This window comes from Sorex araneus, chromosome 5, assembly GCF_027595985.1.
Source record: "Sorex araneus isolate mSorAra2 chromosome 5, mSorAra2.pri, whole genome shotgun sequence".
NCBI lineage: Eukaryota > Metazoa > Chordata > Mammalia > Eulipotyphla > Soricidae > Sorex > Sorex araneus.
The window spans coordinates 140,043,299-140,271,904 of NC_073306.1; the positions used below are offsets into that span (position 1 = coordinate 140,043,299).

Consider the following 228,606-nt stretch of genomic DNA (forward strand, 5'->3'; position numbering starts at 1 on the left):
CTCCTGGCTCTGCATTCAGGAATCACTCCTGGTGCGTCTTGGGATTTGAGATGCCGGGGATTGAACCCGGGTGGGCCGTGTGCAAGGCGGACGCCCTCCTGCTGTGCTATAGCTCCAGCCCTGGACCTGCCCCCTTCCAGCGGCCCCCAGGGCTTCTCCCACTGCCCCTCAGGCTCCTCCTGCCCACCCTCCTCTGGGGCCCGTCCCTCTCCAGGACCTGCAGGCTGGGCTCCTGCAAAGGGCGCGTCGCCATTGGAGCTGGTGCTTGGAGGCCTCAGGCCCACACCCCCCGCCGGGCGACTCCATTTGAAGCCCAGCTCCAGGTTCATGGACCTGACCCCTTCCCAGGAGGTCAGCGGCTACAGCCAAGGCCCCTCCCTGAAGACTCAGACGTGGCCGGATCCTGAGCAAAGGTCTGAGCTCTCCAGAGCCCGCACCCAGCCACACCCACCTGCACCATAGGACTTTGTGTGTGTTCAAAACATGTGTGTGGATAATAGCTGGGAATGGCCACGCTGGACAGGATCTGAGGGTTAAAAGTAGGTAAAGGGATATTCTGGGTAACCTCTCAGCATCAATATTGCAAACCACAATGCCCAAAAGGAGAGAGACAGAGACAGAGACACAGAGAGAGAGAGAGAGAGAGAGAGAGATAGAGAGAGAGAGAGAGAGAGAGAGAGAGAGAGAGAGAGAGAGAGACACGCCCGCCGTAGAGGCAGGCAGGAAGTGGGGGTGGGGTGATGGGAGGGAACCTAGGGACACTGGTGCTGGGAAATGTGCACTGGTGGAGGGACGGGTGTTAGAACACTGACTAAAATCCCATCATGAACAGCTTTGTAAGCATCTATCTCACAGTGACTCAATTTAAAAAATTTCATAATGGGGCTGGAGCGATAGTATAGGGGTAGGGCATTTGCCTTGCACGCAGCCGACCAATATTCCATCCCCAGCATCCCATATGGTTCCCCGAGCACCGCCAGGAGTAATTCTTGAGCACAGAGCGAGGAGTAACCCCTGAGCATTGCTGAGTGTGACCCTAAAAGCAAAATAAAAAAAAATTTAATAAAAACAAGTGTGTGTGGGTGTGCTCACCATGTATGTTCAGTAGTCAGGCCTCTCTCCCAGTGACCGTGGACCAAAGGAGGAAACGAGGGCCTGGCTGGTGATCAGTTGCAGTGTATTCCAGTCTACTCTCCCTCTGCCTCTTTCCAGTCTCAGTCGCTGCCCCCCCCCCACCCCGGCCTGTTCTAGAGAACAATCTCCAAGGGTTGGGGGCAGCCACTACACACAGGTGAGGTAGCACAATCAACAGACGTAAATCCCGTCCTTCCCGGAAGCTCATCTAAGACAAAGCTCTCATCCTGCTAGGAGATCTGCTCAGGGGAAGAATTTCATCTAAGAGCATATTCCTCCTTTCCTTAGTCCGTAACCATTTAAACAGTCACCTTAAGTTTACTTCTTTATAATATTTCTAGTCATTTTGTATGGACACAGTAAGAGATATGTTAAGCTTATACAGTGGCTTTCCTGGGGACATCTCGCTGTAGATCCCAGACCATAGTCCTCGGGCCAGATTAGTCCTTCCTAATCCCTGCAAGGTCCTTATCCAGTCACTTCTCTTTGGGTCATGACAGAATTCACCCACAACCGTGTTCTTTATAAGTTTCATGGCACTTGGCCTGTCCCATTTCGATGCCAGGGTAGCTCACCGCTTTCCCTGGGTCTATCCAGTCCCTTCGTTGGGACCCTGCTTTTGGGGTGCTAGGAGCTAAGGAAGGGCAACTGAGGTTTAAGTTGAGTAAATATGACAGATGCCCAGGAGTAAATATTACTCAGAGTCAATTAACTCCCAAGTTATAAAAGCAGAGCATTTATTGTCTTCCTGTGTCTATACAAAAAGGACATTGCTCTAAAGTAAACTACGCAAAGTACATAAGGGAAAGAGAAGAGCAATATTTCACTTTCAAATTACAAATCCAGAGACCTCTGAAGAATCTGACTTTACAAATCACAGATTCTGATTCAGGGAAATGAGTGATTAACAGGTAGGGGAAGCAGAGCACAAAGGAGAAGCACTCCCGAGGAAATGGGAGTGCTTCGGGAGTACTGTATGGGTGTTACTCAGTACTACCTGAGCTCCCTGTGGAGGAGAACGGGCCAAGAAGAAAGGACAGACCAATGCTACCCTACAGGACCTAACTCAAGGGGCACTAGACAGGCAGGGCCAGCCAGGCCGCGCCCTCCCTGGTGTGCGGCTCCTGATGGGTGTGTGGGCAGCCCCACTCAGAGGCTCGTCCTGGGTGCAGTGAGCTGGTGCAGCCCTGTCTCTGCACCCCCACCAGTCCAGGGCACCTTCTGGCCCAGTGCGGGGGCTGCCGTCCCTCCAGGCCTGGACAGTGGGTGCCAGCTGGGAAACACGTCTAAACCCCAGACTCAGGAACCACAAAGGCAGGTCCATGCAGGGGAGAGGGAGGGACTGGAGCTGGAACCCCCAGCCCACCCTGAAGCCCACCTCCATGTGGACGAGCAGGAACCCCCAGTGGTGCCCAAGGCTGCCACTGTCCTGTCCGGGGCTTGGGGACACACTCAGCCCGCGTGCAGTCCTGCCAGCTCTGAGCTCATGGCTCCCACAGCTCACGTCAGGCAGGTGGCCCCGGGGACAGCACAGTGAGGCTGCATGCATCTGCCTGCCGTCACAGGAGAGACCCGGGCACATGGGAGCCACCCGGCACAGAGCTCACGGTCCCTTCGCCCTGGGCAGGGTCACAGAGGAGTCCCGGAACCGAGAGAGAGGGCGGGAAGGTGAGTCACACTCGTCAGCGGCATCTCGTCTCGCCTGGCAAGGACCCCCTGCTGACCACCCTGCTTTGAGGGGCCCAGGGCCCGGGGCTGAGTCTGGGCCCAGACCCTGACACACCCATGGTGTGTCCTGGAGGAGGAGCACCCGCAGCACAGGCAGAGGGGCAGGGGGAAGGGACAAGCGGAGACAGACAGGGGAGCCAGCGCCCTTAGTCCTGAGTCACCTGCGGAAAGCTGGTGGGGTGTGTCCAGTCTCCTACACCGGGTGAGAGGCCGGTCCTGCTGATGGTACGGGAAGGCATGGACACACCTGGCCCAGAGCTGCCACCACACCCGCCAAGGGGCAAAGAGCAGGGGCCAAGTGACAGCACAGCAGGTGACAGGGCGCTCCCGGAAACTGCCAGCGTGCCCCTCCCCCAAGAGTCCCGGGGGCAGCTCCCCTGAGCAAGTGGGTCCTGTTGGGAGAAGGGCCAGGGCTCCAAGTGACACCTGTGGTCCCACGCGCTGAGCGAAGGGCTCGCCCCAGGGGTCCCTCGCCCTCCCAACAGGCGCCAGGCCCAGTTCTGTAGTCCCAAGTTCAACAGATGCAAGCCTGGACCCCACCCATGGCCTGTGACCCCAAGCTGGGGTGGGGTGCGCTGCTGGCATGAGGAAAGCGTGCGTATGGGGTGCACAGGCAGCCACTGTGACCTTCAGCACCATGACAACCGCAAAGGGAAAGGAAACCCACACCGCTGGCTCATGACTTAAGTGTGCTACTGTCTGTCTGAAAGCCTTCACCTGACAACCTGAACAAGGAATCCAGGAGGCGCTGTCAGAGCTGTAGCATCGATGCAGTCCCAGGAGGACCGAAGGCCAACCTGTGGGAAGTGACAGGCTGTCAGGTTTGGGTTTTTCTTTCTGGGTCACACCCTGCAATGCTCAGGGGCTTCTCCTAGCTCTGCACTCAGGAATTACTCGTGGCAGTGCTCGGGGAGAATCATATGGGATGTTAGGAACCGAACCTGGGTTGGCCACGTGCAAGGCAAATGCCCTCCCTGCTGTGCTACGGCTCCAGCCCAGGCTGTCCAGTTTTTAAGGAGGGGCGGAAGCAGCCCAACACCAAAGCAGAACCAAACTGGAGAACTTTATAGTCAGCAAGTCACAGGAACAGGCCAGGATGGGGTGTGCAGGATGGGAGGATGGAGGAGGATGGATGAATGTCGGGTACAGAAGAGGCACAGAACAGAGCCCGGAAACAGACACCCACCAATAAGGTCAACTGACCTTTGAAAGGAACAGAGGAATGAAGCAGACAGAAAAGTCCCACAACGTGGGGGGCAATGGGTATCTGCACAGAGTGGGCCGCTGTGCGGGGGCTCACACGCCAGCACTGGTACCCCAACACAGTCCGCCCAGCCGAGGCCTGGGGCAGGGAGGGGGCACCGGCACAACTCTCCCTCCTTCTGCTTCCAGCTCAGGCGTGCTGCCCACCCCTGTGTGTACCCCTACCCGGGACCATGCCGGGCAGGGGCGGGTAAGCGGGGCCAAAGGCTCTTCCAAGGGTCTCGTCGCAGGGCAGGTGCTGGGCTCAGAGACGGACACAAACTATGAAAATGCTTTTATTTTAAATCAAAGTACCAAGCAGATACTTGCAAAACAACGTACAAAGTGGACTCAGAGGCACCCGCTGGGACCGGCACCCAGAGCTTCGGTCCCTCTGTCCCTTCTACGGCCGGGCCTCCCTGCGGCTCGGCCCCGCCAGCACAGACATCCCAGTCCCCAGGAGGCTCATCCTGGGCGGCCGCCATCACCCGGAGCAGCCCCTGCTGAGGCAGCTGGACGCACCCGTGGACACCCAGTTGCGGTAACAGGCCCCGGACTCAGTAAAAATGAGTTAAAAACGAGGACGGACACCCACAGGAGATCACACGGAACCAGCCAACAACGTAACAGGAAGAAGCGGGACCCTCGCAGCTGCCCGCCTGCCCTGGGCACTTGAGGCGGAAGGACAGACCGGGGACAGTGTGCACCAGGCCCTGGCGGGGCAGGGACTGTGGGCTCTGGGACCACACCCATGCACGGCCCAGAGAAGCGCCTTCGGCCTTGGAGCCACAGGTGGGAGGGGGACGGGAGCTTCATGCCGGCTGGGACGGCCCCCAGGAGCCTGCCGGCCGGACGCAGGGCCCGCAGGCTCCGTGCTGTGGTGCCGGGGGAGCTCGGACCAAGCCCTCGGCCAGAGCCAGCAGGCCTGGCTCTGCTCTCGGCTGAAGTCCTCAGACCCGCTACCTCCACGCCCGCAGCGGCCCGACGTCCATCCCAGAGAGCGGACCTGCGTGCACTGCACTAACCCTACAGAAAACTGTGGGAAGAAACCAAATCCATAGGATCCACGCGATTCCACGCTTGGGGACGGTCCCCAAGACAGGTGTCACTGACGACCCCCCGCGGCTCAGACCCAGGGCGGGCGGCTCTGGCCCGCCCGCTCAGGCCATGTGTAAACAGTGTTAATAAGCAGCAGGCGGAGCCTGCATGTCCCCGAGAGAAGGGAAGTCAGGGCCCGGCCCGGCGGCGGCCCGCAGGACTGTCCCTTCTCCGTCCAGTCCGGCGTCTCCTCTTTGGTTCAGCGGCCCGAGGCCGCCGTGCGCGTGGCCACTCGCCGCCGGCTACTTGTGCTCGTGGCCCTCGGCCACGGCGGCCACCTCGAGGGCGGCCGCGTGCTCCTCGGGCCCCGGGGCGGCCGCCGCGCCGTCCACCGCGGGCACCAGCAGCGCGCCGGCGCCCGGGGACAGCTGCGTCACGTTCTGCAGCGCAGGGCCCAGGCCAGGCAGCGTCAGCAGCTGCAGCGGGCTGACCACCTTGACCACCGTGCCACCGTCCTGCACGGCGGCCGTGCTCAGCACCGTGAGGCTTGCGGCGTCGGGGTGCAGCTCCACGGCGCCCGGGAAGGCGGCGCCCGGCGAGGCCAGCACCGTGTAGCCGCCCAGCAGTGGCGAGGCGGGCGCGGCAGGCGCGGCCGGCGGGGGGCCCTTGCCCAGCACGGGCGCCGGCAGCGTGGACAGCACCTTGCCGAGCGGGACGCCGGCCAGCTGGGAGACGGGCACGGCCGGGGCGAGACCTGAGTGCGCCAGCACCTGCGAGGCCACGGCGGCCGGACCCGAGGCGGCCCTGGCCAGGCGTGGCCGCTTCATGGGGGGCGGCAGGGACACAGGCGTCAGCGTCATGAGCACGTTGCTCAGGTGCTGGGACTTGTGCTTGAGCTCCTTGGCCCGGCGCCGGTGCTCGTCGCACTGCTGCTCCAGCGCTGGGGGCGGGGGAAACGGAGTCAGTGGCGGGAGGGGACAGCGGGGCCGGACCTCGCCGTGGGGGCGGGGCTCCGCAGGGGGCGGGACCTCGCCGTGGGGGTGGGGCTCCGCAGGGGCGGGACCTCATCGTGGGGCTCTAGAAGGGGCGGGGCCTCATCGTGGGGTGGGGCTCTGCAGGGACGGGACTTCGTCGGCGGGAGGGGCTCCGCAGGGGGCGAGGGCTTGTCGGGGGCGGGACCTCGTCATGGGGCGGGGCTCCGAGGGAGGGGCCTCACCACAGGGGCTGGGGGGCAGCCTGGCCCTGGGACAAACCTGCCCACAGGGGCTGCTCAAGCACTCCTGGGTCCGAGGGCACCCGGAAGGGCTTGAGGCAGCTCACTCTCCCACCCCCCTACCCTGCCCACGGAGGCTCTCGGGTACCTGCCAGGTCGCGGGCATACTGCTCCCGGGATCGATCCATCTGGCACTTGTGGCTGGCCAGTACCTTCTTCACCAGGTCCAGCATGCCGAAGTTCTGCACGATGTTGTTGAGGAGGACGGCATCTGTGGGCAGCAGACACTGAGCCTGGGAGCGGTCGGGGTGGGGGCGGGCGCGGCACCACCGCCCGCCTGGCCCACCCTCCTCACCTCTGAGCTGTAGTGGGGGGTCCTGGGCCCGCTGCTGGAGGCCTCGCATGGTCTCCACCAGCTCCTGGTGGAACTCCTGGATGACCTCATCCAGCAATCCCGCGTCCTTCAGCCCTCGCCAGAAGGCAAACGTGTCATCTGGGGGAGGAGAGACGCAGGGGAGCTGCTCACAGAGCCACTGTCCCCCAGGGAGGGTGGACGGCAGACCAGCACATCTGCTCGGGGCTGCAGCGCCTGACACTGCGCCCCCCATGGGCCCCGTGCCCATGCCCCCCCTCCACACCTCCAATAGCCGTGGTCCAGTCGCTGGGGTCTTCGCAGGTCTCGATGGTGATGGTGGCAGGGGAGCCGTTCACTAGGGCCAAGAAGGGGCTGTGAGCACTGAGCCGCCTCTGGGGCGAGTGCCCCAGGGCCAGTCCCAGAACTGCACATTCACAGGCAGGCACGGACACGGGAAGGCACGGACACGGGCAGGCACGGACACAGGGAGGCATGGACACGGGCAGGCACAGACACGGGAAGGCATGGACGCAGGCAGGGACACGAGCAGGTATGGGAATGGGCAGGCACGGACACGGGCATGGACACGGACAGGCATGGACATAGGCAGGCATGGACACAGGCAGGGACACGGCAGGCACGGACACGGGCAGGCATGGACACGGGAACACACGGATGCAGGCACACACGCAGGCAGGCATGGACGCAGACAGGCATGAAGTGGCATGTGCACTGAGTGTTATGTGCATGATATAGTGGTATGTATGTATGTAGTATACATGCATGCTGCGTGTCATCATATATGCCACTGGTGCGTGTCACATGTGTGCCTACTAAGGCAGTGCTGGGGCTGCAGGCGCTGCCTGTGTGGACACAGGCCCGAGGACGGGCAGCACCTACTGTCGGCCGTGGCGGGGGTGAGCGGGATGTACTCGGCGGACGTGGGGCTGCTCAGGGACACGCGGGCGCCCGAGAGGTCGATCTTGGTGCTGCGGCAGGTGTTGGAGCAGACCTTGTCGTGCTGGTAGAAGTCCAGCTCCCCCGAGTCCATGATCTTCCTGGGGCAGAGCGGGAGACACTGAGCTGCTCACCTGTGGCTCCAGGTCCAGGGCAGGCTCCAGGGCGGGGAGTCGCCCTGCAGGGCTCTGTCCATGGACGCATGGACACGGGCAGGCGCCCGAGAGGCCAAATCCATGATGGCTCTGCTTCACCCTGTGTCCTGCACCCCGGCCCAGGAGCTGAGCGGACACAGTCCGTGGGCGCACGACAGGGCCCCAGGGAGCCTGTGTCACACCTCGGTTTGCCGGCCCCACTGCTGGCCCTTACAGTGTCACCAGGGCTGTCTGTGGCCTGGCCACCTCCCTGCCCCCTCCCCTGGTGGGAGTGTGATGCCACCACCCACCTATTGGCACTGTGGACACCCTGGGGGAACCAGAGGCTGCCACACTGCTGGCCACACTGAGGACTAGACCCTGGACCTGGCGCTAGGGACCCCAAGTCTTCCTGCACCCCCACCCCCAGCCCTGCACAGGGCCAGGAGCAGCTCAAAGGCAGAGGGGTGTCCTGTGCAAGAGGGCTCTGCCGGGCTTCAGCCAGGCGGACCCTCAGGAAGGTCTTGGCCCTGGCAGTTCTCCCGAGGGCTGAGCCCTGCACGAAGCTGCTTGTGGAGCCAGAGGGAGTCCCAGGGGCTAGACACAGTCCACCGGTCTCCACATCAAACAGGCAGAGGGGCAGGAAGGGGGCGGGACTGGAGCGTCCATTGGGGTAGGGGAGGGGGCAAGTAACAGGAGAACAAGGCCAGGCCCCAAGCTGGGACAGCACCCACACACAGCCCTGCACCCAGCACCACAAACCCTCAGCCCACAGCCCTCAGCCCTGCAGCCCCCGAGCACGGGCGGGGTCTCAGCTCGCACATTCTCAGAGCCAGTGTTTGTGGAGCAGCCAGGGGTGCGATGGATAGTCCCCAGTCCCTCAGAAAGAGAAACGGCCACCGAGGGGCAGGCTCTTAGGTGAGAGGGAGAGACCACCGGGCCCTGGGCTCACACACACGCCCACTCCGCACCCACCACTACAGGAAGCAGCCCTGAGCAGAGCAGTACCAACACGCACACAGGAGCGCCATGCCCAGCACCCCAGGTAGGGCAGGACAGGCCCCAGGGATGCTCGGGGGACCACCCGGACTTGGACAGCTGGGTGGATATGACCACGAGAGTGGCGGACAACAGGGAGAAGAGAGGAGAGGGCAGAGGAGGGGAGGGGAGAAGAGGGGAGGGAGGGAAGGGAAAAGGTGAAGGGGACGGGGAGGGAGGGGAAAGGAGGGCCAGCCGGGCCCAGCATGCAGCGGGCACTCTGGGGGTGGCTGTGAGAGAATAGCAGGAGGTGCACAGGTCCTGCTGTGTCCAAGGGGCTGTCTGCGGCCCCCCGCCCCCACCCTGCAGCCCCGGGACAGCAGAGCCCCAGCTCACCGCAGCATGATGCCGTTCATCCGGATGGCTCGCTTCCAGTCCTTCAGTGTGGACTTGCCTGCCAGGTGCACGAACTCCTTGGGGCTGATCACATGCTCGTCGTACTGGGGAAGCAAAGGCGGCAGGCAGTCAGGAGGGCCCCACCGGGTCCCCGCAGGGCTCACAGGGGGGTTCGCAGAGGGATGGGCACCAGCCCACCCGTGCAGGGGTCCTGCATCCAACCTGGGGCCTTGGGTCAGCCCACCCCCCGCGCTGCTCAGGGCCACAGGCCGGGCCACGGCCACTGCGCGGGCATCTGCGTGTGCCCTCCTGCGTGTGCCACCCCTCTTCCGGCCTGCGCGTGCCCTCCCAGCCTGAGAAGAGGCAGCTCGCGGGTCACCAGCCCTGAGCGGGAGCCGGGTCCACGAAGGTCTTCACGGCCCACTACCCAGCCGCACGCTTCCCGTCTTTACTCCGCATCACTCCAGCAGCCCTAGCCCGGCAGGGCCCCGGGACCACGCACCGTGCCCACCGGCTTCAGCCCCCAGCTCAGCCATCTTCACTTCTCACGGAGTAGAGGCACGCTCTACTCTGGGGTCCACTGTCCTGCCAGGTCCTGGTTTCCCGCCAACGGGCACGCAGACACTCCACACCCAGGCTGCCCACACTCTGCCCTCCTGCAGGTCCCGTCAGGGGCGTCCACCGTGAGCCTCAGGGCTCTGCTTGCAGGCCTGTTGCCATGAGCAGCAGACACCCACAGGGACAGTTTCCCCCCGGCCTGGGCCCTGCCACGCTGCACTGTGTGACCCCTCGGCACAGAGGCAGGACCTCCCCGCCACCCCGCAGAGCCTGTCTCCTCCTGGCCCACGGCAGCGCGTCACGCGGAGCAGTCCCCGTGAAGCCAGGCCCGGGCGGTGAAACATGGTCCCCTCTGCCTGGCGGTGTGGGGCTGGTCAGGGCGCGGGGCTCATCCTCCCATGTCCGCCCCTGGCCAGCCCTGGGTACTGCATCTTCACCCACAGGCTCACGGACAGTGTCTGTCTGCCCACCAAGTGTCCAGCTCTTCATTCTGATCCCCAAACCTGCCTTACTTTGCTTAGGTTCAAGCTTCTCTCTTATTTCAGTCCATCCTGTCTCACAGTGGTCCCCAGAAAAGCTCGGGGTCCGTCCACTGCCACTGCCTGCAGGGGCCTCCTCAGGGTGGTCTCTCCTGTCCACTGATGGCTCAGGGCGCTGCAAGCCAAGCTCTACTTGGAACCATGGTCAGCAGATACACAGGACTACTGGGCACTAGGCCCAGCCCAGGGCTCAGAGCAGACCGGCCAGCTGAGTCCTCGGGTTGGGACGAGGAGGCAGGGCATGGTATCAGTCTCCTCTGGGGAAGGGGCCGCACTGACCCCTAGCATGGTGGTTCCACGGGCTCGAGGACCCCCAGGAGGCTGACCCCAGAGCTGCCCCAATGCACTCTGCTCTAGCCGGCCTGTCCTTCCACGCCGCTCAGAGGCAGCAAGAGGCCTCTGGGAACACAGCTGCCATGCACGGGCCGAGAGCGCCCGCCCCAGGGGCCCCTCCGCTCCACAGGTGTGCAGAGTGACCCCAGGCTGCCCCGTCCTGGCTCTGCCCTCAGAGGCACGCTCTACTCTGGGGTCCACTGCCCGGGCAGGCCTCACCTGGACACACTTCACGTTGATGCCGGGGCACACGAACTTCCTCCAGATGAGGTTGGCCCTGCTGTCCCCACAGGTGATGGGGTACACGATCTCGGCCTCCAGATTGTCCTCGTCCTCAGCCATCTTCACTTCTCACGGACAAGAGTGAGGAAGACAAGGACAGAGCATCAGGGGCCACCTGCGCTGCCCCCAAGACCCAGGCCAGCCGAGTCGCCTCGCCTCAGCATGGAGGCCAGGCTGCAGGCCTGGGAGAGGCGGCCGGGGACATGGCGGGGGCACCTACCTAGCACGGCCTCCTTGAGCTGCGAGGACGCGGTAAAGGCTGCAGCTGCGGCCGCGGCATTCTCAGTCTCCATGTGTTCCTCGGTGAGGTCACCCCTGGGGAAGCACAGGAGGGCAGGCTCCAGCACACCCAGAGCCCAGCCACACCCTCCTCCCCCGAGCAAGTTTCCAGCCCCGGATTGTTGAGTTCACACAGCCATCGACACCACCTCAAAATACCTACTTCTGGGGCCAGAGCAAGAGCACAGCGGGGTGGGCACCTGCCTCACACGTGGCTGACCCAGGGGGGTTGATCCCCAACACTCGCTGTGGACCCCTAAGCTCTCCAGAAGTGATTCCTGAGTGCAGAGCTAAGAGTAACCCATGAACACTGCTCGATGTACCCTAAAAACAAAACAAAAAACTACACCAAAAAAATCCACTTTATTTTGGGTTTGGGGACACACCTGGCAGTGCTCAGGGCTTACTCCCGGCTCTATGCTCAGGGATCACTCCTGGTGGGCGGCCTCATCATGGTACCAGCGCTAGGACCAAGTCAGTCATGTGCAAGGCAAGGGCCTTCCTGTTATATTGTTTCTTCAAGCCCATTATTCCCCATATTATCCATTTCCAAAGGAAAAAGCAAAATCACCATTTGATCCCCAGCCTCATCTCAGCTCATACCAAAGTAAATACAGAAGAATCAAATATAAAGAAAAAGCTGGGGGCTGGAGTGATAGCACAGCAGGTAGGGCATTTGCCTTGCACGCAGCCGACCCGGGTTCAATTCCCAGCTTCCCATATGGTCCCCTGAGCACCGCCAGGAGTAATTCCTGAGTGCAGTGCGGGTGTGACCCTAAATACAAAAAAAAAAAAAAAAAAAAAAGCTGAAGCTGAAAGGGAGAAACAAAGAAAAGAGAAGGTGGAATGTGGAGAAATATTTTCCTCTATGACACAAAACTAGGACAAAAGGGGCCAGAGATAGCAAAGGTGTTATGATGCTTAAGAAGAGAGGAAATCTGGGGTAGGAGAAGGGATGGGGAGAGGAGTGTGGGAGGGGAGTGGGCTAGGGGAGAGGAAGGGGGAAGGGAAGAGTAGTGAGGAAGGGGACAGAAGTGTGAAAGGGGTGCAGTGCACAGGGAAGTGGGGGGGCAACAGTTGGGGGGAGAGCAGGGGAGTGGGAGGGAGAGAGGGGAGTGGGAGGGAGAGCAGGGGAGTGGGAGGGAGAGAGGGGAGTGGGAGGGAGAGCAGGGGTGGGGGAGGGAGAGAGGGGAGTGGGAGGGAGAGCAGGGGCGGGGGAGGGAGAGAGGGGAGTGGGAGGGAGAGCAGGGGTGGGGGAGGGAGAGAGGGGAGTGGGAGGGAGAGCAGGGGCGGGGGAGGGAGAGAGGGGAGTGGGAGGGAGAGCAGGGGCGGGGGAGGGAGAGAGGGGAGTGGGAGGGAGAGCAGGGGTGGGGGAGGGAGAGAGGGGAGTGGGAGGGAGAGCAGGGGCGGGGGAGGGAGAGAGGGGAGTGGGAGGGAGAGCAGGGGCGGGGGAGGGAGAGAGGGGAGTGGGAGGGAGAGCAGGGGCGGGGGAGGGGAGCCAGCTGTGGGGGAGGGGCGTTCTGGTCCCCTGGGTCCCTGCTGAGGGAGGTGCTGTGCGGCTGCCTCTCGGGACAGCCCTGCAGACCACATCATGGTTGTGGGCTGAGGTGCAGCAGTATCAAGGCAGCAGGTCAGGCGCAGCCGACATGAGAACAGGCTGTGGTCCCCTGTCGCCATTGTCCCCCCCTGCCCGACCAGGTGCCCAGCAGCAGCAGCTGACACTGAGTAGCAGGGCCGGAGACAGCACACATGGGCCAGGCAGGTGGGCAGGAAGGGCCCAGACCCCACCCACCTCCTCTGGTGGTGCTGAGATGGGGGAGTCTGCCAGGTTCAGGTTCGGCCTCTGGCACCACACAGAGTTCCCAGAGCCCCACCAGGAGGAGGCGCTGAGCACCATGGGGTGAGTCGGAAACAGAGAGGACCCGCAGCCGGCGCCCTCGGTGTGAAAAGGAAGAGAAAGGGCCAGCTCCGCATTCCGGCGCTGTCTCAGCCATGCCCTACACCCCCTCCCAGGGCCAGGGGCAGAGTGGGGCCCGCCGGTCACCTACCCGTGGGATGCCAGGTTGGTGGTCACCAGCACGGTCTTCACCTCCTCCACGCTGCTGCCGTCCACGGCCGTGTCCGGCGTCGTCACCACCACGACCTCCTCCATATGGACACTCACATCCGGAGTGGCCATAGCTCAGCTTTGGGAACTCCCAGGGACAGGACCACAAGGCCTATGGGGACAGACGCCGTCCAGCACCCTGTGCCCACCCAAGTGCCCAGCCTGTGTCCCCTCCAGGCATCCCCGTGTCACCTGCTCCCCACAGGAGCTAAAGTGCCTGTCTGTCTCTGGGCGTCCCGCTAGGCCCTGCCTGGCCCTTGGGCTGCTCTGCAGAGCTTCAGACACAGGCTCCAGTTGGTCCTGATCCATGTCGGCCATGCACGGTGTGAGGGTTCCCCTGGAGCAGGGGTGGGGTGTGAGGGTTCCCGTGGAGCCAGGGTGGGGTGTGAGGGCCCCCTGGAGCAGGGGTGGGGTGTGAGGGCCCCTGGAGCAGGGGTGGGGGGTGAGGGCCCCTGGAGCAGGGGTGGGGTGTGAGGGCCCCTGGAGCAGGAGTGGGGTATGAGGGCCCCCTGGAGCAGGGGTGGGGTGTGAGGGCCCCTGGAGCAGGGGTGGGGTATGAGGGCCCCCTGGAGCAGGGGTGGGGTGTGAGGGCCCCTGGAGCAAGGGTAGGGTGTGAGGAAAGGGAACCTGAACACACGCAGTGCACAGAGAACCAGCTGGAAAAGGGACCCAATGTGGGTGTCTGGGGAAAGTGCACAGGGAAGGGCAGGTTCTCGCACAGTGGAAACACCCGGGCAGGGACCAGCCTCGGGCTGCTCTGACAGTGGGGGCTGCAGGGTGAGGGGATGCAGCAGGGATTTTTCAGGGGCAGCTGGCCATCACATCACCAGCCACTGAGGAAAAGGGGAAGGCAGGTCCTTAGAAACTGAGGGTTGGAGGGCAGAGATGCTGCAGAGGGAGGGAAGGTGTTCTCCTTGCACGTGGCCAAGCTGGGTTGGACCCATGTGGTCCCCACGCCCCTGAGGAGTGACCCCAGCACAGAACAGGATTAACACTGCCAGGCGTGGCCCCCCGCCCCTGCCACACACAAGCCTGTGGGGAGGCACACCTGGCGGTACCCAGGGGCCACACGTAGTGCCAGGACCAACCCTCATGGGCCCCATGGGAGGCAACGCTTTAGCCCCCATACGTCTTTGGGTCCCCCACACATGATTTTTTTATGGTGGCTCTATCCAAAATCAGACACTGGGAATCGCCCAAAGGTCCCAGCAGAGAAATGCTGAGCCCAGCATGCCACCAGCCAACAGACGCTGCTCGCAGTGAAAGGACAGGGAGAGGACTCGGCACACAAAGACATCAGGCTCGTTCTTCAAGGCCGTGTTCTCCCTTGAACATGTCTCTTACTTGCCTGTCTCTGTGCACACACACAATCAGCCTGACAGCGGGGCTGGTGATGGTCTGGGCTCACCCGTTGGCACCCTGAGTACCAGCAGAAGTGAGTCAAAGGCAAAAATCAAGGTACAAGAAACTGCCATTGTGTACTTCATCTAAATAAAACGAGAGCGGGAGTCCTTCCTTTGGGAAGGGAAAAGGACCTGCAATTCAGGAAATGCAACCTAAGGGCCCGCTGGAGGCCCAAGGAGAGGGAAGGTGCCGGAAGGTGCCAAAGGCGGTCCCTGCGGGCAGCTCCTCACGGGCGGAGCTGTTGCTAGGCAGAGCAAGCCTGAGCACCGGAGGAGGCATCTCCGGTGAGGGTCCTGGTGAGGCCACCGCCTACTGCAGGTCCCCCCACCCACCCAAAGCTTCCCAGATACTGCTCACAGTGCACTTGCACACGAGCTCAACTGACCTTAGTGTGGACACCAAGGGTCACTCAATGGCCAGTGATGCGGTGGCAGGGCCCACACATGGGCACAATGAAACCAGGCTGGAAGGGTTTTGCTGTGGTTCCTGGGCCACACCTGGCTCACGGCTGACTCCTGCCTCTATGCTCAGAGGTCACACGTGGTCACTTGTGGTGGCAGGGATCACACATGGGGTGGTACCCTACCTGCTGTCCTACCACTCCTGCCTCTGGATCCTGGTCATCCACCATTACAAAGAGTGGCGTAAAATGAACTAAACAGAGAGAAAACCAGACAGGACACGTGGCTGTGAAACTCTTGGAGGGTTAAGAGAAAACAACTCTCACCACTGGACTTGACCTTGATGTCTTGGACATGCCCCCAAAGCAGAAGAAACAGAAAGAGATAGACAGAATCGCATCAGACTTGGTTCAACAAAGGGCACAATCAGGACAAAAGGCGAGGCCAGGGCAAGGACTACGGCTCTGAGGCAAAGCACCTGCACAAATTAGACCCCGACTCGGGCAGGGGAAGGTGGCTGCAGACCACATATCTGATGACAGGTGGTATCAGAACAGAGAAAAAACCAACTCAACAGCAAAGAAGAGAACTACCAAGAACGTGGGCCAAGGATTTAGGATACCTCTGCAAAGAAAAATATATAGCACTGTAGTACTGTCGTCCCGTTGCTCAAGCGGGCACCAGTAACGTCTCCACTGTGAGACTTGTTACTGTTTCTGGCATATCGAATACACCACGGGTAGCTTGCCAGGCTCTTCCATGTGGGTGAGATACTCTTGGTAGCTTGCCGGGCTCTCCGAGAGAGAGGAATCAAACCCGGGTTGGCCGCATGCAAGGCAAATGCCCTACCCGCCCCGCTGTGCTATCACTCCAGTCCAAGAAAAAAATATATTAAAAAAAGAAAGTGTAGAAACGCTTGGCCCCACTGGTCACAACCATTAAGGTGCCAGGAGGACAAAATCTGACCAAGTTAGGCCAGAGCACAGGACAGCAAGTTGAAGTGGCCCTACACGTAGCCGACCTGGGTTCCATCCCCAGAACCACCCCTAAGCCCCACCAGGAGTGATTCCTGAGCATCTCAGGTGTGGCCCCAAAACCCACAAAAGATAATGGATAAGGACGAGAAAGGGGGATAAAGTCAGGAAGCGAGCCAGAGGGCTGGAGGCGCAGCTCTGGGTGAAGCACAGGCCTGAGCTCGGCCGTGATTTCTGAAGTACTTTTTTTTTTTTTTTTTTTTGCTTTTTGGGTCACACCTGGCGATGCACAGGGGTTACTCCTGGTTCTGCACTCAGGAATTACCCCTGGCCGTGCTCAGGGGACCATATGGGATGCTGGGATTTGAACCTGGGTCGGCCGCGTGCAAGGCAAACGCCTTACCCGCTGTGCTATCTCTCCAGCCCCGATTTCTGAAGTACTTTAGAGGCTCATTTTTACCACCTGGTGGATTTGCAAGCACAGAGCGAGCCCACCTGAATCCTGCTCCTGTGCCTGCAGGACCACCTTCCAGCCCCATCACCTGCTCCTGCAGGGTCTCAGGGGCCCAGGCCCCGTGCCGAGCCATGTCCACAGCCGTGCGTGGGGCATTCAGATTGGACAGTCCCTCTGGGGGTGGGCAGGACCCTCAGCTCCACGACATGAGCAATACAGCGTGAGTGGTGCTGCTGCAGCCGCTGACCCCCAGTGCTCCTCAGGGTCCCCAGACACGGGCTCCCCCTTCCGTGGGCAAAAGCCTGCAGCCAGAAGAGGTGGGCAAGGCTACATGGAGAAAAGCACACTTGGAGAACGCTTGCCACAGCTGTCCGTTTGTCCAAAGGAGAAACGGGTCTAGCGGGGCCATGTGAAGGGCAATGCTGGGAGAGCACCTGATGAGAAGAATCAGGCATTCTCCGGGACACCGCGGGAAGGGGTGCAGGCCTGTGTGCCTCTTCTGGGGACCTGGCAGCGAGGTGCCCACGCCTGGAGGTGTCCTGACTTGGGAAGGGCACAGGCCCAGCAGCGCCAGAAGTTGACTGAACCCCTGAGGCGTGGGGGAGAGCGCGCAGCCCAGTCATGTGCTTGCTTGCTTGATCCCAGTTCAATCTCCGATCCCTGATGGTGAGTGACCGGAGCAGAGCCAGGTGGGCTTGCTACTCAGCGGACTTTAACCAGAAATTGCAACAATTAATTCATTTCTGTCCACAGGCCCTAAAGCTTATTTCTAAAATGTAACTTTCATGTTCTGAGCTTGGAAACAAAGAGCTGGAAACAATCTGAACAAAGGTGCACTTGGAAACTAAGTATCAGCCTTCCTCTGGAGCCGCCCAGCAGGAGCCGGGCAGGCCATCGCAGTCTGGGCTACACCTGGACAAGTATCCACACAGTGGCCAACAGTGAGACAGTCCCTGGGCCAGCACTGCGGGGTATGACCCCAGAAGTCACCCACCAAACACAAACACTAGGGCTACATCACAGAAAAAAGCTCAAGTCCTGAACACAAGGTTTTGACAGTGCCAAAACCCCAGAAGACCCAGGAGGGACGATCCCTCTGGGGCTAGGCAGGTCCTCAGCTGTGCGACATGAGCAACAGGGCAGCGTAAGTGGCGCTGCCACAGCTGCGGACCCACGGTGATCCCCAGTACTCCACAGGGTCCCCAAGCACCGCCAGGGTGACCCAAAAAAGCAAACCAACAAAAACCCTGCCCACAGACCTCTATCGAGCAAGGCCTAGGGGTGTGCAAGCCCCTGACCTAGCTTCAAGGGCCGCCAGGATCAGAGAGTGTGCAGAGACCACAGAGGCCTCCACCCAGTCCATGGCAGGGTGCCCGGGCAGGGGACAGTCCTGGACGATCAACACGTTCCTACCGCCAGGGCAGCACCTGCACGGCCCACGGAGGGGTCAGCGGCAGGGCAGCTAGGGGGCTCGCCAGGCAGAGTGGGGGGGGACAGAGCTCCTAGGGCAGGAGAAATAGGGGCTGGGCTCCGGGGGTCCCGGAGCGGGGACTGGGGCCCGGGGCCCGGGAGTCCGGGAGCGGGGGCTGGGCCCCGGTGATCAGGGGAGGGGGACTGGATCCCGGGGGTCTAGGGATCAGGGAGCGGGAACCGGGCCCGGGCGGTCCGGAAGCGGGGACTGGGCCCCGGCGATCCGGGGAGGGGAACTGGGTCTCGGGGGCCCGGAGGTCCAGGAGCAAGGACCGGGTCCCGGCGGTCCGGCGAGGGGAACGGGGCCCCGAGGGTCCGGGAGCAGGGCCCGGCGGGGGCGCGGGGCGCCCACCGGCCGCAAGATGGACGCGCCGCCCGCCCGCCCGTCCGACGCGCCGACGCCGACGCCGCCCGCGCCGCCCCTCCCCCGCTCCCCTCCCCCCGCCGTAACGTCCTGACGCTCCGCAGGGGCCCGGGACGGCGCGCGCGGCCGGCGGGGCCTCCGGGGGGCGGCGCTCACCTGGCCGCGCCCGGGCGGCGGGGACGGGCCGAGGCGGCGGCGGCGGCGGCCGCGGCTCCTGCGCGGGGACTCGGCGGCGGCGGCGGCGGCGGCGGCGGGGCGCGGGCGCGCGCTTCCGAGGGACGCCAGCAGCGGGGGCGCGCGCGCACGGGCGAGCGGGGGCGCGCACGCACGGCCGGGCGGGCCCGGGACGCATTTGGCGCTCGCGGGGCGGCGGGCGGGGCGAGAAGTAAGTCCCGGCCGGCGCGAGTGAGCGTGCGCGCGTGCGCGGAGCCGTGGCCCGGGCTTCCCGGTGAGTGAGTCCCGGCCAGCACGCGCGGGTCGTCGTTCCCTGCGACCCGCAGCCTCGCGGTGGCTCAGCTGTCCAGAGTGACTGCAGCGGGCCGGCCTAGGGAGACTGCGGCAGGTCCAGGTCGGGTGCTGGCCCTGCACACCAAAGGGTCCCGGAGCACACCAGCAGTGATCTCGGAGCACTGAGCCAGGAGTGAGCATTGAGCCAGGAGTAAGCCCTGAGCCCTGCCGCGTGTGCTCCACCCCCCAAAATGTGTGGAGTGACCAGGGGGACTATTAAGTGTGTGAGGGGCCCGAGGTCAGGAGCTAATCTGTCGCGGCTGTAAAGCCACCCCATAAGGGCCCACAGGGAGGAGCGAGTGGTGGCTCTGGGGCTCTGTTCCCCTACACACCCGTGCACACACAAGCACGTGCATCTACACGCGCATATTCCGGAAAGTGGGGCTGGGGCCCTGCCGGACACAGGTCGTGCCCCCCAGACCAGTGGCTCCCTCTTAACAGCTCCCTGAGCAGCCACTTGGAACCACATGAAGGGCCGGGGCTTCCCCTGGGGAGGACCAGGGAGAGGTCCACGAGGCACCGGAAGCCCTGCATCCTGGGCTGCGCAGGTCCCAACCCGGGACTACCTGGTGGGCATGAGCTGGCCCTCTGCTCCCAGGTCAGTCTGGAGTTCAGAGGGGCGGGCCTGTCCCCGTTGCTTTCCAGGTGGCCGGCAGCCCTAACCCTGCAGAGGGGCGGGAAATGCAGCCTTCCAGCCCTCTGAGAGCCCCGCGGCCATCGTCCCGTCGCCCCCAAGAGCCTGCCTTTCCCAGCACCAGGCGAGGCAGCTGTGCCTGTGCTTTCCACGGAGTGAGGGAGCACCCCGTGCTTCTGCAGATCTCTGCCGGCTCAGCCCCACTCTCCTCTGCAGCATTTCTGGGCCCTGGGGAGGGGCATGGCTGGTGCTTCTGCATGGCCAAGTGCTGACTCATGGTGTGGGGCACAGCCTGAGCCTTGCTGCTCTCCGTGGGGGCCCTGTGCCCCTGCTCAGCTCACGCTTTCCCCCTTCCTCGTGGGCAGCCCACGGACAGCTCGTGGTGAGTGGGAGGAGTGGACCCCTGGGCCCCCGTCCAGGCCCGAGGGGCCTGAGTCTCCGAGAGCTTCCCGAGCAGCTTCCAAAGCACGCCAAGCCCAGCCCTGACTGTGCAGAGCCAGCAGGACTGTCTGGTTCTCAGAAGCCACGCCTTGGGCTCACGCCAGGGCTGCTACTTACTTGGTGTCCCACAGGGCCAAGAGGTAAGGGTCCCCCTCGCAGACCTCGAAGTGGCGCCAGTGTGGGGGCAGATGTGCAGAGTGGTGCCTGGGTGTGATCCTGACGCGCCTATACCAGTGGCCCTGCCCCTGCTCACTCTCCCTGAGAGTGGGGCGACGGGATGAGTGTGAGGCTTTGCTGAGCCGTCTGAGCCGTCTGCAGGCCTGGCACTACCTCCCCACAGAAGGCCCAGGAGCCACCCAGGAGATCCCCAGTTCTGGCTCGCAGCTGCCCGGGGGTGCAGAGTCCTGGGGCCCACAGAACCCCAGTGTGAAGCAAGGGCAAACCTTGGGCCCGTCCCGCAGCTCTACACACCCAAGGTGGGCCACGTGCCAGCTTTTTGTTTGTGTCTAAAATCTCCATTGTCACTAGGTCTGATTGTGGTGACAAGAACAGGAGCTTGAGGGGCTGGCAGGAAGATGGTGCGAAGAGCTGGAGCCTGTCCCCAGGCCCATGTGTCCCTCAAGCCCAGAACACTGACAGGCATGACCAAGACCACATCAGTGACTTACTGGGGACCCCAGTCCAAGAGGCCTTAGGACACAGGATTTTACCCTTCAGCCAATCATGGGTCACACCATCACTTTGTGGGTCACACCGTCACATCATGGGTCACACCACATAGTCCACCATCACGTGGGTCACACCACATGGGTCACACTGTCACGTGGGTGTCTCTGTCAAGTGCCCGAGCTGGTGTGCAACAACTAGGGTAGGTTCTTCGGGGAGCGCCTAACCACGAGGTCACAGCTCCCTGCCCACGCCTAGCCCTACAGGCCACCGCTTCCCTGCAGAAGTCCACTGTGCCACCATGTCCCCACAGAGCCCTGTACAGGGCACAGAGGACTGTGGGTAGAACCATGCCCTGTACCCACCGCCCCGGGCAGTGTGTTCGGTGATGCCGGCCTGATGTCCCCAGTGCGGGCCGCCCCGACACTCCCCCACCCCAGGATCGTGTTGGCAGGGGAGGCCTGGGACACTGAAGAATCCCCAAGGGCAGGGCCAGGGGGTGACAGAGGACCCCCAACAGCTGGGCCTGAGAAGCCGTGTCCCACCCCCAAAGCTGGCTGCCACTCAGCCACCTGCTGCTCCCGCCTGGGGAGACCTGGAATTCCATGGGGACATCTTGTGCCTGGACCAAGGCAGCAGAGGGCAGAGGTGGGGGTATGTGGGCTCCATATTCTAGGACGCCAAACGTGCCTTCAAAACTCTGTCACAGGGCCACAGCTTCAGGTGCCAGGGCTGCCTTCCCCCCTTGGAGAAGCTTGTGTCCCCACCCTGGCCGGAGATGGTAAGCACTGATCTCTGGGGGGCTATCCCCGGACCACTGCAGCGGCATCTGTGCAGTCCCACTGACTGGCTTTGCTCCGGAAGCCAGAGAAACAGGTGACAGCCCAGTGGGCCATCCTCTGCCCAACGCTGGGCCCATGCCTTCTGGTGTGTGTGCCCCCGCTGTGTGTGTGCCACCCCTGGTGTGTGCCCCAGGGGGTGTGGCCCCCAGTGTACGTGGCCCCTGTGTGCTCCCTGCTGTGCCTGCAGCCCTGTGGGCAGCATGTATGCTTAGCTGTATTGCTCTGCCACTGAACAAGGAGTTGGCTCCGGGCAAGCCCCAGCCACAAGGCCTTGAACAGGCAGAAGAAGCCGAGTCTGCTCCACCACTGCTAGGTTTATTGAGGTGCCACCACATCTATGAACAGGGCTGCCGAGGGGGACCCAGCCAGTACTGGGAAGGAGGGACCATGGCAGCACCCGCGGCTCCTCAGCCTATGATCAGCCACAAGGACCAGACAGTTCTGCGTGCGGAAAGCGGGAAGCTGGGGGTGCGGGATGGGAGTGGGGAGAGGGGGCAGAATTGCATCTAGACAAAGTCAAACAAAACAGAACACCCGAATGTGCTGTGTGTCTTCTCGGGATCCAGGTGCCGAGGGTCCTTAGCCCGACATCTCCTCCCGCTGTTCCTTGTTCCTGCGCACCTCGGCCGCATGCAGCTCCTAGGAGAGATGGCAGAGATGGGCAGAAGCTCCAGCCTGGCTGCCCATGCCCACGGTTCCTGAGATCCTTTCACTCAGAGACTGGTCTCAGCTGGGGCTGATGTCACCCACAAGGACATCTTAGTGGTCAGGACTATGTGTCCCTCTGAAATGTTATACTCAAGCTCCAGCTTTGGTTTGTTTTGGTTGGTTGATTTCTTAAGCTTTTGGGTCGCACCAACTGATGCTCAGTGGTTATTCCTGTCAGTGCTCAGGGGAACATATGGGATACCAGAGGTAGAACCCGGTTGGCCGCATGCAAGGCAAATGTGCTACTTGCTGTACTATCACTCTGGCCCCAAGCTTCAACTTTAAGACACAGAATGTCCTGATTTGCAGGCTGGGGGTCTGAGCTAGTATTTATCTGGCTAAGATGCTCCCCCACCAGGGTGCTCAGAGCCTCACCTTCTCCCTGGACTGGCCCCCAAGCAGGAAAGTTATTTGGGCTTCGGAAATGGGAGGACTGCACCCTCCAAAAAAGCGGTTCCTGGGGGACTGCTCTAACCCCAAGTGAAATCAGCTCCGCTCCTTCCGTCTTTCTAGCTCATACCTGAGATGCACTTCCTTCACAACATTTTCAGCGCAGCAACTGAGCATTCTTACGGTAATTGAGTGCCACCCAGTGAATGTGGGCTCTGGCCTTAAGCCTCTGACCCCCAGTCCTGCTCTGTCTTTTTATTAATTTTTTTTTTTTTTACTTTTTGGGTCCCACCCGGGGATGCACAGGGATTACTCCTGGCTCTGCACTCAGGAATTACCCCTGGCGGTGCTCAGGGGACCATATGGGATGCTGGGAATCAAACGCGGGTCGGCCGCGTGCAAGGAAAACGCCCTAACCATGTGCTATCGCTCCAGCCCCCAGCCCAGCTGTCTCGATGCTCCTGATACACCCCAGGCCCAACCCCTGCCCTTATAAGTATGCCCGCCCCCAGCCCCGCCCTATCTCGGCTAGCCCCGCCACTTCTCACCTCCAGCCCTGGTTTGATAGCCCCGCCCCATCTCTGCTAGCCCCGCCCCTTTCCAGCCCCGCCCCACCTCGGCCCGCCCCGCCCCGTCCGCGCGCACCTTCTCGCGCAGCCGCTCGCGCAGCGCCGCCAGGTGCGCCTCGCGGATCTCCTTGCTGAGCTCCATCTTGTAGTTGAGCTTCTCCTCGGCCAGGCGGCTGAAGTTGTTGTTGTCCTCCAGCGCCTTATGCAGCACCTCGCGCTCGTGCTCGCGCCGCTCCGCCAGCTGCTTCAGCACCTGGGCCTCCTGCGTCTGCGCGGGGCGGGCGGTGAGCGCCTGGACCCCCCCCCCCCCCAGCCGCTCCTGGGGTCCCCGCCCTGCGGAGCACCTTCCCAAGACGAGCCTTTTGTGCAGAGCTGGGGTGGGCTCCTGTGCGGGCCAGGCCCCAGAGACAGCGCGCAAGGTCCCCCCTCGCCCCCTCCCCAGCTCCTGGCGCGCAGCTGTCCGCTGCCGCGCGCCCTCCCATTCCCCTGTGTTGGGGCAGTCAGGAACAGGAGAATGAAAGGGCAAGGCAGCAAGGGCCACGCGCGTCCCAGGGACCCTCACCTTCCTCCGCTCCTCGGCCGCATCCAGCCGCTTCTGCAGCTCCTCCAGGGAGGGGTCCTTTCTCTTGGGGGGCGAGGAGAGCACAGGGCTCTCAGGGGACAGGTCAGAAGGGGACTTGAGAATGACCTCGAAGCTCTGGCCAGAGGCCCTCTTGTCCAGCTGCTTTACCTCCATGTCTGCAGGGAATACAGCAGAGCCAGGCTGAGGGGTCCCCGGGCCCCTCCCCACCCGCGGAGGCAACCGCTGGCAGTGGGTCACTCACCCCCATACTGGTAGCTGGTCCGGGGGTGCGGCTGCGAGTACAGGCAGGAGCAGATGAGTGACAGCACCGACAGCTCCTTCATCTTCTCCTTGTAGGCTGTGGGCGTGAGGGTCGTGAGCCGAACACCGCCTGCCCGGCCACTCCCCCTCCACCTAGGCCTCCAGCTGTGGTCGTGGGTGTCCCCCACCCCAGGTTTGTGCCTCTGCTCTTGCCCCACTAGAGCCCCCCTCACACGTGGTCCCTGCCTCCTCGTCTCCCAGTCTCCGCCACACTCTCCTCACCCTTGCCACGGCTCTTTGTCACTGTGTGCCCCCGGCCCTCTGTGCCTCTGAACCCACCGCAGCCTCCTCCATCTCTGCCCCCTGCTCTGGGGATGTGTCCAGCACGGACAAGAGGCCCCAGCGGGCAGCTTTCCCTGGGCTCAGATCCCGGCCCCTGGAGAGGCCCACAGCCCTGCCCACAGCCAGTGTCCCCGCCCTCCTGCAGACTGTGGAAGGGGCCTGTGCGGAATGTGGAGCCTCCCCTCAGATGCATGTCATTGGGCCCTGCCGACGTGTCCAGACCCCACGTCCACCCAGCAACACCGGGCTCAGCGGGGGACTCCCCAACCCCCCTGACCTGTGTCTCTCCGTACCAGCAGACCCACCACGACCCTCCCCCAGAGCAGGCCAGAGAAGCCGCTGCAGGTGAGTTAGAGTGAACCTGGAGCTGAGAAGTGCCTGCTGCCCTCCTGGGCTCTGTCTTCACCAGCAGGACCCATGGGTGCAGTGCTGGTCTCAGGACTTACTCCTGACTGCACTCACGGATCACTCGGACGGGGCTCGGGGGACCTGAGGGGTACCAGGGATCGAACCCAGGCTGGTCGCGTGCAAAACCAGCTCCTTCCCTGCTCCAGCTGCACAGCTCCAAGTTCACTGCTAAGGAGCCTAAGATATGTGGCTGCCAGTCCCCAGAGCCGGCCCTCTCAGAGCTCAGAGGGGCCTGGGGGCACAGGGCAAGGCTGGAGGTGGGCCCGGGACCCCTGTGTCCTGGAGAGGACAGGAGTGGGGGGAGGCGTGTGAGCCCACTCGCGGCAGCTCACAGCCCCGCATGAGTCTGCAGTGCAGCAGCGGGACTCACCACCATCTAACTCCAGGCTCAGCACCTGGGCTGGTGTGAGCCCGGTGTTGACACGAGAGGGGACAGGCACGGGCAACTGGAGACGGAGGTCAGAATTCAGACCTCAGAGCTCTGCCCAGGGGCCGAGTATCCACTGGGAAAGGAGAGGCAGTGGTCACCAGCTGCACCTGGGAACCTGCAGTTCGTGCCCCTCGAGACCCCAGCTGCAGGTGTGACCTGGGGGAGGAGTGTTGCCATCTGGTGGAGCACTTGAAAGGGGGCACTAAAAGGAGCACTGGAGCCCTAGGAGAGAGCCAAGGACCCAGCACGTGAGCCTGGCCACAGGCAGGGGCAGTGGTCAGAGCCAGAGAGGCCTCCGAGCCGAGTGTGGGCACTGGAGGGGCAGCTCGATGCTTTACCCATGGGACTTGGTATTGGATCTTGGTACCACGTGGCCCCAGAACCGGAACCACCCTGAGCATCGGTGGATGTGTCGTAATCCCGCCAAAGGGCTCTGTCTGTCTGTAGGGCGGGGGGGGGGGGGGCCCGGCCAGGCAGCCCCTGGGAATGGCCTTTCTCTCCTCCCTGCAGACCGGAGGGTCGGCCACTCCATCGTCACCATCCTGCTGACTGTGAAATGAGCAGGGACACGGGGGCACCGGTGGAAGGTGCCAGATAAGCAGCAGTGGGAGGGCTGCTGACCCTGGCCAGCCTGATGCAGGACAGTGCCACCTGCCCAGCCGCTGACCGTGCATCTCCACAGGGCAGCTCCAAGGGCAGGGGAACACATGCTGGGGCGCCCCCAGCAGTGGCAGCCGGGAGTCCCATCAGACACAGTTCATTCCCCGACTGGCCGTGCAGGGGACACTGGGAAGCACGGCGGGCCCCTTGGGCAGGCCCTGCCCTGCCCCCTCTGAAAGGGGCGGTGCCAGCATGCCCGAGCTGAGGCGTGGTGGGCAGCGGGAAGCAGGATGTCTGCCGGGACCCAGGGCGTGGACACACTGAGCCTGTACAGGCCAAGGCCAGGACCCCCACCCAGCAGCCCAGGTGTCAGAGGGGGCTTCCAGGGGCAGGCGGAGGGCCAGAGTGCCAGCCCCGCCCTGCCACGCTGCTCTGGCTGTGAAGAGCTGAAGGTGACACGGGCTCTGGAGACAGGACAGAGGGCCCGGCCCTGCTCTGGGGCTGGCCAGGTGCACCTCCAGGCCGCCAGAGGACAGGAGTGAGGGCGGGCGGGTCACTGAGCATGGCCACCCCTGCTGGGTGTGGGGGAATCAGGGAGGGAACACCCCAACCCCTCTCTGGGTGCTGACCACGACCCCACCCCCATGCCGCCCTGAGCCTGGAGGGTCCCGAAGGGACCCTCCCCCATCGCGGCCACGCCCGCTACTCCAGGGGGCTGTGGTGGGGTGGCCCTGGGGTGGGGGCGACTCAACTCCTTGAGACCCCAGGTCCTCCTCCCGGGGCGGGGGCTCGCTCAGATCTGGGCGCCCCAAGCTTACGCGCTCCCCTTCCAAGGCGCTGGCCAGGAGCCAGGGGACTCGCACCCGCTCGGTGGCCGTGATCGGCGCCGCCCCGCCGCCCTTGCAGTCCCAGCACCCCCGCCGGCCCCCGGCTGACCCCACCGGTCCCCGCCGTCCTCCACTGTCCCCCTCCGGCCCCCGCCGGCCCCCGTCGACCCCCGCCGACCCCGTCGCTCCCGCCGACCCCCACCGGCCCCCGCCGCCGCCCCCGCCGACCCCGCCGCTCCCGCCGACCCCCACCGGCCCCCGCGGGCCCGCCGCTCCCGCCGCGGTCGCCCCTGCCCGTCCCGCGTCCACACCGGCCCTCCTCCAGCCCCCCGCCCGGCCACCCGCGCTGCGATGCCCCTGACGCCCACCCGCGCGGCCTCTGCAGGACCAGGGACCGGGGAGAGCGGAGCCGCCCCGCCCGCCGCCCGGGCCTACCGGACATGGCGCTGGCCATGGTGCTGGCGAGGGCTGGGCAGGCCGGGAGCGCGCGGCTGCAGCTGCAGTGGAGAATGCGGCAGAGCAGGGAGGAGAGGGAGGCAGGGAGGCTGCGCAGGCAGAGGGGCGGGGAGGAGGGAGAGGCTGGGGGAGGGGAGGGAAGGGGAGGAGGAGAGAGAGGGAGAGGCTGGGAAAAGAGAGGGAAGGGAAGGAGGGTGGGGCTGGGGGAGGGGAGGGGAGAGGAGGGGGAGGGCGGAGGCCTAGGGCAGCAGCACCTCTGGGGACTGGGTTCACTGCTGTGCTCTGAGCGCCTTTACCTGGACTTTGTGCCAGCTTTGGGGGCCAGTGGAGACAGCCCCGTCCCTGAGGAAGCCACCGTGGTCCCTCAGCAGCTTGGGGTGGGGATGTTTGTCCTGTCTGCTTGGGGGCTACAGCTCCTGGTGGGCTCAGGAGCCCGGTGGGGTGCTGGGGTGTGCTGTCTCTCTGGCCCCGAGTGGGGGGAGGGTCTGCAGCACTCCCGGCACCTCTGGCCTGTCCACAGGGCACCCAGAGCAGTGAGAGCGGAGTTGGGACACGGGGCTGGGACGACTGTGCCCACCCAGCTCCGTGGCCATGCGCCCTGACTGAGGGTCAGCTCCCAGGCCCCCGCTGCGGGCTGTGAGCTGAGGGGCTGAGGCCCCGCCCCCGGACTGCCCCTGCTTAGGGCCCAGTTTGTGACCAGCACCTTCCCAGAGGCTGGAGAGAGCACAGCAGGCAGGCGCTTGCCTTGCACACAGCCAACCGGGCTGGCCCTGCAGCACCCTGCAAGGTCCCCGGAGCCCACCAGGAGTGAACCCTGAGGACCCTGGGTGTACCCCCCAAACAAAAAAGATGGCACCTTCCCTGCAGGGACCACTCAGCCTCAGGGGCCAGAAGCCAAGCAGGACTGTGGCAGCCTGGGGTGGGCTGTTGGCCCACCCACATAAGGTTCAGCAGCTGGAGGCTCCAAGGCCCCCGGGCGGTGGAAAGATTGAGACCCACGTGTGGCCCTGGGCCAGGAAGCAGGAGCCTAGGGTTCTCATGGCAGTCAGCATGCCCTGTGTTTAAGCAAGTCTGGCTTACAGAAAAACAGCGTGAGGAGGAGTCAGAGAGATAGCACAGCGGGTAGGGTGTTTGCCTTGCATGCAGCCAACCTGGGTTTGATACCCGACTCCCATATGGTCCCCCAGGCACCCCCAGGAGTAATTCCTGAGAGCAGAGCCAGGAATAACCCCTGAGCACCACTGGGTGTAGCCCCCAAAACTATATATATACATGTATATATGTATACACACACACACACACAGATGGTATTGCCGCCTAGCTTGTATTGCTGGTGCTGTTTCCCTCAGGACATAGCAGGCCCATGGCACACCTTTTGGTTGTTTCCATTAAAACATAGGCGCTTCCACATTCAACAGAGAAGCGGCCAGGCATTCTGGTGAGCAGCGCGGCCTGGAAAATGCTCCGGACCCGAATTGGGGCCAACAACACCGGGGAGCCGGACGGAGGAGGTGCAACCTGCACACCTTCTCCAGATGGAGCCCTGGTGACACTGAGCAGCAACTAACACGGCTTCGGGATTCGGGACTAGGACACATCCGAACCTCGCGGCCGACGCGCTACCTTTTCTAAAACCTGAAAACATACAATCTTTTAATGGAAAACTAATTATCAAATGCTTCCTTAGTAGGGTTATCTTGTTCGGGGGTATAACTCCCACAACAATAGTGAGTTTTGTGTTGAAATATGGAACGTAATCAAGGTGAAGAGAAAATGAAGTGAAATTCATCAGTTATACAGTTGGGGTGGGGGGCGGGGGGTATACTGGGGATTTTGGTGGTGGAATATGGGCACTGGTGAAGGAATGGTGTTTGAATATGGTTTAACTGAGACATAAACCTGAGAACTTTGTAACTTTCCACATGGTGATAAAATTAATAAATAAATAAATAAATAAATAAAAACATAGGCGCTTCAAGGCTGGAGCAATAGCAAAGCAGGTAGTGCGTTTGCCTTGTATGCAGATGACCCGGGTTCGATTCCCAGCATCCCATATGGTCCCCTGAGCACCGCCAGGGGTAATTCCTAAGTGCAGAGCCAGAAGTTGACCCCTGTGCATCACTGGGTGTGACCCAAAAAGAAACAAATAAATCAATAAAAATTAAAAAAAAAAACACATAGGCACTTCTTGCTGTTTCTACAAAACCTGATTTCTGGCTTTTTTCTTTTCTTTTTTTATTTATTTTTTTTGCTTTTTGGGTCACACCTGGCAATGCACAGGGATTACTCCTGGCTCATGCACTCAGGAATTACTCCTGGCGTTGCTCAGGGGACCATGTAGGATGCTGGGAACTGAACCCAGGTCAGCCGCATGCAAGGCAAATGCCCTACCCACTGTGCTATCACTCTAGCCCCTGATTTCTGGCTTTTTTAAAAAAAATCCAGCTTTTTTTTTTATATTATGAGTGAAATGGCAGAGTCTCTTGCCCCCGCACCTGACTGTCTTCACCGGGGCCCCTTGGAGGGGGTGGGTTGCATTTCCCTCCCCACCCCAAGCAGAGCCCCCGCAGCCGAAGACCTCTGGAACCCAGCCACAGCCATGCTCAAGGCCACTCTCCATACATCCAGACGAGCCTCATGCATGAAGGAACCGGCAGAGGAACCCAGGTGTGCAGGGCTGACCCAGGGCTGAGATCTCCAAGGCTGCTCAGATCGGGACTGGGCCTCTTCCACCCAGATTCCCCCATTTTCCAGTAGCTGGGCGGTCACACCCACAAACTGCCCCCAGCACCGTGTAATCCCATCAACAGCCAACATCCAGAGACTATAAAACCAAGCTCCCAGAAGGAGACATCTTATAGTCTAGTTCTCCCTCTCGGAGAACCTGTCAAGCTACTGAGAGTTTCCTGCCTGCATGGGAGAGCCTGGCAAGCTCCCTGTGGCGTATTCATATGCCAAAACCAGTAACAATAATGGATCTCATTCCCCTGACACTGAAAGAGCCTCCAATGCAGCACCGTTGGGAAGGACGAGTAGAGAGAAGCTTCTAAAATCTCAGGGTGGGGCTGGAGCAATAGCATGGCTGGCAGGGCATTTGTCTTGCACTCGGCTGACCTGGGTTTGATATCCAGCATCCCATATGGTCCTCTGAGCACCGCCAGGAGTAATTCCTGAGTGCAGAGCCAGGAGTAACCCCTGTGCATCGCCGGGCGCGACCCAACAATAAAATAAAATAAAATAGGGGCCGGAGCGATAGCACAGTGGGTAGGGCGTTTGCCTTGCACGTGACCGACCCGGGTTCGATCCCCGGCATCCCATATGGTCCCCCAAGCACCGCCAGGAGTAATTCCTGAGTGCAAAGCCAGGAGTAACCCCTGAGCATTGCTGGGTGTGACCCAAAAAGAAAAAAAAAATAAAAATAAAATAAAATAAAATAAAATAAAATCTCAGGGCTAGGATGAATAGAGATATTACTGAGACCGCTCAAGAAATTCAACGATCAATGGGATGATGATGATGATGATGATGATATACATATGTATATGTATATATAGAGAGAGAGAGAGAGAGAAAGGAAATGAATAGATTCCTTTGAAGAAGATAGGCAAACGGCCGATAGGAACATGAAAAAGTGCTCATTATCACTTATTATTGGATAAATCCAAATTAAGATGAAATGAGTATCATCTCACAACAGTGAGCATGGCACATTTCCAAAAAGCTGGAGGGCCCTGAGAGTCAGTGCAGAGGGCAGCCTGAGTTCAGCCCAGCACCCCGCATGACTCCCCTGAGCCCTGCCAGAAGTGATTCCTGAGCACAGAACAAAGAGTAATCCCAGAGTACCACTGGGTGTGCCTCCCCCAGAAAAATGCTGGAGCCAATCTGTGTTGGTAGGGATGGGATAAAAAGGAACTCTCACCCCATCCACTGCTGGTGGGAATGCTGACTGGTTTAATCTTTACGGAAAAACAGTACAAAGGAAAATGAGAATTAAGCTGCCATATGATGCAGCGATTCTAGTTCTGGGTACCCACCCCCAGGAGACAACGACATTCTCTAGGAGGTATAAGCAGTACACTGTCCAGTGCAGCACTTTCTGCAACATTTAAGATGTGGAATCAACCTAAGTGTCCAATGGCAGCTGGCTGGACAATAAGAGCTACACACACATACACACAATGGAATATTATGTGGCTCCTAGAATGACATGATTGTGAAACTCGCTATAACTTGGTTGGAACTGAAGAATATCATGTTAAGTGAAGTGAGTCAGAAGGACAAACACGGGACTGTTCCACTTATCTGTGGAATACAGAATAACAGGACGGCGGAAAACAAGGGGTTAAAGAGGGAGGCTTAGATCACCCTGGCCCTAGATTAGAGAGCTGAAACAGGGCAGGAAAGAAGTTCGTGGTAAGACAGGGGCCTTGGCACACCTGTGGTGGAGCGGGGGTGATGTCTGCATAGATCCAAATCACAGAGGCAACAGCATGCAAGCAGGAGGCAAGTACAACAATGAAGCTTAAAAAGGAGGCAGGCGTGGGGCTGGAGCGATAGTACAGCGGGTAGGGCGTTTGCCTTGCACGCGGCCAACCCGGGTTCGATTCCCAGCATCCCATATGGTCCCCTGAGCACCGCCAGGGGTAATTCCTGAGTGCGGAGCCAGAAGTAACCCCTGTGCATCGCTGGGTGTGACCCAAAAAGCAAAAAAAAAAAAAAAAAAAAGGAGGCAGGCTGAGAGCTGGGGGGGAGCCTGGGGACACTAGTGCTGGGATTGGTTTGGGAACATGTGTCTGAAATGTAGCTATGAATGGTTTTGTAAATTACAGTGCCCCCCCTTTTTTTAAGAAGACACAGTGGCAACTTTATTTATTTTTGGGTCACACCCAGTGATGCACAGGGGTAACTCCTGACTCCGCATTCAGGAATTACTCCTGGCGTGCTCAGGGGACCATATTGGATGCTGGGAATCGAACCCGGGTCGGCCACGTGCAAGGCAAACACCCTACCGCTGTGCTATTGCTCCAGCCCCCACAGTGCCCTTAATTTTTTTTTTTTGCTTTTTGGGTCACACCCAGTGATGCACAGGGCTCACTCCTGGCTCATGCACTCAGGAATCACCCCTGGAGGTGCTCGGGTGACCATATGGGATGCTGGGAATTGAACCCGGGTCGGCCGTGTGCAAGGCAAACGCCCTACCCACTGTGCTATCACTCCAGCCCCCCACAGTGCCCTTAATAAGAGAAAAAAACAAGGTCAAAAACTAAGAGCTTCACATTCTCCCCCCCCCCCAAAAAAAAAAGGTTACGAGATGTTACTGTTCTTGGGTTCGGGTCACCAACCCACCTGCAGTGACCCTAGGGTATCCTGGTGCATTGGGGGCTGAATCGCCATCCCTATGGCCCAACAACAGAGACAGACGCACAAAGGAACAGGGGCCACCAGGCTGGTTGGTATCAGTGGCCGTTTCTTCGAGTCTCCTAGCGTTAGCTGTAGAAAAACCATGAAGGGCTGGGGGTGTGGTGGAACGTTATCATGACCCAGGAGCAGATGTGAAGCCCTTCCTCCAGTGTAGCTCTCCTAGGGGACTTACTCAGGACAAAATCTCATCTAAGTGCTCAGCACTCTAGATTCCTGTTAGGAGGTCTGCCCAAGGGCGGAATCCTATCTAAGAGTGTCTTGCTTTCTCCTTTCCTTAGCCAGTATCCATTTAAACAATCAACTTAAACTTACTAATATATCCAGTCATTTGTACGGACACAGTAAGAGAAATATTAAGCTTAAAAGGTGGTTCTTCCTGGGGACATCTCGCTATATATCCCAGACTACAGATCTCAGGATGCTCTCCGAGAGAGATGGAGGCTTTTAGGGCGGCCTCCAATTGCTCTATTTGCTCTCAATGGGACGAACATCTCTGAATGCAGCAGCTATGTGTATCCGGGTCGAGAACTCAACATGAGGAACGACTTGGCGCCAGAACTGCGCAGGAGGAAGAGAGCAGCGTGGAACGCCTTCAAGAGCGTCAAAGAAGTGGTTAAGAGGACGAAGAATCTCCAACTCTGGACACATCTTTTTGATTCCACCATTCTTCCTGCACTAACGTACGCCTCAGAGAGCTGGGCCCTACACAAACAGGATGAGAACACTATTCAGGTATCCCAAAGAGGAATCGAAAGAGCTATGCTAGGAGTATCACGTCTCACTCAAGTGGGAGAAGGAATCCGGAGTCCGACCTCTGTCGATGGTCAAGAATCAGGGATGCTGTCTCGTTTGCCACGATCAGGATCACAAAATCCCATTGGTCATCGATTTCTCAAGCAGGCTCAGTAACCTCTCCATTCAATCTATCCCTGAGATTTTAGAAGCCTCTCTCCACTCGGCCTTCCCAACGGTGCATGCCCTGTTGGAGGCTCTTTCAGGGTTGGGGGAATGAGATCCAGCTTGTTACTAGCTTTAGCATTTGAATACGCCATGGGAAGCTTGTAAGGTTGTCCCATGTGGGCAGGAAACTCTCAGTAGCTTGCTAGTTTCTCCCAGAGAGAGAAGGTTATAAGATATCGCTTCTGAGAGCTTGCTTTTAAGTCTCTGGATGTTGGCCGTTGATGGGATTACACACACCTGGGTTCCTCTGCGGTACCTTCATGCATGAGGCTTGTTCAAACCTGTGGAGAGGGGCCTTGAGCATGGCTGTGGCTAGGTTCTGGTGGTCTTTAGCCGGGAGCTCTGCTCAGGGCGGGGAGGGAAGCTGGAGCCCATCCCCTCCGAGGGGCCCCGGGGAAGACAGCCAGGCGTGTGGGCAAGAGACTCTCTGCATCGCTCTCTTCTGGGAGCTTGCTTATAAGTCTCTGGATGTTGGCTGTTGATGGGATTACACACACCTGGGTTCCTCTGCCAGTCCCTTCATGTGTGAGGCTTGTTCGAACATGTGGAGAGGGGCCTTGAGCATGGCTGTGGCTAGGTTCTGGTGGTCTTTGGCCGGGAGCTCTGCTCAGGGCGGGGAGGGAAGCTGGAGCCCATCCCCTCCGAGGGGCCCCGGGGAAGACAGCCAGGCATGCGGGCAAGAGTTTCTCGTTTGCCAAGACATCAAAAATCAGATGGACCAGACATGTAATGCGATTCAGAGACGACCGCTGGACTAGAGCTGTTACCAACTGGATTCCACGGAATGTCAAAAGACTGCATGGCCGCCCACCAACGAGATGGTCAGACTTCTTCGTCAAAACCCTGAATGAACGGTTTGAGGCTCTTCCTGTTCCTGGAGTGAGCAGATTTCATTGGGCTACACTAGCATGGGACAGGGACAAATGGAGACGTTACTGGTGCCCGCTCGAGCAAATCGAAGATCAATGGGATGACAAGTGATACAAGCGATACAGATCTCAGGCCAGGTCAGTCTTTTCTAACCCCAGCAGGATTGTATTCGGTCACTTCTTTGTTTTGTTTTGTTTTTTTGCTTTTTGGGTCACACCCGGTGATACACAGGGGTTACTCCTGGCTCATGCACTCAGGAATTACTCCTAGTGGTGCTCGGGGGACCATATGGTATGCTGGGAATCGAACCCAGGTCGGCCGCGTGCAAGGCAAACGCCCTCCCCGCTGTGCTATCACTCCAGCCCCCTATTCAGTCACTTCTTTATGGGTCATGACAGCACTTGTTCCCTGACAATGCTCTTAACTTATTATACTTCTTACGGTGCTTAGCCTGTCCCTTTTTGATGCCTAGGTAGTTTATGATTTACCCTGGGTCCATCCTTATCCCTCGCTGGGACCCCTTCTTTTTTTTTTTTTTTCTTTTTTTTTCTTTTTTTTGGGTCACACCCGGCGATGCACAGGGGTTACTCCTGGCTCTGCACTCAGGAATTACCCCTGGCGGTGCTCAGGGGACCATATGGGATGCTGGGATTTGAACCCGGGTCGGCCGCGTGCAAGGCAAACGCCCTACCCGCTGTGCTATCTCTCCAGCCCCCATGGGACCCCTTCTTTTGGGATTTTAGAAACAAAGGACAACTGAGACTTAGGTCAAGTAAATATGACGGATGTCCAGGAGTAAATATTATCCGGAGTTAACTCTAAGTTACAAAAGCATACATTGACTATCTTCCTGGGGCTCAAGCAATAGCACAGCGGGGAGGGTATTTGTCTTGCACGCGGCCCACCCGGGCTCGACCCCCAGCATCCCACATGGTCCCTCAAACACTGTCAGGAGTAATTCCTGAGTGCAGAGCCAAGAGTAACCCCTGTGCATCGCTGGGTGTGACCCAAAAAGCAAAAAACAAACAAAAAAATCAAAACCTATCTTCCTATATCTATACAAAAAAGGTCGTTGCTCTAAAATAAACTATGCAAAGGACATAAAGGAAAGAGAAAAGCAGTATTTCACTTAAATATAAAAAGTCCAGAGTCCTCAGAAGAATTTGGCACAAGTTACAGGTCTGATTTGGGGATATTTATGATTAAAAATTGGGGGAGAAAGAGCATAAAGGAGAGGTTAAAGCTAAACACAGAGGATTGGGAGTGCCTGATGGAACTGGGTGTGCCTCAGGAGCACTGTGATGGGAGTAACTCCCTGGGGGGGAGGGGGCGAAAGACAAGCCAATGTCAAGCCTAAATGCCTAGACCTGTAATCCAACAGTGAAACCTGTGAGGACGCCACAGTGGACACTACAGCAGCCCTTCACTGGAGTCTCCCTTCAGCTGATGACAACTTCAGAGAGGCCAAGGCAAGGAAAGTTGGGCGTGAGGACAGGGGCAATGGGACGGCGCCTCTCTAGCACAGAGATAAGCCAGGTTCCATCCTACCCTGGGCACTGGCAGTGACCCCTGAGCACCGCCGGGGGTCACCCCAAACCACAACAAAGCGAGGCAAGCTCTCTGCGGCCAACGGGGCCAGGTGGGAGAACTCCAGGCTGCTCCCAGCCCGCAGCCCGCAAGGCAGAGTGCCCTGTCCTGCAGCGGAGGGAGCTACTCCAGAGGAGAAGTTCACAAGGGGGCACTGGACACTCCAGGCCCTCCAGGCGCGCAGGCCCAGCAGCCGAGCCGGGAGAGGCCAGCAGGCGTGTGCTAGGGCGGCCAGTCCCCTGCACAGACCGACACCCAGACACCGAGAGCGTGCTGTGCGGGCGGGTGGAAGCCCACGAGGACCCCGTCTCCCGGGCCGCGGCCTCTCCTCCCGCTCCAGCCTCTTGCTCCAGCCCCGCCGGCGGACACTGGCCCCGAGTCCCGCACTTCCAGAACCATCAGCAGGACGGTTCTGCGTCGCGCAAGTGGACCAGATGGGGTGGGCGGGGCCGGAAGTGAGGGACCGGAAACGGGGCAGGTCAGTTTCCGCCGGAAGTGAGGCTCTGCCCGCCAAATCCGAACGGGCGGCTTGGCGGGCCAGGCCGGACCGGGGCGCCGGGTCCAGGGAGCTCCCCGCAGAGGCTGCGAGACGCGACACCCAAGTACCGGTCTCCCACCCGTGCTCGGGGCACGCGCGGGCGGTGCTCGACTACAACTTCCGGCAGGCCTGGCGCCGGCCGCGGGCCTGGCCCTGGCCGCCCCGCCGCGCTGCATCCTGGGACCTGTAGTTCCTCGCGCGGCGTGGTTCCGGGGGGTCGTGGCGGGGAAGGGCGAGTTCAGGCGTCCGGGCTGCCCCGCAGGGGGCCCAGCGTCTGTGCCCTGCCCGGCCCCCTGAGCGCCGCCCCGTCTGTGCCCCAGAGCTGCCCGACGGACGCCGCGACCACCCGCTGCCATGCCCCGGGTCACGCTGCGCGGGGTGGCCGTGGACTTCCCCTTCCAGCCGTACCCGTGCCAGGAGGAGTACATGAGCCGGGTGCTGCAGTGTCTGCAGGAGGTACGGCCGGGCGGGGGCTGCCCCGCGCGAGGGGCGGGGTCGGCCGGCCCGGGCGGACCGGACAGTGCCGGCCCCGCCCTCCCGCGCTGCTGTCCCCCCAGAAGGTGAACGGCATCCTGGAGAGCCCCACGGGCACCGGCAAGACCCTGAGCCTGCTGTGCGCCACGCTGGCCTGGCGCGAGCACCTGCGCGACGCCCTGTCCGTCCGCCAGATCGCCGAGAGGACGGCCGGCGACGCTGTCCTCTCCCTGGACCCGGCGTCCTGGGGGAGCGGGGCCGCGCCCGCTGGAGATGGCCCGGGTACAGCCCCCACTCCAGTCTCCGCCCTGACCCCACCTGCCGCGCCTCTGCTGCACCCATTCTCGCCGCCTGGGCAGAACCCTGGACCTGGGCAGGGCTCATGGGCTGGACCCTGTGGGCAGCCCCGAGCGTCCCTGGGCACCTCTGTTTTGTGCTCAGGGGCCTCTGACTGTTTTTTTTCACCAGCTTGCTATGCGGATATCCCAAAGGTCATCTACGCCTCCAGGACACACTCACAGCTCAGCCAGGTCATCGGGGAGCTGCGCAGCACCTGCTACCGGTGTGTCCACAGTCCCGGTTGGTGCTGTGCTGCCCGGTGTGGGAGGAGGCAGAGCAGGCCCCTCCCAGGCCCGGGTGCTCCCTGCAGAGCCCACATCATGGTCCCCGCGTGCCTTCCCCACAGGCCCCGGGTATGCGTGCTGGGCTCTCGGGAGCAGCTCTGTGTCCACCCTGACGTGCGGAAGCAGGAGAGCTGCCACGTGCAGGTGGGCTGCCTGGGCGAGGGCAGGACACTGGGGGCGGGCAGTTCTGGGTGGCCGTGGGCGTACCTCCTCTCCCCCAGCCGGCCACAGGGGTCCCTGTCCTTGCTCTCCTGCTCTCAGATCCACTTGTGCCGCAAGAAGGTGGCCACGCGGTCCTGTCATTTCTACAACAATGTGGAGGGTGAGGCCGTGGTTGTCTGGTGCCCCCTGGGACGGCCGTGGGCAGGTGTCCGGATGGCCTGGTGGCAGCTCCTCCTGGAGGCTGCCTCAGGCGTTCCCTTCCTGTCCCTTCCTGTGGGCAGCCTCCCTGGTTTTCCCGAGCAAGGGTCATCCCCTCTGGCCAGCTGCAGAGCTGGGCTCCACTCCCCTGCAACATGTTGGGGAGTCACAGGGGTGGGGGTCTCTGCTGGGAAATGGTGCTGGGAGGAGGCTGCGCTGCCCCAGGACAGGCCAAGGTTGGGGGTCCCAGGTGGCCTGGTTGGGCCTGGTCCCATGGAAGCCGGAGACCTTTGGCACCCAGATGGCCGGCAGCAACCCGGGGAGGGGACCGGTAACTGCCCTCCTTGTGGGGACCCTGAGGCCCCCAAAGGCTTATGTCTTCCCCGACTGTCCCTAGAGAAGAGCTTGGAAAAGGAGCTGGCCACTCCCATCCTGGACATTGAGGACCTGGTCAGGGCCGGGAACAAGCACAAGTGAGTGGAGGAGACTGGCTGCAGGCCTGTGTGCCTCGTCCTGGGCTCTGCCCTCTGGGACTGAGTGGGCGTCCTGGCCTCCCCGACCCCGCCGCTGTCCCTCGCACCTGGCTCCTCGGGACTGTCTGGAGTGGGGCGGGGGAAATCGCAGAGAGCTCGGGTGTTGTCGGGAGCCGGAGCTCTGCCATGGGCCTCCCTCCAGGCCCTGTGACCACCATGTGTCAGTGCAGCTGTGTCCTCCCAGCTCAGCCCACCAGACCCCGTGTCCCTGTAGGCCTGGGTGTGAGGTTGGCTCTGCAGTGCTCATGGTCGTTCTGCCTCCCGACCCAGGCTGTGCCCCTACTACCTGGCTCGGAACCTACGGCAGCAGGCAGATATCATCTTTATGCCGTACAACTACCTGCTGGACCCCAAGGTGAGGCAGGACAGGAAGGAAGTGGAGGGGCGTGTCCTTGAGTGTCGCAGCGTTCTCAGACCGCAGCCCTGCTGGCCCCGGCCCACGTAGCTGGCACGACCAGCTGCCACCAGCCCCTCTCACCCTAGAGTCGCCAGGCGCACGGCATCGACCTGAAGGGCGCCGTCATCATTTTTGACGAGGCTCATAATGTGGTGAGTGTCGGGGTGCCAGGCCCTCCGCTGTATCCAGGGCCTCTGTTCTGTGCCTCCCTCTGCCCTATATGGCCATACCAGCCCTTGCCCCCCAGCGCTGCTCTTGGCAGGGGTCACAGGGGTGGCATGTCGACAGCTTAGTTCATCCCGAGCCTTAGCGGCTGGACAGGACGGGTCTGGGCTGCCTTGCCTTGTGCCCAGCTCCTGCTCGCTCTGACGTCGCTGTCGGCTCCCAGGAGCGTATGTGTGAGGAGTCGGCATCTTTTGACCTCACACCCCACGACATTGCCTCTGGGCTGGACACCATCAGCCAGTTGCTGGAGGAGCAGGCCCGGGCCGCACAGCAGGGGGACCTGGGTCTGGCGTTCAGTGTGGACTCCCCCAGTGCAGGTGAGCGGTGGGCAGGGAAGTGGGGGCAGGGGAGCCATGGTGAAAGCCGGGTGGGCCCTGACCCAGCTGAGCAGGCGCTGTTCAAGGCGGGCCTTTGGGGTGGCACCAGCTCTCGGAGGGGTGAAGCTGCCGCCCTCTTTCTGGCCCCCCTGAGCCCACCGAGCCAGTGAGGGAGGCTCTCAGCCATGGACGGCTTCCCGGCCCTGAGGCCCTCTGCACCCTGAGTGTGTGGGGTAGAGACTGGCTGTTGGGGCTGGTGCACCCGTGGGTGTCCGGGGAGACCCTGGGTTCTCGTGGGCTGACCAGGTGAGTGGCTGTGTCCATGGTCAGTGTTGCAGCCGTGAGCCCCCTCCTTTGCTCTCCCTGCTCCTGTCCCCATGGTGGCTGCTGTACCCTCTGACGGGCCGTGGGGGTGGATTTGGCTGCCAGTCTCAGGCTCCTTGTGGTGCAGGGGGTCTCGGCTGCGCTTGCCGTGAGCCTGCTGTTTGTCTGGGTCTCTGCAGCATGGGGGTCTGCACGGTGGGGGTGGGTGCCTGTTCTGCATCTGGGGTTGGCACCAGCCCTTGTCTTGTGCAGGGCTGAGCCTGGAGCTGGAGGATGTGGCCAAGCTGAAGAGTGAGTATTGCTGCTGGCGGGGGCTCTGGTAGCCAGCCGGGGCGGCCCTGACCGTCCTCGCTCCTTGCAGTGGTCCTGCTCCGTCTGGAGGCCGCCATCGACGCCGTCCAGCTGCCAGGAGACGGAGGGGGCGTCACTAAGCCCGGGAGGTGAGGCGCCGGCACCTGCCACCCACGGGCCTTGGCCTCACTCTGGAGGTGTCCTGCCACTCCCCCACACGTGTGGCCCGTGGTGGCCGGGAGCCCGTCTGAGCAGAGGACAGGGCTGGGCGTTGGTGCCGGCGCGACACCCCTCCCCCCACGGCTCTCTCCTCCCAGCTACATCTTCCAGCTCTTGGCCGAAGCCCAGATAACGGCACAGACCAAGGCCTGCATCGTGGACTCCCTGGAGCAGATCATCCAGCAGCTGGCCGGGCGTGAGTGCCACCGTGTGCTGCCCCTGTCTTGCCGTGCCCCTCGGGGATGACTGATGACTGTAGGAGGCTGTGGGCAGGGTCTGCCCGGAGCCCGGTCACCTGGCGGGTTAGCGGGTAGCGGGGGCCTTCTGCTGGTTTGTGGCTCCCAGGGCCCGTGGGAGGTCAGTGGACATTGCTCCCACAGGAGCAGGCCCGTTCACACACACGGCAGGGCTGCAGAAGCTGGTGGACATCGTCCAGGTAGGACTGGGGCAGGCACTGCCCTGAGCGTGGGCTGCCCACCACACGTCCTGTCAGCCCCTGGTGCCCAGGGAGCAAGGACCTAGCCGCCATTCCTCACCCAACTGAACCCTTCTCTGGACGGCCAATGGGCGTCAAGAGCGAAGTTCTGGGGAAAGCACTCGCCCCGGCCTGCTGCCCACAAGCCCACCCTGACCTTCCCAGCCCCTGCTCGCGGCCCCTCGCAGCCCTTCTCTGCCAGTCTGGCATCTCCACGACTCCGGGTGGCCCAGGGAGGGTGTGGGTGCCGGGGCGCTGGTGAGGGGGAGCTCCACAGTGTGCCCACTGTCCCCATCAGCGGGGCCTGGGGCCAGAGACAGCCTCTCTGTCCCCTCTTGCTCATCGCCATCAGCGTGAGGCTTGCTGGCCCGTGGGGGTGCTGCCTGGGGCTGGGCCCGTGCTGGCATTAGCAGGCAGGTGACCACATTGTCCTCTCCCCCTTCCTCGCGTGGCTGGCCCTGGGGTCCTGGCACTGTTGGCTGCTGCCAGCCGCCTCCACGTGCCCCTTGTGGGGGTGACAGGAGCTGCGGTTGCTGCTGCCTCGGCCCCTGCAGGTCACCGAGATGGCCCATCACTGCCCACTGCAGGGCCACAAGTCCTGCTGAGCGCTACCCACCCCTTTCCAGATGGTCTTCACCTCAGACTCTGCACAGGATGGGCCTGGCTCCGGGGGGGATTTAGGAGTCTCTCAGTTCTACAAGGTGCGGGCACTGCCCAGGACTCCCGGCGGGGGGGGTCTCTGCTGGGCACTGCCCAGGGCTCCCGGGGGTCTCTGCTGGGCACTGCCTCGGGCCCCTGTGGGCAGCTCTGCTCATCTGTGGTGCCCCCAGGTACACATCCACCCGGACACCAGCCAGCGGAGGACAGCCCAGCGGGCAGATGCCTGGAGCAGCCCCGTGGCCCGGAAGTCAGGTGGGGGCAGTGCCCAAGCCCAGGTGCCTCATTCCACGCGGCTCAGCCCTGAGAAACGCACCAGTGCCAAGCTGGCTTCGCCAGCGCCCAGAGCAGCTCCCACGGGGAACTCCTGGCTGTGCCCCCACTGCTGCCCTGGGGCCCATGGACTGGGCAGGGGTTACTGCTTGGGCGCGGGCTCATGTCCCCGCTGGCGTCAAGCTGGTCTGGTCTGGTCTGGGCCCAGGGCTGTGCACGCTGGCTAGTGTCTGAGGGCCCAAGTTGTCTAGCGTGCGGTCACTCTAGCCTGACCTCTGCGGCGGGTCTCAGGCTCCTGCAGTCATGCCCAGCCCCAATGTCCTCACCGGCCTCTTCCTGAGAGTCACAGGGGCCACGGGAGTCGGGCCGAGCATGGGGTCCTTGGTGGGGATCACTGGCCCCCCCCGTCGCTCCTCCCATGGGGCTGGTGGCCAGGAACTGCCCCCACCCGGGGGTGGGGATGCTGGCCATGGGGGTTAGCTGGCACCCTGCCCCAGCTCTTGCGGCCCACCCTCTGACTCTGTCCCCAGGGAAGGTGCTGAGTTACTGGTGCTTCAGCCCTGGGCACAGCCTGCGGGAGCTGGTCGTGCGGGGTGCCCGCAGCATCATCCTCACCAGCGGCACCCTGGCACCCGTGGCCTCCTTCGCCCAGGAGATGCAGATGTGAGGTTGCTTCCTATCCCTGGCGTCTCCCCCTCGGGGTGCTGGGGTGTGGCCTCACCACCTCCCTCCCATCCGCAGCCCCTTCCCTGTGTCCCTGGAGAACCCTCACGTCATTGGCCAGCACCAGGTCTGGGTGGGCATCGTCCCCAAGGGCCCAGATGGAGCCCAGCTGAGCTCGGCCTTCGACAAGCGGTAGGACGGGAGTGGCGGGGGCTGGTGGGGGCTGATGGGGGCAGGAGAGGCCGGGCGGGGACCCAGCTCTGGTGTCCTGTGCTTCCAGGTTCTCCGAGGAGTGCCTGTCTTCCCTGGGGAAGGCGCTAGGTGAGACTTCCCTGGGGCCTGGGGCCTCCTGCCCCCCTGCTGCTCTCCCCTCTCCCCCCCCCCCTTCTAACTCGACGCGCTCGACCTGCAGGCAACATCGCTCGTGTGGTCCCCCACGGGCTCCTGGTCTTCTTCCCTTCCTACCCGGTCCTGGAGAAGAGCCTGGACTTCTGGCAGGTGCTCCCCGCCCTGGCCCCCGGGACGCCCCCAGAGCCAGAGCTTGCCCGCCTGTGTGCGACCCGGCCCCCTGCCCATCCTGCAGGCCCGGGACTTGGCCAAGAAGCTGGAGACCCTGAAGCCCGTGTTTGTGGAGCCCAGGGGCAAAGGCAACTTCTCCCAGGTTGGTGCCCCCTCACCCCTGTGGCCCTGGGGCGTGACCCTGGCTCAGCTGTCCCCTCTGCTGCCCCGCTGAGGCTCCGCCCATGCCTCCTGTCCGCTTGCAGGTGATGGACAGCTACTACGCGCGCATCGCGGCCCCTGGCTCCAGCGGAGCCGCCTTCCTGGCCGTGTGCCGGGGGAAGGTAAGGTCACGCAGGGGCGCGGGTGGGACCTGAGGGGCGCCAGGTGGGGTGCGACTCCAACGCTGCCACTGCCTCCCAGGCCAGCGAGGGGTTGGACTTCGCGGACAGTAACGGCCGGGGTGTGGTCATCACTGGGCTCCCCTACCCACCGCGCAAGGACCCCCGAGTGGTCCTCAAGATGCAGTTCCTGGATGAGATGAGGGGACAGAGTGGGGCAGGCCAGGTGAGGGGCTGCCCGGGGGCAGGGCCTCGGGCCTGGCTGGGATAGACGCGGGTGGGGGCGGGGCCGCCCGGCCTGACCCCCCAGCCGGACCCGCACGCAGTTCCTCTCTGGGCATGAGTGGTACCGGCTGCAGGCGTCCAGGGCCGTGAACCAAGCCATTGGGCGGGTGATCCGCCACCGCCACGACTACGGAGCCGTGTTCCTCTGCGACCACAGGTGAGCTGCCCCCGGGTGGGGTGGGACGCGGGGCGGGGGGCGTGGCCCGCTGGCGTGAGGCTGACGCTGCAGGCCCCCAGGTTCGCCCACCCTGACGCCAGAGCCCAGCTGCCCTCCTGGGTGCGCCCCCACGTCAGGGTGTACACGAACTTTGGCCACGTGGTCCGCGACGTGGCCCAGTTTTTCCGTGTGGCTCAGAAAACGGTGAGTGCAGAGCAGGTTGCCCTGGGGAGGGCCAGGGGCCCCGGGACGCCCACCCAGCCGTGTCACCGTGCAGATGCCTGTGCCCGTCCCCCGGGCTGTGTCCCCGGGTCTCGCTGCCGGAGAGGGTGTCGTGCCTCCTGCGCCAGCCAGCCCTCTGCCCACAAGGCAGGCCCGCAGTCTGGACCTGCACGTACCCAGCCTGCAGCGCGGAGACGCAGGTACTGGGCAGGGGTCCACGGGGGCGGGGCCACAGTAGGGCGGGGCCCGGCGGGGGTGGGGCCACAGCGGGGGCGGGGCCGGGGGCCGGGACATGCGGGCTCTGCTGTAGTGCCATCAGGACACTGCCCTGCAGGGTCCCCGCGCTCCAGGGACGTGGTGGGCAGCCTGTGTGTGGAGTACGTGCAGGAGATGGGCCGAGTTCCGAAGAGGCCCCAGGGGCTGCTGGCCGCCCTGGAGCGGAGCGAGCAGCAGGCCGGGGAGGTGCCTTGCGGAGAGGAGGAGGTGAGGCTGGGCCGGGGGCTGAGCGGGTGGAGCACCGCGGCCCCCAACACCCCTCACCTGCCCGGCGTGCGCCTGCCCGGCCTCTGCCCAGAGCCGGTGTCCCGGTGCCCTGGCGCCCTGCCAGCTGCAGGCCGGCATCGAGACCCCAGCCCCACTCCCTCTCCAGCACCAGGAGAGACCGGCAGGCCCCACAGCCACGAGGAGAGGCGGGAGGAAGAGGATCAGGCTGGTCAGCCGCCCGGTATGGAGCCCCTCCCGCCCGGGCACCTGGGGAGGCAGGACGCCCCGACCCACAGGACACCGCCTCCGCCCCTGGCCCTGGCCCGCCTGCGTTTCTTCTCAGCACTTCACGCTGGAGCACGTTGGCCCCCACTGAAGGCGCCGGCACGCCTGCCGCCGGGCGTCCCCTCCGGGCAGCCTGGGTGTACTCCCCACGCTTCTCAGGAGCGCCAGGAAGCAGCCGGCGTGAGCCGCGCTGACGACCTCCCACCTCCTGGTGCTGTCGTGGGCACGGGACAGGAGTCACCAGGGCGGGGGTGTCCCCAGCCAGGGCCAGCCCCTGTGTGCCCCACTGCCCAGTCACGCTGACGGTGGCTGGACTGCCCAGCAGGAGGGCCCGGCGGACCAAACGCAGACGGACAAGGCCAAGCTGTTCATGGTGGCCGTGAAGCAGGCGCTGAGCCCGGCGGCCTTCCAGGCCTTCGCACACGCCCTGCGGGACTACAAGGCCTCCGACGACTTCCAGGCTCTGGGCGCCCGCCTCCGCCCACTTTTTGGCGAGGACCCCAAGAAGTACTGCCTGTTCCAAGGTGCTGTGCCGCAGGGTGGGTGGGAGCCTGGTGCAGGCAGGACGCAGAGACCCCCACGCTGAACCTCCCCACAGGCTTCTACCAGTTTGTGCGTCCCCACCATAAGCAGCGCTTCGAGGAGCTGTGCCTGCAGCTGACGGGCCAAGGCTGCCTGCCCAGGCCCGCGGCCAGCGGTGAGCCTGACCCCTGCCTCCTGTCCCTCGGTGCATGGCGGGCACTGTCCTCTCCCTGGGAACCAGTTGGTGTCCTGTGTCCCCAGGTTCTTCAGGAAAGAAGGAGTTGCAGCCCAAGCTGACAGCATCCCAGGGCACGGCCAGGCAGCTGAACCCTGGAGAGCACCTGAACCAGGGTGGGCCGCACCTGACCACTGGGGCCGCCCCTGCAGGTGAGCAGAGCCCCCGGGCTGGAGCTGACGGGACTGGACTCTGCAAGCAGGACCCTCAGGAAGGTCCTGATGGCTGCTCCCCACAGAAGCCCCGGGGCTGGAGCCCTCGAGTGCGACTTCCGAGGGCCAGTACCTGGAGCGAGTGCACAGGGCCCTGGGGCCTGGGGGCCGGGACCAGCTGCAGGCTGTGCTCGTCTCCTACCGGCAGGACGGTGACCTGGGGAAGGCGCTGGCTGTGGTGGCTGACCTCACCACGGAGAGGCCTGAGGACTTCCCCCTGCTGCAAGGTGAGTGGGCGGTCAGGTCCTGGGATGGGGGCAGGGGCTCGGAACTGAGTGTGCCCCGCCCCCAGGCTTCGGCGCCTTCCTGCGGCCAGAGCACCGGCTGCAGTTCCTGCAGACCTGCTGCGACCTGACCGGCCTGCCCGCGTGCCCCGAGGAGCTGCCCGGATCCCGCCCGGGGAGCCCCGACCCAGACCCCGGGACCTGCAGGCCTGGTGGGTGACCTGCTCCCTCGCCCCCAGCAGCGCCAGGCGCCCCCCACCATTCCTCTGTCTCCAGGGAAGGCCACGTGCAGAACGCCCCCGAGGGGACTGTCCGCCCTCCCTGCGGGTGCCTGCTGCCCCGGCTGCAGAGAGCAGGACGTCCTCTTCCAGTGCCCCTCCTGTGCGGCTCAGCGCTGCCGCCCCTGCTGGAGACCCCCGGCTCGGGCTGCCAGACGGTGCCCCGTCTGCGGCAGCGCAGTCCGCAGGCGCAGACTCACGCAGGTGTTCTGGCCCGAGCGCCAGGAGTGGGGTGGCTGCGCAGGCGCACCCCAAACTTAGTAGCCGGGACCCTCTGGGCCTGCTCTCAGGGTGCTGCTACAGTAACAAATAAAGCTCAGGACCAAAATCTCCAACGCCGGGAGTCTGGCCTGGGAGGGAGGGGGTAGCTGGTCAGGTGCAAACTCCAGCCAGGGCCCTGGAGGCTGTGTGCAGTGCAGAGGCCAGTGTCCACCTACCCCTCAAGGGACCCAGAACACGGGTGACCGGGGTGGCTGGTCTACGGCCGAGAGGGCACCCAGGGCCTGCCACAGCAGTGCCACCGCACCACCCTGGGCCTGACCCTCAACTTGCCCAGCTTCCCCTCCCATGGTGCCTCCCACCAGCCAGTGGGCAGGAGGGGTGGTGCGACTAGCATGAGACCAGGCCTCCAGACCTTGTTCCTAGGACCCTTGGGGGCCACAAACCATGGCCCCATGTCCTGGCCATCCTGCAGGAGGCGTGCGAGTGCCCTCACCGTCCTGGGGCCACGTCCCCCGTTCTGGGCGTGCAAGGCATGCTTCCTCCTCCAGCACCAGTCCCGTCCCCACTACCCCTGTGTTTGTTCCACCCCACCCTCCTGGGCCTCACCCCCAAATTCTCCCGGGGAGGCCAAGAAGAGGCTCCATAGTTTATTTATAGTCTCTTGTAATCCCGGCTGTCAGCTGTCTGGGTGCAGTGTGGCAGGACCCTGCAGAGAACCTGGGCACGCCGCCCCCATATGCCCCCTCCCCGCACTGGGTCAGAGGGCGGGTAGAGTTGGCGCTGTGGAGGGCAGGGCAGGTCAGTCTGGGAGTCCATGAGGGCAGGGCAGTCCAAACTTCCTGGGAAATGCTCTGCTCTGGGGAGCCGGCTCTGGGAGGCTGCTCTGCACCGAGAGGCCCTAGGGAGAGGCAGTGCCAGCCCGGACTCGCCTCCCCTGCCCTGGGACCTGACCCCGCCACGCGGGCCCCGCAGGGCAGCAGGGGCGCACAGCCTGACCCTTCTTTCCTGCTGGTATCTTCCCAGGGCCAGGCCCACTGGGCAGGGGCTCCCACAGGGGACACAGCAGAGCACGTCCCCGCCTGATCCTAAGCCCTGGCAGGTGCCCTGGGGTGGAGTGACTCAGGGTGAGGGGGACCCCGGGCTGGAGCCGGCCCATCCGCCCGACTCCCCTGCACAGAAGCCCCAGGGCTCACACGTTTCCAGACACAGAAAAGTTTGTCAGAGAGAATCCAAAGCCTTTGGGACTGGGAAGAGGAACGGCCGGAGGGCAGCAGGGCTGCCTATGTGATGTCCGTCTGCCGCGGCGGCCGGCGCAGGTTTCGCACCACGCACTTCACCATCCACTCGATGCCCTCGCGCACACCCTGGCTGTGAGAACAATGGGTGTGAGTGTGGGCCTGCTGGGCACGGCCCGTGGGGGTCAGGCACTCACCCGGTGAGGGCCGAGCAGGCCTGGGTCAGGCAGTCGCGCCGGCCGATCTTGGACGTGCAGTCGCTGAAGGCTGTCTTGAGGTCGGGGATGGACAGGCAGGTCTGCGGGCGGGCGGGGTAGGGGTGAGGAGCTGCCCGGGCCCAGGTGGTCAGTCTGATGGGCAGCCCACCCAGACCCTGTGGGCTCACCTCCACGTCCTGCTTGTTGGCCAGCACCAGGATGGGGACACCGTCCAGAGCCTCACTCGTGACCATCTTCTCTGAGGAGGGCGGAGAGTTGGCCCGCGCCCCTCTGTCCTGCCCTGGACCCAGCCTCCCGGGCGCACGGAGGAGGTGGTACCCCCCCGCCCCTCGCCGCACCCACCAAAGGCCTGCTTGGACTCCGACAGCCTCTCCTCGTCTGTGGAGTCAATGACGTAGATGACACCATGGCACTCTGCGTAGTACTAGGGAGCAGAGAACACGGCTGAGCCACTGGCACGGACGTCCCGCGCAGGCCCCAACCAGAGGGCCCTTTGGGGGCACACGGAGTGTGATGGCCCGAGTCCCTCCAGGACGTGGCTGCTGACCCAGGGCCAGCCTGGGCAGGGCCCACCGAGGGAGCCTGTGGGGCCTCCTGCTGGGGAAGGGTCGCTGATGAGCCGCAGGGCCAACAAGGTGCCACCTCCAAGCCTGGTGCTTCGCAGCCGGGCACATGCCCAGAGACCCAGAAGCCCCATCACTGAACTGCCAGTGAGAGGACAGGCAAAGGGAACAGAGCACCTCTGGCTGGGGACCCGTAGAGCCTCAACAAAGCATCACCTGACAATGCCTATCCCCAGAACTTGGGCCTGGCCCCGGTGTGTTGCTGGTTCTGCAGGGCTGCGGCTGTGGAAGCCTTGCCCGGCCTGTGCTGAGGCCCCACACCTGCACGCATACTTGCGCCCACACCTGTGCTCTCACCTGTGCCCACATCTGAGCTTACACGTGCACCCATACCTGCAGTTTACACCTACGCCCACACCTGAACTCAAACCTGCGCCAACACCTGTACTCACACCTAAGTTCATACCTGCGCCCATACCAGCACTCAGCGCTCACATCTGCACCCACACCTATGCTCATACCTGCGCCCACACCTGCGGCTCACACCTGTGCTCTCACCTACACTCTTACCTGTACCTGTATCTGGGCTCACACCTGTGCCCACCCCTGCGCTAGCACCTGAGCTCATACCTGCAACCACACCTGCGCTGGAGAATGTGGACAGAGGGGGTACAGGCCCCACATCTGTACTGCTCTAGCCGGGACAGCCTGCCCGTGACACCCCAGCAGGAAGTCAGGCTGTGTTCTTGGCAGCAGCACACAGGGCCTCTGAAAGTGCCCCCTCAGAACAGAAAAACAGGGGCCGGAGCGACAGCACAGCAGGGAGGGCGTTTGTCTTGCACACGGCCCACCCGGACTCGATCCCCAGCATCCCATATGGTCCCCTGAGCACCACCAGGGGTAACTCCTGAATGCAGAGCCAGGAGTAACCCTCGAGCAACACTGGGTGTGACCCAAAAACCCCAAAAAAAAAATTTAAATGAACAGAAAAGCACCAAGGGGCACCCTGGGGCAGACAGCGGAGCTAAGGCACGGAAAGGCCAGCCCAGCACTGAGTCAGTGGCCCCGGCTTCTCGCTCTGGGGGAACGTGGGGGGCTCACCTTGTCCCACAGAGACTGCAGCTCCTCCTGTCCCCCCAAGTCCCAGAACATGAGGCGCGCCTTCCCCACGTCCACGGTGCCGACTGTGGAGAGGGAGATGGCGGTGAGAGGCAGCGGCTGCCCCCAGCCCCGCCAGGCCTCATCGAAGGGTAGGGTGGCAGGAGCAGGGCGCCCCCCCCCCCCCGCCGCCCACCGGCCCAGGCCTCACTGTTGAGCCCCACGGTGGTGGTGATCTTGGACAGGCTCATGCCCTTGTAGCTCCTGTTGAAGCGGGTCTTGGACTGCTCCAGGAAGGTCTGCGGGGAGAGCGCGGTGCTGTGCCTGGGCCCCCTCCTCTGGGTTGAGCAGGCTGGGCGAATGCGCGGGGGCGAGTGGGGGGGCGAGGGGGCGTCGGTGGGGGTGCGAGGGAGCAGGGAGGGGGCGGGGCAGGAGGCAGGGGGCAGAAGGCAGAGGGCAGGGCGCGGGCAGGGGGCGGGGCCCGGGGCGGGGCGGGCGCGCGAGGGGCCGGGGGGCGGGGCGGGCGCGGGGCCTGGGGCCCGGGGGCGCGGGCCGTGGCCGCCCTACCGTCTTGCCCGCATTGTCCAGGCCCAGGATGAGGATGCAGTACTCGTCCTTCCGGAACATGTACTTGTACAGGCCGGACAGCAGCGTGTACATCCTGCCCTGCGCACACAGCAGCGTGGGCGCCCGCCCCGCCGCGCCCCGCCGCGCCCCCAGCCCCCGCCCGCCCCGGCCTACCTGCGCCGGCCGCGCCGACCCCGCGCCGCGCCCCTCGGGCCGGCCCGGGCGGACGAGGCGCCCACGCACTTCCGGCGGCGCCGCGCGCGGGCGGAATTGACGCGCCGGAAGGGCCGCGGCCGCTCTAGCCGCTCCAGCCGCGCTCTATGGCGGAGGCGCCGCGGGCCGGGGGCGGCGGGGGCGGCGGGGGCCGGCACCGATGGACGAGGCCAGCCTGGAGGCCGCGCTGCGGGCGGCGGGCGCGCAGCTGCAGCAGGTGGAGCGCGCCCTGGGCGCCGGCCTGGACCCCGCCGAGCTGGCCGACCTGCGGCAGCTGCAGGGCGACCTCCGGGAGCTGGTGGCGCTGACCGAGGCCAGCCTGGAGTCGGTCCGCCAGAGCCGGCGGCTGGCCACGCTGGACGGGCCGGCGGGCGCGGCGGGCGCGAGCGCCGGGGCGGGCCCCGACGGGGAGCCCGACCCCGAGGGGGAGCCCGACCCCGAGGGGGACCCCGACGCCGCGGCGGAGCCCGACCCCGAGGCGGACCCCCGGCCGGACCCCCAGGCGGACCCGGGCCCCGGCCCCGACCCCGCCGCCTGGGCCGGCCGCACCGTGCGCGCGCCCTTCCGCGGCGCCTGGGGCCCCCCCGAGCACCACAACGCCATGGTGGTGGGCGCCGAGCCGGCGGGCGTGCGCGTGCTCTGCTTGTGCCCCACGCGCGCCGCGCTCAAGCCCTGCCCCTTCTTCCTGGACGCGCGCTGCCGCTTCCAGGACAGCTGCAGGTGAGCGCGCGCGACCCCGCCGCGACCCCCGGGGAATCCGTGCGGGTCGTCGCGTCTCCCGGGGACAGGCGGCCGCGGCTGCGGCTTGAGCCTTCCGCGTCGGGGTCCCCGGTCCGGGCCTGCCGGCCGCCCGCCACGCCCCCTCCGCCCCGGCGCTGAGTTGGCTGAGTTGGGCGGTGTCGGTGTCGTGCGTTTAACCCGGACCCCCAGGTGCGCCCACTCGGCCTCTGCCAGACTGACTAGGAGCTCCCGTGGGGGGCCGCAGTCTCGGCCTCCAGGCCATGCTGCAGCTGTGACTGACCGGCACCCGTGTCCTCTGCAACCCCATTCATCGGAGGCTGCCCGATGGGGTGCCCTTCAGGTCCCGTCCCACGGGACTGAGGACACTCAGCGCTGGTGGCTTCCCTGTCGCTCATTCAGGGGCGCTGACTCGGTCCTTTGGCTCTCAAAAGGTGCTCGAGGCCTGAGTCTCGTGGGCCGTGGGCCCGGCCGGAGTCGGGCTGGCCTCCTGCCCAGAGGCTCTTTCTGGAGGGGTGAGGGCGCGGCGACGGCCCTGCGGGACCCTACAGGGCAGCTGCTGGCTCCGTTGTGCTGGGCCGTGCCACACTGTTCTGTTGTCTTGCCTTGGGGCTGCACCTGCTGGCGCTCGCCCAGCTCGGCTCACTCCAGCCGGGCTTGGGGGAATCGTCAGGGTGCCGGGATCAAACCGGGGTTGTTGTATGCCAGGCCAGCGCCCTCACCGTGTGCTTAACCCGAGAGAGGCCTTGGCCGCCACCTTGCTGGGTCTGTCCCTGCCTGAAGGGCTCTGCTGGTGCAGTGACCGGCACGCCCACCCGGGACTCTCGGGCAGAGCTGCCCCCGCTCCCGTGCTCCTCGTGGGGGACGGCTCTCCCCCGGTCCCAGCACTGAGTGCTGCGTGTCTGCACGCGTCCCCCCAGCCCCAGACGCCTCATTTTCCTGGACATCTGGGCGAATCCCACAATGCAGGTTGGGGTCCACGGGGACCCCCAGGCCTCCACAGTACTTAGTTCCTGGTGGATGCCGTGGTCACCACTGACCACCTCCCTCTGCTGTGCCGTGTGTCCTGGCCGAAGCCCGCTGGCTACGCTCCCCCATGCCCTTTGCTTGCTTCTTGGGCCGACTTGAGGTTCTTGAGCACCTTTGAGGCAGATGCTTCATTCTCTGGCAGTAAAATGCTTTATTCAGGGATGTGATGGAGGGAGGAACATGTTCAGAAGACAGCGCAGGCTTCTGGGGGGGAGGGGGAGGCAGTGCCCCGCCTCCTCCTGCTCTTGGGGTCTGGGCTCGGGAGGCCTGGGGGCCCCCCTGTGTTCTGTTCCCTCCCCTGGTGCTGTCTGCTCATCCGTGTGCTGACTTGTAATTGTGTCTCTGCTGCCCCGTGGGTCCAGCGAGCGGTCAGGTGGCGGCTGCCTCCTCGCCTGCAGCCAGGAGAGCGTGTCTGGTCTGCTGAGAGCCTCCTGGTCTGCTGCCCGCCGGGAGCCCAGTCTGTCGGGGCGGAGGGAGCATGGTGGCCGGCCCCTCCCCACACGGCCGTGGTCCTTCACACTCTGGGCTCGTGTGCCCTCCCTGGGCCCCTCCTGCTCCTGGGCAGCGTCTGGGTCCCCTTCGGGGGGTGGCCGCTGTTCCTGCCTTGGCCTCCCGCGCCTGGCCCTGCGCCTCCACTCCCAGCTCTGTGTTCTCGGTTCCTTTCGCCGCGTGCTTTTCCGTGGGAGCAGAGGAGCTGGCAGGGGCCTTTGGACGGGGCTTGGCGTGACCCCTAGGGGTCACCCTCTGTCTTCCAGCACAGGGGTTGCCGCGGGGCACGGGGAAGTGTCTAGGGCACAAACGTGGGTCCACTCCCGACAGGGCTTTCTGGGCACTGGCTCCGCCCCCCAGCGCCCTGTGGCCCTGAGGCCTCTGGCGACCCATGGACCTGCCCAGCGCGGCTGCCTGCCCCCCTCTCCTGGGCTCCGGGCACGGCTGTTGCTGTAGGGTTTGTGCCCAGTACATGCAGCTTCTCTCGGGTCCTCTGCACTTTTGAGACGGCCACCGCTGCGGGGGGGCTGTGCCTCCCGATGGCCGCCCCCACCGCGGGCACACGCGCCTGGCCCAAGGAGTGTACAGGTTTAAGGTTTTTCTGTTTTGAGAGTGTTTGAGGAGGGGTTGGGCTGTACCCATCAGTGCTCTCGGGGGCCGAGCACTGTGGGACTTGTACCCCAGCCTTGGGCTCAGGGCCCTTGTGCTCAGCCCTTCGCGCCCTTGCCCACCCCTTCAAGGGTGTGGTGTTGCCCCAGATTCTCCCAGAAGGGACCAGCACGTGCCGCCAGCCTGTGTGAGCGTGTCCATAATAGGGACTTGGTTGGTATCCCGAGCAGCTGGCCCTGTCTGGTGCTCAGGGGTCACTTCTGGCGGGGCCCAGGGCGTCAGCAGTGCCAGGGCCTCCCCGCTATCCTGTCGCTCTGTCCCCCCTCTCTCCTGGGCACGGCAGGGTCTCACCGGGTGGGTAGGGCCTGGCCCTGCGTAGTCGCTGCCGCTCTCAGCCAACCGATGATCCTCCTGCCATGGAAGGTCCCGTGTCTGCCTGCAGCAGACGCCCAGCAGGAGCCTGTGTGCACACACATGCCGTGCTCATACATGTGCAGTGCTGCATGGGTGTGTGCACGCGCTCTGCAGCACGGCGTCCAGGCCCGGTCTCGGGCGCCCCTGCCTGTGGCCGTGTGTGATCCCCGCCCTGCTCCTCTCCCAGGTTCTCCCACGGGCAGGTGGTCTCTGTGGATGAGCTGCAGCCCTTCCAGCCCCCGGACCTGAGCTCCCTGCAGGCCGGCTCTGCGTGCCTGGCCAAGCATGAGGACGGCCTCTGGCACCCGGCCCGGATCCTCGGTGAGCCGTCCTGCTGCTCTGCCCACGCCCCTGCGGTGCCTGCGGTGTGGCCTGACCTCCAGGCCCTCGCTGTTGCCTGGCTTTGTCTGCAGATGTGGACAGCGGCTACTACACAGTCCGCTTTGACACTCTGCTGCTGAAGGAGGCCGTGGTGGAGGGGGACAGTGTCTTACCCCCGCTGCGTGCCGAGCCCCCCACGTCCTCCGACTCAGAGAGCAGCGACACGGATGATGCCAGCTACGCCCGAGGTAGGTGGAGGCCAGCCCCCAGACCAGGTGCCCGCCAGCGGCTCCTGCCAGGTGTGAGTCCTGGGCTGCTGCTTCAGAAGGCAGAGCCTGTGGGTGCAGGGCCCACCCCCCGCTGAGCACTGCCTGTCCTTGCAGTGGTGGAACCTGACGCTGCCCCCAGCGGGCCCTGCAGCTCCGCCTTTGCCGGCTGGGAGGTGCACACACGTGGCATCGGGTCCCGTCTTCTGGCCAAGATGGGCTACGAGCCTGGCAAGGGTAAGTGCGTGTGCCCCGCAGTGGGCGCTGGGCTTCCCTGGCAGAGGCCGGCGGCGCCCACAGCCACACCGCCCCTGTGTGCCCCCAGGTCTGGGCCCGCGGGGCGAGGGGCGGGTGGAGCCCATCCACGCTGTGGTGCTGCCGCGGGGCAAGTCGCTGGACCAGTGCGCGGAGATCCTGCAGAGGAAGACCAAGGGCGGCCAGGCCGGTGCCCCCAAGGCCCCCAAGAGCCGGAGGCGTGGCACCGGGGCTGGGGGCTGCCCGCCCCCTCGCAGCGTGTTTGACTTTCTGAACGCCAAGCTTCAAGGCCAGGCTCCAGAGGCGCCTCCAGAGGCTGGAGCAGCGCCCCCGGGCGGGAGGAGGAGCGGCAAGGACTTGTACCACGCGGGCAAGAGCGCCAAGCGGGCACTGGGCCTGCAGCTCTTCCACACCCAGGAGAAGATCGAGCAGGCCCAGAGGGACATCAGGGGCATCCAGGAGGCCCTGGCCAGAAACTCCGGCCGGTAGGTGGCGCCTGCGGCAGCCCTGTCAGCTGGCGGGCGGGTGGGGGGTGCTGGGAGGGCCCCTGGGAGCCCCTCGTGACTGTGAAGCCCCTCCCCAGGCACGGCGTGACCGTGGCCCAGCTGCAGGAGAAGCTGGCCGGGGCCCAGCGGCACCTGGGCCAGCTCCGCGCCCAGGAGGCGGGCCTGCAGCAGGAGCAGAGCAAGGCGGACACCCACAAGAAGATGACCGAGTTCTAGAGCCGCGGACTTGGCCCCAGGAGGACCAACAGCACCTGCGGGGGGGAGGGATGGGCCAGGGCTGCTTCCACGGACATTAAAGACGTTCTGTTGTTTTCCACTGGGGTCCCAGCTGGCTGCGGCAGGCCAGGAGGGTGGGCCTGCTGGGCGCCCTTCCCACAGGGGCTCTGCCGAGCCTGGGAGGCCGAGAAACCACCCCGGGGCCTGAGCCCCCCAGCCTCCCCCCGGCCCGTGGGTCTGCCCCCTCCAGGCTGGCCATGCCCCCTGCTCGTGCCTGCCCCACGGCACATGGCCACTGCAGTCTGCACTCTCGGGCTGGCCCTGGACAGAGTGCCGGCTGATGGCAGGCAGGTGGGGGTGCAGAGCTGCTGTCGCTGCCCGGTCACTGGACAGGCCTTGCTAAGTGCCTGCTGGACCCCAGCAGAGAGCTGCTCTCTTTGGAGAAAACCTCAGATCTCAGGATCTCAGTGGCTGCTCCCCGCCAGACCCGTCCACCACGCGTGGGCCTTGGCCATCTGCTTGCCCACCCACCCCCTGGCAGGAGCTGAAGGGCCCAGGGCCTCAGGCAAGGTCAGAGGTGCTGACTCACCTCTGGGGGGAAACCTGGGTCTGGGGGGCTCTGAGATACGCAGCCTGATCTGTGGGGGTCCTGAGATAAGGGGGTCCTGAAGTGTGGGCCTTGGTCTTCAGCTGCAGTGACCCCAGCCTGGTGTAGGCCCCTTGCTGGCCCGGCTGGCCAGGCCTGCCCTGCGCAGAGGAGGATGCGGTGCGAGCAGCGCGGCCAACAGGGAGCACTTGCAGAGTGGACAGCGCTTGCGTCCCCGGGTTGTATACCTTCCAGATGGACGTCATGTGCTCCAGGTGACCAAGCCTAGGCAGAGGGGCCCAGAGCCCGCTGCAAGCACGCAGGACCACCGCGCTGGCCCCCTCAGGCCATGGACCCAGGGCCTTCGAGCACCGGGCCAGGGGCCGTGGAGTCCCAGCGACTGGCTCCCGGCTCCAAGCCCCAGGCCCGCCAATGTGAGCGTGAGCCTCGGGATTGACGGGGGCGGGGGCTCGCAGCGGGGGTGGACACGTGCGGGGGGAGGCCCCGGACCACGCTGCGCCAGACCGAGTCTCCGCGTGCTGCGAGCTTGGGCTTGTGCGGTGGGGACTCCGCACCGAGCTGGGCCGCCAGACACCTGCATAGCCTCGGGCCGCGGATGGCTGGGGGCCCTGGGGACCCTCTCGGTCTCCCCCGCGTGGGGTCAGAGCAGCACAGCCTGGCCGTGGCCCTCAGCCCAGTGGACACTTGGCGGCTGCTGGGGAGGGCGGGGAAGTGTCCCCTCTGCGGCCTGGACTCCAGAAAGTGCCCGAGAAGCCCCCTCCCCCCTTCCTCTCTCCCTCCCCCCCTGCACTTGCCCCGGGCTCGTCGGGTGGGCGGCGCTTCGGACACAGGAGGCGAGGCCGGAGCAGCAGATCCCGCTTTATTGAGCCAGTCCCGTCACAGAGCCGCGCCTGGGGTGCGGGCCGGGCCCACCGCGCGTCCAGGCAGGGGGAAGCATGTTGCAAGAGTGACTGGGCTGCGCAGCCGAGCACGGGCTTGGAGCCCTGGGGCCGGCGCCCGTGAGGATGGCTCTGCAGGCGCGGTCCCGGAGCAGTCGGTTCCCAGAGCTGCGGATTCCAGTTCCTGCCGTCTCGGGTCTTCCCGGGGCGGTGCCCGCACTGGCGTGACCGGTCCCCAGATGCCCACCCACCCTCGCCGTCTCCACTTTGGTGCTGCGAACACCAACACACACACACAAACAAAAGGTACAAAACGTGAAATGTCACCTACACGTTCTCCTCTTCATAAAAAAATATTTATTAAACATCGATTTAAAAAAAAAATCACATAAAAAACCCTCGTCTCGAGGCTTCCTGCCGTGCTCGCTGGAAGCCGGCCAGGCCGGTCCCTCCGCACATCTTCCCTCGGTGCGGTGTGCCGCTCTGGCCGCTGGCCTGCCCACTCGGGACCCTGGCAGCCCCCAAGCAAGATGACCTGAGAGCAGGGCAGGCTGTGCCCACGCCGGGTTTGCAAAGGTTCCTGCAGAAACAGCAGGGGCAGTGCCCCCCACCCGCCCCCACAGTGCTTCCAGGTCGGGGTCCCTGTCCCCTGATAGGGGCAGCTGCTGCCCACGGCGGGTTTGGTGCTGGGTGGGGGCTGTGGGAAGTGGAGGGGGCCACGGCAGGCCTGTGCAGGGCTGACCTCCATCGGGGCCCCTGGCTGGACACCCCAGAGGGGGCCACACACGACCTTAGGACGTCACCATACCATCAGGCCTCGCCCATGTAGCAGCAAGAAGGCCAGCAGGGGCAGCCCCCTGCCAGTGCACAGAACGCAGACCCAGGCCAGGGTGCTGCCTCGGTAGATAGCACCTGAGCCGGCAGCAGCCAGAGGGCAGCCAGGTGAGGGCGGCCCCCCCACGTCACTGACCTGAGGGGGCGGGGCCATCAGTGCGGGGAACAGGCTGGCCCTGTGCGCCCGGGGGTGCTGGCCCCGGCCCTGGCAGCGGGCCCAGGAGTGCGGGGGCCTCAGGAGACCCAGGCCAGGTCCTTGGGGCCCCCGTCCAGCTCCTCGGCCTTGTCCAGCAGGGAGTCCTCGTGGGCCAGCCCCACGTCCTCCTTCCACTTGGCCTCGTCCTCGTCCTCCTCCTCGCCCAGCTCTTCCTCGCCCTCCCCACGCGGGTCTTCGGGGTCGTCCAGGTAGGGCCCCTCCCCGGCGAAGAGCTCGGGGGAGCCCTCGGCCCCGGGGCCGTCGAGGGGCCCCGCGGTGCCGTGGCCGGCGCAGTCCGCACACACGCCGTGGCGCCGCGAGCCGTGCTTGATGCCCACGCTGGCGGCCGACACGAAGGCCCGGCTGCACAGTTTGCACACGTACTTCTTGTCCTTGCTGTGCACCTGTGGGGAAACGCAGGTCAGGTCTGGGCACGGGGCGGCCACACCCTGCCCCGCCCCCCTGCACCTCACCCCCTGGCCCCGCCCCGCGCCCCTGCACCTCACCACTGGCCCCGCCCCGCGCCCGTGTGACCTCACCCCTGGCCCCGCCCCCCTGCACCTCACCCTTGCCCCCGCCCCGCCCCCTGCACCTCACTCCCGCCCACCCCGCCCCCCTGCACCTCACCCCTGGCCCCGCCCCGTGCCCCTGCACCTCTCACCCCTGCCCCCCTGCCCCACCCCGCCCCTCACCAGCGTGTGCCGCTTCATGTGCTCGCGCCGTGTGAACTTCTTGCCGCAGATGTCGCAGGGGTAGGGCCGCTCGCCCGTGTGGGAGCGCATGTGGCGCTTGAGGATGCACTGGTGCATGGCGGAGAAGCTGCAGTACGGGCACTTGAACTTCTTCCTGATGACCGTGAACTCGTTCACTGCCGACAGCCAGTGGAGGGCATCAGAGTCAGCCGCGCAGACCCCGCAGACCCCCCACAGACCCCATACAGATCCCCAAAGACCCTCACATACCCTCAGACCCTCATAGGCCCCTCAGACCCCACAGACTCCATACAGACCCACTCAGATCCACACAGACCCCCACAGGCTCCCACAGACCCCCACATACCTTCACACAGACCCTCAGACCCCCTCAGACTCCCACAGACCCCTACAGACCCCCACAGACCCACTCAGATCCACACAGACCCCCACAGGCTCCCACAGACCCCCACATACCTTCACACAGACCCTCAGACCCCCACAGGCCCCTCAGACACCTACAGACCCCCATAGACCCCCACAGACCCACTCAGATCCACACAGACCCCCACAGACTCCCACATACCTTCACACAGACCCTCAGACCCCCACAGGCCCCACAGGCCCCTCAGACCCCCTCAGACCCCTACAGACCCCCACAGACCCACTCAGATCCACACAGACCCCACAGACCCTCAGACCCCCACAGGCTCCCACAGACCCCACAGACCGCCGTGGGTCCACCAACCGGTGCGACTCTCCCCCCGACCCTCACAACCCCACACGGGCTGTGACCTCAGCTGCCGGTGTGAAGCTGGAGCAGATCGGCACTGGACGCGGTGGGCGCCCTCCTGCAGGTCCTGACCCCACGGCTGCCCACACCCGCTGCCCTACCCGGGCCCGTGGGCCAGAGCACGCGGGAGCCGCAGGACCCTGCACATAGCCACAGGCGAAGAAGGAAAGGGGCGAGAACCAGCACATGGAGTGGCAGCAGGCAGCGAGACGCTGGCCTCGCACAGGCACACCCGGCCCACCCTGGCACCACAGACGTCCCCGAGCCCGCCAGGACGGTTCCTGAGCACAGGGCCAGGAGTCAGGTCTGAGCACACCTGCCGCCCTGGGTCCTGCTCAGGACTGCACAGCAGGCCCTGGAACAGCCCGTGGACGCTCCACTTCCTTGGACACGGCAGCAGGGGAACCCAACCCTGGGTACGAGGATTGCTGTTTCTGCTCCCTCTGCTTTGGGGCCACCCGTGAAGGTCCTCATGGCTTACTCCTGGCTCACTCCCGGTGGGGTTAGGGCCACACATGGCGCTGAGGGTCGAACCACGTCAGCCACGTGCAACACAAGTGCCCTCCCTGCGTCTTATCCCTCTGGCCCCGATTTGCTGTCTCTTACCCCTCCAGCCATGACCGGCATGGGCACCTCGGCCACCGGGGCACTCAGAGCCTGTGTCATCCGGGAACTGAGTGCCCGGGTGACGTGGGCAGTGAACTCTGGGCTCTTCCAACTGTGCTGACCTCCTGGCGTCTCTGGAGTGGCAGGACCACTGTGCGGTTTCAGGTGTGTCCTCTGTCCAGGGCCACAGGCTGTACCCAGGACCCCGGGACCGTTTCTCCAGGGAGCTCGGTGGCTTTTCCCTGGGAGCTTTGTAGCTCCATGTGTTCCGTGTGGCCGCAGGTCAGTGACCCTTCATGCTTCCTTCAGTCAAGAAATGCACGAATCTCTGGACCGGCGGGCGGGAGAGGACAGTGAGCGGGACAGGGCGGCGCGGGCCAGGGCGGGGCAGGGGGCGGGACGGAAGCAGGTAACCGGTGGGCAGGGCCTGGCCAGTGCTCCCAGGGCAGTCTGCAGAGCACGTCGTGCAGGACGGCGCCTTCCCGGTAACCAGGGTCCAGGAGCCGCCAGGGACGGCGAGGCTCCGGCTCCACCGCCTCCCGCTCCCCACTGCTGCTTCCCTCTCCTGGGCGGCGTGCCATGACGTCACCGCTCTGACGTCACGGGGCACGCGCGGCTGCGCAGGAGATGCACAGGACCTGCCGTGGTGCCTGTCCCGGCTGGTCACCAGGTCCACCAACCACTGGACGCTTCCCGACCCCTCCCGCGCTCGCTCTGCAGCGTCCTGGGACCCCTGAGGGTCTGGGCTCCCGCGGCTGAAAGGGGCCCAGCCAGGTCCTGCTCCCGAGCACATAGCACGCTTTCTCCGGCTGGAACGGCTGGCCCTCCCCACGTCCCCGGTCCTGGTGGGGTGAAGCCCGGGCCCTCCCCAGAGGAGGTGACCGTGTCCCGCCCGAGTCCTGGCGGGGAGAAGCCCGGGCCCTCCCCAGAGGAGGCGATTGTGTCCCGTCCGGGTCCTGGTGGGGAGAAGCCCAGGCCCTCCCTAGAGGAGGCGACCGTGTCCCGGGTCCTGGGGGGCAGAAGCCTGGGCCCATGGCTCCGGGCGCCTTGCAGGACGCTGGGGTCAGCGCTAGCCTGCATCTGTCCTGGCAGCTTCTGCGCCTGTGGCCCAGGGCCCGGTACCCTGGCATGTCCCTTGCCATGTCCTCTGGTGGGCACTGAAGACCCTCCCTTGGCCTCAGGAAGAGGGTTTGGGACGTGGCCACTTGGCCTTGTTTCCTTGGGCCATGGCTGACAGTGCTCAGCGGGTCCTGGCCAGGAGAGCTGCCCCTGGGCTGTTCTCTGGGGTGACGCCTGGCGACGCCCAGGGGCCATCTGCATTGAACCAGGGCAGCGCCTCGGCCCCGGTACCATCCCTCCAGTCCAAAGTCACCTTTTCCTTATTGTTTTTTTCTTTTTGGGTCACAGAGACGCTCAGGGGTTACTCTGGGCTCTGCACTCAGGAATGACTCCTGCCGCTGCTCGGGGGACCATACAGGAAGCCGGAGATTGAACCCGAGTTGCCATACAGGAAGCCGGAGATTGAACCCGAGTTGCCGCCTGTGAGGCCAATGCCCTCCCCGCTGTGCTGTCCCCCGGCCCAGCAAAGGGCCCTTTTCCTTTTCGGCCGTGTCAGGCGTTGCCTGGGCTTAATCCTGGCTCTGTGCTTGGGGGCCATACGGAGAGCCGGGAGCTGAACAAGGGCGAGCGTCTGACCCCCGTCCGCAGTGAGACTGTGGCCATGGGGGGCCCCTGGGGGGGCAGTGTAGGGAGCTCATGATCCCATCTGTGCTGGGCAGCCGCCTATACCGTCCAAATCCAGCAGGTGCTGCAGGACACTCCTCGTGGCCTTCCGGCCCCCGCCCAGGGCTCACTGCAGACCCCTGGGCAGGGCCCCATGCACACCCACACCCTCCCCAAACCACCGGTGCGGCCTAAATCCAGCGAAGATCCAGCAGGGGTGCAACCTGGATCAAAAGTCAGTTTTTGACTTTTTCATTCATTCTGTTGGGCCGTCTGGTGCATGGACGGGCCCAGGTCCTCGGCTACAACCTTCCAACATAATATGGGTGACTCCCAAGGGGGGCTCAGTGGGCTCTGTGGCCCGACACTGGGCGGGTCAGTGGTCCAGAGTCCAGGGTGACCGCTGCTGGCCTGCAGCTCCAGCAGTGCTTGGGCCATGGGGTGATGGGGGCCAGCCACAAGCGAGCAAGCGTCGTCTCCCCTTTCTCATCTCTCCAGCCCCTCGTTCAGGGATCAAAGGGCCCAAAGGGCATGGCCTCAGCCTGAGGACCTCGACGAGTTCCGGTCACTGCCGCCACCTGAGTCAGGCTGGCCAGGGTGTCCCCTGGGTGAGGGGCACTGGGGCAGTGGCTCCCCATGGTGTTCAGGGGTGTCCACGTGGCGTTGTGGCAGGTGGGCGTGAGGCTCTGGGGAGTGGACCGGCCTCCAGCAGGGAAGAGATCAGACATCGGGATCAGAGAAGCCCTCGGAAACTGTTTTGACTTTAATAGAAACCAACTGAACTCCCAACACCAGCCACTACTCCCTCCAACTGCAAGGTCTTGCCATGGGGCTTGGTGTGCCCACCTCCCGGGCAATGCCCGGGGCCACACCCCCTGGGACACGCCCACCCACAGGCGGTGCCCTCCCGGGCAAGCAGGGGGCTGTAGGCTGCTGGGACTGGGGGTGCTGGGCTGTCCGTGCTACCTGCCTGGCAGGGGATGTGCTGCCGTCTGTCCGCCCACATGTTCCCTAGTGGGTGTCCCGCTCAGAGAAGGGTGTGATTTCCACACAGCAGTGACATCACTTCCTGGGACAGGGCCTGCCGTCAGGCTGGGGGAAGGACACCAGCTCTCTGAGCACTGGAAGCGAGTCTGTGACCTCTCCCAACGTGCTGCCCAGTGAGAAGGCTGGTCTGCAGTGGGTGCAGTCCTGGACTGAGGTCTGTGCCCACGACCTGCAGGGGTTGGCCAAAGCAGCCCCCCACACACATCCTGGCTTTGGGTGGCCATCTCAACAGACCCCCATTCCAATAGAGACCCCCACTTCCCTTCACAAGAGCCCCTGAGAGCCCTGTGAGGCCCCCTCCTCGCCACACTGTGGCCTCAGCACTGGCGCGCAGGGCTAGCAGCGCCTATAGCCACGGGGCGCTGGACACGGGCAGCACCTCCCAGAGCAGGCGGTCAGCCTGCAGGAGACTGGCCCTCCCGGGTGCGGGACAGGACTCCCTGAACCTGTCCTGCTGTCCTGCTGGCCCCGTGTTCCACCCAAGCAATGCCACATCGCCACCCCCAGAGCCGTCGCCAGGGTCTGGCCACGCGGACATCGCCTGAGAGGAGGGGAGGGAAGGCCGGGGCCGGAAGTCAACCCGACAAGCCAAGGAGCAGCCTGCCTGGGAGGGGTCAGGCAAGGCTGCCAGAGCTACGGGAAAAAGGAACCTTTTTCTAGATGGTCCCAGAGGCAAGCACCCTCTAGAAGGTCCAGAAAGGACCTCCGTACACTGGTTGCTGGTCACTGTCCATTTCATGGATCTCTCATTAGAAATCTCCCGCCTCAACCTGGGCTGTCACAGCCACGAAGTCCAGAGCCCACGGACAGTCCAGGCAGCTGGCCCGGGTTCAATCACTGCACCACACAGGGGCCCCCAGCAGTAGCAGGAGTCAGCCCTGGGCACACTGGGTGTGGCCCCAAGCCCCACCCCAGATGAACGCAGCTGTTCCCAGTCTGAGTCAGCAGTCAGGCCCTGGACTCAGGCGAGACACTCCCCCACAGAGCCCAGCACCCCCCAGGGGCTCCCAGAGGGGAGGCGGGGACCAAACCTCAGGGCACCGGAAGTCAGTGCTGGTAAGCCACAGGATGTCCTGTTTCAAAGGCAGTGAAGGCCCAGAGACTCCCCTCCCAGGCCCCCTCCCAGAGGGCACTGGGCACCACCCTAACACAGCCCTCTGCCCTGCCAGGCACCTGCGTGTGGACACACCACTCAGTTCCTGAAATGCCTGGAACCTGTCTGCTGGCTGGACGTGGCTCTGGGTTCCTTCATGCACCCATACATGAACACACATGCACACACACATGCACACACACGCGCACACACATACATGCACACGCACACACATGTGCACTCACACACATGCATGCACATACGCACGCACACACATGCGCACGCACAGGTGTGTCATCCAAAGGTGGGCACTGGGCTGCCAGGTGCCGAGTCACATCTCGGCCCTGCTGAGCAGGGCGGCACCGGGTGCCTCTTCCACGCCCCCGCCCCGTGCCTGACCAGGGCAGCCGGGCACTCACAGGACAGGGAGTGGGCGCCAGGCGGCAGGCACTCCAGCAGCAGGGAGCTCTCCTCGCCCAGGACGTCGGCCTTGAGTGACAGCAGGCTGTTCTTGCTCATGAGCGCTGCCCGCAGGTTGGCCACCGCGGCGGCCTGCTGCAGCGCCTCGTCCTTCTCGGGGGTGAGCGGCGGGCCCAGGCAGCCCACGTCCCCGCCCAGCAGGCTCTCCTCCACGTGCGCATAGAGGTCTGCCCTGTCCCCGTGCCTGTCGGGGCCGCCAGCTTCAGGGATGGCCAAGTCTGCACCTGAGGGGAGACACAGGACTGGTCACCACCAGGCTGCGGGCCCAAGGACACGCCGTCGGGCAGCAGCTGGGCCCCATCAGAAGCCCCCAGAGACTCGGGTCTCCAGGGGGGCGCATGCCTGGCTCAGCCTGCACGCCGACCCTGGAGCAGATGGTCCACGCTGAGAGTAAACGGCCACCTTGGAGGGGCAGAAGGGCCAAGGGGCAGCACGGGACGGGTCAGGCCAGGAGCGAGTCCAGCAGAGGCCATGGAAGGGAGCACTGTGTAAGGGTGGTGTGAGGGCTGCCTGCCGTGTGCAAGCCGCAAAGCTCAAAGCAGCCAGAGGGGGGCGCTCAGAGTGGGCCACAGGTGAGAGCCTCAGCACGGCGGAGGGCACTGGCCTTGCACGCAGCCAACCCAGGCTCGATCCCCAGCACCCGGAGAGTCCCATGAGCACTGCCAGGAGTGATTCCCAGTGCAGAGCCAAGAATAATCCGTTTTGGGTGTGGCCCCCAAAGCAAAAAAACAATACAAAGGGGCCGCGTGCCAAGCTCCGGCTGCCTCCCGGGTCAGCCTGGGAAGGTGGACATGAGCACTGCTGGGTGAGGTCGGCCCTCAAAAAAGAAAAACGCTGGGGCTGCAGAGATAGGGCAGGGGTCAGCCTCGCATAGGACCGACAGGCCCCACACAGGGACCCCGAGCCCAGCTGGGTGTGGCCCCACACCAAATCAAACCCAGCAAAAAGCCCAGACTGGACCTGGACCGCGGGCAGCCTGGTGGGGCTGCAGGCTCTGCCCCCTCCCCAGCACGCGAGACGGAGGGGGCTTCGGAGCGGAGACAGAGCTGGCGGCAGCTCAGCCCCCGCCCTTCTCCATGTCAAGACACGCCAGGCAGCGAGACCCGGGCAGATGTCCTGCCTGCTGTGCCCGACCCAGGGCTGGGGCTGGGATGGTGGGTCTGGGACAGCCACGGCCCCGCCGCAGAGCGGCCGATCCCAGGTCCCCACGAGCACACACTGCAGGAGTGAGCCCCACGCCCACTGGCCCCAGGAGTGGGATCAGGCGTCTCTGAGGTGGAGAAGTCGGAGAAACAGGGACGAGAGGCGGCAGAAAACCTGAGAGCTGCCACAGTTGCTATGGTGACGCCAGGCTGCATCAGACCAGCCAGCAGGGGCCTGGGGGCACGTCTGCCCCCTCACCTCCCTTGGGGGCTGTCTGCTCCTGGCCCCACCCAGCCCCTGGGGGCACGCCTGCCCTCCCTGTCCCCCCGGGGGCACACCTGTCCCCTGCCTCCCAAGCCCTGCCCGCCTGTGCAGGGAGAAGTCTGACCTTGGACCAGAGGCACAGATGCTGGGCTGCAGGCTGGAGGCTGACAGGACCCGCGGCCCCCACCTCAGCCCAGGTGTCTCTGCAGCCCCCACCCCGGTTCTCGGGGGCACAGGCGGCAGACACAGGGCCCGAGATGCTGCCGGCACCCATTGGGGCCTGCTCCGGGACCATGGCCAGGGCAACTGCCCTCCTGCTGGGCACCCAGGGCAGGGCTGTCCACCGAGGCGCACGCTGGCTCGCAGGGCCATGTCCGGACCCAGCCGGGGCGGGGGCAGGGCTCGTCAGGGCTCCCACACTCCTGCCGCAGGCCTGGGAAGACTTGGGGGTACCCGGCAGCTGGACACTCCCCACCAGGGCCCGGCTCCCCTCCTCACTGGGGTCTCCAACCATCCCACATACTCCCCGCCACCAAGCAGCCCCCCTGTGCCCCCCGCCCAGCCCCGCACCCCCACTGCCCCCGGGAAGGAGGGAAGCCGGATCCCTGGGCACGTGGTCATCATAGGCTTAGCCCGGGGAGCCTGTCTCAGGGCCGGCCGGGCTCAGGACACCAGAGCCAGGTCAGGGAACAGGAAACGTACCCGGCCAAGGTGCTTTGTGGGCCCGCACCCCCCAATCCAGGCACAGGCAAACTACAACTGCGTGGGGCATTCTCATGAGCATCATGCAATGGACACACACGCTGACCACAAGAGCAGGGCCACAGGGCTGGGGCGGACGCACGGTCCTGCAGTCCTCCTCCGCTTTGTCCTTTCCTACTCTTGGGCCTCACCTGGCAGTGCCCAGGGCTGACTCCGGGCAGGCGAGGGGGGTCACAGGCGCTGCCAGGTGTGGAAACTGGGTTGGCTGCTCGCAAGGCAAGTGTCCACCCACCGTACCCTCCCTCTGGGCCCTTGTTCCGGTTTTGGGTGTTGCGGGTTGCTAACCCAGGACCCCGGGGACAGCTCGGAGCCTGCATGACACCTGGGTTCCACCCCGGAACTGCACAAAAAACGAAAACGAGACCACAGTGTCGGCAGGGCAGTGCCTGCGCCCGACAGCCTGGGGCCGTGCAGCCCCTCCCAGGGACAACCGCCACGACTGGCCTGTACCCCACCCGCCCGGGACGGGGGGAGAGGCTCACCTGAGTCTCGACTGCTGAAGGGCCAGGTGGACGCAGGCAGGAAGGACGGCACCGGGGAGCCGGCCCGGCTCCCGTCCCCCGCCTGCTGCGTGATGTGCCTCACCGTCTCCTTGTTCTTCCGGTTCTTCCGGCGGCCTGCGGGCTGCCAGCTGTCGCCGCTGGCCTGCTCTGAGAAAGGGTTCTGGGCGCCAGCCTCCCGGGGGCAGGGCAGTTCGCTCTCCCCGTACGGCGACGGCGAGACCTGCTCCTCCTTGATGGACAGAGTCCCGCAGACCATGTCGCCCGGCCACAGTGCCTGGGGGCCCAGGTCCTCGGCGCCCTCGGCCTTGGGCTCGGGGTCCTCCTTCCCGTAGCTGCTCCCGCCCTCATGGCAGCTGGCGATGGCTGAGTCCCCCGAGGAGTTGGTGGGGCTCGTGCGCCGTGCCAGCCACGGGGAGATGCTCCTGCCGGCCATCACGGCCGAGATGAGCGCGTCCGTGCCGCCGCCTGAGCCGCCCACCTCAAACTCCGAGAGCTCGTCGGAGGCGTCGGGCTTGATGCTGATGTCCAGGGCGGCCTTGATGAAGTCGTGGCAGGCCTGCACAATGTCCGTCATCTGCAGGAAGCTGGCGGCAGACATGACCTCGATGACGTTCCTGCTGGTGAGCGCCAGGTGGGCCGAGTACATGAAGTCGATGATGGCCTGGAAGCCCTGGGCCGTGACGATGTCCAGGTGGGTGACCGTGGCCTGGCCGGGCGCCCTCTGCGCCTGGCAGTACAGCGTCTTGAAGTAGCGGCTGCTGCCCAGCAGCACGTTCTTGTGTGCGCGGAAGACCTTGCCCTCCACCACCACACATGCGTCACACAGGACTCCGTGCTGCCGCTGCTCATCCAGCTCCCGCAGCAGCTGCCGGTAGTGGGACGCGATTTCCATATCTTCCCTGCGGCTGTGCATTCGGAAGCCCCAAGCGGTCGCCTACGGACACTGTGGGGAGGAGACAGTGAGCAGGGGCGGGGCGGAGGGCAGCAACGGGCCCACCCCCAAGACCACATGAGCACAGCGGACCTGGGCAACCAGGGCAACATCCCTGAACCAAGAACTAGCCCACTGGCACAGGGTCCCCGCACAGAGGGGCCAAACCATCCAGCCCACTTAAGGGAACCGGGTAGGAAAGAGCAGAGTTGGCATGGACAGTCTCACATGCAGAGGCCCAGGGCCTGCCCCCAGTCACCCACGGCCCCTGGGCACTCGGCTGGGAGCAGACTCAGAGCACTGCCAGGTGTGTCCCCAAAACCCACAGAACAGGGCAGTACAGCTCAGCAACCGCCCACGGACTCTGAGCACCACCAGGCAGGACCCGCCGCTGACAGCGCAGGCACAGCCAGAAGGAAGGCTTGAGACAGAAGCTCCTGGTACACCCTCGCAGTATGCCCTCCTGGTACACCCCTCCCGCACATCCTGCCTGGCACAGCCCACCCCGACAGGGGAGCCCAGCTTTCCAGATGCAGCACCGCTCCCCTGACCCTCAGAACGCCGACAGACACACTGGCCTGCCGTCTGCTTTCAGGGTGGGGTCACTGTCGCCCAGCCCGAGTGTGGGCCAGGGCGGCCTCTGTGGGCTCGGATCCTGGACCCTCTCTCCTGGTCTGAGCCCACCACTGGCTGGAGACGGGAGAAGAGACAGTGGCTGCAGATGGGTGATTCCAGCCTCTGGGGGGCTGTCAGGGCTGGGCAGGACTCTGGCAGAGGCCGCTGCTCAAAGTACCAGGAGCACGACCACTAGGCCCCGCCCCCGCCCCCGCCCGCCTCCGCACCCAGGCCCCGCCCACATTCCAGCCCTCACCACGCCCACCGCATCCAGGCCACGCCCACATCCCAGCCCTCGCCACGCCCACCACATCCAGGCCCCGCCCACACCCCGCCCCTCCCGCAGCAGCCAGGCCCCGCCCGCACCAACCCACCTCATCCCGCCCCCTGCAGCCAGGCCCCGCCCACAAACCGCCCTCGCCACGCCTACCGCAGCCAGGCTCCGCCCCCTTACCTCCACTGCCAGGCGACCCTACCCACACCCCTTGGCGCTTATACCCTGGTTCTATTTAGTCCCCGGCTACGGCCTGCCCCCGCCCCTCCAAGTCCCCCTTGCACCCTGCCCCGTCAAATGTCACCTTGGGGAAGACAGGAAGGAAGTGTGATCACAGGGAGACCCCACGACGCTCTTCCCGGCCTGTGCGGTGCGACAGGACCCTCTGGGGCCCAGGGCAGCTCCCTAGGGCTCGGGTCCTGGGAGGAAGGCGTGGCCAAGGGAGTGGGCAGAGAGGGCGGGGCAGTGTTGGGAGCACCGGCAGGCTTTTGTCCAGCCTCAGACCCACTCCTTCACGCCCTCCCTCGCTGGTGGGAAGTTGGGGGTCTTTGTTCTGAGGAGTGCGGGGAGGGCCCACCTGTGCGGAATGGGCGTGAACCAGCAGCCCGTGGCAGCTACCTCCCAGGTGAACATCAAACACCAGCCCCGCGCAGCTGGGCAGAGCATCCCCTGAGCATGCCAGGGGTTCCCCAAACACAACTGGCGGCTCCCACGAGCAGACCACAGCTGGAGGCCACCCTGCCTCCTGCTCGGGGCGCTGGGCCCTGACACCACAAACTCGAGCCTTAAGTCCTAAGTCTCCTTAGGGGCTAGAGACAGCGTGGGGAGGGTGCTTTCCTCGCATACAGCTGGCCTGGGTCTGATGCCCAGCACCTCATCTGGTTCTCCGAGGACCACCGGGAGTGGGGTGACCCCTGGGAGCAGAGCCAGGAGTAGGCCCTGAGCATCACTGAGTGTGCCGCCCCCACCAAACACACACACAAAGAGAAGTCTCCCTTTTTAAAAAGTCTCCCTTAAATGCTGATGGGTGGAAGTACAAGAAAATACCAGATGTGGGCAGGGGCAGGAAGGATCCCAAACACCCAGAGCTGTGCGCGGGGCTCTCGTGCTGCCCTCACGGCTGGGAGGGGAGAGGCCATCCTCAGGTGCAGTGCACACAGGGGCAGCCCAGGACAGTGGAGGAGGGAGTGGGGGTTGGCCATGGGGCTGGGCGCTGGTGGACACGTCCCATGCTGACCTGACGTCAGAAGGCTGCTCCCCGCACGAGCAGAAAACCCACGTGCTCATCAATGCTACTGTGTCGGCTGGTTTGTGCCGGGACAGACATGGCCTCATTCCTGCTCCTGCCAGCAAGGAAGCAGCAGCCTGTGCCCACGGGGGCACTCCTGGCAGTGCTGGAAGAGGGGCTCCAGGAGCCGCCCTGTTCCACCCCGAGGCCCCCTTACTCCACAGGAGGGGAAAACAGGAAACAAAAGCTGCAGACTCGCTCTCAGGACTGGATCTGCTGTACTGGCCACACCAGGCACTGCTTGGGCTGACTCCTGGCAGTGCTCAGAGGACCACAGGGAGTGCCAGGCATCGACCTGGTTCAGCCACATGCAAGGCAAATGCCCTACACTCTTTGCTATTGCTTGGGCCCCTGGTGTCTTCTTCGACTTTTATTTTATTTTATTTTATTTTCCCCTCCCCACCTCCTCTTCCCCCGCTCGACTTTTTTTTTTTGCTTTTTGGGTCACACCCGGCGATGCACAGGGGTTGCTCCTGGCTCTGCACTCAGGAATTACCCCTGGCGGTGCTCAGGGGACCGTATGGGATGCTGGGAATCGAACCCGGGTCGGCCGCGTGCAAGGCAAATGCCCTACCCGCTGTGCTATTGCTCCAGTCCCTCGACTTTTATTTTTTAACTTTTATTTTCTTTCTGTTCTTCACCCTTTAATATGAAAACTGCCCACTCTAAGGGACATCTGCGGGAGCAGCTCAGACAGCTCCTATCCACCCTCCCCAGGCCCCTTCCTTAGCCTCTGTCACATCTGTCACTTATCAAGCAACACATACCAGCCCAGCAAGAACTATGCAGCCGTCCTGCACTGCGTCATGAGAAGCCGCTCCGGGAGCAGAGGAGCCACGGCCGCGGGCTCCTCTGTGCTCAGGGAGCAGCCCCGGGCCAGCTGGCAGCTGACAGGGTTGCCACCCGCACAGCAGCACAGGCCTGCCGATGTGAGCCACCTCTGCACCCAGACAGGACACGCCCAAGGCACCAGAGTGGAGGGCTCTGGCCAGCGAGTGGGGCAGCCCGCCCTGCCTCACTGGTCTGCAAGGACACCAGCAGGGTCAGCACGGGACGGGCAGCCTCAGTGATGAACAGTCACAACCCTGGCCGGGGAGGGCGAGCACAGACCAGCTGGGCACCGCCAGACACAGGGTCCAGGCGGGGGACCAAGAGGCAGGTTCTGAGAAAGGGCTCACCCCCCAAGTGGAGACGAGTCCCCCGGAGTCCTGGACTGCCTTGGCTGCTGTCGTGGGCTGTGGGAGTGGGCCATGAAGGTGACAGGACCAAGTACAAAGCTGAGGAGCAGGCACTGGGCAGACAGGGCTGGGGCCACCGGGGAGCCACCCATGCCCACAGCCACAGCTTGACCTCACTTGACCTGCAGGCCCCACTCACGGGCTGAGACCAGCAGGACAGGAAACCTTCACCCACTGGGACCATGACACCCAAGTCAACTCAGGGGTCAGGGAGACAGGGCAGGGCAAGGGCACTCCAGGAGAGGACACACAGGCCCGAGCTGTAGGGCTGCCCTGGACACCAGAGACCGAGGGAGCTTCCTGGCCCACCTCCATGCCTGTTGCCCCTAAGGCACCAGCATCCTATGCAGATTGCAGACATACATAGAACACACATTCACACACATGCACACACACAGGACTCACATGCACACACACAGGACACACATGCACACACACAGGACTCACATGCACACACACAGGACACATGCACAGATACACAGGACACACATGCACGCACATACTCATAAACACAGGACACACATGCACATACACATGAACATACACACATACATATAGAACACATGCATACTCATAAACACAGGACACACATGCACATACACATGAACATACACGCAGACATAAAACACATGCAAAGGCACAAGGCACACAGAACACACATATAGAAGCATACATGTGACACACACAGACAGACTCATACAGAACAGCCACACATACATAGAGCAAGATACAGGGCATGTGTGTATGCACACAGATATATGGGAGATGAAAACAGAGACACATGCCAGATACATACACAAACTGAAACATATACACACGGGCACATAAAACTCATACACACAAATAAACGGGACACACATACATCAGGACACAAACAGACACACAGGAACACATACACACACCAATATACACAGGATACAAACAGATACATACAATGGGACACACAATACATGCAGGAACATACATGGAGAGATACAGGAAGACACATGACAGACACAGATATACGGCACGTTCACAAGACACAGAAAGACACACAGGGACATGTGCACTACAGATACCAGAACACAAAGAGTCATGCAGGAACACAGACACGCATGAACACATACATGCACACGAACACACACACAGATCAGGAACACATGGACACAGAGAAGCACACGCACAAACACAAGACAGAGACTCAGGACACACAGGAACAGTCACGCTCACACACCAGAAGATATGCACACAGAGAGAAACACGCACACACAGGAACACACATGGGGACACGTGTGCACAAGGAACACATTTGCGTGCACAAACAGCTGCCTGCACGCCTGCCCTCCTCCTGGCCCCAGCTGAGGCCTGCCAGGCCCTCCCAGGCTCGGGTGCAAGGCTGCAGCAGGCCAGGTCACAGTGCCCGGCTGCCCAGTACAAGCACCTCGGCTGGGAGCCCTGGGTGGTCCGTGTTCTTGTTCTGTTCTCTTGGTTCCGGGGGGTCCAGCTGAAGGGACGGAGAAGGGGACTCATCGAGGACGGCCCTCCGGGAGGGCAGCTACCCCACCCCATCCTTACCCCAAGACTCCAAGACAAGGGTGAGCACAGGGAGAACCTGACTCGGAACCTGCCCCGGAGACCCGCCAGGAGATGGGCCACCTGCTGGCCCTGGTGCCCTTTCCAAGGTGCTCCCTGCTCCCCGTCAAAGCCACTTCTTGTGACAGAGCAGGCCCGGTGGCTCTGGGGGCCTGAGTCCCCGCTGACTGCCGGCTGTTCTCAGCGAAGCTCCCCCACCCCCTCGCTGTCCACTGCGGCCCCGAGTGCTGGGGGCAGCTGGCAGGGGCAGGGCTGGCTGTTCTGGGAGTCAGGGCAGACGCCTCGTGAGTGCTCCTCAGCCCTCACCGCAGAGGACGCCACTGGTCTGCCCAGCTGCTGGTTCAGTCTCTGCCCCGTGGGCTGTGGGAAGCCGAGGGCTTGGAGCGTATTTTCATGTTTGCCTCAGACTCTCTTGTCGTGGCCTCCAGACGGCCTTTCCTGCCATTACCAGGTGTCTGGAGGGGGTCCACAGAGACGCAGTGGGGGACACGCAGCCGACTCAAGTTCAACCACCGGCTCCCCATTCTGAGTGATCTCTGAGTACAGAGCCAGGAGTCAGTCAGAGCACCACCAGGAGTGACCCAAAATCCAAAACCCAACCAACCAACCAACAAAGCACCAAACAGAGAGTCTGGGGGCCAGAGTGATAGCAGGTAGGGCACTTGCCTTGCATGCAGCCACCCGGGTTCCATCCAGGAATCCCATACAGGAGACCCCCCCCCCCCCATCACTGCCAGGAATAATTCCTGAGTGCAGAGCCAGGAATAACCCGAGCATCTCGGGGTGTGACCCAAAACCAACCAAAACCAACCAACCATGCAAGCAAGCAAACAAGGAGTCTGGAGGGGCCAGAAGTGTGGCTCAGTGGTAGGCGCAGGAGACCAGGGCTCAGTCCCGGGCACCCGCCTCCCAAAATAAAAGAACCCTTGCTGTAGTTTTGGGTCACCTCCAGCAGTGATCAGGGCTGAGCCCTGGCTCTGACTCAGGGATCACTCTTCGCAGTGCTCCAGGGACCTTGGGAAGCTAAGTTGGCTGTGTGCAAGACAAGAGCCCAACCCACTGTCCTGTCACTCCAGCTCCGAAAGAAGGAGGAAATACTGAAAGATAAAAAGCAGTGAACTGCAATAGGCAATGCCCACAAGGACAGTTTCAAAAACTGTGCATGTCAGAAACTGCGGGTTCGGGGCCAGAAAGATGGTACAGCAGGTGAGACGTCTCCTACAGGCAACTGACACCACACCCAGTCCTCCTGAGCACAGAGCCTAGAGTAAGCCCCAGAATCGAAACTGGATCGGTGAGGCAAATGCCCTACCCACTGGGCCATCGCTCCAGTCCACAAGTAAGCTGGGTGTGGCCCCAAAACCAAAGCAAAAGTTGCAGATCTAAAGAACTTAAACGGGGGCTGGAGCGGTAGCACAGCGGATAGGGCGTCTGCCTTGCACGCAGCTGACCTGGGTTCCCAGCATCCCATATGGTCTCCTGAGCACCGCCAGGAGTAATTCCTGAGTGCATGAGACAGAAGTAACCCCTATGCATCGCAGGGTGTGACCCAAAAAGAAAAAATATAAATAAATAAAGAACTCAAACAGAAAGGGTTGATTATGGCCCAAGCATGACTGGAGGTGAGAGAAGCCGCCTAGCCCCGCCACAGTCTGGCAGCTGTCTTCCATCACCATGTGGCAGGAGAATGATTAGATTAGCTCAGTTTTACCTGATTTATTGCTCCAAGCACAGGGGTTGACCTCAAAAGTCCTACAAGGCTCTCAGCCTATAGGCCACAACCCAGATTCTTCTGTCGTCTGTCCCATCCCGTTGTTCATCGATTTGCTCAAGCGGGCACCAGCAACGTCTCCATTGTGAGACTTGTTGTCACTATTTTTGGCGTATCGAATACACCACGGGTAGCTTGCCAGGCTCTGCCGTGCAGGCGGGATACTCTCGGTAGCTTGCTGGGCTCTCCGAGAGGGACGGAGGAATCGAACCTGGGTCGGCCGCGTGCAAGGCAAACGCCCTACCCGCTGTGCTATCACTCCAGCCCCTGCGTCTTGAATTAAGCTGGGTCCTGGTTTGAAAAGAGCCAAGTTCCATTTGCCAGTTCTGACAGCTCTGCTCTATCGGTTAGATGGGTAGCTAAGAATTATTTCCTAGTGATTTATGTGAGTATTTTAAACCTCTTCAATATCTATGAAGTAATATTTCCCAGAACACAAGACTCTGACGCAGTCGAACACTGGGGCTGGAGTGATGGGCCAACGGGCGCTCACGCACGAAGAGCCCGAATCTGACCCTGGGCAGGCCAGGAGCTGCCCGAGCTGCAGCTGGGGAGGGTGGACCCCGAGCCCGCCTGAGAAGGAAAGCAGATCCTAATTGATTAAAGCGAAAATAACCACGGGAGCACCCAGAAGACTGTGGAGACAAGCGAATGTTGCTCGGGCTCCCTCAGTAGCCGGCAGAGCCAGACGAGAGGCGGCGGGACCGACTGCCTGGGGCCAGGCCGGGGCTGCAGCTGCTCCCAGCCCACCGACTGGGGTCGGACGGAGGCTCCTGCACACCAAGCAGGTGCTCTGCCTCCTCCCGCTCCTCCCAGCCCCACGCCGGCTCCAGGTATGGTGTCACCTAAGAAAACTCTGGCAGAACCCAGCAAACTGACTGGCTCTTTGACAGCAGTAAGATGTTTCAGACGTCTGGCCGTGAGCACTCTCAAGGCTCGTCACGTCTGGAGCTGTCCTAATGCTTTATGTGCAGAGAAGCCTAAGAAAGAGACGTTTCTGGTCTTTCTTTGGGAGGGAGGGCTGCACCCGATGATGCTCAGGGGTTACTCCTGACTCTCCTGGCAGTGCTCAAGGGACCACAGGGGTGCCGGGGACTGAACTGCAGGTCAGCCACGTGCAAGGCAAACACCCACTCCACTGTGCCATCTCGCTCCAGCCCCTATGGACTCTGGAGCTCAGATCTGCCACAGAACTAAAGATTCAAGATTGCAGAGCTAAGGGGCCAGAGAGACAGTACAGTGGGCAGGGCATCTGTGCTGTACACATTCCACCTGGCTTGATCCCCGGCACGCCATACAGTCCCCCAGCCCCTGCCAGGAGTGGTCCCTGAGCACAGAATCAAGAGTCAGCCCTGAGTACTGTTGGGTGTGGCCCCAAAACAAAACAAACAAAAAACTGTAGGGTTGAGGCCAGAGAGAGAGAGTGAAGGGCTGAAGGCACCAATCTTGCAGGCAGGTCAACCCAGTTTGACCCTCGGGGCCTGAGTTCCCTGGGCATGGCCCTGCCCAGCCCTGTCCCCTGGAGGTAGGGCTCACGAAGGCAGGTGTTCCCACAAGGGCAGGAGTCCCAGGAGGGCTGAAAGGCTGGCGAGGGTAGACAGAACGCTGGAGTTCTTGTATGTTTGAAACTACGGGTGTTTTCGCAGTTTTAAACACTTTTCCTTTTTTTTTTTTTCTTTTTGGGTCACACCTGGCGATGCACAGGGGTTACTCCTGGCTCTGCACTCAGGAATTACCCCTGGCCATGCTCAGGGGACCATATGGGATGCTGGGATTTGAACCCGGGTCGGCCGCGTGCAAGGCAAACGCCCTACCCGCTGTGCTATCTCTCCAGCCCCAACACTTTCCTTTTTGACCTGGGAGATCGTATCCAACCTTGAGCAGAACTGAGACTCCTGTTTTGTTCTCCTCACACTTCGAGTTTAAGCATTTTCATATTTTTGGAGATGTGCCTGTTTGCAAAAGTCCAGAAAGAAACATTTTCTATCTGTAATGGATCATTTGGAAAGTGGTGGCACCCCAAGGCTCTAGCCAGAACGTCGGACAGGGGCGGGCTCTGGTACCCATGGGCACACACAGGACCTCAGCCTAGTGACCAGAAGCCTCGGGACATTTTTGAGACCTTGAGAATTAAAAAAACTAATCCCAATATACAGGCGTTCAGGGGGACCCTGATGGTGACGAGAATGTTTTTTCCTTCCCAGACTGAATTTTAGTTTTTTTTCAAATAATAAAAGCTATGCGGGGCTGGAGCGATAGCACAGCGGGGAGGGCGTTTGCCTTGCACGCGGCCGACCCGGGTTCGATTCCCAGCATCCCATATGGTCCCCTCAGCACCGCCAGGAGTGATTCCTGAGTGCAGAGCCAGGAGTAACCCCTGTGCATCGCCAGGTGTGACCCAAAAAGCAAAAAAAAAAAAAAAAATGGAAACAGTAGAACATGGGAAAGGGAAGTGAATCCCCAAATGCCCCGTACCAAAAATGCCGGCCTCTGCTGCCTCAGCCTCTCGAGCTGATCGCAGAGACTGAACTTTGGAGCCATATGCCATACGCAGTTTTGAACACTGCTTTTTATTTAGTAGGTTTTTCACCTTTATATGTCATTAAACGTACTCAAACCTTTTTTTTTCTTTTAGTGGAGACCACAAGGTTTTCTTTATTTCAGTTTTAGATTCTGGGCCACAACCCCTGGGACTCAGCTGCTCCTGGCCCTGTGCTCAGATAGGGATCGCAGCCAGGGTCTCTCGTGTGCTCCAGCCCGAGTCACCCCCACCCTGCACCACAAGGTTGAGTTTAGTCTACCTTAAATCTTATCCCATTATCCCATTTTTGCACTTTTTAATTTTTTGGGAAAATTTCATTCATTTTTATTTTGGAGCAATAGCACAGCGGGTAGGGCGCTTGCGTTGCATGCCGCCGACCCGGGTTCGATTCCTCCGTCCCTCTCGGAGAGCCCGGCAAGCTACCGAGAGTATCCCACCCGCACAGCAGAGCCTGGCAAGCTACCTGTGGCGTATTTGATATGCCAAAAACAGTAACAAGTCTCACATTGGAGACACTGCTGGTGCCCGCTCGAGCAAATTGATGAGCAATGGGACGACAGTGACAGTGACAGTGAATAATTTTTGGCTAATGATGTGGCAAGTTAGAAATTATTTCTTTGGTTTGGGAGCCACACCTGGCAGCTCTCAGGGCTGACTCCAGGCTCTGTGCTCAGGGATCACTCCCGGCAGGGCTCAGGGGATCATATGGGGAGCAGGGACGAACCCGGGTCAGTGGCCTACAAGGCCAGCGCCCTCCCCGCTGCACCCCCCCCCCACAGTGACCCTGAGCACCACTGTGGGTACAGACATGGGAGAGCCTGGAGGGAAGGCAGCTGACCCCTGGAAGAACCTCCCCACCAGATGTCCCCAGTGACCCTGTCCTGGGACCACTCGGTCTGTGCCACACCCCAACTGTACCCTGAACACTGATGGGAGCTGCACAACCCCTGGCAGGAGCAGGCACAGCGCCACCTGCAGGCAGAGGCAGGGACACACACACCCCTCTCTCTGTCTCTCTGTGCTTCGGGGCTTCTGCCTGAGCCGAGCCCTCCCACACGTGTGCACGCATCAGGGAAGGGCAGGGATCTTACGGAAAACAGCTTCCGCCTACAAGAAGGGACGAGGGCTCATGGGCCCAGCACGGCCCCCTCCTCCGTTCCACACTCCCACAGTGACCCTATTCAGTGAAGCAGCCAGAGCTGAGGCCCGTAAGCTGGAAGGAAGAACAGTAGGACCGCAACGGCCCAGACCAGCGGAGGGCTGAGGGCTGCAGAGATGCTCGCGGGCTGGGGCGTGCGTTTCGCATGCAGGAGCCCTGCTCCCGTGCCCCTCACACACGGCCCCAAGTGCAGAAGAACCCACCCCCAGCACCAAGCTGGGAATAGCCCTGAGCACTGTGGGGATGACCCAAAAACCAGAAAAAAATTAGAGCTGAATGTAATTCTTTCTTTTTGGGCCACCCCACAGTGCTCAGTGGCTATTCCTGGCTCTGTGTTCAGGAGTGACCCCAGCATACTCCCGGGACCAAATGTGGGGCTGAGAATCTGAACTGGGTTTGGCAGCTTACAAGGCAAACCTCCTACCTCCTGTACAATCCCCGGCCTCTGGGCCTAATTTAAAACAAAACCAGGGGCTGGAGCGATAGCACAGCGGGGAGGGCATTTGCCTTGCACACGGCCAACCCGGGTTTGATTCCCATATGGTCCCCTGAGCACTGCCGGGGTAATTCCCGAGTGCAAAGCCAGGAGTAACCACTGTGCATCGCCGGGTGTGACCCCCCCAAAAAAATCAGGCTGCCCCTCAATCCTGAGCTTACCCCTGGTCTGGCTGGTTGCTCCTTTGCCTTTTCCCCACTCTGGTCTGCGCATGCTGCACGGTGGGTCCCTTCTCTGCTCTCAGCCTGTCCCTCATGGGACTGCCTCGCTTCACAAAACCCAACCCACGCTCACCAGCCCGAGACAAGGGCCAGTGCAGTAGAACCGACTCACAGGTGACCAGCGCTGCACGGGACCAGCCCCGGGGCACGGGGTACATCTGTTGGCCCTGGAGCCACCTGCCAACAGCCCCTTTCCAAGGACGCGCCCCTCTCCGGTAAAAATTGTTTCCTGTGACGGAGACCAGGTGACTTTGGGACCCCAGTCCCCCAGCTTCCCACAGGCCGACTTTCTCCAGCAAAGCTTCCCCGACCCCGCGCGCGGTCCACTGCAGCCTGACCCCTGACCCCCACAGCTGTGATGCAGCCTCGACCCCTGACCCCTGACCCCCAGCTCTCCACTGTGGCCTCAGCAGGTCAAAGCAGAGAGCGCAGTGTCTGCAAGTGGTGTCCCCTGAGACTCAGGGCCGGGCGTGGCCCTGTGCCCAGCCCAAGTCCCCTCCTGCATCCCCACCCGCCCCTGCCCGCGGCCATGCCCTGGCCTGCTGGCCACCTGCCCTCCCCAGGGGCTGGTGTGAGCACTGAGCGCCCCCCAGAAGCCAAGGCCCCACCCTCACGCTCCTTTTGTTTTTCCCAGCTCTGGCCTGGGGGTCACTGCCTGCTTGGCCTCCCAGGCCTTCACTCCGGGCATTCCAGGGCCTCGAGCAGCAGGAGTGAGGGCAAAGGGTCCCGGAAGGTGCAAGGCCTCATCCTCACTCCAGCACCCGGGGCCCGGCCCCCAGCACCACACACAGGAGACCAGACCTGGCGGAGGTGACCACGGACAGCCCGAGGGGCAGTGCTGCCATCTGCCCACGCCCCGGGCTGGCCACCCGCACAGGCCCCGGACCTGGATGCAGAAGGTCCTGCCGGCCGGGCGTGCCCACCACCTGCTGTGAGGACCCAAAGGAGCAGCCCTGCTAGGAAGTGGGCTGGCCGAGCAGAGGACAGCAGGCCACCCTGCAGGGAGGGGCCCAGGAAACTGCAGGGCTCTGCTGGTGGCCCAGTAGCCGCTGCAAAGCCCAAGGAGCGGAGACTTACTGCCTACCAGCCGAGCACAGCGGAGCTGCCGGACACCCACGAGCACCCTCCCCAGGCCCCACCCCAGCCACTGACGCTGCCCAGAGGCCATGCCTGCTCAGAAGTCAGCATCTTTGCCCGAGAACTGTCCAAACGGCCAGTCAAACTGCCTGGCCCGTCCTGGGCCGACTCTGACTGGTGGGTCTGTTCCCTTCAACACAACCCTTATTGGCCAGAGGGGCGGGACTGGGGCCCACCTCCGAGGCCCCGAGCAGGCCTGGGGGGCCCTACACTAACACAGCAAACCCCAGGGCACCACCGTCTCCGGGCTGGGAAAGGTCATTCCCACGGACCCACGAAGCGCAGGTGTGGGGGCCCCAGGCAGGGGGCGCCACCCGCGACCCCGGGAGAAGAGCCCGCAGCCCACCGACCAGGGGCCAGCCAGGCGCAGAGGCCGGACCCGCGGACCAGCTGGGGCAGCGCAGCGGCGCGCATGCCCAGGGCGTCTCCGGCCAGCACGGCTGGGCCAGGCCCCCGCACGGGTCATCGAGGCAAGCCGGGAGAGAGGACACGCCCCACTCCCTGGACAGTGCCCCTCGCCCGCACACGCACGCGAAGTGGATAGCGCCCACGCCGCTGGGGTCAGGAGGAGGGTCAGCGAGGGCGGAGTGCGGACCGTCAGTCGCACGAACACGGAAACGGGGGGGCACCTGTCCCAGAGGTGCGGGCAGGTGAGGCCGGGCGGCCACAGAGCCCCGAGGAGAACAAAGCCGGGCGCAGCTGCCCCAGAAACAGACCGCAGGGACTCGGTGGCCCAATTTCCCGTCCTCGGAAAGCCCCGCGCGCAGGCCCTGCCCGGAGCCTGCTCCGAGACCTGCGTGGCCACCACCTCTAGGGGTCACCCCGTCCATGCTCGCGGGGGGCCGGGACGTCGCGGACCGCAGCGGGTGCGGCGCCCAGGGCAAGGCCACAGGTGGCCCCGCGGCCCGCGCGCCGAGTGGACGGGCCGCGCGCGGCAACAGCTGGTTCCCACGCGGAGCGGAGCGGGGGGCCCGGCTGCCCGGCGGGACGCGGCGTCGGGGAGCGTCCAAGTTCCTGCCGAGCTCTGGAAACTTCTGCGGCAGTCCTCCTGCCGCCCCGCCGCCCCGCGGCCCCGCCGCCCCCGCCCCGCTGGCCAGCGCGAGGGTGGCCGCCCGGGCGCAGAGCGCGGCTCCCGGGACCGAGTCCGCGCGCGCAGGTGGCGCGTCCCGGCGACGCGGCGGCGCAGGACGAGGTTCGCGGGCGCCGCCGCCAAACTTTCCGGGCTCGGTTCGGGCCCCGTTGGACCCGCGGCGGGACCGTCGCGTCCGTCACGGGGAGACAAAGAGCGGCCGGGCCGGACCCCGCGCCCCGCGCCCCGCGCCCGGCGCCCGCCCCCGCGCGCGCCTTGACGCAGCAGAAATTCCCGGCTGGAGACGCCCCCGGAGCGGCGGCCCCCGCCCGACCCGCGCCGGCCCCCGGGCGCGCCCCGGCCCCGCGGTCCGGCCGGCCGCGCGCGGACAATGGGCCAGCGCCGCTTACCTGTGGCCCCATGGGGCGCGCGCGCCGCGGCCGCCGGACCGGCCCGGGGGTGGCCGCGGCCCCGGCGAGCGCTGGACGGGCGGGTCCCGGCCGCCGCGGCTCAGTCCGAGCGTCCGTCCGTCCGCGCGTCCGTCCGTCAGGCCGGCGCGCCCCGCCCGCGCTGACCCCGCCCCGCGCGCGCGCCGCCGCTGATTGGCCGCCCGGCCGCGGCCACCGCCCGGCCCGCCCCTCCCGGCCCCGGGCGCGCAGCGCGGGGGTCGCGGCGCCTCGCCCGCCGTGGGCAGCCGGACAGCGGAAATGCGGGCCCGGCTCGCTGGGCATTGTGGGAAGCCCCCTCCCCGGCCCCGCGCGCCCGCGCCGCGCCCACTCGCGGGGCCCCCGCGCCGCGCGCCCGTCGGGGGTCCCGGGACCGCGCCCGCCGCCCCCCGGGCTCGGCAGGTGGGAGGCGGCCGGCCGCGCCGCGCCCCGGAGCCCCCGGCGACCGCTCGGCCCGTCCCCTCCTCCCGGCAGGGAACAGCTGGCCGGGCGGCCCCTCGCCCTTCCCCGCGACCCCTCCCGCGGCCCCGCACCTGCCCGCCCGCGGCGGGGTGCGGGGAGGGGCGAGCGCTCCGGGCCGCCCCCTCCCCTCGACTCGCGCATCCCGGCTCCTGGGACAGGGACCGGCCCCCACACCTGCGCCGGCCGGCCTGGACGGGCGCCCCCCACGCGCCGCCCGCCGCCCCGGGGCCCCGAGTCGCTTTTCCTTTCTGCTGCGAAACCCAGCGGGGGCGGCCGCGGTCTGAGGCTGGGGCTGACCCCCAGCAGGCCCCCGTCCTCTGCGGACCCTTACTGCCCCCGGAGCGGAGACCGTGTCTCAGAGGTGCTCTTTGTCCTGGGCACCCAGTGTCCAGGGAAACGCAGGGTGCTGGGCTGGGTCAGTATGGACAGTGCTCTCCCCGTCAGTGTGGGACCCTGTGGCGTTGGCTGTCAGCTGCCTCGGGAAGCATGCCCGACTACCCCAGTGACAGGACCTCGTCCACCCACTGCCCACCTCTGCCCACTGCCCACCTTTGTCCACCTTCTACTACCCTCCTCTGCCAACCCCTGCCCACTGCCCACCTCTGTCCACTGCCTACCTCCCAGTGCCCTCCTCCACCCCGCCTGGAAGGGAGGGGCCCGGCCACTGTGTGCACTCCCTGGGGTAGCCCCTAGAGCCAGTCCCTGTCCCTGTCCCTGCCCGCCCAGCCCTGCATCCCTGTGGTTCTCTTCACCGCGGTCTCCGCAGGCAGGGGACCTGCCTGTTTATGCTCTGCCGTCGCCATGGCAACTGCCCTGCAGCCCCTCCCTGCGAACTGCCCGCAACCTCCGCTTGTCCTCTCCAGGCCTCGGCTGGCAGCTCTCGGGAAGCCAGGCGGGGCAGGCGGTAGAGGGCCCGGGGTGCCCAGCCTGGCCCCGCGGTGCGGCCGCCATCTCCCCTGGTTTCTGCCGGCCGGGAGCCCCGCCCTGCTCACTGCCAGCTGGCCCTTTGCTGCCCGCCAGGCCTCCTGCGACCACCGTCCAGGGCCACCGGGGCCAGGGGCTACCTGCCAAGCCCTGCAGCCCCACCCTGCTCTCCCCAGGCCTGTGCCCCTGCCAAGTCCCAACTGCCGCGCCAGCTGCCACCACCAACTGTCGCCCGGCTCATTCCAAGCCCCCCAACTGTCCTCCTGAAGGACCAGTGCCAGCGGCCATCCCCTCCCCTCCCGACCCTGCTGCACCCTCACCCTCCGGCCATCCCCTTCCTTCCTGAGCCCCTGCTCCCACCCCCTAGGCTGGCCCTCTGCGGTCCAGAGCTCCCTGCCGGGCACGCGGGACTTGCCCGTGTGTGCAGGGCTGAGCCCTGGCCAGAGGGCAGGGGCAGAAGGCGGGGGTGCGGGGGAGGAGGACAGAACAGGGCCCACTGTGCCGTGGCCAGGCACTGGACCTAGGCCTGTCCTCAGGGGTCTGGAAAGAGCCAGGACTGATGAACCCCACCCCCCTCCAGGGAGCCTTGCGCTCGCCTGGCAGTGCCTTCCTCTGCCCACGCTCTCCCCTTCCATCTCTGCTCCTGCCCACTACCAGCGCCCCGGAGCAGCTCCGAGCATCCCCACCGCGCCCCAGGTGCCGGCCAGGCTGTAATTCCATCTCGGCCTGCGGCAGGCAGCGGGGGCCTAGGCCTCCGGCCCGAGAAGGACCACAGCTGCTTCCAGGCCCAGGCTCACATTGCAGCGATGGCACAGATAGAGCCGGGGAGAGGGACACCGCTCCCGGCCACGTCCCCACAGACGGGGTGCTCCTTGTCAGTTCCCCCAGAGAGATTTTTCCCTGTCAGATCCTCAAGTGCTCCCTCTCAGCCCCCACAGAGGAAATTTCTCTCTTCCAGGTCCCCACAGAGGGAGGGACTCCGTCTCGGCCCACAGAGATGCTGTCACGTTCCCAGATGCTCCCTGCAAGATCCCCACAGAGGAAGATGCTCCCCGTTATGCGCCAACAGAGAGGGAGATGCTCCCCATCATGCATCAACAGAGAGGGAGGTGCTTCCCATCATGCACCAACAGAGAGGGAGGTGCTCCCCATCATGTACCAACAGAGGGAGATGCTCCTCGTCATGCGCCAACAGAGGGAGATGCTCCCCTTCATGCGTCAACAGAGGGAAGTGCTCCCCATCATGTGCCAACAGAGAGGAAAGTGCTGGTGCTCCCTGTCATGCACCAACAGAGGAAGGTGCTCCCCTTCATGCACCAACAGAGGAAGGTGCTCCCCATCATGCACCAACAGAGGAAGGTGCTCCCTGTTATGTGCCAACAGCAGAAGGTGCTCCTCGTCATGCACCAACAGAGGGAGGTTCTCCCAGTCATGCCAACAGAGAGGAAGGTGCTCCAAGTCATGCGCCAACAGAGGGAGGTCCTCCCCATCATGCGCCAACAGGGGGAGGTGCTCCCTGTCATGCGCCAACAGAAGGATGTGCTCCCAGTCATGCCAACAGAGAGGAAGGTGCTCCCGATTATGCACCAACAGAGGGAGGTCCTCCCCATCATGCACCAACAGGGGGAGGTGCTCCCCATCATGTACCAACAGAGAAAGAGGTGCTGATGCTCCCTGTCATGCACCAACAGAGGAAGGTGCTCCCCGTCATGCGCCAACAGAGAGAAGTGCTCCCCATCATGCACCAACAGAGGGAGGTGCTCCCGGTCATGCGCCAGCAGAAGTGCTCCTGGTCATGCGCCAACACAGGAAGGTGCTCCCCATCATGTGGCAACAGGGGGAGGTGCTCCTGGTCATGCACCAACAGGGGTGATGGTCCCTGTCATGCGCCAACAGAGAGGGAGGTGCTCCATCAGGTCCCCAGATGAGGAATGCCCCCTCTCTAGTCACTACCAAGGGTGTGCTCCCTACCAGCACTGAGGGAGGTGCTCCATGTCGAGTCCCACAGGAGTGCTCCGTGTCAGAGGCCCACAGAGATAGGTGCTCCTGTTTTTCCCACAGATGGGTGGCTTCCTTTTACGCTCCATCGAGGAGAGTACTCCAGACGAGGCCCCCCAGAGGGAGGTGCTCCCGGTCAGGTCTCCACAGAGGAGTGCTCCCGTCAGGTGCCCATGGGAGCACTGTCAGGTCCCCACAGGAGGGAATACTTGATGTCATGTCCCCCAGATGCTCCCTGCCAGGGTCTCCACAGGTTTCTCTCTTTTTTTTTTTTTTTTTTTTTTTTTTTTTTTTTTTTTTTGCTTTTTGGGTCACACCCAGCGATGCTCAGGGGTTACTCCTGGATTTGCACTCAGGAACTACTCCTGGCGGTGCTTGGGGGACCATATGGGATGCCGGGGATCGAACCCGGGTCGGCCGCGTGCAAGGCAAACGCCCTACCCGCTGTGCTATCGCTCCGGCCCCAGGTTTCTCTCTTTTTGGGGTGCACACCTGGCTGCGCTCAGGGGACCCGCGGCCCCCACTACCTGCAAGGCCAGCACCTTCCTCCTGGGCTACCTCTCCGATCCCTCTGCACGTCACCTCTACCAGGGGCCCTCTTCTGCCGGTGCTGCTTAGAGACCACCAGAGCCACGGCTGGGGCCCCTGGCAGTCCTGTGCCCACCATAGGCCCCCTTTCAGGAGCCTGCTCTCACGTCTCACACAGGTAGGACCCACGGGCCACCAGCGCACCCTGGGGAGTGCAGCCACTGCCAGCCTGTGGCACGCCTGCCCCCCCTGCTAGTGCACCCCCAGCCCCCTGGGTCCCCCTGCATCATCTCGTGCCCTTCCCGCACCACTTTACTTACTATAAGCACCAGGGGTCTCTCTCTGCCTCTGTCTCTGTCTCTGTCTCTCTCTCTCTCTCACACACACACACACACACACTCGGGGCCACAGTACACTTGATTTGTGGTGCTTATGTGTGGACTTGCTCAGGGTCACTCCTAAGGTTACTCGCAGGGCCGGTTGGGTGCAGAACCCTTTAGTTGAAAAGTTCACACTCACCGATTGCCCCTGAACACTGTGGGAGGTACCAAGTATCACAGACACAGGCACCTGAGCACAGGTACACATGCCTGAGTATGCACACCTGAGCACAGACACACACACCTGAGCACAGAAAGTTATACCTGAACATGACACATACATCTGGGCACAGAGAGGCAGCCTGAGCACAAACAGCTGCACCTGAGCACAGATATGCACCTGAGCACGGACACATGTACCAGAGCACAGACACACGTAGCTGAGCATGAACGCACACACCTGAGCATGGACACACACATCTGAGCATGGACACACACACCTAAGCACGTATACACACACCTGTGCACAGAAAGTTACACGTGAACCTGAACATGACACATACATCTGGGCACAGAGAGGAGACCTGAACACAAACAGCTGCACCTGAGCACAGACACACACCTGAGCACAAACACATACCTGGATACAGACACACACCTGAGCATGGACACACACATCTGAGCATAGACACACACACGTGAACATGGACACATACCTGGATACAGACACACACCTGGCCGCGGACACACACACCTGAACATGGACACACACAGCTGAACATGGATATACACCTGAGAATGGACACACACCTGGGCATGGACACACACCTGAGCACGGACACACACAGCTGAACATGGATATACACCTGAGCACGGACACACACACCTGAGAGGGAAGCACCTGGAGCTGGGTGTGGGCACTGCGGAGAGCCGCTTCTGCTGCCTGCAGGGCGCTGTTTCACTCCCCACCCTGCCACCCACCCTCTGTGCCAGCCTCTGCCCAGCCGGCCCACGTGTGCTGATGTCCACTCACCCGCGCCTCTGGGTCTCTCCTGTAGGTCTCTCCCGTGGGTCTGTCCCGTGGGTCTGTCCCCTGGGCCTGTCCCCTGGCCTGTCCCCTGGGCCTGTCCCGTGGGTCTCTCCCGTGGGTCTCTCTCCTGGGCCTGTCTCGTGGGTCTGTCCCGTGGGCCTGTCCCGTGGGCCTGTCTCCTGGGCGTGTCCTGTGGGTCTCTCCTGTAGGTCTCTCCCGTGGGTCTGTCCCATGGGTCTGTCCCCTGGGCCTGCCCCCTGGCCTGTCCCCTGGGCCTGTCCCGTGGGTCTCTCCCGTGGGTCTCTCTCCTGGGCCTGTCTCGTGGGTCTGTCCCGTGGGCCTGTCCCATGGGTCTCTCCCGTGGGCCTGTCCCCTGGGTCTCTCCCCTGGGCCTGTCCCCTGGGCCTGTCCTGTGGGTCTGTCCCGTGGGCCTGTCCCGTGGGCCTGTCCCGTGGGTCTGTCCCCTGGGTCTGTCCTCTGGGCCTGTCCCGTGGGTCTGTCCCGTGGGCCTGTCCCCTGGGTCTCTCCCATGGGTCTGTCCCCTGGGCCTGTCCCGTGGGTCTGTCCCGTGGGCCTGTCCCCTGGGTCTCTCCCATGGGTCTGTCCCGTGGATCTGTCCCGTGGGCCTGTCCTCTGAGACACTTGCCCCAGGTTGCCTGTGAGTTGTCCTGGTATGTGCGGTGGGGGATAGCCTCCTGTGTCGGTGCGAGAGTGTGAGTCCCCCATGCCCGCAGGCCCTGTGCGGCCCTAGCCAAGCCCGTGGTGACAGCCGTGCATGAGCCTGGCCAAGGTGACTCGGGCCAGCTCAGCCTTTGGGCCCGAGGCACACCTGCACCCAGGGTGATGGAGGTGGAGACAGATGCTCCGGGGTGCTCGGAAGAGGTGAGGAAAAGGTCTGGAGGCCTCCCGGGCTGGGTGGGGTGAGTCTGACCCCCGTCTCTCTGGCCTTCTTCCCGACGGAGAGACGCGCGAGCAGGTGGTGGGTGAGCTGGAGGCTGAGGCCTGTCCTGGAGGGGCCAGGGAAGGCCTGGGCTTCCACACCCTGCCCAGCCCAGCGTGCTGTCCTCTCTCCAGGCCACACCGGGGTCTCTGCCGGCCGGGCGCAGATGGCGAGGGCGGCACGAGGTCCTGCGTTGGGTGGGAGCCCACTGCTGAGTGCTTGTCAGACCAGGGGTTCCTGAGGAAGGGAGGGAGGGAAGAGGGAGGGAGGGAGAGAGGGAGGGAAGGAGGGAGGAAGGAAGGAAGGAAGGAAGGAAGGAAGGAAGGAAGGAAGGAAGGAAGGAAGGAAGGAAGGAGGGAGGGAGGGAGGGAGGGAGGGAGGGAGGGAGGGAGGGAGGGAAGGAAGGAAGGAAGGAGGAAGGAAGGAAGGAGGGAGGGAGGAAGGAAGGGAGGAAGGAAGGGAGGAAGGAAGGAAGGGAGGGAGGAAGAAATGGAGGGAGGGAGGGAGGGAAGGAAGGGAGGGAGGAAGGAAGGAAGGGAGGGAGGGAGGAAGGAAGGGAGGAAGGGAGGGAGGAAGGAAGGAAGGAAGGAAGGAAGGAAGGAAGGAAGGAAGGAAGGAAGGAAGGAGGGAAGGAAGGGAAGGAAGGAAGGAGGGAAGGAAGGGAAGGGAGGGAGGGAGGGAGGGAGGAAGGGAGGAAGGAAGGGAGGAAGGAAGGAAGGAAGGGAGGAAGGGAGGGAGGAAGGAAGGAAGGAAGGAATGAAGGGAGGGAGGAAGGAAGGGAGGGAGGAAGGGAGGGAGGGAGAGAGGGAGGGAGGGAGGAAGGGAGGGAGGAAGGGAGGAATGGAGGGAGGGAGGGAGGGAGGGTGGGAGGGAGGGAGGAAGGAAGGGGGTTGCGGGTCTCTGCACCCTCCGGCAGGCCTCGCCCTGGGGAAGGGCTCTCTGCACACCCCTGGGCTAGAACATGGTGGTCAGCTCAAGACCAGCCCACCATGGATGGACAGGCCGGCAGGCGGGACCCCTGGGTGTAGCCCTGAACTCAGGGGGGGCCAGTCCCAGGACCTGAGCCTGGTCTGCGGCCTGGACATGCAGCGGGAATGCCACGTTTCCATGGCACCCAGTGGCCTGAGCCCAGGCGAGGGTGTCCCTCCCGGTGCCCTGCAGACACCCCACACAGCCTGCACCGGGAGGGAGGGCCAGCTTCACGTCTGCCGGGCCCAGGGGGCCTCTGACCCAGGCTCTGGTGCTGAGGGAGAGCTGGGCTCGCGGCCTGCACCCCTCCTGTGTGGCCGTGAGGCAACATTAGCCCTCCTCAGCACCTGAGGGAGAAGGTTCTGTGACCCCGCTGGGCCTAACCGCATCCTGCCCGGGTGCTGGAACCTTCCAGCGGGAGAGCAGGCTCTCACCCCGCACCCCCAGCCTTCCTCCAAGGAGCCAGCACAGCCGGGGGGGGGGGGGCCTGCAGCCTCGCAGAGGGGCTGGGCAGATGTGAGGCCTTGGGCCTCGGGGTGCTGGCTGACCCAGACCCAGGGGCCGCCCCTGGCCTGCTGGCCGGGGTGCTGCCCCTCCCTCGTCTGCTGCCTGCTGCCCTACCCCTTCCGCTTCCAGAGGGCCCCAGGGTTATTTTTAACTCAGCTGAGCTGCCTGTGCTAAAGGTGGACAGTCCTGGAGGAGGGGCCAGCACAGCACTGCCTTCCCAGGAGCTGGGCTTTGGAGCAGATTATTCTAGAACCCAGGGCATCAGCAACAGGGACCCACAGGTCAGCAGAGACACTGAGATCCAGGTGCAGACCAGGGTCTGACACACACATATGTGCATGTATGTACACTCAAGTGCAGGGAACTGTGGACACACAGACACATACAGACACACATGGGCACAGATACACACAGACACACAAGGGCACAGATATACACGGAGACACACAGACACACACAGATATACATGAGCAGGGATATACATGGATACACACATACACACATGGGCACAGATAAACACAGACACACAGACACTCTAGGGCACAGATACACACAGACACACACATACACACATGGGCACAGATACACACAGACACACAAGGGCACAGATATACACGGAGACACACAGACACACACAGATATACATGAGCACGGATACACACAGACACACACATACACACATGGGCACAGATACACATGCATACACACATACACAATGGCACAGATACAGACAGCCACAGACACACATGGGTACAGATACACACGGACACAGACACATATGGGCACAGATACACATGGACACACAGAAACACATGGGCACAAATACAGACACACAGACACACATGGGCACAGATACACATGGATACACACATACACAATGGCACAGATACAGACAGACAGACACAGACACACATGGGTACAGATACACACGGACACACACAGACACACATGGGCACAGATACACATGGATACACACTGACACACGGATACACACAGATACAGAGATACACATATATACACAGAGATACACACAGACACATACATACAGACATGGACACACTAAACACACAGACACACACACAGACACAAACATGGATCCACATACACACACATGGAGACAGATACACACAGATACATAAACCAATACACAAAGACACACACACAGACACAAATCCAGACAGAGACACATACAGATACAGTCACGCAGAGACACAGGCACACACACATACACACACACACGCCTCGGGGCAGAGGGTGTGTGGGGTGCAGGGAGGACCTGGGGTCCACCCACAGATGCGGGCTGAGCTCAGGGTCTTGGCGGGGCCTGGCAGGGGCGTGTGAGCAGGGGGCCCGTGTGCGTCCTCCCAGACCCTCCCATGGGCAGCTCCTGGGACAGTGACCCGGGCAAGGGCCTCTCGGAGGCCGCTCAGGAGAGCCCAGTCCTCGCCCTCTGGGAGGGGTGCGGGCCCAGCTCCCAGCCCCGAGGGATGGAGGCCGGGAGGACAGGACATCCTCTTGGCAGACACGGGGCTCAGACCGGAGGTTCCAGCCCCAGCCAAGGCCGAGGGGAAAAGGTCAGTGGGGCCGGGGCTTCAGGACTCCCGAGCAGAGCCCGGGGGGCCGGCCTGAGGGGGCAGCTCCTGCCCTCGCCGGCCCCGGGAAGCCTGGCGCTCTCCTGACTGCTCCACCCCCGCCCAGGACAGAGGTGGACGGTGTGGGGAGCTGGCCACGGGGTCCCGAGACCTAGAGGGACCTGGGGGACCCGCCCTTCCCTTCGGCCCCGGAGCAGGAAGACGCTGGAGGCCGCGGGCAACCGACCCCCGTCCCCACCCTGGCTCTGGCTGCAGCCGGCCCCAGCCCCCACCCCAGCAGCCTCTCTGCACCTCAGAACTTCCCCCGAGGGAGTTAGCTCCTCAGGAAAAGCAGCCTGGGCCCTGGCGGGCTCTCCGGGTCCGAGCCCGAGCCCGGGCCCCCAGCACCATGGGAGTGGCCTCTCGAAGTAAGCAGAATGCAGCTGGCGCTCGCCTCCACTAACACCAGCTCAAGTGCCACAGGCGCTGTGAACAAGCAACAGGCCCACCACCGGTCCCGGAGTACCCCCAAGGCCACCTCCTCCAGGCAGCTGCCCAGACTGCCCTGCCCCTCCACCTGTCCTGCCCCACTGCACCCTCAGGGTTCTTCTCTTTAATATTTTGGTGGGGGGTGCACAACCTGCAGTGCTCGGGTATCACCCCTCGCAGTGCTCAGGGGACCACATGGGGTGCTGGGGATGGACCCTGGATCAGCTGGGCTACTGCCCGGCCCCTCTGCACGTTTGGTCCACCCCCTCCTCTGTGGTACACACGGAGCTCTCCCAGGCACAGTGCTCCTGCCTGAGGCTCACAGTCCTTGCTGTGGCAAGGCTGGCTGGGCTGTGGCACAGGGCACGTGGGACCCCAGGATCTCAAACCCGGCACCGTCGGTGTCTGCGTCTCAGGGTCGTGCTGCCAGCTCGTCCTGTGCAGCCCCCGTGCCGGGTTGAGAGCAGCCCGCAGGACAGGTTTGAGGGTGCCCATCGCTGCGTGATAGCCTTTCCTCGGGCCTGGCCCTCACTCCCACCTGCCCCTCTCCAGTGCAGGCGCAGCCTCGCACACCTGGCCAGGCTCTCCCCAGCACAGGCACCCAGCACCTGCCGCCCGCCTCTGGGCGCCTCGCGGGGAGCAGGTTTCACTTCCTCCCTGTGGGTGCTCACGAGCAGGGGCCCGCCTGCTCCCCCCTGTGAGCCCCTAGGACAGGACTCCCACTCTCACCTGTGTCACCTGCCACTCACTGGTGTGGCCTGGGACCCTCTCCTTCTCCCCTGTTGTTTTCACCTGTGTGACTGCTGACCGACTGACCCTCTGTCCCCCACTGTTCCCCTGACTGACCCTCTGTCCCCCACTGCTCCCCTGACTGACCCTCTGTCCCCCACTGCTCCCCTGACTGACCCTCTGTCCCCCGTGGGACCAGGCACCTTCTTGCCAATGTCAGTTCTCGGCAGACACCTGCACCAGTGACAGGCCGAGCTTGTGTGGATGGGTCTGGGTGGTGACGGGTCATGACAGGGAGCACCGTGGTGAGGCTGGCCAGGCCCTGTCACCTTGTCCCTCCTGGAGACATCAGGCATCAACTGTCCCAGCTGCCTGGGGGTCTCCTAGCCCGCCCTTGAAATCCTTCCAGAGCCCCCGCCTCAGTGCTGCCCTGGTGCCATGCCTAGTGGGCAGCTGGCCGCCATCCTAAGTCCCGCTCTGCTCCCAGCATGCTCAGGGCTGCCTTCCCCACCGTCCAGGGTCTTTTTCCACCCCCGAGCTCTGCTCGCCGTCGGGAGCTGGACTCCAGGCCTCCCGCAGCTCCGGGCCCAGTCACTGCCCGGTCCCACGTCCAGGAGTTCAGGAACTTTCTCAGAATCTTGCAGGGACTTCTGAGGTGGATTATTTTTCCTTCCCCCCACCCCGCCCAGCCCCGCCATGTTCCTGCCCTCCCACTGCACGGCCCCTGCCCTGCCCTGCCCCCAAGTCCTGCCACACTGGTCTACTTCTGTTTGTTGTTGGGTCTTTTTGTTCACATCTGGTGGTGCTCAGGGATCACTCCTGGCCCTGCACCCAGGGGACCACTGCTGGCGGGGCTTGGGGGGCCACATGGAGTGCCAGGAACAGACCCCGGTGGGCTGCATGCTGGGCACGCACCCTACCCTCCAACCCTGTGTTGGGCCAGAGCCAGAGGTGCTGAGGGGACCGGATGCAGGGTTGGACCCAGGTTGGCTGTATGCAAGGCCAGGGCCCGGCTCCTGGTCTGTCTCTTCCCCTCCGAGTGTGATTCCTGCTGGCTTTGGTCTAGCCCCTCAGGCAGAACAGGATGGCGGCCTGTTCAGCTGCAGACATCCTCCTGGGGGCCCAGCCCGGGCCGGGGCAGCCTGATGGGCCTGGGGGGCTCATGTCCCTCCAGGTCCGAAGAGACCGTGGCCTGGGACTTTCCGGGGACTGTGCCTGTCAAAGTGGCCGCGTGGGGCGGGGTGGGGGCGACACTTCCTGCTGGGCTCACTTGGCCCCTGCCCTGCTCTTCTTCCCCCACCCCAGGGGCTTTCCACGCCACGAAAACACTGCTATTTTTAATCCGGCCCGGGACAGGCCCTGGTCCTGCCCAGCACTCTGGAGAAAGCCTGGGGAGTGAGGGGTGGTTGGCGACCAAAGTCCTGCCCTCCCCCCGAAGGCCCTGGGGTCACCTGGGCGGCTGTTGGGCAGGGAGCAGGGGCCCAGCCGGGTGGGGTGATCCCAGGGCCTGGGTGGGCTCCCTCCCACTTCCTGCCACCCCACCCAGCACTTCAAAGCTCTCCCAGGCCTTGGTCACTCCCACACACCAGCTCGGCCCAGCCCAGGGGCCTCTGGCCCTCGAGCAGCCTCAAAGCTAGGGGACAGCTCTGCTCCTGCCACCTGACCCACGGGGGACAGGAAGGAGCTTGTGGGGTGATGCTTCACCCTCCCCATCCGCTGCCTTACTGGGTGGACCCCAGGAAAAGCCCAGAAGTCACTTGCCTACCCCCCCTTAGCCTCCTGCCCTGGAGGGCTGTGTGCCCTGTCCTGGTGTCCTCCTGGCCGTGCCATCACAGGTCCCAGTTGGAGGAACCTCAGGACCTGGGGGGCCCCTTCCCCCTCCCCGTGCGGGGCAGGGTGTGCCCACCTCACTGGGGCCAGGGCTTGGCGGAGGAGGAGGAGGAGGTTGGGCGGACGCTGGGAACAGAGAGTGCCTGTGAGGGGGAAGGAAACTTTCAGGGTCCCCTGGGGTCAGCTCCGGGACAGTTGCCGTATTTAATCTGCACAGGAGACTGGAGGAAAGGAGGGTGTAACCCAGATCCGCTGAGCAGGCCTCCCCGCCCCCCAGACGCCCTCACCTCCCCCTGGCTGCAGCTCTGAGCCGGGGTCCTTGGGGCAGGGCCCCCCAGCCTGAAATCCCCAGGTGGGGCTAAGCGGATCCCAGCAGGGAAATGGACTCTCCTCGACCCCTGGCTCACTTCTCCATGGCCCCTGGGAGAGGGTGCAGGGAAATGTGGGGGAGATCTCCTGTGGCCCCTGTCCACTCACAAACACCCACGTGGCCCGCCGGCCTCGGTCCCTTCCTGGCAGGGCAGCCAGGTGGTGGAGGGGCAGGCCTGGAATTCTGGGGGCTCCCCTCAGGCACCAGGGGGCCCGTCCTGTGAGGCCCTCGTGCTCTCCGTGCCACCAAGCCCAGGACAAAGCCAGCCCCACCGGAGGCCTGGACAGCTCAGGGCCCCCAGACCCTGTGGGCTGCAGAGCCCAGCGCCTAGCCCCTGGGAGGCCGGAAGGAGGGTGTGGGGCCGTCCCATCCTGAGGAAGCCCGACCGGTCAGCTCCCAGATGTTCAGCAGCTGTCCTGGCTATCTCCGCCCTTTCTCTGACCCCTCATCCTGTCCCCAAGCGGGCGCCCCCTCCCTTCTTCCCCGTGCCCCACTTCCTGCAGGGGCTGGTGCACCCCCACGCCGCCTCGATGAGGAGTAAATCACTGCTCTCCAGCCTCAGCTGGGAGGGCTGCCTGGCGGAGGCCCCGGGGGAGGGCCGGGTTATAAAGTCTGGCGGGTTCAGCCTTCAGGCAGACATGGGGGCGGTGCTGCCTCCCCATCCCAGCCCCCCCCCCCCCGACAGCGGTGGGTGGGCACAGAGCCCCCCATTCCCCAGCCCGGCCCCCTGCGGCGCCCCCGCTGGCCTTCCCTGGCCTCAGACAGGATGGGCTGGGCAGCTGGAGCTCCCGGGCAGGGCCAGGGCTGCCCACTGGCCCGTCCACCCGGGAGGGATTTATCTGAGATTGGAGTCCGAGTGCTGGCCCACAGCGGAGGCCTCCTGCCCACATGGTTCCCTGAGCCCGCCAAGAGGGTCCCTGTGCACGCCCCAGCCGCATCCACCCCAAAAGGAAAACCGGGCCCGGGCTGTCCCCTTCGAGGGAAGGACTGTGTGGGCAGGCCTGGCCTGAGGCGCGTGCCCACCCGGGCGAGTTACGTGACCACTCGGGTGGTGCGGGCGGGGTGAGCAGGGCGCGTGTCCACCCGGGCAATGCATGTGCCCACCGGGGCGGGGCGGGGCTTATGTCCACCCGGGCTGGGCGGCCCGGCTCGGCCTTGGGCGCGTGTCCACTCGGGTGGTGCGGGCCGGGCGCGTCGTCGCCCGCGTCGCGCAGGCCGGCCGTCACCCGGGCCGTGACTCACAAAGCCCGGAGCGGCGCGCGCCCCTGCCCGCGGCCAGCGCACAAAGGGCCGGCGGCGGCGCCCAGGCCTGCGCGGCGCGCCCGAGCGGCCGCTGCCATGTGCGTCGTGTGCTTCGTGAAGGCGCTGGTGCACGTGTTCAAGCTCTACCTGACGGCCAACTACACCGACGCCTTCCGCGGCTGGCCCGTGGACTTCCGCTGGGACGACGTGTGCGCCGTGGGCGGCGGCGGCGGGCGCGGGGCGCTGACGTGCGCGGCGGCCGCGGCGGGCGTGTGGCTGCTCCGGGGCGCGGCGCTGGGGGACGCGGGCCGGGCGCCGCGGGGCGCGCGCAGCCAGGCGCTGTGCCTGCTGCAGCAGCTGCGCGACCTGCCGGGCCAGCTGGCCAGCTACGCGCTGGCCCACTCGCTGGGCCGCTGGCTCGTGTACCCGGGCTCCATGTTCCTGATGACGCGCGCGCTGCTGCCGCTGCTGCAGCAGGGCCAGGAGCGCCTGGTGGAGCGCTACGGCGGCCGGCGCGCCAAGCTGGTGGCCTGTGACGGCAACGAGATCGACACCATGTTTATGGACCGCCGCGGGGACCCGGGCGCCCACGGCCGCGGCCTGCGCCTGGTCATCTGCTGCGAGGGCAACGCCGGCTTCTACGAGATGGGCTGCCTGTCGGCGCCGCTGGAGGCCGGCTACTCCGTGCTGGGCTGGAACCACCCGGGCTTCGGGGCCAGCACCGGCGAGCCCTTCCCGCAGCACGACGCCAACGCCATGGACGTGGTGGTCAAGTACGCGCTGCACCGCCTGCGCTTCCCGCCCGCGCACGTGGTCATCTACGGCTGGTCCATCGGTGGCTTCACGGCCACCTGGGCCGCCATGACGTACCCCGAGCTGGGTGCGCTGGTGCTGGACGCCACCTTCGACGACCTCGTGCCCTTGGCGCTGAAGGTCATGCCCCAGAGCTGGAAGGGGCTGGTGGTGCGCACCGTGCGGGAGCACTTCAACCTCAACGTGGCCGAGCAGCTGTGCCTGTACCCAGGCCCGGTGCTGCTGCTGCGGCGAACGCTGGACGATGTGGTCAGCGCCTCGGACCAGACGCAGGCCCTGCCGGCCGGCGACGTGGGCGGCAACCGCGGCAACGAGCTGCTGCTGCGCCTGCTGCAGTACCGGTACCCCGCCGTGATGGTGCGCGAGGGCCTGGCCATGGTCACGCGCTGGCTGCAGCTGGGCAGCCTGGCCCAGGAGGCCGCCTTCTACGCGCGCCACCGCCTGGACGACGAGTGGTGCCTGGCCCTGCTGCGCACCTACCGCGAGCGCTGCGTTAAGGAGCGGGAGGAGGAGGAGGAGGACTGGGGCCCCCACGGGCTCCCCTTCCCGTGGCTGGTGGGCCGGGGCCTGAGTCCCCGCCGGCGCCGCCAGCTCGCGCTCTTCCTGGCCCGCAAGCATCTCAAGAACCTGGAGGCGACTCACTGCAGCCCGCTGGAGCCCGAGGACTTCGAGCTGCCCTGGAGGCTGTAGCCCGCGCTGTGGCCCTCTGCCCTGGCTGTGACCCCCTCCCGCAGCCTGAAACAGTAAAGCCGGCCCTGCCTGCGGATCCTGACCTGGTGTCTGGGGCAGGGGGCAGAAGCCCGCTGACCCTCGCTCTCTTTCCCCATCCCCAGCTTCAGGGACCGCAGGATAAGCTTGATCCCGGTTATGGGCTAGGGCGCCTCGGAGGGGCGGTGGGGCACCGCCGTGGGACGCCCGGCGGCGGCCTTCGGGGGGGCCTGGATATAGGCTGGCTCTGGGGACGGTGGGCGTGGGGTCGCACGTATGGCCGTCCTGGGCCACGGCCCTGCCGCAGAGCCCTGCCACCCTCGGCGCTCTTCCCGCGTGCCCCCCTGCAGGACGCAGGGGCGAGGCGCTGCAGCGAGGAGCGCTGCCAAGGAGGCGAGCGGGGCAGGCGGAGCCTAGCGCGCCGCGCCGGCCCTGGCCGGGGAGGGGGCGCGAGGAAGGCGCTGCGGCCAGGTGAACGAGGTGCAGGGGGCGGCTGGGCTGCAGGAGGGCAGTCTTGGGCCTGAACACCGATTCGGCAGTGGACACGGCCCTAGATACGTCACACAAACTCCAGCGCGGCCGCAATTCCCTCGGGTGCCCGGAGCCCGGCCCCGCAGGGCCAGCCCGGACTATAAAAACTGACAAGGCGGAGGCAGGTGCCACAGCCGAGGGGGCCTTCGGTGGCGGGACCGGGCTGGAGCCGGACCGCCAGGGTGCCGCCCCGGCCGTCCTCCCGCTCGCCGGCCCTCCGCGCGGCCCTGCCGCTCCCGGGTACCAGCGCGGGTCCGGGGCGGAGCCGGCCGGACGCCGGGGGCGGGGCTGGCGGAGGACCTCGTCTCCCCTTCCGGCTACGTCCGCAATGTCGGCCTATCAGGCTGGAGCGAAGGACCGGTGCTGGGCGGGGCCACACCGTCATTGGACCCCGCTCGAGGGGGCGGGGCACGCGCCGAAGCGGAAGTGGGTCGGCGCGGTGCTGATGACGTAGAGCCGCGGTGGCGGTGGATTTCCGGTGGCGCCTGTGTACGCGGCCCGCGCCTTCCGCTGCGCCCGCTCTCCGCCCCGCGCCCGCGCCCGGTCTCGGCCCCGGCCCGCCGCCGCCCGAACATGGACTCCGCTGGCCAAGGTACGCGCCGCCGGGGGCGCGCGCCTAAGCTCGGCCGCTCCGCGCCCCGCCGCCGCCCGCGCGTCCTCGGGGTCGGCCCGGCCCGGCCCGGCGCGGCCGGGGGGCGCCCGGACAACCCCCCGCGCTCCCGGCCGGCCTCGCCCGTCCCGTGCGCGGGGGCTGCACGCGCCCGTCCGCCCGCTCGGGCAGGCCCGGCCGGCGGGTCGGTGCCGGGTTCTGCTTTCGCTGTCCTGGGGCTCGCGTTTGCTTTTGATGCCTTAGAAGGGGCGAGGAGGCCGCCCGGGGGTGGCGAGGGAGGCCCAGATCGGCGCTCCGAGCACCGCTGTGTGTGCCCCAAGACCCCACCCCCACGGAAGAGAGAGGGTGTAAGCTGGACAGAGGGGACAAAGGCGTGGTGAAGGATAAGACCTTTAGTTAGGATGTCTGCTTGCTTTTTGGGTCATACTTCAGAAGCGTTCCAGGGACCGTCTGGTGCCCGGACCATCATGTACCCTTGTGCACATGAGCCTGAGCACCGTTCGTGTATCCAGCCTTTTGGGCTCTTCTTCATGCCCTGGTCGATGTAGCAGATACACTTGGATTTTCAATTCACGCCTGAAACATGCACTATTCTGGAGGAGTGCTGGGCCTAGAGAGAGTATTGAGGTTAGGGACCAGCCTGACTTTCCTCAGAGCCGAGTTTGAATTCATGGCACATGCATACAGACCCCCAGCACTGCCAGGGGTCACTTCTTTATTGCAGTGAATCATAAAGTTACAAAGATATTTGTGATTAAGTTTTAGGCTACAATGTTCTAACATCAATCTGCACCGGTGCTTTGCCTTCCACCAGTGTCCCCAGTTTCCCTCCTACCCCCCAGTCAGCCTCTGTGGCAGGCACATTTCCCTTGTTAGATTGTTCTGGCGTTCTTCCCCAGCTTATACACACCCACACACATAAACACACAGTCTTCCAACATGTACACACACAGCTGCCCCAGTGGCAGGCAGGCATTCCTCTGAAGAAGAGTCTGCTCTTGGTTTCTATTGCCTTTGGGAGTTTGATACTCCCCTAGGAAGTTTATTTTTACATTGCACATGTGAGATCATTTTGAGTCTGTTCTTCCCCCTCTGACTGATTTCACTCAATGTGATACTCTCCGGATCCAACCTAGTAGCTCCAAAACACATGATTTCGTCTTTTCTTATGACAAGTAGCCCTGTGTATGTGTGCTACAGTTTTTTCATCCAATCAGTGGTCACTCCTGAGAACTGTTTGGGTTTGGGTCAGGGCAATAGGACAGCAGAGAGGGCACTTGCTTGCTGTGACTGACCCAGATTCGATACTCAGCGCCCTGTGTGGTCCCCCAAGCATTGCCAGGAGTGATGTCTGAGTGCAGAGCCAGGGCCCTGAGCACCACTGAGTGCGGCCCAAAGCAGAATCAAACAAAAAGACATAACTAACTTTGAGCACATGCGGTGTAGTTGATACTAATGCTGAAGGCCAATCATTCAAATCTATCTGTGTGATTAGACCGACAGAAACAGGGACCTGGAGAGATGTTGTAGGCTCAGGGCCTTGCGTGCTGCCCACCCCAGTTGGAGTCATCTCCGAGTCTGCCAGGAGTAAGCTCTGAACTGTGCAGGTGTGGTCCCAAGACCAAACTAAGACAACAAGTGGGTGCATGTACCTTTTAGTAAGCCTCTGCTGCCTGCCAGGCCCCTGCTGGGAGGGCCCCGTAGGTGGGGCTGCTTTGGTGTCAAGTGTGTTCAGTCTATTTTTAGCAGACACAAGTTCTATGGGCTTATCTTCAGTGAAAGAGACGTGCTTCTTTTCAACCTTGATGCCTTTTACCTTAAATTAAAATATTTTAGAAAGTCTTTGGTTTGGGGGCATTTGTGCTCAGAGCTTGCTTGTGGCTCTGTGCTCAGGGTCACTCCTGGCAGGGATCGTGGGACCCTACACTGTACCAGAGATCGAACCAGGGTCAGCCATGTACAAGGCAAGTGTCTTCCCCTTCTTTCTCCCCCTTCGTCTCTTATAATTCACTTCTGTGGGCTTGTTTGTTGCCTAGTGTGAGACTAGAGCCTGGGCCTTCCTCACACATGCTGTGCTTTCCACTGAACCACCGCTGGCTCCCTTGCTCATGTGGAGACACACCAACCACAGGAAGAGGCTTCTTTACAGAAAGAATAGGATGGCAGCAGGGAAGGTGATTTTGGTACTGCCTCTGTGAAAGCACGGGATGGGATGTGTTTGAAGGGAACAAAGTCACCTGATTTGGGGTTTTCCCGTGGGTGACCCCTTGTCAGTGATGGTGCACAAGGCAGAGGCACTGGCTGGGAAGAAGGAACCTGGACTGGGTGTGGCCACTGTATGCAGGCCTGGTGGGAGGGCGAGTCCCGTTGTGCAGCTGGGTGGCTGGTGAGCCCTGGGTGTGCTTTTCACACGGGAGCGGAGAGCCAGTCGGCTGGAAGGTGGAGCTTGTGCTTGCAGAGTGTCAGGTTCCTTTGCTCTGAACCACACCTTCAACAAAAGTGTCCTACCTGTGGAGGTGTCACCCTTGGGCCCCTGAACAGGTGCGTGAGTGCCTGCAAGCCCCTGAGACTCACTGGCTTGCCGCCTCTCAGGTCCCACTGCTGCTGTTCCTGGCAGGGAGGAGCCACCCCCCGTCCTGTTCCCTCTGCATCACAGGCCTGCTTCACTCTGTTCTTTGACCTTGGGCCTCGTTTTGTTTCGGTCAGACATCAGCTTGAATTCTCCCAACAAAGGCCTGCTCTCCGACTCCATGACAGATGTCCCCGTTGATGCAGCTGTGGCTACCCAGAGTCCTGCTGTTGAGGGCCTGACGGAGGCGGAGGAGGAGGAGCTCAGGGCTGAGCTCGCAAAGGTACTGTGTGTGGGTCATGTGTCTGGGGGTGGGCAGAGGGTCTCACAGGCTCCTGCGGGGCCAGAGCACAGCTTGTCCGCTGGGGAACCCGGGTGCTGCTGCCGGCAGTGTCTGTCTGGGCGTTCAGCCGGACACTCCCCGATGCCACCAGCCGGCTGCATTCCTGCTCATCTTGGGCAAGTCTTCTGGGATCTGGGAGAAGGCTCAGGACCGGAGCACAGGCTGTGCACTCAGAAGGCGTTGAATGTTCCTGGGTATGGCTCAATGTGGCCCTCAGAGCAAGGAAGTGGTAATAAAAGGGAGGATGCCTTAAGTCCACAGGGCTTCAGAATAAAGGCCTCCGAGGGAATATTTTTTTGGGGTTGTGCCTGGCCTGGCAGTGCTGGCTCGCCAGGGCTCAGCCTGGCCTTGGGCATGTGCGATGTGATGAGCGCCGGTACCGCGAGCAGCCCCCCTGCTCCAAATGGCTTTCCTGTTGGTTTGGGTTTGGGTTTTGGGGTCACTCCTGGTGGTTAGGGGAGCCATGTGGGTGTCAGGAATTGATCCCAGGTTGGCCATGTGAAAGGCAAGCACCCTACCTGCTGTGCTATAGCACCGCCACCTTCCTCCTCAATGTAGTTTTTGTTTTGTTTTGTTTGGCCATACCCTGCAGTGCTCATGGTTTTCTCCTGGGTCTGTGCTCAGGGATTATTCCTGGCGGGCTTGGAGACATATTTAGTTCCAGAGATCGAATGCAGATTAGCCACATACAAGGTTGCGCCCTATCTGCTATACTGTTGTTCTGGCCTTGTGATTTTGTTCGGTTCTGTGCCCCCAACCAGTGGTGTCAGGGCTTACTCATGGCTCTGTGCTCAGGGATCACTGCTGGCAGTGCTTTGGGGACCATTTGTGGTACCAGGGATCGAGCCCAGCCCCAGAGGTTCCCTGGTTGCACCATAGCCAAGGCTTACCCGCAGGCCTTGGTGCACACTTTCCGTCCCATCTCCTTGACCCCCTCTGACCTGCCAGTCCAGCCCCAAGTGGAGGCTTCTAGACCTTCTCTGAATTCAAAAAGGGTTAAGGGAGGCACAGCCTCAAGTTCAAGGAAAGCTAGAGTTTGCCTTTTATTTTGTTGTTTTATTTTCTGTTTCTTGGGTCATGTCCATCAGTACTTGGGGCTCTGTACGTGGTGCCAGGGATCTAACCAGGGTGAGCTGCAGAACCCTTGTCCTGTATCTTGTGCCCTAGGCTTTGCCTTTTACCTCAGATCCAAAGATTTCATGTGTGTGAGGCCCGTGACCCATAGATGGAATGACGTGGGAACTCGTTTTTCACTTAGAATTTTCCACCTCCGGGTTCCTGGAGGACGCCAGCATTAGGCCCTGTTGGAACCTCTGGCCAGTGATGAGCAACTGACTTCTGGATTGGCCGGGAATAGTCTCCTTTTAAGATGATCTCATGTGTGTTTTAATTGGTTCTTTAACTCTTTAGCTCCAAACTGCATTTTCCTGTGTTGCTTTTCTGAGAACAGCTGTTTGAAGGCTCACTCTTGGGGAGCAGGGAGATTCCAGACCAAGTGCCTCTTTGTATGAGGAGGCTCCCCCAGGGCCACACCCTAGCACTGCTGCCTGCTGTGGCCTCCCCAGCCCTGTACTGCCCTTGGTACCCACCTGCACCCTCCAAACAGGCTGAGCCAGACTGAGAATCGTTGTTCCTGGTGTAACACAGGAGTGAAATTGGTGAGAACCCTGCACCCCTAAAGCCGCTGGGAGACTCCTCATTTCTCTACCCTTGAGCCACAGCTGGCCGTGCAGGAGGCTGCTCCCAGCTCCATGCTCCGCGTCCTTCCGGCTGCTGCACGCCTGGCCCTCTGCTGCCCCGTGGCTCCGGCTGGCCTAAGCCCCGGGCTCGTTGTGTCTGCCTCGTCACTGTCTCCTGGGCTCAGAGGGCCTGGCTGCTCTTGCACAAGCCCAGCCCCAGAGCCCAGAGGGAAAGGGGAGGGCCCTGGGGGCCGTTGGGTGCAGGGTTCGCCGTCCCTGCTAGAGGATGCAGAGTGTGTGGAGTCGGCTGGAGGGCCGCCATGGCAGGGGCGCTGGGCTCTGCGGATGGCCAGCTCCCTGTCTCCTGAGCGCGGGGCCCTGCGCTGGCTGACTGCCGACCGCTGCCCCACAGGTGGAGGAAGAGATCGTGACGCTGCGCCAGGTGCTGGCCGCCAAGGAGAGGCACTGCGGGGAGCTGAAGCGGAAGCTGGGCCTCTCCGCCCTGGAGGGCCTGAGACAGAACCTGTCGCGGAGCTGGCATGACGTGCAGGTCTCGAGCGCGTAGGTATCTGCTCCCAGCACGAGCCCGGGAGGGGGGTGGTGGCATACAGGGGCCCTCAGTCGAGCCATTGTACTTGCTTGGGTTCAGAGAGCGTCTGCAGGTGTGTTCCTCTGTAGCTCAGTGCAGCCCGGAGTAGCCAGAATAAAACACAGAAGCAAAGCAAGAGGCCAGAGCGATAGTACAGTGGGCAAAGTGCTTGCCTTGCACATGGCTGGCCCAGGGTCGATCCCTGGCATCTCATATGGTACCCTGAGCCCACCAGGAATAATTCTTGAGCTCAGAGCCAGAAGTAAGTCCTGAGTATCGTCTGCTGTGCCCCCAAAATAAAGCAAAGGTAAAGAAAAACCAGGGACCGGAGAAGCAGTTTAGGCATTTGCCTTGCACTTGGTCAGCTGGGGTCTATTCCCTGACAACCCATGTGGCACCCAGGGCCCCGCCAGGAGTGATTCCTGGACACAGAGCCAGGAGTCAGCCCTGAACACTGGGGTGTCACCCAAAAACAAAAAAGAAGTTTATAAAAAAAAAAAATTTCTTTGTGCTAGGAAAGTATAGTTTCGTATTTCAGTAAATGATCTCAAACGTGTTTGGGGTCACAGGCACTGCGAGGAGCCCCTCACTCGGCCCGGCCTGCTGGGCAGGTCTGCACAGAGGTGATCCTGCTCTTACTCGCCCGGCTGCGCGCATGTGCGTGCACTGGGCCAGTCTGTGCAGAGTAGTCCTACTCTCGCCCCGCCCAGTGGTGGGGTCTGTCCCTGCCCCTTCCAGCAGGCCCTGCCATTCCCCTGGAGGGGCGTGCGTGTGCGTGTGCGTGTGCGTGTGCGTGTGTGTGTGTGTGTGTGTGTGTGTGTGTGCGCGCGCCCCTCATCTGACCTCCGGTGCTCAGGGATCACTCCTGGTATGCTTCGAGACCCTGCATGGTGGCAGGGCTCACACTGGGCTTGGCCTCAGGGAGGGAGGGCGAGCAGCTTTCCCTCTGCACCGTCTCTATGGCGCCTTCACTTGGACTTAGACGCAGAGTAAGAGTGTTCTAAGTAATTTCTCGCACACTTTCTGTTTTTAGCTATGTGAGAACTTCTGAGAAACTCGGAGAGTGGAACGAAAAAGTGACCCAGTCGGACCTGTGAGTGCCTTCGCCCACCCTGCTCGGGCACCAGCAAGCTTGGCGATCTACTGGCTTTTTCTCTGTCCTTTCCCTAATAATGCGTTTCTCCTCTCAAATACGAAAGAAGCTCTGCTTTGAACCATGGGACAGGTTGCTGTCCTGGGCGGAAGTTCAGCCAGCCCCCGAGCCATGCTGCGAGCGCCCCTGTGCAGACCGTGCCCTCCCAAGAGGAGCTGTGCCAGGCCCCTCAGCTAGCCGAGGTTGGCAGTGCCAGCCGGGCCATCAGAGCTCGACCTGGCTTGGCGGGTCTGTTGGGTCTGTTTTCAGGAGACCCACGCCTGACTGCACTCTGGGGTCCTGGCGTGCAGGATGTGCTCCAGCCCCGTCCGCAGGGCACAGAGAGAAGCAGAATCGGGCCTTGGGGTGCTGGGCTGTGCCCCGCCCTGACAGCGGGGTGGGTGAGGGCACCGTTGCATTTCTCCTGACAGCTGCAGTGGAGAATAACTTGGCGTTTTCTTTGATCCCTGGGGAGGGGACGCGGCAGGGTCTGCACTGAGGATGGCTGGGCGGGCCTGTCAGTCACTGGTGGGCGGGGCCACACCCTGTGGGTTTTCAAGGCTGCTCCTGGCTCTGGGCGCAGGAGTGCCGGCACTGGTATCAGATGGACTGGGCCACGCCAAGGGCCCTGCCTTCCTGTGCCTCTCCACGTTGGGGCTGGGAACTTGCAGCCCATCAGTTTGGCGGCACTGGGGGGCGCCAGGCCAACCTTGGGGTCCTCAGGAACGCCAGCTGGTCCAAACTGCGGGCATAGGAGCCACACTGCACTTTCCCAACCGCCTCCCAGGCTAGGGGAGCCTGGGGCTGCTCTCGGGGGCTCCCATGTCTTAGCATGGAGCAGGCCGGTTTCTCCTGGGGCTCCTTCTGCAGGTGCGGCTGCTGGGCACAGGAGTGCCCCTCTGATACCCCTTGCACCCAGTGCTCCCCGCTGCCTTCCCGAGTGCTGCTGGTGAACTACTTCCTCCCGGGGAGCCTGGTGTGTGCACCCTCGCTCTCTGCCCTTTCCCTCCCCCCTCCCCTCCTCTCTCCCCCCTCTCCCCACCTTCCCGCTCTTTCCTCACTCTCCTTTCTCTTCTTCCTCTTTCATCCTCTCCCTCTCTCCCTTTCTGTCTCCCTCTCTCTCCCTCTCTCTCCCTCTCCCTGTCCCCTCCTCTCCCCCTCAGCCCCTCTTTCAGAGTGCACAGGTTCTGGCTGCACTTTCTCCTGGACCACTCTAGTGCTTTAGTTCTTGAGTGCTTTGGTTGCAGGTGACAGGTGACAGGAGATTAAAGCATCCTGCCGGGCCCAGAGAAACACCCAGCTCTCCAGGGCGGCTCTGCTTTTGGGGGCACAGGAGACCCCTGCCAAGGGTCACCTGAGCACAGGAGCCAGTGCCCAGTTCTCAGGCCTGGGCTTGGGCCTGCCACTGCTCTGGGCAGGTTGTAAGTGCTGTCTTCCCTTCTCAGCTACAAGAAGACTCAGGAAACCCTCTCCCAGGCGGGACAGAAGACCTCAGCTGCCCTGTCCACTGTGGGCTCTGCCATCAGCAGGAAGCTTGGAGACATGAGGTGCGACACCGCCCAGCCCTGGGCCAGTGGAGCAAGCTCTGGACTGCGTGTCCACCTTTGCTGTCGAACCCGCTTGGGATCTTCTCTCTGCCTCTGCTGGGCGGGTGGGCAGGGGGTGGGGTGGGCAGGGGGAGCTGCAGGGCCAGGAGTGCTGTGGCGATTCTCACGAGGTGACGCTGCTACTTGTCACCCGTCCCCCCGCCCAGTACTGGCAGGATCTTCCCCCTTCCAGGGCCCTCAGCCCAGGGTGCTCTCCGGGGGCCAGCGGTCCCTCTGGACCCTCAGAGGTGTTCAGGAGCCCAGGCCTGGGGCCAAGGAAAGCAGGTAGCTCCTCCCACCTGCCACCTTTGGCCTCCCCCTCCCTGGTGGGCCTGGAGCTGGGGCAGGGGGTGTGTGTGAGGCCCTTGGCAAGGCCCTCTCGGGGGCCAGGCTGTCATCATGGCTGCCAGCTGCAGTGAGATACGGTCTCCAGGCCCTGCTCTCCTGGGCTTCAGTCCTGTGGGTCTCTGGGGGGCGGCTGCTCTGACCTCTCCCTTGTGGGGGTGTGTTCCAGCTACTCCCTGACTTGGCCCCTGGCCTGCAGTCAGAGTGGCTTCCCCTTCAGTCCCGCCGCCTGGGCTCTTTGTTTAGAACCTTTCTGCCCTTGTCTCTGCTTTCTCTGCCTGGGGCCCCCCCAACAGCTGTATGACTTAGGAGGACTTCTGTGGGCTGTTGCTCTGAGCAGCTAGCTGCCTGGGCAACCCTGTTGGGGTCTCACGGCAGCCCCTGGCCTGGGGGATCTCTTGTTCTCTTGTTTGACACGGGATGGCTCTTCTCTGGGTTCTGGGCTGTGCAGCGGTCACAGCCCTGGTGGCCTGGCCTGGCCTCCAGAGATCCAGCAAGGAGAATGTGGCAGTGTGTGGGGGTCAGTGTGTAAGGGCCCCCCCGTGAAGGTCACTGTCGGGGCAGACGCGCTGATCAGGTCTGGGACTGTCAAGCAGAGACTCCCTGACGGACTCTGCCAGCCGCCTCCTAGTGTGGCCTCGATCGGTCGTGAGCTGGTTGGTGGCACAGCCTGTGTGAGTCCCCTGTAGTGCGGCCCCCCGTGGGGCGTCTGTGCTGGAGGTCAGCGCACCCCTTGCCACTTCTGAGAATGGGTCAGGGTCAGGTGTGGGGTAGCTCCCCCCACTGGCACCACCCTCGGGCCTGTCCAGGACAGAGAGGCAGGGAGTAGGCCAGGTTGCTGGGCTAGCGGCAGAGTCCTCTTCTGACTGCAAGGGGGTGTTAAGCACCTTGAAGGGATGTGGGCTGTTGTGGGTGCTTCTCCCCCCCCGGTGGCCCTCGGGCACTTCAGCTGCTGGCCCCTCTCAGGGCCTGAAGCCTCTGAGGCACAGAAGGGTGCAGCAGGCTTGACCCTGAGCCCCAACTACTGGCTCCTTCCCTCTGCCTCCCGCGGGTGTGTGTCTTATGTGTGTGTAAGGTGTGGTTGGTGTGGTGTTGTATGGGTGGGGTGTGTGTGAGTGTGTTGAGATTGCATGTGCGGTGATAGGTGTGTCAGGTGTGTGGTGCATGGGTGTGGTGTGTGTGAATTGTGTGTGTGGTGGGGTGGGGTTGCGCGCTCTCTGGGCTCTGCGGCTGCTCACCACTCCTGTCCCCACCTGCCTAACTCTGCGTTTCTTCTTTCCTGCTGCCGCCACCTCTCAGGGCTCGTCCGTTCTCGCACTCCTTTAGGTAAGGCCGGACACGGCGAGACTGCTGGGGGTGTGGCTCTCTAGCCTGCCTCGCACGTGGGCCCTGCCAGGCCCCTGCCTGGCCGCAGAGCACGTCCTCAGCCCCACCGGCGGCCTTCGGGAAGGTGCTCTTGAGTGAGCGGTGGGCCCCGCCGTGCTGCTCATGGTTCTCTCTGCCTTTCCCCCGGCAGTCCAGGGGGACTCAGTCCCTGACACTTGTTGGGGTGGGGGTGGGAGTGAATTAAGGGCGGCCACCAGAGCCGGGTCCTGTCTGTGTTGTGCTCGGCTCCAAGTGCGTGGCCAGCTCCTTCAGCTGGGTTGGGGCCCGTTGGCCTGTGTCTGACTCGCGCCTTCTCTGCTTCTGCCGTGCTCCCCAGCAGCAGCTCCTCCATCCGTCACTCCATCAGTATGCCAGCCATGAGGTAACATCCCTGCAGCTGGGACCACGTTCCCTGGGGCTCTGTTGGCTGGGGGTGGGCAGGCCGCCCCTGCAGCTGGGACCGTGTTCCCTGGGGCTTTGTTGGTTTGGGGGGCGGGCAGGCCGTCGGCTGAGGCATGTGGGAAGGCTCTCGTGCACCTGTGCACCGACACACTTGATGCCCGAGGCCCTGAGGGGCTTCCCTCCACCCCGGGACCCTCCTGCACTGGCCATGACACCCGTCCCTTAACAGTCCTGGTGTTTGTCTCCACCTAGTGAGCCCCCGTGGGCTCAGCCGGGACCTGCGTGCTGCTGGGTGTCTCCAGCTGGTAGCCTTCAGGGTTTCGTTTCTTGGGGGCGCTGGTGCCGGGGGCCTGCTTCTTCTGAGTGACCTTGGCTGGACTTTCTGCAGGGGGCTACCTTGCCCCCTTTTGGCTTCTGTTCTCTGTATTTTTTTTGCAGTGAAGTCTTAGGGTCTTTGCCGAGGATGGGCCTGACCCTGAGGCTGTTTCCTGAGGGCACCTGCCACTCCCTCATGCCCACTCCTCCCCTTTCCTCACAGGACTTCCGCCACCTTCAAGTCCTTTGAAGACCGAGTTGGCACCATCAAGGTAATTGTACCCAGATTCTCTTGGTGGGGTGTGACCTGTCTCTTGGGGAAATGGGTGACCGCCAGGGCCATGCACCCAAGTGCGCGCAGGGCTCTGCCCGGAGTGGCCGTGCCGTCTGAGTCCTGCCCAGCCCGGGGCCTGCCTTCTTGGAGTGCTCTCCCTTACGCGTGCCTTTCTCTAGTCCAAGGTCGTGGGCGGCAGAGAGAACGGCAGCGACAACCTTCCCTCCCCGAACGGGGGTGGCGACAAGCCTTTCTAAGCCGCTGCAGCCTGCCGGGCAGTGGACCCAGTTCATGCCCCCGTCAGCACCGCGGAGCCGCTGCCCAGATGCGTCGGACTGTTGGTGCTGCCACCTGTGCCCTGGTTGCCGGCTGGTGTGGCTGAGTCTCCTCATGGACACTTTCCTCGGTTCTGGCGCCAGCCTTCCTGGCGCAGGAAGTGGACAGGGTGGTGAGTGCCCGGCTTTCGGGACTCTGGTTCCCGCTGCTGCGTGTGGGCAGAGGACTGGGAGGCCCGTCCCAGGAGGGCGCCCAGGGAGCCCACTGCCCTGCAGCTGCTTTGCTGGCCAGGGTGGCGTCGGCGCTCCGGGGCCCTCCAGAAGACAGGTGGTTCCAGCAGCTGCCTGGCACTGCACTAGTGATTGAGCTTTGACTGAGGCAGAGTCTTTATTTTTTAAACGCAGTGGACTTTCCAGAAATTAAAACTAAGCCAAGCAGCTTTATAACCTTGTAGAGAATATCGTTTCCTTGGACTCCAGCTGAAACACAAGCCTTACATCGCCGTATGCTGTCTGACCATCCGCAGATGTGTGGGGGCCGCGCCTAGTGGGGCTCTGCGTGCTCTGTGGCCTTTGGCACGGTGCTTGCTTCTCTGGACACTGTCCCTAGGCATGAAGCTGGCTCCTGTGTCTTCCTCTGCTTTCTGCGGGGCTTACGGGCCTCGGGTGGGTTGCAGGGACAGGAGTCACCTGCTGCCTCGACTGCAGCGCCGTGTGTGGCCACATGGCCATGGCCCCTGCCTGTCAGCTGCCCCTGGATGTGGCCTAGGTGTCGGGTCAGCTGGAATTCTGCCTTCCCTCTGCCTGGGAGCTGTGGAAGTCCCTGCCCTGCTGGAGGCTGCTGCCCTTGTGGTGTCTTATTCCGGGCTCTGCCTGTCCACCTGCTTGGCTGGAGGAGATGTCCACAGACACTTAGGGTGGCCCTGCGGGGCCTGGTCTCCGCAGTATGTGTTGGCAGGTGCAGGGCCTGGTGGTGCCCTTTCCAGTTCAGCTGGACGGTAAAGGCGCTCTGCTGTCCAGCTGCCTCTCAGCCCCTCTCAGTGTGGGTCTCCAGGAACGACGGCTCCAGTGGCCACCGGGAGCATGCGAGGTCAGGGACAGTCGCCACATGGAGGTGGCCAGGCAGAGTTCAGACTTGGAGGTACAGAGGTACATCTGATGTGCACCCAGCTCTCTAGCTCTGCCCTTGCTGGGCAGCTGGGGGCCCTTTCTTTCCTGGCCGGTGGAGATGTGCTCTGAGAATATGGAGGACAGTTGGTGGTGTGCTGGGCAGAACCTCTGGCCCCGGGGAGGAGCAAAGCTTCCTCAGTGTCTCTGTCGGGGGACCAGTGTCTGCCCAGCACCCGCCATTTGGCAGATGACCGTCCTTACAAACATTTGTAATATACTTTTTATATATCATGCATCTTGCTCATTTTATTTTCAGGATTATTAAGAATTTCTATGCTATTATGTGGCATTCAATAACATTTAATAAATGTTCTGTTCCTGTGTTCTTGCTCCAGTGGGCAGACTTCATTCTGTTAAAGTATCGGGGCACATGCCTTTCTGTATTAGTGAGCATTTTCTTAGTCCCTGACTTAGGGACTACTAGGTCAGGGTCACTCACTGAGGCCTTCCTTGTTCTGGGAGCTTCAAACAGACCCACCGTGGATAACCCCTCTTCCAAGCTGCTGCCAGTGCTCAGTGCTTGCTGTGCTTTGTCGCCTGGGGGTGATTGGTGCAGGAGCCCAGGGATGTGTTGCTCCCAGGGGCCTGGCCCTGTCAAACTCATTTTCCTTTTTCTTTTCCTGTTTTTTTTTTTTTTTTTTGGCCACATTCTGGTGGGACTCAGGCTCCTCTCCCCGCCACGGGGTGCTGGGGATTGAATACAGGTGCATAGGCACATGCAAAGCAAACACCTGAACCCTGGTTTCTGGTTGCATGTATAATAACCACTGTACTGTTCTCTGGTTTCCAGTTGTGTTTTTTTTTTTTCCTTTTCCTCAGAGGGGTCTTTGGGGCCACATCAGGGCTGTTGGTAGCTTATTCCTCAGGAGTGACCTCTGACGGTCTGGGGGTCTGTGTGGTACTGGAAAAATTGAACCAGGCGGTGGATGAGAGGCAAACCCCTTAACTGCCCTGTCAGCCCCCCACCTCCACCCTTCCAGGTCACTTGCCCGCTTCAGTCTGCCGCCTTCCTGATATAGTCTTACTGCCGATTGGTTCTCCTTGCTCTACCTTCTTGGTGCTCCGTTTTTATTAACTAGAGGCTGTACCTGGCATGGAGCCCGTGTGCTCTAGAACTTGAGCCATATCTGGATTTCAAGATACGTGTCTTTGAAGATCACAGCTGCTGACAGCGAACCTGTTTGCGTGGCTTCTCTGAGGGAGACCAGAGCCAGGCTCTTGTTAACGAGGGCGGAGGGGAGAGGGAGTTGGTTCTGCCCCTCACACGAATTTCCTGGTTTCCTGGTGGCTGGACATGGGAAGGGCGGGTGTGGAGGATGGGGACCAGCCTCCCGGGGAGCCGGTCTCCCGCTCTCGGAAAAGGTCAGCTATTGCTGATTTTCCCTCTTAAAGCCCTGGGGCCAGCCCAGCTGCTAAGCAAATCCCTTGAGCAAGCTGCTTCTACCGGCACCTGCTGGTGCACCTGGGAACCCCTGAGGCTCCGGTAGTCCGCCCCGCCCAGCCTCGCGGGCTCGCCCGAGGGAGGCCCCACCCTGTGGGCGGGCTCTCCGCCCTGCTGGGCCTCTCCCGGCTCCCGCTGCTCGCAGGGCCCCGCCCCGTGGGCGGGCTCTCCGCCCGGCTGGGCCTCTCCCGGCTCCCGCTTCTCGCGGGGCCCCGCCCCGTGGGCGGGCTCTTAGCCCGGCTGGGCCTCTCCCGGCTCCCGCTGCTCGCGAGGCCCCGCCCCGCGGGCGGGCGCTGGGCGCCGTGCACGCACGCGCGGAGTGCCGCACGCCGCAGCCCACGTCCTTCCGGGCGCGCGCGCGTGAGCGTCGTGCGTGCGCGCCCCCGCCGCCGCCGGTGCTGCTCCGCCGCCGCCGCCGCCGCCGCCGCCCGCCGCCCGCCGCCCGCCGCCACCGAAGAGCCGCCCGCGGAGCCGGCGGGGGGCGCCGCAGGTGAGGCGGGGCGCGGGCGCGCGGGCGCGCGGGCGGGCGCGCAGGTGAGGGGCGCGGGCGGAGACGGGCCTCGGGCCCGCAGTGGCCGGGCGGGCGGGCGGGGGCCGCGCGCGGGGACGTGGGCGCGGGACCCGCGGCGGCGCCCACGCGGGCCCGCCGGGGCCTGGCGCTCAGGCGCGGCTGCCCGGGCCTCCCCGCTGCGGCCCGGACCGGCCGGCCAGACCCGGAGCGGGGCCGTGGACGCGGGTTCCGTGTGCTGGGCCGCGGCCCGGCCGGAACCTGCAGCTTCGGGGAGGGGCGGGTCTGCGCCGGCCCCGCCGCCCCCGGCCCTGTCGACCCCCGGCCCCGCAGCTCCGCCGACCCCCGGCCCCGCAGCCCCGCTGACCCCGGCCCCGCTGACTCCCTGTCCCGCTGACCCCGACCCCGCGGCCCCGCTAACCCCCGTCCCGCTGACCCCGGCCCCGCGGCCTTGCTAACCCCCGTGCCGCTGACCCTGATCCCGGCCCCGCTGACCCCGCCCCCGCCGACCCCGGCCCCGCTGACCCCTGTCTCGCTGACCCCGACCCCGCCTGGCCAGCCCAGTGCCCCGCTGGGCGTCCCCTCCCCCCCTCCCCTCCTCCCCTCCCCCATGCCCACGTCTGCTCCTGGGCCTCGGGGTGTCCCCGACCTCAGCGGCGTGGCCCGTTCTGCAGTAACAGCACAAACGTCTTTCCGGGCAGAGTTGTCGGGAACCGTCGTTTCTAAGGAGTCTGATAGCGGTGTTGGGGTGCCCCGGCCTCGCTGGCCAGTACCTGGCCGGTACCCGAGTCCAATCCCGCGGGCTCCCGTCGGGCCCGCGGGCAGCGCTATGGCAGGCTGGGCCCACGTGCGAGGGCACAGCCCGGGTGTCGGGAAGGATCAGGAGGTGTCGGCTGAGTCATGGCCCAGTTCCTGCAGGCCAAGGCCAGCAGCACCCGAGGTGGGCCCAGGTGCCAGGGCTCGGCCTGCTGGCAGATGCAGGGCCAGGTGGTCCCCCAGCTCCTGGGAGCGACACCCCCAAGCATCACACAGGTTGGTGCCTCGGGGCATCCCTGGGTGTGGCCTCAGAACTCAGGAAGCAACAGAGCTGGGAGCAGAGAGCAGCAGAGCCGACTTGCCTTGCATGCTGCCAGCCCAGGTCCGCTCCGTGGCACACGCGTGGTCCCCAAGCCCTGCCCTGTGTGATCCCTGAGGGCAGAGCCGGGATGCGCCCTAAAACCAGAAGAAGAAAAGAGCTTAAGTAGTTCAAGTTGCCGCTTAATGTGATGGGGTGCAGAGAAAGCCCCAGACTGCCAAGTCCGTGTCCCCGCCCCAACACAGTGAGGACACTGCTTTCCACGTGGGTCACCTGGGTCAGGAGGAGACGGGCTCCCGGGGGTGGGGTCCCAGTGAGGGCAGCCCTGGCTGTCGCTGTGCCGTCTGCCACCAAGGCCAGCGCTCAGATAGCGGTTAAACTCTCTGTGTCTTATCTCCAGGGGTGACCTTCAACCCTTCACTGGACAGATTAAAGGATGGAGCTTCCTAAGGGCTTTAGCTCAGGTTTTCTGTCCCTGCCCTCTGGGTGACCTTTGGGTGGGAGGGCCCTCTCCGAAGGAGAAGGACCACTCTCCACTCCGCAGCAGCGTCCATCCTGGGCGGGGGCTACCCCTGGCAGTGCCACCTTTTTGTTGTGGCACTGAAGCCCCTTGTGCTGGGGGGAGAGTGCAGGGGTGGGGTTTCCCGAGCACTGCTGGGGGTGACCTGGAGCAAACTAAACAGGTCATCGTGTTTGGTGGAAACCTTTGCCGTCTGTGAGGTGCTGAGCCCTGCTGGAGCTGGGTGGACAGGAGGCGGTGACCCCGTAAAGGAAGAAAGCCCACCAGCCTCTTTTTTGGGGGTTGGTTTTCGAGCTACACTCTGCAGTGCTCAGGGGACCAGGGATGCCGGGGATGAACCCGAGTCGGCCACGTGCAAGGCACACGCCCTCCCTGTTGTCCTTTCACTCCACATCTTACGTGGTGATTGAGGCCCATCTCACTGGGGGTCCCTCTCAAGCTGGCACCGCCCTTTCAGCCCTTCTACACTGGTCAGGGGACTGGGGTCTGAGTAACTGGGTGACAGCCTGGAAGTCAGGGCTGAACTGCCCACGCTCTCCCCACCCTGGAGTGTTCAGTGGTGAAGTGGGACCTCAGTGGAATCAACAACCCCTGGCTGGACCACCCTCCCCATCAGATAACCCCTGTCCCCTCCCACCGCGTCCCCAGCACCCTGGCCTGGTCCTCTGGGTGCTGCTGCTGGTCGTCCAAACCCCACCCTGAAAAGAAAGGAGGCCCCCCTCTGCTGAAAGGTGGGCACGTGCCTGAGGAGTTGGGGTTTGGTTTTTGGGGCTCTTCCTGGCGGGCCCGGGCCAGGGCCTCGCCTCAGGAATGAGGGGTGTTGTGGAGGGCTTGCCATGTCTGGCTGGGCCTCCCCACACTACTCTTCTCTTCTGTTGGGCGAAGCAAGTGCCGGTTTTCAGCTGAAGTGGCCCATGGGGCTTTTCTTTACTGAAGCCCGGCGGGAGTTTCTGGGAGGTCGTCAGGGGGACTGAGCCCCTTTGCTCTGGCCTAAGGGTGTGGTCCCTGTGGCCTGGTGCCCTTTTTATCTGCCTAAGATTCCACTGTCTTTTAAAATTAGACTCTTTCTGTTTTTGTTTTTGGATGCACCAACAACGCACAGGAGTTTCTCCTCGCTCTGTGCTCAGGGATCAGTCTGGTGGGCTCAGAGGAGCAAAGTTGGGTCGGCCGCATGCAAGGCAATGGGGTTTGACACGTTCTAGATTACTGCCCAGCTGCTGCGGGACGTTAGTATCCTACAGACTGGTTTTCATCCCAGTTGTAGTATTGCTGGCCTTTTTAAAAATTATTTTTATACTTTTTATTTTCATAAAGTAGTTCACAATAGTTCATTACAGGTAATATTCAAACGCCCACCCCACCAGCGAGCATCTTTCCACCACAATAAGAGGGGAGTGTGTGAAGGTTGTGTTTCATTCCGGGGCCATTTAAGCCCGAATACAAAAGAATAAGTAAGTATATTAAAACCACACAAATGTGTGCTAGTTTAGGGACATCAGTGGGCTAGAGTATAAGAGGTCGTGCGGCCGCAGGTGAGTTCGCGCACTCCAGGAAATACTTCATCACTCTCTTCTGGGAGTTTTAGTTTAGTTTCTGGATCTTGACTGTTGATGGGATTACATGACGCCAGGGCAGTTTGTGGGTGTGACTGCCACGCTACTGGTGGAAAACTGGGGAGCTGGGGGGAGGAGGCCCAGTCTCGATCCGAGCAGGCTTCTCGATCCGAGCGGGTCCCGCATACCTGGGTTTCCCTGTTGTGTTGCTGGCCTTTAAACTCAGGATTTGGGGGTAGTGGGGAGCACGGCAGGTAAGACGCTCGCCTTGCATGCAGCCGGCCTTGGGTCAGTCCTCAGCACCACATGTGGTCCCCTGAGCGCTGCTGGGTGTGGCCCGAAGATAAAATATTGGGGGGCCCAGAGTCCCTCTGTTTCCTGAAGCCTGTTTCATATTGACCTGACGTCTGTGTCCGGCCCAGTGGCACTGCTGTGTGTCCTTGTGTTCTGAGACTTGTCTTGGCTCATGTTAACTTCATGTGGTTCTGTGCCACCTTGTGGCCCAGTGTCATGGGTATTATTTTTTTTAACTTTTGGGGCCACACCAGATAAGCCCTGCAGTGGGACCACATGGAGTGCCAGGAGTCGAACCCTGGTCAGCCACAAGCAAGGCAAGCACTGTGCCTGCATCAGTCACGCTGGCCCCTTGATCCAGTTTAACTTTCACTATGTCAGTCATCCTGTTGCTCATCGATTTGCTCGAGCGGGCACCAATAATGTCTCCATTGTGAGACTTGATGACTGTTTTTGGCATATCGAATACGCCACGGGTGGCTTGCCAGGCTCTGTCTTGTGGCAAGATACTCTCGGTGGCTTGCTGGACTCTCCAAGAGGGCGGAGGAATCGAACCCGGGTCTGCCGCGTGCGAGGCAAACGCCCTACTCGCTGTGCTTTCACTCCAGTGCAACATTGAGGTAAAATGAAAAAATGTACAATTCGAGGACTTTTCTGTGAAGCTTGCCGCCCGCCCTCACTCCCTTCCTCTGTGGTGTCGGGGGTCAAACCCAGGACCTCACACATGCAAGTTTTCTTATAAAGTATGTTTTTTACAAGCACAGTTACCCATGTTTGAAGCAGTTTATTTTCTTGTGAAATTTACAAGGCTCTGGAAGTTCTTTCACTCAAAAACCCTTCTGGGTTGGAAGGACGTTTGCCACGCACATGGCCTGCCCAGGGTCAGTCCCTACAGCTGTCAGCAGGGGTCCCTGGACACAGCCAGGTGTGGCCCCCCGATAAAGGAGTTGGGGCATTGGAGGGTTTGCAGTCCCTCTGCGAAGACTCCTCGGACCCAGCTGGCCACCGTACTGTGCCTGGAGATGGCCACACTGCAGGTAGCTCTGCTAGAAGCCAGCGGGGGAGCCCGTGCAGGGGAGCCCCGTCTGTCCCCGTGTGGAAGGGCCTCCTCCATCTGTCTAGCACATGCCTGTGACCGCCCCACATGGCCTCCCGGGGCGCCACTTCACCTTGGTCCCCTGTCCTGTGGCCTCCTTCCGGGCCTCAGTGTGATGTGACGGCCGCCTGCTCGAGCTCCCGTCTGTGTCCCTGAGGAGGGGCGCTCGGATGCGCCCTGCAGTCTGTCCGGTTGGCCCTTGGCGCCACCTCGTCCTCGGCCACAGGGCTTGGCCTGGTGGGAGTGTGCACGCCTCCTGGGCCCTCTGCATCGAAACTGGGGCTCTGTGCCAAGGGGTCCTGCCCGGAGAGGCCACTGGCCTTGTCTGGGACCCTCGTGTGACGACAGGAAGTCACCAGGGCGCAGTCTGGACCCCTAGTGCTGGCGTCCACCCCCTGGTGCCCAGGGCTTCCTCCTGGCTCTGCTGGAGATGGGGCCTGGGTCAGCAGCGCACAGAGGCGGGCCCCTTAGCCGCTGGCCATCGCTTGGCCCTGTAACCAGGGGCCAGGGAGACTGTGCAGAGGTAGCGCACACCCCTGTGCACACCCTTTGGCACGGCAGACCCTGGCTCAGTGTCCAGGACTCCCAGGAGTGCCCTGGGGTGCCGGGCCAGAAGTAAGCCCTGAGCATTGCCAGGTGTGGCTTGAAAACCAAAGAAAATAGGAACAATATTGGAAAAGTAGCCCCTCGTCCAGAGAAGGCCTGGAGGCATCAGCGTGTGCAGGGGCAGAGGCCCTGCGGCCCTAGCCCTGTGCCAGCCGGGGGGGGGCCCCCCCCCGTGTGCTTACTCCCCCTGTGGCCCTGGGTCCCAGGAGCTGCTCCCGCCTGTCCAGAGGCCCCCCAGCCTCTCTCCCCTAAGGGTCCTGACAGTGCTCGGGGTCTTGGCCCTCCACCCCAGCTTCCGTGGTCTCCCTCAGGCCCCTTCTGCAGAGAGCTGGTCCCTGGGATTTCACACCCTCAGGTCTGAGGGGATTTGGGGCCAGAGCAACAGAGTGGGGCGGGCGCTGGCCTGGCACATGGCCGCCTGCTTCCTCCCCGGGCTCCCCTTGGTCTCCTGAGCACCACCGTGTAACATAAAAGCAGAGATTTCAGGGGCAGTGAGGGCTCAGTGCTCGTGCCACGCGCTCTGTTGTTTGGTGTGGCCCTAGAGACCCCAGAACTGCTGGGGGTCCTGCAGGAGCCACTGTCCCTGTGGGCGGAGAATCGCATGGAAGCCCCCTCCGGAAAGAGAGCTTCCCACTTGCCCCATTTACGCTGGTGGGGCGTTTTCGTATAATGACCCACAGGCCTGTTTTCACTGGGACTCCTGTGGTCCCATCCGCAGCTGCATGCAGTGAGGGTCGCGACCCACAGCAGCAGCTGGACTGGGCTGCCCCCAGCCCTGCCTCTCCAGCTGCGCCCAGAGGTCTGGCCCGAGCAGCAGAACCTTCCGGACCTCGGGAACTCCTGGGTCATCACAGAGTGCTTGAAGGCACCTCCAAGGGCTCAGAGATGCATTTCCCAGCTGGCCCTGCCTCTGGGGGCCACCGTGGAGAAGCAAGGTCAGAGGAGGAGAAACTCGGAAGGAGCATGTGGGGGTCTCACATGCTGTCCCCGATGCTGAGGCCGGGCCGGGGGTCCCCACAGAGGCTGGTTCTTGCCCAGGGACCCGAGACTGCTGGTCACTGCTCCTGCCGTGTCCCCATGGGTTGGGGGGAGCAGCGAGCCTCAGATATGCCCCCAGAGACTCGAGGGGTGGGTGCATGGCCAGCCCACCCTGTGGCCTCTGTGGGAGCCGTGTTCTGCGTGTGCCCTTGGGCTGGGCTTCCCACGGGGGCTGCACCTGCCTCTTGGGGTTGCTTCCTGCTTGTTCTCCTTTTGGAAGGTGTTTCTGGGGTGTGGGCATGAGTGGCCACTCGGAGCGGTGCTCAGCGTCCTCCCCGCTTCCTCAGGCCCAGGACGCTTCATGCCCACACGGCAGGGTTCGGGGGACTCTGCCTGTTCACTTTCCCACCGGGCGGGGCTGCTCCTATAGGTGCTGGGCGTCGTGTGGGGGGCCTGGTCTGGGCTGAGCGCAGCGTGGAGGTGTGGCTGCGCCACCTCACCTGCTGCCAGGTGGGGTCGCTTCTGCCAGCGGGTCTGTGGGCCTGTGGTGCAGCCTCCTGTAGGTCCGCTTGATGGTTCTCATCTGGTCGCCGTGTTGAGTCCCTTCCCTCTGCTCTGGGATGCTTCCCCCCGAGCGAGCTGGCATCCCCACCGAGGGGCTGCCCGGCACAGTTCGAGGGTGGAGTGCCTCCGAGTCCTCCGTCTGCACGAGGAGCTGGGCTGGCCGGGTCCAGCAGTCGGGATGAGCTGGTGCTGGGACACTGCCCCCTGCGCCCCTGGGCGCCTGCTGCCCACTGTGCCTGACACGGTGGTGGCACCTCGGGGTGTTCTGGGCGCATGCTGGGGCAGAGCCAGCCTTTCTGCAGGCTGTAAGCTGGCCCTGCAAGCTGGCCCTCTACCACTGACCGTGCCCGGCCTGGCACTGCCCAGCCTGAAAAAAGGGAAACTGCCTGGTGTTGAGAGAAGCCAGGGCGATCCCCACCGGGCAAACACAGGAAGCGCCAGTGTTAGAATTTTCTAGTTTTTAAGTTTCAGAGTAGAATCAGGGCTCCTGCCTCTAGGCGTAGAGACCTGTGTGCTTCTGTGTATCAGACGGCCCGTGTGAAATTTGTTTTGTTTTTGGGGCATAGCCCAGGGTCCTCCTGCTGCGCTCAGAGCCTGCTCTGGGCCTCACAGGAAACTGGCTCCAGTCTGGACGTGGGTCTCAGAAATACCTTTGCGGGGGCCGGAGCAGTTGCACAGCGGGTCGGGTGTTTGCCTTGCACACGGCTGACCCGAGTTCAGTCTCCCGAATCTCACGTGGTCTCCCGAGCACTGTTGGGAGTAACCCCTGGACACTGCCGGGGTGACCCAAAAAGACAAAAAAGGAAATACCTTTGGCACGCTTCAGAACCAGGTAGAAGGCTGTCTGCGGGGCAGCTGGGGCAGCTGGCTGGGGACGAGGGCTTTGTCTTTGAGGCTGTCACACCACGAAGGCTGGGGGCGTGGGTGGGCGAGGAGAGCTGTGGGCTGCAGCCTCCTGGTGTCCTGAGAGTGTGTCTGTTCTGTTTGGTTTGGGCCCCACCCAGCTGTGCTCGGGGCTGACCCTGGCGGGGCTGAGGCCTGTGGAAGCCGTGGCCCTCCGCGCACTGGACACGTGTGTGCCGTCTCAGGCTGCTGAGGTCATCTTTGTCGTTTCTTCTTTTGGTTTTGGGCCGTATCTGACAATACTCAGGGGCCACTCCTGGTGGTCCCGAGATCGAACCTGGGTCGGCCACACGTCTGGCAGGTGGCCTCCCTGCCGTGCCGGACCCCGAGGTCATCTTCAACCTGGGTTTCTTCTGTTCCCTGGCGTGGGCTGTTTAGAGAAGAGTGAAACAGTGTTGAGATGCTAAAACCTGTGGTGGAGGGACGGCACAGTGGGTAGAGTGCTCTCCTCGTGCCAGCTGGCGCTCTGTAGGGCCCTCACCCTGCGGGAGTAAGCCCTGAGCACAGCGGAGTTGGGCCCAAGGTAGAGTCCAGGGTCAGCCAGTGCGATGACTCCGGGGCAGCGCCGGGCAGCCCTCCCAGGCTGGCTGAGCCTCTCGTCCGCCCGCCCACCGGGCTCCGTGGGTTTCTCCGTGACTCTTGGCTAATTTGCGGTGCTCCTTACGGACTGTCAGTGCTGTGCACGGGGAGGTGACTCAGAGCCTCGAGGGGGGGGTGGGCGGTCTCTGCGCGGGAGGCAGGTGGTGTGGGTGGGACCCAGGCGCCTTCCAGCAGTCCAGGGACCCCGGAAGGCATCAGAGGTCGCAGCCCAGGACAGTACTCTGTGAGGCTGGGCTGGCCACAGCTCTGTGGCCTCTCCCTGCCCGCGTGCCAGAGCCAGGAGCAGCGTTGGAGACAGGGTCTGCGGGTGTCCACCCTGAAGTCCTTCCTGCTCGTGAGGAAGCAGTGAGGAGGGGCCTGGCCCTGCCGTAGCATCAGGGAGAACAGGGATGGGTTCTTGGGCCACACGGCTGCACTTCAGTCTCCCTGGGAGGCGAGGCCTGACTTCAGGTGGGCCGGATCGCTGCTGCGGAGGCTGACTCCGGCTCCGTTCGCTGATCCTCCATCTAGACCCTTGGCTGACAGCGGCCCAGATGGTCCTGTGCGAACATAAGGACGTTCGAGCTGAAAAAAGCCCCTGGGATACGGCCCCCCTTCCCCCATCCCGGGCTCCCACTGTCCACAGGCTGCTCCACAAGGACTGGGACCCGAACGTCCCCTCCCTCAAAGAAGGGGGGCAGGGGCTCTAAGGGCTGGCTCTGCTGTGGGTGGCCCCGCTCAGTCCTGGGCACCTCCTGGCTCCTGAGCACTGTGACAAAAGAAGCCCAAGGCTCACTGGGAAGTGCCTGCTCTGCTGCTCGTTTCACTGGAAGGTGCTGAGGGCGGGGCCTCCTGTTGGGAAGCAGGTGGGAGCCCACCGGCAGACATCACAGCGTGCACGTGGCAGATTTCCTTGTGGTGGTGGTAAAATTTGACCTCCAGGCGCAGGGAGTGTCTGTGGCGGATCCTCGTCCAAAGTGCAGACGCCGCAGGGAATCCCCTTCTGCTCAGTGAAGCAGCTGCTCTTCAAGCCTTGAGTATCAGTCTGCTCGTGTGAGCAGACTGAGTGCTCACTGCGGAGTTCCCTGCGAGGGGCTGGAGGCCAGCTACCTGGCGACCGGCCGGAGACATAGGACACGGCGGGAAGACACTTGCTGTGCACACAGGGCCCACCTGGCACCCTGAGGACTAGGATGGCCTAATCCTTCCCCAGAGAAAAAATCAAGAGGGATTTTCCAGGGGCCTGGTGGGCGGAGGCTGTGCTCTCCAGCACCATGACCCAAGCATGCAAGCATGTGTGAGCACAAGTGAGTGCATGTGAGCGTGTGTGTGAGCACGGCTGCGTGGCAACAGGCCATCCATCATGTCCCTTACCTCCTGTCAGCTCAGTGTACTTGCCTCTCAGTGCCGTCCCCGCCCTGATACCGAGCCCGAGTCCAGGGCAGGAGGTGAGGGTCAGGCTCTGCTGTCCACAGGTGCCTCCTTGTGACACCCTGGGGTGGCGCGGGTGCAGGGACCGTGTTTCCTCAGTGGGCTTCTGGTCTCTGAATTCTACAGAATCTGGTCCTTGGCCCCTAGGGCACTTCCTGTTCACCTCTCCAGGCTTGGCTGCCTCTCCCCAGGACGTGTGGGCCCCGTCACGAGCACGGCGTTCCTGGACGGCCGCAGCCCCTCCACCTTGGAGGGTGCCCAGAGTGAGAGACTGCTGTCCGCGTGTTTATTCACAGACCAAGTTACAAGCCGCATGGGCACGAGCAGTCCAGGGCCCGTGACAGGCCTCCCCCAGCCGTGCCCCGGCTCTCGCACCCTAGTGGGGCCCCTGGCCTGCCCGTGTGCTGCAGCTGTGGGGACACGTGGAGGCTGCGCGTGCACCGGGGCTGGTTCTCAGGCTTGAGGGGCTGAGAATCTGGTCTGGGCCTCTGGCCGGCTCATGCTGGTCACTCGAGGCTTCAGGGAGCTCAGGACTGAGCTTTGAGAAGCAGTGGTTTCCTATGTGATTGTCAAAAAAACTAAAAATGAAGAGTACTGGAGCTAGTCCATCGAACCCAGATTCAGTCCCAGCACCCCGTGGGGTCCCCGGAGTCCCTCCAGAGTGAAGCCTGAATACAGAGCCACGAGTCACCCCTGAGCACTGCTAGGTGTGGCACCGCCAGCCAGCCTGCAGTGGTGCACGTCTGGGCTGTGCTGTGCTGCGTCTCTGCCTGTCAGCCCGGCTGGCTGTGGCTGCTGGGGTCTGTCCCACCGTGAGTGGTCTCCAGCCTGCAGCTTTGTTAGGTGTTTCATGGCCCCGTCTGCCAGCTGTGGCCGGGGTGCACCCAGCCTCAGGAGCCTCACACCCTCTCCTCCCCATGCCGGGGAGAGAAGTCCAAGTCCCACAAGTGGGAACAAGGGTCCGATGTGGAGCCCAGCAGCCGTTTATTCCCCGGAGACCTCACTTGCGGGTGCAGCAGCTCTGGCTGTGGTTTGGAGTCGGGACCCTGAAACCACTGTGAACATACTGTGATTTGGTAAAGGTCTGTCGGGCCAGATGGTGCAGAGGGATCAAGGCAATGGCCTGGCCTGGTTCCACCCCAGCACCGCCCTGGGTCCCGAGCACTGTGGCGGGGAGCTGGGCTGCACACGCAGCTGACGACAGCTCGGCTTAGGATCGGGCAGCTCAGCTCTGTCCGTGGGCTCAGCATCACAACACTGAGTCCAGAGCCCCACCGTGGCCCACCTGCCTCCACATCTTTTATTTCCCTTGGAAATGTTTCATTTCCTTTGTAAAAATTTGGTCTGTCTTGTGAAATAGGCTCCTCAATAATTTCATGTCTTTGTAAATGAAAGTCTCAGATGATAGTTACCTGCTTGCACTTGGAAATGCAGTTGATATTAAGTAACAGGATATCGTGGTTAGAGGGCACTACCTCTGTCCATGCAAGGGCAGGGCCCTCTCGCATGCGGTTGGGACCAGATGGGATGCTGGCGATTCCAAGGCAGCCGTGCTACCCCCTGGGGTGTTTCTCCAACCCCCCACCCACCTTGCATTTTGGGGGGGACTTGGGGGGATTTGGGCCACACCTGTTGGCGCTCAGGGGGGTTACTCTTGACCCTGCACTTAAGAGTCACTCCTGGCGGTGCCTAGGGGACCATAATAGTCACCTGCTTGGGGTGCTGGGGGTGGGTCCAGGTCAGCCGCTTCAGAGCAAGCGTCCTCCCTGCTGTACTCTCTCCAGCCCTACTTGGGGCTTTTAGCTGAAGGTTTTCACTGAGGTCTTGCTCTTGGGTCACTGAACATCCCTGGGCATGAGGGTGGGGCTGGAGCGTGCTGGCGGTGCTGGCTCGCTGGGGACAGGCTTGTGGGTGGAGCCGTCAGCTCCTGTCCCTCTCCTATGCGTCCACGCCTGCAGCTGACCTACCATGGCCGACCAGAGACAGCGCTCACTGTCCACCTCCGGGGAGTCTCTGTACCATGTGCTCGGACTCGACAAGAACGCCACTTCAGACGACATTAAAAAGTCCTATCGGTAAGAAGGTGACTCCTTGGGGCCTGCTCTCCTGCAGGTGGGAGGTGGAGGAGCACTGGGCCACAGTACTCTCGTACCGGCCTGTCTCTGGAACTGTGCCGAGACCTCGGGCCCTCCCACCAAGAAAATACAGCTGTCACAGTCATGTTCTCTTGGCAGAATGATTTAAAGTGATGCTTTGTGAAGGACGCGGTGGTAGGGCCCAGAGAGCCCCGGGGGCCGGGTACTGGGCTCAGTGAGACTGCCCTGGCTTCTCCACCTCACCCGGCTTGCAGGCATCTGGGTGTCCAGTACTCCGGGTGACCGTCCTCCCGCACTGCGCAGTCAGCCCTCCAGGCACTAGGGCCCCCTGGGGACAGCCCGCGGTGCCCACCATGGTGGTGCGCAGAGGCCAGGCAGGGGCAGCACCACACCCAGACGTGCTTTTGTTCCGCAGGAAACTTGCCTTGAAATACCACCCTGACAAGAACCCCGATAACCCCGAGGCCGCAGACAAGTTCAAGGAGATCAACAACGCCCACGCCATCCTGACGGACGCCACCAAGAGGAACATCTACGACAAATACGGCTCGCTGGGGCTCTACGTGGCCGAGCAGTTCGGGGAGGAGAACGTCAACACCTACTTCGTGCTCTCCAGCTGGTGGGCCAAGGTAAGGTGCTGGCCCCTGCCCGCCCCTGCCCGGCCCTGCCCGGCCAGCCCGGCTGACTCCTGTCCCCGCAGGCCCTGTTCGTCGTCTGCGGGCTGTTCACGTGCTGCTACTGCTGCTGCTGCCTCTGCTGCTGCTTCAACTGCTGCTGCGGCAAGTGCAAGCCGCGGGCGCCCGAGGGCGAGGAGACCGAGTTCTACGTGTCCCCCGAGGACCTGGAGGCGCAGCTGCAGTCCGACGAGCGGGGTGAGCAGCAGTCCCGGGGCCCAGAGTGAGCCCAGAGCGAGCGTGGGGGGCGCTGAGCGGGCCCTGAGCGTGTCCACCCTCTTGTCAAACAGGAGGGCACTGACTGTGCGGGCGTGTTTGTGGTGGCAGCTGGGACTGTGTGTGAACTGGACCTGGAGGTAAAGCGGATGCTGAGGGCCCGCGGGGGGGCCCGGGCTGGCAGCCACTGCTGGGCGAGGCCCGCCCTGGGCCTCTCCTTCCCACACACGTCCTGAGACCTCGGCCCCCAGCAGCCTGGCCCCGTGGCCACGTGCCGCCCACGAGGACCGTGGTGTGAGCTGCAGCCGCTGTCCTCACATGACCTGTGTCATGTGCTTCCTTTTCAGAGGCCACAGACACGCCCATCGTCATCCAGCCAGCCTCTGCCACAGAGACCACCCAGCTCACGGCTGACTCCCACCCCAGCTACCACACCGACGGTTTTAACTAAGTCCAGAGAAGCCGTGACGAGCAATGGTCAGCGCCCGGCCACGGCCACCTTAGAATCATGAACTGTAGTCCCGCCTCTGGGCCTCCCACCCGTCCATCCCGACAGTCCAGTCGAGTGCGTAGCATGCGGTGTTGAAAGCTCCCGCTGCGGCCTCCTCTCCTCCCCTGAGTAGCATGTCTGGGTCCGTCCCTGTGTCTGTGGACTTGTCGCAGCCTGACCGTGGGCACCGGACTGTGGAGCTGCCAAGTGGGTGTGGTCAGCTGGTGCCTGTCTTCCCCGTGCTCGTGGACTGGAGTCGTGGGTCTGGTCCACGCTCTGCCATCCTGTGGACTCTGTCCTCGGGGCAGTCGACCTGGGCAGGGATGGGCTTCGATGGTGATTCTTCGTGAGAGCTGTCGGTGGTGTTCTCCCGTCCCCTCTGTCTCTCGGACTCGCCCCAGGCCATCTGGGCGGGTGGGCAGAGGGTCATTCCGAGCTGAGGCTACCCTCCCCCGCCCACTCGCCACTCGCCTCGCCTCTCGCCTCTGGCTGCGTCTCCACATTCCTGCCGCCTGCCCGCCTGTGCTGTCGCCCCGTCCTGCCCTCGAAGCCCACGCGTGGCGCAGGTCTGCGTGCTGTGAGCCGGTGCCTCACGGCCCTTGGCTCTCCCCGGCCCTGCCTGCCGCCTGCTCCCCTCCCGGCAGGCCCTGCAGAGTCCTGGAGAAGGGTTCTGCCCTAGGGATTGGGACCTCTGCTCCATGCTGGACATCTGCTGGCCCTGCCTGCCCCCTGACTCAGCAGCTTCTCCCTGCATCTCTCTGCCACTGCACACATCCCCCACGAGACCCCCATGGCCCCGAGGGTTGCTCCCTGCAGAGCCAACGCCCCCTGCGGGGGCTGCAGTCACCAAAGGACTTGAGCGGTGAGGAGGCCAGAGTGGGCAATGTGGGGTCCGGGCGGGTGGGCATGTGGGGCCACGAGGGCAGGCTGCCGCTGGTCTGTGCCTCTTGTTTTGTCCTGTTCAATTTTGTTGATCATTAAAATTGTTGTGAGGACCTGAGGGAGGTAGTGCACTGTGACCCCGGGGGAGACCGTCGGGGGAGTCCGCCTCGGTGGGCGCCCTGCAGCAGGACCTCTCAGGCTCCGGCCGCGCCTCGCTGGTCTCTGCCCTTCCCCGTGGCCAGGCTCCAGCCCCTCTCGGCCTGGCCCTGCCTGCCGGCCTTCTCTGTCGATTCGGAAGCGGAACCTTCCGGTTTGGTTGGCCTCCCTGTCAGCCTCCTGTGGCCTCGGGCAGAAGCTTCCAGGTGGGGCCGTGGGTGGAAACGGGCTGTGGGTTCTCAGCGGACCTGGGGCTGCTGTGGCGCTGAGCTGGCCCTCGCCTTCGCAGACTGGACATTCCCTCCCGTGTGCTGTCCCTGCTCTCGGCCTTGCCAGGACCTTCTCACCTGACCCCTGGGGTCTTCTAGGGGGTCTCTGGAAGCATCTGGCCACCGCCCCGAATTGGGGCCTCGTGGGCCGCAGGGAGTGAGACCAAGTGGGGTGGGCACCTGCTGGCCAGGGGTTCTGATGGCCAGAGCTGGACCTCCTTGCCGTCCGTGCGTGCCATGGGGCCATGAGGGTGGCACGTGGGAACCCACCAGGCTTCCCTACATGCTCACGACTGACCAGCTTCACCAAGTTGTGAATCAGCCTGTGGACTTGGCAAAGGCCCTTCTGGCCCTCCCCACACTGGCAGCTGTGTGTGCGTGTGCGTGTGCGTGTGTTCATGTATCTGCCACACAGACAGCACCCTGAAAGGCCCCAGCCTTCTTGGTGAATCTGGTGGGGCATGAGCGGGCTGTTGGAAGCACCTCCAGGTGCCAAATCCGCCGTATTCCCAGAGGTAGATGGCAGCATGGTGCCAGAGAGGGCTGTCCCCAGCCTCAGGTGAGTCACCCTGTGACATCTGGGGGCACCCGGAAATCCTCGCCCCTTGGAAACCTGAGGACTGACTTACGTGTCCCGGCCCCGTGGTGGCTAAGCTGTGCCCTGCCTGGCCTGTGCTTGGACAGGCAGGTCCGTTGGTAAGGCCTGTGTCCCGAGCCATGGGAGGGGCTGCTTGCATCTGTGCTCGGGAGGCGAGTCTGGTCAGGGTGCCTGCTGCCCGGTCCAGGGTGCCCCATCTCTATCTCCCGTGTCTGAATGTTGACCGAACATAAACTTGCAAAATAAATGTTTTCACTGCACACCTACTGTCTCCCGTGTGAAGGAGCTCCCTGCTTCCTGCCCAGCCTGCATGCCCGTGCCCCAGAGCAGAGGGGCAGGGCGACCTTCGGGCACCCTACAGCGACCTGGGCAGGCCCCCTCCGTGCCCCCTTCTGGACCTGCCCATCTAGCAGCACCTCAGGTCACAGCCAGCATTGCCCAATTGGGCCAGGCCCTAGACTTGCTCCAGCTGTGTCCACTGTTGCCCAGGCTTGGGGGCACCCTGGCACTGCCACGCCTGGGTGAGCGAGGACACCCGAGCAGGATCGCTCGGGTAGGGGAAACGGGAATTGCACCACTCACCTCAGCAGAGCAAGGCAGGAAAGGGGCTTGGAGACCCCTGTCTCCCAGCCTGCTCTGCCAGCAAGCTGGCAGCTAAGACCGCCCCTCAGGCTCCCCGTGGCCCAGGGGTCTTCCTGCTTGTCCCACGGGCTTGCTCAGCCCGTTCCTGGAGTCTCGTCTGCATTTTGGCGAGCTGAGGCTGTAAGCCAAGGCCCAGCCCTTTTCCTGCTGGACCAGGGCTCCCCCGAGGCTCACAGTGGGGGCATGCAGGTTCCGACCCAAGGCTGGAGGGTGGTGGCCTGACTGGACGGATGAGGAGAGAGGCCCAAAGCCACAGTGGGCGCTCGGGAGTGCAGGCAGGCGGGGGACCCACCCAGAGATCTGGCCAGCACCCCTGCACCCTGTCTGGAGCCTCGCCTCTCCTTGCCTGCTCCATTCCCGTCGGGCTTGCTCCAGCTGTGTCCATCGCTGTCACCCAGGCTTGGGGGGCACCCTGGCACTGCCACGCCTGAGTGATGGTCACTCAGCTGCTGGTGCTGGAACTGGGGATGGAGGTTGGGCCAGAGCGCCTGCCTCCCCAGGGCCCTCTGTGCTGGAGCCAGACCAAGATGACCTGTCAGCGTCCTGCAGTGCCCCTGGCACCTCTCGATCTTCTCCCCCAAGCCCTCGGCTTGGCTTGGGACCCTGGATTCCCCCACTGTGAGTCACCTGGGGGCCCCAACGCCGGAAACCCAGGCATGAGTGCACGGACTCGGCTACAGCCCCAGAAGGGCTGTTTCAGGCCCCGTGGCATCGTGAGGTGTGCATGTGTGTCCTGGCCAGCATGGCTCATGTGAGTGCCCCAGTTCCCTGGGGCCTGGCTAGGCCAAGGCTCGCTCACACCAGTGACCACTGCTGAGGATGGATGGCCTCTCGCGGGCTGACAAGCCTGAGATGGACCCTGAAGACGCCATTCTCAGGCTGGACGGCCCTGGAGGTGCCTCCCGGGACCTGGTGTGGCTGACGGCCCAGCTGGTGGCCTGCCCCTTGGCCTCTGCTGGGCCCGAACCCCTCTCCAGTGTGCCAGCTCCTCCAGGCACGGCCATGGGGAAAGCTGCCCTTCCTCCCCTGAGAGGCGACCCACCTTCCAGCCCTGTGTGGTCCTGCATGGCCGAGGCTCTCCTCAGCCTGGGGCTGCTCTCCAGGTTGCCGAGACAAGGCAACCTTTTGTGTCCCCCCCTCCCCAACCCTGACTCTCAGGAAGGGGACAATACCCTTGGGCCTCACGCTTGCATGCGTGAGTCACCTTGCTGAGTTGGACTTGGAACCTTCCCAGAAGTGACCTGCACCACCCCCACTTTTAGCCGGGCTGCCCCTCTGGGGGGCTTGCCAACACTCTCCTGTGAAGGACCCTTCCTGCCCAGCCCCACCGTGGCCACACACCACCCCGGGCAGCCACCCGTTTCATGTGAGGGCAAGTGGGGGCCTGGAAGCGGGGTCAGATACACTCACCAGCCTGGAGAAGGCCCTCGCTGGCCTCAGGGGACCCACCTGGGCCTTGCCTAGCATCTGACCACTCCTGGACAAGCCTCCACCTCTATCACCTCACCCTGGCCGGCTCCACCCAGACTTCCTGTCCCCACCCCACAAGCCTTTCCATGACGCCTTTGTGAGGTGTGTGTTGGGGGGTTGGGAGGAAAGAAAGGGAGGCAGTTTGGGTACAGGGTGGGCCCCTGGGCCCCCCACCCCCACCCCAGTGCTGGTCAGTTCTTAACGCCTGCCGAACCACCCACACCCTCTTCCGCTGCTCTACCAAGTGGAGCACCTGGTGGAGAGGAAGTGGCTTCAGCGGCTCAGAACTATGTCCAGCACCTACGCCCAGGACAGGTGGCCTGTCCATGGAGCAGAGGTGCTGGGCCTCGACTCTGCCCCACTCCTGACCCAGGAGGGCCAAGGCCAGGCCAGAAGCACTTTAGATGTGGGAGCAGGCAGCTGCCTCCTGCCATGCACCAGGCTCAGACCTCACAGTGGCCTATGGCCCAGATACTGCATGCAGGCGGCCAGGGACAGACTCTGCAGGACAGTTTCCTGCAGTCAACACTGACTCATGTCACAGAGTGCACACACAGCATCAGCAACACCTTTTAATGAGTCACTATACAGTGCCTGCCATGTCCCAGGCCTCACTCCTAACTGGCCGCCACCACTTCCTCCTCGTCACTCCCCTCGGGGGCTGCATCGGTCCCAAAGTAGCGGTCTCCGAAGTTCCCTGGGGAGAAAGGCAGGCCCTTGCAGCGGGGCTCAGTCCAGCCTGCACCCAGAGCCTGTGGCCACTGCCTCACCAATGCCAGGGATGATGCGGAACAGGTCGTTGACACGCTTGTCCACCGCTGTGGTGATGATCCGTACTCGCGGGAACGCGTAGGCCACTGAGTGGACACCCATCTCTGCCATGAGCAGGGACAGCAGGAAGATCTTGTCCTCTGGCACGTCATGGTCCTGCACAGGGGCTGGTGAGCGGCAGCCCCTCTGGCAGTCCCCGTAGCCCCGCCCCTCCAGGAATCCCCGCCCACAGCGGTCCAACCCCTTTGACAGTGACCCACCCCTGCTCAGTAGCCGAGTCCCAGCCTGCCACCCGGCCCCCGCCCCGTCCCCGATGTAGCCCTGCCCTAAGCCTCTAACTCCTCCCACCATCTCCTAGCACTGCCCGCGATCCCTTTAGCCCATCCCACCCCTCTAGCCCCGCCCACAATCTCCTAGGCACAGCCCCTAACCCCGCCCACAATCTCATAGCCCCGCCCCGAGCTCTAGCCCCACCCACGGTCTCCCTGCTGCAGCCCCTAGCCCCACCCACAATCTCCTAGCCACAGCCCCTGACTCCACCCTCATAACTGTCCAAATCCTTCACAGCGACCCCCTGCCCAGAAGCCCTGCCCTTCGCAGCCCCTCACCAGCAACACACGGACTGCCATCATGGCCGCAGCACCCGTGGACACCGTGCAGTCCATCAGGATCACGTGGTCATCGCTGATGTCCTTGGGCAGCCGTAGGTAGTGGAGCTGTGGACAGTCAGAGGGGTCTGGCCAAAGGCGCCCCTGCCGCAGCCCTCCCCGCGGGGCACACCCCTCCCGGCCCACCTCCGGCTCCCCCGTCAGCTGGTTGGTCTGGATGAGGATGGTGCCGATGCGCACGTCCTTGCACACGGCGCGCAGCGCAGGCTCCATGGTCTCCCCGGCCCGTAGGATGGACACACCCGTGATCTGGGTGCGGGGCGGGCGCTGAGTCAGGGCCCAGCGCGGCCCCTCGCCCCGCCGCCCCCGCGCCCCGCCCCTGCGCCCTGTGCCCGCACCTGCTTGCCGGCGTAGCACTTGCCCGCGTAGTCGTGGCCCTGGGGCGTCTGCACGACGCAGTCCTGCGCGGGTGGGGCGCAAGGTTACCCGAGGCCCCCCTGCCCGCCTCCCTGGGCCCCCGCGCCGCACCTGGAAGGGCAGGAAGGAGAGCGCGTGCTCGATCAGCAGCCGCATCAGCCTCTTGGAGTAGAAGATGAACTCGTCGCGGCTGGTCTCCTTGTCCCTGCGAGGACGGACAGAGGGACACAGGCTGGACTGGGGCTCAGCCCTGCGGGCCCTCTGCCCCCCCGTGGCGTGCGTGCCCCCTCGCCCCCTCACCGGATGATGGTGTGCATGCCCCGCACCTGCGGCGTGCTCTTGAGGACACTCAGCGTGCGCGGCAGCGGGTGGCACTGGTGTGCCGAGGCCAGCGCGGCCCTGCGGGCACAGACCCAGGACGACTCAAGGGGTGTCGTCTACCTGAGGCCCGTTATCACACTCGACACTGTGGGCGGTTACAAGGGAAGCGGCCTCACGTGGCTGATCCAGAGCACGGCCCCACCCCCTTGCCAGGCAAAGGTTAAAGGTCAGAGTGGGAGGCAGCGCCGGGAGGGGAGCAGAGGCATGGTGGGGGCTGCGTGGGGGCAGCCCACAGCCCTCCCTGGAGGGAGGGGTAAAGCTGGCCCGTGCCCTGGCTGCCCCGGCCGGAGGGGCGCACAGGAGTGGGGAGAGGCATGCTGAGGCCACGCAGGGGCACACAGCCAGAGCAGCGCACTCTGTGCTCACACATCCCAGCGCAGCTTCCTCTGCTCGGCACGGGCGGGCGGGCGGAGTGTGTCCCGGGAGGGAGGGCGGGCGCCCAGGGGGACAGGGAAGAGGAAAAGAACAGAGAAAGAGCGCTTAGCAGGGAGTCCAGGCCGGTCCTGCGGCCACTGCTGGCCTGGGCAGGCAAGGCAAGCCAGAGGGGGACAGCCACCCGCCTCTGCAGGGCCAGCCCTGCCGCCCACCCAGGACCACTTCCTGCACTGATGGCCAGCCTGGGCCGCCCGGTCCTCTGTGGCGTGTTGACTCGTCCGCAGAGCCAGGGCCCGAGCAGGTGGGCGGGCAGGGGCAGGAGGCTGACAGCCCTGGAGACAGCAGCCCCGCCTCCTGCCCCTGCAAAGCCGGGCCACACTGCACGTGGCTCCTAAGGGCGGGGACCCCAAAGCTCAGAGACACCCCTGAGCTCTGGGCCTGGTAGGGGTGGCTCTGCGGGAGGCCAGAGCCTTGTGGGGCAGGGCGGGGAGCCAAACCCCTCAGTGCCAGGGCTGTTGGGAGGCCGCCAGGTGTGGAGACAGGTGTGGAGACCTTACCTGACGCTGAGTTCACGCTGTGGCAGCAACACAGGGAAACACAAGGGACCGAGGTGGGACATCAGTCACGCAGGGCCACCAGACAGCCAACCCTCCCACCTGGAAAGGGCCTCCCCCCACATGGACAGCTGGCTCCCTGGGCGCACGGAATGTGGACCAACCCCAGGACACCCGCTGCTCAGGGCTGGCGAGAAAGCCTGGGGCAGTCTGCCTGGTGGCCACAGGACAGGCCAGCCAGCTGGGGCATGCGTGCTCACCTCCTCCAGCTGGCTGTGTACGTGCTGCACAATCAGGTCGATGGCCACCGTGTTCCCGCTCCCTGGGCAGGACAGGTGGTGACTTGGTGCATGTGCCCAGTCCCTCCCCCAGGACGGCGGGCAAGTGGGCGGGCAGGCGGCTCACCCCGAGGCACCACGATGTCAGCCACGCGCATGGTGGGCTGGATGTACTGGTCAAAAGCGGGCTTGACGAACTTGTTGTACTGCTTGATGACACCCTCGATGTCCCGGCCACGCTCACTGATGTCCCGGCGCAGCCGCCGCACCAGGCGGATGTCAGAGTCCGTGTCCACAAAGATCTTCATGTCCAGGAGCTGGACAGGAAGAGTGTGACACCAAGAGGGCCCGCAGCAACAGGCCGCCCAGTCACACCTGGACAGCTCCTCAGCACCAGGGCCCAGAGAGGAAGGGGACACAGGTACCTTCCTGTCTGCTGCTGGCCAGTAAGCATGTGTGGGTGTGGGTGTGGGTGGTGGGTACAGATGTGAATCACACGTACCCGTGTGGGAAGCAGGTAATGGTGTGGGTGGTGGGTACCCGTGCGGGTAGCAGGTACCGGTGTGGGTGGCGGGTACAGTGGTGAGTCAGGCGAAGGGCAGGTGTGGGCAGGAGTCTTCAGTCAAGAGCACAGGAGGGACATGCCTTCTGCCTAATGGGGTGAGAGCTGTGTGCTGTGGCAGCACCGGCCTCTTCTCTGCACACGAGAGGCCATCCGCCATAGCCCAGTCCAGCCCCTCTGGGAGGGGGGAGTGGAGCCTGACCACTCTCTTCCGTGTGGATGGACCCCGAGGCTCAGAAGTGACAGGACACAGACCTGGGCCCAGCAGGGTCTTTGCAGTGTGCGGGAGACCAGACTGTGGCCCAGTTTCCGGGCTCGGTGTGTGGTGCACGGGTGAGTCACCGCCCCCTCCACGCACACGCCCCTCACAGCCCCCCCCCCCCGGGCCAGCACACTGCTCTGCACTCACCTCCAGCAGTGTCTTGTCGGCAAAGGCCATGATGCCCTCAAAGATGATAACGTTTGCGCCGTAGAGCGTTTTCTGCAAGAGGGAAGGCCGCTGCATCACTCTGCAGTGGCACTGGCCTGCCGGCTCACCCTGCCCTCCCGCCGCGGCCTACCCAGTCCTTCTTGCGGCTGTGGCTGGTGAAGTCGTAGATGGGCACCTGGACGCTCTTGCCCTGCTTAAGCTTCTTGAGTGTGGACACAATGAGGTCGAAGTCAAAGGCGTCCGGGTGGTCAAAGTTGAAATTGTTCTGGGCAGCCTGGTCCTGCTGCTGCTTGGTCAGCACCTGGCGAGAATGGGCCGTGAGCCCCTGCCGGCCCGGGCACACCCCGCTGGACGCAGGCGCAGCCTCACCTTGTAGAAGGAGTCCATGGACAGCAGCACCACCCAGGGCACGTCCAGAGCCTCGATGATCATCCTGGCCACTGTGGTCTTCCCAGACGCACTGCCGCCTCCGAGGCCTGTGGGAGAGGGGTCGGGGTAGGATGCCACACTCGCACCACAGGTGGACGCCGGGCGCCTCCCCGCGCAGACCGAGCCGCACCGATGACGAAGGCCTCCTTGGACTGGGTGCCGTGCTCGTTGTACCAGGGCGGCCGGCCCGCCGTGTAGATGGTGCGTTTCCGCGTGCGCAGCAGGGGCGGCTCCGACTTGCACTGGCTGGTGGTTCGCTTCCGGGGCGGGCGGCCCGTGCCCACGGGCGGCAGCAGCCTGTCCAGGGACTCTGCATTGCTGCTGCAGGCAGAGGGGTGCATGTGCCTCTGTCCAGGCCACTGCAGGAGACCACAGCAGCCCTCGACGAGTCTGTGCTGAGCAGTCCCAGGGAGCAGGGCCAGGTGGGGAGGGCCCCAAGCATGCGCCCGCTGCCCACTGCCTCCCAGCCAGGGGCCTCGAAAACTGGTTGGGATGCCATGAGCACCCAGAGGGAGGAGCCCGTGGGTGCAGGGACCTCCAGTGAATACCACAGACACGCTCACGGTGTGGACAGTAGTCCCATGTGGTCACTCCCACCACCAGCAGGGGCGGGAGGCTGAGTGAGACAGGATGGGAGGACAGCACTGGATGTGGGACTGCCGTCCCAGCAACTGGAGCAAGGACAGGTGTGCGGGGGTGTGAGCATATCCATACAGGGTGTGCGGGCATATCTGCATGGGGTGTGCAGGTGTAGAGAGGGTGTAAGCATATAAACATGGGGTGTGAGCATGTACATGGGGTGTGTGTACAAATACAGGGGTGTGCATGTGTACGGGGTAGGTGTACATGGGTGTGTGCACAGAGTATTTGTATTATGTAGAGATGTATGTAAGGGCAGGTGTGTACATGTACACAAGGTATGTACAGATGTGCTTGCAAGTGTGTATGTACATTGGGTGTGCATGCAGAGGGCGTACATGTACACGGGATTATGCAGTGTGTGTATATGGGGCATGTGTACAGGGTATTCGTGTAGAGGGTGTACACGTACAGGGCACTGTGTATACACAGGTCCTGTATACTGTGTGTGTTCACAGGGTGTGAACATACATAGAGTGTGTGTACAGGGTGTGTGTACACAGTTTGTGTATGCAGAGTGCGTGTGTACACAGTGTGTATACAGGATGTGTGTGCACAGTGTGTATATACACTATGTATGCGTGTACAGGCTGCATGCACAGGGCATCTCATATGCTACACTGACTCAGAGTCGCTGTGAGATGCTGAGATTTGGGCCTGGTGTAAGCATGGCACCCATGCCTGTGTGGGTCGGGTCTGCTTTAGAGCATCAACACAGTCCACCACACGTCCACATCTGGGGAGCCGGCGGGGGTCAGCACGTCCAGAGGGCAATGAGAAGCCTCACCCTGGGAAATCTACCTTTGTGACCACGGGATGTCCATGTCTGTCTCTGGCCGGGCCCTACCACTGCCATAGCTACAGCCGCAGCGCCAGGGGCGGCCTCAGGCTGTTGTCAGAGCCCCCTCCTCTAGCTGGGACCCTGTCTGAGGGGTGTCTGCTCTCACGAGAGCACGAGGCAAGGACAGTGGAAGAAACCAGGGAAAGCCCGAGGTGGCGAGTCCCACCCACCGGCAGTCTCAGGAGCTCAGGCGTGACGCTGGCACCTAGGCAGCAAGGCCCGGGCCTCCCCTGGGCCAGCAGTCGAGCCTGCCTGTCGTCAGGACAGAGCCTGTGGGACAACATGTGCTGAGGCTCTGGAGGCCCAATCACCAGTGAGCGGGCCGGGGCCACGCCCGCAGCAGGCTGGGCTGGGTGGGGGCTCGACCCCACTAGACACAAGGTCTACGGGCCTGAGCAGACTCTGGCAGGTCACCCGCGCCAGGCGCAGGCGGCCCAGGGCGGGGAGCACCTCGGCTTCCTGGACAGGCTGGCGTGCTGCCTGGGCCTGACTTAGGCGGGCACCTCCGACGGGCGAAGGGGGGACTGGCCACCCTCAGCGGCGTGCCCCAGGAGGGGACCCAGGCCTGGGAAGGAGCAGGTGCTTCTGACTCCACAGCGAGATCTCCAGGGTTGGGGCCACTGGGGCAGGCGCCAGACTCGCAGACCTGCCGCCCACCCACCCGCCTGAGTCCACCACACTCAGGTGGGGGCCTGAGGCTCGACACTCACCTGCCTTCTGCTCCAAGGGCCCAGCACCCCGAGACCCTGATGCCAGGGTAAGCGGGGGGGCTGCTCATGGCTGGGGCTCCCCAGGTGTGTGCAGTGGCATCACCGCACCACCCCCCAGACCACCGGTGCTGGCCTCCGTGGGCTGACGCAGCAGGTGAAGGGCCCCAAGTCAGGGCTAAGAGGATCAGGCTGCAGGGAGCCGGTATTAGCAGCTCAGGCCTGGCCTGGCCTGGCCGGGCGGGTAGGGAACACCCCTCGGCCCCAGCTGGCGGATGGGCATGAGGACTACCCCAGCTCCTCCCGACTGACCGACCGGACGTGAGTGCCCCCCAGACGGAGCGGCTGAAGGTCAGTGCAGAGCGGGCCACACCCGGCTCCCAAGGTGCCTCCCACAGGCAAAACAAACCTGAAACCCTACCCAGCTCCCCAGAATAGCCTCAGCCTGCCCCCAGCGGCCCCCAGGGGGCCTGTCACTCCGGGCCTGCTGCAGGCACAGAGCCAGGCTGGGTGGCTGCAGGGGGCGTGGGGGGGCCCTCACAGTGAGGCCCCGGGCCCACGGGCTCAGTGCAGTCTGAGTACCAGCATGTGCCCCTGCCCCTCAGGGTGCCCTGGGCCGGGGCATCTCCCAACTGTTTCTCCCCCTCCAGGTGTACAGTGCACGCCCCTGTGCTAGGCAGTGAGGCCCGCCTCCCAGGCACGCCCCTTTCCCTAAAGGACAGCAGGGAGGGGCGGGGAGTGTGAAATCCCACATCACTCTGGACTGCTAGGTGTGTGCAGAGGTGGGGGGAGAGGGAGAGGGAGAGGGGGAGAAAGATAGAGGTGGGGGGAGAGGAAGAGGGAAAGGGGGAGAAAGATAGAGGTGGGGGGAGAGGGGAAGAGAGAGAGAGAGAGACAGTGAGGGAGAGGAGGAAGAGGGGAGACAGGAGAGGAGAAGGGAGGGGGAAGAGGGGAGAGTGGGGGGAAGGGAGAGAAAAGAGGGAAGGGGAAGGGGAGAAGGAGAGGGAGAGAGAGGAGAGAGGGGAGGGGGGGAGAAGGGAAGGAAGGAAGAGGGTTGGGGAGAGAGAAGAGGAGAAGAGAGAGAGGGGAGGGGTAGGGGAGTGGGGAGGGGCAGGGGAGAGTGGGGGGAAGGGAGAGGTAAGAGGAGGGGGAGAGGAGAGGGTAGAAGAGGGAGGGTGAGGGGAGAAAAAAGGGGAGGGGAGGGGGAGAGGAGAAGGGAGGTGGGAGAGGGAAGGGGAGAGGAACGGTGAAGAGGGGAGGGGAGAGAGCAGAAGGGAGGTAAAGAAGGGAGAGGGAAGAAAGGGGCAAAGAGAGAGGGGATGATAGAAGGGAGGGAGAGGGGAGGGGAGGGGAGAGGGGAGAGGGCAGGGGAGAGGGGAGCGAGCAGAGGGGAGAGGGGAGGGGGAAGGCCCAGCTCGCGGCTTCCCGGTGGCCCCGCCCCTTCCGGCGGCCCCGCCCCGCCCCTTCCGCTCGGGCGGCGCCCCCGGCCTGAGCCCCGCGCCGATCCCAGGGAGGTTCCCGGGCGGCCCCGGCCCGCCCCGCCGCAGGGCCTCCGCGCCTACCGGTCCTCGCCCGCGCTCTCGCTCCTCTCGGCAGGTCGGTCAGGCCCGTCCCCGGCCGCGGGCGACGGCGGGGGCGAGCGGGGCGCATCCGCGGAGGCCGGGGGCGCCGCCATGGACTCGGAGGCGCCGGGCCGCGTCCGGGTCGGGCGGGGCCGCGCGCACTGGCCGCCGGGAGCTGTAGTCCGCGGCCCAGCGCCGCGCCTCCGCGCGCCTGCCCCGGCGACTACGAGTCCCGGCGGGCCGCGCGGCCGCGCACGCCGGGACGGACCCCCGCGACCCCACAGAATAGGCGGCACAGAAAGCCCTGGAAAAAAAATCAATAAACATTTATTCGATACAGTCATCTTTAATACATACAGTTGGTGGCCCGTCCCCACGCCACCTCGGGTAGCGGGGACAGAGCCGGGGACAGATGGTCACAGGGCGGGCGGGGCCCAAGCTTACCGTCAGAACATCTTGCAAATAAACACTTTGTAGATATAATATATATGTATATATATGGTTACAAGTGGCAGCTGGAACCTCTCTTTCAAAATGCACTTATGTACTGAGAACTGGCATTAGAAACCCAAATGGAGTAACCTAAGCGAACGTGCCCACCAGGGCCCCGGGCTCCAGACCATGTCGCCCTGGGCCCCGCCTGGCAGGAGGCCTGGAGCAGCTCTCCCGGCCCCTGCTCGCCCCTTCTTTCCCTCCTGAAGCAGGGAGGCTGGGCTGCTGGTCACACGGGAAGCTGCAAGTGGCCCTGGCTGGGGCCCAGGGGCGGCCCTGCCTGTTCTCAGGGCTGGGCACTGGGTCGGAGGTAGATCTTCACAAAGGGGCTGGCACCTGCGCTGGGCCGGGCAGAGCCCAGGCCTGCCACCCACTCTGCACACTGGCTCTTCTCACTGGAGGGCTCGGCCAAGGCCAGTGGGAGGGGGCTGTGCAGACCCCCTACCGCCAGAGCGTGCAAGTAGAGAGGTACAGCAGACAGGGTCTCACCCAGCAGCCACTTGCGGCATCAGCCCTGCGCCCTCTGTGCAGGTAGAGCAGGGGTTAAAGTGCTAAACGCCAGGTTTCCCAGGCCACCACCTCCTTCCACACCAGGGACGCCCTGTGGACTCTGGGGATGACCTGGAACTGCACCCCCCAGCCAAAACCAGCCCCCTGCTCCCGAAGGGCCAAGTACCTGAGAGGCTGGAGAGAGCAGCCACCCCAGCAGAGGTGCTGAGGTCCACCTCACTCAACAGTGGGTGACAGAGACACACACTGGCCCTGCACTGCCAGCTGAACACCACCCTGCTGACGGCTCCAGCCCGAGCCTGCCCCTGCTGTCCCTTGACCTCTGGCCCCCATCACAGCCTACCTGACTCTGCTCTTTGTTCAAGCCAAGGAATGTCGGAGTGTGGGCTCCACACCGCTCCCTGGACACCAGGCCAGGCCACACAGGGATGGCTGGAGGGCGGGGTCTTCCAGCCCTGGAGCTGACCCTGAGGGGGCGCACTAAGCAGGACCCACACGGGCGGGGGAGGGGGCAGTCAGAAGTGCCTCCCTGAGCAGCCCCAGGCCCACCATCGGCACCAGGAAACCCTTAGCACCAAAATGTCGAATTGTTGTGAGTTTTTGTATAAAAAACAATTTAAAAAAAAGGTTACTTGTCACAGCAACAAGACTGGACCTACTACACCCAGGAGACACACACGGGAAATATCAAACTTCACAGCATCCAGGATCGCAAGGCCCAACCCTCTGTCCACCCGGCCCCCAGCAGCAGTATCCCCTCCTCTCCCTCCACTGCCCTCTGGGTGCTGCGCCAGCCGACCCGGCCACCCTCAGGCCCACGGGGTCACTGCCCGCTGTGGCCTGGGTTAAGTCCCCCGGAACACACAGCAGAGAGGGCCAGAGGGCAGAGAGGGCCACACCCCACCGCGCCATTCCTCTCGCCAGGTCTCTTGAGCCCACAAAGCCGGCAGGGTCAGCAGAGCAGCCGCAGCCCTCAGCCCGGGGCTGGGAGCTGCACCCTGCTCTGCCCTCACTATGCAGAGCAGCCACACTGGCCACGGGACAGGGGTAGGGGCTGTGCCCAGCAGGGGTGGTGGACTGGAGGGGAGGGAGGAGGGAGGAGGGAGGTGGAGAGGTAGAGATCAGAAGCAGGACGGGCCGGGAGGCAGCGCATGTAGACTCAGGATCTGTTCTGGGAGGTAGCTGGGGTCCAGCGTCGTGAACCAGAACCAGAACCACCAGTCACCAAGAATCCAGCGTCTTGGGGGCAGAGTGCGGGCCCAGCAGGGCCTGAGGAGCGGACAGGGTGCAGGAGGTGTGCGGGTGTGTGGGATGGCTGGGAAGCCCCCTCAGGCTCAGCCCCCGGGGAGCCCCAGACCCCCATCCAGCCACGTGGCCGCTGCCTGCCTACGAACGTCTGGTGCCCGGGGGGACCACTGGACAGATGAACAGGTAGGGAGGGGGACAGAGCCACGGGTCAAGAGGCCCAGGCCAGCTCCCCCTCCCCGCATGGGCCTGGCTGGCCCACCTGCCCACTCACTTCTCGGGTGCCTTGCCGGTTCCCACTTTGCGGCCAGTGGATGCCCGTGCTCCCTTGTCTCTGCCTCCCAGGGACCAGTCATCCTGGTGAGGGGGTGTCTTGGGGGGGGTCTCCTCGGCTGGCCGCTCCTTGGGCTTGCGCCCACGTTTCCGCCCACCTGCCAGGCTGCCCTGCTCACTCCTAGGGGCCGGTGCCTCCTGGCTCCGGGCTTTGGGTGGTGGGTCTGCGGAGGTACGGAACCAGTTCTGCGGGCAGGAGAGGAGCAGAAGCAGACGATGTGGGGCCGAGGGGCTCCCGTGCAGGGGTCAGGGCGGGGCTGGGGCTCGGCTCTCAGCAAGCCCGGAACGCCGGAAGATGCCCGGGCCCCCACCCACCTCGGCGTGCGTCTTGAGGATGTGGTACTTGACGCCACTCTCCGAGCTGAACTCTTTGGGGCACAGCAGGCAGCAGTACTTCCCCACCAGGTGGTCACCCTGCAGGACACAGGCCGGTCAGTCCACAGCCCCCCAGCTGGCAGCCTCCCCAGCACGGGTATCCACAGGGCGAGCCGAGGGCCGTGGCCACTGTGACACAACCCAGAGAGCACGTGGCAGAGGCAGGAGAGTGGCCACGTGTCGTGGGCTGGGCGGGCCATCAGGCCCCCAGTGCCTGAACTTCAGGGAGGCTGCCCAATAGGGCAGGAGCGCATGGCCACCATGTGGGCCTGGGCACTGACCTTGCTGCAGCTGGCGAGGTGGGCCTTGAGGCCGGACACGCTGGAGTAGATGGCTTCGCAGCACTGAGGACGGGAAGGAGCCGCGGGGAGCCTCCTGGAGGAGCCCCCCAAGGCAAACACACCCACCCGGGGAGCGGGGACTGAGCCTCCCTGGGCAGTGCAGGGGAACTGGGGCAGGCAGGCAGTCCCTCGGAAGGGGCGGGGGTGGGGCCGGGGCGTCCGGCCAGCGGCTCACATCATTGGGGCAGTTCACGTGGCCTCGGTCCTTGACTTGGCTTTTCCAGGCCTCTAGCAGCTGGGGGCTGAGCGTGGGGAGCCCCGGGCGGGTGTAGTTCAGCTGGAAAAGGTGAGACCCCATGAGTGCAGGGCCGCCCGCGGGCTGATCCTCCCCCACAGTGGGGCTGGGCGGCTCACCCTGGCGGTCTCAGGCACCAGGTCATCCTTCATCCGCCGCTTGGTCCAGTCTCGCGCAAGCTCGTCCTCCGCGATCTCCTGCAGGTGGAACACGGCCACCTGGGCGGAGGTGCGGCGGATGCGGCCGCTGGGGGTCCGCTCAACCCCCAGCAGGTCCTCCCCCTCGGGGGGCTTGTCCTCCGCCTCTTCAGGGGGCTGTAGGGAGAGTGAGGGTGAGGCCAGCAACAGGGAGCCTGGTCACTCGCATGGGCACAATCCGCCCCACCCACCCACACTGAGCGGGGCGGGGCTGACGCCCGGACCTCAGCTGAGCACCCCTCCCTCTCCCCTCGAACACACGGGCCACACCCCCGCAGGAACCAGGACCCCCATGGGAGGAAAAGAAAGCCAAGACCCAGCGCAGCTCACCGGGGCGGTGTGCTCCGAGCGCATGTGGTAGTCGTGCCCGGCCTTGGAGCGGTAGGTCTTGCTGCAGTGGGCACACGGGAAGGAGGGACTGTCCACCTCACACGGCGGCTTGCCGCAGCGCCGCTGGTGGTACTGGTAGCCCATGAGGCTGGAGAAGGCGGCCCCACAGCCCTGGGGGCCAGAGACTGGTGAATGGCCCGTGGCCGGGCACAGAGGGGTCAGGCTGTGCCCTGCGCCCCCCACCTGCCACTGACCTCCTGGGGGCAGCGCAGCCGCCCCATCTGCTTCAGCACCTTGCGCAGCCTCTCCCGCTCCTCCTGCTCACTCAGCTCGGCAGCCTGGAGATCGGAGGGCTAGAGCGGACGGCCAGGGGGGGTCAGGGGGGCCGGCGGCGCCCAGCACCCAGGGCCCCGCCCAGCGCAGCCGTACCTTGGCGCTGTGCTCGGCCATGGTGTGGTAGTTGAGGCCCGCCTTGGATTTGAACTGCTTCCGGCAGTGCTGGCACTTGAGCGCGTCCTGCAGCTGCAGGGAGAGCACAGAGCAGGTGCTGGCCTGGGGCTGCGGCCAGGCGGGCACGCCCCCTCCGCTCATGCCCACGCCTGCTCACCTTCTGACACACCTCCATGTGCTTCTGCAGCCCGGCCAGGGTCTTCCGGGTGACCACCTTGCAGGTGGGGCACACAGCCTCGCCCCGCTCGTGAATGGCCTGCAGCCACGGTTCCTCGGGGCCACCTGTGGGGCAGGGCCGGCCTCAGGGGCTGTGGGGGCCCTGGGCACCAGGCACAGAACCAGGGTCCGAGCGCAGCCTGGGGCCCCCACGAGACCTGGCTCCCCCCACGTGCCCCCACCTGAGGCAAGATGGGTTGTAGGGGCTGGTGCCTCTGTGCCAAGGGTGCCGGCGGGGGCCACTTTTTTCCGCACGTCCTCCGGTCCGGGCCCCTCCTGCTTCTTGGCCCGGTGTGCGCGGGACTTGTCCTCTGCTTTGGCCAGGCCTGTGTGCAGGCGGGGGGGCGTGGGTGGGGGGGGGTCCAGCGCACTGGCCCACCCAGGTCCACAAGGGCGGCAGCAACAGTCTCACCTTTGAGCCCGAAGGTCCCGGAGATGGACGGCTGCTCGCCTGTAAACTTCTTGGGTGTCTTCTGTTTCCTTCCTGACTCGGGGAGAGAAATGGGGACAGACACTGGTCAAATAACCACCCCGGGTCTGAGCGCAGGCCCCTGCCGTACCCCCACCCCCACCCGCGCTCTCATCTTACTGTGCTTCGTCCGCTCGGCGCCCTCCTCCATCGGGGAGATGGGGCCTGTGGACCGAGACACTTCCTTGCTCGCCAAGGGCCTGGCCCCCATGCCCAGCAGGAGGGCTGAGCTCTGGCCAGGGGCTGATGGGCCGTACCCCCCATTCTCTGGCCTCGCTTGCTTGGGCGGGATGGGGCAGGTGTCCAGGCTGTCCGAAGCCCTACAGGGAACAGGGAGGCCCCCTCTGAGCCTGGACAGCTCCAGGCTGCGGCCAGAGGTGCCCGCCCGGCCACGCGGAGCACCTACCTTTTCTTACTGCCGCTCCTGCCCACGGCGCGGGGGGCCTTGTTCTCAGACCTGCTCAGCAGCACTACCTTGCAGGGCGGGGTGTGCCTGCCCACGGCCAGGGGCCTGCTGACCGTCACTGGCTTACTGACCACCAGGGGCCTGCTGACCGTCACAGGTTTTGTGATCGGCACATGTTTTGCAACTGTCACCAGCTTCGTCACTGGTACCGGCTTGGAGACAGGCACGGGCCTGCTGACGGTCACGGGTCTGCTGACCGGGCCAGACTTGGTGACTGGCACGGGCCTGCTGATGCCAATGGGCTTGCTGACCCCCACAGGTTTGCCTATAGCCACTGGTTTGCTCACTCCGATGGGCTTGCTGACCCCGACCGGCCGGCTGATGGTGACCGGCCGGCTGACGGGCCCGGGCTTGGGGGCGGGCAGGGGCCGGTCCATGTGATTCCAGAGGCGATGCTTCTCCAGCTGGGTCTTGGAAGTGAAGGCTGCCTCGCAGAAGGGGCAGGGGAAGGTCAGTCTCTCGGAGATGGCGCCCTGCACAGAGAGGCAGGCGTGGGCAGGCCGGCCTGGCCACCGCCCACAGTGGGGAGAGGAGCGCCCGCACGGCACCTTACCCCTTGGCACCGCTGGTAATGGTACTTGAGCCCGTAGATGCTGGGGAACTCCAACCAGCACCCCGAGTTTGGACACTTCACCCTCGAGTGCGCCTTGAACTCATCTTTCCACTGGTTGACCAGGGAGAGCTGGGGACGAGGGCAGCTGTGCTGGGGCCCACGCCACACCCGACCCCCAAGCAGCCACCACGCCACAGACCTGCCCGGGGGCCACGGCTGCGCTGACACCAGCTGGGTGGGGAGTGGCCTTCACAGCAGATGCCTGAGCCCACCCTCGCCCACAGGGAGCTCACCGGGATATCCCTGAGCGACTGGTTCTCCGCTTTCGGACGCCCCTTTTTCTTGCCTTCGGTCCTGTCACTGGCGGCACTTCCTGGCTCAAAGCAGAGCGGGGCTTGGCCGGGGAGTGTCTGCCCGCCATGGGCCACGGGCATCCCTGCAGCACAGGGCGGGCCGGCATTGGGGACCCCGGGCAAGAGTTGAGGGTCCCAGGCTGTCCCCGCCCCAGCTCTCAGGGTACCCCACTGCATGGCCGCCGAGGCGACCTGGCCCGGAGCTGGCCCACCCCTTCTTACCCAGCCGCGGTGGCTCGTGCAGTGAAGGGAGTCGAACCTCGTTCCGGCCACCATCTCGCCCGCTCTTGCTGGGCCCTGGGAGCCGGCGGCCTCCGCCAGCACAGAAGGGGTCTGCCATCTCTGTGGAGACAGGGCGTGAGGCCAGGGATGGGCCGCCCACTGGGCCTTGCAGCCCAGGTCTCTGGGGCTGACCAGAAGCACTTCAGCCTGCAAGGGAGAGTCTGTCCATCCCGGGGGCGGGTCGAGGAGAGGGGCCCTCGAGGCGTGGGCAAGTGGGTACCCCTGGATCCTACCCCAGAGGGACAGGCAGCAGTGAGTGAGTGCGGTGCGGTGGGTGCCAGGCTGAGATTCGGACACTGGGTTCCCAGAGGCCGGGAAGGAGCCTTCTGCCTCGGGTATGCAAAGGTCATCAGGGCAGGCTGAGGTCGGAGGTCAGAAAGGTCCCTGTCCCCTGCCACTGGGGTCCCCACGCCCACGTCCGGGGCCTGGAGCAAACTTCTCCTGAAGTCCCCCGCAACTTCCAGGGCGGTCCGGCGCCACGTGTCGGCCGGCGCCCCCACCCGCGCGGCCCGGGGTCCCCTCCCCCCGCGGCTCCCCTCCCCGGGCCGGGCGGGGGCGGGGCCGGGCGGGGCGGGCGGGGCAGCGCGCGGCGGCGGGAGCGGCCGGGCCGGGGGCGCGCGGGGCGGCGTCGGGCGCGCACCTGGATGCGCCGGGCACCCACCTGTCACCTGCGTCCGGCCGGGCCGGCGAGGGCCGCGCAGCGCCCCAAAATGGCGCCTTTTTCTGGAGGAGGAGGAGGGGGAGGAGGGGGAGGAGGAGGAGGAGGGAGAGCAGGGGAGGGGGAGGGGGAGGAGCAGCGGGAGCAGGAGCAGGAGCAGCGGCTCCGGCGCGGGCGCGGGCGCGGGGCCGGGCGGGTCGGGCCGGGTCGGGCCGGGCCGGGCCGGGCGGGGCGGGGCCGGGCGGGGCCGGGCGGGCGGCCTCACCTGCAGCCGCGGCGCCCAGCGGGCTGCGCGGGCCGGGCCGGGCCGGGCCGGGGCGGACGCGGGTCCGGCGGCGCGGGCCGAGGCTGCGCACATGCGCGCTCCGCCCCCCTTTGACAGCTGCGCGGGGGCGGGGCCAACTCTCGCGGTATTCTGCGCGCCCGGGCTGCCGGGGAAACTGAGGCAGGGCCGGGGGCGGGGCGCCCGGGGCTGCGCGAGGTCCGGCGGTGCGAGCGGCCCGGGAGAGGAGGAGCAGGAGGAGGCGGCGGAGTTGGAGGAGGAGGAGGAGCGTCCGGGCGCCGGGTGGGCGCGGCTCCGCGTGACGCAGGATGGAGCCCGGGTGGGCGGGGGTCCCGGCGGCAGCCCCCTCCCGCGGCCCCCCACGCCCTAGCCAGAGCACTCGGCAAGTCGGAACCAGGTTTATTGGCAAGAGTAGGAAAGTGGCACGAATCGAGGGGGGCACTCCGGAGGGCGGGCCGCGGCTGGGGGCACCCGTCCCCGCCGCCCCCCACCCGCCCGAGGGGGTCCAGCCCCACCTCCCGGTCCCCGGGCCGGGCTCCAGGGCCGGGCCGGGTGCCTTCGATCCTGGTCCCGAGCGGGGGTCGTCAGTAACAGGGAAGCAGAGATGCCGACAGACAGGCAGACGGCGGGGGACGGGGCGGCTCGCAGCCGGGCCCGCCTGCGCATGCACCAGGGGGGTCCCGCCCCGAGACCCGCCCGCCCCGGTGGGCGGCGCCTCGTCCTCGCGCGCCGGTCACAGTGCTGGGGTCTGCGGTGGGCGTCGGGGGCTGCTAGGCCCGGTTTCCGAAGGAAGCTGTGGGGGAGGAGAGAGCGTGGGGTTCCGGCCCTGGCCGCCCCCGCCCCGCCGCCCCGCCCCCCCACGCACCTTGGCTGAGCAGCTGCAGGCTCCGCCCCTCCTCCCGCACCTGCAGGTGCAGGACCTGCTGCAGCACCTCCTGCCGCTGGGCCTCCTGCGCCAGCCCCATCCGCTGCAGCTTCTCCGCATTCAGGCGCAGCAGGGCCCGGCCTGCGAGGGAGGGCAGGGGCAGCGAGGTCAGCGGCCAGGGCGGGCCCGGACACACGCAGCGGAGGGAGGGGGGGCGGCCATGCAGAGAACGCGGGTGCAAAGCAGGCGGAGAGGGGTGGAGGGGCTGGGTCCCCGCCCCGCCCTGGCACCCGTGATGGCGTGCTGGGAGAAGGCTTCCACGTAGACGAGGTAGTTGTGAGGACAGTGCTTCTTGAGCCACTTGCAGACGTCCTGCTGGGTCCACAGGACGACGGGCCGGGTCAGGCCGCCCAGCGAGGGGCTCGTGTGGTATAGGCCGTAGTGGTCAGGGTACAGCCGGCCCTGTGGGGAGACGTGGCAGGTGGGGTGAGATGAAGCCGCTGGGGGCGGGGCCACGGAGGGTGTGGGCAGTACCTGGGGGGCCTGGGTGCCAGGCTGCTGCAGGAGCTTGACAGCGTGGCCGCCAGCCGCCTTCTGGCTCCGAGAGTCATGCCACGTGAGGCTGTTGCCCGCAGCCCGCGGCAGTGGGCAGGAGATGCTTTCCGCCGACACTGTGTGCTCCAGGAGGGTCCGGCAGAAGCTGAAGTGGGCAGTGGCTGCGGAGCGGGGTCTTTGCATCACCAGGGCAGCCCTCTGTGTGAGCCTACCCCCACCCGCCAAGGGAAGCCCCCTCCAGCACGGGTTTCCGAACAAACACGACAGAAGGAATCAGCCTCCCCAAGACCAAAGATGAAGAATCAGACTGCCCGTCCCTTGGCGGCCGCAGGGGACGCTCCTGGGGGCAGAGCTGGGTGCCCTGCTTAGAGGCTCCTGGGACAGGCGCGGCACCTCTGCAGCTCCTGGGCGCCGGACCTGTGGGTGCCCGTCTGCTTGTGCACAGCTGCAGTGGCCCTGTCTCGATGTGTCCATGGGCTGTGTCTCACCCATAATACAAGTTCAGGGAGTCAGAGAGATGGCGGTGGCGAGGGTGCTTGCTTTGCGTACTGTGGGCCCGGTTTGATCCCAGGCACCTCGTTATGGTCCCCCTGGCACTGTCAAGAGTGATCCCTCAAGGGCCGGCGCTATGGTACAGGGGGGAGGGTGTCTGTCTTGCAAGTGGCAAACCTGGGTTTGATCCCCGGAATACCATATAGTCCCCCATGCCCCACCAAGAGTGATTCCTGAATGCAGAGCCAGGTGACCCCACCCCCCCAAAAAAAAACTGATCCCTGAATGCAGAGCCAGGGGTGGTCCCAACACCACAGTCAAACAAATAATAAAAATGAGCCCTGGGACCTGGAGCCATAGCACAGCGAGTAGGGAGCTTACCTGCATGTGCCTGACCCAGGTTCAATACCCAGCACCCCATGTGGGCCCCCGGAGCCCCGCAGGAGAGATTCCTGAGTGCAGAGCCAGGAGTAACCCCTGAGCACCGCCAGGTGTGACCCAAACCCTGCCCCCTATCCCCGCCCCACCACCCCGTCCTACAGTCACTAGGATGGCTGACAGGGTAGGGCGTAGATCCGCCTGTGGGTACTACTGGGGGTGTGGCACCTTCATCATACCTCTTGCTTTCCTAAACCGACTGCATCGCAGCCATTGAAATTCGGTTTTCCCGTTTCTGGGGTCACTGGGGACAGTGGGGTGGGGAGGCTGCTCCCAAATCCACAGCACCCAGGCCGTGTCACTCCGCAGGGAAGGGCTGGGGGCAGGCTGGGTCCTGGCTCCCCCACCCTCAGCGTGACGCAGAGACCCTTCCTCCCAACGCCCGCCGGTGACAGCTCGCCGGGGCGCGGACCCTCCCCCGCAGGCCGACCCGGCGCCCCTCGCCCGGCTCGCGGAGGCGTGTTCCCGGGCACGGAGTCAGCGTGGACCAGAGCACTTTATTCGGCCCGCCGCGGCGCGCCCCCGCCCGGCCGCCCGCCCGGCCCCGCTCACCGTCCGCCTCGCGGCGCTCCCCGAGGCCCGCGCGCACCGCCGCGGCGCGACCCCGCGGGGGCCCCGGCCGGCTCCGCAGCTCGGGGAACATGGGCCCGCGCCGGCCGGGCAGGTGCGGCGCGCCCGCGGCCCGCCCGTCCCTCCCGCATGGGTGTGTCCGCCCGGCGCCCGGCGGGCAGCGGCGGCCGGGGCGGGGCGCTCGCGCGCGCACGCAACGCGGCGGGGCCCGGGCGCGCGGCCGCCGGGCTCGGGAGTCGCGCGGCCCCGCCCCCGCGGAGGGCCCGGCGCCGGAAGTCGGGGGCGGGGCTGCGGCCGGCCGGGCTCTGCTTCCGGTCTCGGGAGCCGCGCGGAGGGGCCCGGCGCCGGAAGTCGGGGGGCGGGGCCGCGCCGGCCCGGGTCCGCTTCCGGGGCGCGGGCCGCGCGTCGTCGTCCTGCGCCGAGCGGGAGTAGCAGCTCCCGGCCGCCGCGTCCAGCGCCTGCCCTGAGGCCGTCGGCGCCATGAACAAGAAGAAGAAGCCGTTCCTGGGCATGCCCGCGCCGCTCGGCTACGTGCCGGGGCTGGGCCGGGGGTGAGCGCGGGCGCGGGCCGCGGGGGCGGGCGGGGGCGGCGGGCCCGCGGGGCGCCCACCCTGAGCCCGCCGCCCCGGCCCTGCATCCCCGCAGCGCCACCGGCTTCACCACCCGCTCGGACATCGGGCCGGCTCGCGACGCCAACGACCCCGTGGACGACCGCCATGCGCCGCCCGGCAAGAGGACGGTCGGGGACCAGATGAAGAAGAGCCAGGCGGCGGACGACGACGACGAGGATCTGAATGACACCAACTACGACGAGGTGGGCGGTGCGCCTGGGGAGGGCGGGGGCGCAGCCCGGCGGGAGCTGGCACCGGTTCCCCCCAAAAGGGGGGAACGAGGGACGGGCAGGCACTTGCCTTCCGCTCGGCCCATCTGGGTCGGCCCCCTGCGCCGAGGAACCAATGGACGTCGGAGCACTTACACGTACAGGGAGCCTACAGAAGTAACGGCGTCCTCTTGATTTTTTTTTTTTCACGAGTTTCTTCCCACCATTTTTGTTTTTCTTTTTTGAGCCACACCTGGGGTTGCTCGGGGCTTCCTCCTGGCTCTGCCCTCAGGGATCACTCCTGGCAGGCTCGGGGGACCACGTAGGGTGCCAGGTCACCTGCGTGCCAGGCAAGCTGTACTGTCACTCTAGCGCCCCCCCCCCCCCCCCGTGTCTATTTTGACTTGCGAGGTCACTGAACCTCATTGGCAGCGCCGTGAACCTGCAGTGTTAACCCCCTTTTTCCTGCGTGTCTGTCGTCTCCAGCTGTGCGCACTCTGCTCTCACCTGTCCTGAACCCTTTTGTTTCTATCGTGTTTTTTTTTGTTGTTTATTTGCGGAGGCGGGGGGCGGGGTTGTCGGGTTGTCACACTTCTCTGTGTTCAGGGCTTACTCCTGGCTCTGTGCTCTGGGATCACTCCTGGTGGGGCTCAGGGACCATGTGGGGTGATGAGGATCAATCCCCGGCCAGATACATGCGAAGCACGTCTCCTTCCTACAGTATTGTCTCTCCAGCCCAGCTCTGGGCCCTTTGGACAAGTATCCGTTGGTTACCCCTCAGTTTGCTGTGGGGTTTGGAGTATGTGTGGAACTCAGGGCCTCCCATATGCCAGCGTGAGCTCTGCCTCAGGGTTCCATCTTGGACCAGCCCTTGGCTTGGGTTTGTCCGGCCATGAGCGTTGCTGAGTAAGCAGTGTACCAGCAGAGGTGTTCTTGTTTCTGAGACGATGCTGCAGGAGAAACAGGCCTCTGAGTGTGCTGTTTGGTTCTCAGTTCAACGGCTATGCTGGGAGCCTCTTCTCGAGCGGCCCTTACGAGAAAGATGACGAGGAAGCGGATGCTATTTATGCAGCTCTGGATAAAAGGATGGACGAGAGAAGAAAAGAGAGAAGGTAAAACACTTCGCTGTCTTCTTTCTGACTTGGAGAGCACGGCACGGGGCTCCGGGGGCCTGCCCAGCCCTGCGTTGGTCTGTGCCCTCCTCGGGGAGTGTGGGTACTTGCGGCAGCCGACGTGCACTGGCAGCTCCTGGGGCTGGGGGGTTGGGGAAGGGCAGTGAGGGCAGGCATGTTCCTCCCGTGGGGCTCCTGCGCTGAGCTCTGGCCCAGCAGTTTGCTTGTCTCGCAGTAGCTGTGTTCTGGGCACTTTGTTGATTGACCCCTAACTTTGACTTTTTGAGGAATGAGCTTTAGTAGAGGACCTGGATCATCACGCAGTTTCTGTCCTCTTGGGTGTGCTCAGCCTGTTCTGCCTGCAGTGCTCATGCAGGGTGGAGGTGGAAGGAGCCTGTGGCCCTGAGTTCCTGAGCCACATCAGCTTGAGACTGCTGAGCGGCTTGCACACAGCCAGGCTGCAGGGGCTGTTGCCCACCACCGCCTCTGGTTCCCGCTCACTTGATCCGTAATCTGTCTGGGTTTTGGTACTGTTTCTTGGGTCGGGGGGCGGGTAGGATAGGGAGTGGGGCACCACACCCAGCTGTACTCAAGCATCATCCTGGTGGGCTCAGGGGCCATGTGGGACCCTGGGCATCAAATCCAGTGAGATGTGTGCGAGGCGGGCACTGCCCTGCTGTGCTGTCACTCTGGCCCCTTCTGTTCCTCTGTTCAGATATAACCTGCCGAGACCCCTGGCAGCTAGGCAGCTCTGAGAGGGCATACGGGGACACCTGCTGTGGCCAGGGCGCCCCTGACCTGAGCAGCGAGGAGGACAGCTCCTTCCTGAGCAGTCTCTGGCCTCTGCCTCCCCTTGTGACTGTTGTCCCCAGGGTGACTGGTGGTACACATGCTGGGCTTGTGTGCCCTGGGGCCACACCTTGGGGGCCTCGCTGTTGGGTATGGAACTGGCTCTGCAGCTCTCGCGAGACATGCATGGTCTGGGGTTGTGCTCCCTGTGGAGGTCCCTGCAGTGCTCACAGTGCTCATTGGGGTTCCCAGTTTCTGTCCTGTGGCTGTAGTTGGGAGTTGCTCCCCTTTGTGTTGTTCATGTAAACATACGTGACTGTGACGCATCCCAGAATTGCCCAGGTTGCAGCAACGCACTCATTGCCCGTGTGAGATGGGCCGTGGGCTGAGAAGGGGGCGTTTGACTCCTGTGCTGTCTTCTGGCCTGGCTTTGGGATCTTAAAGTAGTGAGCACTTTTCCTGTGGTGGAGTTTAGGGCGATACACTGCCAGTGTTCAGGCCTTGCTCTGGCTCTGCATTTCGGAATCACTTTCTGGCAGTGCTGGGGGGCCCTGGGGGGTGCTGGGGTTGAGTCTGGGTCAGCTGTGGGAAGACACACACTTGACCAGAGTCCTAGCTCTCTGGCCGTGTGGTGAATCCTCTGAACATGTGTTCAGATGCACTGAAACTTCAGCATGCCTTGCTGGGTAGACAGTTGGACTGTGTCGTGAACGTGTGTCAGAATGTGCATGATTCAGTTCCTGACTCTGGTTTGTTTCTTTTGGAGGCTTAAGAGGTATTTAGAAATGACTGTTTCAGGTTGAACATTTGGTCTTTTTAACGACTACCTTTTACTTGGCAGGGAGCAAAGGGAGAAAGAAGAAATTGAGAAATACCGTATGGAACGCCCTAAGATCCAACAGCAGTTTTCAGATCTCAAAGTGAGTGAATACTAGCCATTCCTAGTTTCTCTGCTCTGACCATAGAGAATTGACTGCTGCCTTCATTAGCTTTGCTCTACGTTTGCTCTAGAGGCCTCTTCCCCCACCAGAGAAAGGTGGAACAAAGAACTTGTTTCCTTTATAATTTTTCTCTTTAATTTTGGGCTATACCAAGCAGTGCTTGGGTGTCTGTTCCTGCCTGTGCCCGACGTTGCTCCCAGTGGTGCTCAAGGGATCATGTGATGGGCAGTTGAACCTGGGCCTCACCCCATTACCTCTCTCTGTACCTAACTGAAGCGTATGTAAGGTTTTCTGAGCTGTCTGCTCAGCTTTGATGGAACCATTTACACTTGAGTGTAAGTACAGAAGATCATCTGTTTGCTTGTCTCAAGCAAACAGATGCCAGGCTGGAAAGAGAGTACAGCAGGCAAATTGTTTTTCTTAAACATGTCCAACTCAGGTTTGAGCCCCAGCACCCTATATTGTCCCCTGAGCCCTGCTGGAAGTGATCCCGTCCCTAGACTACGGCTGGGTGTGGCCAAAAACAATAATACAAAGGAGTAAATGGCCTTTCTTTATCCAAATTCTAAATTGTGATGATTGGGGGGGTCTCAGGATCAGAGAGAACATAGTTTTACTCGTGCTTGTGAAATTCTGCCAGAGAATTGATACTTGGTGTCCGGGTGTTTCCAGAGGAAGTTGGCAGAGGTCACCGAGGAGGAGTGGCTGAGCATCCCTGAAGTGGGTGATGCCAGGAACAAGCGCCAGCGGAGCCCGCGCTACGAGAAACTCACCCCTGTTCCCGACAGCTTTTTTGCTAAACACTTACAGACTGGAGAGAACCATACTTCAGTTGACCCCCGGCAGACTGTGAGTGCCTCAGAGGGAGAGGAATGTGCCCCCGCCTGGATGGCAGATGGGGGTGGTGTGTGCACGTGTGTACGGGGGTGGGTGTGTGTGTGCAGGCAGGTAGGTGTGTGGACATGTTTGTATAGGCATGTGTTTGTGTAGGCATGTAGGGGTGTGTGGGGTGTGATGGGGTGGTGTGGGGGTATATGAATATGTGAGGGTGTGGGGCATGAGGTGTGTGGGTGGGTTATGTGGATTGGGGTGTGTGGGGGATGTATGGACATGTGGGGGGTGTGGGCATGGGGGGGGCTGTGTCAGCTTTTTTTTTCCTTTTTGGGTCACACCTGGTGATACACAGGGGTTACTCCTGGCTCTGCATTCAGGAATTACCCCTGGCTGTGCTCAGGGGACCATATGGGGTGCTGGGGATCGAACCCGGGTTGGCCGCATGCAAGGCAAATGCCCTCCCCGCTGTGCTTTCGCTCCAGCCCCCTGTGTCAGCATTTTTGCGTTCAGCTTCTCTGTACGGCTCTGCAGTGCACGGTGCTGAGGAGGATAAGGTGTTTTCACCTGGATACCTGAACCTTCTTACTCCTTTCACTCCCCCAGCAATTTGGAGGCCTCAACACGCCCTACCCAGGTGGACTGAACACTCCCTACCCGGGCGGAATGACCCCTGGACTCATGACACCCGGCACAGGGGAGCTGGACATGAGGAAGATCGGGCAAGCCAGGAACACCTTGATGGACATGAGGCTGAGCCAGGTGAGAATGAGGCCAGGTGGGAGCTGTGCTGTATTTCATGTTCTGGGGCTGGAGAAATTTTTTGTTTTCTGATGATAAAACTAATGTTCACAAATGGTTCTCATCCATTTTTAATTAATTTGTTTTGGGGCTATACCTGGCAGTGCTCAGGGATCACCACTGATGATGCTCAGGGGACCACGTGAGCTGCCAGGGATTGAACCAGGGCAACCATATCTACGTGCTGTACTATTGCTCTGCCCCTGCTTTGAAATTTTTTAGTGTTTGGTTTGGGGCCACCCCCAGTGATGCTTACAGGTCGCCCTGGTGGGCTCAGGGGACTATGGGTTACCAGGGATCGAACCCAGGTTGGTTATGTACAAGGCAAGCACCCTATCTGCTGTAGTATCTCTCTGGCCCCTAAATTTCTATTTGTTTTAGGGCCACACCCAGCAGTGCTTAGGGTTTACTCTTGGTTCTACATTCGGGAATCACTCTTGCTGAGGCTTGGGGGACCATATGGGATATTGGGGATCAAACTCAGGTTGGCCACCTGCAAGGCAAACGCCCTTACCACTGTATTATCGCTGTGGCCCTGTAGCTGTTTTTTTTTTTTTTCTTTTTGGGTCACACCCAGCAATGCTCAGGGGTTACTCCTGGCTTTGCACTCAGGAATTGCTCCTGGCAGTGCTTGGGGGACCATATGGGATGCCGGGGATTGAACCCGGGTCGGCCGCGTGCAAGGCAAACGCCCTACCCATTGTGCTATCGTTCCGGCCCCTATAGCTGGCATTTTTGTGATAATTTATATCCTGAAATCTTTATAGAACTTGTTATTCTGGGGGTTAGTTTGTGGTTGATTTGGATTTTCTTTTTTTTAAAAAAAATTTTGTGTGGGCCACACTGCATTGCTTTGGTCCGGGGATCACTCCTTGCAGTGCTCAGCCAGGTCATGCTCCACCCACCCCAGGACCCCTGTTGTGGATTTTCTAAGTATTCGAGCAAGACCTTTATTTCTCTCCTGTACACTGTTCAGGCTTTGTTTCCCTGCAGCTTTGGCCTGGATCTTGTTTTGTTTGGGGGACACACCCATTTGTGCTCAGGGCCATCTCCTGGCTCTGGGTGCCAGGAATCCAGCCTGGACTGGGCACATACAGGACAGCTGAGCTGTAGTTCAGTCCCTTTGTGTCCATATTGTACTTATCTTTCATTGACTTCTTATTTTGCTTTGGGGCCCCCTCCACCCAGTGGTGCTCGGGGCTTACTCCTAGCTCTGCGCACAGGGGTCACTTCTGGGGCCTTGGAGGATATGGGATGTCTGGGATCAAACCCAGGGTGGCCGTGTGCAAGTCAAAAAATGCTTTACCGGGGGGCTGGAATGATAGCACAGCGGGTAGGGCATTTGCCTTGCACGCGGCCGACCCGGGTTCTAATCCCAGCATCCCATATGGTCCCCTGAGCACCGCCAGGGGTAATTCCTGAGTGTAGAGCCAGGAGTAACCCCTGTGCATCGCCGGGTGTGACCCAAAAACAAAACAAAACAAAACAAAACAAAAATGCTTTACCGGCTGTACTACCACTGCAGCCCTTGGTTTTTCCTTTTGTATTGGTTTTGGGGCCACACCTGGCGGTACTGAGGCTGGCTTTGGGCTCTGTGTCCAGGAGTCACTCCTGGTAGTGCTTGGGGCAGCATGTGCAGTGCTGGGATCAGCTGCATGTGAGAGAAGCTTTGGGTGTGGTGACTGAAGACATACCTGGAGAGTTTTGTGATGTTGTGCAGTATGCGCATTAGAATAAGAGTAGTTGGGAACCCTGAGTTTGGGCCACACCTAGTCAGGACTTACTCCTGGCTCTGTGTTCTGGGATTACTCTAGACAGGGCCACAGGTCGTATTTGGTGCTAGGGTTCCAAAATAAATGGGTCCAGCCCTGAATAGTCACCCTTTTTTTTCAGCCTCTTATTTTTTTTGTTTTTTGGGTCACATCTGGTGATACTTAGGGTTTACTCCTGGCTCTGCACTCAGGAATTATTCCTGGCAGGCTCGGGGGACCACATGGAATGCTGGGATTGAATCTGGGTTGCCCACATGCAAAGCAGGTTCCCTGCCCACTGTACCATCGCTTCGGCCCCTGAATAATTACTTTTTGTTGCTGGCTTTCAGTTTTTTTTAGGTTGCCTTTCCATTCACTTAGACTTTTTCTCCTGAGACTTATATGCTTTTTTTTTCCCCTCTTTTTGGGTCACACCCAGCAATGCTCAGGGGTTACTCCTGGCTCTGCACTTAGGAATTACTCCTTGCAGTGCTTGGGGACCATATGGGATGCTGGGGATTGAACCCAGGTTGGCCACATGCAAGGCAAACGCCCTCCCCGCTGTGCTACCGCTCTGGCCCCGACCTGGATGCTTTTAATGTTATATAAATTTTGGTTGTTCACAGCCGAAGTTCATGATCCGAACCCTGTAGCTGGATTTTCTTATTTTCCTGTATACAGGCTGGGGCGGGAAAGGTTCTGGGATCTTGTGTGCTGGTTTGGGGATCTCGTGTGCTGGTTCTGGGATCTCGTGTGCTGGTTCTGGACTGGGCATTCTATCCTCTTCTGCCCCTTTGACTGGTCTTCCTCTGCCGTGCAGGTGTCTGACTCAGTGAGTGGGCAGACCGTTGTTGACCCCAAAGGCTACCTGACAGATCTGAACTCCATGATTCCGACCCATGGTGGGGACATCAAGTGAGTGCCTGGAGCCAGCAAGGGCTGGAGTACTGATGTTGGTCTTATTTTCTTTGAGAACCGTGCAATTGGGGTAGGGCCTGGAGGCTCTTGGGGTTTTTTTGTTATTTTTTTGTTTTTTTCTTTTTGGGTCACACCTGGCGATGTACAGGGGTTACTCCTGGCTCATGCACTCAGGAATTACTCCTGGCGGTGCTTGGGGGACTGTGGAGTGCTGGGAATTGAACCCGGGTCGGCCACTTGCAAGGTAAACGTCCTACCCGCTGTGCTGTTGCCCCAGCCTCAGACCTGGGGGCTCTTGGAAACAGTATGGTGTGCCTTTGGTGTGGGGTTTGTATTTCACTTTTGCATTTAGAACCCACCCAGCAATGTTCAGGGATTATTCTTGGCTCTGCGTTCAGGAATTACTTCTGCAGTGCCCAGGGGTCCATATGTGACGCTGGGGATCAAACCCAGGTCAACTACATATGAGACAAACATCCTTCCCACTGTACTGTCACCCCGCCCCCCCCCCTTTTTTTTTTTTTGCTTTTTGGGTGACACTCGGCAATGCACAGGGGTCACTCCTGGCTCTGCACTCAGGAATTATCCCTGGCAGTGCTCAGGGGACCATATGGGATGCTGGGACTCTGAACCCGGATCAGCCGCGTGTAAGGCAAGCGCCCTACCCGCTGTGCTATCACTCCAGCCCCAACCGCCCCTATTTTTAAATACAAATTTTGGATGCAGGATGAGCACCTCTGCAGGAAGTCAGGCTCGATCGAACACCAGAACTGCAGAGTGTGGCCCAGAAACAAAAGCAGACATTGTATTTGTGCAAGATATAGCTGAGTAGTAGTGCTTGTTCTTCGGTCCTGGGGACACTGTCCACTCCACACCGTGGACACCATGATGCTGGGGTGTGCAGAGACTGTATCGTCTGTTTCATTCCAGATTCCTGCACATGCTGAACTGTGAAGCAGTGTGCCTCTGGTTTTCTAGATTTTTGTATCTCTTTTTTGCCACACCCACTGGTGCTCGAGCTTCTTCCTGGATCCTGACTCAGGAGTCCCTCCTGGTGGGGCTGGGGGACCATATGGGATGCTGGGGATAGAAGTGGGTCTGCTGCCTATAAGGTCGGCACCCTCCCCAGTAGTTGCTCAGGTGCTCGGTGCTGTCACCAGGGCTGTCACAGGTCGACATCTGCGCTGGGCAGAGGGGCTTTTGGCTGGGTTTTGGGGCCACATCCAGCGGTGCCCAGGACTTAGTCTCGGATCTGCACTCAGGATCACTCCTGGTGGGCTCTGGGGATCGTATGGGATGCCAGGGATTGAACTCAGGTTGGCCACATGCAAGGCCAGTGCCCAACCTGCTGTACTGTTGCTCTGGCGCCCCAGTTTTTTTAATTAATTTATTTATTTTGGGTAGCAGAGATTTGAATTGGTTTTACCACTTGGACACCATGGCAGGCAGCTTGCGTGTCCTGTCTTTGCACTGGTGCCTTCTTTCTCGGCTGGGACCCTGCAGGGTGGTCTCCTGACACTGCTTCCGCTCCCTCATAGTGACATCAAGAAAGCACGGCTGCTCCTCAAGTCTGTTCGGGAGACGAACCCTCATCACCCACCAGCTTGGATCGCATCAGCTCGCCTGGAGGAGGTCACCGGGAAGCTGCAAGTAGCTCGCAACCTTATCATGAAGGGGACAGAGATGTGTCCCAAGGTGAGGTGTGGCCCTGTTCCTTGGGTTTATTTTGTTTTGGGGCCACACCCTGTGATGCTCAGGACTTACTCTCAGCTCTGCACTCAGAGATGACTCCTGGTGGTGCTTGGAGGACTATGTGAGGTTCCCAGGAACCCAGGTTGACTGTGTGCAAGGCAGGTGCCCTCCTCACTGCTGTCACTCCAGCTTCTGGTCCCATTTCCTTGCGGAAGCCTGAATGCTTCTGTGTTTGAGTTAATGAAGACAGGACAGGTGAGGGGAAGAAGCAGAAAGAGGGAAAGGGCTTCTCTGCAGGGATGGAGCGGACGCATGCCCACTGGCATATTGCTGAGGTGGCCAGAGGCTTCCCTGGAAAGAGCAGCTTTGATTGGCTCCGTCCCGCATGGGAGACCCTAGAAATCACCCTGATGTTCATGAGTGTTCCAGGACCACCTTTACCAGGTTCTCTGACGCCTTTTAGGTGTCTGCTCTAAGTGGTGACTGGGGGACTCTGGACAAGGTGGGGGTCGCCTCCCGAGTGCTAGCCAGGACAGAAGGGCGAGCAGCCCTGCTCCAGGCTCTCTGTCCGGGGCCGCCTCTTCTGTGTCGGTTTCCCAGACGGGCTCTGGGCTCTTTACCCAGGCCCATGGGGACTGAGCAGAGGCTGAGGCTGTGAGCTCGTCTTGGAGCCTTTGCCTTGTTGGGGGCTCTGTGTTGCAGGTGTGTTTCTGGCTTGTGTTTGAATAGTCAACCCAGGGCCCTGTTGACTCCTCCTGTCCTGCAGGGGTGGGGGATGCACATAGCTGTCCCTGTGTGACTTCCAGGAGTGCCTCTGCTGCCTACTGTTCCCTTTCGCCCACAGAGTGAAGACGTGTGGCTAGAAGCTGCCAGGTTGCAGCCTGGGGACACCGCGAAGGCTGTGGTAGCCCAGGCCGTACGGCACCTCCCGCAGTCTGTCAGGATCTATATCAGAGCAGCAGAACTGGAGACAGACATCCGCGCCAAGAAGCGAGTTCTTCGGAAAGGTGAGCCTGTGAGCTGCCGACCTGCGTGTGGAAGCCTGGCTGCTCTCAGGAGCACGGGGGTGCTGGGCGTGAGAGGAGGTGCTGCCTCGCTGGGTCTTTGGATGGCAGGGACCTTTACTGCACCGGGAACCTCTGTCCTGGGGCCTAAGCAGTGTGTCTGCCTGAGCAACAAAGGAACCGGGACTCCCCTGCCTCTTCCTGCATTGGGACCAGAAATGAGCTGTGTGTCCGGGTTCTCATCCACAAGACAGTAGGGCTCCTTCAGAAGCTCTTTTTTTTTGGGGGGGGGGCGTGGAGGGCAAGTGGTTGGGCCATACCCTGCGCTCCCGACTCTGCAATCAGGAATCACTCCCGGGGTGCTCTGGAGACCGTATGGCGTGGCAGGGACCAACTTGGGTCAACTGCATGCAAGGCAGGAAACACCCTTCCTGCTCTACTGCACGCTGGCCGCTCAGCTCCTCTGAGGGCCCCTTGGGTGCTGTAACTGGATCATTAGGTACCATGGCCTGACTGAACTGGTCTAGCTGGGCCCTGAGGTGCTGTGGCTGGAGTCTGACAGCAGGTAGAACATTTGCTTGCACACAACTGACCCAAGTTTGATCCTTGGCACCCCATATGGTCCCCTAAGCACCACCAGGAGTGATTCCTGAGTGCAAAAACAGGAGTCAGGCCTGAGCACCGCCGGTGTGGCCCAAACCCACCCCACCCCTTAAAAAAAATTGGATTCCAGGTTGCCATGGCTGGACAGTGGGATGGGGTGGGTGGGCCCTGAGGTGGTGTGGTCAGTTCATGGTCGGTCCCTTGGGAGCTAGTTTTCCCTTGGGTGCCAGGAGCAGGGAGAAGCGTGCCCCACAGTTTGGCGTCCGAGAAGCACGCTGGGCGCAGCAGAGGGGTTTCTCCCGTCTCCAGAGCATGCAGTAGTGTGACTTTGATCCTCTTCATAGGCCATGTCGCAGTCAGGGCAGCCCCTATAGATGCATTCCTAGCATTTGGGCATGCATGCCTTTGAGGGAGGAGGCTTGCGGTGTGGCCTCCCACACGTGGACTCTGACCACGTGCTGTGGTTCTGGTGGCAGCTCAGCGCCCCTCTCAGAGAGATCAGGCAGAATGTTGTACCTGTCATGGTTTATAAAAACCAGCTTCTCATTTTTTAGCGAGGAAAATGCTTTTTTTTCCCCCAGCAGTAAACACATTAAACTCTAGGCATTGGCATTATTTGTTTTGGCGAGTTCTGCTCAATGCCCCATCTGAGCTGATGGATGATCTGGTGTCTCTGTAGCCACCCCAAGCTGCCCCCCACCAGGCTCCTCGGCTCCTTTTCTGCTGCCCTCAGACTTGGAGAGGGGACAGGCCTGAAGTGGTGGCTTGAGGGCAGTGCTACAGGATTGTATTTCCAGTCCACCTCAAACCTCACAGGGAAGGTCCTGGGCTCTGCTTTCTCTTGGGCTTGGATACTGCACCCAGGTGGACAGAACGTGGCACCCAGGCTGCCCTCAGACTTGTCCAGAGTGTTTGCAGGACAGCGTTGTTTTCTTGGTGGAGATCGCTCTGTTGTAGCTGAGCACAAGGCAGCTCTGGCTCATGGGATACTCAGCTGACCTCATGTGCCTGGGGAGGGGGCTGCTGAGAACATACTGGCAGCGTCTGATTTCAGCAAGGGCTGCTGCTGCGATGGACGCCAGGGAGATGCTCCCAGTCTGTCTCCATTGTGGGGACCCCTAGAGGCCTGGGTACAGTCAGTGATGGCAGAGCGTGAGGACTCTATGGGCGCTGCCATGGGAGTGCCATGGTTGTCAGGCTATTTCTCTGCCACAATCAGGGGCTGAAGAGGGTCTGGCCACACCTTGCCCTGACCTAGTACCTCACTGGGGCTCTGCATATGGCCCCTGGGCTGTGCTTCTCAGCAGCTGTATCTGACATAAAGCGTTTGGGAGTTTGCACTGCATGAAGCCTCGTGGGAGTCTGTCCTTTTTTGGGAAGTCACTGCATGTTGGCTGCCTGTCTATACGCACGTGTGCATGTGCATAGGAATGTGTGTAGTGTATATGGGAGGGGTGTGCGTGTGTGTGCATGTGCATGGGTGTGTACGCATAGATAGGAATGTGTCTGTGTGGTGTATATGGGAGGAGTGTGCGCGTGTACGTGTGTGCATCACTGCCAAGACTGCTGGCATGTGCTGTGTGTAGCTTGGTGCTGCTCGCGCACCCTCGGACACATAGTGGCCAGGCAGGTGCAGACCCTTCATCGGCTTTCTTCTGTTCTCTCGATGGTGGCTGTGCTTGCACCCTGGGGGCCCTTTCTAGTGGGGAACTCACTGTTGGTCCAGTGTGTGTGGCTTCATTTTCACGTGTGTTCAGAGGTGTCTGGGAGCAGAGAAGGTGTGGGCCTCCCAGTTCCAGCTCCTCCTTCGTCAGTGCTCATGCATGTGGTGCGTTTCTGGGTCTGTGTGTGTGTGTTCGCCTCAGACCTGAGAGACCCCATGCGCCTGTTGTCCCAATGACTCAGCCCTGCTCTCTCACCCTTTCACCTTACTTTGTTCCTTGACCTTGCCCAGCCCTTGAGCATGTGCCGAACTCGGTTCGCTTGTGGAAGGCGGCTGTTGAACTGGAAGAGCCGGAAGATGCTCGGATCATGCTCAGCCGTGCTGTCGAGTGCTGCCCCACCAGTGTGGAGGTGAGTCCCGGCCTCGTCAACTCCTCAGTGGGCCCAGCGGAGGGGGCTGTGTTCCTGCGGCTCACCCTGCCTTGGGGCTAGTCAGGCTGTGCTTCCTTCAGGCCTTCGAGCTCATAGCACTCACAGCTCTTGTTTCCATGGTCGTCCAGCATGTCTTTAATTACCATATGGGGCATTGTGAAATCTGCAACGGAATCAATCTTGATTCATTTCCCTGAAAACAAATAGGGCCCATGCCTGTTCTGGTGATGAAATGGCTGAGTCAGCTGCTAAGGTCTGCCTGCCTGTCCCCGATTCCTGGCATGAGTCTAGCACTCTGTGTACCCCAGACAAGGAGCTTTTTATGGTCACCAGAGGATCACTGAGCAAGTGTGAAGCAGACCCCCTCAGAGCCCTGCTCTGACGGGTGCTCCCATTCCGTGCTCCCACCCCCTGGTGCTGTCTTCCTGCAGCTCTGGCTTGCTCTGGCGAGACTAGAGACCTACGAGAATGCCCGCAAGGTCTTAAATAAGGCCCGAGAGAATATCCCGACAGACCGACACATCTGGATCACAGCTGCCAAGCTGGAGGAAGCCAACGGGAACACCCAGATGGTGGAGAAGATCATTGACCGTGCCATCACCTCGCTCCGGGCCAATGGCGTGGAGATAAACCGTGAGCAGTGGATTCAGGTGAGGATCTGGGGTGGCCAGTGCCCAGGCCTCACTGCACAGGGACTGTCCACACTGAACTTCCCACCAAGCCTCAGTGCTTCCTGGAGTTGGTTCTGAAGGGCTTTTTTGGGGGCGAGGACTGGTGCTGAGTGGGTGGCGGCACCATTGTCAGTGGACACAGGAGCCGGCAGAGAGGGGCGGAGCCTCTGTCTCAGAGCTGTTCCGGCAGACTCAGAAGGTCTCCTGGTCTTCTGGTGGGCCTCTGAGCAGGGACTCCTCACTTGGCAGCCTGTGGGGGCCAGGCTGAGCCCCACTCTGCCCTCCGGCTGCCCGCACTGCCTCAGGACCATCGTGCGGGGCCTCCCTGCAGGCAGCCCCTCAGTTGTGCGCCTTCCTGTTCCTGGGAAGGGTGGGACCAGTGCCCCCCATTGCTGTTTGTTCTCCTGCTGTGTGTGGGCAGGAACACTTGGGGGCTGCCCCGAGTGTGGAGTCTCAGGCGCCAGGCATGGGGTAAGGTGCCCGACTCCTGAGCTGCCTGTGGAAGGCCACAGGTGTCCCCCTGACGTGTGACCGTGCAGCCTCACCTCTGTGTCTTGCCTCTTGTAACTGAGGGGGTCGGACACACTTGGCTGTGCTGAGCTGGTGCCTCGCACGGCCTGTGTTGGGCTGGAGGCCCAGACAGCAGCGGCACGTGGTGGTGACTGGGTGGATCTCAGGACTGGCCTGCGTCCAGCCAGGGGTGCTGCCCGCAGAGCCCTGCTCACACCTTGCCTCTGTCTCTGCGGGTCAAGCCCAGGTCCTGTGCTTCCAAGTCCACTGACCCACACTCCCAGCCCTTCCTTCTGTGCTTTATTTTTTGGCTTGGGAACCACATCAGACAGTGCTCAGGGCTTACTCCTGACTAAGCTCAGGGCCACTCCTGGCAGGGCTCGAGTGACCAACTGGGGACTAGGGAATGAATGCAGGTTGCCATGTGCAAATCAAGTGCCCTGCTTATAAGCTATATTATCTCCAGCACCTGTGTTGTTTTTAAGCTTCACATTGTTACTTAAGTTACAGTAAAACAAAATAAAACTATAACAGTCATATCCCACGTTTTTGACAAAAAAAAAAATTTTGTAGATGCTGGAGGTTATACAGAGAAATACTGTATTAGAGTTCTTTTTTCTTCCTGAGAGTCTAGTAAGCAGTTGTTCTTGCCCCCCCCCAAAATGTTATTTTATTAAAGCACCACGATTTACAGTGTTCATGGTTGAGGGTGTTTTTTTTTTTTTTTTTTTTTTTTTTTTTTTTGCTTTTTGGGTCACACCCGGCGATGCACAGGGGTTACTCCTGGCTCATGCACTCAGGAATCACTCCTGGCGGTGCTCAGGGAACCATATAGGATGCTGGGAATCAAACCTGGGTCGACCGCGTGCAAGGCAAACGCCCTACCCGCTGTGCTATCACTCCAGCCCCTCATGGTTGAGTTTTTGACATATAGTGTTCCATCACCGATCTCATGATGTTCATGTGTCTGAAAAACCAATCATTGATTTCATATATCTCTTACTTTTTTTAGTTTCTATGGAATTGATTTTTGTTTAGTTTTTATTATTCCTAATTTTGGGTTCCATTTGTCCTTGCTCTAGTTTCTTTGCATATGAATTCAAGTCATGGATTGGAGTTGTTTTTTTTTTCCCCCCATTTCCTGATGCCAGTGTTGTTCGGAACTTCTCCCTTTGCCCTGCTCCTCTGTGTTGCAGAGGTGCATCACTGTTGTCCTTGTTCTCGTTTATTTCCAGGACTCTTTTGTTGGGGGGGACAGTTGGAGGAAGGAAGGGGTCAGCACAACAGCTCTGGGCTCGGGGGTCATTCGCTCCAGGTCATCCTTGATGTGATGGTGACTGAGCGTGGGGCCCAGCTACGTGCGAGACCAGCGGCTTGGCCGGTGCTCTCTCTCCAGACTGTCATTTCCAGGAATCTGTTTTCCCTTTGATTGCCTTTTCAACAACCCAGTCCTTACATAACAGTATGTTTAGTCTCCAAGGTTGTGCGTTGTCATTTGGGCGGGGGTTAGAAGGGGTGGCTTGGGACTATACCTTTCAGTGCTCTGGGACTACTCCTGGTTCTGTGCTCAGCAGTGGTTGCTGGCATTGCTCTGGGGACCATTTGCAGTGCTGGAAATCAGGACGGGGTCGGTTGCGTGCAAGACAAGTCCTTACCCCTGTGCTTTCTCTCTGGCCCTGTATGGTGTTGAGCTCTGCAAAGGTCCTTGATGTATCTCTGTTTCTGTGATGTCATGCCCAGCCTGTCGTCTGTCCTGGAGAATGTCCCATCAGCTGAGAGAGGGATGGGGAGCCCGGTAGAGCCTCTTTCACGCTACCGTCTAGTCCTGGCTGAGAGCTCTTGTCTCCCGACAGTCCCCTCTGGGCGATCTGTTCAGGGCTAGCGTGGGCTGTCTGCCACGGCTGTAGTGCTCCGCTGCTTCCTCTTCTTTGGATGCCTGTATCTCGATACGGTTCAGTATTCAATTTCCCTTGATCAGTAGGTATCAGTAGGTAACACCCATCTCCCCTACTGCCGCTTTAAGCCGAACTCTCCTGTCTGAAACAAGCATGGCCCATCCCCCATTTCTCCCTGACCCTTTTCTTTTTGTTGTTCTTTTTTTTTTTTTGCTTGTTTTTTGGGGGTTGCTATACCTGATTATGCCTAGGTATCACTCCCGGGGGTCATGCAAGGCACGAGAGTACCCTCTGTACTCTGTACTTTCCCTCCAGGCCCCTCCCAGTCTTTGCCTTAGAGCAGCGGCAGGTCAGATAGTGTTTCCTTATCCAGCCAGCCATTCTGTGTTTTGTGTTAAGGGGGTTTATTCCATTAACATTTAGAGAAATCACTGGCACTTATAAGCACTAGGGAAAGGAGTCCTTTGCTGTTTTTCTTTTTTTTTCTTTTCTTTTCTTTTTGGGTTACACCAGCAGTACTCAGGGGTTACTCCTGGCTCTGCACTCAGAAATTACTCCTGGTGGTGCTTGGGGACTATCTGGGATGCCAGGGATCGAACCCAGGTTGGCCACAAGGCAGATGCCCTGCCCGCTGTCTTACCACTCTGGTCTCTGTTCTTTTTGTTTGTTCCGTGTTGGCCACACTAGCGGGCGGTGCTCAAGACCTGCTTCTGCTTCTCTGCAGGGACCCTCAGTGCTGGAGGTGGGGCCCCAGGCTGCAGGTCTTTGAGCATCTTTCCGGAAAGATGGTTTCTCAGTTTTGCTTTGCTTTGGTTTTGGACCACACTTGGTAGTGTTCTTGGCTTACTCTGGGCTCTGCACTTAGTATCACTCCTGGCGGGGCTCAGGGGACTACATGGGATGCCGGGGATTGAACCCAGGTTGGGTGCATGCAAGGCAAGTATCTATCTCTCCAGCCCCTCGAGGTGCTTATAGTCTTAGAATACATCAGGTCACAGCCCCAAATCTCCCTGTTCTTAAGGGCAGTGTCATTCCCAGTGAATGTGGTGTGAGCTTATATGGCTCATTGGTGCTCTGGGTATTTTCCAAGAAATCTCTTTTCTTATTTTTTTTTTTTTGTTTGGGGGCCACATCCGGCTGTGTTCAGGGCTAACTTCTTGTACTCCTGGTGGGCCTCGGGAACTATATGATGGTTCTATCATATAATAGATATCGAACCTGGTTGGACACGTGCAAGGCAGACGTTCTCCCTGCTGTCCTCTCTTTCCTGCCCCTCAGCTTTGAGTCATTTCTGTTGCCTTGTCAAGCGTCACTGAACCTTTTTCCTATGATTTGTCCTCTGCTTCATCACATCTGTGTTGCTCTTGTTTTTGTTTGGGCCATACTTGGTGGTGCTCAAGGATCACTCCTGGTGGGCTTGGGGGAACCATGTGGGATGTCGGGGAATGAACTGCAAGCTGCAAGCTAGGCAAGTGTCCTGCCCGCATACTGTCACTGCAGCCCCTCATCCAGGGCACTTTTTAAAATACTGGTTTTTTCTAAGTATGGTCTTTTCTGAGCAGAGCCTGGCAAGCTACGCGTGGCGTATTCGATATGCCAGAAACAGTAACAATAGGTCTCATTCCCCTGACTCTGAAAGAGCCTCCAATCATTGGGAAACACAAGTAAGGAGAGGCTGCTAAAATCTCAGGGCTGGGAGCAATAGAGACGTTACTGGTGCCCGCTCGAGTAAATCGACTAACAGCGGGATGACAGAGATACAGTGATGGTCTTTTTAACTCTCCTGAGTAGTGCTCAGGGGCCACTCCTGGTGATCCTTGGTCCAGTGCTACATAGGGAACATGGGGCAGGAATCAAATGTGCACTCCAGCCCTTTGTGCTGCCTCCCCGACCCCTCATGGGCTGGCCCAAGTCCAGTTCCCGGCACTGAGTATCCATCTCACCACCAGGGCAGTCTGGGCCTTTCTGTTGAGCCATTGGCCCAGTTAAGTTAGCAGAGTTTGCAGTGGGGCCTCCGGATGGCCTGAACGCTGCTCGGGCCTCCTTGCAGAGCCAGAAGGACAGTAAGGGGTTTAGGCTCTTACCTAGCAAGCGTCCGACCCTAGTTTGAGCCGTGGGCACCGCTCCTACAACCCTACACACTGCCAGGAGTGAGCCCTGAGCATAATGCTGGAGCCACTCCTGAGCACTGCCAGATGTGTGGCACCCCCACCCCTAAAATGAAGTTCCTCAGTGATACTAGGCGCAGCAGTAGAACATTTTCTGTGATTGTGTGGGGCACTGGGGTCCACCTTGGCACTGTAGAAGTCTCATCTTTCAGGCCCTACTAACGTCCCTCACATCGCCTGGGTCCACCAAGTGATCTGTTAAGACATAATAGGGTTCCCCACTACCCCCTCCAAAGAAGGCAGCCCCTTTGTGAGGCCTGTACAGCCTGTGAGCCTGAGGGCTGTTTTCTGTTGGTCGTGTGGCTGGTCCTCCAATATGATGACCGCTCACAATCTGTCCTGTACTCTGCAGGGGGAGGCTCTGACACCCTGGCCACTCTTTCTCTGCCACACTTTTCCAGAGCCTGACTCTGGGTCTCTCCAGCTGCCTGACCCTGGGCTGTGTATACTTGCACAGTTGCGGTGGGGGGGGGCGGGGCGGGGTGTCACAGTGTCTCAGTATGTGCATCTGTTTGGGTAGCATCATTAACTACCGCAGGTGGACTGTGTCCACACACAGCTGCCCTTACTCTTGCCACAAGTGTGTCAGCACGTGCTTCAGTGTGGCTGGCGCCCCGTGATTTTAAGGGCCCTGGAGTAACTCGTGAGCATTCGTACACAGGACAGCCTGGGCTTCTTTGGCAGCTTCCTGGAGTTGTTCACAGCACATGGCACTGTATGTGTCTGTATCTTCTGGTGACCAGGCAATCTGTGCGCGCACGCATGCGCGCTCGCGCGTGTGTGTCTGTCCGTCTGTCTGTCCGTTCGTCCTAATGCCAGTGCTCCTGAAGCTTCTGCCACGTGGGTCTCTGCTGACCCTGTCTGTCTCCTGGAGGCCTTTGCAGAGGGTGCTGAGGGAGGGAGACTGGCACGTAGGCACTTTCTGTTGTCGTCAGGGGCTGGTCAAGTGCTTCCCAGTCCTGCTGTGCAGCAGAGAGGGGCCCCCCAGGGGAAGCACAGCGGGCAGGGCGGTTCCTAACCTTCACTATGCTCTCAACCCCTGAGCACACCAGGTATGGCCCAAAAACAAAAGAAAAGGGGGTGGCGTGAGCCAGGCTGGGGGCCATGGGGAGCCTGGGAGCATCTGCCTCAGGGAGGCACATGTCATCTGGCTTTCCCTGTCCCAGGATGCCGAGGAGTGTGATAAGGCTGGGAGTGTGGCCACCTGCCAGGCAGTCATGCGTGCTGTGATCGGCATCGGGATCGAGGAGGAGGACCGGAAGCACACGTGGATGGAGGACGCAGACAGTGTGAGCTGGGCTACGTGGGCACCAGCCCTCCTCTGCCTGGGCTCCCGCTGGCTGAGCAGCCATGGGATACTGTTCCGTGAGCCCCCGACCACCGGGGCCAAAACCCTGAGGGCTTGCTGTGCTTTGGGTGGTGACCAGGTGGTGCCCAGGAGTGGTGCCAGGACAGAACCCAGGGCTCCTACCCGCTACAGATGCCAGAGCCCTGGGAGCTACTCTGCACGTGGGCTGTGTCTTTACGCCTCGTCTCTCCGCAGTGTGTGGCCCACAGTGCCCTGGAGTGTGCGCGGGCCATCTACGCCTACGCCCTGCAGGTCTTCCCCAGCAAGAAGAGCGTGTGGCTGCGCGCAGCCTATTTTGAGAAGAATCACGGCACCAGGTAGGCAAGAAGGCGTCGGTCTGCGGGGCAGAGCTGCACGTGTGCAAAGGTAGAGGCACGCCCTTGGCCGTAAGCTGCTGAGGGCCAGGGCCTCTGCCAGCGCCTGCCGCTGAGCCAGCAGGCGCTGGTGCCTGAGGGCTGCCTGCAGTGAGTGGGGCAGAGCCACACCTCGGTGCCACATGGTCCCTGGCAGTGCAGGCGGGGTGCCTGGTTTTCATTTATGCTTGGCTGCTCCGGGATGGGGCTGGATTCTGTGCTCTGAGGAGGTCTTTGACAATTTTCTCTAATTGTGCTGTTTAATTGAAAAAACCTTTTCGGTTTTCCCCACTGGCCAGAGCTGCCTGTTAAATCAGGTGTTGGCGATTTCTTGTGTGAGTGGGCGGTTGCGTGACACGGGCCCTCCTCTGCCTGGGACGGCAGCTCCAGCCCCGGCGCGGGGTGGGCAGGGGCCCCGCTGGTTCTCCAGGGCGCCAGGCTCCCTGGGCGCTGCTGGTCAGCTCTTGAACTCCTGCCACAGAGCTGCTGCTGGGCTACACTCCTTGGGGAAGCAGCTTCCTGGCCAGCCCCCCTGAAGTCATCCTCTGCAGGCCTCCAGGGACCTGGGTGCTGGCCGGTGCCCCTCCTGGCTCTGGCGCCCTTTTGTCAGGCCAGTGCAGAACGGGAGGGCTGGAGACTGGGCTCCAAGGTTCCTGCAGGGCGGCCCCGACCCCCCTGCGAGAGTGTCTGCACAGGCTGTCCAGGGTGACCCAGCAGCCGAGTTCTCTGGGTACTGGAGCACACTCCTGGGGTCACTGTCTTTATCTGCTGATCTGCGGCTAGAGATGAAAAGGTTTTCCTGTCACCCAGACTGTGGAGTTATCGCTTGCCCGGGACACACAGCTGTAAAAGGGCTGTCGGCCCTGCTGTGTGAACAATGCGCTGCTTTGTAGCACCTCGTGGAGGCTGGCTGTGGGGCCTTTATGAAGAAAAGATTTCCCCACACTCTCCCCGTCGTAAAAACTGGTCAATCATTCATCATCCATGGTGTCGAACTTTGGAGCAGTAACTGTCTTCATGGCTGTGGCGCCCTGCTGAGTGGCCTGTGTCTCTTGCAGGGAGTCCCTGGAAGCGCTCCTGCAGAGGGCCGTGGCCCACTGCCCCAAAGCAGAGGTGCTGTGGCTCATGGGGGCCAAGTCCAAGTGGCTGGCAGGGGATGTGCCTGCAGCAAGGAGCATCCTGGCTCTGGCCTTCCAGGTGGGTGAGAGGTGCTGGCCCATAGGGTTAGGGCTCCTCAGCAGGTGGCGCCCGGCACGAGGGGGACGCCAGAGGAGCCCTGGAGAATAGTGTCCCTCCCCGAGCCCCCCCTTTCGTGGGACTGTCAGTCGGAGTCTTCTGCAGCCTGTTTTCCTGGCACGTGGTCATGCCCGACTCGCCCTTGGGGGGCTCAGCAGTGTGCTTGTCTCCACTGGCCAGTCAGGCTGCTAGTGGACACTGTCCCCAGTCTAGGCCCCACTCCCCACCAGCACCGAGGGCTTCGTCTGCCACCGTGGCTGTGACAGATTGGAGCCTGAGACAGAGTTGCCACACCAGTCATCCTTCTGTCCTGCCCGCGCGGTGCACTGGTTTGGCTGCAGAGGACGGGGAGACACGTGTCGGTTTGGAGTTCTCAGAGAAGAGGGGGCTGCAGCCACCGGCAGGGTGGCCTGAGTCCAGTGGGTCAGCCTTGCCACGTGGGAGCCCGGAAAGGGCCTGGACCAGGCTGTCCTTCCACGGCGCGAGGCGGCTGCTTCTGGTCACGCGCAGCCTGCCCTGCCCACTCCCCTCTGAGCCTCGCCTCTGCTCGCCTCAGGCCAACCCCAACAGTGAGGAGATCTGGCTGGCGGCTGTGAAGCTGGAGTCGGAGAACAACGAGTACGAGCGTGCCAGGAGGCTGCTGGCCAAGGCGCGGAGCAGCGCACCCACCGCCAGGGTGAGCCCAGGGTGCCCGTGCAGACGCAGGCGGCAGCCTCGGGGACTTTCCCCCAGCGTCTTTGTTTCAGGAGACAGGGCTGTGCGGGGCGGGCGGGGGTGCGCTGTCACCAGGGCAGTGGTGCCGTGCCTGCCTGCAGGTGTTCATGAAGTCGGTGAAGCTGGAGTGGGTGCTGGGCAACATCGCCGCCGCCCAGGAGCTGTGCGAGGAGGCGCTGCGTCACTATGAGGACTTCCCCAAGCTCTGGATGATGAAGGGGCAGGTGGAGGAGCAGGAGGGGCTGACGGAGCGTGCGCGGGAGGCCTACAACCAAGGGGTGAGCCTTCCAGGAGGGGGGTGCCAGGGGGTGCCTGGGGCCTGCAGCCGGCGGTGAGCAGCCCTCAGCATGGGGCCGGGCCTGCTCACCCCAGCCCCTGGCGTGGCACCCTGCCTCTGTTGCTGCAGTTGAAGAAGTGTCCTCACTCCACACCTCTGTGGCTTCTGCTGTCGCGGCTGGAAGAGAAGATCGGGCAGCTTACCCGGGCTCGGGCCATTCTGGAGAAATCTCGCCTGAAGAATCCCAAGAACCCTGGTCTCTGGTGAGTTCTGGGACCTGGGGCTAACTCTGAGCCTCAGTTGCACTGATGTGCAGGTAGGGTCCCGGGGGAGCAGAGGTGACCCAGGCGAGGCTGGGTGACCTTCTCCTCGGAGGGTCTGCGGGAAGTGTGGGTTTAGCGGCACTGCTGGGGATCTAAGCCTCCTCGGGGCGCTGCATGGGGCAGGGCGGAGCTGGGACTTCTCACTCTCCCCAGGCTGGAGTCGGTGAGGCTGGAGTACCGTGCCGGCCTAAAGAACATCGCCAACACTCTCATGGCCAAGGCGCTGCAGGAGTGCCCCAGCTCCGGTGAGGAGGGGTGAGGGTTGGAGACACGCAGAGATTACTTTGGTTGTTTCGGTTTTTAAACCACACCAGCAGTGCTCAGACCTCTGGCTCTGTGCTCAGGGACCTAGACACGGTGCCGGGGGTTGAATCTGGGTTGACCTTGTACAAGGCAAGAGCCTCTGTGCTGTACCTTCCTGCCTCAAGACAGGACTTTCTGTAGACAGGGTGTGCCACTCTTTGGTGGTTTTGCCACGCTCACCGCTCAGGTGTGGCTGTCAACACTGCAGTAGCTCTGGGGGAGCCAGAGACAGACAGGCCCAGGGAACAGATGGTTGGTACACATCGGTGGTCTCTGATGGCTGGGCAGAGCTTCCTACAAGCAGACAGTGCCCAGGTCTCAGTGATGGGCTTCTTGTCTGGTTCCAGGGGTCCTGTGGTCTGAAGCCATCTTCCTGGAGGCCCGGCCCCAGAGGAAGACCAAGAGTGTGGACGCCCTGAAGAAGTGTGAGCACGACCCCCACGTGCTGCTGGCAGTGGCCAAGTGCGTGAGTCCTGGTGGGCCGCTGGCCCTGGGTCCCTGGCTTTGTGGGTTCCATCTCCCTCTCCCCCAGCTCTGCCACCTCTGGGTCACGTTCTGGGTTCTGGGTTGCAGGACACACAGACATTCTGACTGACCCACCATAATTCAAATTATGCTTCAGAGCACGTCTGTGTGGTGTCAGGGCATCCCCTGTGTAGCCTCAGCCCAGCCCAGCGAGCCCCGTGAGGACACACGCTCTCTTGCGGGGTTGTGGGGGACAGAGGATGCTGTGCATGGAGGCGTCTGGGCAGGGCCTCGCAGGGAGGTTTTGGGGAGCCCACAGGGTGCTGCTGGGGCGGCCCAGGGCTCCCGCCTCCTGCTGAGGGGCCCCTCAATGGGGAGCCATAAAGCCTCGTAAAAGGCTGTGCTGAGATAAGTGAGCCCCTCCTCGTAGCGCTCCTGTGTTGCTATCTGGGCTTATGCTCTTTCAATCACAGTTTATCTGACCACAGGGCTTAAAAAACAATCAAGTTATCAGAGCGGAACAGCCCTGCTCCTGCTCCCTCTGGCTGCTCAGGGCTCCCAGCATCCAGGCCTGTCCCCGGGCTGGTCTCGGGAGTCGCTTGGCCATCTGCTTAGCATTGGCTGGTTTCCTGCTGGCGCGTGGAACGGGCAGGAGAGGGGTGCCGTAACAGCAGTGAGATTTCTGTCTTCTATCTCTTTGCATTTGACCCGGAATAAAGCAGTAGTTTGGAGGAATTTGAGTTTAAAGGTCCTGTTGTCTGTGTGGATGGTGGTGGGAGTGGTCACTGGAGGTTGAGCCCAGGCCACGTACCTGTCATGCACTGTACCCAGAAAACTCAGAACGGCTCACCCAGGTGCAGTCCCCTCACCACCTGGCCCCCGAGCGCTGCGAGGTGCCCCCAGCCCTGAAAGGAACTATTTGGTCAGACACTTGAGGGAGCAGACACTGAACTCGGGGGTTCAGCGGCCAGTGCCTGTGTCTGCTGACCCTCCTGGCCCCGCCTTCTTCCCCACAGACTGTTCTGGAGTGAGCGGAAGATCACCAAGGCCAGGGAGTGGTTCCACCGCACAGTGAAGATCGACTCCGACCTGGGGGATGCCTGGGCCTTCTTCTACAAGTTTGAGCTGCAGCATGGCACAGAGGTGAGCGACGGGCCCGCGCAGGGCCGCAGAGCCTAGGGGTGTGGGCTGGCGGGCCTGCATGGGGAGAGCCACGCTCCTCACGCGCCCCGCGTGTGCTGTTCCCCAGGAGCAACGGGAGGAGGTCCGCCGGCGCTGTGAGAACGCAGAGCCGCGGCACGGGGAGCTGTGGTGCGCCGTGTCCAAGGACATCGCCAACTGGCAGAGGAAGATGGGGGAGATCCTGGTGCTGGTGGCAGCCAGCATCAAGAACAGCTTCTGAGTGCCCGCCTGCTGCTCCCCTGCATTAAAGCTTCTGTGCAGGCCACACCTGCCCACCAGCCCACTGCACTCCATGGTCCCGGTGGCTCTCTATGGTTCCCTCCATCGTCCCCCCCGTCGTCCCCCCGTCGCCTCCCATATCTCTGCAGCCCCCTCTGTGGCCCTCGTTTGTGAGCCCCTTGCCTACAGCCTGCACCAGAGCGCTGACCACTGTGTGGTGGGGATGGTGGCACTGGCCAGAGTCCCGCTGGGCTGGGTTCCCTCCTGTCCTGTGGCCTGGGCTGCTTGGGTATGCAGAGGCTCTGCAGCCCCCTGGGCAGCTGGACTCGCTTTCACCGTTCCATCTGTTCAGTTCCGAAGGGGCTGCTTGTGTCTTGCTTCTGGGCTGGGAATCTCGTGGCCAGAGAGCACTGGCGCCGAGTGGCCATGGGCTGTGGTGTACACCATGTCTCATACGTGGGTGCCGTGTGGCGACCTAGCCTTGCCCCTGACCCCTGGCCCGCCCTTGCGGTACCAGAGGCGGGCGGGGGCACCATGTCCTGCTTCCCCTTGTGCACCGGTGTGGAGTGGGAGGGACAGCCGGGCAGGGCAGGAACACAGGTGGGCAGGGCGTGAGGCTGGAGTGGGCCTGAAGGGCAGCCTGGCTCCTGGCACTCCCTGACCTGCGCCCTCCGGGAGGGACTCGTTTCCCCGGTGCTCTCAGATGCCTTTCTGTGGCCCCCATGTGGTTCCTCCGCCGGAGCAGGACCTGCACAGCCAGAGCCCAGAAGGAGGGAGACGCCCCCCTCCCCACTGGCCTGCTGGCCCCGCGGAGCCCGGGAAGTCCCAGCATAGGGCCTGCTGGGGCAGGACCCCCAGCAGGAGGGGCTGAGCCCTGGTGCCCCGCCCACCTGGCTCCGCCCTGGGCAGGGGCCTAGTGGGCCACCAAGGCAGGCCCCTGCTGCCCTGGCCCACCTCCCTCACGGCCCAGCCCGCAGCCTGCAGAGCTCAGGGCTGTGGCAGGGGAAGGGGCCCCGCCGCCTGGGGTTGGCTGTGGCCTCTGGTCAGGTGAAGTGAAGAAGTGATTGGACAGGGGTGGGGAGAGGGCAGGGCTGGGAGCCTACCCCAGCTCCCTCCTCCCCCCAGCTTCGAGCAGGGACTTCAAAAGCTGCAGCCGCTGCGGCGCTGCAGCCTAGGGAAGCCCCGGGCGGGCGGGCGGGCGGGTGTCAGCCTGGAGTGGCCGCCGCGCTCTGGCAGAGGATCCCAGGACCATGTCCGAGGCCCGGTGTCTGCAGTGAGGGACAGCAGGACCCTGGGAGGCCCATGGTGAGCAGCGTTCCCCCTTCCCAGAGCGAGTCCCTCCAGGGGGCCCCGGCCCCTTCACTGCTGGTGCTGGGCCGCCGCCGGCGGGCAGCCGGCCTGGGCTGTGCGGATGGGTTGGGCGCCTGCGTCCCCAGCCGCTCCCTGGGCTCGCATGGCTGCCTTGCTGGGGGATCCCCCAAGCCTCTCCCTTCCAGCGGGGTGTGGCCTGGGGCTCGGCCTCGCCGCGCTGGTCCCAGGCCCAGCAGTGCTCCACCCCAGATCCCGGCTCCCGGCCGGACCCCTGGGCCCGGGGTGGGCGCCTCACCGCAACCCTTGCAGGTGCCCTTCAGGCGGGTGCTCTGGGCCCTCCTGCCGCCGCTGCTGCTGGGGCTGGGCCTAGCGCGGGACAGGGCCGGGCTCCGGGCCTGCAGCGTCCCGGACGTGCTGCGCCACTACCGCGGGCTCATCTTCGAGGACCTGCAGGCGGCCGTGAGGCGCTTCGGGGCCGGGGCCGGGACGGCGCGTGCCCACCGGAAGGGCCCGGCCGGACAGAGCGCCGGCGCCTCCTGCGGCGCTCAGCAGGTAGGCGCGCCCCCGCGCCCCCCGTCCGCCGCGCGCGCTCCTGCCCAGCCCCGTGCCCCCCGCCAAGATCACGACATCCTGCTGCCCATCTCGGCCCAGGGGCGCACGCTGCGAGGGGCCGCGCGCGCTCCTGCCCAGCTCCGTGTCCCCCCCAGGAGCACGACATCCTGCTGTCCATCTCGGCCCTGGGGCGCACGCTGCGAGGGGCCGCGCGCCCGGGCCGCCGCGGCGCGCTGGAGCGGGCAGCGTGGACGGCGGCGGCGCGCACGGAGGCGGCGATGCGGCGGCACTGCGCGGCGCTGGACGGCGGCGGCGCGCGGGCCCCCCGCGCCCGCCCGGACGCCCCGCGCGGCGGCCGGCGGCGGCGGCTGCTGCGGGCCCTGGACGCGGTGGCCATGTGCTGGGAGAAGCTCTTCGCGCTGCACGCCGAGGCCGAGGCCGCGGCCGCCGCCAGGACGCAGCCGGGGCCGGGCCCGCACGTGGCCGCCGCCGGGGAGCGGGGACGGGGCGGGACGGAGGGCGGGCAGCCCGGGGCCGCGCTTTGTGAACTCGGGGCGAAACCACCGGATAAAGGAGATGGCCCTGGAGGGAAGGCCGGCCGGCCCTGACTGCAAGTGGACCTGGCGTTTCCTGTGCTCTGGGGACCCCTCGCTGGAGGGAGGAGCAGAGAGGGGCCAATGCTGGGCTCCCCAACACCTACCACTCGCCCCTCCAGGCAGCATCAGCAGGAGGCAGGCCAGGGCCCGCGGCCTCCCCTAGACACATTAGCCCGTGGGTCCTCTGCAGCCAAGAAACTGCTGCCCAGCCCAGAGTGAGGAAATGAGGACCATGAGGCACAGCCAGGAAGTGAGGGCTCAGCCCTGAGTGCCCTCAGCTCTCCCAGCAGCCCCTACGGGGCACAGCCACCCCCCCCCCTCCCGCACGGCCCTCCACGCAGGCACTGAGGGGTCGGCTTTACATGCTTTCTGTTGGGGTGAGTCAGGCTCAGTGGAGACCCCCAAGTTAATGCTGTGGGAGGTGGGCTTGGACATGCAGGGTGAGGGCAGGACCTGGCCTACTACTCTGGGAGTCCCTGCCTCTAACCTGGGGAGCCCGTGGCGCACGGGGACAAGGCAGCTCTGTCTGACCATCACCAAAGGGACCTGACCGGGGCAGAGAAGGCCCTACCGGGAGACCAGCTCAAGCAGGGGTGTGGGGGGCGGCTCAGCCCCGCAAGGTGGAAGCAGGGCTACCTGCTGGCCTCTAGCTTCCCTGGCCTGGACAGCAGACACCCCTAGCTCACGAGGGGAGGAGGGGGCCGGCGGAGAAGGGCACCAGACCTGCAGTAGCCCAAGCCCCCACCAGAGCCCCACCGGGGGCGTGGGGGGCACAGACACGTGGCCTCTCTCTGGGATCATGGGGCGTGCCCGGGCTGGGCCCCACGCCTCCTCGCCCTTATTTCTTGGGCTGTCACCGGTGTTCGGGGCTGGGCCCAAAGCAGCCGCGTTCTTAGGGGTGCGCAAGATGGAGCAACCCCTGCCGCACCGCCCCGATCGGGTCGCACCCACGGGTGCCCCGTCAACCGGTGAGGCCGCGCACAGCCAGTGTCTCCTGAGGTGGATGGACAGGGCCGTGTCCACTGCGGCCGATTCTCGGTCCTGTCTAGGGGCAGGCCCAAAGCGACACCGAAGTGCCCAGAAATGACGAGGTTGGGGCAAACAAAGCCTGGGACGCTCAGAAGCCCCCGTCTGAGGCCCACGTGGGCCGGACGCCCCGGGAGCCCGTCCCGACACGCGCCAGCCCGGCAGCGGGCCTCGGGCGCTGTCCAGGGTTGTGCAACCGCCCGGCCGGGAGCCGGGAGGGGCGGGGCGGGCGGCTCCGGGGGGCGGCCCGGGTCCCGCGGCCCCCCGGGCCGGGAGCCTTTGAAGGCACATCTGGAGCGCGGGCGAGCGGCAGACGCCCCGGGGCCCCGAGTCCCCCCGGCGCGCGGGGGCGGCGACCCCCGGGAGTGGAAGCAGCTGCGCCCGGCCGGGCCGAGCCGGGCCGGCCCAGCTGTGGCCACTGAGTGCAAACACGGCCGCGCGGGGGGGCGGGCCAGGTGCGGCGCCCATTGTCCCGCCGGGGGCCCGCGGGCGCCCGGGGACGGTCCATCCTGCCCTCCTCGGGGAGCCCCGGCGCACAAACAGGAACAGTCGCGGCCCACACCTGCGCGGACGCGGGGCCGGCGGCGGCCGGGCTCCCCGCCAGGGCAGCAGACGCTGTCCTCCGCCGCCCGGCGCCCCCTGCCCGGCCTGCGCGGGGCGCGGGGCCAGGGGTCCGGGCTGCGGCCCGAGATAAGCGCCGCGCCCGCCGGCCGCTTCCTGCGCTTCCCCCGCCGCCGGGCGCCTCTTCCTGTTTTCCGGGCGGGCGGGGCGGGGCCGGGCCGCTGGGGGCGGGGCCAGGATGGCGGGGCGGGGCTCGGAGCTGGGGCGTGGCCGGGACGGGGTGGGTGGGGCTTGCCGGGGCGTGTCCGGGCCGGGACCGGGAGGGTGGAGGCTCGGCTGCCAGCTGGGGCGAAGGAAGAGGGGGACGGGTGCGGCGGGGTGCGGGGTTCCAGGAGCAGGGTTGGAGCGCTAGGGGAGCCGCACCCGCGCCCCTGCCTTGACGCAACGAGCTGGTTTGCTCCATTTAGCGTGAGCTCACCTTGTCATTTTAGACCCAGTCCCCAGCCCCCACTCGCACACCTGGTCAGGACCCTCTGGACTGCAGTGGCCAGCACACCACCCCGGTGGAGGGTTGAGCCTCGGTTTTGGGGCCCACTTGGCTCTGTCCGGGGCCTAAGGCCCACCTGCCCTGTGGGACAAAGCTGAGCACCGAGTTTTGGGACCACCTAAACCAGGCCCTTCAAGACAGGGAGTGCTTCCACCCCGGGAAGGCGTGTCCAACCTCAGCCTCCAAGCCTGGGGAGGAATGAGGTGACGCTGCCTTGCTATAAAGGGTTCCCGAGGGGCTGGAGCAATAGCACATAGCCTGTAGGCCACCAGCTCCCCATATGACCCCCCTGAGCCTTCCAGGAGTGACCCCTGAGCACCTCTGGGTGTGACCCCTTAGCAAAAACCCAAAGGGCTCCCAAGGGGTGGCACCCCCAGTACAGAGCAGAGGAGGAACAGCAGAGAGTAAAATCAGGAAGTGGTGCCTTTGGGTATACTGAAAACCCAGGGTGGTCTGAGAGCTCGAGGGATGGGGCACAGGCTCGAGGGACTGCAGGGGCCCCAGCACAGAGGAGAGAGCGACCCTTGAGCACCTCTGGGTGTAGCCCTCAAGCCAGAGTAAATAAAATGAAAACCACTGAAGCGTTGGGTAGGATGTGTGGGACGTGGAGGCTGAGTGTAAGGACTGACCCAGGAGGCCTGGGTGCAGGCAGAGGGCGCACCTGCTGCCCACACCCCTTTCCTGGCTTTCACGCTGGGTTGCTGGCTGGGGCAGGCTGACACCTTGACTCAGGGTGCAGCTCCTGGCTGGAGCAATCCCTTGGGGCCTATTCCTGGTGGTCTGGCTCAGTGGGAACAGGGCTGGGGCACAGGTGGGCACTGGAGGAGGAGAGTAGAGGTCCCTGCTGTCCCCACAAGGGGGTCCTCTAAGACCCTGCCCTGCTCTGAGCCTTTAAACAGAAGCTCTTCCGGCCACCCCAGGCCTCATAGGAAATTTAGTCCCCACCAAGATTCGCCATTCCAACCTGGGTCCCTCACTCGTGGGCTGGGGACGGGCTGAGGCACTGCCTCCATGTGTGCTTGGGGGTGGGGGGCAGGGGTGGGCCCTACTTCAGGGCGCTGCTCACCCCACCCCTGGCCTCGCTCCCTTCCGCTATCTCGGGAGGAGTCGCAGGGCTCGCTGACTCAGGCTGCGCCCTACTGGGGTGCACCTGGACACCTGCCCAGGTGTGGGGCCAGAGGCACAGCCGGTATGAGGTGGGTGGCGTGGCTGGCACCACTCCGCAGACGGCCAGGACTAAGCAGAGTGCTCTCAACCCGAGCACTGTCCCGTGGTGGATGTTGCCCCAGGGCTCTCTGCCTCTCCACTGCCTGGGGCTCCTCCCTCCAGACCACTGCAGCCCCCACAGCTGCCCGCTTGTCCAGTGTCTTGTGTTTTCTGGGCTCTGCTGCTGGGGAGGAGCAGTCCCCACCTCTGCCGCTGGCTGCAGGGTCATGCCTGTCTCCACAGTGGTGTGGCCACACTGTCTGTGGCCAGGACGTCCCAAGGAGCAGCTCACTCGGCCGCACACATATGGGCCCATGCTTGCTGTGGCCAGTCTGACACATCCCACCATGCCATGGCCACAGAAGCCGAGGGCACACAGCTGCTCCTGGGAACCATGACCTTCCACCAGGGCAGGAGCTGCGGACTGGGCAGCACTGGCCTTGGGGACTCACTTTGGGGGGGGTCTCATAGGTCCTGTCTGCATAGACAGTGATTGGGGCCCCAGTGAAGCAAGGAGCTGGGGGAGGGGTGAGGTGCTGCAGGTGGGCGGAGGGAGGGGCCCCTCTGCTGGGCCTGCGGTGGTCTGGGCGGGTGGGGCTCAGGGGGACAGTCTCTGGGCAGCAGTCTTACTGGGAGGGGCCCGGTTGGCAGGGACGCTCTGAGTCCTGAATCAAGTGGAGGGTGAGGGTGCGGGTCCGAGCTGGGGCTTGAGCCCTCAGGGAATGATTCAAAAAGACAAGTTGGGGCGCCCCGCCCCGCGCCTGCAGGGACTCCCAGCCCCCGAGGCAACCAGGCCTCGGAAGGAAAAGTTTACACACTTACTCAAAAATTAAATATATTGTAGCGTGTATAGAAAAGGCCAAGCAGGCGGCCGCTCCTGGCCGCTAGCCCGAGATGCAGGCGCTGTAGTAGACCGCGCTGCTGGCGTCCGAGAGCGCGGCGATCAGGCTGCTCTCCTCGGGGCAGGACATGGGCCGCGGGCCCCGCTTGGCCAGCGCCACGTGGTACGGGAGCGCGGCGTCCGCCCAAGTCCGGCCGCAGTTGAGGTACTGGTCGAACTCGGTGAGGTCCACGTCGGCCCAGAGCTCGGCGCCAGGCGCCAGCGGGTCGGCGGCGTCGGGCTGCGCAGCGTCGGGCGGCGGCGACAGCGGCCCGGCGTAGGGGCCAGCGCCGTAGTAGAGGCCGGCCAGCGGCGCGGCCAGCGGCGGCCCGTAGGCGCCCGACTCGCGGGGCAGCTCGGCCGCGGCGAAGGGCGCGCGGAAGGTCCGCGGCGCGCAGTCCTCGGGCGCGGCGGGCGGCGGGAAGAAGGCGGCCTCGCCGGGCTCCAGGCCGTCCAGCGGCGAGCGCTCGGGCGTGGGCAGCCCCAGCCCGTCCAAGTCGGCGGCCAGCGCGGGCAGCTCGCGGAAGGCGGGGAAGGGCTCGGGCGGCGGCGCCAGGCCCGGGAGCAGGAGGCCGGGCTCCAGCCGCCGGGCCCTGCGCGCCTGCTTCTTGCGGCGGGGCCGGTACTTGTAGTTGGGGTGGTCGCGCAGGTGCTGCACGCGCAACCGCTCCGCCTCGTCCACGAAGGGCCGCTTCTCGGCCGCGCTCAGCTCCTTCCAGGCCTTGCCTGCGGCGGGGCGCGGGTCCGCGGGTCAGCGGGTCTGCGGGCGCCGTCGGGCAGTGCTGCCGCCCCGCGCCCTGAGGACCCCGCGCCCCGCAGACCCCGCGAACCCGTCCCCGGCCCCCGCGCCCTCCGCGCCCCGCGGCCCCGCGGACCCCGGATCCCCGCGCCCAGCGACCCCGCATCTCCCGGACCCCCGCGCCCCGCGCACGCACGCACTCACCCAGCATCTTGCTAAGCACCGCGTTGTGTAGGTCGGGGTTCTGCTGCGCCAGCCGCTTGCGCTCGTCCTTGGCCCACACCATGAAGGCGTTCATGGGCCGCCGGATGCGCGACTCGTCGGCCGCCGGACGGTCCCCGCGGCCCGCGGGACTGGGCGGCGCGGCGTGCCCGAGGCCCGGGGCCCACGCACAGTCGCGGCGGGCGGGCGGCTCGTCCTGTGCGCCGGGGCCGGGCGGCGACCTCTGCATCCCAGCTGGGCGCGGCCTGGGCGGGACGCGGCGCGGGCGGCGGGCGCGGGGACGACGGCGCGGGCGGCGGGACGCGACGGCCGCGCTCCGGGTGGGCGCCCAGATATAGCGGCGCGGGGCCAATCGGCGGTGGCGGCGGGCGGGGCGCGCCAGGGCCGCCCCCTCCCCGGGGCGCGCTTCCCTCCCGGCCTCCGCTGAGCCCCCGCCCCCGCCCCCGCCCCGCTCCAGTCCGAGACCCCCGCCGCGGGGCCGCGCGGAGGGGCGTCGGGCCCTTTCTCCCACCCACCGCGTGGCAGGAGGAGGCCCGCCCCCGCCCGGGATGCCGCCGGGGGCGCGGGCCCTTGTTCTTGGGAGGCGCCCCCCAGCGCGCGGGCCTCCTGGCTCAGGGTGAGGGGCGCCGTGGGAAAGCTGCCTGCAGCTGGGGAGCCCGGCCCCTAAGTGTGGGAGCAGCTTCAGGCCCTGGACTGTCGGGGTCCTGGGCTCCAGATACACGTGGGCTGAAGACTACCCTGGATCTGAGTGGAAGCTGCCCCCCACCACCACTACCCACACACGGGAGGCGGGGAAGACCCCAGGCAGGAGTGGGCATGAACACAGGTGGACGGTGCCAAAGGGACTGGGTGTCAGAAGCCTCCTTGGACCCCCTCTGGCCGTCCCAGGGGAAGTCTGGGCTCAGAAGTGAGGGGGTCCCCGCTGCGCCCCCTGCCCAGGCCGCCCCATGTCGGAGGCCAGGCCCTCTGCTCTTCTCAGCTCTCACTGACTGAGCTGCTGCCAGGATGCTGGGGGCTGCGAGGCAGCTACAGGGGGGTTTTCCCAGTTGGCCAAGCAAGGACGGCAGGCGCTGGAACGGGGGAGGAGGGCTCCAACCCGGGGCACTTGGCAGAGCAGACCACCTGGTTCGCCACCGCCGTGGTGCGGGGGGATCAAACCCACATACACAGGCAAGCACCTGACCACTGAGCTCTCTGGCCAGGAGACACCGGCTAGCTGGGTTTACTTCTGGCCTTTGGTGGGTTATAAGGGTCACTCCTGGTGGTGCTTCAGGAACCGGCTGGACACGGCCTGCAGGTGCACAGCGTTCTCCCCCAGGAGCCGGCTGCTTGTTGGAAAGGGGGCTGTGAAGATTCGGGTGATTCTGTTCTTGTCTTTTTGGGGTGTTCCACACCAAGGATTGCTCCTGGCTCTGCGCTCAGGAGTTATTCCTGGCCTGGCTCGGGCTGTGGGGTGCTGGGGATTGAACTTGGGTCAGCCGTGTGCAAGGCAAAGGCCCTCCCCACTACTGTCATTGTGGCCCCTGAAAGTTCAGGGTGGAGAACAGGACTGCCCCCTCGGCCAGCACCTTAGGGTACGGCCTGACTCAGCCTGGGGAACATCTGCTCTGGACACTGCTCCATCCCTGCAGCTGAGGAAGGGGGCCTCCAGGACCCTCACCGGACCCCTGCCTCCCACGGGGATGGTTTTCTATCCCCACATGGCCCAGGTTGTCTGCACGGCTCCAGTGTCTGACAGGATGACCTCACCTCGCCTGGCGCCAGCCCATGGTCCTGCCCCTTGGTTGAGCTGGGCCACTGGGGCCAGCTGTCATGTCCTGTGAGCTGGTGGGGGGAGGGGAGGGGGGAGCTGGAATGGCCCTGACCTGGGGGTGTCTGTCCATCTCCCGGTCCCCACGCTGGATGCTGGCGCCTTTGTAGTTGGACACGACGGAGGGCTCAGGGCTGCTCTGTCAGGTCACGCCCACCACACCCAGAGCGAAGGCCCCAGCCTCTCCCGCCACTCAGCTGTGGGCCCCAGCTCTGTCCACGGGGCTGGGTGAGGGACAACACAGGGGGAGGGTGCTGGCTTGGCTTGTGGCTGATCCAAGTTTGATCCCCAGCACTGCTTAGGGTCTCCAGAACCCAGCTAGGAGTGACCCATGAATGCAGAGCCGGGAGGAGGCCCTGGGCACTGGTGGGTGTGGACCCCAGACTCAAAAGCCCAAGTTCATCTCAGTGCGATCTGACCCAGGCAGGCTGTCTGCAAGCTCCGACTCTCCGGGCACTAAGGTGGACGTGCAGCTTTCTCTGCCTGTGGGGGCTGGGCTGGGCCTTGGGTGGGTCTGGCCTCTTCCCTCTGCCTCTCAGGCTCTGGGCAACTTCTGAAAAGGATGCTGGGTAACCCCCTTCGGTGGCTCCGGGGGTGGCCGACCTCCCAGGCACTGCCCCCGGCTGGCTCAGACCTCACAGGCTCCTGCCGCCCCTCCCGGCTGCTGGAGCCAAGCCTGGGACCAATTACTGAGTCCCTGGGGCGGCCCATCCTGCTCGGGTGCAGGGCCTGCTGGACGTGGGTCCAGGTGGAGGACCAGAACCTGGCCACCACCCACAGGCCCCGCCTGTGGCCCCACTCGAGGGGCTCACCCCCTTCCCACACCAGCCTGGACACTGCAGCGCTCCCTGGTCCTGCTGGGGTGGGCATGAGACTTGCCACGGAGTGGGGGTCCTAGTGAGGCACTGGAGCAGGCGCGGCGGGACAGCTGCATTGGGGGCCAGGCTGGCCTCTCCAGGAGCCGGCTGGGTTGGGGTCTGCAGCGTTCTGGGAGAGTGGGGACAGGGCGCTGCGGGGACACTGCCGCTTGCTTCTGCTCAGCGGGGGCTCTGTGGGAACGGGGCTGCCCCCCAGCTGCTCCAGTTGCCCCGGCAACAGCAGGGAGGGTCCAGGAAGTGGCTCAGGAAGGAAGGCGCAGCTGTGAGAGCGGGGCGGCCTTCAGGCGCCAGACTCGGTGTCTGTCCCGCCGTCCGGCTCGGCCCCGCCCTGGGCACCGACCCCCTTCTCCTCTTGGGGCCTGCAGGTGCCCGGCTCCCTGGGGGGGTCCTTGGGGGGCCCAGGTGGGGGCTGCGAGTGGGCTCCCTCCCTCCCTCGTGGCTGTGTTGAGCTGCCCTTGGGAGGCAGGCCCTGGACCTGGGGCCCTCTGGCGCCTGCTTGGGTCCCCCCGCTGACTGTGGCCAGAGAACCTGGGGGTGCAGGCCATATTCTGGGGAGCTCCTCAGAGCAGGAAGCATCCGTGCCCATCCTGGCTGCTCCCGCCGACTGTGGGGTGGCAGCAGTTGCTGGGGACAGCAGGTGCGGCGGGCAGTGCCTGGGGCTTCTGGGGTCCCACTCGGAGCAGCCCCTTCAGGCTTCCTGTCTGCAGGTGGAGGTGGAGGAGGGTGGGGCGAGGAGGACAGACCCCTCCGTCCCAGGGCTGGGCTTGGTTCCCCTCCAGGGGGAGGACCCACAGCCCCTGACCCACTGCTGCTGGGGGCCCTGGGGAGGGGGTGGAGTGGCCGCCAGGCTGGCGGGCTGGCTGGGCAGAGAGGCGGCGTTTCTGGGAATTGTGTGGGGGAAGCACATTGTTCCAGGGAGCCAGCGCTGCCCGCCCCGGAGCCTCAGGGGACAGCTCTCAGGGAGGGGCGGGGGGGCGTGCTGGGGCTTTCCCACGCGGGTCACCCTGGGAGGAGGCGCTCCTGGCCCACCGTGGCCCAGCCCTGAGGCCCAGAGACTTGGATACCAGCACCGCCTGCCCCTGGGACCAGCCCCACCCTGGCACGGGTGCAGGTCGGCTGGAGTGGGCATACACATGTCCCTGTTGGCACGGGATAAGGGTCTGCCTGTGTGAGCTGGGCGGTCCCGTGCTTCCCACCGAGGCCCCTGCCCCACAGAAGGGAAACTTACTGCGGTGGGGGGTCAGGGCCAGCTCTGAGCTGTGGGGGTTGACACAAATAGAAAATAAATGAGCCGAACTTCCGACATTTCCGTGGGCTGTGTGGGGGAGGGGCAGCCTCTGGGCCAAAGGTGCTGTGGCCCGCAGGGAGCACCCTGGGGTGCTGTGGGGTACCCAGAGGCCCAGGACAGGGCTGGGCTCCCCACATCCAAGGCCTTAGCTCTCTCCAGGTGGGTCCAGTGAGGGAGCCCCTGGAGGGTGGCACCCAGGGGAGGCTCAGCCGGAGGTCTTGGGCTTCCTTTGTCTCTGGGGCCATGCCCAATAGTGCAGCTTTTTGAGGGGCGGGGTGTGGGGGGGTCTGCAGCCAGACTCCTGGCCAGAGAGGAAATGTCCTGGGGGCCTCAAGTGGTGAGGAAGGACCCCCCCCCCAGCCCCAAGGGTTTGAAATTCACAAACCCTCTGTGGGGTGCGCCTAAGTCTCTGATTGGTTGAGTGTTTCTTGGCCTGGCTACCCCAGATAAAGGCCTTTCTCCAGGGTGAGGCACCCCTCTCTTGCCCTTCCTACCCTGGACCAAGCTGTCCTTCAGGGGCCAGACCGGGAGGGGAGGCCTGCAGAGCAGGGAACGGGCGTTCACAGCTCACTGCTGCTACCTGGAGGCCAAGCTCATGATGGCAGCCAGGCAGAAGCCCTCCTGTCCCCCTGCCCTCTCCTGTCCCTCCGGTAGCCGTTTGCCATTATGAAAATATTAAACCCCACCTATGCGTGCCCCGCCCGTCATGACTTCTATATAACTATGCTTTAAGAGGACTAGGTGAGGACTAGGATGTTGGAGCTATGATGACTGGGACTAAAACTACGACTATGATTGAGCCATAAGTGGAGAGATGGGACTACACTGGGGAGGAGAGAGAAATAAACCAACTTCTGTCCAGCCAGGGGCTCTGTTTCTCCATTCCCTGGTTCTCTATCCGTCCGTCGCCGTGGGCCGGCCAGGGGAATGGTTCTCTGCCACTGAACGCTTGAGTCCCTTGCGCCCATATTTTTCTTTGAAACTTACACCTTGGCATGTGCCCTCTCCCTGGTACTGTCTTCCCAGCCTTTATTTACTTATTTCTTTGGCTTCTTTGAGTCACACCCGGGAATGCTTAGGAGTTACTCCTGGCTCTGCACTCAGGAAAGAGCTCAGGGGGCCAGATGGGAAGCTGGGGATCAAACCCAGGTCAGCCATATGCGAGAGAAACACCCTGCCTGCAGCCTTTAGTCTTCATTGTTTTTTGGGCAGGGGTTGGGCATATCTGCTAGTGCTCAGGACTTATTCCTGTTGGTGCTCAGGGTACCCTATTGTAGTACAGGGATCAAACCTGGGTTGGCCACATGCAAGCAAGCATACTCACTGTATACTCTCCCTGGCCCTTGGTCATCATTCTTTTGTTGATGCTGTGTTTTTTGGGCCACACCTGGTGGTGCTCAGGGGATGACATGGGATGCTAGGATGGAACCTGGGTCGGCCATGTGCAAGGCAGATGCCCTACCTGCTGTACTATTTCTCTGTCCCTTGATCTTCATTCCTAGTCACTTCCTAAGGTCAGGCTTGGAGTCAGTGAGCTAGGGTATCTTTGGGGCAACCCCGTCAACACCTCAAAGGGTCCCTGACACACGCCCTGTGGTGAGAGGCCAGTGACCTCTCACTTGGCCGGTCCACCCGGCCAAGGTGAGCTGCAGGCTAGCTTCCAGGGTATCCTTTTCTGCCAGGCTTTTGTGCTCCTCCCCTGGTGGGAGAGAGGAGGCAAGGATAGACCAGCCCTGCTTTGGTCTAGAGCGCCTACAGGACGTGCTCTGGTGCCCAGGGCAGGTGCTAAGCAGGGCACCTCAGCAGCAGTCCCGGGTCTGCACCAGCCACCCTTGGCAGTCCTAGTGATGCTTCTGAGCACCCTGCTCTGACCCAACATGGGCCTGTGAGCGGTCTGGAGGCTCCTGGATGCACATCTGCCATGCAGAGGCAAGGCATGAGCGCTTCAGCCCTGTCTGTGGGGTGGAGTGGGGAGCCCGGTGCCCAGGCCTCCTCAGATCCACTGCTCACGTCCAGCAGGCGGGCACTCCTGCCAAGCTACAGCTGTGGTTCTGGCTGCAGGTCAGCCACGGCAGTTTCCTAGTCAGGCTCTGCTTGTCCGTGGGAAGGGGGTAGCCTTTCCTGGTGTGGCCAGACCTTTAGAGGCTGCCCATGTCCCTGAGGCTGGGCTTGGCTCAAAGCTAAGGCCCCAGGTCACAGTGAGGGACGGAATCACAGTGGGTCTGAACGGCCACAGCACATTTGCAGGAAGCACTTCGGCTTGTTAGGAGGAAGTGGCACCTTTTCTTCATAGACAAACTGACCAGCTGGGTTACATGACCCAGCTGAGAGATGGTACTGGGCTCACACGCAGCCCACCTTGGTTCCCAGCACCACCAGGAGTGGCAGCACCAGGATAGGCCCTGAGTACCCGAGTGCGGCCCCAGGGGGACTAGGTTCCACTCTTCCTCTCTCCGGGCAGCTCAGTCTTTTTTTTTTTTTCTTTTTGGGTCACACCCGGCGATGCACCGGGGGTTATTCCTGGCTCTGCACTCATGAATTACTCCTGGCGGTGCTCGGGAGACCATATGGGATGCTGGGGATCGAACCCTGGTCGGCCTCGTGTAAGGCAAACGCCCTACCCGCTGTGCTATTGCTCCAGCCCCTGGGCAGCTCAGTCTTGGGGTGACGGATGCCGCAGAGAGCTCGAGGCCAACCCCAGGTCTTTGGACCTCTGCCACTCTGCGCCTATAATTATTCAGACTGAACTCTGGCGACGACCGACCCCAGCCCCCGGCCTCTGCCCTCCCCCAGAAACATGCTCCTCCAGGCAGCCCTGCAGCAGGACCCCAAGGGGAAGGCGGCGGTGGCCGGAAGCGACGCTGGCCCCCCAGGCCCGCGCCGCCGCAGCCGCAGTGGACCCGGACAGCCGCAGCACAGTACTCCCGCGTGACGTCACGTCAACGCCCAGCGCGGAGCCGGTAGCGGGCGGCACAGGCGCAGAGCGGCCACGTCTGGTCCGTAGCCTGTGCCCAGGGGTCAGCAGTCCGTGGGCGAGTCCTCCCAGGCACCGTACCTGGCTGGTGCTCTCCGCTGCCCCCACGCCCGGCGCGCAGGGGTCGGCGCGGGGGCCCGGCAGAGCCTCGCTCGAGGGTCGCCTGACTGCCCCGGACCACCGGAGGAGGGACTAGGAGCGGGTCGTTACCAAAGGGGCGTTGGCTGCTCGCGGGAAGCGGACCCCCGCGGCTCCGAAGCCAGGGGCGGGGGGCGGGGTGGGGGTGTGTGTGTGCCAGGACAGCGCTGGAGCGCGGGGCCTTGTGGGAACGCGAGTCTTTTAGACCCCTCAGCAGCCGGAGGCGGCCCCGTCGGGACTACGTTTCCCGGCGGGCCGTGCGCGCGCCCAGGTACACCTGGGAGTCGTAGTCCTAGACCGCGCCGGCACGCGGGCTCCGGGCGGGGCGGGAACTACGTGTCCCAGCATGCGGCGCGGCCCCGCGGGGGCCGGGGGTTTGAACGGAGGGTCTCGAGCCCCGCTGGGCTGCGTCGGTGCGGCGGCTGCGGGAGGAGCCGGAGCCGAGGCCGGGTCTGGCGCTACGGGCTGCGGGGGCGCTGCCCCCAGGCGAGGATGGGCAAAGAGGAGGAGATAGCGCGGATCGCCCGAAGGCTGGACAAGATGGTCACTAAGAAGAGCGCGGTGAGGGGCCCGAGCCGCCGGGGGCGGGGGCGGCGCCGGGACCGCGGGTCGGAGCGGGTCAGCGGGCAGAGCCCACCGGGAGCCGCGGGCGGGCGGGCAGCGGGGGTGTGGGAGCGGCCGGGGGCGGGGCAGGAGCTGCGGAGGGGCGGCGGGGGTCAGCGGAGGGCAGCGGCCGGGGGCGGGGGTCAGCGGCCGGGGAGGGGGCAGCGGCCGGGGGCGGGGGCAGCGGCCGGGGGCAGGGGCCAGCGGCCGGGCCCTGCTGAAGACCCCTCTCCCAGGACGGCGCCGTGGAGCTGCTGCGCGAGCTGAGGGCCATGCCGGTGACGCTGCCCCTGCTGCAGGTGGGTCGCGCTCCTCGTGGGGCCAGCCTGGGGCCCCCGCCCGCGGCCGGGATGGGCATTGCCCCTGCCGCTCCGAGTCGGGGGTCTGGAGCGGGCCCGCCTCATCCCGCCCCGGACTCCAGCGGGACTGGCCACAGACGCCAAGGTCTTTCTGCAAGGAGGGCCTGACTGCTGCCCTGTCTGGCCGTTCCCTGCAGTCCACCCGCGTCGGCATGTCGGTCAATGCCCTGCGGAAACAGAGCTCAGACGAGGACGTCATCGCCCTGGCCAAGTCACTCATCAGATCCTGGAAGAAGCTGCTGGGTGCGGCCAGGCCCTAGATGCGTGTGGGGGTCGGAGAGGCCTCCCTGGGCCCCAGAGCCCCTCTGGGTTCTGTTTGGACGCGGTGCAGCTGCGGGTCCGCAGACCCGAGTGCATGGGCTCGCGAAGGGCACCCCTAGGCTGGGTTTGACATGGTGGGCAGCAGGGTGGTCTGGAGCCCCCTTCAGGCTCAGGAGGGCGTAGTGGGAGCTTGGGCCTGTGGTGGTCAGCTGCTGCCCTTGCCTGGCCCTGCCCCAGGGGCCTCTTCCGCCGCCATCTCCTCTCCTTGGGCACTTGCAGATGCATCTGACACCAAGGCCAGGGACAGAAGGAGGGGCATAGCTGTGCCCGCAACGTCGAGGGACACGCCAGCGGGCTCGGACCCCAGGTAGTTGTCCCATGTGGTAGGGTAGTCAGTGGCCTCCAGCATCGCTGGATGCACCCACCAGGCCTCCCACAGGCACATGTGGTCATCTGGGGGCGGCTCCTTGCACAGGTTGTGGCAGCACAGGTGGGGCTGCGTGGTCTCCTCACCCCTTGGCTGAGGGGCCCTGGCTGCTGTCCACCTGCAGCTTCTCCAGGAGCTCTGCTGGTACCAGCTCCTGACGGGGTCCAGGAGCGTGAGGGGAAGCGGTGAGGGGGGTGGGACCGACAGGCCCGTGAGAGGGAGGCGGGGTGGGACGGACAGGTCTCTGGCAGCACGTTGTGTAGAGGTGTCTGGGCTTCCTGGGGACGGTGCCGTCCAGAGCATGCTCTGTGCCCCCAGCCGCAGAAAGCCTGAGCTGCCCAAGACGCCGCCCACCCCCAGGCTCACCACGTTCCCCCCGGTGCCGGTCACCTGTGACGTCGTGCGTAACAAGTGCCGGGAGATGCTGACCGCTGCCCTGCAGACGGACGGTGAGCAGGGGGCCCGCACCAGCCTGCCGCACGGACCTGGCCATGGGCATTGGGTCCTGGGTGCCGGACCGGGCAGTGAACTGGGTGCCTCTTCCAGATGACCACGTGGCTGTGGGCACAGACTGTGAACGCCTCTCAGCCCAGATCGAGGAATATATCCTTGGACTCGAGCCCCCAGGGCCCACTGCTCATGCCCGTTGGGGGGTGTGATCCCGCCCTGCAAACCCCTGGCCCTGAGGGTGGCGTGGGGGCGTGGCCTCGCCTCCCCACTCCTTGACTGCCATCACGCATCTACCGGGACCTGGGGAGCACGGACCTGAAGTACAAGAACCGCGTGCGCAGCCGCATCTCCAACCTGAAGGACGCCAGGAACCCCGAGCTGCGGAGGAACGTGCTGTGCGGCGCCATCTCTCCCCAGCAGATTGCCGTGATGACGTCGGAGGTGAGCCCGGGGTGGGGGGCTGCCCCTGCGGGGCGGGTTGAGCATCAAGCCCCTCGCCCCAGGAAATGGCCAGCGAGGAGCTGAAGGAGATGCGCAAGGCCATGACGAAGGAGGCGATCCGGGAGCACCAGATGGCGCGCACGGGGGGCACGCAGACGGACCTGTTCGCCTGCGGCAGGTGCCACAAGAAGAGCTGCACCTACACGCAGGTGAGTCGCGGGCAGTGCTGTGCGCCCGTGGAAGCAGGCTGGCGGGGGCCTCTCCCTGGCTGCGTCACCCTGGGAACTCCCCGCACCGCCGAGGTGGCACCCAGGGGGTGTCTGAGCCCAGGCTGGGCCTCCCCCAGGTGCAGACCCGCAGCTCTGATGAGCCCATGACCACTTTTGTCGTCTGCAACGAGTGTGGCAATCGTTGGAAGGTAGGTGGGCTGGCAGGCCACTGAGCAGGAGGGACGGCTGGAGGACAGCTGTGCCCCAGGGACACCTCTCTCGTGTCCCTGCAGTTCTGCTGAGCTGTGTGCACACACGTGCTCTCCACCCCGGGCCTTGGCCAGCGCCAGCCTCCTGCATCTTTGGCTCAGCTGCACTGGAGACCTGCTCGGTGCCATCTGCCCCCGGCTGCCCGCCCACTGCCCGCTGCACTTTCTTCCCCCAAGTATTAAAGGTTTCTTTTTGCCATCCTGCTGCCTTGGTTCTGGTGAGCTGTGCCCGACCTCTCTGCCCCGCCCCGGACCATCCGGCTGCCAGAGACTTGGGACAGGGAAGAGAGCAGGCCCCGGCCGGGTGGGCGTGGACGCAGAGCAGGGCTGGGCCAGGGCACTGCCCTCTCTGGGCTGACGCCTGGCTCTGACCTCTCCCAGGTGTAGGTAGGCACAGGACACTTGCAGGAATACGAAAACACTTTTCTCTTTCGATAAAACACAGCAAGGAACATGTGCTGAGGGTTAAGGCTTAGAGACATGTAAAACCGGCCGGGTCCTGCGGCCTGGCTCCTGGACGAGGCCAGCCCGGGTGGAGGTTCTCCCCTCGTCTCCACTGCTCGGCGTGTGGGTCCGTCTGTGGCGATTCCTGCCAGGGGCCACACAGAAGGGCCCGCAGGAGCGTGGGCAGCGGGCCTGGGCCGAGGGGGCTTCTGCAGGGTCCTGGCACGGCCTGGCCCCCCGAGGGGGGCGTCTGTGTGGGCTAGGCCTCGCTGCAGGCAGGGGAGTCCGTGCGCAGCAGCAGGGCCCGGTAGGTGGGGGAGCTGAGGAAGCGGGGGTAGGAGTCCCGGTGCATGAGCGTGTAGATCTGCGTCTGCGCGTCATCGAACGTGTGCGCCGAGGGCTCCTGCATCCGCCTGTTGATGCCCTCCCGCACGCGCGAGTCCAGGCTCACCTGGGGGCGGGAGCCGGTCAGGGCCTGGGCACTCCCCCCCGCCCACCCCTGGGGCCAGCATACCTCCTTGGGGGACAGGATGGACACGTAGTCCTCGTAAATGAGCCGCGCCTTCTCGTCCACCACGTGCTGGTTGGCCTCGGCCTTGAGCTCCTCGCAGGCCATCCAGAAGAGCATGTTCTCCTCGCTGTACTCCGTGCGCAGAAACTCCCGGAAGACGCCGCGGCCCACAGGGCTGTGCATCAGCTTGTCAAAGGACTGTCCCCAGCTCTGCACCTCCTCGGGGCTCGGGGTGGCACTGTGGGCATCGTGGGCACCGCCCTGGCCAGGTCAGGCCCCGGGGCCCCTGCCCGGACCCCCCCGGAGCAGGTGCGGGCACGGCTGGCCAGACTCACCACGCCTCGCAGCTGGGGAGGGGCTGCAGCTTGCTCTCCCGGGAGGCCCGCCACGCCCGCCGCCGCTCTTCATTCCTGCCAGCACAGTGCCCGCTGCTACCCACGGCCCAGGAGCACGCCACTCCCTGGCCCCTGGCACGCAGCACGTGTGCGCACCGGGGCCTGGAGCTCTTGCCTCCCCCAGGCCCCTCTCGGGGTCAGCCCAGCGGTTCCTGCAGACAGCGAGGTCTGGGGTCTGCAGGGTCCTTACCAGGAGCAGTTGCAGCAGCAGCACCAGCAGAAGCAGCAGGGGCTGCGGCTGGGGGCTGCGGGAGGGCAGGCATCGCTGGACATGGGTGGGGGCTGCGCTGCCTCCTCTGGCCCCGGGTGCTGCAGAAGGGGACGGCTCAGCTAGGGGGCCGCATACCTGCACCCTCCCGCTCCCAGGCACACACCTGCTTCTCGGCCTCCTGTGGGGTGGGCATGGGTGGGTGGGGCTGCACCCCGGGGCTCCTTGGTGCTGGTTCTGGGACCCTCACCACAGACAGGGGCCTCTGAAAGAAGAGGCGGAGCTGACCGCCGGGAAGGGCTGCAGGGGTCTGCACCTCCCAGCCCTGCAGACAGCCACCCAGGGTGGGGGTGGGGTGGGGCGGGTCGGGACCACGAGGGGCCCTACCAGGACGTCCAGGGCAGGATTCAGAGCAGCCCTGGGCCCTCGGTCTCTGGGAAGCCAGAACCTGGTTCCTCTTCTTGGTTTCCGGCTCCTGCTCCCTCCCTCCCGCGGTGCAGGGGGACGGGGTCCCAGAAGGCCCTAGGCCTCCAACAGCGGCCGCAGGACAGGCCTCACATAGGCTTGGGGGGACTTCGCAGAGTTTCCAGGAGGCCTGGCCCTCGGGTGCCCTGGCACCTTCCAGCCTGCTGGTGCCTGAACTGCCCAGGTCACCCTGTCCCCATCCACTCCCTGCCGTGGGCTGTGGGGCCAATGTCCAGAATGTCTTGCAAAGCATCAGCTGCACGGGCCCAGACCCACAAGGGCAGTGCGAGCCAGGAAGCTGCCCCTACCTCCGGGCCATGGCACTGAGGCCACGGCCCCTCCTTACGTCCACTTCCCTCTGGTGAGGGCCCACTGAACCCGGGGCATCCTGAATGCGGCCACCGGGCAGTTATGTGGTGCCTCTCCTGGGCAAGGGGGGTACGGCCCCCAGCGGAGCAGCCCCCAGCACAGCATCCAAAAGGCACTCGCTTTCCCTGCTCACCCCACCCCTGCTCGTGGCCACGACGGGGTCTGCTCTGGCATCTCTGGGCTCCAGGCGGGGACCTGAGCCTCAGCTGCGGCTGGGGGCTGCCCTCAGGGTGGGACTTCTGGGGAGAGGAAGGGGTGTGGCCGCCCCTGCCGTGAGGGCCCCCGCGACTCGCCCAGGGCGGGCAGGCCCTCGCCCCCGCCGCGGCCCGCGCGCCCCCTGCCCGGCGTGTCCGCGACCGGCCGTGGGGACAGGGGCTCCCTCGGGAGCGGCCTCGGCACCGCGCCGCAGAAGGGAAAGGCACGCGAGCCCGCCCAGTCCAAAAAAAGAAGAAACTGACAATCCGGAAAAAAAGCGCCGCGACCTTCGGACAGGGGCCGGGCAGGGGCCGCGCAGGGGCCGCGCAGGGGCCGCGCAGCGGCCGCGCGCCCCCGCCCCGCGCCCCGGCGGCCGCCCGGCCCGCGCGCGCGTCTCCGGGGGTCCCGGCCGGGCCTGGCGCCCCCCGCGCCCCCCGCCGCGGCGCCCCACTCACCGGCGGCCCGAGCGCGGGCGGGGGGCGCCCGGCCCCGCCCCGGCTGCCCAGGGGCGCGCGCGCCGCGGCCAGGGCGCGGGAGGCGCGCGGGGCCTCGGACCCGCACGGCCGAGTCTGCGGGCGGCGCCGCGGGCCGGCTCCTTCCGGCGCCCGGGGCGATCACTTCCCCACTCGCTGCGGAAAAGGGGAAGCGCGGCGCCCCTCCCCCGCGGGCGCCAGTTCCGCCGCGGCCGGGGCCCACGTGGACCCCGCGCCCGCGCCCTGGGGGCGGCCCCGCACTCACCGGCCGCGCCGCGCCGCGCGCCCCGAGCCCGCGGCCGGGAGGGGCGCCGAGTGCGCAGGCGCGGGCCGCACTTCCCGGCGCCGACGGCCCGCCCCGCGGCCGGTCCCCTCGGGCCCGCGCTGACCCCGTCCCGCCCCGGCCGGTCCGCGGGAGGAGCGGCGCCCCCGGGGTCGGCGAGCTCAGCCCGGCGTCCGCTTTGTCCGCCGGCTGCTGCCCGCGCTCTGCGGGGGTCGTGCGCAGCCTCCCCGCGCCTGGGCGGCCACCAGGCTCTGGGGGTGCCTCCCCAGACTAGCACATCCCCGCCTGCCCTGGGCCTGGGGTCCCTGCTGTCCAGCGCCCTCCCCCGCTTCTCAGGTCCAGTATGTATGGTGGGACCCCAGGCACTGCAAGACCAGGACTCACAGCTGCTCATCGTCCAGCCCCAAGGGACGACAGCGGGGCCCCCACGTCCAGGCTGTGGGGCCAGTGGAGAGCAACAGCCCAGCCCTGGACTAGCCTGAATCCAGCAGGCGGGCCAGGCGGGAGACAGAGCTGGAGTGACCCACTGTTGCTCCTGGCTGTCCAGTCGCAAGGCAGGGGCAGCCAGTGTCCTGTCTAGGCGGGCAGCTGCCCTTCCTCGGCCGACCCGTGAGGCACTGAATGGCCCTGGCTCTCACACACTGCTGCGTGGGGCTGCTGGCAGTGACCAGTCAGCTCACTCCTCTCGTGGGGCACCCTCTGCTGCCCACTGTCCCGGCATCTGCCTCTGGGGCTTGCGGTCTATTCCCGACCTCCTCAGCACCCGGACAGGGCCACGCAGCAGGACAGACGTCTGTCTCCAGCCGCGTGTGACCCCAAGCTTCTAGAACCGTGATGTGTGTGTCTGACGCAGGATGGACACGCCCTTAGGGCACTCAGCGTACGGGCAGTCTGCGGAAGGAGGCCTGCAGCACCTCAGCCGCTCAGTGGTTCAGAGACCCAAGTCAGAGCTGCAGAGGCGAGGGCCTGCGCAGGCAGGACACCCCGGCCGGCCCTGCCTCGAGAGAATGGCGGGTCAGACAGCACGTGTTCCCACCATCCGCGCTGGCCCCAGCACGTCCAGCACCGCTCCCTCCTGGCACTCAGCCCCCTTGTGCCCCCCACTCCCCTCCCACCGAGAGCTGCGTGAGGTGTGAGCCCGGCAGCCACCCCCATCCTGAGTGGGGGAAGTGGCGGGGGACTCCAGGGTCAGGGAGGGGCACTGCTGGTCACTGAGCAGGCCTCGAAGGTGCTAGACCCCAGGGTCACTTCTCCTTGCAAGTAACCTTGCGGTAAGAGGGCGGAGAAGGCGGTGTGCGGGGAGATCTCCAGAAAGCGGGAGCCCTCTGGAGTGCACGCGGACTGGGGGCTCCTTGTGGGCATGGGGGCAGGAAGCAAGCCAGGGCACAGGTGGGCAGGCAGGCCCCGGAGGAAAGTGGCGTTCCTGTGCCCCCTGAGGGGGCTGTGACCTGGGTCCGCCTCAGCCCGTTTTCTCCCTCGCGCTGCCCTTCCTTCCGGGGAGCCGGTTGCAGGGCGTGGGGTCCCCACCCTAGAAGGCCACTTCAGCGGACACCAGCGCCACCTGCCACTTGGCGCCTTGTGGGGGCCCTTGGCTGCCTCTCGCGGAAAGACCAGGCGCACTTGGAGAAAAAAGACGTTTATGTGGGCGCGCGGGGCGCTCAGTCCAGCGGCTCCTGCAGGATGGCCTCCACGCGCCGCCGCTGCGGGGCAGAGGGGCTGGTCAGCGGGGCTGTCAGGCCGGCGCGCGGGCGGCCCCCGCCCCCGCCCGGGCCCCTGGGCACCTCCTGCCGGTTCAGGGGGTCGGGGATGCGCGTGGGCTTCAGCCGCGGCGGCAGGAACAGCTCCAGGCGGATGGCGGCCAGTGCCGTCTTCTGCCGCTGGACCAGCAGCGCGATCTCCTCGGCCTGGGGTCGGGGGGGCGTGTCTGAGCGCGCGCCCCGGGCCCGCCCGGCCCGCGCCCCCCGGCCCGCGCCCCGCCTCACCCGCAGGCGCGCGTGGCGCAGACGCAGGGCGCGGACCCTGCCGCGCGCCTCGGCCGCCTTGAGCACCCCGAAGAGCAGGTCCTGGCGCTGGGCGAGCAGCTCCAGGGGCTGCGTCCAGGAGCGCGGGTCGGCCACGCGGTAGCCCAGCTCCATGGAGTCGCGCGGAAACACGGAGCTGTACGCGCCCGACACGTCCTCCAGCAGGTCGCCGAAGAGCAGGTGGCGGTGGCGCTGCGCGGGGCTCATGGCCCGCAGCTCCTTCTCGGTCAGCGCCCAGCGGGGCGGCGGCCGCGGCTCCCGGGCCGGCTCCTGCGCGCACCCGGGCCCCCGCGGCCGCGCGCCCTGGCGTCCGCCCGCCGGCGCCGCCCGCGGCTGCATCCCGGCCTGGAGGGCGACGGGCAGGAGTGTCCGGCCCCTGCGCCCGACCCGCGGGCCTCCCGGCAGAGTCAGCGTTCCTCCTTCCCTCCCTCCCTTCTCCCTTCCCTCCCTCCTTCCTTCCCTCCCTCCTCCCTTCCCTCCTCCCTTCCCGCCCTCCTCCCTTCCTTCCCTCCTTCCTCCCTCCCTCCCTTCCCTCCTTCCTCCCTCCCTCCTCCCTCCCTTCCCTCTTCCCTTCCCTCCTTCCTTCCCGCCCTCCTCCCTCCCTTCCCTCTTCCCTTTCCTCCTTCCTTTCCGCCCTCTTCCCTCCCTTCCCTCCTTCCTCCCTCCCTCCCTTCCCTCCTTCCTTCCCTCCTTCCTCCCTCCCTCCTCCCTCCCTCCCTTCCCTCCTTCCTTCCCTCCTTCCTCCCTCCCTCCCTTCCCTCCTTCCTTCCCACCCTCCTCCCTCCCTTCCCTCCTTCCCTCCTTCCTCCCTCCCTCCCTTCCCTCCTTCCTTCCCGCCCTCCTCCCTCCCTTCCCTCCTTCCTCCCTCCCTCCCTTCCCTCTTCCCTCCCTTCCTTCCTCCCTTCCCTTCCCTCCTTCCCTCCTTCCTTCCCTCTTTCCTCCCTTCCTTCCTCACTTCCCTCCCTCCCTTCCCTCCCTCCTCCCTCCCTTCCCTCCTTCCCGCCCTCCTCCCCCCTTCCCTCCTTCCTCCCTCCCTCCCTCCCTTCCCTCTTCCCTCCCTTCCTCCCATCCCTTCCCTCCTTCCCTCCTTCCTTCCCTCCTTCCTCCCTTCCTTCCTCCCCTTCCCTCCCTCCCTCCCTTCCCTCCCTCCTCCCTCCCTCCCTCCTTCCTCTCTCCCTCCCTTCCCTCCCTTCCTTCCTCCCTTCCTTTCCCTCCTTCCTCCCTTCCCTCCCTCCCTTCCCTCCCTCCTCCCTCCCTTCCCTCCTTCCTCCCTTCCTCCCCCTTCCCTCCTTCCTTCCCTCCTCCTTTCCTTCCCTCCTTCCTCCCGTCCTTCCTTCTCTTCATCCTTCCTCTCTTTCTCCCCTCCTACCCTTCCTCTTCCCTCCCTCCCTCCCTCCCTCCCTCCCTCCCTCCCTCCATTCCGCCCTCCATCCTTCCTCCTTTCCTTCCTTCTTCCTCCCTCCCTCCTTCCCTCCCTCTCTCCCTTCCTTCCTTCCTTCCTTCCTTCCTTCCTTCCTTCCTTCCTTCCTTCCTTCCTTCCCCCCTTCCTTCCTACTTTCCCCTTCCTTCCTCTTTTTCTCCCTTACCCTCCCTCCTTCTCCCTCCCTCCCTCTCCTTCTCCCTCTCTCCCTCCCTTCCTTTCTTCCCTCCTTCCTTCCTCTCTTTCTCCCTCCTGCCATCCCTCCTTCTCCCTTCCTTCCTCCCTCCCTCCCTTCCTTCCTTCCTTCCTTCCTTCCTTCCTTCCTTCCTTCCTCCTTCCCTCCCTCCTTCCTCTCTCTCCTCTCTTTCCTTCCTCCTTCCTTCCTCCCTCCCTCCCTTCCTTCCTTCCTCCCTCCCTTCCTTCCTTCCTCCTTCCCTCCCTCCCTCCCTTCCTCCTTCCTCCCTCTCTCCTCTCTTTCCTTCCTCTTTCCTTCCTCCCTTCCTCCCTCCCTCCCTCCCTCCCTCCCTCCCTCCCTCCCTCCCTCCCTCCCTTCCTTCCTTCCTTCCTTCCTTCCTTCCTTCCTTCCTTCCTTCCTTCCTTCCTTCCTTCCTTCCTTCCTTCCTCCCTCCCTTCCTCCTTCTCTCCCTCCCTTCCTCCTTCCTCTCTCTCTCTCTCCTCTCTCTCTTTCTTTCCTCCTTCCTCCCTCCCTCCCTCCCTTCCTTCCTTCCATTTTTTTGTTTGTTTTTGGGCTACAAGTGGAGGGCTCAGGAGCTCACTCAAGTGCCTGCCCCTGGCTGGCTCAGGGAGCCTGTGTGGTGCTGGGTTTGGGATTGCTGGCCCTACTCTCTCTCCATCCCCTGCGTACAGCTTCCTTGAAGACCCATTGGGAATCTGAGGAAATTCCTTTTCTGCTCCATACTTCTGTGCCTGCTGACCCTCCACTGACCTCCCTTGCCCCCTCACTCCGCAGTGGCACTGTCCTGGCCAGGTTGTGGGCATCTCATTGGCTACCACCCTGCCCCCCTCTGGTCTCGTGCTGGGGGAGCAGGAGAGAAACCCCAGAGGGCAGTGGGGCCTGTGGTATCGGGTCCTTCTCCTGCTGGGACCCACAGCCTCCGGGCCTGTGCACTGGGGGAGGGAGAGTAGGACATGGGGGAAGGGGTCGGCCTAGCACATAGCCTGCCCAGGTTCAGTTCCCTCCTAGGGTCCCCTGAGCCCTGCCAGGAGTGATCCCTGAGCACCTCTGGGTGTGACCCAGAACCAAAGAGAGCCACAATCTCAGTTTCTGTGGTGATCTCCGTTCCCCTCGCCTGGTAACCAGAGGAGCCCGAAGCCCTCCCTGGCTCTCCCAGACCCTTACCTCTGCTCTCTGCCCTCTGCCTCTGGCTTCCAACTCAGACCCGGCCTCTGGGGTCTGTTGACAGGTTGCTAGGCAGCCTAGTGTCCTCCCCTCCCCCGCAGGGCAGGTCCACTCCACTGGAAGGCTGGAGTCCAGGGGTGCTGCACCCCCCTGGAGGCCAGGGCCTGGCTGAGGGACACCCCACCTGACGTGCTTCCTACCCATTCTGGAGACCCGCATTTCTTGGAGCTGAGGGCCCAGGGTCTTGAATGGAGTGGTCTTGGGGGCTGGTTTTTGGGGTTCCAGTAGTTCTGCAATCAGACGGTCTCTGGGCTCCAGGGCCAGCAATGACACTGATCTCTGGCTGGATGCGCCTCCTCAGCGCCCAGTGGGCCGTTGACCGGGAAGTGCTTGAGGGAGAAGTCTGGGGGTTCCTTCCCAGGCCCAGGCCCAGCTGGGGTGCAGAGGGGCCAAGGGCTTGCTGGCCCCTGCCACGGCGGGAGGGCCTGGGGAGGCGTGTCCCACATGGGACCCTGCGGGCGGGGCTCTCGGCGGCGAGGCACGCTGAGATGAGAATGCTGCCACTCAGGATGTGAGTCCACCCGGCAGCCCAGCTGCTCAGGGAGGGGCCCAGCAGCCTCGCAAATGGGTCTTGAAGGGGTGCAGGCAGGAAAAGGGGCGGCTCCGGGCAAGGCCAGCCTCTCATCCGGCAGGAGGCATATGTGCCGAGGGCTTGGGACAGCTCCACGGTGTCAGGGCTGGGTCTGTTCTCCAGACAGGCTGAGCCAGGGGGCAATCCTACCAGTAATGAATGAGGGTTCCTTTCTCCCTACTCCCTTTTCTTAATGGGTCAGACCCTTGAAATAAACCTCAGAATTGGATCTGATGAGATGGTGTATATGTTCCTGGCACCGTGTGGCTCCTGAATATGACAGGTGCAGCCTTGGTGGTTTCAGTACAGCTGGACATCACCAGGAACCACCCTGAACAGGCTTCTAACTAGGGCTTGGTAGAATTCAGTTTGTGAGTGGCAGCAGTGGAGGCTGTTAGCACTGGGACCTGTTAGCACGAGTGACCTGTGAGCACGAGGGACCTGTTAGCACGAGGGGCCTGTTAGCACGAGGGGCCTGTTAGCACTGGGACCTGTTAGCACATGGGGCCTGTTAGCACGAGGGGCCTGTGAGCACGAGGGGCCTGTGAGCACGAGGGGCCTGTTAGCACTGGGACCTGTTAGCACAAGAGATATGTTAGCACGAGGGGGCCTGTGAGCACGAGGGGCCTGTTAGCACTGGGACCTGTTAGCACAAGAGATATGTTAGCACGAGGGGGCCTGTTAGCACTGGGGCCTGTGAGCACGAGGGGCCTGTGAGCACGAGAGATATGTTAGCACTGGGGCCTATGAGCACGAGGGGCCTGTGAGCACGAGGGGCCTGTTAGCACTGGGGCCTGTTAGCACGAGGGGCCTGTGAGCACGAGGGGCCTGTGAGCACGAGGGGCCTGTGAGCACGAGGGACCTGTTAGCACGAGGGGCCTGTGAGCACTGGGGCCTGTGAGCACTGGGGCCTGTTAGCACATGGGGCCTGTTAGCACGAGGGGCCTGTGAGCACGAGGGGCCTGTGAGCACGAGGGGCCTGTTAGCACTGGGACCTGTTAGCACGAGGGGCCTGTTAGCACGAGGGGCCTGTGAGCACGAGGGGCCTGTTAGCACGTGAGGACCTCTAGTTCATGGGGCCACAGCTCAGCTCTCATCACAGCACAGAGGCTGTGACAGTGGGGTCACCAGTTTCATCATTCCTGCTTACCCTGAAACCAGAGTTTGTTTTTGCCTTTTGGGCCGTGCCTGGCGGTGCTCAGGGATCTCTCCTGGCGGGGTTCGGGGACACTGAGGGTGCCAGAAATGAACGGGTGTTCTGAGTGCAGAGCAGGCGCCTGGCCCCTGTGCTCTCTCTCCTCTGGGCTGGGGCCAGAATGACTAGAGCCCACTCACTGTGGCCCAGCTTCCCTGGCGTCCCGTGAAGAGCAGCCTGGGGGGCTGGGAGACGAGGCTCTGGGTGTGGCTGAGGGGCTCTCAGCGTGCGGTACAGGAGTGGGCGCTGTTCACCCTGGGGCGGAGACCCTTCGAGTGCCCCAGCCCTCGGCCTCCTCGTACCGCTCTGCTGGGCTCTGCTCTGGACTGTGGCTGCAGCTCCGGGCCAAGGGCAGAGATGGGGGTTCCCTGCTTGAACCTCTGCTCTTCCCCGGTGTGTGTCCTCTCCTGCCCCACGTGGGCTGAGGCTGGCTGAGCTGCTTCCTCTGTGTGGGAGCCCTGCAGAGGCCAGGGCGGGCCCTGCCTCCCAGGCCAGCCCCCGGGTGCTCGCCCTTCTCTCCAGGAACTGGACTAGGGGACACGAGACAGGAGGAAGGGGACCTGCAGGCTGGTGGGACGGGACCGTGCAGAAGGCCCCAGGTGGCCAGAGGCTGCTGGAGCTCCGTGTCCTGTTCCTGGCCTAGAAGCCCCATGGTCAGGGGACCACACTGGGAACTCGGTGTACAGTGTGCAGTGGTGGCATGTCCTCAGGCTTTGCGAGTGTTGCTCACGTCACTCCTATGTTCATGCATTCCTGCATGTGGACACATGTCTGTGTGGTTCATACCTGCCCGGCTATGTGCTTGCGTGTGCAGGTGCATGTAGATACATGTCTGTGTGGCCCCAGGGTGTGTGAAGGGGCATGTGGACACATGTCTGTGTGGTCTGTGCCTGCCCAGGCATGTGCTAGTGTGTACAGGTGTATGTGGACACATATCTATGTGGTCTGTGCCTGCCCGGGCATGTGCTAGTGTGTACAGGTGTATGTGGACACATGTCTGTGTGGTCTGTGCCTGCCCGGGCATGTGCTAGTGTGCAGGTGCATGTGGACATGTATCAGTCTGGTTCGTGCCTGCCTGGGAATGTGCTGTTGCATGTGGACACGTGTCTGTGTGGCCCGTGCCTGCCCAGGTGTGTGCTTGCCTGTGCAGCTGCATGTGGACACGTGTCTGTGTGGCCCGTGCCTGCCCAGGTGTGTGCTTGCCTGTGCAGTTGCATGTGGACACGTGTCCATGTGGCCCGTGCCTGCCTGGATGTGTGCACTGTGCACTGTGTCCCTGAGTGTCCAGGGAGACATCAGGTCTCCCCCCATGTCCTTGAGCTGGTCCAGTGATGATGTCACAGAAAGTCCTGGGGGCAGTTTGGGTTTGGAGCCCTGCAGGGTCCATCGTCTCCTGATCCACCAGGTATCCTAGCGACACTGCTGTATCCTAGCAACCAGGTCCTCATCCTGGCAATAGCTGCTCTGAGCAGGGTCTGGGCCATGTGGGCACAATCTGTGCAGGAAGTATGGCTCCATGATTACGGGACTCAGGGGCCAACCGTGTGGCGTGTGGCATTCCAGGGAGCTGCATGGAGGCAGGGCTCAGGCTGTGAAGGGACCCCCAAATCAAAAAATAAATATAGTCATAAGTGAAAACAGTTATTTTTGTTTGAGGGCCACATGCAGTGGTGCTCAGGGTTGACTCCTGGCTCTGCACCCAGGCCTTGCTCCTATTAGGACTTTGGGGACCTGTGTGGTGCCAGGCAAGCTCCCTCCTGCTATCCTCTCTCCTTCCCTGGCCCCCGGCAGCCGGGCCCCCGCTGAGCGCTAGTGCTCTCGTCTGCACAGAGGCGGCACTGTGGCCATGGCGGCTCTTCTCTGCATAGCAGGCTGGTGCTGAGGGTGTGCCGTGGGTGGCACCCGGGGTCTCAGCATTAAGGCTCCGACTTGCTGGGGCTCCCGGGCCGAGGTGCTGCCAGCCCGCTCAGCTCCCTGGGCAGCGGGCCTGGGGCAGTGCCCACAGGCAGAGTCTGGTGTGTGTGCCCAGGAGGAGCAGCCCTGTCCGCGTGCCTCTCCGGACACCCCCCGCAGTCTGCGCCCTCTGCCGCGTGTCTTTGTTGAGTCTGAGTGGGAGGGTCTGGCCCTCGGAGCCTGCTCCTTTGTGTCGGTCTCGCCTCTGAGCCTGTCTCTCCCTCGCCCCGATATGTCCAGACATGGTGTTTGTCCCCAGTGCCGGGGACTGGGCATGGTGACGCCCCTTCCCTGCAGGGCTGCCCCCTCCTCTGGTCTGTCTCTCCAGGCCCCTCCCTCGGAGCTGCAGCTCCTCCCTCCCCCGACGCTGCGGCTGCGGCTGCGTCTGGCCGGCTGTGTCTGAGCGGAGGCGCTGGGGCCAGCACTGCCGCCGCCCATCCGTGAGCTCTGAGCCGGGAGGCGCTCAGGGCTGGGGCTGGGGTCTGCTCCCGAGGAGGTCGCCAAGGTAAGGCTTCAGCCGTGGGGGTCGAGTGGGTGGCCTGCGGGGGCCTGGGGGCTGCTCTGCCCCTTCACCCCGGTCGTTCCTGGGCGCTGGGCTCCCCTTGGCTGTACGTGCCTGGGGACAGGTGCGGGCACTGCTGTGTGTGTGCAGACACCATGTATCTGTAGGTGTGTGTGTGTCCAGCCATGTAGCTGCCCACACGTGCAGTCAGATGTCCCTGTGCTGGGTCTGGGTGACTGGGTACATGCCTGCCAGCCCCCACATGTGGATCCATGTGCAAACATGCCCCTGTACACACATGTGCCGGTGTGTGCACATGTCCACATATATGTTGGTGTGCTTGCGTGCACATGGCCATGCACATATGTGCCTGTGTGCACACACCCACGTACACGTGTGCCTGCGAGAGCATGTCTTCCTAATGCAGTGCTGCGTGCACCTGCCGTGTCCACGTGTGCCTGTGTGTCGTGAGCTCCCTACTGAGTCCCCTGCGCTGTGTCCCCAGGTGCGTGGCCGGCACACATGGAGCCGCTGCTCCCCGCCCCCTTCTGGGAGGCCCTCTACAGGAGCCGTCTGCAGGCCAACCTGTCCCTTCCGGGCGACAACCACAGTGTGCTGGCCCCGGCCCAGCTTCTCAACGGCACCCGGGACGGGGCCTTCCTGCCCCTGGGCCTCAAGGTCACCATCATGGGGCTCTACCTCAGCGTGTGTGTCGGCGGGCTGCTGGGGAACGGCCTCGTCATGTACGTCATCCTCAGGTAGGCTGCTCCCCCGCACTGCCCGGTCCTTGCCCTGGGGGTTGCGCCCTCCCCACGGCAGGTCTGAGCCGGGCCAGGCTCTCACCCGCCCTCCGGGCGTAGGGTCCTTCCTGGACCTGCGGGCACTCGGTGAAGAAGGCTGGAGGTGGCCTGCAGGGGGCCTGGGGGCCAGGAGAGGACAGGGAGAGGCCACCCTGGGCCGTGAAGGACAGGTCAGGGAGCCCGGTGGACCCCTGGGAGGTCTCAACAGAACCAGCAGAACCATGGGCTGATGAAAGGACTCAGGGGACAGGAGCAAGGGGGGAGGAGTGGTCAGGAGTGGGGGCAGGGTGGGGCCAGAGCGGGGGTCAGAGCGGGGGTCAGAGCAGGGGGCAGCAGTGAGGTCAGGAGTGGGGACAGGAGTGGGGGCAGGGCAGGGGGCAGCGGTGGGCTCAGGGTGGTGTCCAGGCACGAGGCAGCACGGGCAGCAGTGGACGGGGGCTGTGATATGTCACTGGAGACTCGTGGAACACCGAGGGTCGGGGTCCCTGTGGGGGTGGGGGACGAGGCCTGCAGGGACGAGCCCCACGGACTCCCCTCTTTGCTCACAACCAAAGTTGCCCGGTGTCGGGACAGAGACTGACCATTGAGGGTTCACACGCTTTACTCTACCCAGAGTCAGAGGTCTCACACGAGTCTCTTCCGAGCTCAGGGCTCTTGTGTCGCTCTGGCTGTGAGACTGAAGTGCTGGTAGAGAAAATCTTTCACTATATAAAACAGCACTTGTGAGAAAAGTGAAAATAAAGTTGCTCCCACAAAAATCAAGTCTTTCAGGAGAGCAGGCTTGGGACCTTCTTGGCCTCTGCGGTGGCCATCGGGAACCTTCGGCGTGTTCTGGGCAGCCTGCTGGCCTCTCTGTGGTGACCTTCCTGTCTGCTGGGTGCAGGGCCTGGCTCTGGGGCTGGGAAGCCTCGGTGCCGAGGGGGCATGTGGGCAAAGCACCCCTGCAGGAAGGAGGGACGGGGCCAGCCCAGACGGCCTCACGCAAGCACTGCATAATGGGGTCCATTATGGAGTCCACATCGCTCCCTCCAGGACCCGTGTGGGTGAGCATGGGTGCGAATCCCCACATCTGATCTGAGCATGCAGTCTGCACGTGCACACCACACAGCACACAGCTGCTGGGTGCTCAGGGGCCAAGGAACAGTGCCCGGACCCTCCACGCGCAGCCTGTTCAAAGCCTTCAGGCCAACAGGGTGGCCCAGCCCCTCCCGCTGTACCAGCTCTGGCTCCCCTGCCCCCACGCTCTCTTTCTTTAATGCAGGTTTGGACCCGGGGCCCCACGTAGGAACGGCCTGTGCCCTGCTGCTGGAGCTACGCGTGGACTCTTTCTGTTGCTATTTTTTTTTTTTTTGGTTGCTTTTGGGTCACACCCAGCAATGCTCAGGGCTGACTCCTGGCTCTGCACTCAGGAATCACTCCTGGCGGTGCTCAGGGGACCCTATGGGATGCTGGGAATCGAACCCGGGCCGGCCGCGTGCAAGGCAAACGCCCTCCCCGCTGTGCTATCGCTCCAGCCCCTCTTTGTTGCTATCTTAATTCCTCTCTAAGAAGGGGAGTCCTTCACGCAGCCAAGTCAACACACACACCGCCATGCCGGGATTGCCACAGCCGCCACAGCACTGCCAATGTGCCCCCCCCCACACACACACAGCAGCAGCTTTCCATCCCCCCCACACCACTATCACAGAGACTACCTTTGCCTCCACTGTCAGCTCCACCACTCACGGGAACCCTGTCACAACCACCACCTGCACCTTCACGCTCACACCATTAACTCTGTGGATAATTATTAAACACAACCCTTGGCTTTCCCAGTACTCTCATAGCCTTGTGGGTGTCATCAGACCCCATCTGGCCTCTCACCCTTACCACGATTCCCTGTCCTGATTCTGGGCAATAGTGTAGACCAGGGAGATGAGATGAGGAAGGACTTTGCTTCTTTTCCCCCCAGTGTGCTGGGGTACTATCAGGAGTCTCCTAGGTGCACATAGCAACTATCCTACTGCCAGACTCCTTCCCTATGGAGGTTCTTACACCCCCAGTGTGTGGCGGCTTCAGGCAGCTGTGCGGTCAGCATCTTGTTGAGGGGCATGTGGGGACAGATTCCTTCTCATGTGGCCCTACCCTTTTGCTCCTGTGCCCCTGGGTGTGTGCTGAGAGAGTCCACGTGCCCAGTTTGTCCTGGGCAGACTGGGCTGTGGACACGGGGCCTGTCGCACGCATACACGCACGCACGCATCCAGGTGTCTGAGGGTCCCTCAGCCTTAGCCCAGGCTTCCTGCGCTGCCCTGGGCCATGAGCCGGCATTCCCCCAAGGCTCAGAGCAGCGCCCCAGGGGAGCTGAGGAGGCTCGGCCCTGGTGGCAGGTGCAGCTGACCGCCCGACTGGAGCCTTTCTCTGCCCTCTGCAGACACACCAAGATGAAGACGGCCACCAACATCTACATTTTCAACCTGGCTCTGGCAGACACGCTGGTGCTGCTGACCCTGCCCTTCCAGGGAGCAGATGTCCTCCTGGGCTTCTGGCCATTTGGGAATGCGCTGTGCAAGGTGGTCATCGCCATCGACTACTACAACATGTTCACCAGCACCCTCACGCTGACCGCCATGAGCGTGGACCGCTACGTGGCCATCTGCCACCCCATCCGTGCCCTTGATGTCCGCACATCTACCAAAGCTCAGGCCGTCAACGTGGCCATCTGGGCCCTGGCCTCTGTCGTGGGCATCCCGGTGGCTGTCATGGGGTCAGCACAGGTAGAAGACGAAGGTCAGCAGGTGGCCCCTCCTCCCCAGTTTCGTGCTCCCTGCCCCTCCCCCTGCCTGCCTCCTCCGCCCCCCGCCCTCCGCTCCTGCCTTCCCTTGGCCGCCCCTGCCCACCCTCCTGCCTGACCCCGCTCTCCTCCTGCAGAGATCGAGTGCCTGGTAGAGATCCCGACCCCACAGGACTACTGGGGCCCCGTGTTTTCCATCTGCATCTTCCTCTTCTCCTTCGTCATCCCTGTGCTCATCATCTCGGTGTGCTACAGCCTCATGGTGCGGCGGCTGCGCGGGGTCCGCCTGATCTCGGGCTCCCGGGAGAAGGACCAGAACGTGCGGCGCATCACGCGGCTGGTGCTGGTGCTGGTGGCCGTGTTCGTGGGCTGCTGGATGCCCGTGCAGGTCTTCGTGCTGGCCCAGGGGCTCGGCGTACAGCCGGACAGCGAGGCCGCGGTGGCCGCCCTCTGCTTCTGCACGGCCCTGGGCTACGTCAACAGCTGCCTCAACCCCATCCTCTACGCCTTCCTGGACGAGAACTTCAAGGCCTGCTTCCGCAGGTTCTGCTGCGCCTCTGCCCTGCGCAGGGAGGCCCCTGTGTCCGGCTGCGTGCGCAGCGTTGCCAAGGACGTGGCCCTGGGCTGCAGGACTTCAGAGACAGTGCCGCGGCCCGCATGACTAGGCGTGGGCCTGCCGCTGGTGCCTGCCAGCCTGCAGAGCCCGTCCACACCCAACACGGAGCTCACACAGGTCACTGCCCTCTAGATGGAGGCCTCCCCACCCCGGGCACCTCGGGCTCGCCCCTGTGCTGGTCCCTGAGCTGCTGGACTCCCTGGTGGATGCTCAGCCTCCTGACGGCTGCTGCTGCCCGGGTGCAGGGAGAGCCCTGTCCTCGTGCCGTCAGAGCTCTGCCCTGGCGCTTGCCGGCACCTCCCGCCTCCCCACAGGTGAGGCCACCTCGAGCGCAGCCGCTTGCCAGAGGGGCTGTGTCCCAGGTCTCTTGTCTGGGTTGGGGGGGGGGGTGTCCTACGCATGTCCTCACTCTCTGGGATTCACTCTCTGTCCCTTCTTTCCAAGCAGGCCAGTGGCCGTGTGGCGGGCAGGACTCTGCCCTGCTTGGACTTGGCAGGGGTGTTCTGCGGGGTCCATCTGTGGACCGACCCCTGCTTCACTCCGAGTCTGTGTGGGAGGCCCAAGCTTCTGGCTGCCTGGAGGCACCCGAACAGCCCCCACAGGCTGGGTGGGCCACAGACACCCAGGGGACATGGACACTCAGAATGTGGACACTCAGGTCCGTGGACACCGAGGACCTGTGGACAACACAGGGCCTCTGGACACCCAGGGACTGTGGGACCCCAATGGGGTTATGGACACCCAGGGGCTGTGAACACTGCAAAGGTGTCTGTCCATCCTGGGCTTCGGACACTCAAGGACTGTGAACACTCAGGAATTGTGGACACTCCTTGCTGCGGACACCGAGGGCCTCAGCCTCCCGTCGCAGGGGACTTCACAGACTGTGGGTCCTGTGTCTGTCTGCAGCAGTCGGGGAGGACGGCTCTGTCAGTTCTGCCCGCAGGGAGCGGGCGTGGCAGCAGCACCTTGGTGCCCGCCCTCTCGTTCATGCGTGTGCTGTGGGATTCCTGCATGCGGCCCAATAAACCTGCTCTGACTTGGCTCTGACTCTGACAGCGGACACGCGTCTCCGAGACCCAGCTGTGGGTGTCGGCTGCCGAGTTCTCCACCTGCCCTGTTCCTCGTAAGGGTCCGGAGTTCTAGAACCGACTTGGGAAAGGGGAGTCCACTCCCACGCACGTGGTGGCTTCCTGGTTTCCTAAAGAAACCTTCTCAAACCTTCAAAGGAGAAGCAAAGAAAGCTTCTCCTTTGAACAAGAAGAATACTCCTCCTCTTGGGGCTGGAGCAATAGCACAGCGGGTAGGGCGTTTGCCTTGCACGCGGCTGGCCTGGGTTCGATTCCCAGCATCCCATATGGTCCCCCAAGCACCGCCAGGGATAATTCCTGAGTGCAGAGCCAGGAGTAACCCCTGAGCATAGCCGGGTGTGACCCAAAAAGAAAAAAAAAAGAATACTCCTCCTCCTGCCTCCTGGCATGCAGCTGGGGACACCAACACACAGGGCCCCGGTTTTCTTCGCCCTTTTGTCATGGCTGATTTCTTTTCCCCTGGCAGATGGAGAATCAGCAGCAGCCTTCTCTGTGTCCTGAGAGCCCGTGCCCCCAAGGCGCGTCTCTGACAGTGCTGGTGCAGGGTGGCTTCAGAGTGGCAAATGGCGTAGCATGAGCACAGGCACAGAGAACAGGCACAGAAGCCAGGTATAGGCGCCAGGTACAGGCAGAGGCACCAGGTACCGTTATAGGTGGAACAGCCCACCAGGTACAGGCACCAGGTACAGGCAGAGGCACCAGGTATAGGCACCAGGCACAGCTGCCAGGTACAGGCACCAGGTACAGGCGAGGAACCAGACACAGTCACCAGACACAGTCACCAGACACAGGCACCAGGCACAGTCGCTAGGTACAGGCGCAAGGCACCAGGTACAGGCGAGGAACCAGACACAGGCACCAGGCACAAGCACAGGTACAGGCACAAGGCACCAGGTACAGGCACCAGGTACAGGCACAAACACCAGGTATAGGCACAGCCACCAGGTACAGGCGAGGAACCAGACACAGGCACCAGGCACAGGCACAGGTACAGGCGCAAGGCACCAGGTACAGGTGAGGAACCAGACACAGGCACCAGGCACAGGCACAGGTGCAGGCAGAGGCATGGGCACAGGTTGTCAGCAGGTTTAATAGTGCTGGGCTGTAGCTTGGCAGCAGTGGGGGTGTGAGGGAGTCCCACCGCGACCAGGAGCTGTGGGAGCTACTTGGTCTGGTGCAGTCTGATGTCCAAGCTGCTGCCCTCTCCCGCCCCCACATCCCTGTCTCCAGCCTCCTCATCCCTACCTTCAGCCTCGCACCCGTCCTTCTGTCCCCCCCGCCCTCTGCCCACCCCACTCTCTCCCTGTGTCTCCAGCCCACGGCCCAGCCTGTTTCAGCCGGACCCTGCGAGAGCTTCTCTGGGCCTTGGTTTTCTTACCTGTGCTAAGGGGCAGTGGAGCCTTCCTTGGAGCACGGGGTGGGGGTCTGCACTCCGCCCCCATATTGGGCAGCTGGCCCTGGGTGCTGGTGGGGTGGGCCTTGGGGGAGCGAGGGTGGGCTCAGCCTTCCAGAGCTGCTCTTGCTTTCTCCCCCAGACCCCTCCCCTGGCTGACTCCTCCTCCAGTACTGTGGCAGGTACTTGCTCCCCTCCCCTCCCCTCCCCTCTCTCCTCCCTTCTCCTCTGTCCCGCTCTCCTCTCCGCCCTCCTTCCCTCCCCTCTCAGGCAGGAGCAGGTGCTCACACACCGCCAGAGGTGTGAAGTGCCAAGGCGGCGGCAGGAACAGCCTGTGCGGTCCTGAGTGTGCCAGGAGCAGAGCCCGGCCGCCCCTCCCCTCGGCTCCCCCTGGGTGTGGCCAGTAGGTGCTAGGCCCTGAGCTGACGGTGAAGGTGTGGAAGCTGCTCCCAGTCCTGGGGGTGGGGTGGGGGGTGTTCTTTCTGGGCAAGTCTGCCCCGGTGCAGGAGGGAAGTGGCGGGTCAGAGTAGCCCCAGACTCAAATCATGGGCAGCAGAATTGGGGCCTCCCTGGGGGGCAGAGGCAGAGTGAGGCATGAGGGGCAGCGGGCGTGGCCCTGTCTCCCTGCCTGGAGGGTCAGTCTCTGGGCAGCAGCTCCTTGCGCCCCACTCGGAGCCCAGCAGGGCGGTCCCCATGGCTCTGGTGAGGCCCCGTGGCCCTGGAGAGCCACACGTCAGGGAGTGTGTGGACAGGGGTGGAGGGTGGCTGGGCACACGGGCTCCCTCCTCTGTGCCCCTGGCAGCCCTTCCTCAGCCCCTTCCTGCGCCCCCTCACCCCAATCTGGCCCTGCTGGGAGGGTCGCAGCTGGGCACCGTCCATCTGTCCAGTGTCTGCCATGCCATCTGCCCCTCTCGCACAGTAGCCTGGGGCCAGGCCCCCCGCAAGGGACACGTCCAGGCCATGTGTCTGGCCCCGTGCGACCTGTGATCTCTCCCTGGGGTCGGACTAGGAGCCTATAGCGGGGGCAGTTCTCCGAGGGGCCTGGCGCCGGACCCGTGGCCTTGGCAGGAGGACCCTCAGACCCGCTGGCACCGCAGCGTGGCACGGAAGTGCTGGCGGAAGTTGCTGTCCAGGAAGGCGTAGAGGAAAGGGTTGAGGCAGGAGCTGGCGTAGCTGAGGCTGGTGATGGCGTAGGAGACGCCCACCACGAGCGGCGTCGGGGGCAGGTCTGTGACCAGGGCCAGCACAGAGGCCAGGTGGAAGGGCGTCCAGCAGAGCAGGCCGCCGGCCAGCACGGCCAGGACGAGGGTGGTCACCCTCCTCCGGGCCTTGCCCAGTGCCCTGGCCCCTGCGTGGAGGCGCAGGGCCCGCAGGCGGCGCAGGAGGTCGGCGTAGAGGGCGCAGAGCGTGCACATGGGCAGCACGAAGCCCAGGAGCAGTGTGTAGAGGCGGCTGGCCCGGAGCCAGGCCTGCTCGGGGTGCGGGAAGCTCAGCCCGCAGCTCCTGACCTGCAGCTCGTTGCTGTAGACCCCGGCGAACGCGAAGTAGGGCAGCACCATGGCTGTGACGCCCAGCCAGATGCCCAGGCTGGCCAGCCGGGCGGCCCGCAGCGTGCGCCAGGGCGTGCGCCGGGAGCGCACGGTGGCCAGCACCACCAGGTAGCGGTCCACGCTCATGGCGGCCAGGAAGTAGGTGCTGGAGAAGAGGTTGTAGTGGTCCGCGGCCAGCACGGCCTTGCAGAGCAGCTCCCCGAAGGGCCAGCGCTGCAGCAGCAGCTCTGCGACGTTCACGGGCAGCACCAGCGCGAAGAGGCTGTCGGCCACGGCCAGGTTCAGGATGAAGACGTTGGTCACCGTCCGCAGCCGGGGCCCCCCCAGGAGCACGCAGATGACGGCGGCATTGCTCGCCAGGCCCACGGCGGAGATGAGGGCGTACACGACGGGCAGCAGCACGTAGGGCGCGGGCAGCGGCCCTGGGAGGGAGCCATTGGGGCGGGAGCCGTTGTCCCAGGGGGCTCCCTCCAGCCCAGAGGCCTGCATCCCTGGCCGGCAGCAGCGGGGTGGGGAGCCTGGGGTTAAGCCGGGCTTCTGGGCAGGGCCCTGCAGAGGACACGAGGGGGCTGCAGGGCACTTTCTGAAGAAGCTCCTGCCACCCTGCTGTGGCCGCGGACAGGGGCTCCCTCCCGCCCCACTCCGGCAGCCAGAGAGCCTGGGGGTAGGGGCGAGGCTGCAGGGCGGCAGAGAGCCCTGCTGGACGCCCTAGAGGGAGGCTGGACCCGCTCCCTGCCCCACCCCGCAGCATCAGGCAGCACGCGCCCCACTGACCTGGAGGTGCAGCACAGTGGGGGAGGTGCGTCTCCTGGACCCCTGCTGGCCCCCGGTGCCCCCTTAGCGGCAGGGGCTGCTTCTCCGCAGAGGCTCCAGCCTGGTGAGGGAGGAAGGTGGGTCCCACCAAGAGTGGGTGGGAGGGGCCTCCAGTAGGCGGCCCCGGTGCGTGTGTGTCTGTGCATGTGTGTAGCAGGTCTCTCAGCATGTCCAGACTCTGGACAGCGGGCAGCTGTGTCCACAGCCTCTGTTCCTCTGTCCATGGGTCACTCGGGCCGATGGCCCTTGTTGGTGTGTTGTCCACGCAGACTTGTGCCTGTGCTTGTGTGTATCTGTCTGTGTCTGTGTGTGCCTGAATGTCTGTGTGTCTGTGTGTGCCTGAGTGTCTGTGTGTATCTGTGTGTGCGTTTGTGTGTTTGTGTATGTCTGTGTGTCTGTGTGTATCTGTGTGTCTGTGTGCCTGAGTGTTCTGTGTGTTTGTGTGTGTTTGTGTGTGTCTATATGTCTGTGTGTGCCCGAGTGTCTGTGTGTCTGTGTGTATCTGTGTGTGTCTGTGTGTCTGTGTGTGCCTGGGTGTCTGTGTGTCTGTGTGTGCCTGGGTGTCTGTGTGTTTGTGTGTGCCTGAGTGTCCGTGTGTCTGTGTGTCTGTGTGTATCTGTGTGTGTCTGTGTGTCTATGTGTGCCTGGGTGTCCATGTGTCTGTGTGTCTGTGTGTCTGTGTGTATCTGTGTGTGTCTGTGTGTCTGTGTGTGCCTGAGTGTCCGTGTGTCTGTGTGTCTGTGTGTGCCTGAGTGTCCGTGTGTTTGTGTGTCTGTGTGTGCCTGAGTGTCTGTGTGTCTGTGTGTTCCAGCCTCACTCCTCCACAGCATGTCTCTGAGTGCTGGCACTGGGCAGCCTCCCGGGAGCTTGGTGCCTGCTGAGTGTGAGGTCTGTGCCTTTGTGTTGAAGCACTTGTCACAACAGACACCACCACAACAACATGCTAGGTCCTGCGGGTGGGTGGGACACTCCTCAGGCCTCAGACCTCCCTGCTCCCTGCAGCTGGGGACCTTCCGTGGCTCCTTGGTCCCCTCGTCCTTGGAGCTCCGAGGGCTGTGTGTCCCTCACGGCAGTGCATCCGAGGGCTGTGTGTCCCTCCGGCAGTGCGTCCGAGTGCCCTTCTGTGGGGCTGCTTCCCTTTCTGCTTCAGAGCCGCTGTGCAGAGGAGCAGCCTGGGCCTGTGGCCACGGGCGAGGGCTGCGTCGGAGGCCGCCTGGGCTCTCGGTGTGGCCCTGCGTGGCAGCGAGGGTGCGGCATGGGTGCTGCCGGGGGCGAGGGGTGGGAAGGGAGCCCCTGCCACGACCTGTCCCGACAGATGCACGTGCACACACAGAGACGCACACACACAAAACATGTTTGTACAGCACATACACACACGTGGAGAGGTGAAGGCATACACGGACACACGTGTCCTCACAGACGTGAAGGTTCTCACACAGATGCAGCACCAAACACAGACACACGCAGACACAGACACGCAGCAGACGCACCCTCTCTGGACCGAGGTGGTGTGCAGCCGGCTCTCAGAGGGACCACCAGAGGCCAGGCGCTGGCTGGGGAGTGGGCGGGGCTCTGCAGGAAGGGACGCCTTGATTCTGTCCCCTCCAATCAGTTTGGTCCAGACAATTTTGGGGCACTGCAGCGCAACCCTGACCCCCAGTGGCCAGTTCGGAGCATGGCCAGAGGAGACCACCTGGCCCAAGGCTGGGTGAGGTAACAGACGGCCTTGCTCCCGCGCGGTGCAGTCCCAGGGCCGAGGGGCTGCAGGCAATCCCACCCAGTCCGTGCACACTCGCCCTGATAGGTTAGCTGTTTGTGAGCTGCTTTGAAGGCTCTTCATCACCCCAGGGGCTTACCTGGGACTCACCAGCAGTGCTGGATCTGGGAGGGCTGTTCCGCTGCTGTCCCACAGGCCCCCGCTGCCCTCCCCCTCACTTCCCCGATCCTCCCCACCCTGTGCTCTGGGTTTCAAACCAGGGCCTTGTGCAAGCAGGCAGTGCAAGCAGGCAGTAAGCAACAGCCTAGAATCAATCACGTGTTCACTTCCTGTGTGCCTTCGGGGCTTGGGGGACGCAGTTCCGTCTTCGCTGGGCTCCTGCGGAGGATGGCCTGCTGGGGGGCAGTGTTGGAGGAAGTGTTGGGGGTCCAGCTGGAGGAGGCGTGCGGGATGGCGTCAGATTGTCATCGGTACAGAGCAGGCTTCTGGCAAACCTGGCTCCAGGGGCGGCGTGCGTGTGTGCGTGCATGTGTGCGTGTGTGCGTGCGTGTGTGTGTGTGTGTGTGTGTGTGTGCGCGCGCACACACGTGGTTGTGGAGGAGCACGCACAGCCTGGGGTAGACACATGGTTGTGTGTGCATGCTGCAATGTAGATGCTGGGGGCGGTGCCAGGTGCCTGCCCTGCTGGCTGGACCCTCCACAGGGGAGAATAATGTGTGTAGAAGCAGGGGCTGGAGACCCAATACAGCGTGGAGGGCACTGCCTTGCATTCAGCTGACCCCCTAAGTCCCCTGAGGTGACAAGGACTAATTCCTCAACCACCCTTGAGCACCACTGGGTGTGGCCCCAAACCAAAAACCAAACAAGGAAAAGTCTGCGTGTAGAAGCAGGGCAGTGTCCACACTGTGCTCAGGCAGCTGCAGGGGCGAGGCGGGGGCCCAGTGGGCCTCCCCCGGCCTGGGACCCTCTCCACGCCCTTCTTGCCTTTCTGCCCGTGGGTGGGATTGGGCCCTCCGTGCAGGCTCCCTGGCCCTCCCCCACCTCTGAGGCCACGACACCCTCAGCGCCACCCCTGCCCGCTGGGAGAAACCCGAGTCTACTTCAGACGGATTTTTCTCCCTTGGGTTTGGGCCTCGGCGCGCTTACTCCGGGTTCTGCGCTGGAGTCACTGCCGCCCTGCCCCTGCCCCTGCCCCTCTGCTCCTTGGAGTCCCGGGGGATGGGCTGTGGCCCAAGGGTGGGCTTCGTTCCAGAAGGCTTTTGACGTCCCTTCCCAGGGGTGCACCCTCCAAGGCTCAGACATGCCCGCAGAGCTGAGAGGTGGCACCTGCCTTGCGCACAAGCAGCTCCAAGTCCAGCCCAGTCTGGCTGGGCCCTGTCACCAGGACTGGGCCTTCCCCTGCCCTCGCCCTGCCGGCTCCCTGCCCCCTGGGAGCACAGCTGCAGGAGCACAGTGGTGAGGTGGAGGAGAGCCGGTAGTGGGCACTCGGCGGAGTCAGGGACTGCCAAAGGCTGCCCTCAGGAAAGCCCCAGCGGGGAGGGCATTGAGGGAAGGGGGTCTGGAGAGGAGGTCAAGTGAGGGCTCAGGGGAGCTGGTCTGGGGCGGGACTTGGGGGAGGGGGAGGAGGAGGGGAAGAGGGGGCCAGGGGAGGATGTGGGGGAGGGAGTCAGGGCGGGAGTCAGGAGGGGGTCTTGAGAGGGAGCTGGCAGGGTGTGGGGGAGGGGCCTGGGGGGCCCGGGGAGGGGTCTGTGGGAGAGGTGGGCTTTGCAAGGCCCCGAGGAGCCCGGCAGGGCACTAGGGACTGAGCTGGCCCAGGAAGTGCTCCAGACTCCGGGCTCAGAGCCGTCTCTGCAGACCAGGAGGACTGCACACAGCGTTCTGGGGCCCCAGGCTGACGTGTGGCTGCAGGGGCGGGGCCAGGGTAGCCCGCTCTCCCCCTCAGACCAATGAGCCTGGACTCCAGGCAGCGTGCTCACTGTGCCCCTGGCTCAGAGGTGGGTTCAGCCCGTGCTGAGAGCACCTCTGGCCCCTGAGGCCAGAGCCAGGTCCTGTTCCGGCTGCTCCTGTTGTCTCTCTGCGGCTTGCCCTGCATTTTCACGGCACATTTGTCTTCTGTGCTGTTGTTGAAATTCTAGAAGCAGAGAAAATGCACTTGCCCGTCACCTTCCGGATGTGGCAAGCCCTATGAAATCTATAAAGCCCTTAATGAGACCTGCTCAGAGAGGCTCCTTTTTTTAAAAAATTTATTTCTTTTCCTTTATTTATTTTTAATTAGTGAATCACCGTGAGGGTACAGTTACAGATTTACTCATCTTTGTGCTCTTGTTTCCCTCATACAAAGTTCGAGAACCCATCCCTTCACCAGTGCCCATTCTCCACCACCAGTAAACCCAGCATCCCTCCTACCCTCCCCAATCCCATCTCCCCCCACCCCACCCCGCCACTGTGGCAGGGTATTCCCTTTTGTTCTCTCTCTCTAATTAGGTGTTGTGGTTCGCAATAAAGGTGTTGAGTGGCCACTGTGTTCAGTCTCTTGTCCACATTCAGCCCGCATCACCCTTCTCCCGCATGGCCTCTGACTGCATTATGCTTGATGATCCCTTCTCTGAGTTGCCCTCTCCCCAGAATGTGAGGCCAGCCTCCAAGCCATGGAGTCAGCCTCCTGGTACTTATTTCTACTATTCTTGGGTGTTAGTCTCCTACTCTGTTATTCTATATTCCACAGATGAGTGCAATCTTTCTATGTCTGTCTCTCTCTTTCTGACTCATTTCACTTAGCATGATACTTTCCATGCCGATCCACTTATATGCAAAGTTCATGACCTCCTTTTTTCTAACAGCTGCATAGTATTCCATTGTATAGATGTACCAAAGTTTCTTCAACTAGTCATCTGTTCTAGGACACTCGGGTTTTTTCCAGATTCTGGCTATTGTAAACAGTGCTGTCAGAAAGGCTCCTTGAATGAACATGGGATCAGTTTGAATTGAAATGTTTCCTCCCGCTAAGGCCTGGCCTGAAAAGGAGTTAAAGGGACAGCTTCCCCTCTTCTGACAGGTGCCGGCCACCTCAGCCTTCCCCACCCTGTGGGCAGGCAGCAGCTGTCCCCGCAAGATGGCCCCAGCTCTGACTGCAGACGCCCACAGGATGACACCCAGACCTGGGGGACGTCTCCTCAGATTCGAGGGTAAAGTGAGGTGCTAGTTGTGAGGTTATGTTCGAGCTGGGGGCAGATGCAAGCAGCCTGTGCGAGAAAGTTGGGTCCAGTGGCTTCAGGCATCGGTGAACAGCCAACAAGGCCCTGAGCGTGGGAAGTGCTGTACACCCACCAGAAGTCCAGTGGAGCCCCTGGGTGGGTCCAGGCAGACGCAGACAGAACTCCAGGAGGGAGTGGGTTTGGGGGCCTATAGCCGGCCTTCCCCAGATGACACGTGGCCGGCCCATAGCTAGGCTGCCCCAGGTGCTCACACCCCGCAGAGGTGCTAGTGGGTCCCTGTGAGTAAGTGGGACTGTGTGGACCAGCAACCCAGACCCCCTTGGCTTCCTTTTGCACAGATGGGGACCTACGTGAAGACCCCTCAGCCCATGCTGAGGCTGTTAGACTACCCCAACGAGAGGGGCACCATCTACAGCCACAAAGGGCCAGAGATGACACAAGGCAACTATCTGAATAGCTGTGACCAGGTGGCAATGTGGTGGCGTCTTCCTGCAGGGAAGGAGAGTGCCCAGCACAGCTTAGGAGCGACATCACCCCCAGGGCACACAGCCCAGAGATCACAGACCCAGGGGAAACACACTCAAAGCAATGTTTTTGGTTTTGTGGGGTCTTTTGTTTGCTTGGGGGGCCATACCAGGAAGTGCTTGGGGGACAAAGGGATTGAATCTGGGGTTCCTGCATATACCCCATGTGTGTCAGCTCTCCAAGTTCTCCCCCTGATCCTGAATTAATGCAGTGATAGCCACAGTTGAAGGGTGTTGCTCTCTGAGCTGACGTTGATGATGCTTGCTGCTTGTGCTCGCTGTGTAAGAGGGAGCTATGGGCGTGTGCAGAGACGGGGAGACCATTTCAGCAGTGCTTGTGGAGGAGGGAGCAAGCTGAGTGCTGGCCACTGACAGTGTTTGGGTATTCCAAACTTCAAATACAGCATTGGGGTGTGGGTGAGGTGGCAGCATGCTGAAGGGTGGTGTGGAAGCTGTGGTGAAGGAATGGGCCTGCCAGTGGGTTTGGAGGGTTCCAGGCAGAGTTTTGTAGCAGGAAAAAGAAGGAGCAGGGGGAGTGCTGGGGGAAAGACCATGTGCGTGCAGGGCTGTGGGGTGGGGACTCCTAGCTCTGTCTGAGCTGAAGCAAAGGTGCTGGGCCTCTGGCCAGGTAAAGTGGTACCCAGCAGGTGCTATCAAATCAGGTGACTGTGGGGAGACACCTATGCTTCCATCCTGGTCCTTGCTCAGGTGAGAATCTAAGCAGCAGAAGTAAAATGTGGCTCAGGGAGAGGTTTGGTGTCTCTGAGCCAGGCTCAGGGCTGAGGGGTCAAGACGGTGCTGCACACAGCAGAGGAACGGCTGCAGAGAGAGAATAAGGAGGCCGCCTTGCAGGTGCACACAGCAAGCGTTACTCAGCACGAGAAGGAGTTCCGTGAGGCACACTGCATGGGTGGTGGGTGAAATCCCCAAGAGCTGTTTCCTGCGGTTCAGTAAGTTCATCATAAACACAGTCAGACTTTTATTTATGGCAAGCTGCTAATTACACACAAGCATCTTCATCAGGCAATTGCCGCTTGCCCGCTTGCCAGTCAGGACTGTGCAGCCTCTGACTCTCCGTTCTCGGGGGCTGCTCTCCGGGCCTGGGTGTCCCAGGGTCCTGCTGGCCAGCTGGAGTCTTGAGGTCTGCTGCCGGGCTGTCCTACTGTTATGGGAGAGAGGGGGAGAGCGAGATCAGAAGGGGGGCAGGGCAGAACGGCAGTGCGTGGGTAGGACACATACCTTCACGCGGCCCACCGGGGTTGGAACCAGCACCCCGTGTGGTCCCCTGAGGCTGCCAGGAGTGATCCTCGCACAGAGCCAGGAGAAGGCCCTGAACACCAGTGTTTCAGTATGGCCAAAAAACAAAAAGCCAACCAGCCAACCGACCCACCAGAAGAGGAGGGAGAGCCTTCAACTCTTCTCTCTACACACCTTTCTTTGCGTGAGGGCATATGCAATCATCTCGCAAGCCCTTACAAGCGCACGTGTGATTCTATCTGCTACACACAGTCAGCGCACCCCCATTTGCATATGTGATCCCACTGGTTCGATGGTCCGAGCTCATGAGGAATAACCAGCCAGAGTGGAGATAGCTAAGGCCAGGGACTGTATCACCGTGGGAAGGGTTGGCGCTGGGGCAGAAAGAAGAGAAAGATCAAAGAAGGGGGAGCAGCGCCCCGAGGGGGGTCTGGGGGTACTGACGGAGGGCAGCGGAGTCTGAGTCCTGACTCAGGACGTGGTGCCTGATCGCTCCCCGCTGCTCCAGCAGAGCGGAATCCCTAGTGGGGCTCCAGCCCCCAGTCAGGTTGGGCAGGGTTGGCTGCTGGGAATCGAACCCGGGTCAGCCGAGTGCAAGGCAAACGCCCTCCCCGCTGTGCTGTCGCCCTGGTTGGCTGACTTCTTAGGCCACATTCTTCTCCTGTCTCTACCCCCAGCCCCCGTACTCTGCTTTTAATTAGTCCAAAGAGTGAAAGGTTAAAGCAGTTAGGGAAACTGAGGGCAAGGCTTCCTCTTCCCTGCCCTCCCTGCCACCTCACGGTGCTGCCGGCGCCGGAGACACAGCTCTGGCCTCACCTTCTGGGCAATGGGGGGTAAAGTGGGCAGCCCAGGTCCAGCTGGCGAGAACGGGCCCTGGGACGGGAGTGCAGGGAGGAGTTCCCACACCCCCAAGTCCCACCTGAGGCCTGGGCTTGCTGGCTCAGCTGCTGACTCAGGTGGGCAGTGGCCCGGGACAGGCCCCAGCTTCAAGAGCTCTCCTCCTTCACCCACTCCAGCTCTGCCTCTCCTCTCCCTTCCTCCCCACTCTTCCCTCCTTTTCTCTCCACTGACCCCGACCTTCTTTCCAGGGAGAAGCAGTAACAGGAGGAGGAAGAGGGGTGATGGGAAGAGGGGGGGAGGAACAGGAGGGAGAGGGGGAAGGAGAGCAGAAGGAGCAGGGGGAGGAGGAGAAGAGGAGCAGAGGAGGAGGGGAGGAGGAGCATGGGAGGAGAGGAGAAGAAGCAGGGGAAGGAGGAGGAGCAGGGGGAGGAGGGGAAGAGGAGCAGGGGTAGGAGGGGAAGAGGAGTGGGGAGGAGGGGAAGAGGAGCAGGGGAGGAGGAGCAGGGGGAGGAGCAGAAGGAGGAGGGAAGGAGGAGCAGGGGGAGGAGCAGAAGGAGGAAGGAAGGAGGAGCAGGGGAGGAGGGAGGAGGAGCAGGGGGAGGAGGAGAAGAGGAGCAGGGGAGGAGGAGGAACATTGGGAGGAGGAGCAGGTGGATGAGGAGGAGCAGAAGGAGGAGGGGAGGAGGAGCGGGGGAGGAAGGGAGAAGGAGCAGGGGGAGGAGGGGAAGAGGAGCAGGGGGAGGAGGAGCAGGAGGAGGAAGGGAGGAGGAACAGGGGGAGGAGGAGGAGCAGAAGGAGGAGGGGAGGAGGAGCAGGGGGAGGAGGAGCAGGAGGAGGAAGGGAGGAGGAACAGGGGGAGGAGGAGGAGCAGAAGGAGGAGGGGAGGAGGAGCAGGGGGAGGAGGAGCAGGGAGAGGAGGGGAAGAGGAGCAAGGGAGGAGGAGCATGGGGAGGAGGAAGAGCATGGGGAGGAGGAGCATGGGGAGGAGGAGGAGCATGGGGAGGAGGAAGAGCATGGGGAGGAGGAGCAGGGGGAGGAGGGGAAGAGGAGCAGGGGAGGAGGAGGAGCATGGGGAGGAGGGGAAGAGGAGCAGGGGGAGAAGGGGAAGAGGAGGAGGAGGAGCAGGGGGAGGAAGGGAGGAGGAACAGGGGGAGGAGGAGGAGCAGAAGGAGGAGGGGAGGAGGAGCAGGGGAGGAGGAGCAGGGAGAGAAGGGGAAGAGGAGCAGGGGAGGAGGAGGAGCATGGGGAGGAGGAAGAGCATGGGGAGGAGAAAGAGCATGGGGAGGAAGAGCACGGGAGGAGGAGGAGCATGGGGAGGAGGAAGAGCATGAGGAGGAGGAGGAGCATGGGGAGGAGGAGGAGCATGGGGAGGAGGAGGAGCAGGGGGAGGAGGAGCAGGGGGAGGAGGGGAGGAAGACGAGGACCTATTGCACTCAGGGTGTCAGGGCCTGTGGGGGGGGGCAGCCTGTCTGTCTGCAGCCTTGTGGGAGGGGGACCGATGCAGCTGTCACCTCCAGGACGCAGCCCAGGAGGAGCCCTGTCTGGGGCTCCATGTGTCTGCCTTGGCGCCTCTCGTGCCCCTCAAGCAGTGGTGAGGGGCTCAGAAAGAAGCCCCCTGGGCCCCCCTGCCTGCCCCTTGGGCTGCTCTTGGCGGTGGGGTAGGAGCTGGGCAGGTGCAGGCTGGACCCAGCAGACAGAGCTCTTTGTTCAGGACCCCCTGCCCCCACCCTTCTGGCGCCTTCCGCCTGCCCCTCCCCCACCCGCCGCTCAAAGGCCGCCTGTTCCAGAAGCCCCTCCGAGCCCCTCCCTTTGGGAGCTGTGGCCCCTGAGTTGTGTTGAGGGCACCAGAGGCCCACCACGCCCTTCCTTCACCTCACATGAACCAGAGCACCATGCAGCCCTCCCCTCCGGGCTGGGTTGGGGCACCCCAGGGCCCAGCTGCCCTGAGGGGCCTTGAGTGCCTCTGGAGGCTGGAGTGCTGGGAGAAGGGAGGGCGCAGGGCTGGAGTGTCCCATCCTGGGCCGCTCTCCAGGCTCAGTGTCCGCCGGCTCCTGGGAGTCCGCCCTCCGGGAGGGTTTGGGAGCCAGTGACCCCCTGGTTCCTGCCCCGGGTAGTGGCCTGAGCAGGCTGAGGGCCCAGGAAGGGAGGGTCAGGCGGGGGGGCTCCAGGCTCACGGCCTCTTCCCTAGGCGCACCCACGGGGTGTACTGGTCAGGACATTGCAGGCACCCACTCACCTCGGGGTGGGGGCTGAGCTCATCCAGGTGTCTTGATGGGAGAAGTGCGTTTTGCATGTGGTTCATCACGGGCACCAACCAGAAAGTCCTTTTGGACCTGGACCCCCCCGGGAAGAGACTCTGTGTTCATCCCCTCCATCCCCACCCCTGCTGCCCCCGGCTGCGTCTAAGGTTCTGCACAGAGATGGTGCGACTGGGGCAGGAGGGGTGGGGACGCCGGGACACTTAAGGGTGCTGGGGTCGGCTTCCCACATTCGTTCCCACAAGTTTCAAATCTTAGTAAAGCAATTTCCGGTGTAGCAAAAAGGCCCCTCACCAATGTGAAGCCCTCCAACAGGGCCACGGAGGAGAGCACTCTGGGCCACCATGTGCAGAGGGCAAGCGTCCTGGGCAGCTTCTGCTGCCGCCAGTGGGCAGTCCTGCCTCACAGCCTGGGGGCCACCCTGCGGGCCACACTCTTTTTTTTTTTCTTTTTCTTTTTTTTCATTAGTCAATCACCGTGAGACAAAGTTACAGACTTACAGGTTTTCATGCTTACGTTTCAGTTACAATGATCGAGTGCCCATCCCTCCACCAGTGCCCATTTTTCCACCATCAATGGTCCCAGTATCCTTCCCCCGCCCCCACCCTGTTCCCTTCATCCCCCCTCCCCGCCTCTGTGGCAGGGCATTCCCATTTGCTTGCTCTCTCTTTTTGGGTGTTGTGGTTTGCTACAGAGGTATTAAGTAGGCATCATGTTAGGTCTACAGTCTATTTTCAGCTCGTATCTCCCATCCCTAGTGGGCCCACCTAGCACCCTCTGCTTGGTGAGCCCTTCTCTATCAGAGCTGCTTCTTCATCTAGCGTGTGAGGTCAGCTTCCAAGCTGTGGAGTACTCCTCTTGGTACTTATCTCTACTATTCTTGGCTGTTAGTCTCCCATTCTGTTATTTTATATACCACAGATGAGTGCAATATTTCTATGTCTGTCCCTCTCTTTCTGACTCATTTCACTTAACATGACACTTTCCATGTTGATCCAACTATATGCAAATTTCATGACTTCATCTTTTCTAACAGCTGCATAGTATTCCATTGTGTAGATGTACTAAAGTTTCTTTAGCCAGTCATCTGTTCTCGGGCACTCGGGTTTTTTTCCAGATTCTGGCTATTGTGAACAGTGCTGCAATGAACATATAGGTGCAGATGTCACTTTTACTATACTTTTTTTGCAGGCCACACTCTTGCCCCACAGCTTCCACTTGGCGGGAGAGGCACAGCAGGGACACACGTGCTGACCTGGCACATGTACCATAGCCCAGGGAGGGCAGGGGGGCCAGTATCAAAGCTAGTGGATCCTTGTCTAGGCACTCAAATATATGCTCACAGCATTGCCACATGCACACAGGAGCACACACATGCACACAGGAGCACAGACAGGAGCACACACACAGGAGCACACATATAGGAGCACACACGAGCACACACGCACACTGGAGCACATGCACAGGAGCACACACACGCACACAGGAGCACACACACAGGAGCACATACACGCATGGAAGAGCACACACACAGGAGCACACACAGGAGCACACACACGCATGCAGGAGCACACACATGCACACAGGAGCACACACATAGGAGCACACACAGGAGCACATACACGCACACAGGAGCACACACACAGAAGCACACAGGAGCACATGCACAGGAGCACACGCGCACACGGGAGCACATGCATAGGAGCACACAAAGGAGCACACACAGGAGCACAACAGGAGCACACACACAGGAGCACACACATAGGAGCACACAGAACTACATGCAGCTGCGGAGATGTATGCACATGGCACTCATGTGTACACAAGTTTGCACCCACACAGAATTGCAGAGAGCCCCCCTCTGGAGTTCCACACATGCGCACTCCAGCAGGTGTGAGCAGGAGTGTCTGCACACTCAGCTCCTCACTGTGACGCAGCCTGCTGACCACGAGTTTTCCTCCCTTTCTGGGACTCGTTCTTAGCAAGACCCTTGCCCTGCAGAGAGACTGGGCTCAAATGTGTCCTTTTTCCTCTGGGCCTTACGGGGGTGTGTACTAGGGACACGGAGTCAAGTGCGGCAACAGGCAGAGGGAACTGCCTCTGGGCGCTGCTGTCCAGGAAGGGGTATGCATGTATACACGTGAGTGCGTGTGTGTGTGTGTGCGTGTGTGAGATGCAGATTTCACACATACACACTTTGTGGGTTTTTTTCCTTTTTGGGTCACACCCGGTGATGCACAGGGGTTACTCCTGGTTCTACACTCAGGAATTACTCCTGGCGGTGCTCAGGGGACCATATGGGATGCTGGGATTTGAACCCGGGTCGGCCGCATGCAAGGCAAACGCCCTACCCACTGTGCTATCGCTCCAGCCCCCACACTTTGTGTTTTACCACCTCCTTTCACTCGGGAAGAGAAGCAATGATTGCTGCAGGATCGGGGGCCTGAGCTGCCGGCTCTGAGGGGCTGTTTGTGGACTGTGGGTGCTTGCTTGGTCTGCAGGTGTCCCTCCCAGAGGCCCAGCTGGTGGCTGGCTCCGCCTCATGTCTATGAGACTCTGAAGAGAGACGGAAGGAGCCCAGCTGCTCGTGGGGGCCCTGTGGGAAAGGCCATGTGACTGGGCAGACTCATCAGCAGGGTCCCTGTGACCAAGGACTTGCTCCTTCATTCCAGGACAAGCCTAGCGCTCCCCGGAGACTCTGAGGAGCTCCCTCCAGGGCTCCCGCCAAGCCCCCATGGCAGATGGACCCTCTTTAAGCCCACTGGCACGAGGGTATCTTGGGGGTGGGTCAGCAGAGTGCTGGGAGCATCTTGATGCTTCGGGAGCAATGGCACAGACCCTTGCAAGATGGGTTCCCAAACCTCGGCTCACAATGGCATGCATGTTGCAACCAGGGTGCACACGTGTCTGTCCTGGGACACACACATGTGTCTGTTCCAGGGCATATACATATCTGTCCCAGGGCACATACATGCTTGTCTCAGCCCCACACATATCAGCCCTGTACTGTAAACACTGTTTTACTGGGGCATTGCACGTGCTTCCTGGCTGTGCAGCTATGCCAGGCTCTGTGGGGCCAGGCACCTCTCAGAGAGTCAGGGTCCTGGGCTCCAACCCTCCTCTGTCTCCTGGGTGGGCCTTGGGTACCAGCATGCCAGCGTGTGTGGTGTCCCCGTGCGAGGGGCCTCCTGCCGTCCCTCCCCAGTGCCCTTGCTTGCAGGGCCCACTCAGTCCTCCCTGCATTTGCATACAGGTGCCCTGCCCGCGCAGCTGCAGGGCTGGGGGTGCGGCCAGGTGGTGGGACAATGGCCCTTCAGAAAGTGGGTTTCTGCTGGCTGGTGGGACAGCAGGAAGGCTGCGCTCACCTTGACTCCGGCCGGGCTTGGTCGGTGTGGCTGGATCCACAGGTCCAGTAGAATCTGGGGCTGGTTTTAGGGTTCTCTCCCGGTGTGGCCACGCAATAAGTTCCGGCCCAGCCTTTGCCTTAGCAGCACCCACGGGTGCCAGCCGACTGCTGCTGGCACTGTGGCAGGGCGGGGCTGGGACCTGGGAATCTGTAGGTTGGCCTCCGAGGCTGCTCACAGACAGACTCCACCAGCCCAGCCTGCCATGGCAACCGCCCACGGCTCACTGTCCAGGCCCTGGGCAGCTTTATCTTCAAGGCCATCTGCTCTGGGTACAGAATTCCAGAGTCGTCTAAACAGAGCTGGACAGGGTGAGGCTCTGGGCTCACGGCTCTCCTGCAGTGGTGCACCCAAGGAGCTTACACAGTGCTCACGTGTCTGTCTTGCCCTGTGAGCACTGGGGCAATGAGTGCCCTCTGAGCTCCCACGTACTTCCACAGTGCTCAGTGCACACACACGTGCACACATGTGGTATCTCAGCGCAAACGTGGTGCTCACAACCGTGCACACAGTCGCCTGCATACACAGTGCTTGTTCACGCACCTATGTGAATGTACACATGTACTCACACACAGTACTCAGGGACACAAGCCCCAGATGCAGTTCCCCAGGGGAGGAGGAGGAGGGCAGGGATCAGGCAGAATACGGAGGGGGGCGTAGTAGGGGAGAGGAGGGAAAAGGCAGGGGTATGGAAGAGTTGGAGAGGTGAGGGACAAAGTAGGGAAGGGGGAGGGTGGGGGGTGGTGAGAGAGCAGAGTAGGGGAGGGGGAGGAGGGCTGGGCTAAGGCACGACAAGGGAGGAGCAGGGAGGGGAGAGTGGGAGGGATGGGGCCAGGGCCAGTGTCCTCAGGAAAGCCTCCCTCCTCTGGTGGGGCTGTGCCTTCCCCCACTGGCGGCTCATTGTCTGGGTCTGGGGTCCATTGTGTGGGGAGGAGCCTCATTGGCCAACTTGGGCATCACTTTGTCAGTAGCTGCTCCCTGGCCCTCCTGGCCCTGGGGTGCGGGACTCTCAGCGACTTTCCCCTGCACGGATGGAGACGCACTGCCCAGTGAGGATGGCGCTTTGCGGGGCCTTCCTAGGTGTGTACCCCTCTCTGCGGGGCCCTCCTGGGTGGGTGCGTACCCCTCTCTGCGGGGCCTTCCTGGGTGGGTGTGTACCCCCTCTCTGCGGGGCCTTCCTGGGTGGGTGTGTACCCCCTCTCTGCAGGGCCTTCCTGGGTGCGTACCCCTCACTGCGGGGCCTTCCTGGGTGAGTGCGTACCCCCTCTCTGCGGGGCCTTCCTGGGTGGGTGTGTACCCCCTCTCTACGGGGCCTTCCTGGGTATGTACCCCTCTCTGCGGGGCCTTCCTGGGTGGGTGTGTACCCCCTCTCTACGGGGCCTTCCTGGGTATGTACCCCTCTCTGCGGGGCCTTCCTGGGTGGGTGAGTACCCCCTCTCTGCGGGGCCTTCCTGGGTGTGTACCCTCCATCACAGTGCCTGTTGCCCGTTTGTGCCTGGTGCAGAGGGACCTGGCAGAGAGACTTGGCAGCTGTGTTCTTTCTGGGCAGCACAGGAGGTGACCGACACAGGTCTTCTCCTGGGAGACTGGGACCCCAAAACCGGCCACAGCCTTGGTTCTGGGCCTGAGGGTCTGGGGAGGCCACACTCTGTGTGGAGTCAGTCTTGAGGGGAGAGGTGGTGGGCAGAGGTGGGTGAGCTTCCACAGCTCCTGTGAGCACCAGGAGAGGCCAGGGTGGAGATAGGGGCGTGAGAGACTGCAGAGGGCCACGGCTGCCCATCACCATGTGTGCGTGCATGCATGTGTGTGTGTGTGTGAGAGAGAGAGAGAGAGTGAGAGAGAGAGAGAGAGAGAGAGAGGGAGAGATAGAAGCTAGAGTTGGGAACCCCTAGTCCACGTGTGGACCCACATGGACTCTGTGGTGTGTGCTCCCACAGTGCTAGTGTGTGAGCATGTTTGCTGTCTCAGCATGAGCAGTCTCTCACTATGGCTGGCGTGTGTACGTGTACACGTGTGTATGTGTTGTGTGTGTGAGAGACAGGCACACACTCAGCTGAGTCGGTGAGAGTGGCTCTTGGTTTTGTTTGCTCCATCTGCCAGAGCCTGCCTGGGGCAGTGCCCCCCCCTGCCCTCAGCTGTTCGTATACAATATTAATGCTGACCATCTCAGCTCCGCACACAACAGCCCTAATTGTCGTCTGCAGCTTTAAGGCGGGCGCCCATCTGCAGGGAAGCTTTCAGAAGGAGAGAAGAAAACCCCCACCCCCAGCTGGTCATCGGAGAAGGTGGTGCCCATTACAGATGCAGAAAGTTTAGACCAAAATTGCTTGAAAGAGTTTTTATGAAGCAAATGAACTGACACTTGGAATGTCTGTGTGCAGATTTGCACAAGTAATTACACTTTATTTGAAATGATCTTACCCGCTAAGCCGTCATTAAGCCCGCTCCCCGCTTGCACAAAGCACTTCCTCAGTGAGCAGTGCCCAGCTTGGAGCTCCGTTTGCAGAGCTAGGTCCTCCTGGGGGAGTATGGGACCCTCTAGTCAGACAAAAGTGTTTTCCTGTGCATCTTCCCAATTTAGAATGCACACGCGGTTCCCTGCAATTTTATCCCCCTCCCTGCCTTGAAGGTAAAGCTTTTAGAGGAACTGTGAGCAGTAAGCTTAACTATGAAAAATGTCTTTTGGTTTGAAAAAGTTCTGTTTGCACCTGTGTAGAGTCTCTGGTAAGCAAGGCGGGAGGTCTGGTCTGGAATCCAGACAAAGGAGGGGTGTGTGTGTGGGGGTGGGGGGGGCGGGAGTGAGGTGCTGTCCAGAGTGCTGACCAGATCTCTGCCGTGCACCTCCCTGGTGTACAAACCTCAAACTGCTCGTTTCTTCCTGATAAATCTGCCTTTGCTCTCTTGAAAAATATGTTAAAAGATTCTGAAATGTCACTCTTCATATTCACTTTCCGAAACACTGTCGAACTTGAGTATCCTGG

At 63.3% G+C, this 228,606-nt stretch overlaps 20 protein-coding genes across 45 annotated transcripts; 9 read left to right on the top strand and 11 right to left on the bottom strand.

Annotated features, from left to right (window-relative positions):
* Positions 1-4,384: 4,384 nt before the first annotated feature.
* GMEB2 (glucocorticoid modulatory element binding protein 2) lies at positions 4,385-18,595 on the bottom strand. The gene is made up of 10 exons (XM_055140129.1): positions 18,497-18,595; positions 13,215-13,385; positions 11,108-11,202; positions 10,825-10,952; positions 9,176-9,279; positions 7,611-7,768; positions 6,994-7,065; positions 6,711-6,848; positions 6,504-6,626; positions 4,385-6,082 (listed from the first exon to the last, which is right to left on the bottom strand). The coding sequence occupies exons 2-10, from the start codon at positions 13,343-13,345 to the stop codon at positions 5,445-5,447; spliced, it is 1,587 nt and encodes a 528-aa protein (XP_054996104.1). The 5' UTR covers positions 13,346-13,385; positions 18,497-18,595; the 3' UTR covers positions 4,385-5,444.
* Positions 18,596-21,724: 3,129 nt separating this feature from the next.
* On the bottom strand, positions 21,725-27,119 carry STMN3 (stathmin 3). The gene is made up of 5 exons (XM_004620282.2): positions 26,963-27,119; positions 23,922-24,017; positions 23,660-23,835; positions 23,174-23,365; positions 21,725-22,069 (listed from the first exon to the last, which is right to left on the bottom strand). The coding sequence occupies exons 1-5, from the start codon at positions 26,979-26,981 to the stop codon at positions 22,010-22,012; spliced, it is 543 nt and encodes a 180-aa protein (XP_004620339.1). The 5' UTR covers positions 26,982-27,119; the 3' UTR covers positions 21,725-22,009.
* Positions 27,120-36,361: 9,242 nt separating this feature from the next.
* On the top strand, positions 36,362-46,267 carry RTEL1 (regulator of telomere elongation helicase 1). Of its 6 annotated transcripts, none has more exons than XR_008630285.1 (32): positions 36,363-36,815; positions 36,917-37,115; positions 37,302-37,395; positions 37,519-37,600; positions 37,718-37,778; positions 38,214-38,289; positions 38,620-38,704; positions 38,833-38,898; positions 39,135-39,288; positions 39,865-39,903; positions 39,974-40,052; positions 40,221-40,318; positions 40,503-40,558; positions 41,224-41,298; positions 41,428-41,509; positions 42,058-42,190; positions 42,269-42,382; positions 42,471-42,511; positions 42,603-42,688; positions 42,774-42,851; positions 42,955-43,032; positions 43,112-43,255; positions 43,356-43,471; positions 43,552-43,675; positions 43,749-43,893; positions 44,028-44,176; positions 44,343-44,417; positions 44,784-44,985; positions 45,060-45,158; positions 45,245-45,370; positions 45,579-45,657; positions 45,723-45,779. XR_008630285.1 is itself a non-coding variant. In XM_055140097.1 (32 exons), exons 1-32 carry the CDS (start codon positions 36,714-36,716, stop codon positions 46,191-46,193), a joined length of 3,522 nt encoding a protein of 1,173 aa, XP_054996072.1. In that variant the 5' UTR covers positions 36,363-36,713; the 3' UTR covers positions 46,194-46,267. The 6 variants fall into 6 exon arrangements, 5 of the variants coding, with proteins under 5 accessions (XP_054996074.1, XP_054996072.1, XP_054996073.1 ...); XM_055140097.1 differs by lacking the exon at positions 45,723-45,779 and adding an exon at positions 45,931-46,267 and having other exon boundaries at positions 45,457-45,657; XM_055140098.1 differs by lacking the exon at positions 45,723-45,779 and adding an exon at positions 45,931-46,267 and having other exon boundaries at positions 36,364-36,815; positions 44,787-44,985; positions 45,457-45,657.
* A 519-nt stretch (positions 46,268-46,786) lies between these two features.
* ARFRP1 (ADP ribosylation factor related protein 1) lies at positions 46,787-50,124 on the bottom strand. Its single transcript, XM_055138086.1, has 8 exons — positions 50,010-50,124; positions 49,836-49,934; positions 49,480-49,567; positions 49,272-49,354; positions 47,950-48,031; positions 47,775-47,845; positions 47,587-47,687; positions 46,787-47,522 (listed from the first exon to the last, which is right to left on the bottom strand). The coding sequence occupies exons 2-8, from the start codon at positions 49,926-49,928 to the stop codon at positions 47,435-47,437; spliced, it is 606 nt and encodes a 201-aa protein (XP_054994061.1). The 5' UTR covers positions 49,929-49,934; positions 50,010-50,124; the 3' UTR covers positions 46,787-47,434.
* ZGPAT (zinc finger CCCH-type and G-patch domain containing) lies at positions 50,066-54,991 on the top strand. Its single transcript, XM_004620250.2, has 6 exons — positions 50,066-50,768; positions 53,515-53,648; positions 53,741-53,896; positions 54,032-54,151; positions 54,240-54,654; positions 54,753-54,991. Exons 1-6 carry the CDS (start codon positions 50,209-50,211, stop codon positions 54,889-54,891), a joined length of 1,524 nt encoding a protein of 507 aa, XP_004620307.2. The 5' UTR covers positions 50,066-50,208; the 3' UTR covers positions 54,892-54,991.
* Positions 54,992-55,136: 145 nt separating this feature from the next.
* Positions 55,137-81,382, bottom strand: ZBTB46 (zinc finger and BTB domain containing 46). The gene is made up of 5 exons (XM_055138085.1): positions 81,235-81,382; positions 66,491-67,454; positions 63,779-64,063; positions 58,099-58,274; positions 55,137-57,810 (listed from the first exon to the last, which is right to left on the bottom strand). Exons 2-5 carry the CDS (start codon positions 67,422-67,424, stop codon positions 57,445-57,447), a joined length of 1,761 nt encoding a protein of 586 aa, XP_054994060.1. The 5' UTR covers positions 67,425-67,454; positions 81,235-81,382; the 3' UTR covers positions 55,137-57,444.
* Positions 81,383-95,275: 13,893 nt separating this feature from the next.
* On the top strand, positions 95,276-96,849 carry ABHD16B (abhydrolase domain containing 16B). The gene has a single exon (XM_004620252.2). It carries the CDS (start codon positions 95,276-95,278, stop codon positions 96,680-96,682), a length of 1,407 nt encoding a protein of 468 aa, XP_004620309.2. The 3' UTR covers positions 96,683-96,849.
* Positions 96,850-97,005: 156 nt separating this feature from the next.
* On the top strand, positions 97,006-110,215 carry TPD52L2 (TPD52 like 2). Of its 7 annotated transcripts, none has more exons than XM_055138751.1 (9): positions 97,015-97,823; positions 100,599-100,693; positions 102,845-102,993; positions 104,055-104,114; positions 105,599-105,700; positions 107,384-107,410; positions 107,787-107,831; positions 108,390-108,438; positions 108,620-110,215. In XM_055138751.1, the coding sequence occupies exons 1-9, from the start codon at positions 97,805-97,807 to the stop codon at positions 108,695-108,697; spliced, it is 624 nt and encodes a 207-aa protein (XP_054994726.1). In that variant the 5' UTR covers positions 97,015-97,804; the 3' UTR covers positions 108,698-110,215. The 7 variants fall into 7 exon arrangements, with proteins under 7 accessions (XP_054994730.1, XP_054994727.1, XP_054994726.1 ...); XM_055138750.1 differs by having other exon boundaries at positions 97,522-97,823; positions 100,548-100,693; XM_004620253.2 differs by having other exon boundaries at positions 97,554-97,823; positions 100,548-100,693; positions 107,790-107,831.
* Positions 110,216-111,683: 1,468 nt separating this feature from the next.
* Positions 111,684-125,909, top strand: DNAJC5 (DnaJ heat shock protein family (Hsp40) member C5). 3 transcript variants are annotated; one of them, XR_008630230.1, is made up of 6 exons: positions 111,684-111,816; positions 123,392-123,508; positions 123,945-124,158; positions 124,230-124,401; positions 124,494-124,559; positions 124,767-125,909. XR_008630230.1 is itself a non-coding variant. In XM_055138903.1 (5 exons), the coding sequence occupies exons 2-5, from the start codon at positions 123,402-123,404 to the stop codon at positions 124,868-124,870; spliced, it is 597 nt and encodes a 198-aa protein (XP_054994878.1). In that variant the 5' UTR covers positions 111,684-111,816; positions 123,392-123,401; the 3' UTR covers positions 124,871-125,909. The 3 variants fall into 3 exon arrangements, 2 of the variants coding, with proteins under 2 accessions (XP_054994878.1, XP_054994879.1); XM_055138903.1 differs by lacking the exon at positions 124,494-124,559; XM_055138904.1 differs by lacking the exon at positions 124,494-124,559 and having other exon boundaries at positions 111,767-111,860.
* Positions 125,910-129,491: 3,582 nt separating this feature from the next.
* On the bottom strand, positions 129,492-137,639 carry UCKL1 (uridine-cytidine kinase 1 like 1). Of its 7 annotated transcripts, none has more exons than XM_055137977.1 (15): positions 137,481-137,638; positions 133,862-134,052; positions 133,672-133,778; positions 133,433-133,603; positions 133,282-133,353; positions 132,438-132,627; positions 132,293-132,354; positions 132,036-132,052; positions 131,023-131,121; positions 130,834-130,927; positions 130,704-130,766; positions 130,492-130,614; positions 130,306-130,389; positions 129,697-129,853; positions 129,492-129,623 (listed from the first exon to the last, which is right to left on the bottom strand). In XM_055137977.1, the coding sequence occupies exons 1-15, from the start codon at positions 137,591-137,593 to the stop codon at positions 129,544-129,546; spliced, it is 1,623 nt and encodes a 540-aa protein (XP_054993952.1). In that variant the 5' UTR covers positions 137,594-137,638; the 3' UTR covers positions 129,492-129,543. The 7 variants fall into 7 exon arrangements, with proteins under 7 accessions (XP_054993952.1, XP_054993951.1, XP_054993949.1 ...); XM_055137976.1 differs by having other exon boundaries at positions 129,697-129,801; positions 130,306-130,413; XM_055137974.1 differs by having other exon boundaries at positions 130,306-130,413; positions 137,481-137,637.
* A 143-nt stretch (positions 137,640-137,782) lies between these two features.
* ZNF512B (zinc finger protein 512B) lies at positions 137,783-145,514 on the bottom strand. Of its 4 annotated transcripts, none has more exons than XM_055137970.1 (17): positions 145,251-145,514; positions 144,268-144,387; positions 143,986-144,128; positions 143,693-143,821; positions 143,080-143,612; positions 142,794-142,993; positions 142,617-142,688; positions 142,387-142,530; positions 142,146-142,270; positions 141,968-142,060; positions 141,793-141,876; positions 141,539-141,709; positions 141,131-141,325; positions 140,952-141,053; positions 140,717-140,779; positions 140,376-140,474; positions 137,783-140,246 (listed from the first exon to the last, which is right to left on the bottom strand). In XM_055137970.1, the coding sequence occupies exons 2-17, from the start codon at positions 144,383-144,385 to the stop codon at positions 139,998-140,000; spliced, it is 2,520 nt and encodes an 839-aa protein (XP_054993945.1). In that variant the 5' UTR covers positions 144,386-144,387; positions 145,251-145,514; the 3' UTR covers positions 137,783-139,997. The 4 variants fall into 4 exon arrangements, with proteins under 4 accessions (XP_054993945.1, XP_054993948.1, XP_054993947.1 ...); XM_055137973.1 differs by having other exon boundaries at positions 141,793-141,891; XM_055137972.1 differs by lacking the exon at positions 145,251-145,514 and adding an exon at positions 144,989-145,088 and having other exon boundaries at positions 141,793-141,891.
* A 136-nt stretch (positions 145,515-145,650) lies between these two features.
* On the bottom strand, positions 145,651-148,336 carry SAMD10 (sterile alpha motif domain containing 10). Of its 2 annotated transcripts, XM_055137981.1 has the most exons (6): positions 148,171-148,283; positions 147,562-147,632; positions 146,668-146,849; positions 146,424-146,595; positions 146,134-146,274; positions 145,651-146,061 (listed from the first exon to the last, which is right to left on the bottom strand). In XM_055137981.1, the coding sequence occupies exons 2-6, from the start codon at positions 147,599-147,601 to the stop codon at positions 146,039-146,041; spliced, it is 558 nt and encodes a 185-aa protein (XP_054993956.1). In that variant the 5' UTR covers positions 147,602-147,632; positions 148,171-148,283; the 3' UTR covers positions 145,651-146,038. The 2 variants fall into 2 exon arrangements, with proteins under 2 accessions (XP_054993956.1, XP_054993955.1); XM_055137980.1 differs by lacking the exon at positions 147,562-147,632 and having other exon boundaries at positions 148,171-148,336.
* Positions 148,337-148,545: 209 nt separating this feature from the next.
* Positions 148,546-173,277, top strand: PRPF6 (pre-mRNA processing factor 6). The gene is made up of 21 exons (XM_055140069.1): positions 148,546-148,739; positions 148,834-149,002; positions 150,002-150,120; positions 151,751-151,829; positions 152,523-152,699; positions 153,288-153,443; positions 156,054-156,148; positions 157,690-157,846; positions 158,688-158,850; positions 161,405-161,523; positions 161,976-162,194; positions 167,955-168,077; positions 168,332-168,453; positions 169,548-169,686; positions 170,282-170,401; positions 170,541-170,717; positions 170,846-170,979; positions 171,193-171,284; positions 171,690-171,804; positions 172,824-172,950; positions 173,057-173,277. Exons 1-21 carry the CDS (start codon positions 148,669-148,671, stop codon positions 173,207-173,209), a joined length of 2,826 nt encoding a protein of 941 aa, XP_054996044.1. The 5' UTR covers positions 148,546-148,668; the 3' UTR covers positions 173,210-173,277.
* Positions 173,278-173,418: 141 nt separating this feature from the next.
* On the top strand, positions 173,419-175,679 carry C5H20orf204 (chromosome 5 C20orf204 homolog). Its single transcript, XM_055139965.1, has 2 exons — positions 173,419-175,071; positions 175,227-175,679. Exons 1-2 carry the CDS (start codon positions 174,511-174,513, stop codon positions 175,677-175,679), a joined length of 1,014 nt encoding a protein of 337 aa, XP_054995940.1. The 5' UTR covers positions 173,419-174,510.
* Positions 175,680-179,831: 4,152 nt separating this feature from the next.
* Positions 179,832-181,130, bottom strand: SOX18 (SRY-box transcription factor 18). Its single transcript, XM_004620258.2, has 2 exons — positions 180,831-181,130; positions 179,832-180,613 (listed from the first exon to the last, which is right to left on the bottom strand). Exons 1-2 carry the CDS (start codon positions 181,075-181,077, stop codon positions 179,892-179,894), a joined length of 969 nt encoding a protein of 322 aa, XP_004620315.2. The 5' UTR covers positions 181,078-181,130; the 3' UTR covers positions 179,832-179,891.
* Positions 181,131-188,282: 7,152 nt separating this feature from the next.
* On the top strand, positions 188,283-191,156 carry TCEA2 (transcription elongation factor A2). The gene is made up of 10 exons (XM_004620259.2): positions 188,283-188,497; positions 188,776-188,838; positions 189,036-189,141; positions 189,439-189,526; positions 189,905-190,035; positions 190,133-190,189; positions 190,323-190,477; positions 190,540-190,686; positions 190,824-190,895; positions 190,980-191,156. The coding sequence occupies exons 1-10, from the start codon at positions 188,429-188,431 to the stop codon at positions 190,986-190,988; spliced, it is 897 nt and encodes a 298-aa protein (XP_004620316.1). The 5' UTR covers positions 188,283-188,428; the 3' UTR covers positions 190,989-191,156.
* A 208-nt stretch (positions 191,157-191,364) lies between these two features.
* Positions 191,365-193,787, bottom strand: RGS19 (regulator of G protein signaling 19). Of its 2 annotated transcripts, XM_055138722.1 has the most exons (6): positions 192,901-193,787; positions 192,680-192,778; positions 192,496-192,614; positions 192,246-192,320; positions 191,914-192,148; positions 191,365-191,850 (listed from the first exon to the last, which is right to left on the bottom strand). In XM_055138722.1, exons 2-6 carry the CDS (start codon positions 192,707-192,709, stop codon positions 191,659-191,661), a joined length of 651 nt encoding a protein of 216 aa, XP_054994697.1. In that variant the 5' UTR covers positions 192,710-192,778; positions 192,901-193,787; the 3' UTR covers positions 191,365-191,658. The 2 variants fall into 2 exon arrangements, with proteins under 2 accessions (XP_054994697.1, XP_004620342.2); XM_004620285.2 differs by having other exon boundaries at positions 192,680-193,787.
* Positions 193,788-195,859: 2,072 nt separating this feature from the next.
* Positions 195,860-196,744, bottom strand: LKAAEAR1 (LKAAEAR motif containing 1). 2 transcript variants are annotated; one of them, XM_055138724.1, is made up of 3 exons: positions 196,281-196,744; positions 196,080-196,202; positions 195,860-195,998 (listed from the first exon to the last, which is right to left on the bottom strand). In XM_055138724.1, the coding sequence occupies exons 1-3, from the start codon at positions 196,656-196,658 to the stop codon at positions 195,957-195,959; spliced, it is 543 nt and encodes a 180-aa protein (XP_054994699.1). In that variant the 5' UTR covers positions 196,659-196,744; the 3' UTR covers positions 195,860-195,956. The 2 variants fall into 2 exon arrangements, with proteins under 2 accessions (XP_054994699.1, XP_054994698.1); XM_055138723.1 differs by having other exon boundaries at positions 195,873-196,202.
* Positions 196,745-202,831: 6,087 nt separating this feature from the next.
* On the top strand, positions 202,832-208,607 carry OPRL1 (opioid related nociceptin receptor 1). The gene is made up of 4 exons (XM_004620286.2): positions 202,832-203,383; positions 203,886-204,138; positions 206,591-206,946; positions 207,088-208,607. The coding sequence occupies exons 2-4, from the start codon at positions 203,903-203,905 to the stop codon at positions 207,609-207,611; spliced, it is 1,116 nt and encodes a 371-aa protein (XP_004620343.1). The 5' UTR covers positions 202,832-203,383; positions 203,886-203,902; the 3' UTR covers positions 207,612-208,607.
* A 2,516-nt stretch (positions 208,608-211,123) lies between these two features.
* NPBWR2 (neuropeptides B and W receptor 2) lies at positions 211,124-212,086 on the bottom strand. Its single transcript, XM_004620260.2, has one exon. The coding sequence runs from the start codon at positions 212,084-212,086 to the stop codon at positions 211,124-211,126; it is 963 nt and encodes a 320-aa protein (XP_004620317.2).
* Positions 212,087-228,606: the final 16,520 nt, after the last annotated feature.

Excerpts from the sequence above, each read along its gene's own strand:
- NPBWR2 (XM_004620260.2), bottom strand. The coding sequence starts at position 212,086 with ATGCAGGCCTCTGGGCTGGAGGGAGCCCCCTGGGACAACGGCTCCCGC.
- SOX18 (XM_004620258.2), bottom strand. The coding sequence starts at position 181,077 with ATGCAGAGGTCGCCGCCCGGCCCCGGCGCACAGGACGAGCCGCCCGCC. Across the intron at positions 180,614-180,830 it reads GGTGCTTAGCAAGATGCTGG|GCAAGGCCTGGAAGGAGCTG; the intron begins GTGAGTGCGTGC and ends GCCCCGCCGCAG.
- ARFRP1 (XM_055138086.1), bottom strand. The coding sequence starts at position 49,928 with ATGTACACGCTGCTGTCCGGCCTGTACAAGTACATGTTCCGGAAGGAC. Across the intron at positions 48,032-49,271 it reads TGCAGTCTCTGTGGGACAAG|TACTACGCAGAGTGCCATGG; the intron begins GTGAGCCCCCCA and ends TCTGCTCCCTAG. Across the intron at positions 47,523-47,586 it reads GCCTGCTCGGCCCTCACCGG|CCAGGGTGTGCGCGAGGGCA; the intron begins GTGAGTGCCTGA and ends TTGTTCTCACAG.
- ZGPAT (XM_004620250.2), top strand. The coding sequence starts at position 50,209 with ATGGACGAGGCCAGCCTGGAGGCCGCGCTGCGGGCGGCGGGCGCGCAG. Across the intron at positions 53,649-53,740 it reads GCACCCGGCCCGGATCCTCG|ATGTGGACAGCGGCTACTAC; the intron begins GTGAGCCGTCCT and ends CTTTGTCTGCAG. Across the intron at positions 53,897-54,031 it reads TGATGCCAGCTACGCCCGAG|TGGTGGAACCTGACGCTGCC; the intron begins GTAGGTGGAGGC and ends CTGTCCTTGCAG.
- GMEB2 (XM_055140129.1), bottom strand. The coding sequence starts at position 13,345 with ATGGCCACTCCGGATGTGAGTGTCCATATGGAGGAGGTCGTGGTGGTG. Across the intron at positions 11,203-13,214 it reads ACCAACCTGGCATCCCACGG|GGGTGACCTCACCGAGGAAC; the intron begins GTAGGTGACCGG and ends GTGCTTCCCCAG. Across the intron at positions 6,083-6,503 it reads GTATGCCCGCGACCTGGCAG|CGCTGGAGCAGCAGTGCGAC; the intron begins GTACCCGAGAGC and ends CCCCGCCCCCAG.
- LKAAEAR1 (XM_055138723.1), bottom strand. The coding sequence starts at position 196,658 with ATGCAGCCGCGGGCGGCGCCGGCGGGCGGACGCCAGGGCGCGCGGCCG. Across the intron at positions 196,203-196,280 it reads TGCGCCACGCGCGCCTGCGG|GCCGAGGAGATCGCGCTGCT; the intron begins GTGAGGCGGGGC and ends CCCCGACCCCAG.
- STMN3 (XM_004620282.2), bottom strand. Across the intron at positions 23,836-23,921 it reads GACCAGCTACCAGTATGGGG|ACATGGAGGTAAAGCAGCTG; the intron begins GTGAGTGACCCA and ends TATTCCCTGCAG. Across the intron at positions 23,366-23,659 it reads CGGCCGAGGAGCGGAGGAAG|ACGCAGGAGGCCCAGGTGCT; the intron begins GTGAGGGTCCCT and ends CGCCCCGCGCAG.
- C5H20orf204 (XM_055139965.1), top strand. The coding sequence starts at position 174,511 with ATGGTGAGCAGCGTTCCCCCTTCCCAGAGCGAGTCCCTCCAGGGGGCC. Across the intron at positions 175,072-175,226 it reads CCTCCTGCGGCGCTCAGCAG|GAGCACGACATCCTGCTGTC; the intron begins GTAGGCGCGCCC and ends TGTCCCCCCCAG.
- ZNF512B (XM_055137973.1), bottom strand. The coding sequence starts at position 144,385 with ATGGCAGACCCCTTCTGTGCTGGCGGAGGCCGCCGGCTCCCAGGGCCC. Across the intron at positions 141,326-141,538 it reads GCTCGGAGCACACCGCCCCG|CCCCCTGAAGAGGCGGAGGA; the intron begins GTGAGCTGCGCT and ends CTCTCCCTACAG. Across the intron at positions 141,054-141,130 it reads TGGTGCCTGAGACCGCCAGG|CTGAACTACACCCGCCCGGG; the intron begins GTGAGCCGCCCA and ends CACCTTTTCCAG.
- UCKL1 (XM_055137974.1), bottom strand. The coding sequence starts at position 137,593 with ATGGCGGCGCCCCCGGCCTCCGCGGATGCGCCCCGCTCGCCCCCGCCG. Across the intron at positions 133,779-133,861 it reads CAAGGAGGCCTTCGTCATCG|GCCTCGGAGGCGGCAGTGCG; the intron begins GTGCGGCTCGGT and ends CCTCTCCCACAG. Across the intron at positions 129,624-129,696 it reads CCGCATCATCCCTGGCATTG|GGAACTTCGGAGACCGCTAC; the intron begins GTGAGGCAGTGG and ends CTTTCTCCCCAG.
- ABHD16B (XM_004620252.2), top strand. The coding sequence starts at position 95,276 with ATGTGCGTCGTGTGCTTCGTGAAGGCGCTGGTGCACGTGTTCAAGCTC.
- ZBTB46 (XM_055138085.1), bottom strand. The coding sequence starts at position 67,424 with ATGCACAGCCGCAGGGAAGATATGGAAATCGCGTCCCACTACCGGCAG. Across the intron at positions 64,064-66,490 it reads CTTCAGCAGTCGAGACTCAG|GTGCAGACTTGGCCATCCCT; the intron begins GTGAGCCTCTCC and ends GTCTCCCCTCAG. Across the intron at positions 57,811-58,098 it reads ACATGAAGCGGCACACGCTG|GTGCACAGCAAGGACAAGAA; the intron begins GTGAGGGGCGGG and ends GTTTCCCCACAG.
- RTEL1 (XM_055140097.1), top strand. The coding sequence starts at position 36,714 with ATGCCCCGGGTCACGCTGCGCGGGGTGGCCGTGGACTTCCCCTTCCAG. Across the intron at positions 36,816-36,916 it reads TGCTGCAGTGTCTGCAGGAG|AAGGTGAACGGCATCCTGGA; the intron begins GTACGGCCGGGC and ends CTGTCCCCCCAG. Across the intron at positions 37,116-37,301 it reads GCCCGCTGGAGATGGCCCGG|CTTGCTATGCGGATATCCCA; the intron begins GTACAGCCCCCA and ends TTTTTTCACCAG.
- TPD52L2 (XM_055138750.1), top strand. Across the intron at positions 100,694-102,844 it reads TCAGGGCTGAGCTCGCAAAG|GTGGAGGAAGAGATCGTGAC; the intron begins GTACTGTGTGTG and ends GCTGCCCCACAG. Across the intron at positions 107,411-107,786 it reads CCGTTCTCGCACTCCTTTAG|CAGCAGCTCCTCCATCCGTC; the intron begins GTAAGGCCGGAC and ends CGTGCTCCCCAG.
- TCEA2 (XM_004620259.2), top strand. The coding sequence starts at position 188,429 with ATGGGCAAAGAGGAGGAGATAGCGCGGATCGCCCGAAGGCTGGACAAG. Across the intron at positions 190,478-190,539 it reads TTGCCGTGATGACGTCGGAG|GAAATGGCCAGCGAGGAGCT; the intron begins GTGAGCCCGGGG and ends CCCTCGCCCCAG. Across the intron at positions 190,687-190,823 it reads AGAGCTGCACCTACACGCAG|GTGCAGACCCGCAGCTCTGA; the intron begins GTGAGTCGCGGG and ends GGCCTCCCCCAG.
- SAMD10 (XM_055137980.1), bottom strand. The coding sequence starts at position 148,261 with ATGTTCCCCGAGCTGCGGAGCCGGCCGGGGCCCCCGCGGGGTCGCGCC. Across the intron at positions 146,596-146,667 it reads CTGGCACCCAGGCCCCCCAG|GGCCGGCTGTACCCTGACCA; the intron begins GTACTGCCCACA and ends GTCTCCCCACAG. Across the intron at positions 146,062-146,133 it reads CCTGCAGCTGCTCAGCCAAG|CTTCCTTCGGAAACCGGGCC; the intron begins GTGCGTGGGGGG and ends CCTCCCCCACAG.
- PRPF6 (XM_055140069.1), top strand. The coding sequence starts at position 148,669 with ATGAACAAGAAGAAGAAGCCGTTCCTGGGCATGCCCGCGCCGCTCGGC. Across the intron at positions 153,444-156,053 it reads TGGACATGAGGCTGAGCCAG|GTGTCTGACTCAGTGAGTGG; the intron begins GTGAGAATGAGG and ends TCTGCCGTGCAG. Across the intron at positions 170,402-170,540 it reads GCAGCGCACCCACCGCCAGG|GTGTTCATGAAGTCGGTGAA; the intron begins GTGAGCCCAGGG and ends GCCTGCCTGCAG.
- OPRL1 (XM_004620286.2), top strand. The coding sequence starts at position 203,903 with ATGGAGCCGCTGCTCCCCGCCCCCTTCTGGGAGGCCCTCTACAGGAGC. Across the intron at positions 204,139-206,590 it reads GTCATGTACGTCATCCTCAG|ACACACCAAGATGAAGACGG; the intron begins GTAGGCTGCTCC and ends TGCCCTCTGCAG. Across the intron at positions 206,947-207,087 it reads AGCACAGGTAGAAGACGAAG|AGATCGAGTGCCTGGTAGAG; the intron begins GTCAGCAGGTGG and ends CTCCTCCTGCAG.
- RGS19 (XM_004620285.2), bottom strand. The coding sequence starts at position 193,231 with ATGCTTTGCAAGACATTCTGGACATTGGCCCCACAGCCCACGGCAGGG. Across the intron at positions 192,149-192,245 it reads CTCCCCAGCTGCGAGGCGTG|TGCCACCCCGAGCCCCGAGG; the intron begins GTGAGTCTGGCC and ends CGATGCCCACAG. Across the intron at positions 191,851-191,913 it reads CCATCCTGTCCCCCAAGGAG|GTGAGCCTGGACTCGCGCGT; the intron begins GTATGCTGGCCC and ends TCCCGCCCCCAG.
- DNAJC5 (XM_055138903.1), top strand. The coding sequence starts at position 123,402 with ATGGCCGACCAGAGACAGCGCTCACTGTCCACCTCCGGGGAGTCTCTG. Across the intron at positions 123,509-123,944 it reads GACATTAAAAAGTCCTATCG|GAAACTTGCCTTGAAATACC; the intron begins GTAAGAAGGTGA and ends TTTGTTCCGCAG. Across the intron at positions 124,159-124,229 it reads TCTCCAGCTGGTGGGCCAAG|GCCCTGTTCGTCGTCTGCGG; the intron begins GTAAGGTGCTGG and ends CTGTCCCCGCAG.